Raw genomic sequence first — 247081 nt, 5'->3', positions numbered from 1 at the left:
GTAAAAGGAGAAAATGTTGTGAAGGGTATATGAAAAGCAAGCATGGCCACCATAATCATCATTTACTTAAGTATAAAGAGCTAATAAGCTTCATTTCGGCAATGAAAACATTACTTAAATTAAGGGGATATTAAATCCCACATAGTTTTAAAACCGAATAAGAAACTCAAAGATTGGAATCAGAGAGTTTCTTGCCGAATATAGTAAACTATAAAGTATCGGCGACCACTGGCGTGAGCAAATGCAAGTGACCCTAGCACGTAGTGCAATAACTTAATGGTTGCACCTGTTTGGAAACTCGTATCGCAGAGTATATAAGTTCTTTTCGCTATACACTTTGGTATTAGGTCTAGCTACTCACTGATGAAGCCTCAAAAAAGGCTGAAACCGGTCTGGGTAGACCTCCTTACCATAATGTAATAACAGCATACATTTCCTAGGAAATGTGTTTTTACATTATGGAAAATACCTAAGAATAGCGATCAGAATTTACCGAATTTGCTGCGAGTCTTCCGGTATTGCACTACGTGCTAGGGTCACTTGCATTTGCTCACGCCAGTGGTCGCCGATACTTTATAGTTTACTATATTCGGCAAGAAACTCTCTGATTCCAATCTTTGAGTTTCTTATTCGGTTTTAAAACTATGCGGGATTTAATATCCCCTTAATTTAAGTAATCATCATTTATTTATTTACGAATATGGATATAGGGATATATGCATTATGTTGACAAAAGTATTTGGACATAGTAGAGCATTCAGGATTTAATCTTTTTGGGGGGGGGGGGGAGCGGCGTGTTGAGTAGACAATTTGAGAATACACACTATGCATCACATACGACTTATGACTGAGCACCTGCAATGATCGCTAATTCATAAGTAGTTAGAAGTAGAAGACATGACACAACATAAATAAAATATAAAAAAATTATTAATTAGGAAAAGATTTTTTGAAATTTTTCTAGTGTTTTTCCTTTTTCTTTGGGAGGGGGGGGGCCTTTCCCCACCTCCTCTGCATGCACCACTATTTAGAGACCTTACGTGCAGTGGCGTAGCTGGGGGGGGGGGGGGGGGCGGTCCTCCCCGCGTGGCATTTTTCACGTGAGACAAAATTTTATTTTTCGACGATTCTTTTATTTATGTTCAAAAAAAAAAAAAATCAGCTAACGCCTTTTTATTCCCGTATATACGGGAGTAGGCGAGGCCATTTAGCCCTATCTAACTTTTTGGAGACTGAGTGGGCAGTTCAATCTCCACTGGTACCCAATCAGAGACAGATGGCCCAAGGCTATCACTAATTAAGCGGTACGCAGTGAAGAGAGACGGCTCAAATGTGCCGCCATCTCGTGGTCACTAACCCTAACACAACATATTTAATGTCTGAAATAATGTGGGTTCTACGGTCGATTTTCTTGAGTTTACAGGACGAAAAACCCGAGTTTCCGGGAGGAAAAACCTGCTTGCCCGTGCCAGAGATCGACTAACTCGGGAACCGGTCGAAAAAAGGCTTAGAAAAATTTCCTCTAGTCACCGACTAGACTCGAAACCAAGACTTCCTTCGTGCGGCCTAGCGCAGTGGTGTGCAAACGCCACATCCACTGAGCTACACAGGCTCTTGTTTATTTATGTTAACTTAGTAATTTTTTTTATTACTTAATTAATAATTAGTTTTTAACAACTATACTTACAACCAAAATAAACATAGTGTTTTAATTTATTTCCCTATACGTCGTTTTGACTTTTTGTAGTATTTTTGGTGTATATTGAGAGGAGTGGCAAACTCAGGAACCGCTCCAGGTGGTAAAAGCTCTAGCTACACCACTGCTTACATGCCATGCAAATTTCGGATATTCAGGGAATGTCTGCATAAGTCTGATAATAAAAGATGGGATGTGCTGCATGCTTTGCGCTGTACTCGATGTCAAGATGACACGTTCAGCTAACTGAGGCACTTCCAATGTGGGATGGTAACCAGATGTCACATCGGTGGTCTTTCTGTCCGTGACGTTGCTACCAGTCTAAATATACAAAAATCCATAGTTGCTTATGTCAATCGTATATAGAAAGCTGATGGTGCTACTACAGCAGAAAACGCCCTGGAAAGCCAGAGACACTCACCAACCGAGATCGACGAGCTCTGTCTCGAAATGTTCATATCATCAGCAGAGAACCTCACAATCAACCAGGAAAATACTGCAGGTACATCTGTCAGCACTACTACAAACAAGCCACGCATCACAACCCCATCAATGCCAAACGACGTGTCTTTCACACCATCCCTGGATTGTAGATGATTGGAAAAGGGTTCTGTGGAGTGAAAAATCATCCTTCCAAATGTTTCACTCTGATGGTCGTGTTCGCATTTAAAGAATGAATCTGGCAGAACTGCATCATTCCAACTGTTAAATTTCGTGGGAGCACGGTAATGCTATAGGGATGTCTCAGTTGGATCAGGCTAGGTCCATTGGTGGACGTGCCTGAAACAATGACATCTGATGGCTACCTAGACAACTTCATGCTTCCGACGCTGTAGAAGCACTTCAGCAGTAACCCTTGCACGTTTCAGCAAGACAATTCTCTATGCCATACTGCATTGCGTGTCCCAGACTGGTTTCTACAAAACAACGCTGATGTGCTGGACCGGCAGATTCCGGGTCCAGATCTCAACCCCCAACGAAAATTCTAGGACGAATTAGAACCGGAATTCTCTCCAAACCGCATCAGCAAAGGGGGGGGGGACTTTGCATGAGTAATGGAAGAATGTTCCTGTTGCGACGTATCAGAAATTGATTGAAAGCAGGTCCTGAAGGTAGTGTAAAATTATTTATATTTATTTTTACTTAATTATTTTTATTATTTAACGAATGGTTGTCTACTGCGCCATTATAATATTTTTCTTATTTAATTTATAACGTAGTTGCTTGAGCTAGTTCAAACTGTCTGTAAGCTTCAATTTCTAATTCATGCATACAAACTCGCAATTAATCTTAATCCTTTAGTCCTTAACTTAGTTTTACTCCCCATCTCTCAAGGCTGTAAATATGGTCTTGCACGGCTTGAATTGTAGACTTAGGAAAAGCCTCTGGCTGGAGCTAAGTCCTTAATCTATTTTGCCATATTTCACTTGAATTGATCCTTAAAAATTTATTATTTTTTTATCGACTGCACCATTAAGGATCACGTAAAGGAATTGTTGTTCCTTCCCTTACATACAAGAGAAATATTCAGCTAAGCACAAAATTAACTCGCAATTTTACTCAATCTCTGGTAACTCCAGGACCGGCTCTACCGACGGTGCAAGACGTGCATTTGCACTGGGCGGAAAAGTTGGCATAAACAATACGAAAAATCAGGGAGAAGGGGCTACAAAATATGCTACTGTACGGGGCGACAAAATTCCTAGGGACGGCCGTGAGTAACTCCTATTAATTAATCAGTCAGTCTTGGCTATTACTACTCTTAGGTCACACAGGTTCGGTATTTTTATGAGATCTGCATTGGCTAAACAAGATCAGACACGCTATTAACAAAAACAATATGTTTATTCTTACTGAGCCAAATTATATACAACATTCAAACAACATATATCACGTGTCTGGTTCTAACTAAGACAACAAGAGTACACTGAAGATAATACTTCTCACGTGTCTAACTCTCCACAAAAGCAATAAAGCATTTCGGTTAAGCTTTAAGTCAAAGTAATCATAATCACACATAATCTTTCAGACACTTAGATGATATTTAACACACTTAACTTTCTCTAACGGGGAGCTTAAGGGTCAAAGCTATATAACTGAGAGGAGACCTCCACATAGCCTTTAAAGGAATGCGGAGAACCGACCAGGGCTTCTGACCTAATGTCCAATCCTCACCTTCTCGTGGTGCACCCTGTTGGGTATCTACTTGGATACTGAACGAACGGGGATGGGCTGGAAATTTGGGATTTAGCCGACCAAATTGCATTCTTATTGGTTAAACCAAAATCAAAAATGATGGTACAACATGACAAAATTTCATGCCTGCTGGGGCGTCGCCCGGTTAAACAAGGCTCCCCCCCGTTGTTTTCGCCAGGGAACCAGGGCGAACAGCGAAAAGTCAGCTACTGGAACAAATCTGAAAACAAACCCCAACTCAACATCACCAGAGTTAAAGATTGGTACTATCAACGTAAGAAGCCTGAATGGCAAAGAAATGGAGCTAGCTGAGGAATTGGATAAGTACCAGATCGACATAATAGGGGTGACTGAAACAAAAAAGACCAAAACTGGTGAGATATTTCTGAGCAATAAATACAAAATGTTATATTCAGGCAATGACAATCAAGGAAAAGAAGGAGTAGCCAAAGTATTCAACACAAAATACGAGGCTAATCTTCTTGAATGGCAGTCAGTCTCAAGTAGAGTAATGTGGGCAAATATGAGAATGGGGAACTGGACAATGAGACTTATTTGTGCCTATGGTCCCACAGAAGGTTCTACTAAGGTAGAAGTGGAGGAATTTTTTGAGGCTTTAGAAAAAGTAACTGACACAATGAAAAAGGTAAAGTTGGTCCTTGTTGGGGATCTAAATAGCAGTGTAGGAAATGATTGTGAGATATACAAAAATATTTTGGGAAAATATGGAGAAAAGAGCAAAGCTAATAATAATGGCAAATATCTGTTAGATTTCTGCTCAGGACATGGACTGGTTATTACTAACACCATGTTCCAACATAAACATGTGCACAAATTCACATGGAGAGAAGAGGCTAGGAATAAGAAAAGTCTCATTGACTATGTTATTGTTGATAGTGATGTTTTCTCCCTGGTGTAGGACGAGAGAAGAGGCTAGGAATAAGAAAAGTCTCATTGACTGTGTTATTGTTGATAGTGATGTTTTCTCCCTGGTGCAGGACACCAGAGTGTACAGTGGATTTCAAATTGGAAGTGATCACTATTTAGTCTTAAACAGGATAAAATTGAAGTTCATATTGAAAAGTATAACATGTAAGAAAGTTTTAAAGCGAATAAAAGTTGAGCAGCTCTCAGATGTGAACTGTAGACTAAAATACAGAAAGATTATTGAAAAGAAAATGAAAGAGTTTGAGAATAGGAACCAAACCTAGGAGATTCAGTGGCAAGCCTTCAAGAACACACTGATTGATTCAGCCAGAGAGGCATGTGGTGAGGTTGCCTGCAAGGATAGAAAAATCAGAACTCCCTGGTGGACACAGGAAGTTAAAGAGGCAGTGAAGGAAAAGAAGAAAGCATATCAAAAGTTCCTGGCAAATAAGTCAGCTTTTACTCTTACAGAATACAGAGACAAATGTAAGAAAGCTAAACAGTGTGTATAACTAGATAAACAAAAGTCATGGGAGGACTTTGGCAAGAATATAGAAAATAAATATCAAGAAGGTGGCAAAATATTCTGGAGGTTGTTGAAGCTTAGGAACGGAGGAAAGAGTGCTGTAAAAGGAGTTAGAGATGACAACGGTGACAAGAAAACAGGAGATAAAGATATCCTTGAAGTATGGAGTAATTACTTTGAAAAACTGCTAAATGAAACAAGCAGTGATGACAGTACAGTGATAAAAAAACACTGACCAGGCTTGCAGTCAGGAATACATATCCATACTTGAAGTAGAAAAAGCCATCAAACGCTTGAAATGTGGAAAGGCAGCAGGAGTAGATGATATTCGACCAGAAATGCTGAAGTGTGGTGGTATAAAAGTCTTACAGTGGCTGCACTGCATAGTTCAGAAAGCCTGGACAGAGGGACGAATTCCCGATGATTGGAGTAGAGCTCTCATAGTACCCATATATAAAAAGTGAAATAAAACTGAATGTGAGAATTACAGAGGTATTTCCCTACTGAGCGTTCCTGGCAAGATCTATGCAAGTATACTTGAGAAATGGTTGAGAAGAATTGTGTAAGAAAAGCTTGGTGAAGAACAAGCTGGATTCAGGCCAAATAGAGGCTGTCAGAATCAGATCTTCACTTTACGACAAATAGTCGAGAAAGCATGGGAATATAACAAAGATCTGTATTTAAGTTTTGTCGATTTTGGAAAAGGCATATGATAAGATGCCAAGAGAGAAGCTATTCAATACGCTGCAGTTATATGGTGTTAATGGGGCATTATATCAAGCAATACTTAGTCTTTATTTGACTTGTAAGTCAGCAGTTAGAATTGAAGGAAGTACAGGAAGATTGTTTAATGTTAAATCTGGTGTGAGACAAGGATGTACATTATCCCCTCTGTTATTCATTATCTATATGGACCACATTATGAAGGAAAGCGGTATTAAACCTGATATCAAAATTGGAGATGTTAATGTCAGCTCTTTGCTTTATGTATTTGATGTTATACTTCTAAATAAATCCGCTACAAGTCTGCAAGATTCTCTGACTAAATTGAATAGCTGTTGTAATAGATATGGTATGACGGTCAGCAATAAAAAGGCAAAGACAATGAAAATAGGCAGAATCATTTAAAATGTCAACTGTGTTGTGAATGGAGACCCTGTGGAACAAGTAAAACATTTCAGCTACTTAGGTGCAATTTTTACTGAAGATGGTAAATTAAATATAGAAATAGACAACAGAATCAGCAAAGCTGGTATGGTGGGAAGTCAATTGAATAAATTCATATGGAATAAGAGAGAAATTAGTCGGAACACTAAATTAGCTGTATACAAGACAGTGTTCAAACCAGTTTTAACTTATTGTTCTGAGAGCTGGGTCAGAAGTAAAACACTTGACCAAAGACTAGAGACTGCAGATATGAGAGTCGTGAGAAAGATTAGAAGCGTGAACAGATGGCATCAATGGCAATATCATATTAAAAATGAGGATATTAGGAAAGAACTTGACATTGTCAGCATCCAGGAATGCGTTAGCAGAGCTAATCTCAGGTGGTATGGTCACTTAAATAGAATGGGAGAGGAAAGATTAGCAAAACAAGTGTTCTCTGCAAGGTTGGCAGGAAAACGACCCAGAGGAAGACCAAGATATAGGTGGATTGATACGGAAATTCTCTCACGTTGTAAACAATAAAAGGCAAAACTTAAACCACATTCATTCTTAGCATTACATATCATAAGCAAATCTGTAGATCTTTGTATTCTACTCTCACACTCAAACTAAAACACAACTTTCCGGTTCTTTCTAACACCTTCTATACCACTAGATGACGGAACCAACATTTTTCGTTTGAACTTCACAATCTAGGATATTACATGAAACATTCTACTTAAATCTTTCTAGTTCATTTCACAGTCATTGATCCTCAAGGCTTACGGGAACATTCCGCTTCTTCCCAGCTAACTTTCCACTGAGCACTAGAACACGGCTGCGATAATTCAGCACACAAGTAGATCATCGGAGAATCTCTCGGTGAGTTATCTTGAAAAGGCCAACTCTGCTACTAGAGAACTTCTCATCTTCGTCGGAACTGCCATTCGCGGGAACGCGACTCTCCCCGTCCTCGGAAAGGCATGGCACATGAACAAACTTCGAAACGAGAGGCCCCTAGCCACTAAATATGTATTTTACATCATTCTCCCGACCTTAGTCCTTCTTCTCTAAAATCCCCCGGATTTACTGAGGGGTTTCTCCGTCACCCACGCTATCGCTGGGTTTTGGCGGGAAAATTCATAATCCGGTATAGTTCGCCCACCATTTTTAGATCCCTTCTTGGATTTGTGCCAAGAATAGTCGATTCATGCTGAAGGGGAGAAAGAAATGAAGGATGTACGAATTGGTCGCCAACATGCGAAATCACGTGCTTTCTTGTCTGTCGCTGTACTAGCTTGATTTTTGTTGTTCTCTTTTTGCATTATTTTTTTATTATTAATTTGTATGGTGGATCCAGTACAGTCACAAGTTCTATTGTTACACGTTTCAGTAGCGCTTGCAAAAGAATATTGAATAATGTGCTAACATTCTGCGAAAAAGAATCGTCAGAAGGCCGTCTTCTTGTTCCCCTTTCTCAAGTCATAAAACGTGCAAGTGCAATTGCGGGCGTATCGGGGTCGACTGTTAAAAGAATTCGTAGGGAATCAAAAGGTGAAGGTAAGCCAAAATTTAAATCTCCTAAAAAAAAAAAAAAAAAAACGCGCCAGAGTAAAACCATCGAAACCATAGATTTGAATGATTTTGATGTAGACGTTATAAGAAGAGCTATTCACGAATTTTACGTATTCGAGAAAAGAGTGCCAACTGTTCCGAAATTGATTCCTGTGCTTAAAGAAAAAATTAATTTTCCTTGGAAAAGAGAAACTTTAAGGAAAATACTTCATGAAATCGGATTTTGTTTCAAAAAGTCCCAGAATAAAAGGAAACTTATCATCATGGAGCGAAGTGACATTGTTTTATGTAGAACGCAGTATTTGCATGTATTAACACTCTACGTACATTTTTCCAACTGTTATACAAGCAAAATAGTTACACTTTAAAAACAGCAATGTTCGTAAAAGAAAAGCTAAATTTTCCGACCTGTAATAATAAACAAACTCAGTTTGTTTATTATTACCTCCCAGAAGACAGACTGATTACCCTATTTTCGGAATGGATTCTCCTTTTTCTGACATGCGCAGTAGTTTCGAGGGACCTCAAATCGGTGGGCGAACTATAACCTTCACGACTGTTGCTAGCCTTAGGTCTCCTAGCCTAATCCTGTCCGAGCTTAATTTTAGTTACAGATCTAGTGGTTCTTATTCAAATATTTTAACATTTAGTTACAAGGTTTATCTCAGTACAGTGAATTATACATTCTTTACTTATAAGTATAATATGTAATTTAATTTCCCATGTAAAATCGACATAGAAAAAATATTTCTATTTTTTTTTTCTATACGAGATTTTACAGTACAGTAGTTACTATGAGTGGGAGAAGCTGCAGAAGAAGAAGGAGAAGAAGAAGAAGTAGTTACTATTATTCAGGCCAAAGATGGTCCCACTCGGTACAAGAAGTGTAATTAAAACGCATTTTTTTTTACCAGAAGTAGGTATCCAAATGCATTTTCAACACGGTGTATATGTACACACAGAAATATTCATATAAAAAAATTAGGGAGATGAAGTGTGTAGCTCAGTCGATGTGGCGTTTGCACACCACAACGCTTGACCGCACGAAGGAAGACTTGCTTTCGAATTTATTCGGCGACTAGAGGAACATTTTCTAAGCCTTTTTTACCGGTTCCTGAGCTAGTCTCTGGCACGGGTAAACGGGTTTTTCATCCCGTAAACTCAAGAAAATCGACCGTAGAACATTAAATATACTGAATATTTAATATATAAATATATTAAATATATAAATTAATATATAAATATATTAAATATATTCTGACATTAAATATATTGTGTTATGTTAAGGGATAAAAATCCCTTCTTATTTTACAGCCAGTATGCGAAACTCTGAGATCGAAAACTACGATCTAAGCTTTTTCTGCCAAAGAACTATCGGCGAATCCAAGCGTAAGTGAACACCTGGTAGTGCAACACCAAGGCAACTTGCCGTTTGGCTACCGTCTAGCCGTTTGGCTTTTTATATTGTATTAGGGTTAAGGAACACGAGATGGCGGCAGTTGTTGAGCCGTCTCTCTTCACTGCGTGCCGATTAATTAGTGATAGCTTTAGGCCAGCTGTCTCTGATTAGGTACCAGTGGAGATTGAACTACCCACTCAGTCTCACGTGGATCATCTTCAAAGCTGGTACAGCCACATTTAAACTCGGCTGCCCATTTCGTAATTATAGGAAACGGAGGAAGAGAGTCGCCATAAACTTTTATGAACTTCGAATGAATTTCTTTTGGCGTTAAACCTTCTTTTACAAAAAAATTTATAACTGCACAATACGCAATTTTATCCATTTCAAGTTATACAGCTGACTGAAGCAACACTTTTGCTTCAGTCAGCTGTATAAAACAAACTACTTGATAGAATGAGTTGCAATTTCTCGTGGACGCTTATGACAGATGTATCAACATTAAAAAAGTATTGTCGATAGTGTTGCCATCTATGGTCGAAGCCGACAATTTCAGACCACCCTGATATATATACACAAAATTTTCAAAACTAATGGTTTTGCTTCATATTTTGTACTATTGTCAATTTGAATATTATCCTAAATTTCCACAAAATAATTTAAAACTTCTCCAATATTATATCTAAGCATCATGTTCCCTGTTATCGTATCCTTGTCTGCGCAAATTATTAATATACGGATATGCATACGGACTACCACTGCTTGAACACGTTATAAATTTTTTGAAGGAGGGGCGGGGGTGGATTTGGAAAGGGCGTGTTTGTGTCTTTGTAATATGTTTGAAGGTGTGTGTGTGTGTGTGTGTGTGTGTGTGTGTGTGTGTGTGTGTGTGTGTGTGTGTGTGTGTGTGTGTGTGTGTGTGTGTGTGTGTGTGTGTGTGTGTGTGTGTGTGTGTGTGTGTGTGTGTGCTAAACAGAATGGGTGAAAGAACAGCTCCTTGTGGTACTTCACGGGTCACCGGTACCTCTTTGCTCTGGTCTGATCCTATACGCGTGATGTGCTTTCTGTTTTTTAAGTATGCTTTGAACCACTGGAGTAGACGACCTCCGATTCCGATGTGTGTCAGTTTGTTCAACAAGGTTTTGTGTGTAAGTGTGTGTCAAACCGTTTTGCTAGATCAATAAAAACGACTAATACTATTCTGTTTTTATCTAACGCAGGGTTTATTAGGTCTGTGAAATCTTCCAGGAGTGTCGATGCTCCTTTATTTTTTTGTGTTTTGGGGATGATTTAAAATTTTCAATGTATGTGGAGAGTGCAATATACAATGCGCTCCATGATTTGGTTGATTACAAACAACGTGGCGATGGGTCTGTAATTACGCATGTTTCTTTTTCCTTGTTTATGTATGGGAATGATATAACTAAAATATATAATAATAGTCGTATTTAGTGTTTAGTTTTTATCGAATCAAGAGTGGTCACTTTCAAAACGAAATGCTAAGGCTCTGCCTACTTTGTCAGACTTACATATACAAGCTTTTTTTTCCACTATGTTAATGTGTTAATCTGTGAAATCTGTGTTATAAAGTGTACATTGGGTACATTGTTATTGTTGGAGTATATTGCGGAAGAAGCAACTAAAGTTATGGGAACATCTATATCTGTTAATTTTGTGTTTGTCTGACCATTTTGCCTGTTTTACAAGTGAAAAAAACCTGAGTCTCTAAGAGAATAAAACTCCACCTCCTTATGTGCCCGACTAACTCACCTTTAAATGAGGAACCCTCATAAAAGGTCAAAAGTTTTCGCATACTAGACGAGATTTGCACACATTTCTCCAACCAAAGAGGATGGTCGATACTGACTGGTGGACTGAATCGGAATCAGTCCATCATTGGGATGCTAAATTATTCTATATTTGAGAGGCTTAGTAAAAACCTCTTTTATAATAACATCACTGCTTGACTCTGACAACACCAGGTTTCGAGGCTTTAAGTTATTGGGTACCATATTAGGCTCTGACCTATGATAGCAGTGATGGCTTCGGCATCTGAACAAATTTAAATAAATAAATAGTTCTTTAAACCCCAAAATAAGATATGGTGAACACAAAAAGTTTTTTTTTAACTTCTATTCCGTGATTTCCAAAAATGGTGACTGCTCTGCTGTCTGTAAGAATGCTGCATTCTTATCCATCCCACCAACTTCCTGCTCACTTCCTCTCACCTCATTCTGTGTAGAGAATTATGTCAATGTCCCTGCAAAGCACAGAATATATCTAAAGATAATTCTATCTTCTCACTCCTGCATTCTGGTCTTACTTGAAGACTTTAATAACTTCCCATGACTAGATGGATTTGCAGTTGCGCTCTTCATTTCAGCACATCATCCAAGTGCAACGATAGGCCCATCTTGCCTTCTTTCCAGTTCTTTATAACTGCATCACATACCTTAACACAAGTGGCGACGTCCCACTGACGCATCTACATCGAGATTCTGTAATATCTTTCAAGACTTGCAGCTTATCCACCACATGGAATACTTTAAAGTTCACTATCATATATGAAATACTTATTGTTCTGATTTTTTAGTGGTAAAAGTATAATCATGGGCAAAATAAATATATTTTGCTCATGATTGTACTTGTCACACGCACACACAAATAAATATATTTATTTATTTGTGTGTGTGTGTGTGACTACCACCCATCTATTCTTAATGATTTAAGTCATAAATCTATAATAATTATGTATAACGGAGATTATACAAATGAACGCTAAACTAATAAACTAATATTAAATTTTAGTGAGTGAATTACAAAATATTAGAGTCAAATATAATGCAGGAAAAGTTGCATTTTATTTCGTAATATGATGAGCAAGGATTTAAATGCTTATTTCTCTCAATTACTTACAGTGATCCGCGTGTTTAGACTTATGCATTGATTCTATACATGATATGGTTTCAGGAAACTGACAACAATCTTCTGCTTTTTTTAAGATCTCGGCCACTTTTACTGGGAGGGCCCCAAATAGGAATAGATTTGCTATAATCTACGTCTGGACAGGGAAGAGAGTATGGGTACAGGACGATGTTCTTTTTATCTGATGGGGTGTAACCATTGGCGAAAAAATGTATTTTATGGGTTGGGTTCTGTGGTGAGCACAATGTTATCTGAGCAAATTAATTTTACTTTGTGGACTAAGGTTTTTATTGTGCTGTATTATCTCTGGAATTGGGTGTAGGGGTGGTGGGGGGAGCAGGCAATGCGACGTTTGACGAATATTTTTGCCTGTGGGAATACAGAGTTTCTGTTGACAATGAAAGCCAGACATCCAGTTGGTTGTCATATAACTAGGGTGTCTAGGAAAAGCAGGATGTTGTTATTTTCTTTTGTGAATCGGATCCTTGGATGTTCAAATGGGACAGTTCAAGTGTTCAGGTTGTCCAGCCACGTGGCCGAAGAGCGAACATATCATCCGCGTAGCGTAGCCAAATAGTAGTACTGAAAGGAGTAGAATGCGGAGAAGAAATGACATAGCACGAGTTCATTTATACGAACTCGTGCTATGTCATTTATGGGACAGTTAGTGAGAGATATCATATATCAAACGATATATGATATATCGTTTCAGGATTACAATAATCAAACTCATTGTCGACCATTAGAACAATGATTTAGTATAAAAGACAATAGTACATTTTAAAAACAGGAATGCAAACTTGAGTTCTAAATTAAAGTTGACTACGTGCGTGAGCTGCCACGAGTGCGCCAATACTGAACAGAGGCAATGTGTGCGTCAGAGAGCTTAAAGCTAAGGCTGTTTTTAATATGGGATGAATCTAGTAAAATTTCTCTAGATTCGAGAATGAAGGCCACCAACACCTCGTAGACTGGCCAAAAACTTCTAATTTCCATGTGTGTTATGATGAACTCGAAAGAAAGACCATCGTATGGTCTTTCTTTCTAGGTCCCCCCTTTCTTCCCCGTCCCTTTGGGGGAAGGGGTTGAGCTCTCCTAATGAGAGATTAGGTATATGTATTTTATAACTGTAAATGTCAAAATGAATGTCATAAATCAAGCCGGCCCAATGAACACACACTGCGTGTGTGTTCATTGGGCCGGCTTGCCTGTTCCAAAGAACGAAAAACCCGAGTTTTCCACCAATCTGTTAGATAAATTAAAATATTTAAATTTAGATATTAAAAATTTGCGGATACAAGGATACGATAACGGGGCTAACATGTGAGGAAAACAGCGCCGTTCGGAGATACTTATCGAATATTAACTCTCGAGCACGCTTTGTCCATTGCACAGCGCGCGCACGCACACACACACACACACACACACACACACACACACACACACACACACACACACACACACACACACACACACACACACACACACACACACACACACACACACACACACACACACACACACACACACACACACACACACACACACACACACACACACGTTAAATTTGGTGATTGCTGATGCTGTTAATACTGAACCAGTGAGTATTTTAGCACTATACAAGGAATTTATAATTTCTTTAGTGCGTTGATTAAACGATGGAATGTACTTAAAAAGTACACCAAAATTGCACTCAAAATTTATCTGATAATAGATGGGAAGCAAGGATTGACGCTCTTCGTTCGCTTTGATATAATACGGGAGAAGTTTTAGATTAATTTGGAGAAATTTATGATAATATTCAAATTAACGACAATAGCACAAAATATGAAGCAAAAACATTACCTTTGAAAATTAAAGGTTATAAATTTTTGTGTTCTCTCATAATCTGGTATGAATTTTGTGCAGGATCAATGTTGTGAGTAAAATGCTTCAAAATCCAAACAGAAAATTTAAGTGAATCTATAAACCCCTTAAATAATGTAATCGACTTTACTGAAAAATTTAGACCGGATGAAAATTTTAAAGCTCTGCTTGAATCGGAAAAAGAGTTACCATTAGATTTAGAAATTTCTCCTGAGTTCAAAAGCAGTACATTACGCAGACATAAGAAAAGATTGTTCTGTTATAAATGTTCTGACTAAGCGCAAGTTGATCCACAATATAACTTTAAAGTTTGATTTTTTTCTTCCAGTTGTTGACACCTCTGGCTGAAAGCTTTGATCCCTTGACAAGTCACTTGAACATATTTCGGTTTTTATCCAGTTTCAATGAAATTTCTCATATGGATGAGGACAGTTTAAGAAAATACTGTGATGATTTACAAGTTACGCTGACTGATGGTGAAGAAAAGGATATTTGTGGCATCGAATTTATAATGAAATACAAATTATAAATGACATCATACAGGATAGTGACAGCTCAGACCCAGTGAAAATATTGCAAATAATTTAGATAGCATCTTTATTAATTTAAAAATTTTGCTTCGAATATTTTTGACACTTCCAGGTGCAGTAGCAAGTAGCGAACGATCACTTTCAAGATTGAAGCTAATTAAAACATATCTAAGATCTAGTATTTCACAGGAAAGACTGGTTGGACTGTCAATGATCACAATAGAAGGTGATATCTGAGAGAAATTGGAAACAAGTGAAATTTTGAGTGTTTTGCTTCCATAAAATCAAGAAAAGTAAACGTTTAAATAATTTAATTTTTCATGCATTTCTTTTTCCATTAAAAATTAAATTACTCTTATCATTCTGCAATTTTTCTTGTTTGTGCATCTTTAGTTATAATAGCTTATAGTCCAATAATCGGCAACTTGTGTATCTGTAATTCTGTCTGCATTTTTGTATGTTTTGAGATTTTTGCTGTGTTGTTAATATATGTATTTTTCAAAATACACGACTTTATATAGAAATATATGTGTTTTGAGTTTTTAACTTTAAATTTTAACATTTTTTAAAAAGGTAAAGGGCGTTCAACTTAAATTTACATCGGGCGCTAGGACCCCCTAGAGCCGGCACTGCCGATAAACGTCTTCACTCTCCATGTATTCAAGATTTCTTTTTGACAAGTCATGAATTTTGATGAAGTCATCTCTCCCCTTGGCAAAGTAGACCATAAACTTATACAAGTTTCCTCTCTCACAGGTTGCCTCTTCTCCAACCACTCAGATCACTCATCCTCTGACGCTACAAAGGAGGAATTTGGGTTAAATCTAGATTTTCTACTCCTTTCCTTGTTCTGAATATTTCTTCCACTCAGCCGATCCAAGCACGTGTTGTGAACGAGTCACAGAAATGATTCTCACTGGCATGAAGGCCTTCATTCTTCGTTCAACACATAATCCTCGTCCATTTTCCAAACCATAGTTCAACCGAAAATGCATTAAAGTTGGTTAAAGAAATTTAGCTCACCGCATGTGGCTCGCATCAAAAACTTCAGCTTAATAGTTTTCCTACATTAAAGCATGAACATATGCAAATCAATTATCAGGATATCCAAATCAGATTTCATAAAGCCCAACAGCAGAAAACGTGCCTCCTGTTCAAATGGAAGCTGCACCTCTTGTCCCTTGCTCAGGCCTGTGAATGTAACTCTGCACTTCCACCTGTCTACCATCATCATGGCACCACTGTTATTTCACCCAAAGATAAAGCTAGCTTTCTGGAATCACTTTTTTCCTCAAACTCCTCCACAGATGACCAAGTGAAATCACCGTCTCTATACAGGAATCCTATCACCGTTTGCCTGCTATAGTTTGTCTATAAAAATGTCACCCGAAGACTACTAAATAACTTGGCTACTAAACATCCTTCAGGATCTTGAAGTGATAGTAGACAGTGGATTGAAGCACCGAGGGCGCATCGCAAGTGTTGCTAAGACTGCTCATTTAATATTCTGGTAACCACCATGGAGTCAATAGAATCATCGTGGGAGGTCACTCAACCAGCAACATACTTATCATAAAAACTTCGAAGTTATTTACATAACTTGTAGGTCTCTATCATGTCTCCTCTTTACCTTCAATTTTCCAATCTCTGTAATCCACATTCCCTAAACGCTATTCACTTCAAAGTTCTTGATATCACTTTGCTCATTCGTCTTTGGACTCACTCTAGTGTTTCCACACCACAATGAATATAGGTGACCAAATTTGAGCAAAATATTCCATATTTAATCTGACCAATGCTTAATATAGAGGCAACAGTACCTCCTATTTCTACGTGTGATCGTATATTTTATCATAGCAGCAATACGATGCGCCCTTGGTGCTTGTGCTTCAGTCCACTGTCAACCATCACTCCAAGAATCCGAATCGTATTCATTTCCAGAAGTACAGCTCCACCAATATAGTATGTCGCCTTATATTTCTGTATCTCAAAGTATAAGCCTGGTTGGCCGAGTGGTTAGCATATCCACTCACCTGCCAAAAGGCTGCGGGTTCGAATCCCGCCGTGGATATGGATGTTTGTGAACAATACTAGTAGTAGTAGTGGTGGTCGGTGGTAGATGGCGATGGTGTAGATAATAAATGTAGTTGAGTGGTGGTGATGGAGAGTTGTGGAGTAGGTGCCCTCCCTCGATGAGTCCTTTGACTCCCTGGAGATGCTATGTAATAATAATAATAACACCTTTGATTTATTAATATTAAATCCTAACCCCACTCATTTTTCCAAGCTAAAACTCTGTTGAAATCTTCCTGTAGAGAATTAATATCAATACTACTCCTAATAATTCTACTTAACTTTGCACCTTCGGCATATATTTGGAGATCCCAAGTGAATTCACATGAAATAATATTAACAAATAAGTTAAACAGTAGGGGCCCAAGAACAGAACACTGAGCCATGTCACTGGTCAGGTTCTTTTCTGAGACACTGCTCCATTATACACAGCTTGCTGCTATCTTTTAGAAAGCAAATGTTCAATCATTCTAACCAAGCTACAATCTAGTCCCATCTACTGCATCTAATACTTCAATCTGTCATGTGGTAATCTATCAAATGCCTTTGCAAAGTCCAAGAAAATCAGTGTGTATGAATCTTCTTCATCCAGTAGATTTGTTACTTCATCATAAGGACGTAAGCAGATCAACCTAATCTATTAACCAATTAAGTAACCAATTTTTTAATACTTTCATCATATTTGCAGATATACAGTCAGGTCTATGATTGGAATCTCCTATTATTATACATATCATATACTTATCCCAATGCAATACATGGACGCAATAAATATCCATGATGCTCCAAAAAAGGACAATAGCAGTCTACCATCAAACAGCCATTTGCTATTCCCTCTGTTCTCTCCATAATAACGGAGAAATTCATCAATGGACAATTTCCGCATTCTTTAATCAGCGACCAACAATTTGGATTCCACCGTTCAATATCTACAGTGCACCCTGTAGCTTATCCACCATACCCACCACTTAACATAGACCATGAAAAGGTTTAGCGAAACTTGTGCTTTTTCTCTTGACATTTCCAAAGCTATTCACCGAGTGTGGCATCGAGACCTATTAAAAACTGGCATCATTCGGTTTCCCTGCCACCATCCGTAATTAGGCAACTTGCTTTCGCTCTAGTCGTTCTGTGCGAGTTATTGTAGGTAGTCTCTCAAGTATATTTTCTCCACCAATGACGGACTGCCTCGCGACTCTGTCCTATCAACTACACTCTTTCTCATGTACATAAAATAACTTAAACAATAACCAGTAAACCTACCCACAGCCTTCCAGAGGACAGTATTCGCCACTCTTCTTACTCATTTAATAAACAATGTAAAACTCTAATATCCCGAGCTGGTCTCGGGACATCAGAGTCAAAATCGATCATATACAACCATTAGCTTAAACATTGATTTACATACTCTCTTTCATTAGCACGAGGACAACCTTGTCATGGTCAATGCCAACAAAATATAACCTTGCCTTTCCTCATACAAAAGGGATCCCATCTCACTTATCCTTAATGTAGTAATGCACAAATTACCAAACAAGATCAACTCCCCTTTCTTGGATAAACCTTTACCTCCAGTCTCTTTTCTGGCACATCACATCAATTGCCTCCTCAGCATCCGAGAAATTTTTGTATTCTCTTTCGTTCAATAGCCCATTTTACACCTAAACAACGATTAAGTATTTTGGAAGTTATTTTCCACTTGGTTAGTGTATAATAAATTTAGTTTAATCCTTTATCCAAGTGTAAGCAAACAAAGTATGCGCCTGAAGTATCTTCAGGACTGAGGCAACTCGTGCTAAAGGTGGACTAAGTTCTTATCACTTGAATTAATATCTCCCATAATGCAAAGCGCATCTCCTTGCAGAATGTATAATAGTATGCATTTAGGGAAGGGCCACCACCCAGCCCGTTTCGACCTTTATTGAGGTCTCGTCAGTGGGAGCCAGACCCAGAGGTGGTGACACAAAATTCCAGGGTAATTTAATAATAAGGTGAGACACCTTATGGCAACTTTTATAGGTAAATATGACTTCTCCATTACTTCCACCTTAGTATCACCACATCTAGGTCTGTCTCCCACTGACGTGACCACAATAAAGGTCGAAACCGATCTGGCTAATGGCCCTTCCCTTAATGCATAGCATTATACATGTCCGCAAGGAGATGTGCTTTGAACTATGGGAGATACTAAGACAATTGATGAGAGCTTAGTCCACCTTTACCACGAGTTTCCTCAGTCCTGAAACTACTTCAGGCACAAACTTTGTTTGCTTACTCGTGGATAAAGAATTAAACTAAATTTATTAAACCTTAAGTATATCCCAAATCCGCCAATGTTTAAAATACTATTCACATGTTTTGATAGTGCACCTAACACTTCCATTATCCATGATGCCATCCAGCGATAAGAAATTATGTTCATAAGTGATCTGTCTCCTACAGATTCACTCCAATCTTAATCTCCCAGGTATGTTTCGGCATATTTCTCTTCTACAGATATTTCCATGGTCACTGCTCACTGCCGGTGAATTAACAACCGTCGTTCCTCCACATTTCGTTACGCTTAATTAATACAAGAGCAGCAGCTCCTCATAATTCCTTTACTGTGCAACTGCAAACATATAACCTGCTTCAATTCTTCCTTCCATCTCTGTCTTCTGGATCAGCCTTATTCATGAAGGATTCCTAAAGTACAGTCTGTAAAAAGACAATAAACTTCTATCTCATTCCTCATTTGCATCCCATAAATGGCAATGATGCTCTTACAGGTCCCTCAGCCTCTTGTTTATGGGAGGAATAAACAAAACAAAAAAAAAAAAGAAGAAGAAGAAGAAGAAGCAATATGAAGAGTTCTGATCCCATACATCTATAGCATCTCTGAAGCAATCAAGAATTCTTAACAAATACAATCTAGTGGCTACATTATATACGAGGGTGGTCTGAAAGGTTCTCGGCCTAACAAGGAAAAAACGAATTTATAATTTCAAAATTATTTTTATTTTTCAACACAATCTCCCTTAAGACTAATACATTTATACCAGCGATGCCCTAGCGCCATTATCCCGTCCCCGTAGTGGTTCTCAGTAGGATCTACAAAATACCCCTCTACAGCTATAATCATTGATTCGAAAAAAAAAAAAAAAAAAAACTCTGCCCAGCGAGGAAGAGTTTTAGTTTGGGTAGAGATAGAAGTCAGAGGAAGCTAAATCTGGGGAATAGGGTAGATGTTCCAACAATTCATAGTGAAGATCCCTTAATTTTCTCATTGCCAAAACACCTTTGTGGGCAGGTGCATTGTCCTAGTGAAAGATAATTTTTTAATTCTGCAAACCGGGTCTTTTCTCACGAATTTTTTCGTCTAGTCTGGTTAAAACATCGAAATAATATTCCCCGGTTATGGTTATTCCCTTTTCAAGATAATTAATAAAGAAAATGCATTTAGCATCCGAAAACACCGATGCCATAACCTTTCCTGCTGATGGAACCGACTTTGTCTTCTTTGGCGCTGAACAACCGGCTTCTGTCCATTCGTTTGAGTGCTGGGTGGATTCTGGTGTGTAATGGTAAATCCAAGTCTCATCCGTAGTAATAAATCGACGCACAAAATCAGTTTTATTCTTGTTAAAACGCCTAAAGCACTGTTCAGAGATTTTCATGAGAGTGCGTTTTTGATCTGATGCTAGCAAGCGCGGCACTCATCTGGCGCAAAGCGTTTTCATTTGCAATTTTCATGCAAAATATATCCTACACGTTCTTTTGAAATGCCTATAATCTCAGGAATTTCAGGAAATTTGACTCACCGGTCATCCAATACCATATCGTGCAATTGATCAATGATTTCTGGTGTTGTTACACTTTTTGAACGTCCTTCACGTGGATCACCTTCAAGGCTAGTACAGCCACGTTTAAACTCGGCAGTCCATTTCTTAATTGTTGAAAACGGAGGAGAAGAGTACCCATAAACTTTTATGAACTTCGAATGAATTTCTTTTGGCGTTAAACCTTCTTTTACAAAGAATTTTATAACCGCATGATACTCGATTTTATCCATTTCAAGGGGATACAGGCAACACTTTTGCTTCAGACAGCTGTATAAAACAAACTACTTGATAGAATGACTTACAATTTCACATGGATCGATGCTTATGACAGATGTCCGAGAACCACTGAGACCACCCTCACCACACTCATACATCAGCTTCCTCTCTCCCAAACTGGCAAATTGTTTTTTATGTTGAACTTCTGAAGTATTTTTGCCAGTTTGGGGGAGAGAGAGAGGGAGCTGATGTATGGTAAAGAGATATATGCTTTTGGGGAAGGAGAATCTTCAGTAGAAGGTCGACGACGGTAAGAGATAAATTTTCCAATATGCTTGAGAGTGGAGCCATTGTTGAGAAAGATCTTTTTTAGTAAATTAACTTCATTTTGAAGCTCCGTTTCGTCTGTTCATATAGATCTGGCTCGATGTGCCAAGGTGGAAATAATACCAAATTTCTGCAGAGGGTAGTAGTGGGAGGAAGCATAAAGGTATCTGTCCGTGTGTATGGGCTTTCTGAAAATAGAGATTTTGATATCTTCAAAGCATCTTCTAAGTTTTAAGTCTGAAAAAAAAAGGGAGACAGTTGTTGGATTCTAGTTTATAGGTGAATTTAATTTTCTGATGAATGTTGTTAAGATGATCTAGAAAAATGTTGAGGTTGTTTAAATCGTGTTCCGAAATAAGGAAAACATCATCAATTAACCGGTACCATATTTTAGATTTTAGTGTTGACGAATTAATTGCCTTTTCTTCGAAGTCTTCAAGAAATATATTTGCAAGTATCGGAGGGCGCAGACTACCCATAGCTAATCCATAGTGTTTAACAATTAAACCTTATTCTTTTTTATTCTTATTTTTTTTCATTCAAACTATGTTAATTTTCATAAGATTATTAACCGAGTAAATATGAACTCCGATATATATTAAAACTTGGTTTTAATCCTATTTCCCAAGTAAGCAAACAGACAAGTAAATCAAGTTTGCGCCTGAAAAAAAAAAAAAAAAAAGGGGGGGGGGGGGGACTTTCTGAAAAAAGATTTGAGATTTTTATTTAATAAGGTCAAAGCGCCTTATGGTAACTTGTTTTGGTAAAATATTTATAAGCTCTGTATTACTTAAACCTTGGTATTTCTAAGCCTGGCTCCCACTGATGAGACCTCAATAAAGGTCGAAACCGGTCTGGGTAGTGGCCTCTTGCCTTTAATGCATAGCATCATACACCTCCTCAAGGAGATGTGCTTTGCATTAAGGGTAAATACTAATAATAGTATTTGCCACGGGTTGCCTAAGACTTGTACTACGTACGGAGTCGCGCAGGCTTGCACTACTTGCAGCCGCAAAATTGACTTACTTGTCTGTTTGCTTACTTGGGAAATGGATTAAAACCAACTTTATGTTTATATTTATATACATATAAAATAGCTTGGTATCTCTAACGTATATTATACCCAAGGTAAAAAAACTTTCTACACACACACACACACACACACACACACACACACACACACACACACACACACACACACACACACACACACACACACACACACACACACACATATATGTATATATATGAAAAAGTTTTAATGACTGTTACCGAGAGATAAAAAGATGACAAATATATTTAAAAAGATACTACTAGTTTACTAGTTTCGTTGAATAGATCAACATCCTCAGGCATCACAATCAACGAAACTAGTAAACTAGTAGTATCTTTTTAAATATATTTGTCATCTTTTTATCCTTCGGTAACAGTCATTAAAACTTTTTCATAATATTCCAACCGAGTAAAAATGAATTCGCATAATATATATTAAAAATAGAGTTGAATGACTTAAACCGAGAGTTAAGTAAAAAAGGTTTAATAGTAAAACACGAGTAGTTTCGGCTTATAACAGCCTTCATCAGGTGACATTATAAAATAAAAGAAAAAACACTAAACACTGAAGCTTAAAGAAACTATGAACAACATAGAGAGTCTCTGTACATAATTAGGATGAAAACGTTGTAGTTGTATTTAAATCTGCTCTTTCGTTTGTTGTATTGTTGGAAGAGTGTGTGTTTGCGGCATCACGTGAACGTTAGTACCTGATTACTGCTGAATGGCTATCTGGGAGGTTGTAGATCAAGTTATTATTTAGATATTCAGGGTTGAGGATGATTTCCCTAGATTCTACGATTTTTCTCTCCCTTTCATCATGGCAAAAAAATGTTGATAGATCTGTCCCAGCCAGCGGACTGTATGACTTGGGTTATCATCATTAGGATCAGCCAAGAAAAGGATATGGCTTGATAAGGCACTGGCTCGCTGTCTCTTGTAAGCAATGTCCCTCATGTGTTCCTCCATACGCAATTCAATAGATTTGTCCGTCTATCCAAAATAAGGAATATCACAATCACACGATATTTTGTACACACCAGGATATTTAAGATGATGATGACATGGTTTTGGGTGACTTATTAAAGAGCGGATTTTTGGAAGTGGAGTGAACAAAGTTCTGATATTTTATTTTCTTAGAACCTTGGCTAATTTTTGTGAAACTAAACTTATGTAAGGAATAGATATATTGCCTTTAAATGCATTTATTTCTTCTGTGTGATGACTAGGAGGATTAAGAAGGAATTTTTCAATAATTCTTTTAGAATATGCATTAAGTAAGAAAGTAATTTTGAGATAGTTTATTTCTATATAAAGTTCATCTCGGTCATCAAGAAGAGAGCGAGCTCTATGTCCCAAGGTAGAAATTATTCCAAGTTTTTGGGGAGGGAAGTGATGGGACTGAATATGAAGATACCTCTTAGTATGTGTAGGCTTTCCATACATCGAAATTTTAAGTTTACCAGAACAGCGGGTCAGTTTTACATCTAGAAAAGGCAGGGAACTATCAGTTTCAAGCTCGGCTGTGAACTTTATACTTGGATGTCGACTATTGAGATGTTTAAGGAAATCCATAAGTGAATCATGTCCATGGCTCCAAATGAGGAAAATGTCATCCACATAACGCTTCCAAACCTTAGGTGTTAAAACAAAGGAAGAGATAGCCTTGGCTTCAAAATCCTTCAAGTAAATATTTGCAAGAACCGGGGATAAAGTACTATTTCTGTATATGTGCTCTAATAATTCTGTAGTATTTCATATATGATTTTATTTTGCTCATTTAATTCATAATTTATTTCATTAATTAGTTTATTTTATTAATTATATTTTATTTATGCTTTCTTTTATATATATATATATATATATATATATATATATATATATATATATATATATATATATATATATATATATATATATATATATATATATATATATATAAGAGAGAGAGAGAGAGAGAGAGAGAGAGAGAGAGAGAGAGAGAGAGAGAGTAAATATACACAGTGTGCCATAAATTTATAAATATTTCAATAATTCATAAAAATAGGAAAAAATGATATATTTGAGAGCGGTTTGGCGAACGTGAACCGCAAGGAGGATGATTTTTTTTTTCGAGGGGATATCTAGTTCAAATTTCACCGATAGAGGACCACGTCAATGATGAGAGTGAGAATGGCATTGCAAACGTATTTATTCATATGCAGGTAACCCGTTACTTATCACAACAGTAATTACATGCTGAAAGAAGGTGAGAACGCCATTTCTAGAAGCGTGGAGCATTTGCCAGTGGATGCAAGCAACTTCGCGGCGAATAGTATCCTTTAAATCGTCTGAGGAAGATAAGCTGCTCAGGTACACTGGGGAATTTAAATAGCCCCACAACGAAAAATCTACTGGTGTCAATTCCGAGACCGAGGGGCTATACGAAGTTGCAATTACGGTTGATGAGTCGTTCTTGACAAAATGTGCTGATGAGAAACTGCTTCATAGGATATGCAGTATGAAGTAGTATCCCGTTCTGCATGAACGGGGGCGCACCCTTCATGACTGTGTGAAGAACGTTTTTTTCCTCTCGCTTGGTACCACGTTTTCGCGTCGCAGCTCCTTGTTGCACATGGTTCTTCAATGAAAAACGGACCCACATGATGGATGCAGTGAAGCTGCACCGAACAGCGAGTCACGGTGAATGCAACTGCGCCTGTATGTCGGTGTCCATGGGGATTGTCCTGCGCCCAAATGCAACAGTTTTACGTATTAACTGTCCGATACAATGGAAAATGACTTCGTCTGTCCAAAAGATGTGCAGCCATTGTGGATCTTCTGCGACTTTTGTTAAAGTCAACCCTGCTAAATTCTCCTGCTTAGTGGTATCACGTGGCAACAGTTGGTGAAGAGATTGCAGCTTGTATGGATACAAATTAACACACCATTAAGGAAGCCGAATATGGACGTTTTCGCTATGCCCATGATCCTTGTAGCTTTTCATACACTGCTTATGCCGCTCGTTGACAATGCCGCTAGGACTTTGAGTTGTGATACTACTGCGCAGGTATGGGCTTTGGATAACACTGGTTAGTCGGTTCGAGGGAGATCTGACTAACTTCTAATTTGCTCAAAACGTCGTATTAGAGACTGTAGTCCGTCAGGAGTGATAGACATTGACCTTTCTTCATTATTTTCTGCATTCTAAATCTTCGTAAAGTTTTTGCTGACGATCCCCCCTTTTAATTAAAACAATTTCTTTAACAATGCATTATTGATCAATGTCAGCATCACAGCAACAAATGTTTTTTTTTTCACAAAAAGATTTCTGTTATCACCAACGACTGGGTATTCGCACGTATTCATTGCGAGCTGACAGCAGTACACCCGGCGTTTTTACAACTCTCATTTTGCATGTATTTTACAAAAAATGGCGTGATAGAGCACTCTATTTGTTGTAAATTTGAACTAAAATGTTTTCCCCTGTCAAAAAAAAAAAAAAAAAAAAACTCTTTACCATTCTCATTCGCGTGCACCGCACTCTAATATACCAAATTTTCCGACTTTTATGAATTATTCAAATATTTACAAATTTATGGGACACCAAATTTATTAATCTGTATATCAATATTTATATCAGAAGTTGTCGTTAAAGTATTGGAAAAGTTGGTGAAAATTAAAATACAACAGTGGGTGGTCACGGATGCGATATTCTAAGACAGGACTTACCCTCTACAAAGCCATGTTGCTCACAATAAAGCAACATGGCTTTGTAGAGGGTAAGTCCTGTCTTAGTAACTTATTCACATTTCACAAAAAAAGGGACAGCAGAATTGTATAAGGATAATTAATCGCAATACCATGATACTGCTCGACTTTGTGAAGGCATTGGAACAGAATACCACATAAAACACTATTACAAAAGCTGGAGCAAATGGGAATCGATATGAGGCTAGTAGCATGGATAGGGGATGGCTGACAGACAGACACTAGAGAGCAGTATATGGTGGAGTGGAAACTAGGAGAATGATGGTGACTAATGGAGCACCTCATGGTTCTATACCAGGGCCACTACTGTTTAATTTGTATATCAATGATATAGGGAAAGATTTAAGAGGGGATATTCAGTTGTTTGCTGATGTTGCAAAACTGGGGAGAGCAATAATTGATAAAGGTGATGTAGATATCCTGCAGGATGATGTAAATAAATTGGCTTGGATGATTGTCAATTTAATGTTTCAAAATTAAAAAAAAAAATCACCTAACGCCTTTTTGTTCCCACCGTTTTTAAGCCCTATCTAACTTTTGGGGGCTGAGTGGGCAGTTCAATCTTTACTGGTAGCCAATCAGAGATAGCTGGCCCAAGGCTATCACTAATTAATCGGCACGCAGTGAAGAAGGCGTCTAGTAAGTGCTTCCATCTGGTGGTCCCTAACCCTAACAATATTTTTTAATGTCTGAAAATAGTGTGGGTTCGACGGCCGATTTTCTTGAGTTTACGGGACGAAAAACCCGAATTTCAGGGAGGAAAAACCCGCTAGCCCGTGCCAGAGATCGACTAACTCTGTAACCGGTCGAGAAAAGGCTTAGAAAAAGTTCCTCTAGTCGGCGACTAGATTTGAACGCCTTTCGTCGTGCGGTCAAGCGCTGTAGAGTGCAAACGGCACTTCTGCTGAGCTGCACAGGCTCCCAAAATTTTTTTTGTTTCAAAATTAAATTATGAAAAATTAAATTTTTTTCAACCCAAAGTTCTTTGGGTTGAAAAAGGATTGTCAGATTTTACATTTTAAATTGCTGGAAATTGATGAAGCTAGGGAGTTGGGGATATGGTGGATAAAGTGTTGAAGTACAGAGCGCATATTGCCAAAGTTGGTAAAATAGCTGAAATGATTACTTGGATGTTGACACACTAAAGTAAAGATAAGGAAGTTTTTATCCCTCCTTATAAGGCTATGATACCAACACATCTAAATTTACTACTGTGCACAGATTTAGTCACTTGGGTTTCTTGGGGACCAGGAGGTGGTAGAGAGGATTTAGAAACGGGTGACCACGGTGCTGACAGATCTGCGGACTTCTTTCTATGAGGATAGGTTGAAGGTTTTGGGTTACAAATTTAGTTGATAGGCGGGAAAAGAGGGGATATAATAGAAACTTTTAAAATATTATAGTCAATTTATAAAACTGATGCAAATGAAAAATTTCAATATAATGACAAATAGTCAGAAAACTAGGGGGTATCTGTGGAAGTTGTGTAAGAGTATGGTTAGTAGGGGTGTACAGACCAGATTTTTTGCATGGAGGGTGAGTGGAATGGATTGTCAGAGTTGATTGTGAATTCCTTGATGATGAATGGATTCAAAGAGAGGTATGATAGGATTTGTGTTTATAATGATTAATTTGTTTTTCCCATGATGAGTCTCTGGACTCCATGGAGATGTCGTGAAACAATAATAATATATATTTTTAAGTCTAATGCTGCTTCTGTCATCCACTTGAATTCCTGCAGAGGTTTCTGTGGTTAAGAAGTTCAATATAGTTATTCCGGTTTTGTGACCAGATGTTTATTAAAGAAAACTGTTTTTAAAACTTAACAAGTACAAAAAAACAACACCCGACAAGTTTCGTTAGCTGTTAGACTAAACTTCTTCAGGGGTAAAGAGAACTAAAAGTTTAAAGCACGAACTACTAGAAATTACGAAAATTAATTCATTTGTTGGTAATGTGAACATCTAAACGGATCGTTAAAAACCGAATAACAGATCTATACAACCATTAATGCATGTTAGTTGGAGACAATGCTATTTGTTGTCGCGTTCTGTGGTTTACGCTCACTCTGTCTGAGGTCTGAAATTGGTAAATGTTTAATAAACGAGGACCAAACTTGATTTAAAATCAAACCTTGGTTTTTGTTATATTGAGTAGAATTTTTAATCATATTTGCTGCCTCTTTGAATTTTCTTGTGAAACAATTCTTATCTATATAGGACATGTTTGTTCTGTCCCAGAATACATCATGACCGGTAGAGGTTGTGTGAAATGCCAATCCCGATTTATGTTCTCTCTTATTTTGTACCTCCTTTTGATGTTCGCTCATGCGGATTTCTCCCGATCTCCCTGTCTAGCCCACATAACAGATGCCACAGAAACAGTGATTATAAACTCTTGGTTTTTTCATTGGGTGATGTGGAGGTTTCGGAGGATGAATATATCTTGATATTTTTTCAAGTGGCAGGAAAGTCACTTTTATGTTGTATTTGTAGAGAAATTTGGCTAATTTATCTGTTATCCACTTGAATTATTCTATTTATACCATCACACGGCTCTTACTATTTTAAATATACATTGTTCTCGTTCTACTTCAATAGTTTCCATATTCCACTGATGATCTGTAATTTTCAGATTGAAATATCTGGCTATTAAATTAAATAAAACTAAATGAAACCGCTAACTGAAGTTTAATACTTTATTCATTCTTTGTGTTCACGTGTTATTTTGTCCTTAATATCCGAAAGGTAGCTGGGGTATTGCCTACTTACTTCCTTTGGGAATAAAATGTACTAGAGGACTTATTTCTCTATTTTGATTAGCATTATATATATATATATATATATATATATATATACTCATCTAGGATATATATATATATATCCTAGATGAGTCTTTGACTCCATGGGGTTTTGGCTAATAATAATAATATATAATGTTTTACATTTAGATTGTATGTATAATGCTTGTTTACACTTATAATAACTTGCCATATTGATTAATAAAAGATGAGGGAAAAAATTTAATATTCTATGAATTTATTTAGTTTTTTTTTCCAAAGTGATTCTTGATAGGTTTTCATATATCTTTATTATTTGTTGAACGAATTTTGCATTTTTCCTATAACTTTTCTATTAAACAGCTTTCCGTTAAACACAACCGTTTTGCGTGGGTTATCATTAAAACATACACCATATTCACATCTTTGAATTTGATAAGACATTCCTTTCGCTTGCTTTTAAATTTCGCTCCATATGATAAACATAAGTTACAATGATGTAGGTCCTGGTTCCGAGCGGAGAATTCATGATCAATGATGAAAGTCCTTCTGCCAAGCGGAGAATCAAAGAAGCAATAGCGACCTGAAATAACACACGATCATTACGCTACGATAAATCGTGTTGTAAGTTGAGTTAAATCAGCTGTTTAAAAAATTACGCATAACTATAATAGAGTACTCAACATGGAAGATTTTGAAACATTTGATGGCGATAACTGGAATCCGGTTCCCACAGAAGAAGATCCAGCGGCGGAATTTCTAGCGAGGGAACAAAGTGAACTTGCAAGCCTTGAAGATGACAGCGTTGCGGAACTTGCACTTACTCGACCAAGTGGAGTTTCGACTGGTGGGTAGTATCGTAATTTGCAAATTATTTTCATATGCGATTTATTATTATTATTAGTAGGTAGTATAATATAGTAATAATTATTCTTATCATTATTTAAATAATAATCCCACCTCTGTAGAGAGGAAGATTGTTAATAAAAAAAAAAGTTAAGGTATATTTTTACTTTTTTCATATATATATATATTACTACATATATATATTACTACATGAATTTCTCCACGGAGTCCATAGACATAAGAGACCTAAACATCATTTGCCCAATACCTGTCATATTTCACTTGGATTTCCTTCACTGACAAAGTACTCACAAACAGCAACTCATTCCACTCATTCATTCCTTCTTAGTGCACTTGCTAGTCAAACGCTAGTTTCCAGAAATAATCTCTAGTTCTTCCCCTGTTAGTCATACTAAAAAATTTTAACCATATAAATTCTGTATACGTCCATATATGTGGTTAGTAGTGGGAAGGGGGATCAATCGTTTGATGCTGTTGGTACACTCCCTGGAGGTGTCACATAATAATAATATGCCACCCTTCATATAAGGTAGATGTTGTAGAAGTTGGATCTTGAAGAAAGTTTTATGTAACTTCATGCATCCATTAAACAAACTATTGATGATGATACTAAACAATAAAAAAATAACCACAACCTAGGGATTTTTATTTTCACAATCATCATGCATTTCAAGTCAGGAAGAAGTTTTGCAAACATCCATAGCATTATGGAATGATATTAGATGCTATATTTCTATGCTTCTGTTTAAAATTTAGGTTAAAAATAGCTTAAAAGTGATTTTAATAAAGGAGACTGAATAGTTATTATTTTTTTCATTGAGGGCAGTGGATGCATAAAATGTGTAGCCTGAGATAAGTGGTGAGTATGCAAATAGTGCATGATTATAATTTGTGGTATAATTAACTTTGTGGGAATCTCGTGTGGACCCCCATGTAATGAGTCTCTTGAATTCCTAGAGATCATGATGATGATAATAATTTTAGGATATGATTTTTTGAAATTAAATCCAAGTTTATGAAACAATTGCAGAAACAAAATCAAATTTATAAAATAGTTGCAAAGTTAAGGATAAAACTTGATATTTTTATGGACAGTCTGTAAATTGATTAACATTTACAACTTTAGTGGGGATGTTCAATCAGATCAACATGGTGCATATAATATGTAGTAAACTTGTTTACTAGTGATTCTCATCTACTTTTTTTTTTTTTTAATAATCCATTCACTTACTGCTGAAGATGTGCTAGAAATGAAGTTTTTTTTCTCCAGCCTTTTTTTAAATATTCATAGCTGTTTCAAATTCAGAAATTCATATATTGAGGTATATGAAATGATACAGACTTTCTATCTAAAAATCCCATGTTACTTTCAAATAAAGATGAGAATTTTCTTAATGCACTAATAAAAGGCACTATTATTATTAACCTCTGATCTCCATTAAGTTAGACTCATTGTGGGAAGTACATACTATCTCACACAAAGCTTATCCAACCTTGCCTTAAACTGATTTAATGTGTCTACATTCACAATACATTCAGGCAATGCATTCCACTCCATGCAAAGAACTGCTTTTATGGCCAGGAATCTGTCTTTTAAGTTGCATGATACTGTGGCAATTCATGACCAAGAGTTGTTTTTCCATATATTACAAAATACAGTATATCCATCACTCAGTAGATTCATAAACTTACTTAGTTTGCTCAATTGTGTAAATACCGGTATTCCTGACATTAGTGTGAAAAAGGGCCTTAAAAAATTGGTTGTTTGAGAATATCATCTATTTTAAATTTTTATTTAAAATTTTTAAATTAAAAAAAATCTAATTTACAAGTTTTTTATGCAAAATAAACACCTTGTAAATTAAAATAGGATGTCAGAATAAAAAACCAGCCATATTTTTAAGACATTTGGCCTGGTACTATTACACAGTTAGAAGATTTCATCACCTTCCTGGACAGCATTCACCCTTGAATTAAATTTGCAGTTGAATTAGAAAGAAATAGGTCTTTACCATTTTTGGATAAACTAGTTCAAATATCAGAACAAAACGAACTCAACTTCTCAGTGTACAGGAGACTAACAAACACAGGATATTACATACATGCAACTTCTTATCACCACCCAGCACAAAAAAAAAAAAAAAGGACATCATTCATTTCTTATATGATAGAGCCAGCAGAATTTCCATCAACATAGATAAAAGACACCAAGAGCTACAGTATCTTAATTCTGCATTTCCCCAAAAAAATGGCTACAACAGGGCATTAGTCAAAAAAAAAAAATTCTACTTCAACCTCCAAAACAATCAGAAGAATACAAAAAAACACAAGAATACAAAGGATCAGTGATTCTTCCACATATATATATATATAAAATAAAGTCACCTTCTACCCACTCAACAAAATCTCAGAACATCTGAAATCTTCTAAACCTCCACATCTGCTACTCAGAAAACCTCTCCAACTTGAACCCCATTTGCTTCACACAACTTTGCCATCCTGCTATTCATAATCTCTCCTCTCCTTCTCAACTCAGTATTGTCATATTTGGACAACACACTAATGACTTTTTCCAACAACACTGTTATCCTTTACTTCCCACAAGAACTTTCTCAAGTCTATCAACATTCCTTTTTTCACCAACTAAGTCATTTGTGCTCACAGCTGCCACTAATTTTAATGCCTGCTCTTTCCTTCTCTGCAAAGCATCAGTTATTTGTTTCTTTGTTCTACCAGGAAAGCATATTTTGTATACTCGACTAGTCATTACACCTCTATTGATAGAATTCCCATACAATGATAAACAATCATCCTTAGACTCTTTCTTTATAATATTAACTTCCTTCAGTCTGTGGCTCATGGAAGTGGTGTTTACACTCCTCAGTGCTAAACCGCTTGAAGAAAGTGCATCATTAGTTTAATTCTACTTGCCGACTAGAGGAATTTTTTCTAAGCTCTTTTTTTTCGACTGGTTCCCGAGTTAGTCGATTTCTGGCACGGGCAAGCGGATTTTTGTCCCGTGAACTCAAAAAAATTTACTGTAGAATCCACACTATTTTCAGACATTAAAAATATTGTGTTAGGGTTAGGTACCACAAGATGGTGGCACTTGTTAGCCGTCTCTTCACTGTGTGCCACTTAATTAGTGATAGCCTTGGGCCAGCTATGTCTGATTTACTACCAGTGGAGATTGAACTGCACACTCAGTCTCCAAAACTTAGATAGGACTAAAATGGCCCTGCCTTGTCATTTTCACCAACTCTTGCCTAAGTGTTGGTGAAAATGAAAAGTGAAATTAAATCTCTACTACTATGGTCCCAACTCTAGCTCCCATTTCTAAATGCTCTAATCTGTCGATATACTTTTCACATACATTAATACTTTCATTCTTTACCTTCACTGTAATAGTCTACAAATTTTTCACATTTTTTGGTGCATATATAAAGTAATTTTCACAATGCATTCGCTGAGAAAAATCCAGAGCAGAACTCAATCTTAGTGCCAAAGCTTTCCATACTGGTGACGTGAGGCACTGAAAGATATATTGCATTCATTACAGTTACTTTTGTATTACAGTGCTATATATATTATGATTATTTACAATCATTAAGTTCCACTTAATTAAGAGAGTGATACTACATATCAGTCAAATTCTCGGCCAGTAGTATGATACTGTCTGCCATATTATACGTCCGTAATTTGGTATGGATACTTAATAAATGTTACCACTCATATTGAAATTTTAATGGAGAAAAACATGCCTAGATATAACTAGATGTATCTCTAGTAGCTACTTTAGCAATATGTCCTCTAAATTTTAACTCTTTGTCTACCACCACCCTTAAATCTCTAGCTTTATCTATTTCCTGGACTACATTTCCATCAATGTGGTACACAGCTTGTATTCTATTTATCCAAATTGCATAACCCTACATTTCTCCACATTAAACTGACACACATTATCTTGTGTGCATACCGACAGCCTATTTAAATTGTTTTGCAAGCTCTCCACATCGCCTTAATTTTGCGTCATCAGCAAACAACTGAATATTTCCTTTCAGGTTATTTCCTATATCATTTATGTACAAATTAAACAGCAATGGTCCCAGCACTGAACCTTGTGCCACACCACTAGTCACCTGTTTTCACCTTGATTCTGCCCTTCCATATATCACTTTTTGATATCTGTCCAGCAACCACCCTCTTATCCACATATCCAGTGTCATATCCATCCCTATTTGATCTAATTTGTGTAAGAGAGTTCCATGTGGCATTCTGTCAAATGCCTTTGCAAAGTCCAGCAGAATCATCATGTAGTCATTTTCTTTATCCAACTCAGTATCACTGTTATAAAAAGTTAGTTGATTACTAAGGTTAACAAAGCCATGCTACCGCTCAGAGTATCATATTCTTATCCACCCATTTTTGAATTCTCTTTTTGACCAATTTTCCAGTACTTTTACTACCATGCCTGAGATGCCAATTGGACTGTAATTTGCTGCTACTACAGTTTTCAAACTTCCCATATGCAAGGGAATTATTTTGCCCTCTTTCCCCTCCCTTGGAACTCTTCCAGAGCTGAGACTTAAATTAAAGAACCTAGTCAGAGGCATTGCCAGTTCCCTTATTTCTAGATGTGGTTTTCTCCATTAAACTTCAATATGAGTATGATACTTCCTTAATATAGGTCACCCTTCTTGCCTTTGCCTTGTACTGCTCATGTGCTTGCTGAACTGCAGTTGTTTTCTTTTTTGTGCAACTCCTGATTAATGATGCTATTCATCAACTAACTCTGATTTATCATCTTGATTCTGGTATACAGTCTGATACTGCTTCTTCAGACACCCCCCTTGACCATCTCCCATGCACTGCCAGCATTTCCCCCCCCACCCATCCTTTATGCTATAGCACTGCTGAAAGCTGATTCCTCAGCTTGTTATAATCACCTAGTTTGTTTGTAATTCCACATATTCTCCCTAATAGAACAGAAAATTCTGTGCATCTGGCAAACTTCCAGGTCAAGTCCACATGATTGCTTTCCCCAAGCGGAGGCAGCATTACTAGATTGGTTACTAAGTTCTCTGATGCTATGACCAGATCCAACACATTTTGAACATCATGTCTCCTCCATCGCATGCTGGCTAAGGTAATTATCTCATAACAGGAGTATAAATTCCATTTCCTTTTCTTTCTGTGACCATTCCTCCTTCCAATCTATATTTCCATAGTTAAAATCTCCAAAATCCCCATACTTGACCTGCACTTATTATGATAATTTGCCAGTGTATGCCACCTACATTCTCCCTTATACTTCCTGTCCTATAACATCAACCAAGTATATACAAGGTGCATCCAGAAAGTTAGGTCTGTTCAGAATATACCACCAAATAACATGGAAGGGGGGGGGGTCTCGCATGCATGCTAGAAGAGAGTGACTCGTTAGCTAGCTGTTGACCATTTTACTTTTTTTTCTGTTATCATTTGCTGATTTCTATGAATAATTTATGAGTATAGTGATAAAAAAAATCCTGCCAATTGTGAAGTTTGTGGAGTAATATACCATTTTTGGTAGTGAAAACAATAGTTCTACAGAAATTTACCAATGACTCTGTAAGGTTTACTGGCCTAACATAATGAGTGACCGTAGGGTTAGGCAATGGTGTTGTTTGTTTAAAGAAGGGTGCAACAATGTTCGCAATGAACAGTGCAGTGGCTGGTTAGAGACCGAAAAGGGATCTTGCTCATTGATTTTCTTCAGGTAGTAATAATAACAATTAATTTTTGTGTTCACTGTTTCCACCAAATCATCCGTCACGACACATGGCCAGCCACTCGCTTTCATCGTGAACATTGTTATGCTCTTAGTTAAACAAATGACACCATTGCCTAATCCTACTGTTACTCATTACATTAGGTCTGTAAACCTTACACAGTCGTTGGAGAATTTCTGCAGCACTTTGTTTTCCGCAAACAAAAACTGCATTACAGCACTCATTATAAATTATTCGTAGGACAACAAACGATAAGTAGTGAAAGTAATATGGTCAAGCTAGCTAATGAATCACTGTATGCTACCAAGCATGTGTGACCCTTCTCCCATATCTTATTTGGCAGTAAATTCTGAATGGACATTACTTTCTGGACACGTGTCATATTTCATCCTGTTGGCTTCTACCTCACACCAGATAGCCCCAAATGAACTGACCTCTGCATAATATCCTCCTGATGTAATTCTACTCTTTTTGGCTTCAATTCTTATGTAATCATTAGCAATCCCCCTCCTCCTCTACATTCTGTTTCCTCAAATACTATATCATCCTCAGACAACCTGATCTCACTAATGCTTATAACTTTGGGCCAAGTTGAGCTAACTAATGCCAAAACTCTGTCCCCTTATTCCAAATGCTTCTGGCATTAATATACATAAACTGCAATATTTCATTCATCCCACAATTTCCCATACATTTGTTGATTCCTATCAGTGGTCATAACAGGCACTTAAGCACCCACGACCTTTCCAAGTATACTTGGACTTTGTGACTGTAATTCGAGGATAAGGTGGTTTGCTCTGTGCCTCCCGGTGTGTCCTATGTCTGTAGATGCATGTGTTCACAGGGCCAGTTTGCCTGTTCTGGGGGACGAAAAACCCGAGTTTCCAGGTGATAATCAATAGATGTATAGACTTCGTCAACAGATGTATAGACTTCGTCAACAGATGTATAGACTTCGTCTATACATCTGTTGATTATCCTACTAAAGTTAAAATCCAGAACCTGGGTGGTTTCATTCAGTGTCTTGTGATCACTGAATAAAAGAGAATAAAAGTGCTGTGTTTTGGAGCAAATTCTTCAGAAACAGTGACAGCAGTAGGTAAACAAAATTAAACTACAGTGAGTGAAATCATGTTTGCTGACCTGTAATTCAACGGTGGTGATAAAGAATTCTTGCCAAATGCTGTAAACCAATCAGACACCTCAGAAAAGCTGAAGATAATGCACATGTGGTACAAGTGCATCCTGGAAAGTTGAATTACTGGAAATTCCTGTAGATTATTTAGTATACAAAGGAAAAACACTCTTAATCATATGACTCTCTACAGTAAATCTACAAACCACTTTCTTTCATGTAATACAGTTGATCTTCACTATAGAAAACATCATTATAACAAATTTACTTAATATAACAACTAATGAAAAAGTCCCCACTGAAGTTTCCTAGCTGCAGGTATTGTGCTAAAAATTCACTATAGCAAATCCTCTGCTATAACAAACTATTCCTGCAAATTTTGATTAGCCTGTCAAATAGACAGGCTAATCAAAATTTGTTTAAATATCTTCAAACTGTTATCAACTAGAGGAAAAAATGTCACATCACGTCAAACCCTGACCAGCTTATATGTCTCAATCATATCCCCCCCCTCCCCTATTTACGAGGCTTTGCAACTTACACTCTCTCAATCTGTCCTTGTACCTCACATTCCAAAGATCACTAACCACCTTTGTGAATCTTCTCTGGATCCTTTCCAACATAACCTCGCACCATGAAAACCCAATGACCAAATTTGTGCACAATAATCCGTATGAGGCCTGATCAAGGCCTTACACAAAGACATCATAACCTCTTTATTTCTGCATGTCAGGGTCCTTCGCATCATTGCTATTATCCAATGTGACATCTTCACAATTTGTGCAGTGTGGCCCCTGAATTTCAGGTCCTTGTCCACCACCATTCCCAGATCTCTTATCTCCTTGTCTTCCTTTAAAGTTTCCCCATCAAGTGTATATGTAGCATGCCATTGTCGCTTACCAAATCTTAAAACCTTATGCTTTGCAACATTGAATTGACAGTTCAACTACCTGCCCATTCATGCAATCTATTCAAGTTCTTCTGTAAGGCCATAACATCTGCTTGACCTGCATTGCTTTTCCCAATTTTACATCATATGCATACAGCTGTGATCACTAGTTAAATCCAGTTCAAGTTACCTGCCCATTCATGCAATCTATTCAAGTTCTTCTATAAGGCCATAATATCTGCTTGACCTGCATTGCTTTCCCCAATTTTACATCATATGCAAACATCACTAGTTAAATCCATCCCAATATCGTTAACATACAAATTGAACAACAATGGTCCCAAAACTGACCCCTGCAGTACACCACTAGTGACCCTCCTCTTTCGGGATACTGATGAGTGAGGTTATTAATATCAAACTAATGAAACAAAAATAAAAGAAAAAAGGAACAAGCTCCAACTTAACATCTAGAAAAAGAATAATAAAACCAACATCAGAAGAAATGAAGATAGGAACCATCGAACTTGCAGGAGAATTGGATAAGTACCACATGGACATAATTTGCATTACTGAGACAAGAAGACAAAAACAGGTGACAAAAACATCCTATACTTATTAGGAAATAATAAGTATAGGATGTTATTTTCAGGGCAATAAGGATCAAGGAAAAGAATGAGTAGCGATTGTATTCAATACTAAACATGAAGATAAACTTCTTGGTTGGAAGGCGGTTTCAACTTGAGTTATGTGGGCAAACTTCAAAATGGGGCCATGGACAATGAAACTTATTTGTGCCTATTTGAAAAAAAAACCACAGAAGGTTTTTTTTTCAAGGAAAAAATTCAATAATTTTTTGAGTCATTAGAACAGGCAGCTGACATAAAGAAAATAAAATGAAAAAAGTGGTCCTTATTGGAGATCTGAATAGCAGAGTAGGAAATGAATCCCACCAAGCATATACAAACATTTTGGGAAAATTTGGAGAAAAGAGCAAAGCTAATAATAATGGTAAGTATTTGCTGGATTTCTGCTCAGGACATGGACTAACCTTCATTAACACTATGTTCCAACATAAAGATGTGCACAAGTTCATGTGGAGAGAAGACACAAGAAATAAAAAAAAAAGCCTCATTGACAACGTCATTGTTGATAATGATATCATCATGCTGGTTAAGGAAATAAGAGTGTACAGAGAATTTGAAATTAATTGGAAGTGACCATTACTTAGTACTAAGCATGATAAAAATGGATATCACATTGAAAGGAATAGTATATAAGAAAGTTTTAAAAAGAATTAAAGTTGAGCAGCTTTTATAGGTAAATTGTAGACTCAACTGTACAAACATTATTGAAGAAAAAATGAAACAAATTGAAAACAAGAACCAAACCTTGGAGTCTTGGTGGCAAACTCTGAAGAAGAGAGATTGATTCAGCTAGGGAGGCATGTGGTAAAGTTGTCTGCAAGGATAGAAAAATAAGAACACCATGGTGGACACAAGAAGTTAAAGAAGCAGTCCTGGAAACGAAGAAAGCATACCAAAAAGTTCCTAGCAAATAAGTCAGCAGAAATCATAAAAGAATACAGAGAAAAATGTAGCTAGACAAAAGTTTTGGGAAGACTTTGGTAAGAGTATGGAAAATAAATAATAAATAACAGGAAGGAGGCAGAATGTTCTGGAGGTTATGAAAGAAGTTTAGAAATGGAGGAAAGAGTACTGTAAAAGGAATCAAAGATGATAAAGGTGACAAGAAAACTGAAGATATGGATATCCTAGATGTTTGGAGTAATTACTTTGAAAGACTGTTAAATGAAACAAGCAGTGACAGAATCACTAGAAAAATTTCAGGAGGAATGCAAAGAGGAGTACATATCAGTACTTTAGGTAGAGAAAGCCGTTAAGTGAAATGTGGAAAGGTAGCTGTAGTAGATGATATTCAACCATAAATGCTTAAGTATGGAGGTATAAATGTTTTGCTACACTGCATAATTCAAAGGACCTAGTTCAGAAGGTTGAATTTCTAATGATTTGAGTAGAGGTCTCATAGTACCCATCTATTAAAAAAAAAAAAAAAAAAAAAAGGCAAGCTGGATGTAAGAATTACAGAGAACTTTCTCTAGTAAGTGTTTCAGGTAAGGTTTATTCAAGCATATTTAAAAAGAGGTTGAGAAAGATTGTGTAAGAAAAACTTGGAGAAGAACAAGCTGGAATCAGGTCAAATTGTTTGTCAGGATCAGATTTTCACTTTAAGACAAATAGTTGAGAAATCGTGGGAATATAACAAGTATCTTGTGGATATCATTCACTACCACATCCACAACAAGTATATTGTTGTGGATGTGAACACATTGAATCAGTTTAAGACACAGTTGGATGAGCACTGTATGCAATAGTGAGTACTTCCTGCGATGAGTCTCTGACTCCATGGAAATCAAATGTTGATAATAATAATAATCTGTACTTAAGTTTTGTAGATCTGGAAAAGGCATACTACAAAGTGCCCAGAGAAAAGCTTTTCAAAACATTTCAATTGTATGGGGTGAATGGAACATTATACAGACTAGTACATAGTCTATATTTAGGCCAGTAGGAGGAGAAACGATTATGGAAGAATGACATTGCGGGATAAAAATGGGAATAGAGTGACTGATGCAGAGGACATAGTGGAGTTGTTCAATGAGCACTTTATTGGAGTATTTCATCCTGGAGGAGGTTTTAATACTAGAGGGATACGGCAGGATCTGGGTTTAGAGGTGCAAGAGGAGAGTGTGTTCCAAATACTGAGTACTCTGGATACCAATAAAGCTGTTGGACTGGATGGTATTTCACCACTGGGTTTGAGAGAATGTGCTAAAGAACTGACAGCTCCGTTGACCTGACTTTTCAATAAAAATCTGGCTGAAGGAAAGGTACCCAGGGAATGGAAGGAAGGTAAGATAGTGCCGCTGACACTTCCAATTATAGGCCTGACACACAAACAGGCCTGTAATTCGAAGTGTCTAATTATATGCCTGTTTGTGTGTCATCAGTAGTTGTTAAGGTCTTGGAGAAATTAGTGAGGGACTATATACAGTGTTGGGTAGACGAGGGTAATGTTATCTGTGAGAATCAACATGGATTTGTTAAGGGGTGCTCTTGCTTTAATAATATGATTGTCTTTTATAATAAAGTGACAAGAGTAGTTGATGAGGGAAAGGCATATACTTCCATTTTTTGTTTGATTTTGCAAAGGCATTTGACAGGGTGACACATGATAAGCTGATATTTAAGTTGCAGCACAGGTTTAAATGTCGGGTTAGTCAAATGGATTCAGGATTGGCTGACTGATAGGTATCAGAGAGTTGTGTATGATGGGGCAATATCAAGGAAGTAGAAGGTTACAAGTGGGGGTCCACATGGCTTAGTACTGGGACCTGTATTGCTCAATCTTTATGTCAAATGATTGCAAGGGGACATTCAGTTGTTTGCAGATGATGTGAAATTGGGAAGGGTGATCAGTAATAGTGCAGATGTGCACTGTCGGTGCCAGTTATTTTGCACCCTAGGCAAAGTTTACAAGTGCACCCCTTATTTCATAAACTAAAATTTTCTAATTGACATTAAATAAAATAAAATTGTCTTTCAGGTTAAGTTAATTGGTAAATTAATAGGGCTTTTTTTTATTTTCTTTTAAATAAAAAAATAATTTAAAAAAAAGTTATAAAATACTGAAATTTAATATTTTAAAATATTTATCTTAACTGAATTTTCATTAGCTTGAAGTTTTGCACCCATTCATGGCTTGCACCCTAGGCAGTTGCCTAGTTTGCCTAAATGGTAGTGCCGACCCTGCAGGTGTGGCAGCCCCGCAAGAGGATTTGAATAAACTAGACAGATGGGCAAATAAATGGGGTTGTCGGTTCAATGCAGCAAAATGTAAAGTCTTGAGGTTTGGGATCCATCAATGGGAGGATGCGTACTCGATTGGAGGAGCTGTACTGGAGGAGGTAGGGGAGACGAGACCTGGGGGTGATGATTGATAGAAAACTGAAATTCAAGGTGCATATTGCAAAGGTGGTGAGGGTAACTCAGAGGATTGCTGCAATACTGAGAAGGACGCTGACCTGCAGAAATAAAAGAGTTATCATTCCGTTAACGGCGGGAAGGAGCAATGACAAGGGACCATCCCTGGAAGTTACGAAAGGAGACTGTGCACAAGAGGATGAGGAGTGGTTTCTTTGCGTGGAACAGTGGCGTATTTAGGTATTTGCCATTCCTAGGCCCCCAGAAAGTGCTGCCCCCTCATGACCTGCCCACCTCTAGTGACTGAAGTTGCTATGGAATCCCACTTGCTTCACATCACGTAACTTTCTTCTGGTTGGTGTCATTTTCAATTTCAGACAAAGTGGAAATTATTTCCGTCCATCCCTCACAAAGACTCCTACAGGCATCGTCACGAGCTGACCAATGAGTAGGCGAAGGACGTTTGATTACTTTTGCAAAAGTTTCCAGGTGCTTTCATAGAACAGTCCACAAATGTGTTGAAGATGTGAAAAATACGTACAGTTTCTGAAGGCAGAAGAGTATGGACAGGATTTGGCAGCACAAGTACCAATTTGAGGCAGAGAACATCCAGCGCACGGTATGAATTCTGCCAATGGATTTATTTCAAGAATTTTTGCTTGCAGTCCTGTGTACTTGCCTGACGTGTTACTAGCATTATTATGCCTGCCTTCTGCAATTTGCTAATTCAATTCCAAGCTTGTTTAGTGAAGTCAATACCGCCTCTTGTAACTCTACCGATTTGTGACTTATTTTAGGAATGAAATGCAAGAAACGCTCCACAGAAGTTCCATATTCCTTCACATATATCTCACAATGAAGGACAGCTGATCAACATGAGACAACTCTAGTGTTGAGTCAACACTAGACTTGTCTTATGTAATAGTACTACGCTATTTTAAGTCCTTCCACAATAAATTTGATTACTTTCTTGCCCGTTATTTTAATAAATTCCTCATGTGTGGCAAAGGAAAGATAGGAAACGAAACTCCCCCCCCCCCCCCCGATTTTGGCAATGTACTCAGCAAGAAAGGGATCACATTCAGTAATCCCTAGTGCCTTTGTGTCAAGTTACCGACAACAATACAGTAGTTTTCCATGCATGTGTCTTGGTCTGTATAGTTATGCAGAATCTGATTACATGCCAAATATGCTTGCAGACTAAACTAAAAAAAAAAAATGAGGAAAAGAAAATTATATCTGGTAGACTTGCAGTTAACGCCAAGAATTCCATCAAAATTATATATTTGTGAATATATATGAATGATATAAACTTTTCATGTAGTATGTCAAATATCCTGTACATGCCATGAGGATTATATCAGGAATTTGATGACGATGAAAGTGAATCAGTATGGAAAATATGGACTAGAAGGTCATGTGCTTGACATCCTCCATGCATTAAGATGGAGAAAAAAACCATTACTATTAAACATAGATTCTGCTTCAAAAGTAAAAAGCTATTCTGGGAATCAGAACATATGCTCTATGTAATACTCCTAATTTAAATATTTATTTAAATTAATGTATTATAGGCTGCAAAAAAAAAAAAAAAACTTCCAAGATTTGGATGACTGTCATCCTCTGTTCATAAACAATAATAAAACTGATCACCCTTGGCATGAACCCAGAGGAGGTGAGAATTTAGCATACTTGCCTGAAATTTTGTGTTTTATTCAATTCAGTTATACAATAAGACTGTATATTGTGATTAATCTTTAAAAAAATGTCAGTAACTGTATCAGTGATAAAATATTTGCTTTCTTACCTGCTTTGTTGTGGTGAGCCTAAACTTTCATAGTATTATGTTTAACCAACTTATAGATCTAAATGCACATGTAATCTTGGTTCCATAATACTATATATTTTATTCAATATATAGTATTTTGTAATACTATATATTGAATACAAATATACATAATACTATATTTTATTCAATAATTGAAAATTGTTATTAACTTCAGTAAATTATTATTGTAGTTTTATAGTATAAAAATTACAGTATATATTGTATGGCAAGTAGAAGGAATGACTGTGGGAGGATGATGTCAGTTGATGACAATAATAGACTGGTAACTGATGCAGAGGATATGGACTAGAAGATCACATGCTTGATATCTTTCATGTATTAAGATAGAGAAGTTGAGTGAGCAGTTTATCAGGGTATTTCATCCTTGCAAAGGTGACATCAGGAGAGGATGGAGTATAGAAGGTATGGTGAAGGAGGGAGTGATAGTGAGTGAGCAAGAGGCATAGCAGGAATTAAGTAAACTTGATGTTAACAAGACAGGCCCTTGAAAGTATGAATGAGGAAACGGAAGTAAAGTGAAGCAGAACGACAGGTAACACGATAGAGGGTGAAATTGTCGGAATGCAAGATTTAATGCAACCGTTATTAAAAATGAAATGAAGAATATGTGGAGTGATGTTAGACGTCTAGTAGAAACTAATGAAAGTGTGCAAGAGAACAGAATGAAAGAAACAAAGAGTAAAAGAAGTGATGAGTGATTCTAGGATAGCAGTATATGGAGCATCCATAATTAGAGGGCTAGTTACTGACAGAGTCCATAAGGTCTGCTATCCAGGTGGGAGAATGAGTACGATAATTAAGGTGTTTGACATGAGGAAGAAACGAGCAAGAGAGATGGTTGTGATTGTAGGGATGAATGATCTAAGTGGACATAAGAAGGATGTAAGGACGAATATCAGGAGTCTATTGAGAAGAGTGAAAGATAACTGTGTAGGAAAGGTTATCAGTGTGTTGCCCAGGTAGGACGTTGATGAGTTGTGACGAGAGCCAAAATCATGAATGGTATACTAGTGGAACTGTGTGAGGAGAAGGGAGTGGGGTTTGTGGATGTATGGCATGTGTTTGAGGGAAGAATGAAATTATACAGGCATGATTTGTTGCATTTAAATGGCTTGGGAATGAGTGTACTGGAGAAAGTGTTGCTGGACGAAAGTATATTGTGTGTGGAAGTATAGTGTGTGATGCGTACCAAAAATCAGGAGAGTGGTACTGAAGAGACAGAAGTGCTTGGCAGTGGAAACAGTAGCAGTGTGAGAGAGGAACAGGGAAATGGGGAAGAGCTTGAGTGGACAGGGAGACATGGCATAGGAAGAGTGGCTGTTGAAAGTGGCAGTAAATGTGTATATGAAAATGGAGTATATTGTGATGTGGGTGGGGAAGTTGAGACTGAGCAGATATATCTGGTAAATGGTGATAAAATTGATTGGGCAGGTGTGGTGAGGAAATCGCAACCAACACGTGCCTTGGATAGGACTGACTACAGACCTAAAAATGAACTGCTGTGTTTGTTTACAAATGCCAGAAGTATGAGAAATAAAGAGGATGAAATGGTTTCAATGATTAGAGTTTATTTGCCCCAAAATTGTTGGAATAAGTGAAACATGGTTGAATGAAGATGATATAATAACAGGAATAAAAATGGAAGGGTACAGTATTTTTCGTGGGGATAGAAAAGACAAGAAGGTGGGGGGGGAGTGCTGCTGGGGAATTTAAGTCCACATAAGGTAGACATGAAAGAGGAAATAGTGGCAATGGTTATGAGGTAGTGTGGTGTAACGTGGAGGTTGAGAGGAAGACATTTGCACTCAGGTCTCTTTTTATGCGGATTTCAAGTTATGCGGTATAGTATACGCCCACAGATACGAGACCTTTCAACACTTCTGTGCATGTATGGCATGTGTTTGAGGGAAGAATGAAATTATACAGGTGTGATTTGCATTTAAATGACTTGGGAACAGAAGGAGAATCCATTCCGATAATAGGGTAATCCAGCTTTTCCCAAACTTTTGGGAAAAGCTGGATTCTATGATGGAACACTTCACAAATCCTGAAATTTTTATGGAACATCTTGGTTATTTTGTAATATATTAATTACTAATTAATTACTAATTAAATCTATCGTTTATGATAAGTTGCAAGATCTAATAGACAAGACCAATAAGAAAGATATATTAATAGTGATGGGAGATTTTAATGCCAAAATTGGGAAGTTCACACCAGGCATGGAGGATGTGATGGACAGGTTCGGAGTTGATAACAGAAATGAAAGAGGAGAAAGAATATTAGAATTTTGAAAAGCAAATAATCTATTTATTTGTAGTACCCTTTTTTCCCATAGACTTTCCCACAAATACACATGGACCTCACCAGATGGTACAATAAAGAACTGTATTGATTACATTCTAATCAAACACAATTGGAAATCATCAGTGCAAAATGTTAGAACTTTAAAAACTCCAGACTTCAACACTGACCTTGAACTGCTTGCAGCAAAAATTAAACTAAAATTCAAGTATCGTAAACCACAAGCTCCTATCAACAAAGTGGACCTGTCAAAACTGAAAGAGAAATCTATGCAAGATAACCATCAGACACTAATAGGAAATGAGTTTAGAAGATTATCCTATGACAATATAGAAAATACATGGAATCAAGGTAAAAAAATTGTTATAAGTACTGCAAGAAACATACTTGGTACAACATCAAGAACAAATCATGAATGGATAACCCCTGAAATTCTAAATATAATAAATTTAGTTTAATCCTTTATACAAGTGTGAGCAAACAAAGTTTGCGCCTGAAAATATCTTCAGGACTGGAGTAAAGTGGTGCAACACCGGGCGATTCCTTTAAAGGTGGAGCAAGCTACCAACACTCCTATCATGTGTATAATGGGATATGCATTAAGGGATACCCAGACTAGTTTCGACCTTTACTGAGCTCTCTTCAGTGGGAACCAGGCCCAAGTGGAGATACCAAGGCAGAAGCATTAGCAAGGTCATCTCCTCCAATAGGAGCTGCCAAACAGTGTGCTACCTTTTTATTAATTTACTCTGGATTTAGAGAAAGATGTCAAAAGTTTATTTTTCACTTGGTCAGATTATAATAAATTTAGTTTAATCCTTTATCCAAGTGTTGCATTATGGGAGATACTGAGATAGGAATTTTGGTAGCTTGCTCCACCTTTGCAAGGAGTCGCCCACCACTTTACCCCAGTCCTGAAGATACTTTCAGGCGCAAACTTTGTTTGCACAATCTTGGATAAAGGATTAAACTAAATTTATTATAGTCTGACCAAGTGAAAAATAAACTTTCAACGAAATTCTAAATACTTTAGAAGAAAAAAGAGCAGCAAAGCATATATTAATTATAAAATATACAGAAGAAAATAAACAACATTATAAGAATCTTAAAAACAAAATTGATAAAATTATAATATTATAATTATTATATTATAATAATAAATATATATAATTATAAAATCCTCTGTAGCGCAATTGGAAGAACAACGGTACATTGTGCCCTTCGATTGGAATAGGCCTAAGTTCGATTCTCGTCACGATGGGAGGAATCTTTATCTGGACGATTTCAGTCGAAGGTGAGTTAGCCGATCTCATATGGAGGTAGCAGGGTTTTTTCTCCCGGAAACTCGGGTTTTTCATCCTGCATACAGACAAATCGGCCCTTCAGAACACACGCAATTTACAGGCAAAAATACTAGTTGTGGTGGAGGTGGGCGGTAGATGGCGTTGATAGGGATTATTCGTAGTAGAGGTTCAGTGTAGTGGTTGAGACAGTTGTAGGTGTCCTCCTGCGATGAGTCTTCAGACTCCTTGGTAATAAAATGTGCATATCTGCCAAAAATAACTGGTTGGAGAAAAAAAGCAAAACTGTGCAAAGAAGCTAATAAAAGAAATGATAATAAAACGGTATACAAAATTATCAAAAAATTAACTAAGATCTATAAAGATAAACCATTAACAATGAAAGATAAAAACAATGTAGAAACTGGGTCAATACAAAATATTAAAATAATTTGGAAGGACTACTATCAAACATTATTTCAAAAAGAACAGGAGGAGGAAAGTATAACAGAAAAGATGATATATGAAAAGGCACCACCCATAACTCCAGCAGAAATTATAAATGCAATAAACCAAATGAAACTTTCAAAAGCTACAGGTAAAGATGAAATATCTATAGAAATATGGTGGCAAGGAAGCTATTAATTTCTTAATGAATTTATTTAATCAAATTCATTATACTGGAGTAATTCCAACTGACTGGAAAACAGAAATTATCATACCAATTCACATAAAAGGAGACAAAAGAATATGTGAAAATTATAAACCCATAACACTCTTAAGGCATAGTTATAAACTATTCATTCGAATTATACAAAAGAGAACACAGGTGCTTACAGAAAAAAAAAAAATCATAGAGGAAAACCAAGCAGGATTCAGGCCACATAGATCCACTATAGACCATATCTTCACCATTAATAATATAGCAGAAAAATATTGGGAATACAACCTGGAAATATACTGTTGTTTTATAGATTTTAAGCAAGCCTTTGATTCAGTTAATAGAAACAAATTGATCACTATCCTAAAAAATGTAAAAATGGATTCTGATATTTTAACATTCATTACTTTCTTTCTTTGCTTCTTTCTCCTCTCCTTGCTCCTCCCCCCTGATGCTATTAGAGTATTCGGGGGCTAGGGGTGAATCTTTCCTATCTTGCTAAGTCATTTCGTCTTATGCAGCCACTGAAGGAGGCAAGCTAGCCTCAATAGGTGCCAGTCCCAAGCCCAGATAAATGGTGAGGGTTGATGTCAGGAAGTGCATCTGGTCGTAAAACTTCACTGCCAGCTCTAGCTATGATATGAGTCAAAGAGAAAATGATATAAGGGCTAGGGCATACCCCTTAAGCGACGCGCAGCCACATCGCCCTACAGCTGCGAGAAATGGACAAGGGCTACTGCATCAAGGGCGGGTACGGTTAAAGAAGCGAGCCCAGCAGGTGGAGAGGATTTTGCGAGTGGGAACACTGAATGTTGGAAGCATGACTGGAAGGGGAAGAGAAGTGGCAGACATGATGAGGAAGAGGAAGTTGGACATTTTGTGTGTGTGCAGGAGACAAGGTGGAAGGGGGGAAAGGCAAAGGAACTGGGAGATGGATATAAATTGTTCTACTCTGGAGCGAATAACGAGGGAAGAAATGGTGTAGGAATTGTGGTGTGTGGCAGAATGAAGGGCAAAGTACTGGAAGTGGGTAGAAGGAATGACAGGATCATGCGAATGAAATTGGGTCAGGGCATATACACATAATATGAGCAGGTGGTCATATTATGTGTATATGCCCTGCAAGTTGGCTGTACAGCAGAGGAGAAAGATGAGTTCTGGAATGTGTTAGATGAAGAAATGAGGGAACGAAGAAAACGAGATGGTGATTGTCGGAGGAGACTTGAACGGACACAGGGAGACAGAATAGAGACTGTGAAAGGGTGCATGGTGGCCACGGAGTGGGAATGATGAACCAGGAAGGAGAGAGGGTTGTGGACGTTGCAGTAGCGTTTGATCTGGCAATTGTGAACTCGTTTTTCTACAAGAGGGAAGAACATTTGATAACATTTAGGAGTGGTAACAATAGTTCACAAATTGACTATATTTTGACTAGAAGAAAACATCTTAGGGTTGTGACAAATTGTAAAGTAATTCCAACAGATCAAGTGGCACAGCAACACCAACTGCTGTCCGCAGACTTATAAATAAGATCGAAGATAAGAACCTCTGGAAGCCGTGGGATGAAGACAATTAAGTGGTTTCGCTTAAAAGAAGAGAGTGTGAGGAATCGTTTTAGGAAGAGGGTGTTAGAGAGTATTTGATGGACTGGAAAGTGTACAAGATTGGTGGAAACATAATTCGAAAGTAATCCTGAGCTGTGCAATCAAGGTGCTTGGTGAGACATCTGGAAAGATTAGAGAGCAGAAGGAGGGTTGGTGGTGGAATAATAATTATTATTATTATTATTTCGGGCTACTCCAGGGAGTCCTTAGACTCATCGAGGGAGGCCCTAAACATCATGTCCACACAACTATTCGACATTCTCACAGTATCTATCATACCTTGCCTTGAACTCACGCACACTGCCATGGCACCCACAACAGACTCTGGGAGCTTATTCCACTCATTTACCACTCTAAAAGTAAAGAACCCAGCTCTAACACCCCTGCTAACCACACTCTTGCCCAGCTTCCATAGGTGTCCCCTAGTTCTCCCACCACCAGTCCTGATCTCAAAAATATCCTCTGAATTAATCCTATAGAATCCTTTTAGCAATTTGAATGTCTCAATCATCATATCTCCCCTTTTCCGCCTATCAACTAGTTTCTGCAATCCACAAATCTTCAACCTGTTCTCATATGGTTCATTCCATAGACCTGCTATCATCTTAGTCACTTGCCTCTGGATCCTCTCCACCTCCTCCCCATCAAGAGGAGGAGGTGTCACTGCCACTTGTACATAATAATGTACAAGTGGCAGTGCCAGCTAAGAAGAAGGCAAAGCAGAAGTGGGATGAGTCAAGAGGGGAATAGGACAGAGAGAGAAAGCAAGATGCCAAGAGAGTTGTGGCACAGGCAAAGGCCATGGCATATCAAGATCTTTATGATCAATTAGAAACAAAGGAAGAACTGAGAAAAATTTACCAACTAGCGAAATGTAGAAATAAAACAGCAAAAGACATCTTACATGTGAGGCAGATCAAAGACGCTGAAGGAAGGGTATTATGGAGGGATATGGACATAAGAAACAGATGGAGAATATACTTTGAGGGACTTTTGAATGAGGAAAATGCAAGGACTCACAGAGAAGATGGGCAGCCTTCTGAGGGGATGATGCAGAACATCAGTAGAGTTGAAGTGACGGAGGCCATGAAGAGGATGAGGAATGGAAAATCGGTGGGCCCCGACAGGATTCCAGTGGAGGCATGGAAGGCACTGGGGGAAGAGGGAATTGACCTGCTGTGGAACCTGTTCGTGAAAGTTTGCCAACAGGAAAATATACCCGAGGAATGGAAGGAGAGTACTCTTGTCCCCATCTACAAGGGTAAAGGGGATTCACAAGACTGTAAAAATTACAGAGGAATAGAGTTGATGTCCCACATAATGAAAATCCTAGAAAGGGTTCTTGATGGAAGATTGAGGAAGGTGGTGGAGATTGCAAAGGAACAATTTGGCTTTATGCCTGGTAGATCAACAACAGATGCTATCTTTGGGTTACGGCAGATGATGGAAAAGTTTCGAGAGAAACAACGGGAGCTACATCTGGCATTTGTTAATCTGGAGAAAGCATATGATAGAGTGCCAAGGCAAGAAGTCTGGAGGTGTCTGAGGGAGAAGAAGGTTCCGGAGAAGTATGTCAGGTTGCTGCGTGAGATGTACAGAAATGTGAAGACAAGTGTTCAGACCTGTTTGGGACAGACAGAAAGTTTTCAAGTAACAGTTGGCTTGCATCAAGGGTCAGCATTAAGTCTGTTTCTGTTTAATATTGTGACGGAGGAGGTGAGAGAAGATGTGGCTTGGACAATGTTGTATGCAGATGACATCTTGCTGTGTGCAGGTTCAAGAGAAGAAGCGAGAACTAAACTGGAAAGATGGAGAAAAGTACTGGAAGAGAGAGGTATGAAACTGAGCAGAAGTAAGACAGAGTATATGTGTTGCACAGTGGGCAGCAGCCAGGAGACAGATCTGGAGCTGGAAGGAAATGTCATCAGGAAGGTGAGGGACTTTAGATACTTAGGTTCAACAGTGGAAGAAGATGAAGGGGCTGAGAAGGAAGTGGGATGCAGGATACAAGCAGGTTGGAGGAGCTGGAGTGTTATGCGATAAGAGGGTGCTGATCAATCTGAAAGGCAAAATCTATAGGACAATAGTGAGGCCAGCTATGACATTTGCTATAGAAACTGTGGCCCTGAGGAAAAATAACATCAGCAGTTTGGAAGTAGCAGAGATGAGAATGCTTAGGTGGATGTGTGGTGTGACCAGAAAGGATCGTCTGAGAAATGACTATGTGAGGGGAACAGTGAAAGTTACAAACTTAGGAGCGAAGATACAGGAGGCAAGGTTGAGATGGTTTGGTCATGTGATGAGGAGGGAGGACGAATATGTGGGAAGAAGGGTCATGCAGATGAATGTGCAAGGAAGGAGGAAGCGTGGGCGGCCAAAGAAGAGATTGAGGGAGCTGGTAGAAGAGGACTTGAGGATGAAGAACTTGGATGTGGTGACAGCCCAAGACAGGAGGATGTGGAGGAGACTCATCATCAACAGTGACTCCACTTAAGTGGGAGAAGCTGCAGAAGAAGAAGAAGAAGAATTATCATTTATTATGGAGACACCAAAGCTTTTGTTAAAATGAACAACATTAAAACCACGGATTTCAGAGTCGAGAAAGGTGTAATGCAGGGATGCCCTCTCTCACCTGAACTCTTTATCATCTTCCTAGAAGAAGTCTGTAAAACCATAGCTGATGAACCAGGTGTAAAAATCAATGGTAACAACATTAATCACTTAAAATACATGGATGGTAAATTTGGAATCTGCTAAAATTCGTTATTTTAGCAGATTCCAAACCACAGCTAGAAAATACTATTAATATTTTAAATGACTCTTGTAAAACTTATCGTATGAAAATAAATCATCATAAAACAAAAATAATGAAGATAGGTAGAGAAGAAGAAAATATTTCTATAAATCTCGAAAATCACCTGCTGGAACAAGTTAATAAATATGTTTACTTTGGCAGTCTTATATCTAGTAACCTCAACAATATGGAAAAAGGAAAACACACACTAAACCTAGGTTGGACCAACATGAATAAACTAAACAAAATATGGAAAAATAAAAAAATCCCAACGAGTCTAAAATTAAAATTATATAAGCAATTATTATCCCAACGGCTACTTATGCTTCAGAAGCCTGGAGATTAACTCAACAACCAATCAAGAAACCTCAAGCATTTGAAATGAAATGCCTCAGAAAAATTAATGACACCCACTGGATGCAACACAAGACCAAGTCAGAATAGATTTAAACTTCCCAGATAATATAATAGACACAATTATTAAGTATCAACTGAGATGGTTTGGTCATATTCAGAGAATGGCACATCATAGACTCCCATATTTAAGAGCTCAGGAGACAGCTTGTGGGTGTAGCGTGGAATGAGAAGTTAGCTGGAAAAGAGATCAATGCAGCTTGGGGGATTTTCAAAAACTGTTTAGTAGATGCAATGTCTAAATGTATTCCAAGGGTGAGAAGGTTAAATAAGGTGGGTGCAAGATGGACGAATAAAGAGATTAAGCATGCGATACAGAGAAAAAGGGCATTGTGAAGGCAGCATAAGAGAAGTGGAAATAACTAATTCCATGAGGTCTACAAAGACCAAGCAAGGAGGGTGACTTGGTTGGTGAGGGTAGCTTAAGAGAGATATGAACAGCAATTGACTAATGAAGCCAAAAAGAATCCTAAGGAGTTCTTTCGATATGTAGCCAGCAAAAGAAAGAATGATTATGGAAGGATGACATTGATTGGAGAAAATGGTATAAAGACAGCTGATGCAGAATGTGTGGTGGAGATACTTAATGAGCAGTTCATGAAGATCTTTCAGTCTTGTGAATGTGACCTCATGGAGGGATTGACAGCAGTTGATGATTGGGAGGGGAGAGTTACTGAAGGTGAGCAAGAGGTGTATGGGGAGTTGAGTAAACTAGATGTTGATAAGGCTGTGGGACTTGATAATATATCACCACATATTCTGAAAGAATGTGCCAGGAAGTTGACATCTGCCTTGACATATTTTTTTAATATGAGTCTTGCACTCAGTCGAGTTCCTAAGTAGTGGAAGGAAGGCAAGATTGCCACTTCATAAAGGAGGTGATCGAACTCAAGCATCAAACTATAGGCCTATCTGTGTGTCAGGTGTTGTGGTTAAGTTGTTGGAGAAGCTTGTGAGAACTAGGATCCAGAGTTGGGTTGATAACAATGGTATTATCTTTGATGGACAGCATGGATTTGCTAAAGGGGGGGGGGCATGTTTTATTAATCTACTTACTTATTACAGTAAAGTGACTGCTTCCTTGGACAGAGGAAAAGGATACACAGTAATATACTTGGATTTCGCAAAGGCTTTTGATAATAGGTTGACAGTCAAACTAGAGCAGTGGGGGTTGGTTATTAGATTGGTGCATTGGATTGGAGACTGGCTATCTGATAGGTATTAACAAGTTGCGTATGGGGGAGCGATATCCAGGAAAAGGAAAGTCACTAGTGGAGTGCCTCAGGTGTCTATTTTAGGTCCATTGCTGTTTAACTTGTATATTAATGATATAGGTGAAGATTTGGATAGAGATATTCAGTTGTTTGCAGATGATGCAAAGTTAGGACGAACCATGAAGTGTAGTGAAGATGTTGTGGCCCAACAGGAAGACTTGAGTAGATTGAGTAATTGGGCACGGAAATGGGAATGTGAGTTCAATGTTGCAAAATGTAAGGTTTTACAATTTGGAAAATAAAGATGGGATGCAGAATTTATATTGTTGGAGGTAGAGGAAATAAGAGATCTGGGGGTGATAGTGGATAAGGATCTAAAATTTAGGGGACACATTGCCAAAATTGTGAAGACAACACAAAGGCTTCTGGGAATGATGCAGAGGACACTGACGTGTAGAAGTAGGGAGATTCTTGTTCCGTTGTATAAGGCTTTGATTAGGCCACACATGGACTATTGTGCCCAGATTTGGTCACCAGTTTTCAGAAGGATGATGAGATGTTGGAAAGGGTCCAAAGGAGACTGACTAAGGTAGTTTCTGACCTCTGGAATGTTGAATATGAGGAAAGATTGAGAAGATGTAATTTTCAGAGTCTGGTGGACAGGAGGAAGAGAGGAGATATGATAGAGACCTACAAGTTGGTAAGGGGTTGTTATAGGATAGGATGAATGCTGGAGAAGTTTTACAGAGAATAGTGGGAGATCAGGGGAGAACCAGAGGTCATCCCTGGAAACTGTATAAAGAGGGTGTGAGTAGGGGAGTGAGAGGCAGGTTTTTTTCGTGCAGAGTTGTGAATGATTGGAATGCCTTGCCTGAGAATGTGGTGTCTGCAAAGAGTTTGAATGTGTTTAAAACACGGTATGATGAGCTGTGTGTGTCTTTGACTCCATGAGGTCTTGGGTTGGTAATAATAATATTTAGCTCTGAATGGATATATGAGAAGAAATAGACCTAGAGGCAGACCAAGAAGTACTTGGATAAAGTTGCTGAAAGAACATTCCCATCTACCCAGCTATAGAGTCATGGTTGAGATGGCTAAAGATTGCATAAGTGGAGAACCTTTCTTCTATGTGGACTCAACCCGTTATCAAGTGGATGAGATGAGAAGAAGAAGAATTAATTGTTAATTTAGCTGATTTATTATTAATAAGTAATTAAGCATAAACATCATTAAATTAATTTGTGCCAATTTTCATTGACATATCCCATTCTGATCACCAAAAATTTATAATATAAGTACTTATGAGTGAATGCAGACTTTTTCTCCTGTGTGCTGGTAGTTTTACCCTCCTCTTGTAGGCTGGAGGTGGATGAATTGCCATCTGTTGCATCACAAACACTTTCAATTTTTTAACACCAAAATTAAACAAAGTCCCTTGTCTCTTATTCATTTTAAAATTTAAATCTGTAGGCCTATTACTTTTAAAAAAATCACGGCACTATGGTTTTGAAACAAGCACTTTCACCCTACAATACAAACTTGTGAAGAAAGTATTCAGTATTACTAGATCTGAGAACAGGATACAGACTACCTTGATCTTCAATTTCAGTGGAAAAATTTTCTTTATACTTCCTTGCTGATTGGTCACTAACATTTGCAACACAGATGTCATTTCCTTCAGTTTTGAGAACAGAGGATATGCCACTCATTGTTATAATCGCCTTGCAGGCAATTTTTATGACCGGTCATAAACAGTGGTATCCCCTTATCCGAATGTTGAAAGGTTTCAATGTGTGAAAATTAACGATAATTCATGAATACTTCCACGTTTAAAAATACACGGCTTGGTCACTAACATTTGCTACACAGGTGTTATTTAGACTTTCTGGGTCTTTTCGACATATTCACGAATGTTATTCTCCTCAGAATATTTTCACTATAAGATATTTATTCATGAAAAATACTAAAATGACAAATTCCAGGAGAACTTCTTGCGGAACACTTATTCACCTTCCACTGAATACAGTTTGGGGAAACCCTGGGGTAATCAATCCGTATTGTGGGATGAGTTGTTTATTATTACATGGAAGAAAATTAACTTCTCTTTTATGTTCATTGTAGTTTTTAAAGTGGTTATTATTTTGCTTGTATAACAGTTGGAAAATTTTACCTATAAAGCACATGATTTTGCATGTTGTTGACCAATTCGTTGTACATAATGAACAGCGTGTTGCAGCACATTCTGGCGTAACGTGATAAAGTGTAAGCAGCGAGTGTTCGTGAAGTTTAATTTTGCATGTGAGTAAGTGTTTGTCTTTTTATTATCGAAAGTCTAAATTTTGCTAAATGTTATTTTAAAGATTTAATTTGGCCCCAATTGAGGAAAAAAAGCACCAAAGAAAAGCAATTTCTTTGGAAATGAAAATTGTAATTTTAGATCGCTTAGCAAAAGGAGTGGGATCTACGGCAATTGGTAAACATTTTAATTTAGGTGAATCTACTATAAGAGCAATTAAAAATAATGAAGTCGCAATAAGAAAATCTGTCATTTCTGGCACAAAACTAAGTGCCAAATTATCATCCTACTCAAGAGATGCTTTATTAGAAAATACAGAACAAGCGCTCATAATTTGGATTGAAGAATTAACTCACAGAAGAATTCCTATAAGTGGTTATTTAATTAAACAAAAAGCTCTTCAGTTTTATGAACAGATGAAGCAATTGGAGCTGTCTACTTCCGCTTCCCAGGCCGATAAAGAATTTTTGGCTAGCAAAGGATAGTTAGCCGGATTTTTAAAAAGGAATGCACTTCATAACGTGAAGATTACAGGCGAGATTGCAGCAGCAGATGAAACAGCCAAAAATTTTCAAAAGAAGTTAGCCAAAATTATTGAAGATGGTGGATATTGTCTTGATGAAGTGTCGCTGACAAAACAGAATTGTTTTGGAAGAAAATGCCTAGTCGAACTAACATCGCAAAGTTTGAGAAAAAAGCAAGTGGGTTTAAAGCAAACAAAGATCGGGTAACGTTATTTTGTAGCAATGCATCAGGAGATCGAATGTTGAAACCCCTCCTAGTAAATAAAATTCTAAGACCACATGCTCTAAAAGGCAAAGATCTAAAACAGCTGCCAGTATTAGTATCAGTATTAGTACATTGGATGGCTAATACTGAGTAACAACTGCTGTATTTACTGAATGGTTCAATAATTGCTATGTACCAGAAGTGGAAATATATATGAAGCAAAGAGCTCTCGATTTTAAAGTTTTATTAATTGTTGACAATGTACCAAGTCATCTGCATTTAGAACATCCAAATGTGCTGGTAGTGTTTTTTCTACCCAATACAACAAGCATTATTCAGCCATTAGATCAAGGCATAATTGCTACTTTTAAAAAATATTACGTTAAACACACTTTTCAATTTATATTGGATAAACTAGAAAATGAATCAATAACAGTAATTGATGTTTGAAAAAAAATTTCTATTTTGGACTGCTTAATTCATGTTGCATCTGCTATCGCTGAAATAAGACCATAAACTTTAAATTCCTGCTGGAAAGCAGCTTGGCCTGGATGTGTTGCAAGCAGTGCAACCATGCAGACATCTATGTTATCAGCTGAAATCATTACTTTGGCACATGAAATTGGTGGGGAAGGTTTTGATACATTTTGCCAGAACGATGAAGACGAATTGCTTGTGGATAATGCCTTAAGTGAAGATGATATTATTGGATATCGATTAACTTTAGATATCGTCAAAGATCCAGAAAACGATAGTGAAGCGGAAGAAAAACCTGTTCCCCTCGCTGCAAATATAATTCGAGAAGGTCTTGAACTGTGCAATAAATTGGAAAATCATTTTCTTGTTAATGACACAAATTCTGAACGAGCCTTTAAATTCCAACGTGAGCTGAAGAACTGTATGTCTGGATATCGCGAGCTGTATAAAAAATTAGTGAAATCATCATCGCAAAGTTTAATCACTGATTACATTGTCAGAAGAAAAAAAATCAGCAGAGAACGAGGGTGAAGCTAATTCTGTTTGTGAAGAACCATTGCCTTTACCATACAGATCTGATGTGCTATCTCTTCTGGTGATAAAAGTGATTTTGCACCAGTTCGCAAATGTTGCCGAATATTGTCTAATAGCGATGATAATTCTGATGACAAAATGTAAAAAAAAAAAAAAAATTGTTACTTTTCAATAAAATTAAATGAATAAAGCTTTAGTGTTGGACCTGGTTATTGGTTCAGAGGATATATGCATAAGTAAGGTGTCCTCGTTACCTCCAATTGGTGAAAGCGATCATGTGGTATTGACTTGGGAGGTTGCAAAATCTGTGGATTTTTCTGTTAAGAAGGGGTATATATACGGAACTACAGGTTAGGCAATTATAACAAGCTTCAGAGTGAACTTGCAGCCGTCCCATGGCAGAACATATTGCAGGGGAAAGATGTTAGCAGTGCATGGGATAAAATCAGCAGGTATCTGAGGAAAGCAATATCAGATTGTGGATTGTGTTCACATGGTCAGGAAGTCAAACAAGACAGGCGTTAGATGGATGAGCAGTAGTATCAAGCTTGACCTGCAAAAAAGAAAATGTTATGGAAAATTTACAAGGAGAAAGGCGATCAGTACACCCATGAGCAGTACAACGCTCAAGCTAGGAAGGTTACCAGCATAGTAAGAAAAGCTAAATCAGATTATGAGAAGACCTTAGTCAAAGTGATCAAGGGTAATCCCAAAGAGATCTTCCGCTATGTGGCAAGTAAACGGAAGGATAACTTTAGTGGGTGCTGATGGTATTGAGGTGACAAAATCAGATGTAATAGTCGAGTTTCTGAGTGATCACTTTTCAAAAGTCTATCACCCAAATGAGGATATCTCTGTACCTGTAGCAATAACTAATGGGAGAATTAAAGCTAAGAAATCAGAGGTATTTAATATATTGCAAAATTTAAATGCAAACACCTGTAGGCTTAGATGGAATATCAGCTTGGGTGTTGCGTCAATGTGCAAATGAATTGTCAACCCCTCTTACTTGGATATTTAATTTAAGTTTGAACTCTGGTATGGTCCCTAGAGAGTGGAAGTTAGGCAAAGTGGTTCCTTTGCATAAGGGCGGCTCTAAAACTGCAGTAGTTAATTACAGACCAATCACCATCTCAGGAGTAGTGGTAAAAGTATTGGAAAAGTTGGTTAAAGACAAAATTCAAGAATGGGTGGATCAGGATATGATACTGTATAGAGGCCAACATGGTTTTGTTAAAGGTAGATCCTGCCTTAGCAATCTATTAACTTTTCATAATAGAATGACATCTGATAACTAATATTTAAGGAATTGACAGCGTATACTAGAAATATAGATTAAATAAACTTTAATATATACTTTCCGATATTTCGGCGAACGTCACGTTGCCATTTTCTTGGGAACTTACTACAAAGACACGTGTACACAAGTACTAATAACAGCAGATGAGACTGAATCTAGGAAACTAGCGTTTTCCTAAAGTCCTGATGGTGCCCCCTGGCGGGCTATATTGGTAGTTCTTGGCCTTTGGGCTGAAGTTCTTCTGATAAAAGTTTCCCAAATTTGGGGAAGTCTCATGCATCCAAATTTGTTGAGGTTTGGCATGTTCCTAAGGGCCGAGGCTGATTCCATGAATGGTCTTTCATACTTGAACTTGCTGCGGTGTATTACTGTGGCTTTCTTCCATCTTATTCTGTGGCGAGTATCCAGAGCGTGGTCTGCAAGCCCAGAGTGGCTGTACTGGTGAAATCGGATGTAATCGTGACGTTCGCCGAAATATCGGAAAGTATATATTAAAGTTTATTTAATCTATATTTCTAGTATACGCTGTCAATTCCTTAAATATTAGTTATCATGTTTAACCAGCGTATAAGCCTCTCAACAAGAATAACGACATCTGAGTTGGACAAAGGATCTGGCTACACAGTGGTACTTCTGGATTTTGTTAAGGCTTTTGACAGGATACCCCATGGAACACTGTTACGCAAATTGGAGCAGATGGGAATGGATACTAAATTGGTGATATGGATAGGAGAATGGCTCAGCGAGAGATACCAGAAGGTGGTGTATGGAGGAGCAGAATCCAGGATGAGTCAGGTGACCAGTGGTGTGCCTCAGGGCTCTGTGCTTGGGCCATTGTTGTTTAATTTGTATATAAATGATATAGGAAATGGATTACAGGGAGATATTCAGTTGTTTGCTGATGATGCAAAGTTGGATAGCGCAATAAAAAATCAAGCTGATGTTGAAAGTTTGCAGGATGATTTAAATAAGTTGGTAGAATGGGCAAAAGGTAATGGATGTCAGTTCACTGTGGAAAAGTGTAAAGTCATGCATTTTGGGATTAAAAGATTACCAGCTGTGTACTACATTGATGGAACAGTACTCCAAGAGATTGATGAGGCTATGGACTTAGGGGTGTTGGTAGATAGGGAGATGAAGTTCAGAAGACACATTGCTAAGGTGTCCAAGATTGCAAATAGGATGACTTGGTTGTTGAGGAACACACTGACATCCAGAGATAAAGAGGTTATTATTCCCCTTTATAAAGCATTGATACTTCCACATTTGGATTACTGTGCTCAGGTCTGGTCACCTGGATTCCTTGGAGATGAGGAGGCTGTGGAGAGGGTTCAGAGAAGAGTGACTAAGTTGGTAAGTGATGTAAAAAATGCTCCCTACATTGATAGATTGAGAGCTTGTGGATTGCAGAGGTTGGTTGATAGGCAGAGAAAAGGGGATATGATAGAAACATTTAAATTACTGAAAGGTTTTTATAGGATTGATGCAGGGGAAATGTTTCAGCTGTGTGATAGTGATGGAAGAACTGGAAATTAAAGAAGCGTGTGGTTAACAAGGATGTCAGAACAAGGTTTTTTGCCTGGAGGGTGGTGAATGAGTGGAATTCATTGCCTGATTTAGTGGTGAGCTCTTCGTCTGTAAATGAATTCAAGAAGAGATTTGACAGATATTGTTTTGCTAGTTTGGGTCTCCCGCGATGAGTCTACTGACTCCATGGAGATACCCGTAATAATAAAAACAAACTTAGGCATTTTTATTTTCCTGAATTTTCATAAACTTTTTTATGCGATTTTAGGTTTATTTTAATTCATTCCTTCGGTTTTATGCGGTTTTAGAAAATTATGGAACGTATCCCTAATTTTTCAACGTAAGTTAGGCCTTTTTTGTGCTGTTTTCTGTGGAACGTATCTACCACATAAAAAGAGACCCGACTGTAGTTGGATGTTGCTGCAGGCCTGGGAATGTGGAAGGTGGTGATGAAGAAATGTATAAACAACTTGGATTAGTGAACAAAGGAAGGGTAATTATTATGGGTGATTAGATTGGAATGAAGAGATAGCATTTAGGAATAAGGAAAATAAATTTCTCCAGTTCTTGAGAGATAATTATCTCAGGCAACATGTAAAGAAGGGCAATGCAAGGATCAAGAGTTTTAGATCTCATTATTTCATCAGAGGATGTAATTGTTAGAGGGGGTTTCACACTTCCGTTTGGTGAAAGTGATCATGAAGTAATCACACGTGTTGTGGCTAGTCATATGCAGACTTTTGTGGGGAAAGGATATATGTGGAATTATAAGGCTGGTGATTATGGCAAGCTGAGGAGACAGCTTGGAGCTATAACATGGAACGAGGAGTTGAGCCGTAAGGAAATAAATACTGCATGGGAATTGACAAAGAAATACATAACAGCATCAATGTGCGAATGTATTCCAAAGGCCAAAAGGCTGAATAAGGTAGGTGTAAAATGTATGAATGTGGAGCTTAAGCAGGAAATTGGAGGAAGTACAAGATGAATAATGGTAATAATCAGTCATGAAGAGTATAAAGAACAAGCCAGAAGAGGGACACAGTTAGTAAGGAAAATAAAGGTAGAATATGAACAGAAAATCAAATCAGGCAAAGAAAAACTCTAGAGAGTTTTTTTTTAGATATGTGGCAAGTAGAAGGAAGATTGATCATGGTAAGATGAAGTTAAGGGATAAAAGTGGTAGAATGGTAACTGCTGCAGAAGACATTGTTGAGGTATTCAGTGATCAATTTATAAGGGTGTTTCATCCTGATCAGGGTGGAATCATGAGGAAATTAAGTATAGAGGACATAGGAGGGGATGGTTTAATTGTGAGTAAGAAGGAGGTGTTTGAGAAAATAAATAACCTTGATGTCAATAAGGGAATAGGATTTGATGACATATCACCATACATCTTAAGGGAATGTTCCAGGGAATTGGCATTCCTGTTTAATAAGAGTCTTACAACAGCACAGGTTCCACGGCAGTGGAAGGAGGGTAAAATTGTTCCACTGTAGGGCTTCCACTGATAAGGTTGTAGCTTCAAATTATAGGCCAGTCTGTATATCTGGAGCGATTGGTGAGAAGTAGGATACAGAAATAGATTGATAACAGCAGTATTCTCTGTGGTTATCAGCATGGGTTTGTTAAGGGGGAGATCATGGTTCAATAACTTATGTACTATAACAAGGTGACAAATACCTTGGACAGGGGAGATGCATATATAATGGTGTACTTAGATTTTGCAAAGGATTTTGATAGACTGCCACCCAACAAGCTCTTAAATAAATTGAAACAGATGGGATTGGATAACAGACTTCTGAGTTGGATCAGTGACTTATGTAGAGGTTAGTTTTGGGACAGCTGTTGTTCAATTTGTATGTTAATGATATCCAAGTAAGAGGGGGTTGAGTTTAACTATTGATATCCAGCTGTTTGCAGATTATGCAAAACTGGGGAGAGCAATGCAGAGTCAAGTGGATGTTATTGCCTTACAAGAGTACTTGAATAGATTGCATGAATGAGCAGGTAAGTGGAACTGTCAGTTCAATGTTGCCAAGTGTAAATTTTGAGATTTGGTAAGTAACAATGGGATGCAAAGCACACACTTGGTGGGGAAACTTTAACGGAAGTAGAGGAGATGAGAGATCTAGGAGTGATGGTGGACAAGGACCTGAAATTTAGAGGCCACATTGCACAAGTTGTGAAGACATCACATCAGATAATGGCAATGATGCAGAGGACCCTAACATGCAGAAATAGAGAGGTTACGATTCCATTGTATAAGGCCTTGATCAGGCCTCATGGATTATTGTGCACAGATTTGGTCACGGTTTTCATGGTGACAAGGATATGTTGGAAAGGGTCCAGAGAAGATTCACAAAGGTAACCAGGGGTCTTTGGAATGTGGAGTATGAGGACAGATTGAGAGAATGTAAGTTGCAGAGCCTCATGAATAGGAGGAAGAGGGGAGTTATGATTGAGACATATAATCTAGTCAGGGGTTGTTATCGGGTCGACATGGAAGAGATTTTTCATAGAATGGGAGAGAGGAGTAGAACAAGAGGCCATTGCTGGAAACTGTATAAGGAGAGTGTGAACAGGGTGAGGAGTAGGTTCTTTGCGTGGAGAGTGGTTGGTAAGTGGAATGCATTGCCTGAGTGTGTTGTGGGCGTAGATACATTGTATCAGTTTAAAGCACGGTGGGATGAGCATTGTGTGCAATAGTGTGTACCTCTATCTCTGACTCCATGGTGGTCAAATGTTAATAATAATAATATCACTGCCTGTCTTGAAGAAATGCTCTAACCAGTTAACACCACTTTAACATGTCCTTCAACAGGACAAATTGCAAAGAACTGGGGAAAATTGTTAGACTTCATAAAGGGAAGGAATAAGACTGAGGCTACAAATTATAGGCTAATTTGTGTGTGGAGTTGTTAAGGTGTTAGAGAGATTGATGAGGACTGGAATTCAGAATTGGGTTGATGAAAGCAGAATTCTCTGGGATGGTCAGCATGGGTTTGTTAGGGAGAAGTCGTGTTTTAGCCATCATCTTATGTATTACAACAAGGTGATGAATTCACTGGATAAGAGATTGGTGAGTTGCATAGGTGATTGGCTGTCAGGGATCTGCTAGTTGTGTATGTGGGAGCAGTATCCCAAAAGAGGAAGGTTACTAGTGGAGTACTGAAGAGGTTTGTATTGGTGCCATTATTGTTATGAGGAGCAGAGCAGATATTGTGGCCTTGTCTCAGTAGACTGTTTGAGTGGGTAAGTGAACAGAGCAGTCTGTTTAATGTCACAAAGTGCAAGGTCTTAAAATTTAGTAAGTAAGACTGGGATGCTTGGTATACAATTAATGGAGAAATTTTGAGGGAGGTGGAAGAGATAACATAGCTGGGAGTGATAGTGGACAGAGACTAGAGGTTTAGGGGTCACATTTCTAAAATTGTAAGAACATCACAATGGATTATGGCATTGATGAGGAGAACCTTAACATGCAAAATCAAAGAGATTTCCCATGTATGGACTACTGTGCACAAGTTTAGTCGTCTGGTTTTCAAGGAGGTGAAGATATCTTAGAGAGGTTCCAGAGAAGGTTCATTAAATCAGTGAAGTTTATAAAATGTGGGATATGAGGACAGATTGAGGGAATGCAACTTACAGAGCCTTGTGAATAACAGAAGGAGAGGGGAATATGATTAAGAGGTACTTCTATATTGTGTCATGGCTAGTTCTCGTCTTGTCTTTCTTTCTTTCTCTCCATCTGATTCTGTTTATTTTATTCTGAAGTGTTTAATTTCTTTCGAACCAATATTTTGAGCTATACAAAGTTGCTGATAAAGTTAAGATGGTGTATGGTTTATTTTCATCTGTATGTATGCCTATTTTGCTGCTTTTTCCATATTTTTGGGAGTCTATTCTTTGCTGCTCACCTTTGTTGTCCTGTTCTTCTGTTTACTGGCATGTGTGTCACATAATTTGGGTTATTTGTTATGAGGCTTTCCAGATAAGTGAATCTATTCATGTTCATTTAATGGATTGATTAATTGTTGATTCTTAAAATCAAATTTTCTGGATTTCTATTCATCCTTGATCTTTCTCTTCCAGTTTGGAGAGAGCAGTCAGTTTGGATAAGCATTATTACAATGGCAAAGAGAAGACTTCAATCTTTGGATAATAAAGTAATCTACTGTTTATCCAACCATTCAGTTATAAGAATGGCAATTTCTGATAATTGAAGCATACTGTTGCATGCTCTACCAGAAGTCAGTTGACTTGTAAAGGTCAGTTAATTGAAAGGCCTTTGTTTTGAAGGTTGGATAAACAGTAGATTACTAGGTGAATTTCAAATAAGTCATCAGAATGATCACTGTTGCAGACTTTCTCAGTGTTAGGTAGGACAATGTTCAGATAATGAGTAAAATTAAGATAGTGGGATTAAGAGTTCCTGGTATCTTACTCCTACCATCTACTTATTCCTGAGTTGTGTGGCTTACCAAAAATTCACAAAGTTAGCATGCTTCTTTGCCCAATAGGGGATGCTATGAATTCTCATACTTATCTCCTCTCGAAGCACTAAGCCAAACTTCTAAAGAGCCATATTGGCTATAGATATTCTTTCATTAAGCATTCTTCTCATTTAGTTGAGGAATTTGAAATTTAAAAAGTGAAATTTAAGTCAAACATTTGGACTGGAGGCTAGTCTGGATGTAATGTCATTGTTTATAAATGTAACAGCGAAGCTATTTCTTATACAGAAAATCAGTTTCTGCAGATACTGTAAACCTTTTTAAGCAATGTCTTCTTCACTCCTCTTACTTCATATGGAAAGGCAAGATCTATAACCATCAATATGGTGAGCTATGGGTTCTCTGTTGTCACCAGCTATTGCTATCTTATATTATTATTATTATTATTATTACATGACACCTCCAGGGAGTCCAAGGGAGGGCACCTATTCCACAACTCCCCATCTCTGCTACTACTTTCATCATCTACACCAACGCCATCTACTGCCGACTACCACCACTACTACTAATACTTTCACAGACAATCACGAACATCATGCCCACGGCAGGATTTGAACCCGCAGCCTTTTGGCTGGAGAGCGAATGCCCTAACCACTTGGCCAACCAGGCCGGCCTGAAACCAACCATATCTTGACATTATATAGATAGTGTTTGGAAACAAAACTTAGATGATCTGAATTACTATATAGATTTTCTGAATTATCTCTATCAAAAAATAAAAAAATTCACTACCAAAATGGAGAGCAGCAGCAGCAGTACACTTCTTTTTGTGGTATGTTAATCACGAAAGAAGTAGGTATCATTACATCCCATGATATGCATAGAAAATTAGTCAGTTTATTCTCCAGCTTGTCCTTCACTAGCAGAAGTTTTGCAGTATTACTTACTAAATAAACAGAGCTACCCATCTCTTATGAACAGACGATAAAAAGGGTTTGCTTTTCTCTTCTACAAATATATTCCTAAGTTATCCCAAAAATGTCACTTGCGCATTGCTGTCATAGATCTCAGATACTCTATGCGATCAAAAATATTCAGACACTTCTATAGTAGTAGATATGGCTATATACATCACAACCATGCTTCACAGGTAATGAAGGAAGCACATGGTCTTGCAATTTTCATAGACAAACATTAACAGTAAAATGGACTGTATACTGAAGAGCAGTGACTTTCGATGTGGCACTATCATAGAATGCCACCTTTGTAGCATCTCATTTTAAAAAACTTTTTCCCTGCTGCAGCCCCAATCAACTGTAAGTGATGTTATTGTGAAGTGGAAATATGTTCAGGAGCAACAACAGCATAATCGTGATTATTATATTATTATTTTATTATTATTATCTCCCCAAGACCTCATGGAGTCAAAGACTCATCTGGGAGGTCCTTTAATCACACACAGCTAATCATACCGTGTTTTAAACACACTCAAACTCTTTGCAGACACCACATTCTCAGGCAAAGCATTCCAATTATTCACAACTCTGCACGAAAAAAACCTGCCTCTCACTCCCCTACTCACACCCTCTTTATACAGTTTCCAGGGATGATGACCTCTGGTTCTCCCCTGATCTCCCACTATTCTCTGTAAAACTTCTCCTATAACAACTTGTAGGTTTCTATCATATCTCCCCTCTTCCTTCTGTCCACTAGACTCTGAAAATTACATCTTCTCAATCTTTCCTCATACTCAACATTCAGAGGTCAGAAACTATCTTTACAGTCTCCTTTGGACCCTTTCCAACATCTCTTCATATTTCTGAAAACCCAGTGACCAAATCTGGGCACAATATCCATGTGTGGCCTAATCAAAGCCTTATACAACGGAACAAGAATCTCCCTAATTCTACACGTCAGTGTCCTCCGCATCATTCTCAGAAGCCTTTGTGTTGTCTTCACAATTTTGGCGATGTGTCCCCTAAATTTTATATCCTTATCCACTATCACCCACAGATCTTTTATTTCCTCTACCTCCAACAATATATTTTCACCAAGCATAAATTCTGTATCCCAGGCCACATAAAATCACAGAGCAGGACTGCCAAGTGCTGAAGCATGTGGTGTGAAAAAATTGCCTATCTGCTATTGAAACACTTGCAGAAGTTGTGCAGGATTACTTACTAAATAAACAGAGCTATGCATATCTTAGGAACAGACGTTGATAAAAAGGGTTTGCCTGTCTCTTCTACAAATATATTCGTAAGTTATCCAAAAAATGTTTCAAAATGTTGCCAGCAATGCTAGCACCACAGTTTTCCATTAGGAGCTGAAGAACATGGGGTTTCCATGGCCACACAGCTGCATGCAAACCTCATATCAGCAAAGGCAATGCAAAGCATTAGGTGAAGTGATGCAAAGCTTGCCATCATTGGACTCTGGAACAGTGAAAATTCATTCTATGAAGCGATGAATCACATTTCACCATCTGGAAGTCAGATTGATGAGTCTGTGTTTGGTGGATACCAGGAGAATTCTACATGCCTAAATGTGTTCCCTCTATATGCATGTGTCAATTGGCCAAAAATAAAGAAATGCAAACTGTTCTATAGCTTGATACCTACATTCTACTGCCATTTCTGAGGAACTTCCTTATAAACTCTCCCTGTTGCTAGACTTTCATTAAATAATAAGTTCAGTGACACATTCTTAGTGCATTTCCCTTAAAACACATGGCGAAATCGCATCTAGTCTCACTGTCTTGGCTAGTCTACTCTCTTCTAGTGCTCAGTATTTGGAATATGTACTCTTCATTCCAGTGGTGCGCCCAGGGAGGGGGCCAAGGGGCCCTTCCTCCCCCACCAAAAAAAAAAGTTAAAAAGCACTAGAAAAGTTTCCAAAATACTTTTCCTAATTAAAATTCATTTTTTATTTATGTGTGTCATGTCTTCTATTTCTATACTACTTATGAATTAGGGGTCATATGAGGTGAGAGAACCCTATAGCAGTGTTTCTCAACCTATGGTCTGTGGACCACAGGTGGTCCACAGGCTTAATTTAACCAAATAAATCTATATATTTTAATTATCCAAACAAAACAAATTAAAATTGAATAAGTAAGTAAAAATTATTAAAATAAAATGAATACTTACAAATTAAAATGGTGGCAGAATGTTCATTCCATGAACATTCTGCCACTATTTTTTTTTTTTTTAGCGGCAGAATAACGAGTAATAAAAGAGGGGGTGAAGTGAAAAACAATATGCTTTTATTGCTTCCACCTTCCCTTGCTGTTTTTGTCAGATTTGAGGTGAACATGTGTTTTCCATATGACCACATTTCAACCAATTGCTTGTTGTTTATTGATTTTTATTGTTGAAGGTTTTCCTCCTTCAACCAAGGCTCAATATATCTTCAGAAGTGCTAAGTAATACTTGGACAAAATGTGTTGTGAGTTAACTCCAATATTTATATATTTTTCGAAAATCGTGCAAAAAGCAAGCTGACAATTGAGTTGAAATACCCACTCTCTTCAACCGAATTCCAATAATATGTGAAACTGCCATAACAGCATTCACTATATATATATATCTATCTATCTTAATTTTAACACTTTTGGTTGAATTTTATTGCTGCCAAGAGAACTCACACAATCAAATTAATAACAATAGTTTTTAGAAATACAATTTTATTAATACAGACCAGTATTTTACAATAAAAACATTTATTCAAACCTACCAGTTTTGCCAAATGTTTTTATTGTAAAATACTGGTCTGTATTAATAAAATTGTATTTCTATTATAAAACGACCAAAAATGTATAATTTAAACAATAGTTTTTAGTTAGATACTGTGTTTGCCGCTGCAACATATGGTTTTGCTTGAGTCTATATATACAGCATAGTTTCTGTATGAGGGGACATGTGATTTATTAATTAGTGTTGTTTTTATCCCAGTTGTCTCTAATTGCACTATTTGTTGAGAAATATATTACACAGACTGCTTATACCTTATTCACTGACATAGTAAAAGAACAATCATACCCCGACTTACGTGAATCCGGAGTTACACGGCTTCTTATATGTACGTATTCCCGTCCCGCTTCACGCCTCATCACTAGTCATATCTTTCAGGCGTCGGCCGCATTCACCAGTGTCCCACATGCTGCGACACTGGTGAATGTTTTGCGCGGTCTCTATTCATACACGATTTTTATAGTCTACAAACCTTGCGATTGTTTAATGTTATGTTCTTGATAAAAAATTTATCACATAAAAAGTAATAATGTCATCCAAAAGAAGCAAGTCTGATTCTTCTACAGCTAGCAAAAAAGAAAAACATTGACTTTGGAAACAAACCTCAACATCATTAAGGATTTTGAAGGCAGAATGAAAATTTGTGAGCTAGCAAAGAAGTTCGATCTACAGGAATCCACAGTATGAACAATCATAAAAGAAAGGTTTACAGATTTTGGAGGACATTGATTCTAACGAGGAATGAATTGTAGCCACAAGGCAAGGAATAAAGAAATCATTAGCTTGCTATGAAGAAATTTTGCATGACAAGAAAAAGACATTATGCCGTAAGGCGAATCTATTAGATTTTATGAAACCATCGGCATTGAAATAACTTTCTTTTTTTTATGTATGAAAAACTAGTTATGATTATATTTCTTAAAAAATGTAGGTGTTTTTGTAAACCTTTGGTCCCAATTGTATGTTTGTATATATAAATTACATGTGTATATGTGTATATATATATATATATATATATAATCAAAATTATACCCCGAGTTACGCGAATTCGACTTGCACGCTTTTTGTTGGTCCCACCTACCACGTAACTTCAGGGTTTTACTGTACTTGTTTTTCTTCCCTCTGCAATGTAGTGGCTATTGGGGAAGGGCATGTTGTTTACCGCAGGAGCAAGTTACTATCGCCCTGCTCTGAACGTGTTTCAGCATTTTTCATTTGCGAGGTATATGCGAAACTTTTTAATTTCTTTTTTCGAAATGTAAAATCAGGGGTGAAAGTTATATGCGAGTAAGTACACTATTTCAATTATGGATAAGTACATTGGTACCTTCTTTAAACGGAAAAATATCTCAGATGACAGTAATAATACAAAACGAGTTTGTAATGACAGTTCGTGTGTAGTTTCTGAAGAGAAAGAGGTCTGTAACGAATCCACAGAAACACAGAATTCTCATCAGTTGCAATGCGATAATATTAATACACTTAACGAAAGGAAAGATTTGCTGACTTGCTGGACACTTGACCAGTGGATCACATTCAAAGGTAAATATAATTGGTTAGTTTGTAGGAACATTTTTCTGTTTTGTGACTTTTCTCCCTTTACGGTAATTATGCCTACATTATTGTGTTATTATTCAACAGTTGTTTACAGTTTTGAATGTGTATATAAAGTCAATATCAACAGTAACCTGATTACGAACGTGTGATGAACGGGATGGGGAGGTTTGGAGCTTCCCCGGATAGTATTTAAAAGGTAAATGCAATTGGTTATTTTGTATAGGGCCCAAAACTTAGTTTAGAATTTAACCACTGGGAAAGGGTTTGTGTCCACCTCAAAACTCTGAAACAGAATTTGGAAACATTTTCTGAATAACTTTTTATAAAAAATTTCTGTGATTTCACGATCCATTTCAGGCTTGCAATCACAAGAACGACCTTTCGTTATCGAAAAAAGAGCAGCTAATTGAGCTTTCAAGTGACAGTGGGCTTAAAATGCAATTCCGTGATTGTGGTTTGGCTCGATTCTGGATCTCGCCTTCAGTGAGAAGTGAATTTCCCGAATTATTTGAAGAAGTCGAAAATCGTCATGCAGTTTTCTACAACCTATCTTTGCAAGAAACGATTTTCATCACTCCTTCAAATAAAAACAAAATACAGAATTCGTCTTAGTATGAGTGCCGATCTTCGACTGAAGTTGACCAATATTGAGCCAGATATCCAGCAACTCTGCAAGGTTGAGAAGCTCATCCATCTCATTAAAAGTAAATAGTAATATAATTATATATCATTTTATTTATTTATTAAATAAAATTTTTAAATAAAAATTAAAACAAAGTTTTAATTTTTTATCTATATATCCGGCCTGGTTGGCCAACTCTCCAGCCAGAAGGCTGTGGTGCGGGATTCAAATCCACACCATGGGCATGGATGTTTGTGATTGTCTGTGAAAATACTAGTGGCAGTGGTCAGCGGTAAACAACGTTGGTTTAGATGATGATGATGATTGTAGTTGTGGTTGGTGAAGACAGAGAGTTGTAGAGTAGGTGCCCTTCCTCGATATGTCTTTGGATTACCTGGAGATGTTATGTAATAATAATATCGACAAGCTTTATATGTTCGTTGTGCATCACATAGTTTGAATTTGGCTTGGAAATGCTATATCTGTGACAAATAAGAAATTGCATTGGCATAATTGAAAAGGTGTACAATTTCTTCAATACCCCTAAAAGACAGGACGTCCTTGTTGTTGTTTATAATATTAATATATTTTAAGATTTATAATTCTTTATTTAGCTTGCAAAAAATATTTGCGTGCACCTTACTATTGTCTAAAATAATGCAAAAATCTGACAGCGACCTCTTAATTGCCCTAAATTTTTTATTGATGTTGTGGCTCAATTAAATACCGTTTGTGAAACACCAGATTCTTCATTTAAAGATATTTATGATGGATAAAAGCCAATAATTTTAATATTGACATTAAAAAGCCAAGGACTTCATCAAAACAAACATTAAGGTCCAATGTTACAGCCGATTCTGTAGAAGAGTATTTCAGGAGAACTATTTCATTCCATTTATTGACCAAATATTGACTCAACTTCATGAACGTTTCACTCGGCACTGCAACATTTTAAAAAATATTTTTTTCTCTTTTACCAAATGGAAAAGATGCTCCAACAGCAAGTGCAATGGAAGATTTTCGTCAATTGTGTGAATTTTATGCCGGTGATTTGCCTTATACAAATCCAGCAATTTTGAATTCTGAATTCAAGTTGTTATATAAAAAATTTGAAACGTTTGCAATAGCTCCATTCAAAAATGCTGTTGATGCAGTTTCAAAGTGTGACAAAATGATATATCCTAACATCTATAACTTATTAAAAATATTTGCAATGCTTCCGGTAACAACATGCGTCAGTGAAAGGTAATTTTCTAACTTACACCTTTTAAAAACCTATTTAAGATCTACCGTGACACAATCACGATTGAACGGACTGGCTTTACTATATATATATATATATATATATATATATATATATATATATATATATATATATATATACACAGAAAGAGATTAATGTAATCACGACTGAAATAATTCAAGAGCTTTGTAAAAAGAAAAGAAAACTGGATTTTATTCTTTAAATAAATTTTTATAATCACCTAATGAATTTTATTGAATGAACGAAATGTAACGAATTTTAGTTGAATGAATAAAAATATTTTTAATGCAAATTCATTGTATTAAAAATATTTTTATCCGTTAAACTCGGGAGCCCCCCCCCCCCCAAGATTAAATCCTGGGTGTCCCATTGCTTCATTCGCTTCTAATCCTTCAGAGAATAAAACCTGCTTTACTAGGATAACACCTTAATACATTGATCACGAAATAGCTCTACTACATCATCTACATTAGTCAATCAACTACCATCTCCATCCAGCAGTCATTTGTCCACAATTTCTCCTCTCATTGGCTACATAGTGAAAGAACCTTGAATTGCACTGTTAGTTCTCCTCTTATATTCTAATTTTTCTTTCCTTATTGCATAGTCATCTGCTTAACATGAGCATTATATTCCTCATGCATCTGTTCTCCACCTCTCTGCGTGTCTTTAACTTCTTTTTTATTACAGTTCTTGTTTGATTTCTCTAGTTCATTCATTCCAAATTGTGTGGTATTTTTTCATTTGAGGTATGCATATTTGTTAGCAGCAATTTGCCATTGCTGCTAACAAATATTTCTTAACTAGCTTCCTGAACTACTGACCTATCTTCCTTGGAATTCTTTCATCCCTTGTTCTGTCCCAAGCTGTTTCTAAGGCTGTTATAAACACCTTCTTTGTAATTCTGCAGAAATTCCTTCTTCCTTTGTACTATTCATCCTCCAGGTCATTCTCACCAAGTGAGGAAAGTGTGGCATCTCACTCACAAGATCTTTGATACTATGACCAAATCCAATACTCTTGTGTTCTTTCCACTGCATGTTGCCTAATTGTCCTTCATGAAACTCATAAAATCAGTTCCTTTATTACTCTCTGTGCTGTTTCCTCAGCCCAGTTTATATTGCTAAAGTTCTCCATAATAATCACTCATTTTGCACTTGCCAAACTAATTTGTTTAAACATTTCTTGTTCATCACCTCTATATTCCCAATCCTTTAGCAACATCCTATTAAATATCCTTTCCTGTCCACTTTTGTCTCACACCATATACTCTCAAACCCATCAGTATCATTTCCCTCCAGATATTTTATTCTGAGAAGACATAACAGTTCATCACTTACCATAAGTAGCACTCCAAAAATAATTAATGCTGGGTAAAGCCCTTAGATATATTTAACAAATTACACAATCTTTAACTTGTTTTGCATATTCAGGAAAAGCAGTAGAGAACATAAAAAGATCTGAATATTTAACAACTGTTGTTTAAAAAGTGAAAGCAGTTGATAACATGATATCACACACCATTAGATACATCATGCATAGTTTTACTGTTGCATAAAGTCTTATGCAACATGATGATACTGAGCTAAATTATATATACTCATCTGAAAGTAAGTGTGCTGTGAATCATGGAGTACTATGGCATGATGCGAAGCCATCCGATTCCATCTACGTGAAGATTCACATGCAAACTTTTGTTTGCTCACAATTGGATTAAGGATTAAAACAAGAATATAATTTCTTGTCTAGTATAATTTATGAATACTCCTACCATTTGTATATAGAAAATCGAGTGCATTGCCAGTACTGCTCATAACTGTTAATTGCTTTCCACAAACTTCACTTGGCTCAAGTTACTTTCCCTGTGAAGTCATTGTTGCTACCTTGTTAGGACAGAGAAACTCTAGTTTTCCCTGCACTAGCACACTGAGTTGCACAGAAAACAACAGCCTCTCCAAATGCCTACACCCTTCTGTGTTCAAATGCAATCCATCTCATGCATACAATTCCATTCTATTATCAGATTCATCAAATGCTATCCACAGTATTAGTATACTATAGGTTGACCAACCAATCTCCTATGTATTATAGGGCTCAATATTTAAAAAAAATAAAAACTTCAGGCATCTACATACCCGACTTTTCTTCCTGTCACCTCATTCATTATTGCTGCTCTTCCCCTCAACTATGTATTATCATACTTAGGCAACACCCACATTGTTTTTCCTCTTACAGTTTTCTGCTGCACAAGCAATGACATCAGTCTGACATCTGTTATTACCTCTTGGTTCATTTTTATCAACCATTACTATCATCCACATTTTCACCTTTCATCATTGCAAAAAAACATCTTTTTATTTGCGCTCTTGTCAAGAATCTACTTCTGTCTTTGTCCTCTAGTTATCGCTACAATTATTATTTAGCAGCGGTACATGTGAGCTTAATTTTTTGGAATTGATTTTAGAAAAAAATCATTACTATTGAAATATACCACTCAGATATTATTGCGATAATATGGATATAAAGTATAAAATGTATTTTATGAAACATAAGATATATTTCATTCAACATGGCAAGTTGGGTGGTTAAACATTACAGGTGAAGAAATATGTCTAAATATTTCTTATTTTTATTGCATTTTGAAGTGTTACTTGTAGGCCAGTATTTATTTCTCTATGTCTATTGTAAATATAATGTCTTGTATTTCTTTGTTAAATAGATATTCCAGTTTTTAGTTGATATTCAAGCTGCTTTAAACTAAGAATATCACTTCAGTGAAACCTAATCTTTGAACTGTTAGAGATAAGGATCTAAAAGTATAGATTTAAAAAAAAGTATGATAAAAACTTGAATTCCAATTAGTTTGTCAGGAGTCAAATTAAGCTTGAATCAGTGAACAATAAAGTAACATTTATGTAAATTTTGCAAATTTATTTTTTTTTTTGAAAATATAAACTGTTAATTCATTCAGAGATGTTCTGTGAAGCAAATTTCACATGCCCATAAGTATGTTATGAATAAAAGAAGGGAAAATAGACAAAATATTTTTTTGAAAATTCAGAAAATTTTGTCTTATGTAAAGAGGAATCATGCATTTGTTAGAGTAATTCATGGTCAGTAAAGTATTGAATTTGTTGCATACTAAATATTATTATTATTGTTATTATTATCATCATCAGAAATCTCCTTCCACTCCTTTTAATCCAGCAAAATATCTTCACCAATTTAAACATCTCTATCATATCATCTCTTGTCTGCCTACCTACCGGACTGTGCAATTTACATTTCCTTGGCTTATCCCTATAAACAACATTCCACGTCTGGATTCCCTCCAGAGGTTCCATATCACAGTGGAAACTATGTGATAAACTCTTGCTTATCTCTACATGTCATGCTCCTTATTATTACTATTACGTGACACCTCCAGGGAGTCCAAAGACTCATTGAGGGAGGGCACCTACTCTACAATTCTGTCTCCATCCAATTCTCCAACTACAATCATCATCCACACCAATGCCATCTACTGCCCACCACCACTAATATTTTCACAGACAATCGCAAACATCCATGCCCATGGCAGGATTTGAACCTGCAGCCTTTTGGCTGGAGAGCGGATACTCAAATCACTCGGCCAACTAGGCTGGCAATTACAGTAGACACACTGCAAAAACTACTATGTAGTTTTTGCAGTGTGTCTACTACAAAGTGTGTCCTCTTAACTTCAGTTCATCCCCATTTCTTTTCTCACCTGCCTACCAAAGCACAGTTCCACTAATACATTGATACTACTTTTGCATTGATAACATATTAATAACATCACTGCTCCTGCTAACATTAAAACCTTACCTTGCTTCATTCATTTAAGCTGAAAATCTGTCTAAATATTCCTGAAGAGAATTAATATTGACATTCTCTCTTTTTTTCTCTCTGCATCATCAGCAAACTGAATATCCCCTTTCAACATTAAATATCTTTAATAGATAAGTTAAACAGCAAGGTTTACTTGGTGTATACCACTAGTTACCACTGGAATATTGCTTCCAGTTTTGTCATTCAGAAAGAGCAGATTTCCCATTCACCTGACTAATCTATCCAACCCCATTTTCTCAAATATCTTTATGTAGTCCAACAATGTCATGCAGGCAGATTGCTAAAGTAATGAGCACATCCTTGCTCATACCCTTCGAAAACTTATGCTGGCTATCATAGAGAATCTCTTTATAACAACACAATCCAATATTCTAATTAATTTCTCCGGTATCTTAACTGCATACATACAGTCTGTGATTGGAAACTTCTTAGCACCATCCTTGTGCATTGCCATTAGTTTTTCTGCTTTCCACATGTTTGGGATCCCTTATGTTACAAGGTTCTCACACACACACACACACACACACACACACACACACAAAAAAAAACAGGTCATGTATACAGCCAAACTCTTTTGCATATTCTCTAAAAGTGCATGTCATCCATTCCAGAGCTTATCAACATCTAGTCCACTTAACACTTCATATGCCACTGATTATTGCACTTTATCTTTCTTTACTATGCTTTTTCACATTTTTCTTCCCTGTATTTTATATTCCTCATGCATCTGATCACTACCAATTACCTTCTCCATAACAACTTCTCCCCCCTCCTCCCAGTTGCTTGGTCAATTTTGCTTGCTCATCCATTTCACTCCCACTATTTATTCACTTCATAAATGTATATAGCTGTAAATTGCATGTGTCAGATATGTCCTAACAAGTTTTCATGCTATTCAACCTCTTTTCCAATAGCTCATTATCTCTTGGTATTTATGTTAGTTGACTTATAAGTTTTTTCAGAATCATCCACCTCATCCCTATTGACAGCAATTTTTCCCTTGTTTGACTACTCCCTTATAGACATGCTTACTAACTGGTGTCAATACTTCATTTCCAGCCACATCTTTGGTATTGCCAAATCTAATACTGTAAAATCTCTTGTTGCTCCTTTGCATCAGAAGCTTTCTATGATTAGCTACACAAACTCAATTACTAAAAAACTACTCATTCTTTTTTGTTTCCATATAAACTAAACTTTTTTTCATATAAAAATAAACTTAACTAACTCTTTCCAGTCTACATTCCTATAAAACCTATCATTATAATCACCCTCTTTTTTACATGCCAGGCCAATTTGTGTAAACATTTCACAATCAGTGTCCTCTGTACCCTGACATGTACCCTCAAAGGGTGTACAGGATATGATAGTACTACATGAAAAACTTACATCACCGCTAACTTCTTATCTATAGTTTTCCTCCAAATCAATCTGTTACTTGTAAAGACTTCAACATAATCAGATCTTATATTTCTGTCTTCTAAGTCACTTTTTACTATATCAATCCACTTACATCTTGGTCTTCCTCTGGGTCTTTTTTTCCTGCCAACCTGACAGAGAACACTTGTTTTGCTAATCTTTCCTCTCCCATTTTGTTTAAGTGACCACCACCTGAGATTAGCTCTGCTAACACATTCCTTGATTCAAACAATGTCAAGTTCTTTCCTAATATCCTTTTTAATATCCTTTCTTTTAGGGTTACACGGGGATCAGCATTCATTTTAAAAATTTTATGGAATTTACAACCGTGTTAAAAAAAACTTTTTTTTATTATACCGACGTTTCGATCTTCACATTAAGATCATCATCTGGAGGGTACATAAATATACAGGACAAGCTGAGTTACATCATTAACTGTAAGCTAGAGAAACAATGATTTGATCACATGTTATTCTACTGGCGTGACCTTTGGTGGAAAAAAAAAAAAATAAATAAATAAAATAAAAAATAAATAAAAATAAATTTAAAAAAAATAAAAAATAAATAAAATAAAATAAAAAAATAACTTTTTACAATGACAGGAATAAACATTCTCTTAGATGGTTTTCTTTCAGAAACAAAGATAATGATCTTGATGTGAAGATCAAAACGTCAGGATAATAAAAAAAGTTTTTTTAACATGGTTGTAAATTCCATAAAATTTTTAAAATGAATGCTGATCACCGTGTAACCCTAAAAGAAAGGATTACGACAATTCATGGAGATTCGACCCACAAGCGATGTAATCAATATGGTAAGCTGAAGATCCAAGTTTCAAATTTGATCAATCGACTGGCGTTTTTAAAACGGTGTAGAGACAGCGATATCACTCCTAATTGCATCAGGCTAAAGAGAAAATTCACTTCAACAAAGGCACAAAGAATATACCACCGCCCGGAGAAAGCACTACTGAGAGAGCAGATCCAAGCTACCAGAAAGAACCTAGCTGCTACATAAAACCAGCTACTTAAACGTAGATATCTGGATAATCCTAGAAAGGATTACGGACAACACAGCAAACTACTTCCAAGAAACGAAGAAAGAAAACCTAATTTTCAAATTTCAAAGACTAAAAGAAAGACAAAACCAGCCGCCATATTCAAAGTTTGCCACAGTGAACAACAACAACCAACCAGAAGCAAGAAACAACAGGAGCCACCAATCACCCACAGGTATCAATAACATAATTAATCTATCTAACCACGCTCTAAACAAAGACGAAATCTCTATACTTAACAAAGGTTTAAATATTGCTATAGCACCGAAAACGATAGACAAACTTGAAGTTATTTGTTATATGGAAAGAGGCCTAAGATTCATACCTAATAACATAGCAGACAAAATACGTATAGAAACTGCGAACATTTTAAACCATAACAAAACAGTAACAAGCAACATAACTAAACACGAATTAACAGCAATAAAATCACTTAAAACAAATCCGAAAACTGTCATTTTAAACCGTACCACTTATATAGAAAAAATGAATCTGCTGGTCTCTGACAATAACACATACAAATTAGTTATCTACAACCCAACTAACAGAACAAAAACAAAATAGAGAAACTACTTAAATCAATTACCACATAGCCCGAAGATACAGTAAAAAAACTGTTCCCTCATTACGTGCGCTCCCCTAGAATTTACAGGCTACCAAAAATTCACAAAGAAAACACCCCGCTAAGACCTATCGTTAAAGGAATTGATAGCCCGACGTATCACTTAGCCAAAAAATTAGCGACAACACTCAAGGAGTTGGTAAGTCATTCCCCTTCGTATATCAAAAACACACAATACTTCATAAACATCATCAAAGACATTACATTAGAAAAAGATGATTTATTAGTCAGTTTTGATGTCTCTGCTCTATTTACGAATGTCCCAATCAATGACACAATCCTTTTCCTACAGAACAAATTCCCTCCAGATATCACGCCGCTTTTTGCGCATGTATTACGGTTGGGTTATTTTGTATGGCAAAACGCCTTCTACTTACAAAAAGAAGGCACAGCCATGGGCGCGCCATTATCCCCTCCTATTGCTAACTTTTACATGGAACATTTTGATCAACTTGCCTTAGATTCCTCCCCTCTAAAACCCAAAGTCTGGCTTAGATACGTTGATGTTTTCGCAATCTGGTCCCATGGCCGCCAGACACTAGACACATTCCTTAGCCACCTAAACAAACAACACAAACGCATACAGTTCACAATTGAAATTGAAAAACACAACACACTTCCATTTCTAGATACACTTGTCACACATCTTCCCTCAGGCAATCTTTCCTTCACTGTTTACCGAAAACCGATACATGTGGGACAATATATACACATAAACTCCTACCACTACCAACACAAAAACTAGGTGTCATCAACATGCTAAAAAACAGAGCTCAGACGATTTGTTCCAGTGAACAGGCACTGAAAGATGAATTTAAAATTATCAGTAATAACTTACAAAAAAAACGGATACAGCCAAAACACTATAAACAAAATTCTCTACAAAACTACAATAAAAAACAAAGACAAACCAGACTACAGTATAACTATAACCATTCCCTACATTAAAGGAATATCAGACAAAATAAACAGAGTACTACAAAAGTACAACCTCAAAGCCACCTTTAAACCTCCTGCAAAATTAAAAAGTTTACTCAACTCATCCAAAGACCCACTCCCTCTACTAGCTCATCCTGGAGTATGCCGGATTTATTGTACTTGCAACATACCATATATAGGAGAAACAGGACGCACTATTCCTATTAGACAAAAAGAACATAAACGACACATTAAATATAATAATTATGGTGAAGCTGGCCTTTCTGATCATGCCCTGAATACATTACGCAGAATTGACTGGAAAACCACCAGCTGTGTACATCACACTAGAACATGGTATAAACGGAAATTCAAGGAAGCCTGTAAGATTATCAGGAACCACCCCAATCTGAACAACAATGATGGTTTAAAAATCCCAAACATATGGAAGGTATATATTCGACCTTCCTCACCAAGAACAACTATAAACAGGACTGTAGAAAATCCAGTATTGTAAATCAAAAATAAGAATTGTAATACTAAAAATAAGACACCAATTGTTTCTGAAAGAAAACCATCTAAAAGAATGTTTATTCCTGTCATTGTAAAAAATAGAATTTAGCTTGATGTAAAAATTTATTTTTTATTTTTTTTTTAATTTATTTTTATTTTTATTTTATTTTATTATTTTTTTTTCCACCAACGGTCATGCCAGTAGAATAACATGTGATCAAATCATTGTTTCTCTAGCTTACAGTTAATGATGTAACTCGGCTTGTCCTGTATATTTATGTACGCTCCAGATGATGATCTTTATGTGAAGATCGAAACGTCGGGATAATAAAAAAAGTTTTTTTAACACGGTTGTAAATTCCATAAAATTTTTAAAATGAATTATTTTTAATATGTTGCCATTGATGCCATCTGTTCACGCCCCTAATCTTTCTCAGGGCTCATATTTGCTGTCTCTAGTCTTTGGTAAAGTGTTTTATTTCTAACACAACTCTCAGATCCATCATCATCATCATCAAATTCCTGATATATATATATATATATATATATATACCCTCATGGGTGTACAGGATATGATAGTACTACATGAAAAATTTTCATCATTACTAACTTCCTATCTACAATTTTCCTCCAAATCAGTTTTAAATGTCAAGACTCCAATATTATTAGGTCTTATATTTCTGTCTTCTAAGGCACTTTTTACAGTATCAATCCACTTATATCTTGGTCTTCTTCTTCTTCTGAGTCTTTTTCCTGCCAACCTGGCAGAAAACACCTGTTTTGCTAATCTTTCTTCTCCCATTCTGCTTAAGTGACCATACTACCTAAGATTAGCTCTGCTAATGCATTCCTGGATACTGACAATATCAAGTTCTTTCATTGTTTTTAATACGATATTGCCATTGATGCCATCTATTTATGACCCTAATCTTTCTCAGGAATCTCATATTTGCGGTTTCTAGTCTTTGGTCAAATGTTTTACTTGTAATCTCGCTCTCAGATCCATAAGTTAAAATTGGTTTAAACACTGTCTTGTATATAGCTAATTTAGTGTTTTGGCTAATTTCTCTCTTATTCCATATAACTTTATTCATTTGACTTCTAATTTAACTTGCCATTTTCACTAAAAATCGTACCTAAGTACATGAAATGTTTTACTTGTTCTATAAGTTCTCCATTAACAATGCAGTTGATATTTTTAATGTTTCTGCCTATTTTCATTGTCTTGTTATCGCTGACCTTCATACCATATCTATTACAACAGTTATTCAAGAAGTTTATTTTGCACTTGGTTAGATTATAATAAATTTAGTTTAATCCTTTATCCAAGCATAAGCAAACAAAGTTTGCGCCTGAAAATATTTTCAGGACTGAGGTAAGGTGGTGCAGCACCAGGCAACTCCGAGCAAAGGTGGACCAAGCTCTTATCATTCCTTGTCTCAGTATCTCCCATAATGCAAAGCACATCTCCTTGTAAACATGTATACTGCTATGCATTAAGGAAAGGGACACTTCCCAGACCGGTTTTGACCTTTATTGAGGTCTCATCAGTAGGAGGCAGACCCAAACGTGGAGATACTAAGGCAGAAGCAATAGGAGAGATCATATTTACTTATACAAGTTGCCAACAGGTGTTCCACCTTATTATTGAATTACTCTGGATTTGGAGAAAGATGTTGGAAGTTTATTTTGCACTTAGTTAGACTATAATAAATTTAGTTTAATCCTTTATCCAAGTATAAGCAAACAAAGTTTGTGCCTGTAAATATCTTCAGGACTGAGGTAAGGACTTGGGTTCGCCTCCCACTGACAAGACCTCAATGAAGGTCGAAACTGGTTTGGTAAGTGGCCCTTCCCTTAATGCATAGCGGTATACATGTCCGCAAGGAGATGTATTTTGCATTATGGGAGATACTCAGACAAGGAGTGATGAGAGCTTGGTTCACCTTTGCTCGGAGTTGCCTGGTGTTGCACCACCTTTTAAATTAATTTTATTTTAACAGTTATTCAATTTTGTCAGGGAATCTTGCAGATTTGTAGCAGATTTATTTAGAAGTATAACATCATCCGCATAAAGCAAAGAGCTGAGATTAACACCTCCAATTTTGATATCAGGTTTAATACCACTTTCCTTCATAATGTGATTATTATAGAGATAATGAATAACAGAGGTGATAATGTACATCCTTGTTGGACACCAGATTTAACATTAAACCATCTTCCTGTACTTCCTTCAATTCTAATTGCTGACTTACAACTCAAATAGAGACTAAATATTGCTTGATATAATGTCCCATTAACACCTAACTGTAGTGTTTGGAATGGCTTCTCTCTCTCTCTCTTGGCACCTTGTCATATGCCTTTTCCAGATCTACAAAACTTAAATACAGATCTTTGTTATATTTTCCATGATTTCTCAACTATCTGTCGTAAAGTAAAAATCTGATCCTGACAGCCTCTATTTGTCATGAATCCAGCTTGTTCTTCACCATGCTTCCTTCCACAATCCTTCTCAACCATTTCTCAAGTATCCTTGCATATATCTTGCCAGGAACATTCAGTAATGAAATGCCTCTGTCTCACATTCAGTTTTATTTCCGCTTTTATATATGGGTACTACGAGAGCTCTACTCTGATCATCTGGAATTTGTCCCTTTCTCCAGGCCTTCTGAACTACACAGTGCAGCCACTGTATGACTTTTATACCTCCATATTTCAGCATTTTATTTCTGGTCAAATATTATCTACTCCGGCTGCCTTTCCACATTTCAGGCTTTTGATGGCTTTTTCTACTTCAGGTATGGATATGTATTCCTGACTGCATGCCTGGTCAGTGTTTTTTACCACTGTGCTGTCATCACTGCTTGTTTTATTTAGCAGTTTTTCAAAGTAATTACTCCATACTTCAAGGATATCTTTTTCTTCCGTTTTCATGTCACCTTTATCTTTTCTAACTCCTTTTACAGCACTCTTTCCACCATTTCTAAGCTTCTTCAACAATCTGCAGAATATTTTGCCACCTTCTTGATATTTATTTTCTATGTTCTTGCTAAAGTCCTCCCATGACTTTTGTTTAGCCAGTTTTACACAGCATTTAGCTTTCTTACATTTGTTTCTGTATTCTCTAAGATCATAAGCTGACTTATTTGCCAGGAACTTTTGATATGTTTTCTTTTTTTCCTTCACTGCATCTTTAGCTTCCTGTGTCCACCATGGAGTTCTGATTTTTCTATACTTGTACACAACCTCACCACATGCCTCTCTGGCTGAATCACTGTTTTCTTCAGTGCTTGCCACTGAATCTCCAAGGTTTGGTTCCTGTTCTCAAACTCTTTCATTTTTTCTTGAATAATATTTGTGTATTTTACAGTTCACACCTGAGAGCTGCTCAACTTTTATTTGCTTTAAAACTTTCTTGCATGTTATTCTTTTCAATACGAAATTCAATTTTATCTTGCTCATGACTAAATAGTGATTGCTTCCAATTTCAAATCCTCCGTACACTCTGGTGTCCTGCACCAGGGAGAAAACATCACTATCAACAATAACATAGTCAATGAGACTTTCTTATTCCTTGCCTCTTTTCTCCATGTGAATTTGTGCACATTTTTATGTTGGAACATGGTGTTAGTAATAACCAGTCCATGTCCTGAGCAGAAATCCAACAGGTATTTGCCATTATTATTAGCTTTGCTCTTTTCTCCAAATTTTTCCCAAATATTTTATATGTCTGACAATCATTTCCTACTCTATTTAGATCCTTAACAAGGACCTACTTTTCCTTTTTCATCATGTCAGTTGCTTTCTCTAAAGCCTCAAAAAATTCCTCTACTTCTATCTTAGTAGAACCTTCTGTGGCACAAATAAGTCTAATTGTCCAGTTCCCCATTCTGATATTTGCCCACATCACTCTACTTGAGACTGCCTGCTATTCAAGATTAGTCTCGTATTTAGTGTTGAATACTATGGCTATTCCTTCTTTTCCTTGATTGTCATTGCCTGAATATAACATTTTGCATTTATTGCACAGAAAGATCTCACCGGTTTTTGTCTTTTTTGTTTCAGTCACCCCTATTATGTCGATCTGGTATTTATCTAATTCCTTAGCTAGCTCCATTTCTTTGTCATTCAGGCTTCTTATGTTGATAGTACCGATCTTGAACTCTGTTGATGTTGAATTGGGGTGTTTCAGGATTTGTTCCAGTAGCTGACGTTTTGCTGTTCGCCTTGGTTCCCCTGATGAAAACAACAGGGGCCCTTAACTGCTCGCCGTCCCAGCTGGCATGAAATTCTGTCTTGTTGTACCATAATTTTATATTGGGATTTAAGCCAATAAGAATACAATTTTGCTGGCTAAATCCAAATTGCCAGCCCATCCTTGTTCATCAGTATCCAGGTAGATACCTAACAAGGTGCACCACGAGACGGTGAGGATTGGACATTAGGTCAGTAGCCCTGGTCGGTTCTCCTCATTCTTTTAAAGGCTATGTGGAGGTCTTTTCTCAGTTATACAGCTTTGACCCTTAACCACCCCCTCTGTTTCAGTTTCACAATCAAATAGCCTCCAAGACATCACATTTACTAGTATTTTTCACATCTGTTTCCATCCTTATTGGACACAATGCATTTCTTGCCTGCATATCATTCTCATTTAACCATTTTGCACTTTTGCCAATTACATTAGACACACTGACTCGGTGAATAACACACATACGTGACTTCTTTAAATCTGACATTCTGTGTATTTTTATACAAACAGTCACCCTCTTTGATGCTGTTCTGCTAACATAATCTTTCCTCATTCTAGCTACTCTACCACATCTCTCTCTCTCTTTCCCCATGCTAATCCTTTATCATTTTGTCACTCTGTCCTTGTCATAATTACTCTTGTGCTCTCTCTCACATACCCTTATATCCAGCTCATGTTTCTCTTACATCATACAGCAATCTCTCCAAATGTCTAACACCAGATCCATTCAGATGTAGCCTATATCCTTCATATTATCTCTATGCAGTCACATATTGTACATCCTTTGCACTGCATAGTGCAGCAGCCATCATACCACTTGCCTTCTTGATTCACTATTCATATCCAGGCAAGATATTAACCACTTTCCCAACTACACTCTTTTTTTCTCACTTCCTGCTGTTAATGGCAAATCCCTTTCAGGATTCCTTTTTCACTGTCACATTTTTTTTTTGTGCCACTTCCACTAGCTTTGATGTCCATTTGTTTCTTCCATGTAAAGATTTTGGTTTTTTGTCTTTTTGCCTGTAAAATATATTTTGTGCACTTTGTTTGTTATTCATGTAGTGTGTGGGGATTCAGTGATTGAATCCCCATATGCTACATGACCATCCTTTGAAATTTTCTTTCATTTACTAATACTTCCTTCTTATTCACATCAACCAATTGCTTCTTCAGATGTTCAGTTTCATCTTATATGTGCCATTTATTTCACTTTAATTACTAGCACCTCCACCTCTTCTTCATTACTCTTGGTCACACTTTTCTCTTTTTTCAAACACTCCACTACGTCATCTCATTTCCACATTCTAATGTTCTAATTTTTTTTAATCCCAGTCCATAACTCTCACATTTTCAATATGCTGGCAGTCCAACACAGAACTCAATCTTAGTACTGAAACATTTGTGTATCTGAACTTACATTGATGTTTAGACAGTTTAAAAATTCTTACTGCTAGTATTTACTATATAAAAACAGCAAATGCTAACAAATTTTAAACATAAAAAATTAAAATGAGTTCTATATCCAATCTCTGCTACAGTGTTAGGTATACATCCTTTCAGCTATATTGAAAAATTTAAAGGGGAAAAGTTTAAAATTTTCCAGTAGCATTAATTAGTTGTTGGTATCAGTAATGTGTAGCATTTAAAGAATAGTAATGATTATGGTATACTCTAAAAATCAAACTTTTTGTCATTGCAGAGACTACTACAGAAGAAGTTTCACATTCAGAGGTATGATTTAAATTGATTTTAAAGTACTTTATGATTTAGTTTATAATTTGAAAAAAACATATATCTCTCTTATTTAAGTTAAGGGATATTACATCCCATATTGTTTCATAGCCGAATAAGAAACTCAAAGAATTTCATGCCGAATATAGAAACTATATATAAAGTTTGGTGAGTCCAAGTGTAAGCAAATACCTGGATAGTGCAACAACTGACAGTTGTTGCACTATCTGACAGTTGCACTATCCAGGTATTTGCTTACGCTTGGACTTGCCAAACTTTATATATAGTTTCTATATTCGGCATAAAATTCTTTGAGTTTCTTATTCTGCTATGAAACAATATGGGATGTAATATCCCTTAACTTAAATAAGTTCATGTCGCCGAATTGAAGCCTTTGGCTCTTCATATAATTAATAATCTCTCTGTAATAATAAAATTAATCTCTCTATTTAACAGAATGTTTGTTTAGCTGTTGCTTCTCACAAGTGAACTGTTGATGTGTCCTTGACAGAAATGCATTTCAAATTTTGGTTAATTATAGAGTAATACTTCATGTGCAAGATTTTAGCATCAATACTGCAAGATTTATCTTCTCACTCTACTCCATCAACATGGGTTTATTTGTGTGAGTGGAGAAAATCCCTTACAAATAATCAATCTATTTATATTTAAACATGTTATCTTCTCTTCATCTCAGGAAGCTGATACCAGGTAGATGCCATATTCTTTCTTTCAATTCCATTTCCTTATGTTCCATTTCCTTCCCTGCTGTCTTCCATGCTGTTGTTTAGTATTTATTTTATCTAATTTATGCTTAATTTTTTATCACTTTTATTATTTTAATTTGTTAAAATTAAGTGCCATATAATTTTCTCTACATTTAATTTTTATTGTTGATTAGCATTTACTGCTACATAGTACCATGAAAATCTAAATATATATGGGATTTATAATTCAGTTTTTTTTTTTTTATTATTATTTTGTTTTGTTTTTAAGTAAAGAGTGAAACCATGTGGAATTAAATACATGGCATTCATTGGCATGGCCGACAGATTAAAAAGTGAATTTTAACCCAGTATTTAATCAGAAATTGAGTTATCAAGAAAAATGTTTCCTATAGTTATTAGATTATTTTAAGGTAGAAAATAGTAGTACACTCAGATCTCTTTTTATGCGGATCTTTTTTATGCTGATTTGAAGTTATGCGGTGCACACTCACAGATATGAGACCTTTCGACTCTTCTGTGAATGTCAACAGAAGGAGAATCCATTCCGATAATAGGGTAATCCAGCGTTTCCCAAACTTTTCCTATGATGGAAACACTTCACAAATCCTGAAATTTTCACGGAACACCTTGGTTATTTTGTAATGTATTCATTAATAATTAATTGTTAATTTGGCTGATTTTTTATTATGGATTAATAATTGATCATTAATAATTAATAATTAATTAAATTTGGCCCAATGGAGAAAAATAAGCACCAAAGAAAAGCAATTTCTTTGGAAATGAAAATTGTAATTTTAGATCACTTAGCAAAAGGAGAGGGATCAGTGGCGATTGGTAAAAATTTTAATTTAGGCGAATCTACTATAAGAGCAATTAAAAAGAATGAAGTCGCAATAAGAAAATCTGTCATTCCTATAAGTGGTTATTTAATTAAAGAAAAAGCTCTTCAGTTTTATGAACAGATGAAGCAATTGGAGCCGTCTACTTCCGCTTCCAAGGCTGATAAAGAATGTTCGGCTAGCAAAGGGTGGTAAACCGGGTTTTTAAAAAGGAATGCACTTCATAACGTGAAGATTACAAGTGAGGTTGCAGCAGCAGATGAAGAAGCAGCCAAAAATTTTCAAGAAAAATTAGCCCAAATTATTGAAGATGGTGGATATTGTCCCGATCAAGTGTTTAATGCTAATGAAACAGGATTGTTTTGGAAGAAAATGCCTAGTCGAACTTACATTGCAAAGTCTGAGAATAAAGCAAGCAAAGATCAAGTAACGTTGTTACTTTGTAGCAATGCATCAGGAGATCGAATGTTGAAACCCCTCCTAGTAAATCAATTTCTAAGACCACGTGCTCTAAAAGGCAGAGAACTAAAAAACAGCTGCCGGTACATTGGATGGCTAATTCAAAGGTCTGGGTAACAACTGCTGTATTTACTGAATGGTTCAATAATTGCTTTGTATCAGCAGTGGAAACATACATAAAGCAAAAAGCTCTCGATTTTAAAGTTTTATTAATTGTTGACAATGCACCAAGTCATCCACATTTAGAACATCCAAATGTGCAGGTAGTGTTTTTTCCACCCAATACAACAAGCATTATTCAGCGATTAGATCAAGGCATAATTGCTGCTTTTAAAAAATATTACATTAAACACACTTTTCAATTTATATTGGATAAACTAAAAAATGAATCATTAACAGTAACTGATGTTTGGAAAAAATTTTCTATTTTGGACTGCTTGAATCATGTTGCATCTGCTATCGCTGAAATAAGACCACAAACTTTAAATGCTTGCTGGAAAGTAGCTTGGCCTGGATGTATTGCAAACAGTGCAACCATGCAAACATCTACATTATCAGCTGAAATCATTACATTGGCACATGAAATTGGTGGACAAGGTTTTGATATATTTAGCCAGAACAATGTAGACGAATTGCTTGTGGATAATGCCTTAAGTGACGATGATATTATTGGATATCGATTAACTTTAGATATCGTCGAAGATCCAGAAAACGATAGTGAAGCGGAAGAAAAACCTGTCCCCCTCACTGCAAATATAATTCGAGAAGGTCTTGAACTGTGCAATAAATTGGAAAATCATTTTCTTGTTAATGACACAAATTCTGAATGAGCCTTTAAATTCCAACGTGAGCTGAAGAACTGTATGTCTGGATATCGCGAGCTGTATAAAAAATTAGTGAAATCATCATTGCAAAATTTAATCACTGATTACATTGTCAGAAGAAAAAAATCAGCAGAAAAAAAGGATGAAGCTAATTCTGTGCTGATTTACTTATACAGATCTGATGCGCTGACTATCTCTTTTGGTGATGAAAGTGAGTTTGCACCAGTTTGCAAACATTGCCGAATATTGTCTAATAGCGATGATAATTCTGATGACAAAATGTAAAAAAAAAAAAAAAAATTGTTACTTTTCAATAAAATTAAATGAATAAAACTTTAAAACAAACTTAGAAATTCTTATTTTCCTGAATTTTCATAAACTTTTTTATGCTATTTTAGATTTATTTTAATTCATTGCTTCGGTTTTAGAAAATTATGGAACGATTCCTGATTTTTCAACATAAGTTAGGCCTTTTTTGTGTGATTTTTTATATGCGGTTTTCTGTGGAATGTATCTACCGCATAAAAAGAAATCCGATAGTAGAAGACAGTCTCTACACTGCAGAATGAAGAGATTATGAAATGTCATGTTATGACAGATTTTATGTTGATCCTAATGATAATACTGAAGCATTTCTGAAGTTGCAGAATCATGTAAGTTAAGTAGATAGTCTGAGGAACAGCTGTGAATTAATTTTAAAGTCAAAGCTTCATTGAAAGCTTAACATTTTGCTCAAAAGGTTAAGAGCATAAGAAGAGAATATACTGCCTTTAAAAGAACCTGAATTTGAGAAGTTCATTTATGTATCTAGATGCCAAAAGAATCTGTTTCACAATTTTATGATCAGTTGACTAAATCTTTATAGGATCAAAAAATTGATTAATAGTGATTGAGTTTTTCAAAAAAAAAACAACTTTTCTATCAGTTTAGAAATGGATAAGTCTGAAATAAGATCTATTTATAAACAGTGAGGTTCCTGATATTAAGAGAACTCTGGAAATTGCCCAAAAGCATGAATTGTTAATTCAGAGTCCAAATTCACCTACATCAGTTGTGGTGAGTTTGGATAAATGCCATGCAAAAAAAGAGATTTTGTAAATCCGAAGGACTTCATATATTTACTCTTCTTTAACTTTAGTTTCTCCTACTCATCAAAATTTTATACTTGAGCACACATCATTATAACTAGAGAAAATAATAGATGATTACAAGATTTTTGTTGTTTCAAGAATGCAAAATAAATCATGAAGTTGGTTTCTAATCTTGAACTGCATCTGAATATTATTGATATTTTAGTAATAAAAAACCAGTACCAGGGTAGCTGAATGAATGAGAGCAAAATCTTTAAATGAAGTGACAAATTAGGTAATATATCTAGATATCATCTTTTAGATTTGTTTAAGCCTCTATATCAGGGGTGTCCAACCTGTGACCCTTGACTGTCAGTAATGCAGCCTCATAAGATCTTAAACTTTTAACATTATTATGTGATGCGAAAAATATGCTGTCTCTCTTTCGGTTTTGATACTGGAATTTGAGAATAGGTTTCAAGATTTCAGAAAAAATTATCAATTTTTTTGTATATTTGCGACTCCATTTTCAGTCAACATAAATACATTACCTTCGAATTTTCAAATGGAATGTATAGAGTTGCAATCAGATATTCAACTCCAAGAAAAATTTGATCATGTTTCTTTGCTAGATTTTTATAAGACCTATCTTCCCAGAGAAAAATATCCTTCACTTCACAATCACGCTTTATTCATGTCATCACTTTTTGATAGTACGTACATTTGTGAACAACTATTTTCAAGAATGAAACATATGAAGAGTCAAGTTAGATCAAAAATTTCTGACGAGAACCTTGAGAGTTCACTACAAATTGCAACCACTTCCATCGAACCAAGACATTGATGCATGGTTTCTTGTAAACAAGGCCAAATATCTCACTAGATTTGTGTTTATGCTGCCCTCTTTTTTTAATGTTATAATAAAAAATTTAAAAAAATAAAGGTTTGTTACTTATATACATTAACTAAATTATATATTTTATATGCAGTCCAAGACAATTCCTCTTCACTCGATGTGGCCCAGGCAAGCCAAAAGGTTGGACACCCATGCTCTAGATCTTCAAGAGATGAAACCTATTCATCTAATGTTCTCAGTTTTTATATGCTATACAGCATTGTGCCTTGAAGTAAAATAAATCCGTAACTCCTTACATTCTTGATCCCCCCCCCTATGGTAAGACTTGAACAACTTTAGATATCTAGTAGACTCAACATTGAATTTCAGAATTGCTGGAATAACTTGGACTTTTTGGCACTAGAACATATGCTTTGATGATCAGCTTGAAGGATGATGGCAATATTCAGATAAGGAAATTAATTTTAATGTGTATTTAACTGTGAACTATCTTCCACACAGAATATTTCATTAGAAATATTGTTTCCTGATTCTTCTGTTACCATTTCACATGAGTTGCTTATCTCTTGAACAGTTTCTGGTAACTTGTTTTTATCATTTAAGTGAAGAATTTTTTGGCTCTCTATTCTGTGAATACCATATTTACTCAAATATAACTTGCCCTTGCCCTCCGTTAAGGAGTGGTAGTGGTATGATAGACTTTGTGTTTCCTAGAAGGGACCTCCCGCAACGAGTCTTGATAGACTTTGTGTTTCCTAGGAAGGACCTCCCGTGATGAGTCTTTTGACTCCATGGAGGCCTGAATAATAATAATAATATTTTGTACCCCCGATTTTACTTTATGAAAAAGGAAATTAAAAAGTTTTGCATATACTTCGCACATGAAAAAAGTTTAAAACTTTAAGAAATATATAATGAATGTTATTATAGCAGTTTCGGATATTTTGGAATTCTGTTGAAGAGAATCAGCATTTCAACTCAACAATTGTCGGCTTGCCTTTGTCATTGAGTCGCGTGATCTTTTGTTAATACCGCACCAACCATATGCATAGAGATGGAAGCAATCATTAGAGGAAATGTGGGAGTAAGAGCATTGACTTCTCGATCTTGGATTGTTTAGGGGTGGAATGGTGAATAGGTTGAGGTTTAGGTTCTATATGGAGTGGATGATTTCACCAGAAATAATTGCCAAGAGTTTTTTAAAAACCACCATCTCTAATGCCCTGGGTGGGAGTGAAGATGACACTAATTTGGTGGATGACCGTTTGTTTTAATTTAATTATAGAAGCATTGTCATTAAAGATTCAAATATATTGTGTAATGAAGGTGGGAGGCCAGTTGCATAATTGATAATTAAAATTTAAATTCATTAATTTCATAAATAATGTGAGCAATTATAAATTATAATGAATATTGAGGATTTAATTATAAATGTAGATTTAGTTTTTTCCTGAAAAACTTTAGTTTCTGAAAATCCCAGCATATATCTCACACCATAATTTTTTAACTTTCATTTTGGAGAAAAAAAGTGTGAATTATATTCGAGTAAATATGGTAGCTGTTTCAGCAGCAACTCTTCATTGTGTAATTATTCAGCTGGAGTTTTAAATTAAAACTACCAAAACATTATATTCTTGTTTAATCCTTTATCCAAGTGTAAGCAAAAAAACAAAGTGAAGAAGAAGATATGCCACGTGGCATATCTTCACAGTTAAGCTTGTATATATATAGAGTCTAATGGCTTCACATTAATTGCCTTAGTATCTCATAATGCAAAGCATTATGGGATACCTTTCCAACATCTATAATGCTATGCATTATGGGAAGAATCACTACCAGACCAGTTTGACCCTTATTTGAGATCTCATCAGTGGGAGCCAGATGCAGAAGAGATACTAAGGAATACATAAGAAGTAATATAGAAGTCATATATTTCCCACATATATGCAACTAGTGAAAAGATAAAAGGTGTATAACCTTATTATTAGAATACTCTGGATTAGAGTTCGTTGTAGGACTTTTTTTTTTTCAGGTTTTAATTTATAACCAAGTGAAAACAGTGTCCTACGGTTGGAATTTTTGTTTATATGAAGTTGACCTTAAGTAGTCATACAAATTCATGAATGAACTTTCTCAGACTTTCTTTCTTTGAGTGAGGATATCCAAGAGATTTGGTTTTTGATTGAAATTATGAAGGAAATGGTGCAGTATAAGAACTTCCTTCTTTTGTTATCCTGTCTAAAAGGATCCTAGGTAGAAAATATTTTGCCTTAATGACAGGCATATTGCATCAAAATGCTTAAATAATTTAAGAAAGAGATTCCTGGTAACTTTCCTGGCCAAAGTCATACTCAGACTGTCTTGTACAGATGTAGCAGAACTTAGAAACCCGTCAGTCATTATACAACTCTCCATTTTTTTGAAGAGACCTAAACCTTGAAGACTTCAGGTTTGTGCTTGAACTTACAAGCAAAGTGACCGAATCCATTAATTTTTCTCTTCATAACACTGAAGAATTTTTATCCTATTTTCTTGAATTTTATAATCATCATCATGCATATCAAGGATTTAGGCCTCGCGTGGCCTGTTCCAGCCTTAGAAGTCATCGTTGAATCTTTTAAGAGGATATCCTGGTTTTCTTTTTCCTAATGGCTTGTACTTTAAGGATTGTTTTAGCAATCTTTTTTTTTTCCATTCTTTGAACGTCTTCCATCCATTTATGCTTATATTTTTTAATTTTTTCTATTACTGATTCTTGGTTTAATTCTTTCATAATAATAGTACTAATTTCTTTGTTTCTTTTGTGATCAAAAGAAACAAAGTTTGTTTTACTACAATAAGACTAGTAGGGCTAATGTATTGTATACTTTTAGTCTGGTTTGTTTTTGAACTAGTTTTGGTTTAAATATAGAGTTAATTACACCTGTTATTTTTAAATATTTTGCAATTTTTAGGTTTATATGTTTTTAATTTTCATATGTGATCATACATCCTAGGTAGTTAAATGAATTCACCTGTTCTAAGATCTTGTTATCTATTACTCTTTTAGTTCTTACCAGAGCTTGTCCTTTAAAGGCCATAGTTTTTGATTTTTCTGTTGATATTATCATACCATAATCTTTGGCTATCTCATTTAGATCTAAAATAGCTTTCTGTAAGTTATCTTCAGAATTTGTAATTATTATTTGGTCATCTGCAAAAAGGAGAGTGTTTAAGTTCACAGTAGGAGAAAGTTTAATACCTTGATGGAAATTTTTATTCCATTTTATTGTTATTTCATTTAGGTAAACATTAAAGAGAGTTGCTGAGAGGGGGGGACATCCCTGTCAGACCCCTTGGTTTATCTCTCTCGTATATGATAGCTCATGATTTAATCTTATTTGTATTTGATTATGAATTGTGAAGTTTATAATAAATAAATAAATTAATTAATTAATACTTTAAGAATACTTAAATATTCTTAAAGTTGGACCTCAGTAACTATTACCAGATATTTGTGAAAAAAGGAAGACATTATTTTGCTTTTACTTCTTGGTCTATATAACTTACTAGATTTTCTCATGATACAATCACTCTGCATAGTTATTTGTGATACCAATGAATTTCTTACTTTCTAAATTTCTAGAAATCAGTGTTTTCTTGTATTTCAAAAGATTTATACTACTATAATGCTCCAGAGGTAGATCACATGTCTAGCTGGCCTGGTTGGCTGAGCGATTAGTGTATCTGCTCTCCAACCAACAGGCTGCATGAATCCTGTCATGGGCATGGATGTTAGTGATTGTCTTTAGGTGGGAGTTGAATTTCATTGCCTAGTGTGAGAACACTGTCCCTTTACTTGGAGGTCTGGAGTGGCTTGAAAAAGTTCCATGTTTGATTTGTAGAGTAGGATTTCAGATTATGTAAAAAATGAATAAAAATACAAAAAATGATAAGATTAATAAAAAAAAAAAAAAAAAAAAGAAAGGAAAATATCATTGGTCCATTAATGATACTAATTATCATAGGCTTTTCAACTGTTCACAAGTGGGAGTTACATAAAAAAAAAAGATTTGAAAGAGGTAATATGAAAAATACAATAGGCAAAAAACCAAAGACTTTAAAATATAAACTATTTTTTGCAAAAAAAAAAGTGAGTTAATGGGCACATTATAAACAAGAAAGGCAATAGACTTGATAATGGAAACATCAAGGCCATTCGTTCTCCATATGGTTCTATTAATGTTATTCACATTATTTGCTAATTCGTCTAGTGAACTGTTATATGCATTTTATCCCCAAACTGTCCAATCTACCATATTTCTTCAGCTGATATTGCAAATAATGGAATAAAGCTTTCTTAGAGAGAAGCAGAACAACAAACTTTTAATGATCTTAAATCTGCTTTGATAGGTCCACCTGTTATAAGTCATCTCCCTGCTTAGAATTAGTGTTTTTCAATTCACACATCATAAAAAAAAAAGACAAAAAATAAACTAAAAATTCAGTCTACATTTATAAGTAGAATTTTATTATAATATTACATGAATATTACACCACATAAAAGCTCAGCTTTAAAATTTACATAAACATTTTTGTTTCACTTTGCAGCTTCTATTGGACATATGAGTTTCTCTATAAGTTTCTCAGGACAGGGTGCAGTATACAGTTGATGTTTGCAGTGTTCCTATTTTCATAGAGTTTGTCTTTTTGTTGCAGCAGCTGTTCAATTTAGTTGAGGCATCCTGAAGACTTGTATGGGATTATTTAGGAGTATAATATCGTCAGTATAAATTATGCCAAGAGTTGAGTTTAACTTCTCGAATTTTTTACATTCTAAATGCTGACATATGGTCTATGTATTGCTCTGTATAATGCCCCATTTATGCTATATAATTGTAGTGTTTGAACAGCTTTTCTCTTGGTACCTTTTCATGTGTGCTTTTTCCAGATCTACAAAGCTTAAATACTGAACCTTGTCATATTTGAACCACAGCGGGATTTGAACCTGCAGCCTCTTGGCTGGAGAGCGAATACGCTAACCACTCAGGGCATGGATGTTTGTGATTGTCTGTGGAGATAATAGTGGTGGCAGGCAGCATTGGTGTAGTTGCAGTTAGTTGTAGTTGGTGAATTGAGTGGTGAAGACAGAGTTGTAGACTAGGTGCTCTCCCTCAATGAGTCTTTGGACTCCCTGGAGGTGTCACATTATTTAATATTTTTTATATATATATATATATATTTTATATATATGTATTTTTTCAGGTTTTCTCTCCCCAGTTTTTCTTAGCCTCTTGTCAAGTATGCCTTGCCTGGAACACTCAGCAGGCAAATTGCTCTGTAATTCTCACATTGTTTTATTTCTCTTGATACAGATGGATACCATGAGATCTTTCAATGTTTCACTTTCAACGTTATGTCCAAATTGCTGGACGATTTACAGTCTTGCATTGTGTTGTTGGAGTACTACCCACTTTTAATTCCTTACTAGGTAGCACTCATGTAAAAAGTCCAGTTTCTTTACTTCCCTCTCAGCTTATAAAAGCTTAAGCTGCTAGTCCATGTTCATTCACTATTCATATGCAAATCCTGCTGAACCAACTTTCCATCTTACACTGTTTCATGTATCTGATGTTAGGCTCATTCCTTCTAGAATAAAAACTTTATGATTCTCAGTCTCAATGATCTTATGTCCACATTGCTGGACAATGTGCAATTTGACATTGCATTATTAGAGTGCTATCACTTTTGACTGACCACTGCTGGTAGAATTCATACAAAAGAGCATGCACTCACTCTTTACTTCACTTTCCTCTAACTCTATAAAAACATAAGCTGCTGGGTCAACATTCATTTACAGTTGAAGTGCATACCCACTAAACCACCTTATCTTCCAATTTCTTCTCTCAACCTCTCCTCTTGAACAGCCTTTCATGTGTAATGTTCCTAGGATTATAATCTTCACCTTAAATCAGTAAATTTCTTCTCTCTTTTTTTTTTTTTTTTTTTTTTTTTAAATTTTAAACTAGACATGAAAATGTGCTATATATATTGTGCTATAGGTTCTGAAACTTTTAAGTATCAAAATAATAGTAAAAAAGAATTGTTTTTATTTTCATTGTACTGTAATTGTCTGATTTGAATTTTAACCTGAGAAATAACTTTAAATTTGATGAATTTTTTTTTTTTTTCCCCTTCACTTGGCTATGCTACCAGCTATATATTTGGTTTAATCCTTTATCCAAGAGGATAAAGGATTAAACCAAGCAAAGTTTGCACCTGAGCAAACAAAGTTTGCACCTGAAGTATCTTCACGACTGGGGCAACTCATGGTAAAGGTAGTATAACTTCTCATCACTTGCCTTAGTATCCCATAATGCAAAGCACATCTCCTTGCAGACTTGTATAATGCTATGCATTAAGGGAAGTCACTACCCAGACTGGTTTTGACCTTTATTGAAGTCTCATTAGTGGGAGCCATTAGTATCACCACCGCTGGGTCTGGATCCCACTGATGGGATCTCAATAAAGGTCGAAACCGGTCTGGGTAGTGACCCTTCCCATAATGCATAGCATTATACATGTCTGCAAGGAGGTGTGCTTTGCATTATGGGATACTAAGGCAAGTGATGAGAAGTTATACCACCTTTGCCATGAGTTGCCCCAGTCCTGAAAATACTTCAGGTGCAAACTTTGTTTGCTTACACTTGGATAAAGGATTAAACTAAATATATAATTGGTAACTTCAGATTTGATAATTTAATTTCTGAGCTATTCATTCTGTTTGTCAGCTCCACCCTAGAGGTTGAGAAGAGATGAGTAATGTTTTTTTAACAGCTAGTATTATTATTATGAATGGTCCTCTAGGGAGTCCATGAACTCGTCAAGGGAAGGTTCATCTAGACACTCATACTTACCTATCTGTCATATCTCTTCTTGAACACATTTTCTGAAGAAGCCCATTCCACATAGTCACTACATGTGAGAAGAACCTGGGCCTCCTTAACCACACCCCTAGCCAGCTTATAGGAATAACCATGAGTTCCATCTCCTACCATCTATAAGTTGAAAAATCTCACTTGTGTATGCACTGTAAGATCCCTATATTAACTTGTATGTTTCATGTTATTTGATGTATTATTTAGGGAACATAAAACAGTTCCAAAGAATAGAGGAAGATGAAATGAAAGTAATGAAAGCTAACAAATAAAATGAGAAGAGAGAGAGAGTGCAGAATTTCCTTCCTAAAGAAAAATCAGAGAATTTTCTTTAGGAAGTTTTTAAAAAAATGTGATATTCAGAATATATTAATAGAAGATTCCAAAAAGGAATTGTAGCAAGGCAAATCCTTTAACTAGAAGAGTAGAGACTGTCAACAAGTCTGGGGCGTCGCCCGGTTAAACAAGGCCCCCGTTGTTTTCGCCAGGGAACCAGGGCGAACAGCGAAAAGTCAGCTACTGGAACAAATCTGAAAACAAACCCCAACTCAACATCACCAGAGTTAAAGATCGGTACTATCAACGTAAGAAGCCTGAATGGCAAAGAAATGGAGCTAACTGAGGAATTAGATAAGTACCAGATCGACATAATAGGGGTGACTGAAACAAAAAAGACCAAAACTGGTGAGATCTTTCTGAGCAATAAATACAAAATGTTATATTCAGGCAATAACAATCAAGGAAAAGAAGGAGTAGCCATAGTATTCAACACAAAATACGAGGCTAATCTTCTTGAATGGCAGTCAGTCTCAAGTAGAGTAATGTGGGCAAATATGAGAATGGGGAACTGGACAATGAGACTTATTTGTGCCTATGGTCCCACAGAAGGTTCTACTAAGGTAGAAGTGGAGGAATTTTTTGATGCTTTAGAAAAAGCAACTGACACAATGAAAAAGGAAAAGTTGGTCCTTGTAGGGGATCTAAATAGCAGAGTAGGAAATGATTGTGAGACATACAAAAATATTTTGGGAAAATTTGGAGAAAAGAGCAAAGCTAATAATAATGGCAAATATCTGTTGGATTTCTGCTCAGCACATGGACTGGTTATTACTAACACCATGTTCCAACATAAAAATGTGCACAAATTCACATGGAGAGAAGAAGCTAGGAATAAGAAAAGTCTCATTGACTATGTTATTGTTGATAGTGATGTTTTCTCCCTGGTGCAGGACACCAGAGTGTACAGAGGATTTGAAATTGGAAGTGATCACTATTTAGTCTTGAGCAGGATAAAATTGAATTTCATATTGAAAAGAATAACATGTAAAAAAGTTTTAAAGCGAATAAAAGTTGAGCAGCTCTCAGATGTAAACTGTAGACTAAAATACAGAAATATTATTGAAAAGAAAATGAAAGAGTTTGAGAACAGGAATCAAACCTTGGAGATTCAGTGGCAAACTCTGAAGGAAACATTGATTGATTCTGCCAGAGAGGCATGTGGTGAGGTTGTGTGCAAAGATAAAAAAATCACAACTCCCTGGTGGACACAGGAAGTTAAAGAGGCAGTGAAGGAAAAGAAGAAAGCATATCAAAAGTTCCTGGCAAATAAGTCAGCTTTTACTCTTACAGAATACAGAGACAAATGTAAGAAAGCTAAACAGTGTGTAAAACTAGCTAAACAAAAGTCATGGGAGGACTTTGGCAAGAATATAGAAAATAAATATCAAGAAGGTGGCAAAATATTCTGGAGGTTGTTGAAGAAGCTTAGGAATGGAGGAAAGAGTGCTGTAAAAGGAATTAGAGATGATAAAGGTGAAATGAAAACAGGAGAAAAAGATATCCTTGAAGTATGGAGTAATTACTTTGAAAAACTGCTAAATGAAACAAGCAGTGATGACAGCACAGTGATAAAAAACACTGACCAGGCATGCAGTCAGGAATACATATCCATTCCTGAAGTAGAAAAAGCCATCAAAGGCTTGAAATGTGGAAAGGCAGCAGGAGTAGATGATATTCGACCAGAAATGCTGAAGTATGGTAGTATAAGAGTCTTACAGTGGCTGCACTGCATAGTTCAGAAAGCCTGGACAGAGGGACGAATTCCCGATGATTGGAGTAGAGCTCTCATAATACCCATATATAAAAAGGGAAATAAAACTGAATGTGAGAATTACAGAGGTATTTCCCTACTGAGTGTTCCTGGCAAGATCTATGCAAGTATACTTGAGAAACGGTTGAGAAGAATTGTGGAAGAAAAGCTTGGTGAAGAACAAGCTGGATTCAGGCCAAATAGAGGCTGTCAGGATCAGATCTTCACTTTACGACAAATAGTCGAGAAAGCATGGGAATATAACAAAGATCTGTATTTAAGTTTTGTCGATTTGGAAAAGGCATATGACAAGGTGCCAAGAGAGAAGCTATTCAATACGCTGCAGTTATATGGTGTCAATGGGGCATTATATCAAGCAATACTTAGTCTTTATTTGAGTTGTGAGTCAGCAGTTAGAATTGAAGGAAGTACAGGAAGATGGTTTAATGTTAAATCTGGTGTGAGACAAGGATGTACATTATCCCCTCTGTTATTCATTATCTATATGGATCACATTATGAAGGAATGTGGTATTAAACCTGATATCAAAATTGGAGATGTTAATGTCAGCTCTTTGCTTTATGCGGATGATGTTATACTTGTAAATAAATCCGCTACAAGTCTGCAAGATTCTCTGACTAAATTGAATAGCTGTTGTAATAGATATGGTATGAAGGTCAGCAATAAAAAGACAAAGACAATGAAAATAGGCAGAATCATTGAAAATGTCAACTGTGTTGTGAATGGAGAACCTGTGGAACAAGTAAAACATTTCAGCTACTTAGGCACAATTTTTACTGAAGATGGTGAACTAAATATAGAAATAGACAACAGAATCAGCAAAGCTGGTATCGTGGGAAGTCAATTGAATAAATTCATATGGAATAAGAAAGAAATTAGTCGGAACACTAAATTAGCTGTATACAAGACTGTGTTCAAACCAATTTTAACTTATGGATCTGAGAGCTGGGTCAGAAGTAAAACACTTGACCAAAGACTAGAGACCGCAGATATGAGAGTCCTGAGAAAGATTAGAGGCGTGAACAGATGGCATCAATGGCAATATCATATTAAAAATGAGGATATTAGGAAAGAACTTGACATTGTCAGCATCCAGGAATGCGTTAGCAGAGCTAATCTCAGATGGTATGGTCACTTAAATAGAATGGGAGAGGAAAATTAGCAAAACAAGTGTTCTCTGCCAGGTTGGCAGGAAAACGACCCAGAGGAAGACCAAGATATAGGTGGATTGATACGGTACAAAGTGCCTTAGACGATAGAAATATAAGATCTGATAATGTTGGAGTCTTGACAAGTAACAGACTGATTTGGAGGAAAATTGTAGATAGGAAGTTAGTAATGATGTAATTTTTTCATGTAGTACTGTCATATCCTGTACACCCCTTGAGGGTACATGGCAGGAATTTGATGATGATGATGATTAAGCAGGTGTTCTATTTCAACGTTCGAAGAAACACAAAATGGAAAGTTTCATTTTCTGTCTCAAGGACACTAATGGTATTATGTTGGAATTGGTGGAATTAGTGAAATCTGAAACAGCAAAATGACTTTAACGAAGAGCTCTACTTGTTTATTGTTGTTTATAAAATAGTAAAAGAAACTGCCTTTCTCTGGTAAAAGATTTGTGTTTCTTGTAATTAAGTTGCCTGAGGTAAGAATATTTATACTCCAGTGAAACAATGAGGATGAATGGAACAATATGTGTTAAATAAGAAAACATTACATAGTGCCTGTGGAAGTTAAGAAATTTTAGATTTTCAGGACGGCCTTTTAAAGAACTGACTCTGAACATTTATTGTTTGTAGGAAATTGTTGTAAAAAAAAAAAAAGTGTTCAGTCTGGTAGACTGATTAAGCAGATATTAAACAAAGCAATAACAAAATGAGTCAGCGAGAAAATAATTTTTATCCTTTAAAGATAAAGGAGGTCTCAAAGTATAGTTTCTATTAAGGCCTTGAATTCAAATAATTAATAATTAAAATTAATAGTTTTATAATTATTCATTTTATTTTATTTATAATATAAATAGTTTTTAATTTCATTAAATGTATATACAAATATATATTTTTTTTATTTGTTTTTGAGTCAATCATTTCTTGGTCTCTAAAAAATAATAAAATTAAGTCATTGCACCAATCAGATTGAACTCTTGTAAATTTACTTAACACTCAGTGTAAAAACAGTCTCTTTACAAAGAGATATTAATATAATTGGCACAGATGGCAAGATTTTTACCATAACTGGAGCATCTGATGTGATTATTAACGATATCTACGGGAAAGAAAGTGGAGAGAGAGAGAGAGTCAGTAAGCAAATAGCTTTCTTCTGGATATAGTCTAGCATTCTGAAGAAGGTTTTTGGGGCACTATCCCAGTTGTAAAAGCAATATTCTAAAGTAGGACAGATTTGCTATTTATAAAGTATCAGGAGCTGAGTATGAGAGAAGTATGGAGTGTATATTCCCAACACTTGCAGTATTCATAATTATTAAACTAATACTGACAAAAAAACATGTAAAAAAGTAAAACACTTTAGTGCACTGGTGTCCAAAAGCTAAGGATGAACTACATTTTTGCATGTATATGAAAAAATTTTCATGACTACAGCCAGTTGTGGACAGTTTATTGCCAGCAACTAATCAATTATATTACACAAAAAATGTGTTATAAATTTCATACAAATTAAATTGCAATAAGTTTTTGGCAAAAGTTACAAATTTCCTAAGGACATAAATTTGTAAGGAATTAATGTACATTGCTTACAGAAAGTTATGTGGAGAGAGAGAGAGAGAGAGAGACATTTTAGTATGGAATATGTTCACCTCGAATTGCGATCAGCTTGCACAATGTTGTACCATGCTTAGTACCAAGTGATTTGGGAGTTTTTAAGGCCAACTGGCCCATGCCTCTTTCAGAGCAAGTATAAGGCCTTGTTTGTTTTCTGGAAAGGAATTTTGAGCAGCAGTGCATCTCCCTGTTGCATCCTAAAGGTGTACTGTGGGGTTGAGATCTGAAGAATGTGCTGGCCACTTGATTCGATTAATATTCTCAGTCTCCAAAAATATCTCCACTGCTCAAGTACGGTGTGGTGTGGCATTGTCACCCATAAAAATGAATTCTTCACCTACAGCACCACAGAACAATCAAACAAATAAAAGAACTTGATCACAATACTGATCACCAGTCATAGTCCATATCATCAGCAACCTCTCATCAGGTTATTGATGATATGGAGGCCCAAATACTTTATCCTTTTTTTTTTCTTTTTTTTTTTTTCTAATATACATGAATGCAATAATTTGCATGAATTATTGCAAATGTTGCCTGCATATATTAAATAATAATTCATATATTTTTAAAAATAAAAAAAATTAATAAAAATTATCAAGTTTTTGAGGAAGATGAGGCTAATATAAAAATTCATGCTTAGAATTAATTTGCTTCATGATGAAATTTCTTTTTGTGAATTCTTATGACTTTTCAGTTATAAAAATAGTTATAACTTGTATAGTTTTATAGGTATATTTAAATAAAAAGGCAGTTTTTAATTTTAAAAAATGTTACAATAAATAAATCACTATGCTATATCTCTCTTCTAATTGTAGTTTTGGTTTCTGAAATATAACTGCTTTACCTTATCTGAATATCCTTGTAAGAAATTTTAACAAATCTAATAAATAAAACTTAACAAGAACTGAAGAAGAATTTTACAATCTGAAGTAATAAATGGTTATGTTTACTTTTTTATTTATTTATTTTTTTTACTTATTCTGTACAAAACTATTGACATCTACAAGTTGTTCTGAGTGTATGTCAAGATGTCAAACTACATCATTACTAATGTCACTGAATCTTGGGAACAGAGATGAGAGATGCCAACAGCTGAATATTGGGATATTTAAAAAAGGAACAGAGATTAAGGACAACAGAAATGAGGAAAAAAACAAAGTTTTTATTAGGAAGGAAATGGTTTTGTTAATTCTCATATTGAGAAATAGTTGCCATAAGAGCAGGTAAAAAGAAGGAAAAGATATAAGGTACTTCTAAAAAACAAAAAATAAAAATTAGTGATTCTTGTTGAGAGGCTTATACGCTGGTTAGACATAATAACTAATATTTAAGGAATTGACAGCGTATACTGGAAATATAGATTAAATAAACTTTAATATACACTTTCCGATATTTCGGCGAACGTTACGTTGCCATCTTCTTGGGAACTTACTAAAAAGACACGTGCACACAAGTACTAATACAACAAATGAGACTGAGGCTAGGACGCTAGCGTTTTCCTAAAGTCCTGATGGTGCCCCCTGGTGGGCTACTCAGCCCCACCCTTGGCCAACTTCTTCATGGAGATGTTTGAAGAGAAAGCCTTAAACTCAGCCCCACAAAAACCTACCATATGGCTTCGCTATGTTGATGATGTTTTCGCTATTTGGCCACATGGCCCGGATTCACTCCTCTCCTTCCTAACACACTTGAACAACCAACACCCTAGAATCAAATTTACCCTGGAAAAAGAGGAAAACAATAACCTCCCCTTCCTAGACACACTAGTCACCCGCCAACCTGATGGAACCTTGGTTTTCTCAGTTTATAGAAAACCCACCCATACAGGCAGATACATTCACCAACAATCCCCCCCCCCCCTCACAACAATATGGAGTTATTAAAACATTATTCAACAGGGCAAAAATGATCTGTTCTAATAATCAAGCCCTAACCACTGAACTAAATCACATCCGTGACACTTTCTCAGCCAACGGCTACCCCCTCCAAAAAATCCAAAAAATACTTAACCCAGTTATCCACAACCCACCACCCCCTCCCCCTCACAAAAAAGATTACTCTAAATCCATCACTATTCCCTACATCAGAGGCACCTCAGAAAAAATCAATAAAATCTTAAAAAAACATGACTTGACCACTTGTTACAGACCACATAGAAAACTGGCATCCCTTATCTGCTCCACCAAAGACCAACCACTTCCCCTAGACCTACCTGGTGTATACCAGGTCCCTTGCAGCTGTAAACTGTCCTACTTTGGCCAAACAGGCAGGACAGCAAATATCAGAATCTCAGAACACAAGGATTACATCCGATTTCACCAGTACAGCCACTCTGGGCTTGCAGACCACGCTCTGGATACCCGCCACAGAATAAGATGGAAGAAAGCCACAGTAATACACCGCAGCAAGTTCAAGTATGAAAGACTATTCATGGAATCAGCCTCGGCCCTTAGGAACATGCCAAACCTCAACAAATTTGGATGCATGAAACTGCCCCAAATTTGGGAAACTTTTATCAGAAGAACTTCAGCCCAAAGGCCAAGAACTACCAATATAGCCCACCAGGGGGCACCATCAGGACTTTAGGAAAACGCTAGCGTCCTAGCCTCAGTCTCATTTGTTGTATTAGTACTTGTGTGTGCACGTGTCTTTTTAGTAAGTTCCCAAGAAGATGGCAACGTAACGTTCGCCGAAATATCGGAAAGTGTATATTAAAGTTTATTTAATCTATATTTCCAGTATATGCTGTCAATTCCTTAAATATTAGTTAAAAATTAGTGATTTAAAAAAAAGACTTTTTTTTTTGTATTGTAGTATAAAAACTTGTATTGTAATACATTGATGTATTATTCTGTATTAAATTAATTTTAACTGTATCATTTTAAAAGAAAAAGAAAATTTCTTGTTTTTTTGCAGTTAAGTGATGGCACACAGTTCATTACAACTTCTTCAGCTATTCCTACTAAACCAGTAGTGAGAGAGGAGCCTGAAAAAATTCGTATCTGGAGGGAAGAACAACAAAAGATGTTAGAAGAGAAAGGCAAGATGTTTTTATAAACCTTATCTATATTTACAGTAATTAAGGAAAATTGCTGTGTTTTCCATTATTCTTACTATATGTGCAACTTTTCATTTCTTTGTATCCAGTTAGCATGTTTCATAGTTTTGGGAGCCTATTAATTACTCTTAAAGCTTGAATGGTTATGTACATTTTGCTACTGTCATCAGTCCTGTATTTTCATTCTACATCTGAATTACTTGCAGTTTGGGTTAATGGATTAAACATATGATAATTGTACAATATTTTGAAAAAGAGTTTTTATTTTATGCAGATGCTGAAGAAGAAGTCAAAAAGGAAGAATTGAGAGGTGCAGCTAAGAAGGAGATAGAGGACTGGTATACACGATATAGAGAGCAAATTGAGAAGGCGAAACTGAACAACAGGTTAGTTTTATTCAGCTTTTTCAGAATTTTGAATTTGATTTTGGTGTAGAGAATGTTCTTATAGTCTGTGTAATGTTGACATTATAAAAAGATGAAAGCTGAATAAACCTTTGTTTATCCAGCTCTTGTGTAACTCTAGCTAGACTGAGTAATCAAAAATTCATTGTATTTTGAAAATTATCCTTACAGTTGATTACAATGAGTACAACTAAATAATTGTTCATAATAACAATTTTTTATTTTTTTCGTCTAGTAGGAAAACTATTATTTTTGGTAAGAAACTGAACTTCCTGAAACTGATTGCATATATGAATGAGCTTTGATCTATCTTTGTTACAGTTTGCTTCAAGTTGTATTGCTCTAGAGAGATGAATCCATTGAACCATATATTTTCTTTTTATTATTTTATTAGGATTTCATTGATATGAAAGAAGTTTTTCCCTACTTTTCTGTAGATATTCCAGATAATAGCTGCATAATATCCTGTTGTATCTATCAAGATAAATGTAATAAGGAAAAATAACTTTTTTAATGTTAATTCCACCAGTACAGTAATGAAGGTATAAAGCGCCTGTGGCAAGTGTCTAACTTGCACTCCAACCCAAAAATGACAAAAATTTTTAAAAATGTAAATGTAACAAGTTGAATTTTACTAAATGCAATATGTTAAATACTTACTATTAACTCCATCAAAATTAGTTGCAGTGTGTTGCAGAATTTGTGTCTAAAGCGGTGTAATGCCGAAATTTAAAAATACAATATAAAATAGCGGACTTTTATATCTATTTATTTATTTTTATTTTTTACATTTTGCGCCCGTGGCAGGTGCCTCTTTCGCCATGCCCTCGTTATGGCACTGAATTCCACCCATGAAAGGCTGTAAAACTATCATACATTTAGTAGTTAGGCTAAGGGTTACATAATCTTGGGAACCTTGCTCCAAAAACCAAATATGATATTTTTTTTTTTTCAAGCACCTCAGGTTTCCGATAAGCAGGATGGTGGTAGTCGAGCACTTGCCATTGAAAACCATCTACCACTTAACTAAATTAAATGAAATCTAATTAAACACTGACATTTCAATCCCTATGTTTGGGTCATCATGCAGATTCAAGATATTTTTAAATATGTTTGAAAATATCTTGAAAAGGTATTAGTAATTAAGAAAAAACACTTCTTCTTTGAGTGCCATCTCCTATCGGAGGTCGGCAACTACCTTGGCAAATTTTCAGCAATCTTAAGCCATTCTGAATAGTCTTACAGAGCTCGTCAGTTCACTGTCTGATGTTTTCCAGTCAAGATATTTTTTGTCTTCCTTGTCCAATTCCATTTATCTTCCCTTTTATAATCAATTGAAGTATCTTATATTTTTCATCACGAAGCAGATGAAATCTATAATTCTTGATTGGATGTTTTTGCTGTCCATGTGATTTTTAACATTCGTCTGTTAACCACATATCAAAGGATTCAAGGTTTTTTTTTTTATATTTTTTTTATCTATGTTGTCTTCAGGGTCCCAATCTTTGCACTGTGCAGTAATACAGACCACACATAGCATTTAACGAGTGTACTCTAAGCTCTAAATTTCAGTTGCAGTTACAGTGTTGATTTCATCAGGAGAAAATTTTTTTCTTGCCATTTCAATTCTAACTTTTATTTCCATTTCTGGGTTACATTCTTCATTAACTAGCATCTGAGATATTTACATTTTTTTCACTCTATTTCCCATTTAAAGAAAGTGCTGAATTAAGAATTGGCTTCTTGCTTATGACCATGAATTTAATTTTGGTGATATTTATTCTTAATCTCATTTTTTCACTTCTTTGTTCACTAGTTCAAGAAGATTTTGAAGATCCTAAATATTGTCAGCCAGGAGAGCTTTGACATCAGCATATCAAATATTATTGATGCTTTCATCATTTACATTAATCCCTTCCTCTCTTCCTTTTAAGATTTTTTTGAAATATGGCTTCTGAGTATAAGGAGAGGCACAGCACCAGTGGCGGCCCGTGAAGTTTTAAGTGGGAATGCTGCCTATACAAAATAATTTTAAAAAAATTATTTTGTATAGGCAGCATTCCCACTTAAAACTTCACGGGCCACCACTGCACAGCCCACATCCTTGTCTTACTCCTCTTTTGATGTTAATGGAGTCTGTAATAATGTCATCAACTTGAACAGATGCCTTTTGGTTTCATTCATTTTCCTCTCTCATTCCCAAACTGCTTCTAAAGCCAAATTGGGTATCACTGATGGTGTTTTCACATTTTCTGTATATTCTTTTTTTGAATTATTTTCAGAAACATTTTGGGAATATGACTTATTAGACCGATCATTCTATAGTCATTACAAGTTTTGCATCTGCTTTTTCAGGTAGCTTGATGAAGGTTGACTGTAACCAGTCTTGAAGAATTATACCTGTATCATAAATTTTATTAAATAGCTTAACTAATATAGTAGTGTTGTCGCCTTCTAACAAAACAGCTTTACTATTCCTACTGATATTCTATCAGATTTTAAGGGACCATTTTTAGCTGAGGTCAGCACATATTCTACCTATGATCTTAGAATGCATGGACCTTCCATCTGTTCATAAGTATTTTCTGGATTTTGTCTGTTATCAGTAAACAGTTCTACATATTTCATCCATTCTTGCATTTTATCATCCTTTTCAGATATTATTTCTATTTTTGTTTCGAAGGATACATAGTTCTTTTTTTCTTAAATATACCTGAGGCCTCTTTCAGCTTTTTGTGTAGATTAAAACTGTCACTTTTCCTGTAGAAATTCTATTTCTTTACATTTTCCATTCATCCAGATTTCTTTTGCTTCTATGATCTTGTCTTTATAATCTTCTCAACCTCTTCATATTTTGTTGGACTATGATATTTATATGATTTGCATTGATCCATGAGAGAGAGAATTTCATCAGTTATTTAGTCTTTCTTTTTTTTTTTTAGCTGCTCAATCAGGATGGCAAAGTATTGACACATTTCTCTATGAAGACATTTCAATTTGTCCCATGATTCATCACCCCTCATGAGGTCATCATTCTTGATAACCACTATCTCAAAATTATTTGCTTAGGGGAAAAAAAAGTTATTGACATATATATAAGTATGAAGTTATCTTAATAAAATAATATTATGCTAATTTGACTTATTAAGGATACTGAAGTCTGTTTTAGTGATTTATTATTTATTTATTTTATTTTTATTACTTTTTTTTTTTTTGTGCCATTGGAGTATGTTATTAAGGAGACTGGAGTGTGAAGGACCGAAGTTCAAAGCAAGCCAAAATATCCCATTCCAGAATATTTTGACTAGTTTGGAAATTTAGTAATACTGATTGATTTGTTTAGCATTATAGTGATTGTTTTCAAAGGTGGATTCAAGAAAATTAATTTCAGACAACTGAATCCTTTGTCAAAAAAAAAAAAAAGCTTACTGAAACTCAGACATAGCTACAGGATGGCAAGGCTGCTTTAGTATCAAAAAGTCATAACCATTCATAAACCATATTCCAGAAGCATAGGATATGTGAGCTGGCACGTGTGTTTCATACCCATGCCAGCTAATTTACAGTGGTGAAACAGTGTTTTACTCATAAGTGATTCAAGGTATAAACATCACTAAGAGAGAACTTACTATTCATAAGTTCAAACTATAGACAAAATACTAAGAATTCAAGGCCTAAAACCAGTCCAATACTCTCTCAAATGTGGATAGCTTTTCTATGAATAACACTGTCTATCAATCAAATTACTGTAAGTTCTCAAATTCCAGAATTCCAACAATAATTCTCAGCTTAATAATACCCATTGATATTTTTCTAAAGAAAGTAAAAATAGGATGCAACACAGCATCATCATCAAATTCCTTACATGTACCCTCGAGAGATGCACAGGATATAATAGCATACTCGTTTTTAGTATGCTATTGCTATTGATGCTATCTGTTCATGCCCCTAATCTTTCTCAGGACTCTCATAATCTCTATCTCTAGTCCTCTTCGTCAAGTGTTTTATTTCTAACCCAGCTCTCAGATCCATAAGTTAAAATTGGTTTGTCTTGTATACAGCTAATTTAGTGTTTTGACTAATATCTTTCTTATTCCATATAAAATTATTCAGTTGACTTCCTAATATACCAGCTTTGTTGATTCTGTTGCCTATTTCCATGTTTAATTTATCATCTTCACTAAAAATCGTGTTAAAGGAGCTGAAATGTCTTACTTGTTCTATAGGTTCTCCATTCACAATGCAGTTGATATATTCAATGCTTCTGCCTATTTTCATTGCCTTTGTCTTGTTATTGCTATCTTCATGCTATATCTATTACAAACAGTTATTCAATTTAGTCAGGAAATCTTGCAGACTTGTAGCAGATTTATTTAGAAGGATCACATCATCTGCATCAAGCAAAGAGCTGAGATTAACATCTTCAATTTTGATATCAAGTTTAATACCACTTTCCTTCTTAATGTGATCCATATAAATAATGAATAACAGAGGGGATAATGTACATCCTTGTCTGACACCAGATTTAACCATCTTCCTGTGCTTCCTTCAATTCTAACAACTGACTTACAACTCAAATAAAGACTAAGTATTGCTTGATATAATGCTCCATTGACATCATACAACTGAAGTGTTTTGAATAGCTTCTCTCTTGGCACAAATGTAGATCTTTGTTATATTCCATGATTTCTCAACTATTTGCCATAAAGTGAAAATCTGATCCTGACAGCCTATATTTGGCCCGAATCCAGCTTGTTCTTCACCAAGCTTCCCTTCCACAATCCTTCTCAACCGTTTCTCAAGTATGCTTGCATAAATCTTACAAGAAACACTCAGTAGAGAAATACCTCTGTAATTCTCACATTCAGTTTTATTTCCCTTTTTATGTATGGGTACTATGAGAGCTCTACTCCAATCATCTGGAATTTGTCCCTCTGTCCAGGCCTTCTGAACTATGCAGTGCAGCCATAAGACTTTTATACCTCCATACATAAGCATTTCTGGTCAAATATCATCTACACCAGCTGCCTTTCCACATTTCAGTCTTTTGATGGATTTTTCTACTTCGAGTATGGATATGTATTCCTGATTGCATGCCTGGTTGGTGATTTTTACCACTGTGCTGTCACTCATTGTTTCATTCAGCAATGTTTCAAAGTAATTACTCCATACAGCAAGGATGTATATCATCATCATCATCATCATCAAATTCCTGCCATGTACCCTCAAGGGGTGTACAGGATATGACAGTACTACATGAAAAAATTACATCATTACTAACTTCCTATCTACAATTTTCCTCCAAATCAGTCTGTTACTTATCAAGACTCCAACATTATCAGATCTTATATTTCTATCCTCTAAGGCACTTTGTACCGTATCAATCCACCTATATCTTGGTCTTCCTCTGGGTTGTTTTCCTGCCAACCTGGCAGAGAACACTTGTTTTGCTAATCTTTCCTCTCCCATTCTATTTAAGTGACCATACCACCTGAGATTAGCTCTGCTAACGCATTCCTGGATGCTGACAATGTCAAGTTCTTTCCTAATATCCTCATTTTTAATATGATATTGCCATTGATGCCAATATCATATTTTTTCACACCTCTAATCTTTCTCAGGACTCTCATATCTGCAGTCTCTAGTCTTTGGTCAAGTGTTTTACTTCTGACCCAGCTCTCAGATCCACAAGTTAAAACTGGTTTGAACACTGTCTTGTATACAGCTAATTTAGTGTTCCGACTAATTTCTCTCTTATTCCATATGAATTTATTCAATTGACTTCCCACCATACCAGCTTTGCTGATTCTGTTGTCTATTTCTATATTTAATTTACCATCTTCACTAAAAATCATGCATAAGTAGCTGAAATGTTTTACTTGTTCCACAGGTTCTCCGTTCACAACACAGTTGACATTTTCAATGATTCTGCCTATTTTCATTGTCTTTGTCTTTTTACTGCTGACCTTCATACCATATCTATTACAACAGCTATTCAATTTAGTCAGAGAATCTTGCAGACTTGTAGCAGATTTATTTAGAAGTATAACATCATCCACATAAAGCAAAGAGCTGACATTAACATCTCCAATTTTGATATCAGGTTTAATACCACTTTCCTTCATAATGTGATCCATATAGATAATGAATAACAGAGGGGATAATGTACATCCTTGTCTCACACCAGATTTAACATTAAACCATCTTCCTGTACTTCCTTCAATTCTAAGTGCTGACTTACAACTCAAATAAAGACTAAGTATTGCTTGATATAATGCCCCATTGACACCATATAGCTGTAGCGTATTGAATAGCTTCTCTTTTGGCACCTTGTCATATGCCTTTTCCAAATCGACAAAAATTAAATACAGATCTTTGTTATATTCCCATGCTTTCTCGACTATTTGTCGTAAAGTGAAGATCTGATCCTGACAGCCTCTATTTGGCCTGAATCCAGCTTGTTCTTCACCAAGCTTTTCTTCCACAATTCTTCTCAACCGTTTCTCAAGTATACTTGCATAGATCTTGCCAGGAACACTCAGTAGGGAAATACCTCTGTAATTCTCACATTCAGACTATGAGAGCCGTACTCCAATCATCGGGAATTCGTCCCTCTGTCCAGGCTTTCTGAATTATGCTGTGCAGCCACTGTAAGACTTTCATACCACCATACTTCAGCATTTCTAGTCGAATATCATCTACTCCTGCTGCCTTTCCACATTTCAAGCCTTTGTTGGCTTTTTCTACTTCAAGTATGGATATGTATTCCTGACTGCATGCCTGGTCAGTGTTTTTTATCACTGTGCTGTCATCACTGCTTGTTTCATTTAGCAGTTTTTCAAATTATTTACTCCATACTTCAAGGATATCTTTTTCTCCCATTTTCATGTCACCTTTATCATCTCTAACTCCTTTTACAGCACTCTTTCCTCCATTCCTAAGCTTCTTCAACAACCTCCAGAATATTTTCCCACCTTCTTGATATTTATTTTCTATATTCTTGCCAAAGTCCTCCCATGACTTTTGTTTAGCTAGTTTTACACACTGTTTAGCTTTCTTACATTTGTCTCTGTATTCTGTAAGAGTAAAAGCTGACTTATTTGCCAGGAACTTTTGATATGCTTTCTTCTTTTCCTTCACTGCCTCTTTAACTTCCTGTGTCCACCAGGGAGTTGTGATTTTTTTATCTTTGCACACAACCTCACCACATGCCTCTCTGGCAGAATCAATCAATGTTTCCTTCAGAGTTTGCCACTGAATCTCCAAGGTTTGATTCCTGTTCTCAAACTCTTTCATTTTCTTTTCAATAATATTTCTGTATTTTAGTCTACAGTTTACATCTGAGAGCTGCTCAACGTTTATTCGCTTTAAAACTTTCGTACATGTTATTCTTTTCAATATGAAATTCAATTTTATCCTGCTCAAGACTAAATAGTGATCACTTCCAATTTCAAATCCTCTGTACACTCTGGTGTCCTGCACCAGGGAGAAAACATCACTATCAACAATAACATAGTCAATGAGACTTTTCTTATTCCTAGCCTCTTCTCTCCATGTGAATTTGTGCACATTTTTATGTTGGAACATGGTATTAGTAATAACCAGTCCATGTCCTGAGCAGAAATCCAACAGATATTTGCCATTATTATTAGCTTTGCTCTTTTCTCCAAATTTTCCCAAAATATTTTTATATGTCTCACAATCATTTCCTACTCTGTTATTTAGATCCCCAACAAGGACCAACTTTACCTTTTTCATTGTGTCAGTTGCTTTTTCTAAAGTGTCAAAAAATTCCTCAACCCTTCTACCTTAGTAGAACCTTCTCTGGGACCATAGGCACAAATAAGTCTCATTATCCAGTTCCCCATTCTCATATTTGCCCATATGATTCTACTTGAGACTGACTGCCATTCAAGAAGATTAGCCTCGTATTTTGTGTTGAATACTATGGCTACTCCTTCTTGTCCTTGATTGTCATTGCCTGAATATAACATTTTGTATTTATTGCTCAGAAAGATCTCACCAGTTTTGGTCTTTTTTGTTTCAGTCACCCCTATTATGTCGATCTGGTACTTATCTAATTCCTCGGCTAGCTCCATTTCTTTGCCATTCAGGCTTCTTATGTTGATAGTACCGATCTTTAACTCTGGTGATGTTGCGTTGGGGTTTGTTTTCAGATTTGTTGCAGTAGCTGACTTTTCGCTGTTCGCCCTGGTTCCCTGGCGAAAACAACGGGGGCCTTGTTTAACCGGGCGACGTCCCAGCCGTCATGAAATTTTGTCATGTTTTACCATCATTTTTTATTTTGGTTTAACCAATAAGAATACAATTTGGTCGGCTAAATCCCAAATTGTCAGCCCATCCTCGTTCGTTCAGTATCAAAGTAGATATCCAACAGGGTGCACCACGAGAAGGTGAGGATTGGACATTAGGTCAGAAGCCCTGGTCGGTTCTCCGTATTCCTTTAAAGGCTATGTGGAGGTCTCCTCTCAGTTATACAGCTTTGACCCTTAAGCACCCTAAGGATATATATATATATGTATTTTTTTTTTTTTTCCAGTTTTCATGTCACCTTTATCATCTCTAATTCCTTTTACAGCACTCTTTCCTCTATTTCTGAGCTTTTTCAACAGCCTTCAGAATATTTTGCCACATTTCTGATATTTATTTTATGTTCTTGCCAAAGTCTTCCCATTACTTTTGTTTAGCTAGTTTTACACAGTGTTTTGCTGTTTTACATTTGTCTCTAATTCTCTAAGAACACATGCTGGTTTATTTGCCAGGAACTTTTGATATGCTTTCTTCTTTTTCTTCACTGCCTCTTTAACTTCCTATGTCCACCACGGAGTTCTGATTTTTCTATCCTTACACACAATCTTACCACATGCCTCTCTGGATGAATCAATCAGTGCTTCCTTCAGAATTTGCCACTGAATCTCCAAGGTTTGGTTCTTGTTCTCAAACTCTCATTTTTTCTTCAATAATGTTTGTGTATTTTAGTCTACAGTTCATATCAACTTTTATTCGCTTTAAAACTTTCTTACATGTTCTTCTCTCCAATATGAAATTCAGTTTTATCCTGCTCATGACTAAATGCTGATCACTTCCATTTTTAAATCATCTGTACAGTCATTTGCACCAGTGAGAAAACATCACTATCAACAATAACGTATAGGTCAGTGAGACTTTTCTTATTCCTTGCCTCTTCTCTCCATGTGAATTTGTGCACATTTTTACGTTGGAACATTGTGTTAGTAATAACCAGTCGATGTCCTGAGCAGAAATCCAACAGGTATTTGCCATTATTAGTAACTTTGCTCTTTTCTCCAGATTTTCCCAAAATATTTTTGTATGTCTGACAATCATTCCCTGCGGTCTGCTATTTAGATCCCCCAACGAGGACAACTTTTCATTTTTTATTGTGTAAGTTGCTTTTTCTAAAGCATCAAAAAATTCCTCCACTTCTAGAGGGAATTCAGAAGAACCCTCTGTGGGACTATAGGCACAAATAAGTCATTGTCCAATTCCCCATTCTGATATTTGTCCACATCACTCTACTTGATATTGTCTGTCATTCAAGAAGATTAGCCTCATATTTAGTGTTGAATACTATAGCTACTCCTTCTCCTTTAATGTCATTGCCTGAATATAACAAGTGGCAATAAAGTATATGTCAGTCCAAAAGAAACCTTAAAAGATGGGTGTGAATACTTCTCTTCAGATAGTAAAGATAAAACTACAGTTTGCAGCATTCAATATACAAAAATGTGGACCTCTAAAATTCTGATGGAGCTAATATCACCCGAGATGCTCAGGAAATAACAACCTTGTCATATACCAAATTATGGTGTGATCAATATTAAACAGCTATATCTTCTGCCTGTACTATAATGTTCTCATATAGCAAATTCCCTCTAGAATACATTGTACCTATGGAACTTGGCCAAAATTTTCATAATGCACAAGTTTGTTATAATGATTTTGCTAGCAAGCATTGACTGTATTAGTCATTAAATTATGAGCATGGAGTCGACTATTTAGGAATATACCCAACATAGGTCAAGATGTTAGCATCCCCACTTGTTAGAGGAAGTGTCAAATGTTTGGTGCCAGGCACTGTTATACATTAGATATGTTTCACTGCCTGATACAATACCATCACTTATTCAAGGTCATATGGAGGTGGCAGTGGTATTCCTCCCTGGAAATCAGGTTCTTTCATCTCACAAGCCAGCCAGAAGAACAACTTAACAGACATAATACAAAAACAGCCAAATTGTTCAAGGTTTGAAATGGCCAAAAACCATGTTTGGATTCAGGACAAAGTTCTGGCTTGTTTCTTCCATTATCTTGCTTGTACTATTCTGTCCTGTGTGGATTGGGTCAATGTGGTGGTGACGTTGTTGACAATTTGTAAATTAAAATTATTCCTGAATGGCTTAGCAAGGAATTCATTGCTACATATTCTGCATCCTTCCTTTTAATTTACTTTGAACAACAACAACCATTCAAAGTCAAGCAAGGAGAAATGATGTGGAGAAAAAGGCAAACCTCCCAAAACATTCCACATCCACTTCACAAATATATGTGGCCTTAGTTCTAACCTCAAGTAATGTTCATTTCTATTTCCAGTTTGCCAAACCAAACCTACTTTTATTATTATTTTTATTATTACAAACCTCCATGGAGTGAGCAGTCTTAGCAAGACTTCTATGAAGTTCTTCATTAATCCACACAATCTCCTCGCCAGCTTAAACATCTCTATCATGTTTCCTCTTTTTGTCTGTTGATTAAACTCTCAGTTTATATTTCCCCAACTTCTCAACCAATATTCCAGTCTGGATATTGTCTTAGTCCATACCCCCCCCCCCATCCATAGTATTCACATCATAATAGAAATCAGGTGACCAAATTTTGGCATAAGTCTGTATGTGGTCTGACCAGTGCAGACTTGATACAATGGTCAGCCTTTACTTTATCTTACATTATTTTTATTTATTAGCTTGTTCCTTTAAGGAGTTAACATCACTCCTTATAATTCACCCTAACTGAGCACGTGGCAGTGAATTTGAGCTGTGCAGAAGAAAGTGATTTTTAATCGGTGAATAGTCCGCTTTTTTCCCCATTTTTCTACGTTTTTGAGTGCTAAATTGTTTCTCTGAATACGAGTGTACTTCAGTGGTTGTTTTTTGGAAGTTAGTTGCTGTCGCGATATAATATATTTTGGTACCGTCGGAATCGAACGCGTAACGGTGGAAGACAAAACGAAGCTAAGTTACTGTATTTAGTTATATTTCATTTTATTTAATTATATTTAGTACTTAAATGTTCTGATGTTTGTACTTTTTTTTTCCTCTTATTTATTAATTGAATAATTATTAAAGATTACGCTACTCGGCAGTAAGGAATGATGATGGATTCAGCAGCAGTCGCAAGTGGCGTAACGCCAAGTCCTCCGCCATTTAAGAACTCAATTATTAGCAATATCATAAGGGACTTTGTGGCATGCAGTACTTGCGGCATGTATGCGTCTCGGGAATTACATATGTGGCTTGTTAAAGAGAGTGGAGAGCGTATGTGCGCAAAATGCAGGCAGTTGGAGGAAATGAGTACATTAGATATATCGATATCCAACTTTGTTGCTCCAGGAACGGGGAATGAATGTAGGAAGACAAGTAGTATGATAGGAGAGAATGAGAAAATAATAGTTGATAGTGTGGAAGGTGTGAGTGACTGTGGAGATGGTTTTGTTTGGGAGAGTGAATTTAGATTAAGAGTGACTGACCTGCAGAGGGAGATAGATGAGTTGAAAGAGGAGGTGGAATGTCTTGTGAATGAGAGCAGAAGTATGAAAGATAAGATTAGGAGAATGGAAGAGATAAATGCAAGGCGAATCAGAGTAGGAGAGAGAGAGAATTTAGGGAGTATGAGTGAGAGGTATGGGGGTGCTAGAAGAGGAGAGAATGGAAACAGTAGAAGAGAGGGAATGAGAGAGGTATGGGAATGCTAGCAGACGAGAGGATGGAAACAGTAGTAGGAGAGACAGAATGAGAGAAGGATATGGGAGTGCTAGAAGAGGAGAGAATGGAAACAGTAGAAGAGAGAGGTATGGGAATGAAAGAAGAGGAGAGAATGGTAAGAGGTATAATGTATGGCGACTCAGTGATCCGTGGTGTTCAAGATAGGATGCATGAGGAGTGTTTTCCAGGAGGAACAATAGAAAGGGTGGCTATGGCAATTAAGAGAGGTGAAAGGGTGGATGAGATGATTGTGATGGTAGGAACGAATGACTTGAGTGGTAATGTAAGTCGGGCAGCGAGAGATATGAGATTTTTGCTTGAGACTGTACGAAAGAAGACAGAGAGAGGAAAAATAGTGTGCGTGTTGCCTAGGTATGATAATGATGAGCTGAGCAGAAGAGCGGTGATATTGAATGGCATAATAGCAAGAATGTGTGACAAGAGAGGACTGGTATATGTGGATGCTTGGAGTGCGTTTGAGGAAAGAGAGGAGTTGTATGCGAGAGACCGTTTACATTTGAATGAGGAGGGACGTAGGCATCTGGAGAGATTGCTGTTCTGAACGAGTCAGTGTGTCCCAGGGAGGATGATAGCAGGGGTGGCCTCTTGTGGGAATGGATACTTGGGAGAAGGGAGACAATGTCCAGTAACACTGAGCCCAGTGGAGTCTAGAAGGGATAATGCTGTGTATAGAAACAATGGCATTTATATGCTTTATACTAATGCCAGGAGTATCCAGAATAAGGGAGAGGAATTGGTGGTGCAGATAGCATCAGCCTGGCCAAAAATTATTGCGATCACTGAGACGTGGTTGACAGAAGGGGATATAACAACAGGAATAGAAGTCGCTGGGTATAGCATTTTTCGTCAGGATAGGAGGGGAAAGCATGGTGGTGCGGTGCTGCTTATGATAAGTGATGACCTATGTCCTCTAAGAGTGGAGAATTTGGAAGGAAGTGAGACAAATGATTTTGAGAGCGTATGGTGTGAGGTAGAGGTAGGCAAGACAGGATATTTAGTGGGGTGTTGCTACAGACCAGGAGCACAGAGGATGGGGACCAGGAGATGTTTAGACAGCTAAGTTGGGCAAGTGCAAGAAGAATGATTGTTATGGGAGATTTTAACTTCAGTAGTATAAATTGGAGAGAGGAAGATGCATGTAGCAATAGGGAATGGAATTTCTAGAATTCTTGAGGGACAAATGTCTTAGGCAACATGTAACAGAGGGAACAAGAGGTTCAAAAGTTTTGGATTTGGTTATAGCATCAGAAGAGTTGATAATAAGTGAGTTGACGTCTCTACCACCAGTTGGAGAGAGTGACCATATGGAGTTGACTTGGAAAATGAATAGATATGCAGGAGTATCAAAGAGACGGGAACTTATGTGGAATTATAAGGCAGGTGATTATAATAGTCTTAGACGTCAACTTCGGGAAGTTTCATGGAGGGAGGAATTGGAAGGCCGGGATATCACCAGTGCGTGGGAAATTGTGAAAGAATATTTGTTATCAGCAATGGTAAGTTGTATACCACGAGTGAAGAATAGGACCCAATTTGGAGTAAAGTGGATGACAAACAATATTAAACAGGAATTGCATGCAAAAAAGAGGCTATGGAAGAGATATAAGGAGACAGGTGAAGAGATGCATGAGGAATATAAGACACAGGCCAGAAGAGTGACTAGTGTGGTAAGGAAAGCGAAACTGGAATATGAGAGGAGATTGGCCCTAAGATCCAAAGAAAATCCTAGGGAATTTTTTAGCTATGTGGCCAGTAGGAGGAGAAATGACTGTGGAAGAATGATATTGTGGGATAAAAATGGGAATAGAGTGACTGATGCAGAGGACATAGTGGAATTGTTCAATGAACACTTTATTGGAGTATTTCATCCTACAGGAGTCAGTTTTAATGCTAGAGGGATAGGACTGGTTCGAGGTCTGGAGGTACAGGAGGAGAGTGTGTTTCAGATACTGAGTACTCTCGATGTCAGTAAAGCTGTGGGACTGGATGGTATTTCACCACGAGTTTTGAGAGAATGTGCTAGGGAATTGACAGTACCTTTAACGTGGCTTTTCAATGAAAGTCTGGCTTTGGCAAAGGTGCCCAGGGAATGGAAGGAAGGTAAGATAGTGCCATTGCATAAGGGTGGTAACAGACTGGAAGTGTCTAATTATAGACCAGTCTGTGTGTCATCAGTAGTTGTTAAGATCTTGGAGAAAGTAGTGAGGGACCATATACAGCATTGGGCAGATGAGGGTAATGTTATCTGTGAGAGTCAACATGGATTTGTGAAGGGGCGCTCTTGTTTTAGCAATATGCTAGCCTTTTATAATAAAGTTACAAGAACATTAGATGAGGGAAAGGCATATACTGCAATTTTCTTAGACTTAGCGAAGGCATTTGACAGGGTGCCACATGATAAGCTGATATTTAAGTTGCAGCACATGGGTCTGGATGTCAGATTGGTCAACTGGATTCAGGATTGGCTGTCTGATAGGTATCAGAGAGTTGTGTATGGTGGAGCAGTTTCCAGGAGGCAGAGGGTTACAAGTGGGGTCCCACAGGGCTCAGTACTAGGACCTATATTGTTTAACCTTTATATCAATGACATAGCCAGTGGATTGCAGGGGGATATTCAGTTGTTTGCGGATGATGCGAAGCTGGGAAGGATTATTAGTAATAGTGCAGATGTGGTAGCCCTGCAAGAGGATTTAAATAAGCTAGATAGATGGGCAAATGAATGGGGGTGTCAGTTTAATGCAGCAAAATGTAAGGTCTTGAGGTTTGGGAAACATCGATGGGATGCTGCATACTCTATGGGAGGAGTTATACTGGAGGAAGTAGGGGAGACAGGAGATCTGGGGTTGATGATTGATAGAAACCTGAAGTTTAGGGGACATATTGCAAAGGTGATGAAGGTAACACAGAGGATTGCTGCTATTATGAGAAGGACACTGACCTGCAGAGAGTTGTATAAGTCTCTGATCAGACCACACTTGAACTATTGTTCTCAGATTTGGTCCCCAGGATTTGAAGGGGATAAATTAACTGTGGAAAGGATACAAAGACGGATGACAAAGATGGTTTCAGGACTGTACAAGGATAGTTATGAGGATCGGCTGAGAGAATGTGGACTGCAGAGTTTGGTGGATAGAAGAAGGAGAGGTGATATGATTGAGACTTTTAAACTGTTGAGAGGTGGTTACAGGGTTGACACTGGGGAGTTCTTTCGCTTGGTTGATCAGCGGGAAGGACTGATGATAAGAGGCTATCCCTGGAAGTTACGAAAGGAAACTGTGAGCAAGAGGGTAAGGAGTGGTTTCTTTGTGTGGAGGGTGGTTGAGCCGTGGAATGCATTGCCTGATGGAGTGGTGGGAGCGAGAACGGTCAGTGAGTTTAAAGAGTGGTATGATAGACTTTGTGTTTCTCGGGGGGGGGGACCTCCCCTCGATGAGTCTTGACAGACTTTATGTCTTAGGAAGGACCTCCCTCGATGAGTCTTTTGACTCCTTGGAGGCCTGAATAATAATAATAATAAAAAAATTTGGATCATTAGCAAGCAACTGAATATCTCTTATCAGCCATAGCTTTATCACCAACTATCATATAGCAGTCTATCAAATATATATGAAATTCCAAGAATATCGCTACTTTATCATAAAATGCAAGTAAATTGCTGAACCTTTAATGAATGCAAGTAGATTGCTAAACCCAACAGAACATTCTGCTTCTTGAATCACTACTCATCTCACTTTTCCCAGTGCAGTGACACACTTTTTTGACTCTTGCCTGAAAGGTGACATTGTTTATATATGCATGTCATATACCATATCGGAGAGTTTCCAACTTAGAATTCCTCTTTTTTTATTTTATGGTAAAAATCTCTTTGTCTCATTTCTGGCAAGTTCTTTTTTTTTATCTCTGTTTTTCTAATACCACCACCACCTATTATGAACATATTTCTGGTTACTTTTATTTAAAAATTGATTTTTCTCCATTCCAATTTTCCTAATTTCCACTTATTGGAGGCCTGACGTTTCTTGAAAAAGCTCCATGTTTGGTCTCTAGAGCAGGGTTCTGGACTATGCAAAAAATAAATGAAAAATACAAAAAAAAAAAAAAAATATATATATATATATATATATAAATATAAAGTTGATAATAATAGGGAGAAAAATATCCCTAGCCTGCCCACAGTACAAAATGTTATAGGTTTGCAAATAACCTTTCATTTGAAATAATTACTTATTTCAATGTAATATACATATAAGGGAAATTTATTCAGTAATATTTACTTCACTAGTAAAATAATACAACATTGCACTGAGATTTTACATAACATTAAGATCTTTCAAAAATACTAATTTTAGAAATAATAGTCTATTGAAGAAATTGAAACTGGCATATCATGTATATTTAACACTTTGTAAAAATCTACCTGCCCAATGCAGAAGGGGGCATGATATATGGTCAAGTGTGTTCCAGTCTAATGTGTGACTTGTGCAAAACACCTGGTGTGAATGTGTTAATATATATACATGAAATTAATTTAAAATTCTCAAAATTATTTTGAAGTTTTATATAGCAAATATCTTAAGAATAGATATAGTGAAAAAATACAAATTTCATTGACATGTTCATATGAATTGCATTGTTCAGTACAGCAATCCCTCGATTAGTGCGCCTAATGCATTCTTTAAAACAGACGCATTAATCGAAAACGCACTAATCAAATATAATAACCTATGGGAAAAAGTATAATTTCTTCCTCAAATTTCTTTTTTGAACCTTAATTTTTTTATAAAAGAATTAAGGTATGTCTCAGGGCCTAGTTAAAGGAAAACCATGAAGCTGAAAGACAATAAAACATATTCAGAATATAAATTTTATTACTCTACTTCTTAACAAAGAATTGCACTAACGTAGTTTGGCAGGCATTTTGTTTCTTTTTTTCATACAACCGATGGTATGGCCCTATTGCCTCTTCTACTTTTCTGCAAATTTTACTGCTTCTCTCTTCATCAGGGTCAGACTCTTAGCATTGCTGCTTAAAAACTTCGATTGTATGAAAAATATTTTCAAATTGTTTCTGTGAAATCTCTTTTGGCTGACTATCAGTGGTTAAATTTTCTTCATATTATTCAGGATCTTCCCGCTATGCATCTAAATTTAGCAGGTCGGAATCACTCAAATCTTCAGAATGAGATTTAATTAACTCTTGGATGCTATTATTGAAGGGGAGAAAGAAATGAAGGATGTATGAATTGGTCGCCAATACACGAAATCACGTGCTTTGTAGATAAAATTTCCCAACTATTATACAAGCAAAATAATTACCACTTGATAAACTACAGTGATCATAAAAGAGAAGTTAATTTTCTGACGTGTAATAATAAACAACTTATCCCAGAAGACGGATTGATTACCCTATTATCGGAATGGATTCTCCTTTTTGTGACGTGCAGAAGTGTCAAAGGGTCTCAAATCTGTGGGTGTACTATAGCAGACTACATAAATTTTGGCGGTAAAAATTTGGAACATAGTATACATAGTGTAGTATTCTATTAAAAATAACTTTGTAAAATGTTTTAAATCGGTAACTAAATTATTTCATTCTGGTGAGTGATTTTTTAAAATAGTTAGCCATAAAAATGTATAGATAGAAAATTTTTAAACTCTGTAACATTTATTTTTAAGATGAATATATAGGTGCACTAATTGAATTTTAGAGGCGCGCTAATCGAATTTGGGTATTGAAAAAAAAATGACGCACTAATCGAGGGCGCATTAATCGAGGGATTACTGTACTTGCTTATGGAGCAGGATATAATAAATCATCTTGTACTTCTGGTTTGCCACCTGTCGGGCATGCAACAAATCATTGCATGTGCTTTCTAGAGAAACCAGAATTATGTTATACAATGTCGAAAAATTGCTGGATATTTCAGAGCATCCTGTGTGTATGTGAAAGTGGCTAAACCATAAACTCACCATAAAATATCTGTCAATAGCAAATTTCTGTCAATTAATAAATTCACCATAAAAGTTTTATGGTGAATTTATTAATTGACAGAAATGTGCTAATACAATATGTGCAAACAGAATTGTTGTTTATGATTTATTGGATTTTGTTTTTTGTTGGTCATATGAGGAGGGGGGGGGGCTGAAAAGTTCTGATAAACACCTAGAACAAAACTGACATTAAAGCAACTGATATAACCACAAGAAAGAACGTGTATGTTCATTCTTATGTAATATATATATATATATAATATTAATAGTAATGTGTAAATTACATGGTTCTACTTAATTCCTTCATGATGATTATCACAACTTTTTTAGCACACCCAGTAGTAAAGATAGGAATGGAACAGTACTAACATAAAAATTAACAGATGGAAAGAATATTGGGAAGAATTGCCCAGCAGTGAGAATAAGGAAAATTTCAATTTGGAACCTCCTCCACTTAGGCATGAGGTTGAAAGAGCAGTTAAACAACTTAACAACAGTAAGGCTCAGGTGCAGATGGAATCTCAGCATAGTTAAGGATACAGAGGATGGAAGGTGAGAGTGTTTCTTAGACAAGGATATAGGAGACAGGATCATGGCCTAGAGACTGGAAGAAGTCTGTTTTCATACTGTTGCACAAGAAGAGAGAGGTGAAGGAGTGCAAGAACTACAGAACTATTAGTTTAATCTCTCATGCAAGCAAGATTTTATTAAAGATCATTCTAAATATTTAGAATGAGGATAAGAGATTGAGGCTGAGATGCTGGAGGAACAGATGTTTTAGGAAAAGCAAGGTACCAGAAGGTGTAAAGAGCAATAAGCAATGGTACCAGAGATCAGATCCTTTGCCTTAAACAGATCATTGAAAAGTATAAAGAATTTAGACTCCCTTTGGCAATGTGTTTTACAGCCTACTCAAAAGCTTTTGACTGTGTTCAGCATATGAAATTGTGGGAGGTAATGAAAGTGATGGGTTTCCTCAACACATTATTAGACTGATATGAAGCACATCCAGAAAGTAAGGTCCATTTAGGAGTCCATTTAGGAGTAAGGTCCATTTAGGAGTGAAGGAGTGCAAGAACTACAGAACTATTAGTTTAATCTCTCATGCAAGCAAGATTTTATTAAAGATCATTCTAAATATTTAGAATGAGGATAAGAGATTGAGGCTGAGATGCTGGAGGAACAGATGTTTTAGGAAAAGCAAGGTACCAGAAGGTGTAAAGAGCAATAAGCAATGGTACCAGAGATCAGATCCTTTGCCTTAAACAGATCATTGAAAAGTATAAAGAATTTAGACTCCCTTTGGCAATGTGTTTTACAGCCTACTCAAAAGCTTTTGACTGTGTTCAGCATATGAAATTGTGGGAGGTAATGAAAGTGATGGGTTTCCTCAACACATTATTAGACTGATATGAAGCACATCCAGAAAGTAAGGTCCATTTAGAATTTACTGCCAAATAAGATATGGGATAGGGTTCATGCATGCATGATAGCATAGAGTGATTCATTAGCTAGCTAATTAATTCCAGGTAACCATTTTGCTTTCATTCCATTATCATTTGTTGTCTTCTATGAATATTTTATAATGTCAGCATACTTGACTGTCCACTGTGCTGTTGATCATGAACATTGTTGTGCCCTTCTTTAAACAAATGATACCATTGCCTAACTTTACTGTCACTCATTACCTCATGCCTATAAATCTTACACAGTCTTCAGCGAATTCTGCAGCAGTATTATTTTCCACCAACAAAATCCATATCACATCCCAAACCTCGCAACTGGTGGAATTATTTTTATCATAGCACTCATTATAAATTATTCGTAGAAAAATGATAATGGAACAGAAGTAAGATGTTCAACAGCAGCTAATGAGTCATGCTATGCTACCCACACATGTGCGACCCTTTTCCCATATCTTATTTGGCAGAAATTCTGAATGGACCTTACTTTCTAGATGCACCTCATAGGTAACTTGTACAGTGAGCAAATAGCCATGGTATGAACAGCTGTTGGATTAACTGATTGGGTTCAGGTTGGCAAGGGAGTTAGGCAAGGTTACCTAATTTATTCTGATCTGTTTAGTATCTATGATGAGGACATCATGCATGTAGTTGGATGAGCTAAACACAGGAATTCAGATAGATGGCAGATTGAATCAGTAATCTGAGATATGCTGATGATACAGTACTCCTTTGTAATGACAAGGAAGAACTAGGAAGAATTCTTGACAAAGTTAATGAGATCAGTAAGAACAGAGGACTTCAACTCAATCCTAGCAAAACTCCAAGGAAATATAAACAAGGAAACTCCTGAAAAATAAGTGTACCTTAATGGAGAAAGAATTGAGAAAGTCAACAAGTTCAAGTACCTAGGATCCATTATTAATGTGAAGAATTGCTGTTCAGAAGACATCAGAATAAGATTAGGAATGGCTAAAACTACAAGAGACCCATCTAAAATCTGGAAAGATGGATATATCTCCACAGGGACAAAGTTGAGGATTCTGGTGGTAGCTGTTTTTCCAGTAGTGACTTATACTATACAAAAAATATAATAAAATAAACAAACAAAAAAATAAATAAATAAAAATTAAAAAAAATTATACACTACAAGCTTTGCCTAATCTTGTCTTATCAGGATATATTTTAGCATGTTTATTTGTTTGAAAGAGAGATTGTGAGTATAAGATTTATTTTTTGCGTGTCTCTTTGACTTCGCAAAACGTATGTAATACTTAGTACAAGTGGTAATCAAGTTTTTAATATTTCATCATCATCATCATCATCATCAAATTCCTGCCATGTACCCACAAGAGGTGTACAGGATATGATAGTACTACATGAAACAATTATATCATTAATAACTTCTTATCTACAATTTTCTTCCAAATCAGTCTGTTACTTGTCAAGACTCCAACATTATCATATTTTATATTTCTATTGTCTAAGGCACTTTGTACCGTATCAATCCACCTATATCTTGGTCTTCCTCTGGGTCGTTTTCCTGCCAACCTGGCAGAGAACACTTGTTTTGCTAATCTTTCCTCTCCCATTCTGTTTAAATTACCATACCACCTGAGATTAGCTCTGCTAACGCATTCCTTGATGCTGACAATGTCAAGTTCTTTCCTAATATCCTCATTTTTAATATGATATTGCCATTGATGCCATCTGTTCACGCCTATAATCTTTCTCAGGACTCTCATATCTGCGGTCTCTAGTCTTTGGTCAAGTGTTTTACTTCTGACCCAGCTCTCAGATCCATAAGTTAAAACTGGTTTGAACACTGTCTTGTATACAGCTAATTTAGTGTTCCGACTAATTTCTTTCTTATTCCATATGAATTTATTCAATTGACTTCCCACCATACCAGCTTTGCTGATTCTGTTGTCTATTTCTATATTTAATTTACCATCTTCAGTAAAAATCGTGCCTAAGTAGCTGAAATGTTTTACTTGTTCCACAGGTTCTCCATTCAGAACACAGTTGACATTTTCAATGTTTCTGCCTATTTTCATTGTCTTTGTCTTTTTATTGCTGACCTTCATACCATATCTATTACAACAGCTATTCAATTTAGTCAGAGAATCTTGCAGACTTGTAGCGGATTTATTTAGAAGTATAACATCATCCGCATAAAGCAAAGAGCTGACAATAACATCTCCAATTTTGATATCAGGTTTAATACCACATTCCTTCATAATGTGATCCATATAGATAATGAATAACAGAGGGGATAATGTACATCCTTGTCTCACACCAGATTTAACATTAAACCATCTTCCTGTACTTCCTTCAATTCTAACTGCTGACTTACAAGTATTGCTTGATATAATACTTACAAATATCAAGTATTGCTTGATATAATGCCCCATTGACACCATATAACTGCAGCGTATTGAATAGCTTCTTTCTTGGCATCTTGTCATATGCCTTTTCATACCCGTTTTTCATATTTTGCTCTGATATTGACTACACACAAAGGCCTTTGACAATATACAAACATGAACAACTAATAGAATGCATCAAAAAAATTGGGAGTAGATGGTAAAGATACCAGATTACTAATAAATCTATATTGGGAGCAAACTGCCTCAATAAAAATATCAGGAGAAACCTTGGAAGAATTCCCAGTAAAGAAGGGTGTCAGATAAGGCTGCGTTCTTTCTCCTATATTGTTTAGCCTCTATACTGAAAATATCGTCCAAGAGTTAGCATAGGAGGCAAAAATATAAACAATTTAAGATATGCAGATGATACGATACTGCTGGCTGAAAATAAAAAAAATCTTCAAAACCTACTAGAAGAGATGCTGAAACTAAGTGAAAAATATGGACTTACTTTCATCTTCAAAAAAAACCAAACCTATGCTGGTAACAAAAGAAAAAGGGAAAGTACCCAATATAAATATTAAGATCAGAAGAAATTCCTTAGATCAAGTAGAGAGTTATATATATTTGGGTCAACTAATTACAGAGAATGGAAAGTGTGATAAGGAAATATTAAGAAGGATAGAAATTGCTAGATCAGCCTTCATTAGCATGAAAAACATTCTGACCTCAAGCGAAATTCATACAAGAACAAGAATTAGGCTGTCCAATTGCTACGTGCAGTCAACACTGCTATATGGAGCAGAAACCTGGACAATATCAAAATATTGTGAAAATAAACTAAAAGCCTTTGGAATGTGGCTCCTCAGAAGAATCCTTAGGGTCCCATGGACTGCCAAAAAAACTAATTTAGAGATATTAGAGATGATTGGAGAACATAGGACTCTAAAAATATCAAAACTGCTCATGGTAGCCAATAAAGTCTTATCAGGTGCATGTATGGTACCTGACAAGACTGATATTCTAATATGATACTTGTTAAGGGTTCAAAGCTGTATAACTGAGAGGAGACCTCCACATAGCCTTTAAAGGAATGCGGAGAACCGACCAGGGCTTCTGACCTAATGTCCAATCCTCACCTTCTCGTGGTGCACCCTGTTGGGTATCTACTTGGATACTGAATGAACGAGGATGGGCTGGCAATTTGGGATTTAGCCGACCAAATTGTATTCTTATTGATTAAACCAAAATAAAAAAAATGATGGTACAACATGACAAAATTTCATGCCGGCTGGGGCATCGCCTGGTTAAACAAGGGAACCAGGGCGAACAAGCGAAAAGTCAGCTACTGGAACAAATCTGAAAACAAACCCCAACTCAACATCACCAGAGTTAAAGATCGGTACTATCAACGTAAGAAGTCTGAATGGCAAAGAAATGGAGCTAGCAGAGGAATTAGATAAGTACCAGATCGACATAAGAGGGGTGACTGAAACAAAAAAGACAAAAACTGGTGAGATCTTTCTGAGCAATAAACACAAAATGTTATATTCAGGCGATGACAATCAAGTAAAAGAAGGAGTAGCCATAGTATTCAACACAAAATACGAGGCTAATCTTCTTGAATAGCAGGCAGTCTCAAGTAGAGTAATGTGTGCAAATATGAGAATGGGGAACTGGACAATGAGACTTATTTGTGCCTATGGTCCCACAGAAGGTTCTACAAAGGTAGAAGTGGAGGAATTTTTTGATGCTTTAGAAAAAGCAACTGACACAATGAAAAATGAAAAGTTGATCCTTGTTGGGGATCTAAATATCAGAGTAGGAAATGATTGTGAGACATACAAAAATATTTTGGGAAAATTTGGAGAAAAGAGCAAAGCTAATAATAATGGCAAATATCTGTTGGATTTCTGCTCAGAACATGGACTGGTTATTACTAACACCATGTTCCAACATAAAAATGTGCACAAATTCACATGGAGAGAAGAGGCTAGGAATAAGAAAAGTCTCATTGACTATGTTATTGTTGATAGTGATGTTTTCTCCCTGGTGCAGGACACCAGAGTGTACAGAGGATTTGAAATTGGAAGTGATCACTATTTAGTCTTGAGCAGGATAAAATTGAATTTCATATCGAAAAGAATAACATGTAAGAAAGTTTTAAAGCGAATAAAAGTTGAGCAGCTCTCAGATGTGAACTGTAGACTAAAATACACAAAGATTATTGAAGAAAAAATGAAAGAGTTTGAGAACAGGAACCAAACCTTGGAGATTCAGTGGCAAGCCTTCAAGAAAACACTGATTGATTCAGCCAGAGAGGCATGTGGTGAGGTTGTCTGCAAGGATAGAAAAATTCAGAACTCCCTGGTGGACACAGGAAGTTAAAGAGGCAGTGAAGGAAAGGAAGAAAGCATATCAAAAGTTCCTGTCAAATAAGTCAGCTTGTGCTCTTAGAGAATATACAGACAAATGCAAGAAAGCTAAACAGTGTGTAAAACTAGCTAAACAAAAGTCATGGGAGGACTTTGACAAGAATATAGAAAATAAATATCAAAAAGGTGGGAAAATATTCTGGAGGTTGTTGAAGAAGCTTAGGAATGGAGGAAAGAGTGCTGTAAAAGGAGTTAGAGATGATAAAGGTGACATGAAAACAGGAGAAAAAAATATCCTTGAAGTATTGAGTAATTACTTTGAAAAATTGCTAAATGAAGCAAGCAGTGATGACAGCACAGTGGTAAAAAACACTGACCAGGCATGCAGTCAGGAATACATATCCATACTTTGAAAAAGCCATCAAAGGCTTGAAATGTGGAAAGGCAGCTGGAGTAGATGATAATCGACCAGAAATGCTGAAGTATGGTGGTATAAGAGTCTTACAGTGGCTGCTCTGCATAGTTCAGAAAGCCTGGACAGAGGGACGAATTCCCGATGATTGGTGTAGAGCTCTCATAGTACTCATATATAAAAAGGGAAATAAAACTGAATGTGAGAATTACAGAGGTATTTCCCTACTGAGTGTTCCTGGCAAAATCTATGCAAGTATACTTGAGAAATGGTTGAGAAGAATTGTGGAAGAAAAGCTTGGTGAAGAACAAGCTGAATTAAGGCCAAAAAACAGAGGCTGTCAGGATCAGATCTTCACTTTACGACAAATAGTCGAGAAAGCATGGGAATATAACAAAGATCTGTATTTAAGTTTTGTCGATTTGGAAAAGGCATATGATAAGGTGCCAAGAGAGAAGCTATTCAATACGCTGCAGTTATATGGTGTCAATGGGGCATTATATCAAGCAATACTTAGTGTTTATTTGAGTTGTAAGTCAGCAGTTAGAATTGAAGGAAGTACAGGAAGATGGTTTAATGTTAAATCTGGTGTGAGACAAGGATGTACATTATCCCCTCTGTTATTCATTATCTATATGGATCACATTATGAAGGAAAGTGGTATTAAACATGATATCAAAATTGGAGATGTTAATATCAGCTCTTTGCTTTATGCGGATGATGTAATAGATATGGTATGAAGGTCAGCAATAAAAAGACAAAGACAATGAAAATAGGCAGAATCATTGAAAATGTCAAGTGTGTTGTGAATGGAGAACCTGTGGAACAAGTAAAACATTTCAGCTACTTAGGCACGATTTTTACTGAAGATGGTAAATTAAATATGGAAATAGACAACAGAATCAGCAAAGCTGGTATGGTGGGAAGTCAACTGAATAAATTCATATGGAATAAGAGAGAAATTAGTCGGCTAAATTAGCTGTATACAAGACAGTGTTCAAACCAGTTTTAACTTATGGATCTGAGAGCTGGGTCAGAAGTAAAACATTTGACCAAAGACTAAAGACCGCAGATATGAGAGTCCTGAGAAAGATTAGAGGCGTGAACAGATGGCATCAATGGCAATAGCATATTAAAAATGAGGATATTAGGAAAGAACTTGACATTGTCTGCATCCAGGAATGCGTTAGCAGAGCTAATCTCAGGTGGTATGGTCACTTAAACAGAATGGGCGAGGAAAGATTAGCAAAACAAGTGTTCTCTGCCAGGTTGGCAGGAAAACGACCCAGAGGAAGACCAAGATATAGGTGGATTGATACGGTACAAAGTGCCTTGGACGATAGAAATATAAGATCTGATAATGTTGGAGTCTTGACAAGTAACAGACTGATTTGGAGGAAAATTGTAGATAGGAAGTTATTAATGATATAATTGTTTCATGTAGTACTATCATATCCTGTACACCTCTTGTGGGTACATGGCAGGAATTTGATGATGATGATGATGATGATGATACTTGTGTGACTTAGACTAATAGAATGAGAAGCTTTGTCTACATTTAATCATTACAATACATTGCTGACTAATCTTTAGTCAATTAAAATAAGCAAGCACACATTGATTGAATTTTATTTCTTATGGGTTCTGTCTGTCATATACATATACCCATACTAATTCTCCCTACATTCAATCTTCAATAATTGTCCTATTGTATAAAACTTCTATTTCATTTCTAGTGGTGGATACACATTAAAAATTCCACTGTTTGAAGACAATCTCAGTCTCATGGTCTTTTGCATTATAATGGTGCCAATTGAGATGACCTCTGTGATTTCAGCTCCTTCTTTCCATGATCTAACTAGTGTGCTCTTTCTATTCTCCCAATCCAAAACAACTGTCCTAATCACAGAAATAATTCTTAGTGGAATGAAGATACTCATCCTCCATTCCAATCAAAATCGACGACCTCCTTCCAGGCCTTGGAAAATTTTATATTGGAAAACTTGATTCTCCAACAAGTGTATCAAGGCAGTGTAGGAGAAAAACTTAAAGTAAGTTGAGTCCAAAACTCCAGCTCTACACTCAGCCTATGCTGCAGCTTACAACACACATGCAAAAAAATAAGGTAGGTAAAGAAATGATAAAACGCAGCCATCAAATTGCAGCATTGCTCTAATTTCATTTCTCTTCAAAAAATATTCAGAAGGTTATTAACAGCCAACTTCTTTAACAGAGGCCAATCAGTTAATTAGTGACTGACAGTATGGATTCTGCCACTTGATCCTCAGCAGACCTTGCTGTCATCACACAGCTTGAGATAGAAGTATGGAAAGGAACTTGTGATCACTTTTGACATTTTCAGGGCATTTGCCTTATTTTTACACCTGCTTGTGATTACTGCACTCGCTCTTTTCAATTGAATTGCCAGTTACTTCTTTGTTTTGATACATATTATAGTGGATGACTTCTTTTCTTCAGGTTTCTCCACTCAGAGTATCCCAGAGATTTCTCCTGTACATAACTGACCACAAATTCTTTGCTGATGACAGTACACTCCTCATTTGACAGATCATATGGGTGCACAATCATTCGAGGCTTCAAGAGCCTTCATAATTAATGCCTTAAATTCTGATCTCCTTGCCATTCTTCAGTAAGTCGAGGATATCCTTATGAACTTCACTGCTACTAAAATACAATTCTTTCTTTTTTCTCACAAGAAACATCTCACTTCTCTTCCCTTTACCTTTCATAATTTAACCCCGATCTCTAGACAAGATCACATTTTTCTTCTTGGTCTAACAACGACTTCTAACTTTTACTAGCACATCACATCTATGCCCTCTTCATCCTTCAAAAAACTAGGATACTACTTCTGACTTGTTAACACTATATAAATCACAAATCTGTCCAACTTTGGAATGCTGACAGATTTTGAGTGATATTGCACCAGATATTATCCAAAAAAGAGCTTCATACTGCTGGCAGAAGAGGAGCCTTCTGGTTAATTGATGACTTTCTCTCTCACAGATTCATTCCAACTGCTTTCAGTTTCTTTCTTGTACCTTTTCTAAGACTGTTATAGGAACATGAGCACCCACTATTTACATTACCTAACCAACTTCTCTTCCTCCTTCTCTTTTATCCACCTTGTTCTTTGGAGCAGATTTATAGTTTCCCTTTAACCTTTTGCCCATACAACAAACACTGTTCTACTGTATGGATAGGAGGTTTTTACAACCTTTCATGTTGTAATGTTTCACTCTTATTTTCAACATTAAATATAACTTGTTTGCAAGAAATTAAGAAGGTAGGGAGGTGGGGAACAACTTTCAAGACTGGGGATGAGCCAAAAATGATTTCCTCAAACCTATGCAAAAATATTGCATATGACAATCATTTTAAAATACTTTTGGACACTTTCTCTCTTTCTCATGTGAGAGCTAAACAGAAGGGTTATGAGTTGCTACATTTTTCTAATTGAAATTTTTGTGAGTTATCTGAAATTTGTTCATTGACCTTCATGTACAGCATATGTATCTTGAGAGAGAGAGATTTTATTATTCATCTTATTAAACCAGGATTTTCCAAACATTTGAAAAGTTAGCCAGATAATCAGAATTTTTGATTGTAATAGGCTTAAGGCTGAGCAATGCTATTCTTGCTCAACTTAGGAATTTAAGAGAATAAACTGAATACACATTTTTTTAAATGCATACACTGATGATCTTTACTGATATATATGTTTTCCTGAGCTTCTACTCGGTTTTAATGGTACATTTTAAAGAATAATTTAATGACTTAAACCGAGATAAAATATGAAGTTTTAATGAAAATGATACAACTAGTTTCAGCCTTTTACAGCCTTCTTCATTTGAACAGCAATTTGAGTTACAATATCTCTGATAGCTATGCTGCAGTTGTTCAATACTAGCATTCACGAGAACTTGCAAGCTCACATGCAACAAACAATAGCGCGTTAAATAGAACAACTTAAAAAATACAACATTTTTGTGTCAATTATGTATTGCATTTTTTGCCTGTAATTCTCAGTTTTTTGTAACTTCAATTTTTTATTACTGTGTTCTACCTGAAGAAGGCTGTAAAAGGCTGAAACTAGTTGTATTATTTTCATTAAAACTTCACATTTTATCTCGGTTTAGGTCATTAAATATTTATTCTTTAAAATGTACCATTACAACCGAGTAGAAGCTCAGGAATACATCTATAGCCTAAATGACGAGGCATCTCTAACTGACATCAAAAGAAGTTATAAAAAAACATTGAAGAAAATAGGACTGAGAATAAACAGGTTGGTTTTCCTCAAACGTTGTAAATTCAATCAAGTTTTCCTAATTTCATATCATTTCAAGAAACAATAACAACAGAACGTGCTAAAAGAATTTATTGTAACGCAAAGTTAGATCTTCTCAGCGAAAGAATCTCAGATACAAAATGCTGTTGTTATGCCATATATATTTGCTATTATTATATCAATGCTCTATATTTAATTATATCCTTTCTTACTTCAATCTATTCTATCAAAATCCGACCACTTGCACCTTTTGTTATGTCGGCTGCACCATTGTTATGTGGCCTTCTCTTTGTTTTATCTTTATCGTTATGTTTTCTTTTTATTCTTTTATTTTCTTAATCTTATTTTAATTTTAACTTTCTAAGGGCCGCCAGAAATACCTGTTCCCTCAATACTATGAGCTATCCTATTCACTCAGGAAAATTTATTATTTACTGCACCAGCCTGGGCCTTAAGGGTAGAGTTAAACTCAGCCTAAGAATAGTCATAGGATATCAGGTGCTACTAATAATCTTAGCTAAAATTCAGAAGCCTTAGGTTTTCTAGTTTATTGCAGTTGTGCCCTACTACTCTTAATTGGGATATCCTCACGCACACATACACTCGCACACAATCACAGGTTCGTATTTTATGAAGGGTCAGTCAGCATGATCAGAAACACAGACATGTAAAGCATCAAATAAATTTAATGAACTTGCTTTGCAATGCTATACAAAAATAAAACAATTATTAATTCTAATTTAAACTTCTACTTTTCTCTCACTCTCTCGTTCTTAAAATAATTAAGCATTGATTTCTAAATGTTAGCGAATTAAATATTTCAACATATTTTACATTCTTATCTACAGCTCAATTGGTCATTTAGGCATTTAGCACATTGATAATCTCTCTCGAATGAATCACGACAAAATCTCTATCTAACTGAAAGTTCTTAAAATTCATTTCAAAAGGCATAGAGTCATTTACATAAATCTCGGTTCTTCACACTTCCTTCTATTACAAGTTTAAGATACACTCTTTTCACACTGTTAGTCAATTCTCAAAAGGGGCTAGAACATGTGAAAGTACTTATCTACTCTTTATCGGTTTCTTTCCGTCCGTCCTTTGTTACGATTCTGGCTATCTCGATTCTCTTTGCCACGTGGGATACACATGCTCTCCTGAGCTGGGCGCTATTTCTCTGCTAAGGTTTACATCAACGATCCTTCTCATTGACGGCCTACATTCGATCTTGCCGAACTCTGCTGTGGTGCCATGCCGGAACTTCTCGAAAGTCAGCTCTTAAAAATAAGAGCTGAACTGCGATGAACACTTGTAGCACACGGAGAGAATGCAGGAACAAACAAACGAGGGTGATTCAAATCCGTGTCGCGGGTTTTATACGCTCCCCAAGAGCGCCACCTTTCCGAGTTTGAATTTCTCTTATCATTCCACCTATTGGTCTCCGACTGGGTGACTTCATAGATCAACATACGGGACTTTCTATTTCCGAGAATGTATGCATCACGATATCTTCTAAGATGTGATGCCCGCGGGTGCCTACGCTGCTCTTTTAGCGTTAGGGCGATCTTTGCCCTATGTTGCTGAATAACTTGCATTCTTTCACTTGTAGAAAATCACTAATAATTTCTCTTATAACTGCCTCTTTTTGCTGACTTACATTTATACTTGACACACAGATACATTGATTTTAATTCACATAATTCAAAGTTTAATATACAAGATGTTGTTTACAAAAAAAAACATAGTTATACTGTGCTAAAAGATAAGTATGCATATTTATTTTATGCTTACTGTTAGATTCTGGAATGGTGACGTCATGTAAAATGAGGTCGCCTATTTTAGATCTAACACTGTCTTGCCCTTTTGTTCAATGTAAAAAGGTCTTTAACTCAAAAACATGGAGAGGTTCTGGATAATGATAATTTTCATGATTTTATCTTTAACAGTGAAGCGCAAGCAACACGGATACAAAATAATAATAAGCTTAATCTTATCAAGAAGTTTGAGATTCTTAAGAGAGTACAAAACACATCTGTTCCTACTAAAGCCTATATTAATCCTGACAATGTGGTAGTAAAGAATTCGTCACATGTTTTAACAGTTGCAGAAAAAGATATTCTAAGCAAAGGTCTAAATTTCATTCCCTCACCTAAGTTTATTCCAAAGGAATCTCTACTCACTAAAATAGAAAAAGCCAGTTCACTTATTCCTAATCATTTGGCAAAACTTCGCCGTATTGAATCCATCTTCATTATCAATAATGCTAAACCTCCAAGAGATAATCTTTCTCCTGCCGAAAGACAGGCCTTAAAGAATCTTAAAAAGAACAGACATCATTATTTTACCTGCAGATAAAGGCAATGCCACAGTCATCCTCATTTCTGAAGATTACCACAATAAAATGCTTCAATTGCTTGAAGACAACATTATATATTCAATTCTTCAGGATGATCCAACAAGGGAACTACAAAACTGCACAAACAATCTGTTAAAGACTACATTTGAACTTCCTCACAATATTCGCCTTTCTTTACACTCTCTACACCCCTCTTATACCACGCATTTATGGAGTTCCGAAGATACACAAGGAAAACGCTCCTCTTTGCCCAATTGTGGAAGGAATTGATGGTCCTACTTATAAGCTTTCAAAACATCTTGCAGAATACCTCAAGTGTTTCTCCAATAAATCTTCATCATTCATCAAAAACACCACAGACTTCGTTTCTCATATCAAAAATATTTCAATCAGCAAAAATGATATCATAGCAAGTTTTGACGTTATCTCATTATTTACTAATGTTCCTACGAACAGAGGAGATATTAACATTACTAAAGGACAAATTGTCTAAAAAGATATTTGCTTTATTAAAGCATTGTATTCAATCTGGCTACTTCAGATATAGGGACTCTATTTACAAACAAAACCAAGGCCTAGCAATGGGCAACCCTTTATCCCTGGTTCTAGCAAACATTTTCTTGGAAGATTTTGAAACGAAAGCCATATCGTCCTTCTCACTTAAGCTGAAACTTTGGAGACGTTATGTTGACGATATTTTCATCATCTGGAGTCACAGACATTTTAATTCTAATATAAAATTCACTGCTGAACTAGAACGAAATGACTGCCTTCCATTCCTGGATGTATTTCTTACACGATGCTCTGATAGATTTAAAATATCTATATACAGAAAACCCACTCATACCAACAGATATCTGTACTGTCAATCTCATCACTTTCCACCACAAAAGCTCGGAACTATTTCTACCTTAGGATACAGAGCACACTCTCTTTTAAATGAACCAGATGAGCTCAAAAAAGAAATTAATCACCTTTCTCTTATCTTTAAACAAAATGGATATTCTGAAAAAACGATTAAGAAATTTCTTCTGGATCCTCCTAGGCAGTGTACTATGGAAACTACAGATTTTAAAGGTAGCATCTCAATACCTTACATTAGTTCAGTCTCCAGTAAATTGGCTAAAGTCCTTAAAAAATACAACATCAGGACGTTTTTCACTACACTCCCTAAAGTCTGTTCTCTTATAAGCCACCCGAAGCCTATTCATCACAACCTGAAATATTCAGGTGTTTACAAGTTATGGTACGATTGTAATATTCATTATTTTGGACAGACTAACAAATCTGTTGAACTTCGTATTGAGGAGCATAAGAGAGACATCTCCTATAAAAGATCACATGCTTCTGCCCTATCTAGTCATGTTCTTTTCTCAAACAATCCTCATGATGATCTACAGTGTCACTCAGTTTGCTGGAATAAATCCAAAACATTTTCCATTGCAGTGATGAGTTTGAAAAGAAAATCGTGGAGTCCAGGGAAATCCTCCTAAATCCTGAACATTTGAACAGCAATTTGAGTTACAACATCCCTGATAGCCATGCTGCAGTTGTTCAATACTGGCATTCACGAGAACTTGCAAGCTCACATGCAACAAACAATAGCGCGTTAGATAGAACAACTTGAAAAATACAACGTTTTTTTTGTCAATTATGTATTGCATTTTTTGCCTGTAATTCTCAGTTTTTTGAACTTCAATTTTTATTACTGTGTGTTCTACCTTTAGTGGATACCTGAAGAAGGCTGTAAAAGGCTGAAACTAGTTGTATTATTTTCATTAAAACTTCATATTTTATCTCGGTTTAAGTCATAAATATTTATTCTTTAAAAAAAAAAAAAAAATATGTATATATATATATATATATATTTTTTTTTTTTAAATCCCTACCAAACAAAGAGTACAAAGAAACTGATTTCTATATATGCCTTAACAAAAATATTTTTCTTGTAAAGAATTATTGAATTTGCATAATATTTAATGAAACACTACTTTTCACTTCATAAAAAAATAAATTAATTAAAGAATAAAATTTCATATTCAGCATTATTTGAAATGTTAGTATTTTTCCTCGAATGTTTCTTATCAAACTATCAAAAATTAAAACAACTATTAATCATTATGCAGATATGATTGTATAAAATATTTTTGCTCTTAAATAAGCCATTATTTCCTTTTTCTTATGTGCTGTTAATCAGAGAGGAAGCAAGGTAAGTTATATAGGACAAAGGGCTTTATATTTCTAAAGGTTTGTTGTTAATCTTTTAAATAACAAAATAAATACACATCCAAAGAATCCAGAATAATTTTTATACAATGTATTTATAATGCAACTATAAAATGTGATATGCTACTGTGGTTGCTCTGTGTGGTTCAAAATTTGAAAAATTATCAAAAGTATAGCAAAAAAAATGTTTTTTGAGTTAGATTACCATTCTCCTGCACTTGTATGATGATCACTAGACATTATGCAAAACTTTTTTTTTTACTAATCGCATAATTAAAAGAAATTAGGTAAACAGAGTAAAAAGACTTAATTTAAACATCAACATTTTATCATTAATAACCTATACAATATCCAGTATGATGGTTAGTGAGATAATACTGTGTGTTGCAAGAATTAGAAATTCAGGTGATACTATCTGTTGGTGTGTTTTCATTGCTTTTTTTTTTTTTTTTTTTTTGTAGTAACACAGCCCATATAATTTTTATATTTTATATGTAAGAAATATATCTCAGTTAGCAGAAATTAGTGTCATAAATTTTTCCATCAAACTAAAGAACATCAAAAGATTGTTAAAATTATAATAAGTTTTGAGTGAGTGCAATAGCTGTGCATGATTTAGCTGCTTCTGCCCTTTGGATTACATATTATGGAATGTGATAGCATCAAAAATAAGGCAGCAGCATCACTGACCGAAGTTCTCTGCAGGAAACTGCACTGTGCAGTACAATCTCAGTGGTCATCATTGGATACACTGCTCTTCTTTTATTATAGTTCAATGCATCCTTGATAATGTCCCTATAACAGGGATGAAATATAAAGTAAATGAATTGTAAATCAGGTTTTGGCCGAGTGTTTAGTATGTCTGCTCTCCAGCCAAGAGGCTGCAGGTTCGAATTTCACCGTGGGCATGGATGTTTGTGATTGTCCTACAAACTTTGTGTGAAAAGGGAGTCTACGATCCTACCACTTATTCTAGCAGAAGACATCATTGCCAAAACCATGTGAGATATGGCAGTGTCCATACAGCTGTCTACGGATGCCAAATGTGAAAAAAAAAAAAAAAAAAAAAAAAATCCCATCCATGAAATGTCATAAACCTATAGTACAATAATATTAGTACAGTGGGTGGGCTAAGCAGGGCTATGGAGGCAGAAGAAAACTTGGCAGGTCCATCTCTGGCTCTGGCTCTTTTAATTCATGAAAATCCTAATTTTGATGAACTGTTGAAGTGAGCATTCATCATACCCAACTGACAAATGAAAACACTGTTGGAATTATGTTTATATTAAAAGCTCAAAATATGCAGTTAATTTGAACTTTAATTTAATGGACAGAAGGAACTAAATTGAATGAATCATGAATTGAAAACAACTTATGCATTTTAGAAAAAAAAACATTGACTTATATTTGCCATATTCAGACATGCAAATTAACTTTAATTACCTTAAAAACTGAAGTTTTTATAAGGTAATTAAAAATTAATTCATATTTTTAATTACGCATAGCAGTTTTGTTCTGAAGAACAAGATTGCCTCAACCAAGTCTTCTTTCGTTGTTACTCTCAAATCTGATTTAATAATTTTTAGGGCTGAAAATAAACATTCCACACTGGCTTGAGTAGAGAACAATGCAACCACCAGACATTTCTGAAAATATAAAATGTACATTATTCAAAAATCACTCACTGGTTTAGACATTAAAAAATAAATGTAGTAAACAAAAAGAACAGGGAAATGAAAACTACACCGTGAAGCATATGCATGTGTGCCACCCTCATTGATTATGATTGAAGTTAGCTTTAGCCATAGAGCCAGTTTTTTTTGTTTGTTTGTTGTTTTTTTACTGGTCCTGACTCTGACTCCACAGCCCTGGGACTAAATAAAGGCTAAATTATCTGGAAACTCTGTCTTAGAGAGACCAAACATTGAACTTTTTCAAGCCACTTGGTTCTTCCATAAGCAGGATGATGGTTTTTACATCATGTAGTGAAACTCATCCATCACCAGAAAATATTCATAAACATCTATTGCCAACATGAGATTCACACCTGTTGACTGAAGAGTGGACACACTACCTACTCCACCAGCTAGGCCAGCCGATTAATATATCAGTAAATATTGCATAATGTACAGCCAGTCTATTTCGAAAGCATTAATGTAAATTTCAAGAACTCTGACAATATGCGGTAATTTTTTTTTTATAATATGGTCAACACTTTGATTTTTCTAGTCCCTTTTTTAACCAACAAACCAGACCTTTCACATGTATGCACTTCAATAATTACATGGGTGCGAAGTGTCCATTGAAGTTAATATAACATTTGGATAGTATGGTGATAGCATGGATAAAAAGCATATATTTTTGATATATTTTATCCATGTAGCTTTTTGGGTGGTTAAAGCAAAGCACAGTTATCCACTTTTAATCAGGTGTGACAGGAATTTTTCTTCCATAAACAGGGCCGGTTTTATCATTAGGCGAACCTAGGCAATCGCCTAGGGGTGCTAAACTTTGTGGCACCAGATTTTGCTACATAGTTCAGGGAAAAAAAATATATATAGACAATGTATAGGGGTGCCTAAATTTTCTTTGCCTAAGGGCATCAGATACTCTCAGACCGGCCCTGTCCATAAACATTATTTCCCCCCCCCCCCTCATTATTTTTCAAAATAGCTTCTCTAAAAACAAATGCATTTGAGAGAAATAACAGACATTGCATCTGTTTTAAGACTGAAAAATTCCTCCTCTTCCTCCTTGTATATAGGTTGCTGATGCCGTAAAATGAATGCATAAAGCCTGATTTTTTTTCTCCTCCTCCTATTACTATTACATTAGATACAAAGATCTTCAGTCTGCTAAAATATAATTTACATTCATCTATAGCACAAGACTTACTATTGAATTTAAGCATTCTTTCAATTTACTGTGGAAAAAAAAAATCACTAATTTGATGTAATGTGATGAACTGGTATCTGTCAAAGTTTTGAGACACAAAATTCTGTGCTTTATAGTGCGCAAGACATCATTAACAAACTTTGCTTACAGCATACTTTGCTGGTATCCACTCTCCACTCAACAGGCTACAGGTTCAGATCCAACCACAGGCATTGATATTTGTGGGTGCCTTTAGGTGGGGGGGGGGGGATTTCATTGCCCAGTGTGAGACCACTGCCCTGCGTCCTGGAGGCCCGAAATGGTTTGAAAAGTTCCATGTTTGGTCTCTAGAGCACGGTTTCTGGACCTTTTAAAGTTAAATTTTTTTAAAAAAAAATTAGAAAATATATAAAACTAATGATGAAAATAAAATAAAATACAAGAAAAAGTTACATCATTACTAACTTCCTATTGACAATTTTCCTCCAAATTAATCTGTTATCTGTCAAAACCCTAATATTGAAGGTTTATTTTTCACTTGGTTAGACTATAATAAATTTAGTTTAATCCTTTACCCAAGTGTGAGCAAACAAAGTTTGCGCCTGAAATTATCTTCAGGACTGGGATAAGGTAGTACAACACCGGCAACTCATTGCAAAGGTGGAGCAAGCTAACATCACTCTATCACAGTATCTCCCATAATGCAAAACACATCTCCTTGCGGATATGTATAATGTTATGCATTAAGGGGAGGGCCACTACCCCGACTAGTTTCGACCTTTATTGAGGTCTCTTCAGTGGGAGCCAGGCCCAGACGTGGAGATACCAGGCAGAAGCATTAGCAAGGTCATCTCTACCTATAGGAGTTGCCAAAAGTGTGCCACTTTTTTATTAAATTACTCTGGATTTAGAGAAAGATCTAACAGATAAGCTTAGGTGTTGATGGTTATTCATGACTTATCTTTCACGGTATTAACACCACACACACTTTTATCACAAAGATGTTTTATTAACGCTTATATTTCGCTGATTTTCAGCTCAGCATCATCAGAGCACAACACACTTGTATACGCAACAGTGAGTGAGTGAAACAATATAATTGCAAAAGACAAAAGATCTAAAGTCCTATTTTTGGCACCCTCTAACGAGAAAGAAAAAAAAAAAAAAAGCAGCTATCCAGGAGTTTTTCTTAGGATAACCGTCTCCCAAATTTTTTGCAAATTAATGCAACCATATTTGTTAAGGTTGGGAGAATTCTTCAAAGCCATTGCTGAATCAAAAAATAATCTTTCAGATCTATAACGACTCCTAAATAACACATTCGTTTTCCTCCATCTTATCCTGTGTGAAGGAGTGTTCAAAGCGTGGTCTGCCATTCCCGACTTGCCATAGTAATAGTAGCGAATGTATCTTTCATGTTCTTCCATGCGGATGTTCACTGATCTTCCTGTTTGCCCATAATAGGCACAGTCACAAGGAACTTCATACACTCCTGGGTGTGCTAAAGGGTGAAGTTTATCCTTAGGCAAGTGGATCAGAGTTGCCAGCTTGACATGAGGTTTGAAAGTGGTGCGAAGGCCATGTTTCAACAATTCTTTGGCTATCTTTTCTGATGTACCTCTGATATAGGGAATAGAAATGGTCATTTTGTATTCTTGTGTATTAGGGGAAGGGCAGAGTAATGGGCCTATGTAGTATTTTATCTATTTTGTAGGGATTGTAGCCATTGGCTAAGAATGTATGGTGCAGGTATTGGAGTTCAGTGGTCAGGGCTGTATCGTTAGAACAAATGGCTCTGGCTCTGTGTGTAAGTGTTTTTAAAATGCCGTACTGTTGGACTGGATGATGATGTGGTTGTTTATATAGGTATCTTCCTGTGTGTGTAGGCTTTCTGTAAATAGAAAAAGATAGTGATCCATCTGAAAGGCGGGTGACTAATGTGTCAAGAAATGGTAAACAGTTATTTGATTCTTTTTCTACTGTGAAGTGAATTTTGGGGTGTTGGCTGTTTAGGTAAGTGACAAAAGCATCCAAAGTGTCTTGTTCATGGGCCAGATGGCAAACACATCATCTACATAGCGTAACCACACTTGTGGCTTGTATGTAGCTGTGGTAAGTGCTTTGCTGTTACGCCCAAACAAATTCCTAAACTAGAAATTATGATGAAAGTAGAACGGGGTATCCACGATCTTCCGCCAGCAATGGCCAATAACGTGCGACTAGATATAGCAAGTATACTAAACAAGGCTAAGCCTCCAAAAAGCAATATGCCATGTAAACAAATAACTGCCCTAAAAAGTTATATAATAATAAAAATATTATTATTACAAAACCCGATAAAGGAAATGCAACAGTTATCATGAATCAAGAAGAGTATAATAGAAAATTGCAAGATCTCATATGTGACAGTTCCACATATCAAATTATACATAGAGACCCTACAATGTCTCAAAAGAAAAAAGTCCAAAAATTACTGGAAAAAAGTGACATCATGGCTCAGAAAAATAAAACCAATTCATGTTAAACCACCCCATGTAAAAAATTCAGTCCATTTCAAAACACTGGTTAAAAAATCTAATCCTAAAAGATTCAGACATAATGGTTAGTTTCGATGTCACCTCCTTATTTACCAATGTACCACTTATAGACACTTGATTTAATCAAGTCTAAATTTCCCCCTGATATTTTTGAATTATTTCAATTTACCATGAATACATAGAGACCCTACGATGTCTCAAAAGAAAAAAGTCCAAAAATTACTGAAAAAAGTGACATCATGGCCCAAAGAAATCATCAGGAAAATAAAACCAATTCATGTTAAACCACCCTGTATTTATGGATTACCAAAAATCCACAAAACTAATATCCCCCCTACACCCTATAGTCGATAGCATATATAGTCCCACATATAAACTGGCCCGGCATTTAGCCGAGTCGCTTGCTCCCCCTTACTGGCAACTCCTCTACTTTTGTAAAAAATTCAGTCTATTTCAAAACACTGGTTAAAAATCTAATCCTAAAAGATTCAGACATTGTGGTTAGTTTCAATATCACCTCCTTATTTACTAATGTACCACTTATAGATTTTATATAGAATTATAGAATTATACACTCTTGATTTAATCAAATCTAAATTTTCAATTGATATTTTTGAATTATTTCAATTTACCATGAATGCAGGTTACTTTACATGGGGAGGAAAATTCTACAAAAAGATTAATGGTACTGCTATGGGTTCCCCCCCCCTCTCTCCCCCATTAGCAAATTTTTACATGGAACACTTTGAAAACAAAGTACTTACCACAGCTACATACACGCCACAAGTGTGATTACGCTATGTAGATGATGTGTTTGCCATCTGGCCCCATGGACAAGACACTTTGGATGCTTTTGTCACCTACCTAAACAGCCAACACCCCAAAATTCACTTCACAGTAGAAAAAGAATCAAATAACTGTTTACCATTTCTTGACACATTAGTCACCCACCTTTCAGATGGATCACTATCTTTTTCTATTTACAGAGAGCCTACACACACAGGAAGATACCTACATAAACAATCACATCATCATCCAGTCCAACAGTATGGCATTTTAAAAATACTTACCAATATATGGCGCAGGTATTGGATTTCAGTGGTCAGAGCTGTATCATTAGAATACACAGAGCCAGAGCCATTTGTTCTAACGATACAGCTCTGACCACTGAAATCCAATACCTGCGCCATACATTCTTAGCCAATGGCTACAATCCCTACAAAATAGATAAAATACTACATAGGGCCATTACTCTGCCCTCCCCTAATACACAAGAATACAAAATGACCATTTCTATTCCCTATATCAGAGGTACATCAGAAAAGATATCCATAGTATTGTTGAAACATGGCCTTTGTACCACTTTCAAACCTCATGTCAAGCTGGCAACTCTGATCTGCTCGCCTAAGGATAAACTTCACCCTTTAGCACACCCAGGAGTGTATCAAGTTTCTTGTGACTGTGACTTGGCCTATTATGGGCAAACAGGAAGATCAGTGAACATCCGCATGGAAGAACATGAAAGATACATTTGCTACTATTACTATGGCAAGTCAGGACTGGCAGACCATGCTTTGGACACTCCTTCACACAATATTAGATGGAGGAAAACGAATGTGCTATTTAAGAGTCGTTATAGATCTGAAAGATTATTTTTTGAGTCGGCAATGGCTTTGAAGAATTCTCCCAACCTTAACAGATATGGTTGCATTAATTTGCCAAAAATTTGGGAGACAGTTATCCTAAGAAAAACTCCTGGATAGCTGCTTTTTTTCTTTCTTTTTTTTTTTTTCTCGTTAGAGGGCACCAAAAATAGGACTTTAGATCTTTTCTCTTTTGCAATTATATTGTTTCACTCACTCACTGTCGCGTATACAAGTGTGTTGTCCTCTGATGATGCTGAGTTGAAAATCAGCGAAATATAAGCATTAATAAAACATCTTTGTGATAAAAGTGTGTGTGGTGTTGTTAATACTAAATTTATTATAGTCATGAATTAGAGAAAGATGTTGAAGTTTATTTTTCACTTGGTTAGACTATAATAAATTTAGTTTAATCCTTTATCCAAGTGTGAGCAAACAAAGTTTGCACCTGAAAGTATCTTCAGGACTGGGGTAAGGTAGTACAACACCAGGCAACTCGTTGCAAAGGTGGAGCAAGCTAACATCATAAAATCTCTTCAGTGGGCCTGGCTCCTACTGAAGAGACCTCAATAAAGGTTGAAACTAGTCTGGGTAGTGGCCCTCTGCTTAATGCATAACATTATACATATCTGCAAGGAGATATGTTTTGCATTATGGGAGATACTGAGATAGGAGTGATGTTATCTTGCTCCACCTTTGCAATGAGTTGCCCGGTGTTGTACTACCTTACCTCAGTCCTGAAGATACTTTCAGGCACAAACTTTGTTTGCTCACACTTAGATAAAGGATTAAACTAAATTTATTGTAGTCTAACCAAGTGAAAAATAAACCTTCAATATCTTTCTCTAAATCCAGAGTAATTTAATAAAAAAGTGGCACACCTTTTGACAACTCCTATAGGGTAGAGATGACCTTGCTAATGCTATGCGTGGTATCTCCACTTGGACCTGGCGCCCACTGAAGAGACCTCAATAAAGGTCGAAACTAGTCTGGATAGTGGCCCTTCCCTTAATGCATAACATTCTACATATCTGCAAGGAGATGTGTTTTGCATTATGGGAGATACTGAGATAGGAGTGATGTTAGCTTGCTCCACCTTTGCAATGAGTTGCCTGGTGTTGTACTACCTTACCCCAGTCCTGAAGATACTTTCAGGCACAAACTTTGTTTGCTCACACTTAGATAAAGGATTAAACTAAATTTATTGTAGTCTAACCAAGTGAAAAATAAACCTTCAATATCTTTCTCTAAATCCAGAGTAATTTAATAAAAAAGTGGCACACCTTTTGACAACTCCTATAGGGTAGAGATGACCTTGCTAATGCTATGCGTGGTATCTCCACTTGGACCTGGCGCCCACTGAAGAGACCTCAATAAAGGTCGAAACTAGTCTGGGTAGTGGCCCTTCCCTTAATGCATAACATTCTACATATCTGCAAGGAGATGTGTTTTGCATTATGGGAGATACTGAGATAGGAGTGATGTTAGCTTGCTCCACCTTTGCAATGAGTTGCCCGGTGTTGTACTACCTTACCCCAGTCCTGAAGATACTTTCAAGCGCAAACTTTGTTTGCTCACACTTGTATAAAGGATTAAACTAAATTTATTAAAAACCCTAATATTTTCAAATCTTATATTTCTCTCTTCTAAGGCACTTTTCTGTATCTATCCACTTACATCTTGGTCTTCGTTGCCAATAACATCAAGCCTGATGTTATTGGCAATAGTAGGAGTTTTCTACTTATTGTTTGGAGGGTTTTGTGTGTGTGTTTACAATTTTAAGATTGTATTCCCAACAATGTATCTGTGACAGACAAAATGCAGGAACTAATAAACTTATATTTTATTGTTCCTCTGTGTTGTATTCATTCCATTAAACCTAATAATGAGTTTAAACCAGCACATGAGCCTAAATATTATATTGTCAGTTTCCTTATTTAATTTGCCATCATCACTAAAAATTTTGCCTAAATAGCTGTTTAGGCAAAATGTTTTACTTCTTCTCTAGGTTCACCATTCAGAATGCAGTTAATGTTTTCAATGTTTCTGTCTATTTTCATTGTCTTTTTATTGCTGATTATCATACCAAATTTACAATAGCAGTTATTCAATTTACTCAGGGAATCCTGCAGACTCGTACTAGATTTATTTAGAAGTATAATATCATGTGCATAAATAAAGAGCTGCGATTAACATCTAGAATACTGATATTAGGTTTAATACCACTTTTCTTCATAATGTGACCCATATAAATGATGAATAATAACAGTGGGGATAATGTACCGCCTCGTCTCAGACCTGATTTCACATCAAACAATCTTACTGTACCTGCTTCGATTGAAATATAAACTATGTATTGGCCTGATATAATGTCCCATTTACACTGTATAACTGTAAAGTTTTGAAAAGATTTTCTCTTGGCACCTTGTCATATGCCTTTTCCAAATCTACAAACTTAAATACAGATCCATGTTTTATTCCCATGATTTCTCTGCTATTTGTCTTAAAGTGAAAATTTGATCTTGACAATCTCTGTTTGGCCTGAATCCGGTTTGTACTTCTCTAAACTTCTCTTGCACAAATTTTTCTTAGCCATTTCTCAAGTATCATTGCATAAATCTTACTACTAGGAACACTGAGTAAAGAAATTCCTCTGTAATTTTTACATTCAGTTTTATTTCTTTTTTTTTTTATTTTTTAATAGATAGGCATTATGAGAGCTCATCATCATCAAATTCCTGACATGTACCCTCAAGGGGTGTACAGGAGAGAATTATGAGAGCTTTACTCCAATCAAATGGAATTTGATCCTCTGACCAGGCCTTCTGAATCATACAATAGCCACAGTAAAACTTTCAGACTTTCCTATTTGAGCATTTCTGCCTTTTTAACTTCTAGAATCCACCATTGAGATTTGATGGATTCTAGAATTTTTCTCTCCTTACAGACAACCTCACCACATGCTTCTCTGGCTGAATCGAACAATGTTTTCTTCATGGTTTGCCACTTAATCTCCAAGATCTTGTTTTCAATCTCTTCATTTTTTCTTAATGTTTAATGTTTGTGTATTTGAGTTTACATCTCACCTTCTGAAAGCTGCTCACATGTGATTTAATTTAAAACTTTATTATACTCTTCTTTTCAATATGAAATTCAGTTTTATCCTACTCAACATTAAATGGTGATTACTTCTAGTTTTAAATCCTGTGTACACTTTTGTCTTGAACCAATGGAAAAACATTATTATTATCAACAATTTTAGTGATGGAAGTATACTGATGTATACTTCCATCACTAGAAAGCACACTTATCAAATATTTGAAGTTTTCACTACTTTTCAAGAGTTACCCACTGAGTCTAACATTTTCTTTACAATTTAAAACCATGCTCTCACTCTTCTTGCTATTTATATCTATATCTAACCATACTTTGTATCGCACTGTTCTGAATGTGCCTAGATCACCACATAATCTTCGAATATAGCTGTTTCTCCTTTCTGATTGTTAATCCAGGACATTATTCATTGCTATAATGCACAGCAAAATAAGTGGAAATAAGGGTTAACCACTCCAAATCTGGCATGTTAAAGTGAAGGATTAAGTAGAATCAGTCACATATTATTCTGTGTGAAAACATTTCTCAATAAAAGTCAAAAATGGTCTAAGTAGTGGCCCTTCCCATAATGCATAACATTGTACATGTCTGTAAGGATATGTGCTTTGCATAAAGCACTAAAGCACATATCCTTACAGACCTTTGCATATTGGCAAGTCTTAGTTGTTGCAGGAGGCAAAAGAATTAAAGTTCCAAGAATTATACCAATTATTGGGAAGCATAACATATGCATATTTATTTATATTAGGCTGAGTTTCTAAATCAGCTGCAAATTATGAAAAAAAGCTTTCAAGATTGTATTCATTGTGATGAAACATAGTTTTTTTCTTTCTTTTTTTTTCCCAAAGGAACACCTAGACCTGACTGATCATAGTTGTGGTGATGGATGTCCAGTGGAAGATTTGGCAAATATAGGATAGTTCAGCAGTAAAGAGAAGCCTGGTTTGAACAATGGTTGCAGTTTCTATCAACACCAAGGCCAACCTTGTAGCATGCCTGTTCTTCAACCAGCAGGTCTTGAGTTTCAGTCCCACTGTGGACTTTGAGCCTTATAAGGCTTTTTTAGGAGTTTTAATAACTTGATTAGAATATCTAGATAAGGCAAGTTATTTTATTTTTCTGAAAGTGAACTGGATTCTGGAATGCTGGCTGTTGAGGAGGAAAATAGTCTAATGTGTATGAGCCATGTGACCAAATAGAGAAAATGTCATTGATGTATCTTAGCTAGATAGAAGGTTTGACAATGGCAGTATGAAGAGCATGTTTTTCAAAATGTTCCATATAGAATTTAGCTAGAGGAGGAGAGAGAGAGAGGAGCAGCCATGGTTGTACCCTCTATCTATTTATATATATGGTGGTCTTCTAAGTGAAGACCAGTATGGATGGCAAAATTTTTTTATTTACAACATAAATGAAAAGCCATCCATACTGGCAAACTTTTGCCAGTATGGATGGCAAAATTGAAAAGATCATTCTTCTCTTCAAGGATTAGGCATTTGCCTGTTCTGACTTCACTGGTCTTTCTCTCTCTCTCTGTTTTTTCTTTCTTTCCCTTTGGTCTATATTTATCCATCTCTTTTGGTATCCAATATCTCTCCATCCTAAATAGATGCTCTGTCCATTTCTCTTGATCTCTATATCTCTTGACTTTTCATTTATGTTGTAAATATCTAGCTCCTTTCTTATGTCTTCATTTTTTATATGGTGCAATTTTGTGCATCCTTTAATTGCTCTTAAAAATCTTATTCTGCACCTTGTATTTTACTCTCATCTTTCTTTTTAACAATCCATGTTTGTGAACCATATAATAGAGTAGGAGTGGTCATTACTTTCTTTCTTTAAATTATTACAATTTGATGAAACATGGGGTTTACTGGGTTTTAAGATATATTCTTTCTTGTAGTTATATCAGTTACTTTAATATCATTTTTGCTCTAGGTGTTTATCAGAACATCTACCCCCCCCCCCCCCCCCGCATGTAGGAGGGTAGTACAGGCATGGACTCTTTCCTCTAGCCAATTTCTATATGGAACATTTTGAAAAACATGCTCTTGATACTGCCATTCTAAGTATTATGTATTTGGTCACATGGCTCACATACATTACTTTTTCCTCCTTCACCTCAACAAGAATCCAGTTGATGTATAGAAAAATAAATTAATAATAACCTGTCTTTTTCTACTTTAATCACATCTTCTCCAATGGCACCATTTCTTTCTCAACAGAAAACCCACCCACACATGTACAAACTTTTCTCATCACAGGCCTCCAAACTCTGTTCCAACCAGGCTTCCCTTTTAGCTGAACTCTCCTTTATTCATCAGATGTTTCTATCTAGTGGCCAAAAGATCAACAAATTAGTTGTTCCATTTATCTTATTGTATCCCTCTCAACATATAGATTAAATACAGACTAATTAACTTTAAAGAATTGTGATTAATTTCTGCACAGCTTTCAAACCTCATCTGAAGCTTACTGCCCTTGTCTGCTCTCCTAAGGATACACTCCCTTTATTCTCTGTTCCAGATGTTTATAATGTTCCTTGTTCTTGCAACTTATTGTATTATGGTCAAGCTGGAAGATCTGCTGACATCTGGAGAACACAAGAAACACATCTGCTGCCATAACTATGGTCAGCAAGGTCTAGCTCAGTGGTCTCCAAAGTGTAATAAGCGTAACCCCAGGGGGGGGGGTATGCAAGTCGATACATGGGGGTGCGTCAAAAAAAGTTTTATATTTATAGGAAAAAATTAACTAATTAATTAAAGATAAAGAATATTGCTTTCTTTCATCAATTAAACATATATCTAATATAGACAAAGACGTTATAAAGATCCTGTAAACTTAAATTTGTGAGTAGTGCACATTGGGCGACTTTGCACACATAATCGTCTGTGGCAAAGCTGTCATGTTTTTTAAAACTAGGGAGTAAATCTCTTACTTCTTGTCATTGTTTGTAGAGCATCCTGGTGTTGACAAGCCCAACTAGAGAAGGAAAATTGCTTAGTTATAGGTGTCATCTGTACAACAGTTGTGTTAATTATTTGACTATTAGTTGTAAGTTTAAAGATTTTTTAGTATATATTATTTCTGTGCAATTCCAATTCCTTTTTGTGCTTACTTTTACGTTTACACTAGAAATAGTGAATTAATATTATCAAAATTGCTTACATTTTTTAAAAGTGTTTGATATTATCAATAGTAAATGAATTATATTTAAATTTTACAAATTTAACCCTCACAAAAATGGATAAATGGTTAAAAAAATTTCCTCCAAAGACCCCGCAAATTGAAGATAATTATGATAGTACTTCTACATCAGACGAACAACAAGGAAAAGATAGGATTGATTCTTCTATTCAAACAAGTTCGTTATCAGTCAAATTAAGTGATAAAAACATCAATCTGAAACTTAACAAAACTTTGCCCAAGAAAGTTCGAAATTATCAAGAAGACTACTTGAAATGGGGATTTACATCAACGATAGTCAACAGTGATCTCGTCCTACATGTGTATTGTGTCATGAGACGCTATGTAATGGAAGTATGAAACCATCATTATTAGTAAGACACTTAAAAACTAAACATCCTGAACATGAACACAAATCTTTACAATTCTTTGAACGATGTTTGAAGACATGTAATTCTCAATCCAACAACTTAAAAAAAAATTCACTAAAATTAACGATAAATATTTGGAGGCATCTCTTGAGCTTGCATTCTTAATTGCAAAAGACAAAAGCCACACACCATTGGGGAAACACTTGTACTCCCAACCGCCATAAAAATGGTAGAAATAATCCATGGAAAAGAATATGCAGATAAACTAAAATGTATTCCCTTATTAGCAAATACTATTGGTAGACATATAGAAATCATTGCAGATAATTTAAAGAAGCAACGTATCGCGGTATCAGAAGCCATCAAACCAGAATTTTAAGAAATTATGAAAGAAATGCAAGGCTATTGTTCACATTAAATATTGTAATAAATATGTTTGTAAGCTGTTAATAATAAAAATAATGTGTAAAAATATCTAGCATTTTTAATTATTATATGATGATACATGGCATATTTTCTCTTTATAATATTATTACAATAGATTTTTGCTCAATCAGTTGGCAGTACGTGCTATTTATTTTTTCTGTCTTGGGGGGTACGCGATCAAAAAATTTGGAGACCACTGGTCTAGCTGATCATACCTTGTACAGAATCAAATGGAAAAAAACTACTATGCTTCACCATAACAAATACCAACTTGAAAGCTTTTTAGAATCATCAGCAGTTTAAAAGACCATCCTAATCTAAATAAATTTCATTGTGTTATACTTTTCAAGATTTTAATTCTTAGGCCTCCTGATGAACAGCTAAGGCTAATCACATCACACTTATTCCAACCATTTTTGGATGAATGAGCTTATTATTATTACGTAACACCTCCAGGGAGTCCAGTGACTCATCAAGGGAAGGCACCTCCTCTACAACTCCCTGTCTCCACCACTCAATCCACCAACTACAATGAACCGCAATTACCATCATCATCTACGCCAACACCATCTACTGCCCATTGCCCATTATCACTACTAGTATTTTCACAATCACAAACATCCATGCCCATGTGTGGGATTCGAACCAACGACCTTTTGGCTGGAGAGTGGATATGCTGACCACTCAGCTAACCAGGTCAGCAAACTTGATTAATGTAACTATTTCATTACTGTTATTTCAGATTTTTTAGTACATTTAAACAGCCAACATGCAAAAATACATTTCATTATAATAAGCAAATGTATTCTATTCCTAGTCACACAGTTAAAAATATATAGGAAACATACAAACACTGGAAGCTACTTACATAAGCAATCACACTACCAGCAGCACAGCATCCTCAAAACACATATATTGAGTCATGGCTATTTGTTTGAATAATGTAGTCCTTGAAAATGAGGTACTTTTACAACCTGTTTTCTTTAGCCAAGGGCTATAATCTTTATAAAATAGACAAAATACTGCATATTCCCTCCCCCATCCCATGTCTTGCACACTTCACATACAATATCACAACAAATCTATTCCTATCCTCTCTTTATGAGATACATCTGAAAAAATAACTACATTTCTTCATAAACACAATCTCTGTACCACTTTCAAACCACATATTCCTAGCAATGTTATCCATTCACTGAAGGATCAGCTTCGTTCCTTGTGCCTGCTTTGGTGAGATGGATAAATCTGTTAATATTTGCCTTAAAGGATATAAAAAATACATTTGCAATCATTTGTATGTCAAGTCAGGTCATCACTATGGGTCTGAGGGACTATATTTGTAATCTGAATCAACTATGAAACCTTTCCCTAACCTCAGTTATGGAAAGATTTGCCAAAGATCTGGGAGACAGTCAATCTGAGACCACATTTCAACTGAATTAACTTAGTTTTTATCTGGACCTTAGAGGACAGACATCAGGATAATGGTAGTTTCTGCTTCATAGAGCAGAAATTACCATAGTTGCAATTTCTGCTCAAACCAGCATCTTCATTGGATGCTGGTTTGAGCATCCAGTAAAGTAAGCCAATAAATTAGTTACTTTGTTCCTCTAGCATTTATACTGTGAAGCACTGTTTTGAATAACTACCAACACCTAAGTGTAGCAAGATGCAGTGTTAAATAAAGGATTTTTGCATCAGTAAATATAAAAATTGAACAGTTTTACTGTTGGTTTGGTTTTACATTGAAAAAACGTTTTTACTTTCCTGGCATTTTAAAATGGGGTCAGTTTGTTTAGAACACAAAATGTGTAACATTGCATCAAATGCATTGTATTTTTTGTGACAGAGTGCAACCTAAAAAGGGGAGGAAAAGAATAGGTGATTGATCTCCAATATTCAGCTAAAGTCTTTTATTCCCTTACAGGGAGTAGGCGAGGCTGTTTTAGCCTCTAATTTTTAGAGACTGAGTAGGCAATTCAGTCTCCACTGGGAGCCAATCAGAGATAGCTGGTCCAAGGCTATTGCTAATTTAAGGAGCATGCAGTAAAGAGACTGCTAAGAAGTGCCACCATCTCATGGTTCCTAACCCTAATATATTTTTTTTTAATGTCTGAAATAGTGTGGGTCTATGGTCAATTTTCTTGAATTTATGGGATGAAAAACCTGAGTTTTCAGGGGATTAAAAAAAAAAAACACTTGTCCATGCCAGAGATCGACTAACTCGGGAACTGGTCGAAAAAAGTTACTGTAGTCGGCAACTAGAATTGAACTTATGATGCTCCTTCTTTGGGCAGTCCTGCACTGAGGGGTACAAATACCACTTCCACTGAGCTACACAGGCTCTTGCATCTCCAATACTGTGGAAGAAAAAAAATTTATATTGGTAGTGAGTGTAAAGCTAGGAGTATTGAAAGATTTGAAAGGGATAGTCACTCCACTCACTCTACAAGAAAAGCTCACAGGCCAGAAGGTTAAAAATTTATAAAAATTTCTGGTGTATTAACAACAGAACATGAAAGTTCTGTTGTTAATACAACAAAAATTCTTTATTGAAGAACTTATGTTTTTACTTGGGGGTGCTTAAGAGTCAAAGCTGTATAACTGAGAGGAGACCTCCACATAGCCTTTAAAGGAATGCGGAAAACCGACCAGGGCTTCTGACCTAATGTCCAATCCTCACCTTCTCATAGTGCACCCTGTTGGGTATCTACCTGGATACTGAACGAACGAGAATGGGCTGGCAATTTGGGATTTAGCCGACCAAATTGTATTCTTATTGGCTTAAACCAAAATACAAAATGATGGTACAACATGACAATATTTCATGCCGGCTGGGGTGTCGCCTGGTTAAACAGGGCCCCATTGTTTTCGCCAAGGAACCAGGGTGAACAGCGAAAGGTCAGCTACTGGCACAAATCTGAAAATACACCCTAACTCAACATCACCAGCCTGAATGGCAAAGAAATGGAGCTAGCTGAGGAACTAGATAAGTACCAGATTGACATAATAGGGGTGACTGAAACGAAAAAGACAAAAACTGGTGAGATCTTTCTGAGCAATAAATGCAAAATGTTATATTCAGGCCATGACAATCAAGGAAAAGAAGGGGTAGCCATAGTATTCAACACTAAATACGAGGCTAATCTTCTTGAATGGCAGCAGTCTCAAGTAGAGTGATATGGGCAAATATCATAATGGGGACCTGGACAATGAGACTTATTTGTGCCTATGGTCCCACAGAAGGATCTACCAAGGTAGAAATGGAGGAATTTTTTGAGGCTCTAGAGAAAGCTCCTGACACATTGGTCCTTATTGGGGATCAAAATAGCAGAGTAGGAAGTGATTGTCAGACATAATATTTTGAGAAAATTTGGAGAAAAGAGCAAAGCTAATAATAATGGAAAATATCTGCAGGATTTCTGCTCAGGACATGGCCTGGTTATTACTAACACCATGTTCCAACATAAAAATGTGCACAAATTCACACGGAGAGAAGAGGCAAGGAATAAGAAAAGTTTCATTGACTATGTTATTGTTGATAGTGTTGTTTTCTCACTAGTGCAGGACACCAGAGTGTACAGAGGATTTGAAATTGGAAGTGATCACTATTTAGTCTTGAGCAGGATAAAATTGAATTTCATATTGAAAAGAATGACATGTAAGAAAGTTTTAAAGCGAATAAAAGTTGATCATCTCTCAGATGTGAACTGTAGACTAAAATACACAAAGATTATTGAAGAAAAAATGAAAGAGTTTGAGAACAGGAACCAAACCTTTGAGATTCAGTGGCAAGCCTTGAAGAAAACCCTGATTGATTCACCCAGAGAGGCATGTGGTGAGGTTGTCTGCAAGGATAGAAAAATCAGAACTCCATGGTGGACACAGGAAGTTAAAGAGGCTGTGAAGGAAAAGAAAAAACCATATCAAAAGTTCCTGGCAAATAAATCAGCTTTTGCTCTTAGAGAATACAGAGATAAATGTAAGAAAGTGAAACACTGTGTAAAACTAGCTAAACAAAAGTCATGGGAGGACTTTGGCAAGAACATAGAAAATAAATATCAAGAAGGTGGCAAAATATTCTGGAGGTTGTTGAAGAAGCTTAGAAATGGAGGAAAGAGTACTGTAAAAGGAGTTAGAAATGATAAAGGTGACATGAAACCCGCAGAAAAAGATATCCTTGAAGTATGGAGTAATTACTTCGAAAAATTGCTAAATGGAACAAGCAGTAATAGTACAGTGGTAAAAAAACACTCAACAAGCATACAGTCAGGAATACATATCCATACTTGAAGTAGAAAAAGCCATCAAAGGCTTGAAATGTGGAAAGGCAGCAGGAATAGAAGATATTCGACCAGAAATGCTGAAGTATGGTGGTATAAATGTTTTACAGTGGCTGCACTGCATGGTTCAGAAGGTCTGGACAGAGGGCAAATTCCTAATGATTGGAGTAGAGCTCTAATAGTACCCATATACAAAAAGGGAAATAAAACTGAATGTGAGAATTACAGAGGTATTTCCCTACTAAGTGTTTTTGTTAAGATTTATGCCAGTATACTTGAGAAACGGTTGAGAAGAATTATAGAAGAAAAGCTTGGTGAAGAACAAGCTGGATTCAAGCCAAATAGAGGCTGTCAGGATCAGATCTTCACTTTACGACATATAGTGGAGAAATCATGGGAATATAACAAAGATCTGTACTTAAGTTTTGTCGATCTAGAAAATTCATATGACAAGGTGACAAGAGAGAAGCTATTCAATACGCTACAGTTGTATGGTGTCAGTGGGGCATTATATCAAGCAATACTTAGTCTGTATTTGAGTTGTAAGTCAGCAGTTAGAATTGAAGTACAGGAAGATGGTTTAATGTTAAATCTGGAGTGAGACAAGGATGTACATTATCCCCTCTGTTATTCATTATCTATATGGATCACATTATGAAGGAAAGTGGTATTAAACCTGATATCAAAATTGGAGATGTTAATATCATCTCTTTGCTTTATGCGGAACGATGTTATACTTCTAAATAAATCCGCTACAAGATTCCCTGACTAAATTGAATAACTGTTGTAATAGATATGGTATGAAGGCCAGCAATAAAAAGACAATGAAAATATGCAGAATCGTTGAAAATGTCAACTGCATTGTAAACGGAGAACCTGTGGAACAAGTAAAACATTTCAGCTACTTAGGAACGATTTTTAGTGAAGATGGTAAATTAAATATTGAAATAATCAACAAAGCTGGTATGGTAGGAAGTCAATTGAATTAATTCATATGGAATAAGAGAGAAATTAGTCGGAACACTAAATTAGCTGTATACAAGACAGTATTCAAGTCAATTTTAACTTATGAATCTGAGAGCTGGGTGAGAAGTAAAACACTTGACCAAAGACTAGAGACCGCAGATATGAGAGTCCTGAGAAAGATTAGAGGCGTGAAGAGATGGCAATATTATATTAAGAATGAGGATATTAGCAAAGTACTTGATATTGTCAGCATCCAGGAATGCGTTAGCAGAGCTAATCTCAGGTGGTATGGTCACTTGAACAGAATGGGCAAGGAAAGATTAGCAAAACAAGTGTTTCTGCCAGTTGGCAGTAAAAAGACCCAGAGGCAGACCAAGATATAGGTGGATTGATACGGTACAATGTGCCTTAGACGATAGAAATACAAGATCTGATAATGTTGGAGTCTTGACAAGTAACAGACTGATTTGGAAGAAAATTGTAGATAGGAAGTTAGTAATGATGTAAAATTTCATGTAGTACTATCATATCCTGTACACCCCTTGAGGGTACATGGCAGGAGTTTGATGATGATGTTTTTACTTTATTCTATTATCAGAAAAGGCTCTGTGTTGGGAAGTTTCTCATATATAAAAATTTAGTTTATTGTAGTTGATTTCTTTTTTTTCCAATCTGAACAAAGATTTCTTTCATTTCAGAGAAAGAGGAAAACATGGTTCTGAACTGTTGTAATTAGCTTTTTCTCGTTTTTGATGTTAGTGTTTACATAGGAATTTCTCGCATGTAAACATATTTTGTGTTTACATGCGAGAAAAGAAAACCTAGAAATTAAGTAGTTAATAGATTTTTTATAATTTCAGAAATGCAGAAAAAGAATGGGCAAAAGAACAAGATGCTGAGATCCCAGGCCAAGAATGGGAGCATATTGCTCGACTGTGTGACTTTAATCCAAAGTCATCAAGAAGCACAAAAGACACCTCGCGAATGAGGTCTATCATCCTGCAGCTCAAGCAGTCACCACTGCCCCAAAGGGCTTAAATACTAAATACTATTAAATTCCTACTATCAGTATTGGAATTGTAGGTATAGTAGCAGAAAAACTATAATATAATAAAATAGTTTTTATTTCTATTTTCCATTTGTAGTGTTACTTCTGAGGAAAAACGATCAACAAAATGTTAACTTTGAAATACTTAATATATAATGTGTTTTAGTATAATAATGAAAAAATCATTAAAATAAAGTTTGAACTGTAATTTCATATTTAGAACTACCAGAAAATCTTGGATGTTGCATATTCAATTTACAGAGTTTTGAATTTAATTTGCAATTAACTCACTTCTTTCAAGAGCACTTGGCAGCGAATTCAGTCAGTCATATAAGACCAGTGAAATTTAAATCTCGTTATTATGTGTTCTGTTATAATTTTATATAGAAAAAGTTCTTGTGAAATGAAATTGCATTGATTGTAACAGTTTTCCTTCATGTAATAATTACTCGTACATATCTGCAAGTATTTCAGTAATATAATTTTTAATAATTAAAGACTAATAATTTTGTCCACTGGAAACTTAACATTATGCTAGTACTGAATTCCTAAGTTTGGCAAAAGTCGTCAAATCGATAAATTATTTATTATGTAATATTGTGAACATGTATGTTATACAAATATTCTCAAGTTATCATGTAAGAAAGCAGTAGCAGATCCAAGTGAGTCATGTAGGATTTTTTAGATTATTTGGAGCAGTTTAACTGCTAACTGGATATGAACAGTTTAATATATTTGCATGAAGTATTTGCTTTATTCAGTGTATATTATGCCATCAACTGCTTATGTTCTGAAGACTGGTTTTCAGCTTCTGGAAGCAGAAAAAGTGAGTTTGAAAATTTGCATATTGCTATTTGCAAAACCTTGTGAAAATGAGTAGGGATAATATGATTGAGATATATAAGTTGGTAAGGGGTTGTTACCAGTTAAATGTGAAAGAGATTCTTCATGGAATGACAGGAAGCTATATAAGGGGATTGAGGTTGCAAGTTCTTTGTGTAGAAAGTGATTAGTAAGTGGAATGCACAGTGTGAAAACAGTGACTGAGGTTAAGGTATGGTTCAGTTAGCTTTATGTTTAATAGTAGGGATCTCCCACCCTGAATATTTTGAGCATGATTTTTCACACACTGTATTTATTAAAATATATAAAATAATTCCAAAGGAAATATGGACTACTTGTGACTTATTTGACAGAGATACTGAATTATATTTAAATATAATTCAGAATCCTACCAGTGATGAGTTTCAAGGAATATCACATAAGAACTTTACAATATGTTTTAATTTACTAATTTTTTGCAATACCTAAATGGAAGTTTAAAATGTATTTTATAAGCCAAAGAAGCTGTAGATTAAAAAATTTATGCCACAAAATCAAATATATCATTTAATTAAATAATGCAAAAACTGCATTGTTTTCCAGGTACATTATAGTGCTAACCAAGAAGTTTCTTCTATTTTTGCCTTAGCATAAGAAGAATTTATTGAAAGCAGTGATTACTAGCTTTCAAAGTTTTCATATTAAATGAGGTCAATCATTCATCACATGAAAAGGTACTTTGCTTAATATCTGTCCAATCATAAAGTTCTCATATGACTGGATGGAATTATTGGGGATTCCAGGTTAAATTATCAGGGTGCTGGACTGCATAATTTCAGAGGGTTTTAAAATAAATCACAGCTTATTTCCAGATGGTCCAATTTCTGATTTTGTTGCTATTTTATTAATGGCCAAATTAAACACTGAAAAACTGTTACAATACAAATAGGTAAGTTTATTCTCAACAGTAAACATAAAAATGCCTGGCATGCATTAACTGTCTGCAGTTAATGATTATATGGTGATTGTTGGTGAAACTGAAATCTCTAATGTTGAAAGATTTAATGATGGATTTCCATATATCACTTATTGTCAGACCTTTGTTTTTATTTAATGATCTATGCTTGGTATTAGAAGTATGGCTAGCTAAACCAGATTTGCCTTTTCTTTTGTGGTCAGCATCTGCAACGTATTATACACGCATATTCACAAGAATATAGTAATTTTATTACTGCAGATATTTCAACTAGAAACTATAACTGGCCATCATCCGTAATAAAATATTTGCAATAGATTACTATATTCTTGTGAATGTGTGTGTATAATACATGTTATAATGACACAAGTTCCATTAAAAATTCACCTGCAACATGTTCTTTTTTTCTTTGTCACTTCAAATCCATCACTTGTCTTTCCTATGTAGGCCAAACCACATGAGCAGGGAATTCTATATAGTACTTGGTATTTGCAGAAAGGTACTATCTCTAGGAGACTTCAGGAGGTTACAAACAGTTCGAATTGGTTTAAAAGTTACTCTGATGATGTGATCTTTGAAAAGATATGCTATTTTAATTATGATGGAGTCTCTGTATTGAATATTCTGGTTATTAAGAGCAGAAGGGTTTGAAAATAAAATCTTATCAATTACTTTCTTGAAATAACAATTGAGAACAAAGAATTTAGTCATCAAGCACTATGAGTCAGCCATCATTTTTTATAATAGAATCTGCTCTGTTCTTTAGTGTATGGATTATGAAAAGATTTGGAAAGGACAGAAACAAGTATAAAACTAGCAGTGTGATAGATTTTTTTATTATTTGCAAACATGGCCGCCCAAGCCTGCAACAATTTTTACATTCTCTTAATTCTTACAAACCTACTATCAAATTTACATTAGAACTTGAGAAAGGTGGAAAACTCCCTTTCCTTGATTTGCATCTTAAACCTTCACATACAGGATGTTATCTTCATGTCTCAGCTCTTTATCATCCTTCTCAAGAATTAGGCATAATCCACACATTAAAGAATATCCTATATCACTTTAATTATCAAAATGCTATAAAATGGTGTGAATTGTAAAAATAAAAATATTATTCCTTTTTGCCTTAATGTCAAATATTTAATTTTATTTTTTTTATTTAGCAAAGTTGCTGTTTTTGCATAGAAGGAAAGATTCCAAGTGATTTGAGGCATACACATTTACTATATATTTACATAACTCGCAAAAAATAAGACTTGTGGATTCACCCTAAGGTAGTAGAACACAAAATAGGAGGGGGGGAATAGAACTCAGAACACCTATGTGGCTGCCGTTTTAAAACAGTTTGCCTGAAAATGCAAATCAATTAAAAATGACACCTTGGGCATTTAAAACCTTCCAAAATGGCTACCATTATTTAATAGGATGCCAGGGAAATTTGAAAAAAATTCTTTTCCATTTAAAGGATGGGTAAATAGATTATCATCAAAATAGAAAATTATGCAGCTTCAGTTTAATTTTTAATGTGATGATTTTGCATGGAATGACCCTTTATACAATTTGTATTGATTGGTGCCTGTTCAAACAATTAAATATATATATATATATAGGTAACCTTCATATAATGCGATCTACAAATTGTAGTAATCCTTGTTCAACGCAGTCTGCAAATTGTAATAACCCTTTATCTTTTCATATATTTTTTACTGTGCGACTTAAAAATCAAATTTTATCTTCGTTAAATTTGCATCTACCCATATTGCACATGTAGTTATAAGTAGTGAATTTATATTAGGGGAAATACCCTTTAGCACACATGTACATCACTCGTTTACAGTAAACAAAAACAATTGAAATTGTCTTCGTTTTCTGCTAGGAAAGTGCATTAAAAATCCTGTGTTCATCTCAAGCTGAGCTACATACAGTATTATTATTATTTTGGGCGACTCCAGGGAGTCCTTAGACTCATCAAGGGAGGCCCTAAACATCATGTCCACACAACTATACGACATCCTCACAGTATCTATCATACCTTGCTTTGAACCCGCTCACCATCATAGCACCCACAACAGACTCTGGCAGCTTATTCCACTCATTTACCACTCTAAAAGTAAAGAACCCAGCTCTAACACCCCTGCTAACCTGATATACTTTTGCAAAGTGCGCGCTCAGTAACTCCACTATATCGACTGATTCAGTGATCTCCTTACCATCGTCATTCCTTAAAATCATTTTGCTGTGTACAGTTTTTTCCTTGCTTGCAGCATATTGAAAGAACTGTTTGGGATTCTCTTTTGCTTGCATAACTAGTTTCCTTTCATAATCCGCTTTTGCTTTTTTTTACCACACTCGTTACCCTTCTGGCCTGCACTTTATACCGTTCGTGTGCCTGCAGGTCACTTTTCTCTTTAAATTCCCTCCACAGTTGTTTCTTTTTTTGCAGCTCAAGCTTAATGGTGTTATTCATCCATTTAACCCCTACTTGTTTTACTATTTGGACCCTAGGTATACAATCAGCCATAACCTCCTGCAAATGCTCCTTGACCACTTCCCATGCTCTATCGACGTCCAGCCCTTGCAGTTGTACATGCCATGGCACTGATCCAAGCAATCTTCTAAGCTTGTCATACTTGCCAGCATGGTAATTCCACATATATACCCTGTCTTCATCAAAAATTCCACACCTTTAGCCACCTCCCAGGTCAAGACCTTATGATCACTCTCACCAATAGGTGGCAACATGGTTATGTTCATTACAGTCAAATTCTGAGATGCTATTACCAGGTCAAGCACTCTCATGCCCCTAGTATTTTCAATTACATGCTGTCCCAGATAGTTATCCCTTAATAATTGAATAAAATCCATTTTCTTCCTCACATGTGTCCTCTCCTCCTTCCAATCAATGTTACCATAGTTGAAATCCCCCATAATAATTACCCTCCTTCCACTCATTTCATCAATTTGTTTATAGTAATGGCCACATAGAGGGCTTTTGCGATATAGTTGAAAACAAAATTAGTAAATTTTTTTAAAATAACAAACCTGTGGTGAGATCATAATTAAAAGAAATACGTATTAACCACAGTGAAAATTATTTAATTGTAAATATTTCATCTGAAGTATCTTAGGACATCATCAGTACAATCGTTTAAACAATAATAGGAATAACATACAGTTAGGGCGCATGCTTACGATAGAATCTCATTAAACGTGCGTAACATGTTACAGAAGTAAAAAAAAAAAAAAAAAACTAATTATTTTATACAATTTTGTATGACAATTTCCCATACTTTAGGAATAGTAAGAACGTTGTTGCGGTTTAAATTTGGTCTGTGTAGTAGGGCATCAGAACTTTCTTTATATAAACATAACCGTTTATATAAAGATCTATGTAAAAGTTTAGACTTTTCCCAATGGATCCTATGGCTTGTATTTTCAATTCCGTGTTGAGAGAGGCCAGATTTCTGTGGTTAAAAAAGACAAATGGGGTCTGATGTTCCGAGATGCATTTCTGAACAGAAACGCATCTCAGAATCTCATAAAAGCTAGGCAACATCAATATCAAAATTGTATTTCTTCATCAATTATATATAAACATAACCGTTTATATAAAGATCTATGTAAAAGTTTAGACTTTTCCCAATGGATCCTATGGCTTGTATTTTCAATTCCGTGTTGAGAGAGGCCAGATTTCTGTGGTTAAAAAAGACAAATGGGGTCTGATGTTCCGAGATGCATTTCTGAACAGAAACGCATCTCAGAATCTCATAAAAGCTAGGCAACATCAATATCAAAATTGTATTTCTTCATCAATTATGAAGAAATACAATTTTGCCACTACTTACAAATCTATCAACCAAATTTACAACTTGTTACCTTCTCCTAAGGACAAACTCTCACCTTTGATGTTGCCTGGCATTTATGAGATTCCATGCTCATGCACCCTAACTTTGTTATTCCTATTATTGTTTAAACTACTGTACTGATGATGTCCTAAGATACTTAGGATGAAATATTTACAATTAAATAATTTTCACTGTGGTTAATAAGTGTTTATTTTAATTAAATTAGTAAATTAACTGATGGGAAAATAGATTTAAATGAGGAACTGGTACTTAAAGAATTCAATTTAAAGAAATTAGCAGAAGTTATTTTACGGATAATGATCCCTCAGTGGAGCACTCCAGAAAATTCACAAGATAATTGGATATTTGTTTAGTTCCATATCATGAACTTAATAAAAAATTTGCAGCAGTGGTAAGGTTTTATTACTGACTTCTTGATAATTAAACCAGCCAAAGTATGCAATGAGAATTATATAAATAATGAGTCTTTGACTCCATGGGGTCTTGAGTAGTAATAATAATGTCCAAGAGATTTCAAGTGATGATGACATCTGGCCACTCGTAAATAAAGACCATCTACGAAATCTTTGTTTTGAAGACTACGCCCAAAACATTTGTGCAATACAATTTTTAATTTTATACTATGTATTTATTTCGTAGTTTGTTTTCTTAACTTACATGAATTATCTGATTAAATAAAAATATATTTTTGTTGGGTATGTCATTGTTTATATATATATATATATATATTAAAAAAAAAAAACAATTTCGGAACCTAACCCTACTTTTTCAGTGTGATCTGAGTCTCGCATAACACGATTTATTTTTGTTGGGTATGTCATTGTTTATATATATATATATATATATATATATATATATATATATATATATATATATTAAAAAAAAAAAACAATTTCGGAACCTAACCCTACTTTTTCAGTGTGATCTGAGTCTCGCATAACACGATTTATATAACGCAGCATTTCTATGGAACCTAACATTCGTGTTATACGAGGATTACCTGTATATATATCTTGGACTAGTATGACATAGCAACCATTCCTATAGAAAAAAAAAAAATTTTAAATGCTTCATTCATCAGCTGAATGAAGTATTTAAGATTGAGCCATAGAGAAAAGTGGCTATTTGTGAAATGCAGAACCGTAAGTTTTATTATAAAACCCAATTTAAGTGATCCCAGAATATCAAGTAAACCATATGAAAAAAGAAACTTTAATAGTACTTGTTTTATTTTAAAACGTATTGCTGAAAACCGCCTCCACCTAGTCATATAGTAATTAACATGATGTCCAGTTACTGAATACATGTACTACAAACCATATTATCATTGAAAGATATTACTGATATGATTGACTATTCACAGAGGTAATAATTTTTAGTATGAGCCAGATATCATGTAATACTGTACCTGAAAGCATTAATTTATTACATATTGAATAAATAATTGTTTTGTTTTTATTGGATATAATGGTTTAAGTAACTTTAAATTGATTGTTTTTTTTATTCTTCCACTGACCCATTTTTTGTATATTTTATGTAATGTTCATTTTTTTGTGGAATAATGTATGGTGAACTGTTATGAAAATAAAGTTTCTTGGCTGTTTTAAAATACAGACATCAGATTTCAGTTTAAAGGAGACAAATGAGTATCTGTTATTTATTATTGTTACAATGACCTATAGGGACTCATCAAGGGAGGGCACTTTACTATACTCCACCATCAACAATATTTTTTGCCTGTAAATTGCACGTGTTCTCATCCAATTTGCCTGTGTGCAAGATGAAAAACCCGAGTTTCCAGAAGAAAAAATCTTGCTACCTCTGTATGAGACCAGCTAACTCATCTTGAATCGAAAAAGCTCATATAAAGATTCCTCTCATCAGAAAAAGAATCAGACTTGGGTCTTTTCCAATCAAAGAGCAAATGTTCCATTTTGTTCTTCCAGTTGCACTACAGAAGTGCTTATTTCAAAGTCTTAGATTTTACAGGTGCCTAATTCTTGCTTTTTTTTTTTCTCTTCTTCTTTTTTGTAACTGGCTATTTCTCTAAATAATGCTTGAATTACAAAAGGATGAGCTTCTCCTACTCAACAAAAGCACTTTATTATCTGCCATAAAGAGAACCTAGTTGCATAGTATCCAAGATAATACTGCAAAATTATTGACTCCTATTTGCAGCTTTATTATGAAACATTACATGCATATGAAATTATGTTAATCTAAAAAAAAACAATGTTTTAGATTTTAAGATTTTTTTTTCCTTTGTCAAAGCCTCATTAAAATCAAATTGCAGTTTCAGGTGAAAAAACTAATAGCTTAGCTCCACTAAGCTATTGCTTATTGGAAGCCATCTGTCTTCCAGTAGGCAGTGTGGGAGTCATATATGGTTTGAAGATCATTGACCTAAAATTCTCACAAACATCTACACACAGTGGGATTTGAACTCACACTATTGTTGAGCAGTAGAAATGTTATAGTTGGCCAACTACACAGGCATTTTGACAGAACTTCACCACAAATAATTAGAAATTTCTTTTTATACAATGAAACCTGTGGTGAATTTATCACTAAAACAAAAAAAAAAAAAACGTACTAACCACAGTGATAAGTTTACCAACGGAAAAATGGACAGATGAATTAAATGTTCTAGCAAGAGGTCATAAATTTGCAATTTTACCTAAATGTTTTCCATATTTAGATTTTATACATAACATTGAGAGAAACATCGGTCATCTTTCAAGTATTGAAGCTAACATACTTCGTTTCAAAGTAGCAAAACTAATCTATGATGCCAAACCTTCGGATTTAAATATCCCACCATCAGAATTGAAAGCTTTTACCTCCTTAAAACGTGATAAAAACATAATCATCACCAGAGCTGACAAAGGAAATACCACTGTGGTTCTAGATACCAATTCATATGACAGAAAAATGAATTTACTACTCCGAGATCGAAATACTTACGCCAGTTTGGCGTAAGTATTTCGATCTCGGAGTAGGATTATGATCCTACTCTGAGATTTTGTAGGATTATGATCCTACAAAAAGACAACTCAGGAAACTAAACAAGTTACTTGATGAAACCTCTTCCTTAGATGAAGAAACAATTAAAAAACTTGAGACATACCTCCTAGAATATACGGCTTACCTAAACTTCACAAGAATAACGGTCCACTCAGACCCATCATAGATTCTATTAGCAACTTATTAGACTTACAAGTTATTAAGATTCTTATCTAACCCTCTCTGTCCTCACATAGGCCACTCAGCCTCATCAATTAAAAATTCCACAGAGTTTCACACAAAAATAAAAGACATTCAACTGTTAAAAACTGACATGTTAATTAGCTTCGAAAATATCTCCCTCTTCATTAACATTCCCCATAAAGAAACAGAGTTATTAACTCAAAAATTTCCGTCTGATATTGTTGAATTATTCAAATTTGTTATTACACCCAGTTACTTCACTTGGAAAGGTAAAATTTACAAGCAAGAGGAAGGAACAGCAATGGGGTCTCCCTTATCACCAAACTTAGCAAACCTGTTTCTAGAATACCTTAAAGAAAAAATTTTCACATTTGAACCCAAACCAAAAATTTGGCTACAATATGTCGATGACATTTTTGCAGTCTGGGATCATTCCAAACAAGAATTACACCTGTTTCTTGATAAAATAAACCTCCTTCACCCTCACATCAACTTTACACTAGAAAAAGAATCTCCACAGGGTATCTCCTTTCTGAATTTACACATTCAAAGAAAAGAAGATGGTTCCATCGTCATGTCTGTCTATTGCAAGCCTACATTTTCAGCTCACTACATTCACAATTCTTCCGCTCATCATCCATCTCAGAAATTTGGCATCATTAAATCATTAGTTACCAGAGCACACAGATTCTACTCCTCTGTAGAATCTCTAACCAAGAACTAGAAATAATCAAAAATACAGCCATACTAAATGGATACAATCTTAAAACAACTCAAAAAATCATCAGTCACTTCCCCACACATCAACCTAGACAAGAAGAAGCCCACAGGATTCCCATACCTTATGTCAAAGGCATCTCCGAACGTCTTTCAAAAATTATGAAGAAATACAATCTTGTCACTACCTACAAACCCATCAACCAGATTTATAACTTGTAACCTTCCCCTAAAGACAAACTCTCACCGCTGATGTTACCTGGCATGTATAAGGTCCCATGCTCCCTGCAAGTTGTCCTACTTTGGACAGACAAATAGATCTGTTCAGAAACGCCTTTCGGAACATCAGGCCCACATTCATCTTTTCAAACCACAGAAATCTGGCCTCGTTCAACATGGAGTTGAAAACCCAAACCATAGGATCCATCAGGAAAAGACAAAACTTTTACATAGATCTTTATATAAACATTCATGTTTATATAAAGAAAGTGCTGAAGCCCTACTACTAAATTTAAACCGCAATGACGTTCTTGCTATTCCTAAGGTATGGGAAATTGTCATACAAAATTGTGTAAAATAATCTCTTTATATATGTTATCTTTTTTTTTTTTTCAGTCATATTTTAATTTAATTCTATAACATGCTTCTGCACACATATTGAGATTCCATTGTAATCATGTGCCCTAACTGTATGTAATTCCTGGTATTGTTTGAATTATTGTACTAAGGATGTCCCAAGATACTTGGGATGAAATATTTACATATTAAAACTTATCACTGTGGTTAGTACGTGTTTTTTTTTTTTTTTTTTTTTTTTAGTGATAAAATAATTAGAAAGTTGCCAGTGGGTAGCATACCTTCCTTTCTCTACCAGCAAGCTCTGGATTCAAATCTCATTGTGGACATGGAAATTTGTTTGAATATCTTTAGGGATATGGAATTTTATTGCTGTGTGTGACCCATCTTGCTATATAATTATTAAATGTCAAGTGGCTTGAAAAATTTCTCTATTTGATCTTTAAAACAAGATTTCCAGATTACCTTTCACAACCTTTAGTAAGTAGAATTCAGATTAAAAAAAAAAAACTTAGTCAATAAAAATGAATAAAGTCATAACTCTCTTCAGGGTCTGAAATTACTGGATATACAGCAAGCTAATTATTACTTTTAACATTAGTCACTATATAGATAAACTTAAGTAGTATTATTCTTTGCCTTTTACTCACCACCAACAACTGTTGTGATCTCTGAATTAACAAAAATAAATAGAAATACAATTTTATTAATACAGACCAGTTTACAATAAAACATTTATTAAAAACCTACCAGTTTCGCCAGCAAACTGTCTGGCTTTTTCAAGGCGTTACAAGAATACTCAGAGCCCACAACATCAGAGTGGTTTTCAAACCAACCACCAACATCAGACAAGTTTTAGGATCTCCAAAAGATAAAGTTCCGTTCTACAAATATCCAGGAGTATATTACATTCCCTGCTCCTGTGGTCTTGCCTACATTGGACAAACTTCACGAAGTTTAGAAATTAGACAAAAAGAACATGTTGGTGATGTAAACCACAACAGAAGCATCTCTTCCGGCTTAGCACATCATTTCTGCACGTCTAACCATACAATAGATTGGCAAAACAGCTCCATGCCATATCTCGATGACGACTACAGGCATCGTGTATTTAAGGAAGCCACAATAGTGTCAATAACTGGCGGAAACCTCAACAGAAATCAGGGTGTAATTCTAAACAGTTCGTGGAAAAACTTGATCCTCTCTCTCAATCAATCTGAACTACAGCTAGCCAGTAATCACATTACACGTCTACAACAAACACGCATGCGTGATAATGAATAAGAAAAATAAGTCATCTCTGTCACGCGAAACGTGTAACCATAGCTACTAGTTGGTTTACAACGTTTTTTATGTTCCTTTTAATTTGCATGTACTAGCTTTCATATCTCCGTGACGCCTTGAAAAAGCCAGACAGTTTGCTGGCGAAGTAGGTTTTTAATAAATGTTTTATTATAAACTGTCTGTATTAATAAAATTGTATTTCTATTATAAAACGACCAAATATGTATAGTTTAAAAATAAAGAATATTCAGCTTAATGGTATTTATGCTACACATTTAACCTAAAGAAGAACACAATCAGTTGATTTGGATTTGAGTGCTGTGAACAATGTTCCTCCATTTTTTAAACAAAGGATCCCTCCAGATCATTCTGCATTTGTATGGATGTTTCCACATCAAAACTGTCTTCTCTCTCTCTCTCTCTCTCTCCCCCTCCTAGGTTTACAAACTTAGTTCCGGTTGACGAGTTTAAAACATTTGTTGCTAGCCAGATTATATATATATAGCTTAGTTAGCAGCAATATATACATATTGCCAGCCAGTATTCATTGTGAAATCTGCTTAAAAAGACACAGCTTTAAGTGTATATTGTTTTTAATTTAGTCAGTGCAAGAGAGTAGTTGTTAACTAACATTAATTCTTCTGACTCAATGTCATGGTCTGGTAATTGAGTAAATTAGAAAAATTTCATCCACATATCTGTCAAACATCTTACAAAGGGGAGGAAATTAGAACAGCCTACTCAAAAAATTCCGTGGCATGGAATTTTTTGAGTAACAATGACCTAGCATAGGTCATTGTGACAATTCCAGTAAAATGATTAATTTTGGTATGTTAGGTTAGTCAAAGGATGTCATGTAACTCGGTGTAGTATAAATTTGGAATGCTGTAGCTTACTTTTACTGCTATGTGTTATATTTCTCAGATTTCTTATTGCTGATGAAAGATTGATGTTCTTGTATTATCTTTTCCACTGAGTGTCCAGTTTGTCTGAAATAAGAGTGATGACTGTTACAAGAAACTTGGTGGGTGCCAGGAAGAGCATTTACCCTTGGAAGATGGAAACCATAATGATAATTCATTGATAGGAAGAAAAATAGTCACTAAATTGAATTTCCTAAGAATTTTGGAAATTGGATCTGAGATGCCAGAAATGTATGGGATAGGGACTTGGCATTGTTTCTTCGTTATTTGGGCTAAGATTATAGGAACAGATACAGGCATATAATATAATACCTATGGTCTGAAACATGCTTACTCATTTCATCTGTGTCACCATAACTTGGAACATTTTGCTTCACTGCCTGTACTTAAATCAGAACGATTTAAGTACAGGCAGTGAAGTAAGTAAATCATTAATTCAAATCAATCCATTGCATTCTACCTTGTAATTAACTAATGTTGCCACTGTTGATGGCCTGTAATGTTCAGGCTGAAATATATATTATTTACTTATTTTCTTGTCTAATCTTAAGATATTATTATTCTATTATTAATATTTTCTTGTGTTTTCGTGTGAATTGAAGAAACCTCATGGCACAAGTATCTCTTAAAGAACAATGCATAGTCTATATATGAGTTCTAAGTCGGCAGTCAGAATTAAAAAAGATTAAAGATGATGTGAAATCAGGTGTAAGACAAGAGTGCACACTATCTCCACTGTTATTCATCCTCTGTGTGGATCATATTATGAGGGAGAGTGGCATTAAATCCCCACAGAAAAATTATTAACATTCGACTTCCATGGAGTCAGAGACCCATTGTGGGAGGTACTCACTATTGCATACAATACTCATCCAACCATGTCAATGTGTCCACAACACACTCAGGTAATGCATTCTACTCACCAACCACCCTCCATGCAAAGAATCTGCTTCTCACTCCTCTGTTCACACTCTCCTTATACAGTTTCCAGCAATGGCCTCTTGTTCTACTCCCCTCTCCCATTCTATGAAAAATCTCTTCCATGTCGACCCAATAACAACCCCTGACTAGATTATATGTCTCAATCACAACTCCCTTCTTCCTCCTATTCACGAGGCTCTGCAACTTACATTCTCTCAATCTGTCCTCATACTCCACATTCCAAAGACCCCTGATTACCTTTGTGATTCTTCTCTGGACCCTTTCCAACATATCCTCGTCATCATGAAAACCCAGCAACCAAATCTGTACACAATAATCCACGAGGCCTGATCAAGGCCTTATACAATGGAATCATAACCTTTCCATTTCTGCATGTCAGGGTTCTCTGCATCATTGCCATTATTCGATGTGATGTCTTCACAACTTGTGCGATGTGACCCCTGAATTTCAGGTCCTTGTCCACCATCACTCCTAGATCTTTCATCTCCTCTACTTCTGTTAAAGTTTCCTCACCAAGTGTGTGCTTTGCATCCCATTGTTGCTTACCAAATCTCAAAATCTTACACTTGGCAACACTGAACTGACAGTTCCACTTACCTGCTCATTCATGAAATCTATTAAAGTCCTCTTGTAAGGCATTAACATCAAAACTGGAGATGTTAATCTCATTTCTTTATTTTACTTCATGCAGGTGATCCTGCACAAGTCCTAATTAAGGATACCTTAACTAAATTGAATCATTGCCATAACAGATTTGACATTAAAGACAGAGACAGACTCAAAGCATAACTACAAAACAAGTATGACACTTCATCTGTTTTGCACAATTTTTAGTGAAGATGTCAAATTAAATATGGAAATGGATAACAAAATAAGTAAAACTGGTATGGTGGGATTCAACTGAATAAATTTATATGGAATAAGAGAGAGAAATTAATCAAACACTAAACTAGTAGTATATAAGACATTGTACAAACGAATTTAACTTATGGTGAGCTGTGTTAAAAATAAAAGAGGTAATCAAAGAACCTAGAGTCTCAGATATGAGTTCTGAAAAATAAGTTAGGAATGAACAGATCGCAGAATCATATTAAACATAAACACATTAGGAAGGAACGTGGTAGCATGTAAGCAGGTTCAAGCAAATCTAATCTAAGGTATTATGGGCCCATGAACAGAATGAGAGAGGAGGTTTGCAAAACAGGTGATTGATGGCAGGGAAAAGACTCAGAGAAAGACATCAGTCTAGATCAAGGATGGGGAACTTTTTAATTAGGAGGCTTGATCGCATTTTAGATAGATCTCCAAAGACCATCATCATCAAATTCCTGCCATGCACCCTCAAGGGGTGTATAGGGTATGATAATACTACATGGAAAATTGACATCATTGGTAACTTCCTATATACAATTTCCCTCCAAATCAGTCTTACCTGTCAAGCCTCCAACATTATCAGATCTTATATTTCTGTCTTCTAAGACATTTTTTAGTGTATCAATCCACCTATATCTTGGTATTCTATTCTATTCCTCCAGTTCTTTTTCCTGCCGACCTGACAGAACACTTGTTTTGCTAATCTTTCCTCTCCCATTCTGTTTAATTGACCATACCGTCTGGGATTAGCCCCGCTAACACATTCCTTGATGCTAACAATGTCAAGTTCTTTCCTAATATCTTCGTTTTTAACATGATATTGCAGTTGATGCCATTTGTTCATGCCCTTAATCTTTCCTCAGGACTCTCATATCTGTAGTCTCTAGTATTTTGTCAAGTATGTTACTTCTAACCCAGCTCTCAGATCCATAAGTTAAAACTGGTTTGAACACTGTCTTGTATACAGCTAATTTAGTGTTTTGACTAATTTCTCTCTTATTCCATCAACTTCCTACCATAACAGCTTTGTTGATTCTGTTGTCTATTTCCATATTTAATTTACCATCTTCACTAAAAATCATGCTTAAGTAGCTGAAATGTTTTACATGTTCTGTAGGTAATTCATTCACAACACAGTTGATATTTTCAATGCTTCTGCCTATTTTCATTGCCTTTGTCTTGTTATTGCTGGCCTTCATACCATATCTATTACAACAGTTATTCAATTTAGTCAGGGAATCTTGCAAACTTCCAGCGGATTTATTTAGAAGTATAACATCATACACATAAAGCAAAGAGCTGAGATTAACATCTCCCATTTTCATATCAGGTTTAATAATACTTTCCATCATAATGAATAACAGAGGGGATAATGTACATCCTCGTCTCACTCCAGATTTAACATTAAACCATCTTCCTGTACTTCCTTCAATTCTAACTGCTGACTTACAACTCAAATACAGACTAAGTATTGCTTGATATAGCCCAGTTGACACTATATAACTGTAGTGTTTTGAATAGCTTTTCTCTTGGCATCTTGTCATATGCCTTTTCCAGACCTACAAGACTTAAATACAGATCTTTGTTATATTCCTATGATTTCTCAACTATTTGTCATAAAGTGAAAATCTGATCCTGACAGCCTCTATTTGGCATAAATCCGCTTACTCTTCACCAAGCTTTTCTTCTACAATCCTTCCCAACCATTTTTCAACTATACTTGCATAAATCTTACCAGGAACAATCAGTAGAGAAATACCTCTGTAATTATCAGTTTTATTTTCCTACATAGGTACTATGAGAGCTCTACTCCAATCATCCGAAATTCGTCCCTCTGTCCAGCCCTTATGAATTATGCAGTGCAGCCACTGTAAGACCTTTATACCTTCATGCTTGAGCATTTTTGATTGAATATCATCTACTCCTGTCTTTCCACATTTCATGATTTTGATGACTTTTTCTACTTCAAGTATGGATATGTATTCCTGATTGCATGCCTGGTCAGTGTTTTTTACCACTGTGCTGTCTGATTGTTTCATTTAGCAATTTTTCGAAGTAATTACTCCATACTTCAAGGATATCTTTTTCTCCTGTTTTCATGTCACCTTTATCATTTCTAATTCCTTTTACAGCACTCTTTCCTCCATTTCTGAGCTTTTTCAACAACCTCCAGAATATCTTGCTGCCTTCTTCTATGTTCTTACCAAAAGTTTTACATAGTTTTACACAATGTTTAGCTTTCTTACATTTGTCTCTGTATTCTCTAAGAGCACTAGCTGACTTATTTGCCAGGAACTTTTGATATGCTTTCTTCTTTTCCATCACTGCCTCTTTAACTTCCTATGTCCACCATGGAGTTCTGATTTTTCTATCCTTGCAGGCAACCTCAAAACATGCCTCTCTGGATGGATCAGTCAGTGCTTTCTTTAGAATTTGCCACTGAATCTCCAAGGTTTGGTTCCTGTTTTCAAACTCTTTCATTTTTTCTTCAATAATCTTTGTGTATTTTAGTCTACAGTTCACATCTGAGAGCGTTCAACTTTAATTCACTTTAAAACATTCTTACATGTTCTTCTTTCCAATATGAAATTCAGTTTTATCCTGCTCAAGACTAGATGCTGATCACTTCCATTTTCAAATCCTCTGTACAGTCTAGTGTCTTGCACCAGTGAGAAAACAACACTATCAACAATAACGTAGTCAATGAGACTTTTGCTATTATTACTTCCCCCAGATTTTTGCCAAATATTTTTGAATGTCTGACAATCATTTCCTACTCTGCTATTTAGATCTCCAACAAAGACCAACTTTTCCTTTTTCATTGTGTCAGTTGCTTTCTCTAAAGCCTAAAAAAAATTCCTCCACTTCTACCTTAGTAGAACTTTCTGTGAGACCATAGGCACAAATACGTCTCTTTGTCCAGTTTCCCATTCTGATATTTGTCCACATTACTCTACTTGAGATTGCCTGCCATTAAAGATTTGCCTCATATTTAGTGTTGAATACTTGTCATCGCCTGAATATAACATTTTGTATTTATTTATTGCTCAGAAAGATCTCACTAGCTTTTGTCTTTTTTGTTTCAGTCACCCCTATTATGTCGATCTGGTACTTATCTAATTCCTCAGCTAGCTCCATTTCTTTGCCATTCAGGCTTCTTATGGTGATAGTACCGATCTTTAACTCTGGTGATGTTGAGTTGGGGCTTTTTCTACTTCAAGCATATATATGTTTGTATTCCTGAATATGTATTCCTGATTGCATGCCTGGTCAGTCTTTTTTTACCACTGTGCTGTCACTCATTGTTTCATTTAGCAATTTTTCGAAGTAATTACTCCATACTTAAAGGATATCTTTTTTCTGCAGTTTTCATCTTTATCATCTCTAATTCCTTTTTTACAGCACTCTTTCCTCCATTTCTGAGATTTTTCAAAACCCTCCAGAATATTTTGCCACCTTTCTGATATTTATTTTCTATGTTCTTACCAAAGTCTTTCTATAACTTTTTGTTTAGCTAGTTTTACACAGTGTTTAGCTTTCTTACATTTGTCTCCATATTCTCTAAGAGCACCTGCTGACTTATTTGACATGAACTTTCGATATGCTATCTTCTTTTCCTTCGCTGTCTCTTTAACTTCCTCTGTAAGCCATGGAGTTCTGGTTTTTTTTATCCTTGCAATCAATCTCACCATGTACTTCTCTGGCTGAATTTTCATTAGGTTTTTTTTTTTTTTTTTCCAGGTTCTTCTTGTATATCTTCAGTTATCCATTATTTTTTAAATTTGCTCTTTGTTTTTCCGATACATTTTTCTGCTGCAGTTAACATTGCTGCTTTGATCTTGATGCATTGGTTGGGGATCTTCTTTTCAGTATACTGCGCTATATTATTCTGAAATAAAGTCTTGGTGGTGTTACTGTTATTAAATTTTTCTCTATCCCACTTGAATCTTCTAAATCTGTTATCTTTTTTAACTTTATATTTATTGTAATTTTCACACATCTGTGGTCTGATCCACAGTCGGGACTGGACATAGCTTTTGCATTTATTATTCTGTTTCTATATCTCTGACTGATCATAATAAAATCTATTTGATTAGTATATGTACCATTGGCAGATCTACAAGTATATCTTGATTTTTCTTTTTGTTTCTAAAAAGTCTTTGCAATTATCAATTTATGTTTTAAACAAAATTTAATACATCTATCACCCCTATCATTTCTTTTATTGACCTTTCAGGTCTTATTAGTGAGAGCCAGACCCAGAAGAGATACTAAGATTGAAGTAATGCAGAAGTCATATATTTACTATATACAAGTAGTCAAATGGTGTCACACCTTATTATTAAAATACTCTGGGTCTCAGTAGTGGTCTTTTCCATAATGCATAGCATTATACATGTCTAAAAGGGTATATGTGTTTTGCATTATGGGATACTAAGGCAATCGATGTGAAGTCTCTATGTACAAGCAGCCCAGTCGTGAAGATACTTCATGCACAAAGTTTGCTTACGCTTAGATAAAGGACTAAACCAAGAATATAATTTCAGTGGCATCTTTAATTTATAGAATAACCAAGTGCAAAAAACTTTCAACATCTATCTCTAATCCAGAGTATTTAGCTAATCAGACCAAAAGTTAATCAAAAAGTTTTTTTATGTAGCACAATTACAGAAGCAAAAGAAATAGTTCAGTTGCTGATGTGATAGACTGATGTCAGAATTGAGGTAGATGAAAAGGAGGTGCTCAGCATATAGAAAAATATCAATGTGAATACAGCAGCAGGACTGAATTGCATGTCAGCACCTGGGCTACATGAACACACAAGAGAATTGGCAGTGACTCTGATGAAGTTCAATCGAAGTCTCAGCTCTAAAGAGGATGAGATATTTCCATTACATAAAGATAGCTCCAAGACAGAAGTAGCAAATTGTGGACCAACTGACATCTCAGGAGCAGTGGTTAAAGTATTAGAAAAGTTAAAGGTAAAATCCATCAGTGGATGGATAGGATACTATACTTTGTGGTGGGCAGCATGGTTTGTAAAAGGTAGATCCTACCTTAGTAATTTATTCACATTTAATAATATTGACAGCAAATTAGATTAGGGAAATGGCAATATCATGATATTGCTAGACTTTGCAAAGGCATTTGATAAAATACTGTATGAAAATCTATTACAAAAGTTGGACTGGGAATGGATATGAAGCTGGTAGTATGGATGGGGATTAGTATATGATGAAGTGGAATCTAGGAGAATGAGAGTGCCTCAGAGTACTGTACTAGGATAGACCACTACTCTTTAATTTGTATATTAATGATACAGGGAAAGATTACTCAGGTGGTGACTCAAAGCATCATGAGGTAGCTTTGATCAGGCAAGAAGAAGAAAAAAAAAAAGGTTTATAACCCCATTAATGATAGGATACTTTCTATTAAGGCTCAGTCTACCAATGTATCAATTGTGGTAGTTTATGCACCCCCACATAGAAACCTCCCCCGATGAAGAGAGTGAGGAATTCTATGAAAACTTAGACTGTTTTGGACTGTCTACCAAGGAGAGACATACTTGCCATCTTAGAGGACATAAATGTAAAAGTGGGAAAGAGTATGAGAGTAAGGCTAGAGTTGGTTGTGTTTGGTCAGAATCTGTCCATGCTAACAGATTAGTTATTACAAATACCAGCTTCCATGACGAACCTATACTTCGATAGCTAACAGTGATAGGTCAAGGCACCAGATTGATTACATCCTGGCTTTCCAGAGGTGTAAGATGAGCATTTCTGATGTGCATATTTGTCCTGGAGGACAAGTATGCATATCAGAGATTGAGGTATAGACCATCGACTAGTAAGAGCCAAAGTAAGACTAAGACTCCAAAAGTCAGGCACATCCCATTAGACTGGATGTTAGAATAATTCCTAGTGGACTCCCAGAAGAAACAGCACCTTGGTTGGATGATTTTTTGGAGACTGATGAGAACTCACCAGAAATGTTTTGGAAGGAGTCAAGGTGATAATACAGGATACAGCCTATAAGACCAAGAGACCATGGATATCAGATTCAACATGAGAACTAATCAAAAGAAGGTAGTTGAAAAAACAAAAAAACACATGGACTGAAGAATATAAGAGTTTACATACAGAAGTCAGAAGAGCCATCAAGCAGGACAAGGAACAGTTTTGTACTAATGAATGTGAAGAGATAGAGTACCAGATAAGGAAGTACAATTATAAAAGGGTGTTTTATTTAGTTCATGACCTAAAGCACAAGTTTAAGCCAAAACTGAATGTCATCAAAGACAAGAGTGGAGCATTAGAATTCAAAAACAGATGAAAAGAATACTGTGAGGAATTGTACAATAGAGTGGATAAAGAAAATTTGGAGGAGCTCTCTCACCAGGAAAATTCAATTTTGAACCTCCTGCGCTTAACAATGAAGTTGAAAGAGCAGTTAAGCAACTTAACAGCAATAAGGCCCCAGGTGCAGATGGAATCCCAGCAAAGTTAATGAAGACCACAGAGGATGGAGGGATAAGAGTGTTTCATAGATTGATTACAAGGATATGGAAGAAGGATCATGGCTTAGAGACTGGAAGAAGTCAGTTTTCATACCATTACATAAGGGAGATATGAAGGCTTGCAAAAACTATAGAACTATTAGTTTAATATCTCATGCAAGTAAAACTTTATTGAAGATCATGCTAAATAGGATTGAGGCAGAGATACCTAAGGAACAAACAGGTTTTAAGAAAGGTAAGGGCACCAGAGATCAGATCCTTTGCCTTCGACAGATCATAGAAAAATATAAAGTATTTAGAGTCCCTCTGGTAATGTTTCTTACACTACTGTAAAGCTTTAAACTGTGTTCAGCTTGTGAAGCTGTGGGAAGTAATGAAAAGAATGGGTTATCCTCAACATGCTGTCAGGTTGATAGCCAACTTGTACAGGGAGCAAGAAGCCATGATAAGAACAGGTGTTGGATTAACTGATTGGCTTCAGGTTGGAAAAGGAGTTAGGCAAGGATGTTTACTTTCTCCTCACTTGTTTAGTATATATGCTGAGGACATCATGCATGAAGCACTGGATGAACTCAAGACAGGAATTAGGATTGGTGGTAGATTGATCAGTAATCTGAAGTATGCTGATGATATCATACTCTTCTGTGAAGACAAGGAAGAACTAGGAAAAATTCTTGATAAAGTTAACAACATCAGTAATAACAGAGGACTTCCACTCAATCCTAGCAAGACAAAGATTATGGTTCTCAAAGGAAATACAAACAGGAAAGCTCTTGAGAAACAAGTGTACCTTAATTCAGAAAGTCAGCAAGTTTTGAGTACCTAGGATTCATTATTAATGTGAAGAATTGCTGTTCAGAAGACATCGGAATAAGATTAGGAATGACAAACTACAAGAGACCTGTCTAAAATCTGGAAAGATGGATATATCACCACAGAACAAAGTTGTGGATTTTGGATGCAGTTGTCTTTCCAACAGTGACTTATGAATATGACTTGGAACTTAAAGAAGTCAGATAAGGAAAGGATAGCTACTTTTGAGGTGTGATGTTGAGGATATCATATAATGAAAGGCATACAAATGAATGGGTGTTAGAAAATATCATTAGAACTTTAAAGCTCCTTGAGGATATTGACAGAAGAAAGTTAAAATATTTTAACAGTAAAGACAGATCAGTTCCTATCCTTTATTATTATTATCATCATCAACAGACCACTATTGAGTCAAGAAACTCATTGTGGAGATCCCACTCATTGTACCTCGACTTAAATGCATTCACTGTCCCTGCACTCACCACACTCTCAGGCAATGCATTCCAATTAACCACCACTCTCCATACACAAAAATCTACTCCTTATCCCCTTGCTCACACCCACCTTGTACAGATTCCAAGAATGGCCACTTGTTTTCCCATTTCCAGATATTTATGAAAAAAACTCGTCCATGCTAATCCAGTAATTAACCCTTACCAACTTATGTCTCCCCTCTTCCTTCTAGGCTCTGTAAGTAATTCATATGCAGCCTAATCAAAGTTTTGTACAATGTAATCAAAACATCCTTACTTCTGCATGTCAGTATTTTCTGTATCTTCCCATAATCCACTGTGTCATCCTCACAATTTTAACAAAATGTCCAAGAAATTTCAAGTCTCTATCCACCACAACCCCCAAATTCTTCATTTCCTCCAAAATATTCCCACCAATCCTATACTCTGCATCCCATCTTTGCTTTCCAAATTTTAAAACTTTACCCTTTGTAACATTAAACTGACATCCCCACACACTCTCCCATTCAGGCAGTCTGTTTAGGTCCTCTTACAAAGCTACAACATCTGCTCTACTTCTCATAACTCTCTCCAACTTTGCATTATCTGCAAACAACTGCATATCACCATTTATAAGCCCTTTCCAATGTCGTTTATATACAGATTAAACAACAACTGCCCCAAAACAGATTCCTGGAGCATGCCACTAGTGACTTTCCTCTTCTGGGATATCACTCCCCCATACACAATACACAACTTGTTGATACCTATCAGACAGCCAATCTCCAATCCAATGTACTACTACTATCCAACCCATTTCCTCCAATTTAACTACTAGTTTGTCATATGGTAATCTATCGAAAGCCTTTGTAAAATCTATCCCCCCCCCCCTTGTCCAAGGTATTTGTCACCTTGATATTAATAAGTAAGCAAGGCTATTGATTCAGTCACATCTTGACTAATGTGCACAGATCACTTGGGCTTTTTTGGGGATCAGGAGGTGACAGAGAGATGGGTTGCAAAGTTGAGTTGATAGACAAAAAAGAAGGAACATGATAGAAACTTAAAAAATATTAAAGGGGTTTTATAAAATTGACACAAAGAAATTTTTTTAATGCATGATGAACAGAACTAGAGGTCACCCATGGGAATTGCGTAAGAGCGTGATTAGTAAGGTTATGCTTGGAGAGAGGTGAGAGGAATGATTGCCAAAATTAGTTGTGTGTGCCCTGACAGTAAATGAGTTTAAAGAGAGGTGTGATAGGTATCGTTTGCATAAAGGGTTAGCATGGGTTTCTCCATGATGAGTCGTCTAACTCCATGGACATACCCATATAATAAGTTCTTTCCTAATATCCTCATGTTTAATATGATACTGCCATTGATGCCATCTGTTCATTCCTAAGATTTGTCAGATCTCTCATATCTGTGGCCTCCAGTGTTTGATCAAGTGTTTTATTTCTAACTCAGATTCATGAGATAAAATTAGTTTGAATTGGGATGACGAGATGGCAACCAGGAGTGAAGTAAAGAAAATTAGTTTCTTCAGTTTTTGAGGGACAGCTACCTCAAGCAGTATGTAAGAGAGAGCACAAGAGGATTGAGGGTCTTGGATTTGATCATCTCATCAGAGGATGTTATTATAAATGAGGTGTCAGATCTCCCTCCAGTTGGTGAGATCACCATGAAGTGGTTGCCAACCATGTGAGGACTTCCATGAGGAAAGGGTATATGTGGAACTACAAGCTCATGATTATGAGAAGCTCAGGAGTTAGCTTGCAGCTGGAGCATGGAATGAGGAGTTGGGTGGAATGGAGGTCAATGCTGCTTGGGTGATATTCAAGAACTATCTGGTAGAAGCAATGTCTAAATGTATTCCAGAGGTCAGAAGGTTAAATAAGGTAGCGTGAAATGGATGAATGAAGAGATTAAACATGCAATACAGAGAAAAAAGGCATTATGGAGGCAACATAAGAGGAGCAGTAATAATCAATTCCATGATGAATACAAAGAACAGGCAAGGAGGGTGCCTCAGTTGGTAAGGGTAGAAAAAGTGAAGTATGAGCAGCAGTTGGCTAATGAAGCCAAAAAAAAAAAAAAAAAATCCTAGGAGGTTCTTTCAATATGTAACCAGCAAAAATAGGAATGATTATGGTAGGATGGAATTGATTGGAGAAAATGTTATAAGGATAGCTGCGGCAGAGGATATAGTTGAGATATATAATGAGCAGTTCATAAAGGTCTTTCATCCTTATGAATGGAGAGTTTGAGAGAAGTGGAGGAGGAGAGACTATGAGGGAAGAAGCAGTATATGGAGAATTAAGCAAACTGGATATTAACCTCTCTCTACCGGTCCTGGCGGATGGAATAGTAAGATCAAATTGCACTTCTTTCCATGTTATTCAATAGGTGTTACATTGAATCGTATCCAGCTTTTGATGAATGTCTATAGACGCCATGGCCAGTTGGGGTGTTAATAAGGCTTTGGAGCTTAATGATATATCACCATGTATTTTGAAGGAATGTGCCAGGGAGTTGACATTTGTCTTGATATATTTGTTTAATATGAGTCTTACATTGGGTCAAGTTCCAAAGGAATGGAAGAAAGGCAAGATTGTACTGCTTGATAAAGGAGGTGACAGAATTCGAGCATCAAATTATAGGCCAATTTGTGTGTCAGGTGTTGTGGTTAAAGTGTTGGAAAAATTGTTGACAACAATTGTATTATTTTTGATAGGCAGCATGGATTTGCTAATGGGAGGTCAAGTTTTAGTAATCTACTTATTACAATAAGGTGATATCAGCATTGAATGTGGGAAATGGATATACACTTAGTATATAAGAAAACAAGAGGTCATCTATGGAAGCTGTATAAGGAGGGTGTGAGCCCTGAAGTGATAAGCAGGTTTTTTGCATGCAGAATTGTGAATGATTGGAATGTGTTGCCTCATGGTGAGCTGTGTGTATCACAAAAGGGACCTCCTAGATGAGTCTGATTCCATTGGGTCTTAGGATGATAATAATAATTTCAGGTTTTTGATGGCTTTTTCTATCTCAAGTATATTAATATATATGCCTGTGGATTGTTTTCTGTGTTGTCACTGCTTGATTAATTTAGCAATCTTTCAAAGTGCTTACTCCAGACATCTAGAATATCTTCAGTTTTCATGTCTTAATCATTTCAAATTCTGTGTATAATACTCTTTCCTCTATTCCTGAATTTTTTTAATAGCCTCCAGAATATGTTAGCACCTTCCAGATATTTATTTTGTATGTTCTTATGAAAGTCTTCCCATAGTTTTGCATCATGTTTCACTTTCAATCATTTCTCTCTGTATTCTTTCAGAATAAAAGCTGACTTACTTGCTAAAAACTTTTGATCTACTTTCTCCTTTTCCTTGACAGTATCTTTAACTTCTTAAATCAATGTTTTTTTTTCTTCCCTTCAGGATTTGATACCACTGAATCTTCGTTTGGTTCTTGTTTTCAAACTCCTTCCCAAATAGCATGTGTGTGTACTTGAGTCTACATTTCACCTCTGAAAGCTACTTAACTCTTAAATTTTAAAAATTTCACACAATTGCCTTTTTGATGTTATTCAATTATTGTCCTGCTCAAAACTAAATCTGCCTGTGGCCTAGTTGGCCAAGTATTTAAAGTATTTGCTCTCCAACCAACAAGTCATGGGTCCGAATCCTGTTGTGGACATGGAGGTTTGCGATTTTCTTGAGGTGAGAGATGAACTGCATTGCCTAGTGTTAGACCACTGCTCTGTTTATTGGAGACCTGAAGTGGCTTGAAAAAGTGTCTTGTTTGGGGTCTCTAGACAATGTAAAAATAAACGAAAAGAAAAACAAAATCGTGATCACTTCCCATTTCAAATCCTCTGTATACTATTACGTTCTGAACTAGTGAGAAATTTTTGGTATTAACAATAAGACTTATTTCTCACATCTTCTCTACATGTGATGCACACATCTTTATATTGGAATGTGGTGTTAGTAATAACTAATCCAAATTTACCTAAATCATTTCTATATATGTCTGGTAATCATTTCATACTATGCTGTTCAGATCTACAACAAGGACCAAGTTTACCTTTTTCATTTTGTCAGCTGCCTTCTGTAATACCTCAAAAAATTCAACTTCTTGAGAACCTTGTGTGGACCATAGGCCAAATAAGTCTCTCATTGTTCAGTTCCTCATTCTGATGTTTGCCCCATATTACTCTAGCTGATACTGCCTACCATTCAAGATATTATCCACATATTTAGTTTTGAATACTATAGCTACCCCTTCTTTTTCCTTATCATCATTGCCTGAATACAACATATTGTATTTGTTGTTCAGAAAAATCTCACCTGTTTTTGTCTTCTTTGTTTCAGTAATATCTGTTTCGATTTTGCATTTCTTTAGTTCCATGTTTTTCTACTGATGCTTGTTATGTTGATAATGCCAATCTTGTGTTTGGTTTTTTTTCTGGGATTTGTTTTGCTTTTCACCCTGGTTCCCTGACAAAAAAATTATTATTATTATTATGTGACACTTCCAAGAAGTCCAGAGACTCATTGAGGGAAGGCACCTACTCTACAACTCTCTATCTCCACCACTCAATCCACTACAACAAACCGCAATTACACCAATGCCATCTACTGCCCACCATCACCACTAGTATTTTCACAGACATCCATACCTACGGTGGGATTCGAACCCGCAGCCTTTTGGCTGGAGAGCGGATATGCTAACCACTCGGCCAACCTTAAATAAGAATACAATTTGGTTGACTAAATCTCAAATTGTCAGCCTATTCATTCAGTATCCAGATAGATACCTACTAATGGGGTATTTATTTATGCCAGGAGAGTGAAGATTGGACATTAGGTAGAAGACCTGGTTGATTCTCCATATTCCTTAAAAGGTGATATGGAGGTCTTCTCCCAGTTATTCAGCTTTCCCTTTAAGCACCCCAAACCAAACAATATCTATCTCCTGGTATTGTACCTCTTCTTTATGTTTAATGGAATGAAAACAGCACAATGAAATAATTACTATATTTGCTGGCGTATAAGACGCACCCCCTTTTTTGTACACATTTTTTTAGGAAAAAAACTTTATCATTGAATATTATGATGAATTTACATAATGAAATTCAATAATTTTTTCTTCATATTCAGCTGGCATCTTTTGTGATATTTTTGTTTTAGTCTGCATACACAGCTAGTTTCTCTTCATGAATCTTGAACACCATGATGTTGATCCTTGTGTTAGTGGCTATCGCTTTCACTTGATGAATAATCATTTTTGTAGATAGTGAAAGTCCCGCTTTTCTGTGGTCTAAAATCCATGTATTCAGTTCTGCCTAAAGTTCTGGCCATTTTGCAGTTCCACTTCGTAGGTTATGTTTACTGTGAGTTGCTTTTTTTAGATCCTCTTCCTGATTCCGCCAAGTTCTTATCATTTTCTCAGTTGGGGGTGGCCCGAAATGTCTCTCTGAATTCCTGCTTCCATGTTTTTTAGCATACACAATGTAGCTTGTATGCAATATTGTAGCAATGCCAACGTTTTTCAGCCATAATTTGCCAAGAAATTTAGAGAAAATTTAACAGCATATCTGTGATTTAACAGCTGTGATCGTCGATGATGCATGTGCATCCACTGAACTCTACATAACTGGAATGCTCTACACACTGCAAGGAAGAAATTGCGTAACTCGGAACAGAGAAAATTTCCAGAAATGAAAGTACAGCATTAAAAAACTGAGTATCGGCGTATAAGACGCACCCTGTTTTACAGACCTATTTTCAAAAAATAAAAGTGAGTCTTATAAGCCGACAAATACGGTAAATAGAGGTTTAATACTTCCAATATTTCATCTCTGTCATAGAGATATCATCTGGTATACAATATAAATAATTGTAATAACACATGCAAAAATACAAAAAAGTAGAAGATTAAACTAGAAGCCTAAATTCATAAGTATGATGCCATATATGAGTACTGATAGACCCAGCCTTGGCTGTTGGGGAAGTCTAAGAATTACTGCTTTCTCAACTTTTGGGAAGTTGCACACAACCATATATATATATATTATTTAGATTAGGTTAGTTTTTTTTTTAATCTGTTGCCAATTCAAAAAAAAAATCTTTCAAGTTTATATTTGCTGCAGTGAAGCATAGTAGTTTTTTCCGATTTGATTCTGTATAAGGCATGATCACTTAGACCTGACACTGCAGCAAATATATTTCTTGGATTCTTCAAGGCAGATGTTAGCAGATCTCCCAGTTTGACCATACTTTGATATGGTGCAAGAACAAGAAACTCTGTAAACACCTGGACCAGAGAGAGAGGAGGAAGTTAATCCTTAGGAGAGCAGATAAGGACAGCCAGCATCATGAGGCTTGAAATCATGCCACACCATATTTCTTTAAAGTTCTGGCTATTTACAGATACAGGAGGTAGTAATAGCATTACAATAATATATATGTTGAGAACGATGTGAGGTGGCAGAAGGAACAATTATTTTGATAATCTTTTAGTCATAGGATAGGAAGATATGGTTAATAATGGAGAGTTTAGCTGTGAGGGAAGCCTGGTAGAGGCTCTGTTAGCATGAGTTATGACATATTGTAGAAGGGAAGATGATGAGAAAGTTTGTGCATGTATCTACCCGTGTAGCCAAGTTTTCTGTAAACTGTAAAAGGAAGAGTTAGTGCCATTGGGAAGACAGACTATTGTTATTTTCTTTTCTATACTGAACTGAATTCAGGTGCGCTGGCTGTTGAGGTGAAGCTATATGGTCAAATGAAGTATCTTAACCAAATAAGTGTTCAAGAACAGTGGTATCAGAGTATGTTTTTAGAAATGCTCCATACAGAAATTGGCTGTACGGTGGGGGGGGGGGGGGGGCCTATGGTTGCCCCATCTATCTGCTTGTATATGGTGTCCTTCCAAATGAAGTAACCAATATAGATGATAAAAAAAATGACGAGATCAGTGATGTTGAAAGGAAGGGGGTAATGATAAATAAAGAAATGACATCGGTCCTACCACCATCGTATTTATTGGTATGGACAGATAGCCATGGCACACAATCGACTATCATACAAGTCTGGTAAGGCCAATATTACATTAAATTTTAATCACTCAGACTTTTAAAGAACAGTAAGAGAATCAAAGGTATTCAGAAAGGATTCACTAAGTGCACAGAATGATTGTAGCATGATTATTGTAAATAGGGCTTGACAAATATGATTTTCCACTTGTCCATGGCGAGTAGTAGTTGCTCACTGGACAAAGTGGTTTTATTTAATAATTTTTTTCTTAACTTTAAGATAGAAGAATGCACATAATATAAAGGACCAAGCCATTCATTAATTTTTGCTACTGCAAAAATTAATGTAACAAATTATATTTTCCAAGAAAAAACCCAGTGTTCTTTTCACTGTCCTTCCTATTCTTATAATTTCTTGACTTCTTTTTGCAATGGTTTTCACAAAAAGAAAATATTCTCCAATAACAATACTGTGTTGTCTCCAGACAGCACCACTAATCATCTGATGGAATTCCTATCGACTTATTGGGACATATTAAAAAAAATACAGGGAGAAAGGTCTTGAATGAGTACTTTCTTTTCTTTGTGTATGTGTGTGTGTAGTGAGCAGCATTTTGTATAATTTGTCAACTTCTGATTATAAAAATTGGCTGATAGTTGTAATTTACTGCCAATTGAAATGAGATGAAGAGAAGATTTAAGTGAAGTTTATAAGCCAGGTCAATGCATATATAAGATAAATAACAGGAATTTGTTGCACTTGGTTGCCAAGATCTACTTGTAGGACATCATAAACAAATATATATAGGAAGTTAATTTTAATCTTCTTAATAAAAAATTATTATTATTATATGGTCTGGTTGGTCGAGTGGTTAGCATATCCGCTCTCCAGCCAAATGACTGCGGGTATAGATGTTGTGATTGTCTGTGGAAATACTAGTGGTGGTGGGCGGTAGATGTCGTTGGTGTTGCAGTTGGTGGAATGAGCTGTAGAGTAGGTATCCCTTCCTCGATGAGTCTTTAGACTCCCTGAAGGTGTCATTTAATAATAATGATTATTATTATCCAGGCCGGCCTACTTGGAGTCACAAGACTGATCATGGGAGGTCATTCTTAGGAAACACAAACTTTATCATACCACTCCTTCAACTCATTGACTGTTCTTGCTCTAACCACTCTCCACACAAAGAAACCACTCCTCACCCTCTTGCTCACAGCTTCCATTCGTAACTTCCAGGGACGGCCCCTTGGGCCGTTATTGTTTAATTTGTACATAAATGATATAGGAAATGACTTGAAGGGAGATGTTCAGTTGCTCGGTCATTCAGTTGTTTGCTGACAATGCAAAGTTGGGAAGTGCAATAAGAAATCAAGCCGATGTTGAGAGTTTGCAGGATGATTTAAATAAGCTGGCAAAATGGGCAAAGGGTAATGGATGTCAATTCAATCTGGAAAAGTGTAAAGTTATCCATTTCGGGGTTAAAAGATTCCCAACTGTGTACCACATTGATGGAACAGTACTCCAAGAGATTGATGAGGCTAGGGACTTAGGGGGTATTAGTGGATAGGGAATTGAAGTTCAGCGGACACATTGCTAATTACACATTGGTGTCCAAGATTTCACATAGGATTACTTGATTATTGAAGAACATACTAACATCCAGAGATAAAGAGGTTATTATTCCTCTTTATAAGGCGTTGATACTTCCACATTTGGATTACTGTGCTCAAGTCTGGTCGCCTGGATTCCTTGGAGATGAGGAATTGGTGGAGAGGGCTCAGAGGAGAGTGACTAAGTTGGTGAGTGGTGTAAAAAATGCTCCCTACATTGCTAGATTGGGAGCTTGTGGATTACAGAGGTTGGTTGATAGGCAGAGATATGATAGAAACATTTAAATTACTTAAAGGTTTTTATAAGATTGATGCAAGGGAAATATTTCAGCTGTGATAGTGATTATAGAACAAGAGGTCATCCCTGGAAATTAAGGATAAGTGTGGTTAACAAGAGTATGAGAACTAGAATTTTTGCTTGGAGAGTGGTGAAATGAGTTCAAGGAGAGGTATGATAGTTATTGTTTTGATAGTTTGGGTCTCCCGCAACGAGTCTTCTGACTCCATGGAGATACTCATATAATAATAATAATAAATTTTGAATACATACCTTTTATTTACTTAAAGTTGTTCTTCGCACGTTGTAACTGTAACGTTGACTCAAATATTGGAAACGATATAATAAACAAACAACTAGTCTTATTGTTTAATAGAAGTCAAAATATCTTGCGAATGTGTATTGAACTAAATAACCGCACACAAATGATAAATTACCAAAGAAGAGACCTTACACCAGTGTTTTTCAACATTTTTTGGATCATGCCCCCACCTCAATGTCGCAAAGATTTTGATGCCCTCCCCATCTAGCATTAGTTCTGAAAAAGTAGAATATAAATATGTATAAATATGTACATGTACTTAAGTATAAAGAGCTAATAAGCTCCCCTTATTAGCCCCTTATTTAATATCCCCTTAATTTAAGTAATATGTACATGTACATTTTATAATTGCCCCACATTGAGAAACACTGTCTTACACACTGAAGCTCAGAAATACTTCTTTACAAAATAATATTAATAAATGAATTAAAAAAAAAACTGTATTTTTTTCTTTATTTTAATATTGTGCAATTATACCTTTTCATTTTTAAATCATTCTCGGAACACTCTTTTTAACCATCTTTCTTAAATGATCCTACAAATTTTGATATATGATATAAATGAAAATATATAATATAAATATTTATTAACTAGCTCACTCATTTTTTGTATGGGAAATTTCAATATAAATTCTATACAATTCGTAATTCTACACAATAAAAATAAACTTAATTATAAGCGAGATTTTTCAAATTTTATGTTTATACCATTCTTTTAACTCATGTTTACCTGGTAATAGATCAACAGAATAGAACTGCATATTTGATCTTTTATTCCGTCGCCCAGTTAACCGTGTCCCCTTGTCATCGCTCCTTCCCACCATTCCACCAAGTGAGACAACTTCCCCAATGTCTATCTACCATAATTGCCTCTCAACAGTTTAAAAGTCTCGATCATATCACCTCTCCTATCGACGAAACTCTGCAGTCCACATTCCCTCAGTCGATCCTCATAACTGACATTGTACAGTCCTGAAACCATCTTTGTTATCTGCCTCTGTATCCTTTCCACAGCTAATTTAGCCCTTTCAAATCCTGGGGACTAAATTTGAGAACAATAGTCTAAGTGTGGTCTGATCAGGTTCTTATACAACGGAATGATAACGATTTTATCTCTGCAGGTCAGCGTCCTTCTCAGTATTGAAGCAATCCTCTGGGTTACCTTCACCACCACCTTTGCAATATGCTCTCTGAATTTCAGTTTTCTATCAATCATCATCATCCCCAGATCTCGTCTCCCCTACTTCCTCCAGTCGAGTATGCATTGATGGATCTCAAACTTCAAGACTTTACATTTTGCTGCATTAAACCGACAGCCCCATTCATTTGCCCATATGTCTAGTTTATTCAAATACAAGAATTGATATTTGTAAGCAGGTTACAGAAACACTGGATTTATATAACTTTAATATCTTCATTCTTTTCATGTATAATATCCATTTTTTTAAATGTAAATTAAAATAAAAATATATAAAAAAATAAATGGATGTGAAAAAATGAAGTGAGAAGTTAAGCTATTATCATATAATATGACTGGGGGGGCCCTGACGCCTACCCCCCCCTCCCAGGTTACAGGCGAGAGAAGAGAAAGAATAAGTTTGATATTTCTCTTGAAGAGTAGGAGGAAGGGTTGTAGTGTTTAGGAAGCACTTCAAGACAAAAGTCGTTCCAGAGAAATTTTAGGGAGGTTTTAAGTGCACCATCCAAAACATATAAATTCTAAGGATGAGCACATTTTATCAGATTTGTAGAGAAAAAATATGCCAAAAGAGGCTGAGGACAAATGTTAGTCCTAGGAAGGAAGAGAGAGGGAGAGATGATTCTGGCTAATGATTTGTGTATTACTTAACAGTAAGATAAGGTAAGCTGAGATCCCTTTTAGAGAGAAATGGCAGGACTATGTTTTATGTTTTAGTGACATTGAAGGTGACCAGGTTATCCTCACCCTAATGAAAGATGGTATGATCAATGTTTAAGGTAACTGAGGGCAGGACATTTATGTATATTTAAGTAAGCTGCTGATAGGATTACTGGTAACTGAGTGCAGGACATTTATGTATAATAAAAAGAGGATGGGTGATGAACAGAATGACAGGGCATTTCTGGTAGAGAAGCTCGAAGAGAGAGGGAACAATCCACAGACACGCAGTGAATAACCAGAGAGAAAGCTGGTTACTCAATTACAGAAGATGACAGGTGGACTGAAAGATGACAATTTGTTAGCAGGTCTTGATGCTAGCCACAGACAAAAGCTCTGGAAATGTCAAGAGTGATAGCACACATCTCCAAACCTTTAGCTTTCCATGGTACATGTCCACTTGGGAGTGCTAAGAGGTCAGCCATAGATCTACACTAGCAGAATCTATACTGTGATTGCTAATTAACTATTATCTCTAGGAAGTGAAAAAGTTAACTGTTGATGAAGTCTCAATTATTTTGGAGAGCTTCAACTCAGTTGACACTTATTGCAAGCACCGGAATAGGTGTCATCTGAGTACAGAAGACTGTAGAGATGACAGAAGATAAGCATTAAGTCTGAAACGCAAAGTACAACTGGAGAGATGCTATCAGGACCAGAAGACTTTTTAGTGTCCAATTTGTTTAGTATTCTCTTGATAATATTTTGTAAAAAACCACAAGAGACATATGATGCTCAGTTTCTGGTATGGTAGCAGACAATTTGACGTGGTCATCTTTGTAGGATGCCAGGAATTCAGCTTTAACTTTATATGCCTTCTACTGAATAAGAACTTAAGCAGATGAGAATTTTGCATAGATTTTTACACAATGTGAGAACTGCCACATCAGAAGAAATATTACTTGAGAGGCTAGATTTACTTAACATAATACAGGAGGAGTTTGTTGATATTTTATCTTTATCTGTGAGTACTCCCTAGCTTAATTTATCTTTTAATGGTTTCTAATAAATAATAAAACAAGACTCTAGTTTTGATGTACTAAGTTTTTTTTTTTCACAAAGGTCAGCCTGATAGTGTTAATCATTGACCAAAATAGTGTGACTTTAGCATACTGTGTAGATTGGAACGTAGCTTGTTTCTTTGTATATTATATATATGTGTATATTCCAGATATGAATGTCCCAATGTTGGAGGATTATTTTGGTTTATATTAAACTGAAGTTTTACTATGATATGGTAGTTGTTTCCTTAATATTTTTCAAAAATGAATGTTGAATGCTGTGTAACTATGACAAAGGAATGATGTTTTATCAACTTACTTTTTTATACATGAGAGAATAAGACCAAAGTAATGGCTACGAATTTATGCGGATTTTTTATTTGGATATTCATAAGTTAAGAAGCTTGCTACATAAGAATATGATAATCACCTAGTAAGATGAGTAAAAAATTGGTTGACAGACAAGAGAAACATATGTTGGGAGGAGGACAGGCAGTTAGGAGTGAGATAATCTAATGTTTAATCATAAACAATTTAGATTCAAATATTAAGAGTAAAATTTCTCTTTTTTGCTCATAGTATAAAGCTGGGCAATATAAAATTGGACAGGGAGTATAAAATTTAATATTGATAAATGCAAGCACATGCAAATTGGTAAAAATATGGACAGACTTTAGAAAATAATAAATTTAGTTTAATCCTTTATCCAAGTGTGAGCAAACAAAGTTTGCGCCTGAAAGTATCTTCAGGACTGGGTTAAGGTGGTACACACCAGGGCAACTCGTTGCAAACTTTTGCGTAAACTTTCAAGACTTTAGAAAAAGTTAATAAAACATAAGGATTTGAATATTCTGATTAGTAGTAAATCTAAGTGTTCAGGAATAATCAGGAAATGAGCCCAAGAACACACATCATTTTACAGATAAAAAAATACTGTGGGGATGGTTACGCTGTATGTATAAAGAACAGTTCCACTGCACACAGATGCAGGATTAAATAAGAGATGGTGGGTGTATGGCATACCCTCCTATAATGAATTCTTGAAGGTACCAAGTAACAATAATAACAGTACTAGTAAGCCAATAGTAAAGCTCTGAAGGTTCACTTAGAAGCTTGACCTGTAGACAAAGAAAGTTATGCCACACAAACTGCACTTGTCCATGTTTTTAATGGATGTCAAGAGAAATCAAAGGTATGAAAAATGGTTCACTAAGTGCATAGAAGGATTATATTATTATTATTACCACCACCCAAAGACCTCATGGAGACAAAGACTCATCTGGGAGGTCCTTTTATCACACACACAGCTCATCATACCGTGTTTTAAACACATTCAAACTCTTTGCAGACACCACATTCTCAGGCAAGGCATTCCAATCATTCACAACTCTGCACAAAAAAAACCTGCCTCTCACACCCTCTTTATACAGTTTCCAGGGATGACCTCTGGTTCTCCCCTGATCTCCCACTATTCTCTGTAAAGCGTCTCCACCATTGATCTTATAACACCCCCTTACCAACTTGTAGGTCTCTATCATATCTCCCCTCTTCCTCCTCTCCACCAGACTCTGCAAATTTCATCTTCTCAATCTTTCCTCATACTCGATATTCCAGAGGTCAGAAACTACCTTAGTCAGTCTCCTTTGGACCCTTTCCAACATCTCTTCATCCTTCTGAAAACCCGGTGACCAAATCTGGGCACAATAGTCCATGTGTGGCCTAATCAAAGCCTTATACAACGGAACAAGAATCTCCCTACTTCCACACGTCAATGTCCTCCGCATCATTCCCAGAAGCCTTTGTGTTGTCTTCACAATTTTGGCTATGTGTTACCAAAATTTAAGATCCTTATCCACTATCACCCCCAGATCTCTTATTTCCTCTACTTCCAACAATATATTCTCACCAAGCATAAATTCTGCATCCCATCTTTGTTTTCCAAATTTTAAAACCTTACATTTTGCAACATTGAATTCACATCCCCATTTCCGTGCCCAATCACTCAATCTATTCAAGTCTTCCTGTAAAGCCACAACATCTTCACTACACTTCATGGTTCATCCCAACTTTGCATCATCTGCAACAACAACTGAATATCTCCATCCAAATCTTCACCTATATCATTAATATACAAGTTAAACAGTAATGGACCTAAAACAGACCCCTCAGGTACTCCACTAGTGACTTTCCTTTTCCTGGATATTGCTCCCCCATACACAACTTGTTGATACCTATCAGATAGCCAGTCTCCAATCCAATGCACCGATCTAATATCCAACCCCATCTGCTCTAGTTTGACTGTCAACCTATCATGAGGTACTCTATCAAAAGCCTTTGCGAAATCCAAGTATATTACTCTGTATCCTTTTCCTCTGTCCAAGGAAGCTGTCACTTTATTGTAATAAGTAAGTAGATTACTAAAACATGACCTGCCTTTAGCAAATCCATGCTGTCCATCAAAGATAATGCTATTGTTATCAACCCAACTCTGGATCCTAGTTCTCACAAGCTTCTCCAACAACTTAACCACAACACCTGACACACAGATAGGCTTGTAGTTTGATCACCTCCTTGATGAAGTGGCACAATCTTGCCCTCCTTAGGAACTTGACAGAGTGCAAGACTCATATTAAAAAAACATGTCAAGGCAGGTGTCAACTCCCTGGCACATTCTTTCAGAATACGTGGTGATATATTATCAAGTCCCATAGCCTTATCAACATCTAGTTTACTCAACTCCCCATACACCTCTTGCTCACCTACAGTTAGTCTCTCCTCCCCATCATCAACTGCTCTCAATCCCTCCATGAAGTCACATTCACAAGATTGAAAGATCTTTATGAACTGTTCATTAAGTATCTCCACCACACATTCTGCATCAGCTGTCTTTATACCATTTTCTCCAATCAATGTCATCCTTCCATAATTAATCTTTCTTGTGCTGGCTACGTATTGAAAGAATTCCTTAGGATTCTTTTTGGCTTCATACCTCTCTTTAGCTACCCTCACCAACCAATATCATGATAGTTATGAGAATTAATTTTTTAGTTGTAATCTGATGAATTTATCTAACAGGAAACAAAGAAAAGATTTAACTGTTAATGACTTACTTTGGGATAGTGTATAGATTGAATTGGTGTGAGTTACAAAATTTGGTGCAGGCAGAAAAAATGCTTTGTGAGAAATAAGTTACTAAGATAGGGATCATATAATAGATATAAAAGGAATTTTTCAATACATAAAGATGGGAGAGAACAAGGGACCCCCCCCCTCAAAACACACACACACAAAAACCCAAAGGGGGAATAAGAGCGCAATTAGCATAGATGTAAAGACTAGCCAGAAAATTACGAGAAGTAGTTGTAAGTGCCGTGCCAGTGAATGAGTTTAAGGAGTGTGTGTGTGTGACAGGTATTCATTTGAAATATTCTGAAATTACAGTCTCTTTTGATGTGGTTTCTCTATTTACATACACCTCTCCAAGAAACTGTTTAGTTTTTACAAGATAATTTTCCTGAGAAGGCTGTTAAATTGTTTAGTTACCATCAATGCAGGATACTTCACATGGCAGAACCAACTGTATCAGGAAATAGAAGAAACAGCCATGGGTAGTCCTATTTCACCTGCTTTGGCTGATTACATCATGACACATCTGAAAAGCCAACTTTTACACAAAAAAAAAAAAATATCCAGTACATTTTGTTGATTACATATTTTTAATCTCATCCCACTCTGAAACAGAATTACTTCAGTTTTTTGAGAGAATAAACTCCTTATACAATGCATCAAGTTCACTACTGAACATGAATCGAACAACGGTCTTCCCTTCTTGGATACCTTAGTAATCCATAACTTTACAGGCAATATTGAATTTTCCATCTACAGGTAACCTTCCTTCACTGGTAGGTATGTATATCCACTCAGCTTCACATCATCATTCACAAAAAGCAGGTATTATCAAAAGTCTTGTATACAGAGCATGTACAATTCATTTTTAAGACAGTCTTCTACCAGAAGAATTAAATAAAATACTAATCACTTTGTTGTCTAATGGATATAAAGAAACCACCATCCAGAAAATGAATGATAATTATCGTCCTTCAGCCAGACTACAATCTAATGTGAAGAGGATGTCCATACCTTTTCTTAAAGGGATTTCAGAACAAATAGCAAGAATTCTCCATAAACACTATTTATACATTACTTTCAAACCACCATAAAAGTTGTCTTCTTTTTTACCGTATATTACAGATAAATTGCCTCCACTATCCCTGCATAGTGTCTATCAAATATCCTGTTCATGCCAACTTTGCTATTTTGGACAAACTGGCTTTTCTGCTAGGACCAGAGTCAAAGAATACCAAAATTACTTTAAAATCCTAGAATAAGAGGGTTCAGGCCTTGCTTCTCATGTCACTGACACTAGACAGTGTTCACTGGAATCAAGATGTCACATTATAGTAGATTTAAATTAGATCATCTGTACTTTGAAATGTGAAACACTATGTCATAGTCCTAATCTTAATTGAACAGACAGCATGCCTATCTCCAAGTTTCAGGAAGTAATAGCCACAAACTGTTCATAATTATTTTTAGTTGTTTTTATTATTAACTTCTTTTAATTACAAACTATACCTAACCTGCTTTTTTTTGTAAGCAGGCCAAGTATAGTTTGTCTCTCTGGATCTCACGGATACCCACATAAGGATGAGTCTCCATAGTTGTCAGTATAAGCAAAACCATTTCATTAGAAAGACCTGGGTTTGAATCCCATCTAGGACAAAAAGAACCTTTATTAGGGCTTTTCACTGGAAGGTTAGTTTGCCAATCACATATGAAACTCCTGAAAACTTAAGTTTTTTTGTCCCACAAGCAGGAAACTGGCCAGTAGAACACAAGCAATTTACAGACAAAAATACATTAGAACCAAAAGTAATATAACTGATTGCATAAGATGGTGCTGAATGACTATGTGGTCATCTGGTAGTTATATCATCATATGCTAAATAAATAAGGATGATGATAATAATAACAAGAGATATAAAAGCATAATAAAAACATAATGAAGGGGGGAAAAAAGTTAGAACAAATAGTTGAAGGTGTGCAGAATGCCTTTGGCAACATATCACAAAAGTTAATTAAAAAGGAGATGTTAAATCCCGTTTTACAATATATAGCACACCACTTCGACAATTCGATAGTAGAGGTACGTAAGTTTCTGTTCACTTAAAACCTTGATATTCCAGGTCTACCTACTCGCTGATGAGACCTCAAAAAAAGTTGAAACCAGTCTGGGTAGTGACCTCTTCTCATAATGTAAAACAATATATTTACATCTCTTAGGAGCTGAGTTTTACATTATGAAAGAATATAAAGTTAGTGAGGGAGCTTGCTCCACCTTTGCATGGAGTTGCCCTGGTGTTGTACTATCCAAGTGATCATTTACACTTGGTTCCGCCGATAGTTTTTTCGGCATTGAAACTCTATGGATGTCGATGGATTTCGACCCTGGTTTCGTTCCCGGCTTTAAAATAAAACAGGATTTAACATCTCCCTCTTAATTAATAAATTCGCCGGTAAAATAGCCTTTCGGATCATTATATCATAAAAGTATTGAATTTATATGACTTTTAAGGAAGAACTGATGTTCTTTTTGAAGAGTTAAAGTTGTAATCTTTGAGAATAATCCTTCATGGGGAAAGGCTGCTCCAAAGAAAAGAAATAAATAGAATGAAAAGTAAGTGGTAGGTTCAGTGGGTTAACAGGATGAAATTATATATAAATGTATGTTAGGTAGTTGTTGCTCTTATTATAGGTTAAAGAAACATGGAGGAAATGATGGATGTCAATTCTGCTGAGCAGTACCATAGAAGTAGCTATAGAAAGACAATTAGAGGAACAGACCTATGAAGCGAATTCTTTCCAGCATGATGTGTGAGATTAAAGTAAATAGAATATCTAACAGGATGTCGTTATAGACCTGGAAATGTAGAATGATCATGAAATGCTTAGACAAACTGGTTGAGCAAGAAAAAGGACACCGATTCTAATGGAATATGTTAATTATAGGAATTTAAAATCAAAAAAGGGATAGTGTGTATGAAATACAGAGAATGAATTTCTAGAGTTTCTGAGAGAGAGAGAGAACTATCTTAGATAGCAATGTAATGGAAAAACAAGAGGTTTTTGAGTATTGAATTTTGCATATCAGAAGATACGATTGTGAAAGATATATCCTACAGTACTTCTAGCTGATATTCTCTTGGTATCTCAGATGAACACTTGGTTTAAGAAACATCCAAGAAGATTGTATACATGAAAAGCCCCAGGGGAGGATATAAATAGTAGAAGAAATCAGATAGATTATGTTTTGATAAAATGTTTCTATATCTTTTGATAAAGATATAGAAACATTATAAAAGATGTTGCAACATATCCAGGAGTAGAATGTGATATAGATCATATACTGTTGTCAACTAAGATGAAGATTAATCTAAAAAAGGTAACTGCAGGGAAACGGAACAAATCATGGAACATGGGTCCATGAGTTGTAGAAGTGAATGAGAGAAATATACAAGAAAATGATGATGTAAGTGAAAAATGGAAGATTCTGAAGGAAAGCATAATTACTGCTACAGAATTACATTTAGCCAAAACAGAAGAGGAAAGAAAGAAAAGAAAGAAGCCATGGATGATGGACAATATTTTGAGGAAAATATCATAAAGAAGAAAGCTAGTTAACAGTAAAAAAGAGGAGAAAAAAAAGCAGTATAAAGACTTGAGTAGGGAGATACAAAGAGAGATAAGAAGGAAAAAGGAAGAGTGGTTAGATGAAATAAATAAAGATACAACAGCAAAGGCAGAAAGAAATGACATAAGAGGTGTTCATAAAAACATTAACATGACGACAGGAAGGAGAAAGATGCAAAGGACTGGAGCAGTCAAGAATGAAAGAGGTGAAATTCTGACAGAAAAAAGAAGATATTACAGAGAAGGGAAGAATATGTAAGTAAACTTTATGAAGACAGAGGAAGAGGAGAAAATCAAATGAAAGAGCATAGTGGGCAGAGGCTGTACATCATGAGGGAGGAATTGAATCTAGCAATTCAAAAGATGAAAGCAGGAAAATCCCCCCTGGAATAGATGGTAAGGAATATAGGTGAAAAAGGTATGGAAGTGTTATGGCAAATTATTAACGTAATTTATGAGGGACAAGAATTACCAGAGGAGTTAGAAGATCAATTTTTATCCCCATTCCAAAAAAGATGGGAGTTTTAGACTAACAATTTTAGAATGATAAGTCTTATAACTCACACAGCAAAAATTTGGCACAAATAATTTTAGAGAGAATTAAAAATAAAATAGAAAAAGAAATGAATGAGGGTTTGGATTCCGAACCAACAGAGGAACTAGAGAGGCTATAACTTGTCTAAGAATTATTGGGGAGAAAACATTAAACCATGGTGGAAAGTTGTTTGGGGGATTTCTAGATTTTGAAAAGGCATTTGATACAGTGAAACATAAAAGGCTTTTTGACATTCTAGAAAATATTGATATTGACTCTTATGACTTGGAAATTTTAAAGAGATTATATTGGTCACAAACAGCATCAGTATGTGTAAATGGAGAGGAAACAGAATTCCTGGTGGAGAGAGGAGTTAGACAAGGATGCAAATTATCACCATTATTGTCTAACCCTTATAGTGAACGGATGCTTAGAGGAGCACTTGAGGATGTAGGAGGAGGAATAAAAATAAATGGCAGAATCATTAATAACTTAAGATATGCATATGATGTAGTGGTGATGGCAGAAAGTGAAAATGGATTACAAAAAATTGTTCAAAGAACTGAAAACTCTTGTAAAGAGTACAAACTAAGGATTAACACAAAGAAGACTAAGATAATGATAATGGGCAGAAAAATAGAAGATAATGTAAAGATAAGATGTGGAGGAAAGATTTTAGAAGAAGTGGAAAGATTTCAATATTTAGGTAGCTGAATCTCAGAGAAAGGAACTTCATAGTTGGATATTAGAAATAGACATTTATGGAAATTAAGAAAATTTTAATAAACAAGAATATTAAAATAGGTGTTAGAATTGGAATAGTTAAAGCAACAGTTTGGAGTATTGCAAGTTATGGAAGTGAGTCATGGACACTCAGAAAGAGAGATATGGAAAGAATTAATGCATTGGAAATGTGGTGTTATAGAAAGATGGAAAAGATTAGCTATACAGAGAGAATATCAAATCAAGAAGTTTTAAGAAGAGTTGGGATGGAAAGAACACTGCTCAAGAATATTATGCAAAGAAAGGCCAGATTTGCAGGACATCTTCTGAGAGGTTCTTCGGGACACCTGACAAGAACTATATTACAAGGGAAAGTTGAGGGGAAGAGAAGACATGGAAGACCAACTAGAGAGTGGTTCAATGACATCATGGAATGGACTAGTTTAAGAATGATGGAGGCGACAGACAGAGAGAAATGGAGAAATGCTGCTCATCTGCTGCAACCCTCTTGCTAGAGGATGCTACTGGACGATGACTTCTAGCTGGCAAAAGTGATCACAAAGAACTGATACTGGAGATGGTCAAGTAGGGAAAGATTACAGTTAAGAAGTATGTAGAACTATCAGGCAGGTGATTATGGGATATGCTGCAATCAACTAACATCATTGCCACTGAAGGGGATTTTTTTGTTTTTTAAATATCAAAGAGAAAAATTCGGTATATGGAAAGTGCTAATACTCCTGCCTCATTCCGCTTACACAGAAGCACACAGCAATGGAAAATGATGATCTACAAATCCAAATCTCACTTTAAAAGGGCTCAATGCAGGAAAAAACTTGTCTCTTGTAAAGGTGTACCTTCTGCTCATCTGTGCTTCCACCTCTTTCTCACCCAAATGGCACTGCTACAACAAACCTAAAGCTAACCTGACATCTTTTTTAAATAACGAAATCTGTGGTGTGATCATAATTAAAAGAAACACACGTATTAACCACAGTGAAAATTATTTAAAAATTACAATTAAATAATTTTCACTGTGGTTAATACGTTTCTTTTAATTTAATCTGACATCATCCTTCTTCAATTCCACAATAAAAGACAACAGCATATCATCCCCTGCAATACCAGGCAGTGCCTCATGTGCCTCCAGTGATCTTTAACCAAAAAAGACATAAGAAAAATCATAAACAACTAAGATACCAGAAAGTGTTCTGCTCCTGTTGAACTGAAAAACTGCATTTCAGAACTAACAACTGCAATACCATAATCACCTGCCAGGTTTTTTTAATTTAACAGGATCTATCCTGATACACGGAAGTAAGCCAATATTCAGCCCATTCTAAAAAAAGAGATGAGTCTCCCAATCTACTCAAGTTCAGTCCTCTCTAAAACAATGGAGAAAGTTATCAAGTTAACTTCCTTTTGATTATAAGAGAACTGTAGGAAATCCATGTGTAAGAGGAATAAGCATGTAACCATAGTACACAATATTTAATAAATAATCTTTACTAAATAATAAATGACAGTTAACATACAATATTTCAGTTTGTGTATCACAAAATATCACAAACATCAAGCAGTGGACAAAAGAACAATGGATTATTCAAACAACAAACTGAAGCTACATGTTACAGCGGTCATGAGGATGCCAGGTTATAAATTATTACACTGTACAGCAAATCTACTTTTTTGACAACATATACACCAAACACAGTACTCATCCTTCTCAAAAAACACAAGAATGATCAAATCATTATCCAAAACTTACATGATTTCTTCTTCTTCAAAAATAGTTCTTTGGCAAGAAATTTCAACTATTAAAATGCTACTCTTAAGGGAGCACAACTTAAAAATCACCAATAAAATCATAAACCAATTCTCTCCAAAAAGAAATGAACTCCACAGGATTCCTATCACATATATTAAGGACACTTTAGAATACAACATGTTCTCAGGAAATTTCAACTTATTGCTACAATTCATCAAATAAAGCCATCCTAATTCTCCCAGTATTCATGGCATTCCATGTACCTGAAACTTACCATATTTTTCCATGCAGAGGAAAAATCTTCTATCTAGTGAACAGAAGATAGAAGACCTTAATAGATAATATGACATTAGTAGCAGAGCAGACTTTGCCAAGGTACAGCTACTCCCTTTGAAATAAGTCAAAAGTACAATTTCTTTAAAACAGTTATTTGTGCATGTTTTATATTTTTTAAGGAGAAGTTTATACCCCCCCCCATGTATAAGATGAACCCTACTTTTTCGAACCCAAAATTAATAAATAAATATTTTAAACATATCCACTGTCTAATCATACACTCAGTGGTAGGAAGTCCAAACTGTCTCTCTGAAGCTTTATTTCCATGTTCTTTTGTGTAATTGATGACTTTTAACTTGAATTTTGAAGAATATAACAATCATTTTCTATTTTCGGACATGTTTATGGGCTAGTGCTCAAAATATTGTTAATGCATTAACTTACTCCACCAACGAGTTGCAGACATATGAATGCTTTCAGAGTTCTGATTGGTTTATTCAGAATCAGCAGTTAATGACGTCAATTGAGAGAGTTAACAAAGGCTAGTGATTGGCGGAAGCCTGTTTGTGGAGACAAAGTACCAGCAGTTTCACCATAGCAACTGCAGGTCTCTCAACCAGTTACCACCCCCCGCTCCCGTGTATAAGACAATCCCCAATTTTTGGTCTAAAATTCGGGATCTTTTAGAAAAAAGTAGCGTTTTATACACAGAAAAATATGGTATATTATTTTTGACAGTCTGATCAACTGAAAAATGCATATCAGAACACTCATCATATATCCAGTTGGCTAAAATAAGTCTGAAAATGCACAACAATTATTACTGACATCTGACTTCCATGGAGTCAGACTCATCGTAGGAGGTACACACTATCACACAAAGCTCATCCAATCATACTTTAAACTGATTCAATGTGTCTACATTCACAACACACTCAGGCAACACATTCCACTCACCTACCACTCTTCAAACAAAGAACCTAATCCTCTGCTCACACCCTTCTTATATAGTTTCCAGGGATGGCCTCTTGTTCTACCTCCCCCTCCCATTTCATGAAAAATTTCTTCCATGTCAACCTGATAACAACCCTTGACTAACTCATATGTCTCAATCATATTCCCCTTCCTCCTCCTATTCACAAAGCTTTGCAATTTAGATTCTTTCAATCTGTCTTCATACTCCACATTCCAAAGACCACTGACCACCTTTGTGAATCTTCTCTTGATCATTTCTAACACATCGTCACCATAAAAACCTGGTCACCAAATCTGTGCACAATAATCCATAAAATGTAACCTCTTAATTTCTGATTTAGTGAATAGATGATAGAAAACCTTAATAGATAATATGACATTAGTAGCAGACTTTGCCAAGGTACAGCTACTCCCTTTGAAAAAAGTCAAAAGTATAATTTCTTTAAAACAATTATTTCTGCATGTTTTATATTTTATAAGGAGAAGCTTATATTCAGTTAATTATTGTACACATAAAAATTTAATAATAAACACAATTTTGGTAAGCCTAAAACTTGGCAACAGTTTTCACTTTAGTCCTTATCTTCCAAAATTTAATTCAATAGAAAGTTGTTAGATAAAAAGAAAGCCTATATATATATATATATATATATATATATATATATATATATATATATATATATATATATATATGTGTGTGTGTGTGTGTGTGTGTGTGTGTGTGAAGAATTGAATGACTAGAACCGAGATTTAAGTAAAAAGGTTTTAATATAAAAACACTACTAGTTTCGGCCTTTAACAGCCTTCTTCAGGTGACATTATAAAAGAAGAAAAAACACTAAACAATGAGGGTTAAAAGACTATGAACAACATAGACAGTCTCTATACATAATTAGCATGAAAACTTTGTAGTTGTATTTGAAGCTGTTCTTTCGTTTGTTGCATTGTTGGGAGAGTGCGTGCTTGCGGCATCACGTGAACGCCAGTACATGATTACAGCTGAATGACTATCTGGGAGGTTGTAGCTCAAGTTGTTATTTAGATGAACAGGATTGAAGATGATTTCTCTAGATTCCATGATTTTTCTCTCTAGTTCGTCACTGCAATGGAAGATGTTAGTAGATTTTTCCCAGCAGACTTTGTGACTTTGGTTTTCATCATTAGGATTAGCCGAGAAAAGGATATGACTTGATAACGCACTCGCTTGCTGTCTCTTGTAAGTAACGTTCATGTATTCTTCCATACGCAATTCGACAGATTTGTCTGTCTGCCCAAAATAAGGAATATCACAATCACACAATATTTTATATACACCAGGGTATTTGAGTTGATCATGACAAGGTTTTGGGTGGCTAATTAAGGAACGGATCTTTGGAAATGGAGTGAACAAGGTTCTGATATTGTATTTTCTTAGAACGTTTGCTAATTTATGTGAAACAGTACTTATGTAAGGAATAGATATATTGCCTTTGAATCTATTTGTTTCTTCTGAGTGATGTCTAGGAAGATTAAGAAGGAATATGTCAGTGATTTTCATGGAATATCCAATAACTTTGAAAGAAGTTTTCAGATGGTTTATTTCTGTAAGAAGTTCATTTTGGTCATCAAGAAGAGAATGGGCTCTATGTCCCAAGGTGGAAATTATTCCAAGCTTATGAGGAGGGAAATGATGGGACTGACTGTGCAGATATCTGTTGGTATGTGTGGGCTTTCTATATATCGATATTTTGAGTTTACCAGAAGAGCGAGTCAGTTTGACATCAAGAAAGGCAAGGAATTGATGTCGGCTATTAAATGTTCGAGGAAAACCATAAGGGATTCATGTCCATGGCTCCAAACAATGAAGACATCATCCACATAACGTTTCCAAACTTTAGGTGTTAAAATAAAGGAAGAGATAGCCTTGGTTTCAAAATCCTCTAAGTAAATATTCGCGAGTACAGGGGATAAAGGATTACCCATAGCCAGTCCATGATTTTGTTTGTATATATTATCTTGAAATTTGAAGTAACAGGATCTGAAGCAATGTGTAATAAGCAATGCTAACATTTTTTTGGATAACTTTTTTTTGGATAATTATGGATTTTAGGAACACCATATATTGACAAAGTCGTTATCAACAAATCAATCTTCCTATATACTTTCAGATGTAGAAAAAAGCATCCTTAGTAAAGGTCTAAACTTTATTCTTTCCCCAAAATTAATACCAAAGGAGACACTACTTACAAAAATAGAAAAAGCTGCTTCTTTTCTCCCTCCACAAGATGCAAATCTTCTATGTATTGAATCAATCTTTATTATCAATAACGCAAAACCACCTGCAGACAACATTACTTCAACTGAACACAAAGCTATTAAAAGATTAAAAACAACAGAGATATAATCATCCTCCCTGTAGATAAAGGCAATGCAACAGTCATCCTTAACTCTGAAGATTACCAGAATAAAATGCTTGAATTACTACATAATGATACCTACTCAATACTGGAGAGATCCAACTCGTGAACTTCAAAATCGTACAAACAACTTATTAAAAACAACTGAATTATCCCGAAACGTTCGTTTATCTCTACGCTCTCTCCATCCGTTAATTCCTCGCATATATGGTGTTCCTAAAATCCATAAAGAGAACACCCCATTACGCCCAATTTTAGAAGGTATCAATTCTCCTACGTACAATCTTTCAAAATATCTAAAACATTTTTCAAGAAAGTCACCATCCTTTATCAAGAACACTACAGAATTTGTTATATACGTCAAGGATATTACAGTTAATGAAGATGACAACATGGCTAGCTTGGACATAACGTCTTTGTTCACTAATGTCCCAACAGATGAAGTCCACATTACTCAAGAACAAGTTATCCAAAAAAATGTTAGCCTTGCTTACACATTGCATCAGGTCCGGTTACTTCAAATTTCAAGATAATATATACACAAACAAAATCATGGACTGGCTATGGGTAATCCTTTATCCCCTGTACTCGCAAATATTTACTTAGAGGATTTTGAAACCAAGGCTATCTCTTCCTTTATTTTAACATCTAAAGTTTGGAAACATTATGAGGATGATGTCTTCATTGTTTGGAGCCGTGAACATGAATCCCTTATGGTTTTCCTTGAACATCTCAATAGCTGACATCAAAGTATTAAGTTTACTGCCGAGCTTGAAACGGATAATTCCTTGCCTTTTCTTGATGTCAAACTGACTCGCTCTTCTGGTAAACTCAAAATATCGATATATAGAAATTCCGCACATACCAACAGATATCTGCACAGTCAGTCCCATCATTTCCCTCCTCATAAGCTTGGAATAATTTCCACCTTGGGAAATGGAGCCCATTCTCTTCTTGATGACCCAAATGAACTTCTTACAGAAATAAACCATCTGAAAACTTCTTTTGAAGTTAATGGATATTCCAAGAAAATCATTGACAGATTCCTTCTTAATCCTCCTAGACATCACTCAGAAGAAACAAATAGATTCAAAGGCAATATATTCAATAAATATTCAATAATATATTCAATAAATTCAAAGGCAACAGTACTTATGTAAGGAATATATCTATTCCTTACATAAGTACTGTTTCACATAAATTAGCAAACATTCCAAGAAAATACAATATCAGAGCCTTGTTCACTCCACTTCCAAAGATCCGTTCCTTAATTAGCCACCCAAAACCTTGTCATGATCAACTCAAATACCCTGGTGTATATAAAATATTGTGTGATTGTGATATTCCTTATTTTGGGCAGATAGACAAATCTGTCGAATTGCGTATGGAAGAACACATGAAAGACATTACTTACAAGAGACAGCGAGCGAGTGCATTATCAAGTCATGTCCTTTTCTCGGCTAATCCTAATGATGAAAACCAAAGTCAAAAGTCTGCTGGGAAAAATCTACTAACATCTTCCGTTGCAGTGACGAACTAGAGAAATCATCTTCAATCCTGTTCATCTAAATAACAACTTGAGCTACAATCTCCCAGATAGTCATTCAGCTGTAATCATGTACTGGCGTTCACGTGATGCCGCAAGCACGCACTCTCCCAACAATGCAACAAACGAAAGAACAGCTTCAAATACAACTACAAAGTTTTCATGCTAATTATGTATAGAGACTGTCTATGTTGTTCATAGTCTTTTAACCCTCATTGTTTAGTGTTTTTTCTTCTTTTATAATGTCACCTGAAGAAGGCTGTTAAAGGCCGAAACTAGTAGTGTTTTTATATTAAAATCTTTTTACTTAAATCTCGGTTCTAGTCATTCAATTCTTTATAAAACTATGTATGTTAACTGAGTTAATGATCATTCTGTCACATACATATATATATATATATATCACACTCCCAAAATGCTGTTTCTTATAGCATGAATATCGGTATCAGTACAGTGAGTGGATAAAAGGTCACACATTATGGAACTACTCTAAAGACCCAACATGGAACTTTTTCAAGGCCCAATAAATAAGGTGGTGGCCTCACACTTGCAATGAAATTCATCTACCAAATAAAATTGTGGTACAAGAGTGAAAGTAGAGAGAGTGTGTGTCATAGATGTTTTTACAAGTCATAAAATGCAAGGTTTATAGGAAGTGAGAAAATAAAAGTAATGGAAATTAATGCTGAAAGCTCTGAAACTGAAAGTTTTGTAGTGAATGGAGTTCTTGGCTTAAATGATAGTGCAAAAAATGTGAAAAAGAGTATAAATGAAGTGAATGAAACTAGTGGTGGTAAGATAGTGATGCAAAAGTTAAACAACAGACTGTAAGATAATGAGTGTGATAGATAGGCAGTTAGTGAGTCAAAGTGCAACCAACCTAGTACAAATAGCGAAGAGCAGCAAGAAAGTAATTCAGTATATGAAAGCAGTGTTGGAGAGGGGAGTCAATTACAGAGAAGGATAACAGGTATGTGTGGAGGAGAGAGAAATGCTGGAAAAAAAGATGGCATTGTGAAAAAAAGTGTCCAATGATTCAAGAGTGGCAGTGTACAGGGATTCGTGAGGTGTGTGGCTAATGAGAAAGTGAATAAGGTTTGCTTTCCAAGGGATAGACTGAGCATATGATTGAAGCATTTGATATGAGGAAGAAACAAGCAAAAGAGTTGGTAATAGGCACAAATGATCTGGATGGCAACAAGGAGAATATAAGGATAAATGTCAGGAAGTTGCTAAGGAGAGTAAAAGAAAATAGTGTGGCAGGAAAGATAGTCAGCATGTCATCCAGGTATGATAGTAATGAGTTGAGATGGAAAGCAAGAATTTCAATCGACTTCTAAATTACAATGACCTGTTGAGACTTTTCAACAGCAAAATTTATCTAACTTGTCAAAAATACTTAAACCATTAAAAAGTAGAAAAAAAGTACAAAGCAATTTAGAAAAGAAAGCGACAAGAACAGATGGAATACCAGCCGAACTCATTGAATATGGTGTCAATGAATTTATTACAGAAATTAGAAACTGATCAATTTAATATGGAAAAATAGAAATCCTCAGAATGGAAAGAATCACTAATCATATTAGGAAACAAAAATGAAAAGTACAGAGGGATATCACTTCCATCTACAGCAGTGTTTCTCAAAGTTTTCTGGCCATGAGCACTTTGGACAGTGCATATTACTCAGGTGGCCCACTAGACCCAGGGCTGAATTTATGCATAAGCTAGACAATCTGCAGCTTAGGACCTCACATTACAAGAGCATCAGTACAGATAACCTAAAATTTACTTACCACAGCAGCCCTCTTAAAAGTTATACCTTAGGGTACACAATAACCTTAAATCCTGCCTAACTAGATCCCATACTCCAACCTTTACCTATAGGTCATGTTTTAACACAAGAAGTGAGCCTTCATATGACACCCTTAATACTTTTCAGTGGAAAATTAAGATGGATGAAAATTAGGATAAGGTTTCTCAATGTACAGTGGCAACACAGCAGCAGCTTACTTTACATACCACTATAGCATGTGGCAAAATACCATACAAGTTATCATGCTGAAATAAATGAATTATGTAAAAGAACTTTAATTATTAGGATTTTTAATATATCATATTCTAAACTGTATTCTGAAAATTTACAAACAAAGATAAAAAATATTTATTTACTAACAAAATTCATTTGTGGCCGACCAACCAAGCCCACACTTTGAGAAATGCTGATCTACAGACTAAAAAAGTTTAATATTACACTAAAAGAGAATCATATCATATGCTAAACAAAATATAAGTAAATATCAAGGAGGATTTCAAAGAAATAAGTCCACAATTACAAGATTTTTACATTAAGGCAAATTTTAGAAAAAAAAATTGGAATATAATCAGCCTGATCATTTTCTATTTATAGATTTTAGAAAAGCATATGATAGCATGCAGAAAAGCCCTTTGGGGAATATTAAATAAAATAAGATAATAAATTTCATGCATTACTGCAGCAAGGTCATTCTGAATGGCTGATGACATTCTGTCATAAATGAGTGGCAGTAAACGCATTGATGTAGCTTCAGAAAAATGTAATATTAGGATATACATAATACTTAGTTGGAGAAAAACTAGAAGAATAAATCAAAGGATTAAGCTGAATATAGAAACATCAAGGAGAAAATGACCAGTTTACTATCAATAAAAAGAAATTTAAAAATATCACTCCATATACCTTAAAATATTAAAATTAGATAAAATTAGTATGGAAATATAAGCCAGAATATATGCATCCAATCATCATCAAATTCCTGCCATGTATCCTCAAAAGGTACACAGGATATGATAGTACTACATGAAAAATTAGTTTAATCCTTTATCCAAGTGTAAGCAAACAAAGTTTGCACCTGAAGTATCTTCAGGGCTGAGGCAACTCGTGGTAAAGGTGGACTAAGCTCTCATCACTTGCCTTAGTATCTCCCATAACACAAAGCACATCTCCTTGTTGACATGTATAATGCTATGCATTAAGGGAAGGGCCACTACCCAGATCGGTTTCGACTTTATTGAGGTCTCGTTAATTTAATAATCAGGTGTCTCACCTCATTATTAAATTACTCTACTTAAACTTCCAATAGAGAAAGATGTTGGAAGTTTTTTTCCACTTGGTTAGACTACAATAAATTAGTCAAACCATGTAGACTATGTAGTCTAACCAAGTGGGGAAAAACTTCCAACATCTTTCTCTAAACCCAGAGTAATTTAATAATAAGGTGAGACACCTTTTGGCAACTCGTATAGGTAAATATCACTTTTCCATTACTTCCATCTTAGTATCACCACTCTGGGTAGGACTACAATAAATTAGTCTAACCAAGTGGGAAAAAACTTCCAACATCTTTCTCTAAATCCAGAGTAATTTAATAATAAGGTGAGATACCATTTGGCAACTCGTATAGGTAAATATGACTTATCCATTACTTCCACCTTAGTATCACCACCTCTGGGTCTGGCTCCCACTGACGAGACCTCAATAAAGGTCGAAATCGGTCTGGGTAGTGGCCCTTCCCTTAATGCATAACATTATACATGTCTGCAAGGAGATGTGCTTTGCATTATGGTAGATACTAAAACAAGTGATGAGAGCTTAGTCCACCTTTACCACTTGCTGCATCAGTCCTGAAGATACTTAAGGCACAAACTTTGTTTGCTTACACTTGGATAAAGGATTAAACTAAATTTATTGTAGTCAATCTAAGTGGGAAAAAACTTCCAATATCTTCCTATCTACAATTTTCCTCCAAATCAGTCTGTTACCTGTCAAGACTCCAACATTATCAGATCTTATATCTGTCTTCTAAGGCAGTGCTTCCCAAACTTCTGGATGTCAGGGCCCCCCTTTGGAAAAATTTAAATATTTCACGGCCCCCCCTCAAAAAAAAATCGTAATATAGACATATATTATTATAATATTTATTGTATTTATATTCAATACAAAACATACACAGCGAATATTGCAAAAATCAAATGCAAATATTACATTTTTAGCATCTTACATGGCACATTATCTCATATTTTTATATAGATAGATATATTGTTATTGTACATCTGCAGTACAAGCACATGAAACGTAAAACGATTAGTAATAAAGAAAGAATTAAAAACATAAAAGAAGTTTAAAAACAATTTAACGTGATGGATGTGTTTCAATACTGCTACACAAAAAGTCAATATCAGGTGAAATACTGTATTTGAAACTGCAATTCTTAGATTTTTGCTTTGAAATGAAACTTATATGAATAAGCATATACTTACTAATATTTATTAAGTGCCGAAATACGCAGAAGCAAAATTTGTGAACCCGTTGCACTAATGTGTGATTTTTTCCCATTAAAATATAAAAAATAATAAATAATAAAAATTAAATACGTTTGTTTTAAGATTAAAAAAATCTACTTAGTCTTAAAACATTTTCAATTTGTTTTCATTATTTCATGGTCCCCAATGGGGTCCACGGCCCACAGTTTGGGAAGTGCTGTTCTAAGGCACTTTTAACCATATCAATCCACCTATATCTTGGTCTTCCTCTGGGTCTTTTTCCTGCTAACCTGGCAGAGAACACTTGTTTTGCTTTCTTCTCAGATTCTGTTGAAGTGATCATATCACTTGAGATTAGATTAGCTCTGCTAACACATTCCTGGATGCTGACAATGTCAAGTTCTTTCCTGATATGCTCGTTTTTAATATGATATTGCTATGATGCCACCTGTTCATGCCCCTAATCTTTCTCAGGACTCTCATCATATCTGCAGTCTCTAGTCTTTGGTCAAGTATTTTACTTCTGACCCAGCTCTTAGATCCAATGGATCTTATAATTCACTACATCATTTATTACTGTCTAAAATTCTTTCAGGCAGAGTTAAAATAAACATATGATTACACATATTGTTTTATATGGAGCAGAAATGTGGAGCATAACAAACCAAGATGAAAAAAAGCCTTGCAGATCTTTGAAAACAAAATCTTATTTTCAATAAAATCCATATGGACTTGTAAGAGACAACATAACAGGTAAATGGGAAATAATAAGACATAATCAAGAGCCACATTAACTCGCTCTACAAATCCCCACTGAAGACAACAGGTAAATGGAGAAGAGATAATCATGAATTATACTATAACTATAGTATAGATCTCCACTGCTAAGTGATGAAATCAATGTTTTCAGAATGAAATGCTTTGGGAACGTGGAAAAATTGGTGAGTAAAGAATAGCAAAACAAGCATTGTAGACAGCAACACTGGAAGAATAACATCAAAAGAGACCTTGCTGAAATGAGAATCCTGGAATATTACCATAACTAAACACTATAACTATAGTGTTTAGTTATGGTACTCACTGAAGTATAGTTATCCACTGAAGACAAAAGGTAAATGGAGAAGAGATAATCATGAATTATACCATAACTAAACACTATAACTATAGTACAGATCTCCACTACTAACTGATGAAATCAATGCTTTCAGAATGAAATGCTTTGGGAATGTGGAAAAATTGGTGAGTAAAGAATAGCAAAACAAGCATTGTAGACAACAACACTGGAAGAATAACACCAAAAGAGACCTTGCTGAAATGAGAATCCTGGAATGGACTGAAAAAGCTAGAGACAAAAAAACTAGTGGAAAGAGATAGCACTTGCAACAGAGAATCTTAGAGATTCATTAAGCTAGAAGAAGCAAAAATTATCACTATATTATTAAAATACTCTGGATGACAGATAGTTGTAGCAAGTTTTTTTTTGAACAAAAAACATCCCCATACCTTTAGGATTGATAATGAGCACTAAAAACTTTCACTGATAAAATAAACTTCCAACATCTTTCACTGGATAATTTGTTCTAGAGGTTTCTGTGCAAGTTGAAAATCCACATAAGTTGAATAGAGCTTAAATGCAATAAACTGTTGACATATATATTCATTTCAAAAGAAAATTAAACCTATAAAAGGTTTTACTTATGAAAACTGAGAAAATGAAAGTTCATTCAGTATTCTGCTGAGTACATAAATATAAAAGAATATGTAACACTGTTTGTTTTTCTTCAAACTCAACAATAATTTTTTCATTTATTCTGTTACCCCCCCCCCAACTGGCCATGACGTCTATAAATGTCCAGCTAAATCTGGATACGATTCTGTAACACATATTGAACATGGATAAGAAGAGCAATTTTATCTCACTATTTCATCCACCCCAGCTGGTAGGGAGGTTAATATGCCTCTTTTCTTGAAAGTGATTGTGGATTGCATTGGCTGAATTTTTCATGTGCTGCATAATGTGAAACATTTCTTTTATAATATTTTTAATAGTCAATTCATTCATTTTGCAAGCAGGTACAATGGCCACAAACTTATTACCTTTTTGTGTTGTTTAATAATTTCTACTTTTAGTCTCATGTTCACAAAGTGATGCTTGACAGATGGTACTGGTAGTCATAAGTTGAAGCACATCAACCGTGTATCTACAAATCTACATAACTCAAATTGATGTAAGTCAAGGATTTACTATATATACAATCATCTGCTTATTGAAAAGAAAATGAAAGAGTTTGAGAACAGGAATCAAACCTTGGAGATTCAGTGGCAAACTCTGAAGAAAACATTGATTGATTCTGCCAGAGGGGCATGTGGTGAGGTTGTGTGCAAGGATAAAAAAAATCAGAACTCCCTGGTGGACAACAGGAAGTTAAAGAGGCAGTGAAGGAAAAGAAGAAAGCATATCAAAAGTTCCTGGCAAATAAGTCAGCTTTTACTCTTACAGAATACAGAGACAAATGTAAGAAAGCTAAACAGTGTGTAAAACTAGCTAAACAAAAGTCATGGGACGACTTTGGCAAGAATATAGAAAATAAATATCAAGAAGGTGGCAAAATATTCTGGAGGTTGTTGAAGAAGCTTAGAAATGGAGGAAAGAGTGCTGTAAATGGAGTTAGAGATGATAAAGGTGACATGAAAACAGGAGAAAAAGATATCCTTGAAGTATGGAATAATTACTTTGAAAAACTGCTAAATGAAACAAGCAGTGATGACAGCACAGTGATAAAAAACACCGACCAGGCATGCAGTCAGGAATACATATCCATACTTGAAGTAGAAAAAGCCATCAAAGGCTTGAAATGTGGAAAGGCAGCAGGAGTAGATGATATTCGACCAGAAATGCTGAAGTATGGTGGTATAAAAGTCTTACAGTGGCTGCACTGCATAGTTCAGAAAGCCTGGACAGAAGGACGAATTCCTGATGATTGGAGTAGAGCTCTCATAGTACCCATATATAAAAAGGGAAATAAAACTGAATGTGAGAATTACAGAGGTATTTCCCTACTGAGTGTTCCTGGCAAGATCTATGCAAGTATACTTGAGAAACGGTTGAGAAGAATTGTGGAAGAAAAGCTTGGTGAAGAACAAGCTGGATTCAGGCCAAATAGAGGCTGTCAGGATCAGATCTTCACTTTACGACAAATAGTCGAGAAAGCATGGGAATATAACAAAGATCTGTATTTAAGTTTTGTCGATTTGGAAAAGGCATATGACAAGGTGCCAAGAGTGAAGCTATTCAATACGCTACAGTCATATGGTGTCAATGGGGCATTATATCAAGCAATACTTAGTCTTTGAGTTGTAAGTCAGCAGTTAGAATTGAAGGAAGTACAGGAAGATGGTTTAATGTTAAATCTGGTGTGAGACAAGGATGTACATTATCCCCTCTGTTATTCATTATCTATATGGATCACATTATGAAGGAACGTGGTATTAAACAGGATATCAAAATTGGAGATGTTAATGTCAGCTCTTTGCTTTATGCGGATGATGTTATACTTCTAAATAAATCCGCTACAAGTCTGCAAGATTCTCTGACTAAATTGAATAGCTGTTGTAATAGATATGGTATGAAGGTCAGCAATAAAAAGACAAAGACAATGAAAATAGGCAGAATCATTGAAAATGTCAACTGTGTTCTGAATGGAGAACCCGTGGAACAAGTAAAACATTTCAGCTACTTAGGCACGATTTTTAGTGAAGATGGTAAATTAAATATAGAAATAGACAACAGAATTAGCAAAGCTGGTATGGTGGGAAGTCAACTGAATAAATTCATATGGAATAAGAGAGAAATTAGTCGACTAAATTAGCTGTATACAAGACAGTGTTCAAACCAGTTTTAACTTATGGATCTGAGAGCTGGGTCAGAAGTAAAACACTTGACCAAAGACTAGAGACCGCAGATATGAGAGTCCTGAGAAAGATTAGAAGCGTGAACAGATGGCATCAATGGCAATATCATATTAAAAATGAGGATATTAGGAAAGAACTTGACATTGTCAGCATCCAAGAATGCGTTAGCAGAGCTAATCTCAGGTGGTATGGTCACTTAAATAGAATGGGAGAGGAAAGATTAGCAAACCAAGTGTTCTCTGCCAGGTTGGCAGGAAAACGACCCAGAGGAAGACCAAGATATAGGTGGATTGATACGGTACAAAGTGCCTTAGACGATAGAAATATAAGATCTGATAATGTTGGAGTCTTGACAAGTAACAGACTGATTTGGAGGAAAATTGTAGATAGGAAGTTAGTAATGATGTAATTTTTTCATGTAGTGCTGTCATATCACGTACACCCCTTGAGGGTACATGGCAGGAATTTGATGATGATGACAATCATCTGCTCATTATCAATTCCAAAAATATGGAATAATTAAATCTCTAGATGTCAAAAGCCCAAAAACTGCTTTTTGGAAGAAACTCTCCAAGAAATAAAAACTATCAACATACCACCCTTCTCATAGGTTATAATCTAAAAATAAGTCAAAAATTATCAGCCATATCTCTCCCACATCCTTCAAATGAAGGTGAAATTTGCAGAATTCCAATTTTCTATAAAATGCAATTTCTGAACACATAAAGAAATTTCAGCTTGCTGCAGCCTTTAAACTAATTTAAAGACAATTTTCCAAATCTGTGGGCTATTACCTACCACTTAAAGACAAGTTCTCTCCTTTACTGCAATTGAAAATATATTTCTGAACATAAGTTATATTTAATTGATTAAACCTCAAAAATCTGCACTAGCCTAAGATGGAATAACACACACCATAGGATCCATTTGAACACAATTTATTAAAAAGAAACATAAATATCAGGACTTCAAACTTATGATGGCTCACCTGTTAGACAAATATCTCTCACTAGTCAGGTGTCAACTTGGGTAGAGTATCATAGTCATGCATTCAATCTTGGATCTGGTCAATTTATAAGAATTGTTAATGCAATCACTAATTTTTATCCCATGTGTAACTACCAATGGTGAAGGAAATATGTTAATTACTTCTATGGTAGTGTTTATCATTCCATCAAACAAATTAAAAAATGCATTTTATTAATGATACATAACCTATTATTATTTATTTATGATATGTGATTATTTTCACACCCATTTTCAGTTCTAAAGCTTATTATTATTATTATTATAATTTTGTCCCCTCCAGGGAGTCCAAAGACTCATCGAGGGAGGGCATCTACTCTACAGCTCTGCTTCCACCACTCACAATCCACCAACTGACCCCAACTACACCAACGCCATCTACTGCCGACCACCACTGGTATTTCCACAGACAATCACAAACATGCACTCGGTGGGATAGTATATCTTGAATCACCCTTTTATGAAATATATAGTATGTCTTGAATCACCCTTTTATGAAAAATGTGAAACAGTTACTTCTGTGCCATTATAAACAAATGCTGAAGGTAAAAACAGTGAAAATTATCAGAAAATCTCTGAATAAAATATAAAACCCTTAGTCTACACACATACTAAATCAGTGGATTCAGACAATCTAAAATACTGGCAGATTGACAGTGCCAATGATGCCATAGCAAACTGAGGGGGGAAAAACTATCTAAAAGCATTTAGGTCACATTTTTAGAATCAATATAAGAAATATTTGGGGAAATAAGAAAAAAAAAAAATCTGTAATAATTCTTTCTCAACTTTTGGGCATATCCATCATCAGATACAAAATAAGCTAATTATCAGCAGATATGCTGCACATGTTTAGGTCACTGTTTCAGCTACTTTGCAGTATGCCTGAACATTCTCTAAAATAAAATAATGCTGGTAATATCCTATCCTCTTACTGGTCACATTCCATTACAACAAAATCACTGAGTATCAACAAAACAGTAGTTTGTAATGACTAGCATGTCTCTCAATAGGCACAAATACGTAAAACCAAGTATAAATCTATTTATGACATAAAACAGGCCACAGAACCAACATGACACACACACACACACACACACAGTCACAAAAAAAAAAACTTCATGCTCATGAGCCTGATATATATGTAAAATAAAATGTAAAAATAAAATACTTTTTTTAAATATATATAAAATTGATAAAAATGGGGGAAAAAAAAATCCTTAGTCAACCCATGGCACAAATGGACTTTAGGTTTAGTAATAACCTTTTGTGGGTAGACCACATAAAAAAAAAAAAAATTAACATTTATTCACTGAATATGAAATTTCTTTTAATTCAAACAAAATACTGAGGCCCTATTACATCACCCAATCCTCAAATGCAATAACAGTTTTTGTTATTGCATTTGAGGATTGGGTGATGTAATAACAGAATTATTACATCACAAAATGTGTTAACAATTCTGTTAACAACAGAATTGTTAACACCAGTTTAACAATTCTCAAAATTTAAGAAATTGTGATCTGTAACCATACTAAATAGTTATTTAAGTTGCCAATAGTATTAGCATTTTAAACCTAACATACAGGACTGCATATAAAAGAGATGCATGTTAATACATGTTTTTTATAATCTATTGTATTCAAATTCTTAATATTGTTGTTCTTCTTCACAGTGAAGATGTTTCACAAGATATAATTAATGTGTAATTAATTTTAATTTATTAAAGTATTACTGCGGTTTGCATGTTTATATTCAAATTCCTTCTGCCATACTGTCAAAGGTAATTATTTCTAAGCAACTTGATTTCCTCCTTCCAGAGTACAGGTGAAGATGAACGAGAAGTATACAGCTAAATGAATTCAGTAATACAAAGTAATCATTACGAAGATTTTAACTATGAGAGTATACTCTGGGATGATTACTTTGTATTACAGTGAATTCATTTAGCTGTATACTTCTCATTCATCTTCACCTGCACTGCTAGAATGATTAAATCATTCAGCAGTGTTTCTCAAAGGATGGTATACGTATCCCCAGGTGCATTCAAAAGGTCTTTAGTGGGTACCAGCACTTTTTTTATTTATTTTTTTTTTTACTTTTATATTTTTGTCACCATATTGTCACAGCTAAATGCAGTCCTGTTTTATAATTAATTTTTCGATAACTGAAAGATATAAAGGAAAGCTTAAACAAAATGCGTCTCTTGGCATGTCAATTGACCTCCGTTACAGTTAGCAACTCTAATGGAGTTCAGTTGACAACAGCATTCAAACTGTTTGCATTAAAAGTTTAAATTCAAATGGTTTGAACCATGTGGTTGGAACTAACTTTCTGCTAACTTTTGTAATTATTCATATCTTAATTGTAACTGTTTCACTTCTCATGCATATTTGTGTCGCAAGTTACCTTCTTGACATAATGCACTATCTATGGTCATAAATAATCTGCAATGAGTCTTTTAGCTCTATGGAGATTTGATAATAATAACAAATACAGGTATCCCTTGCTTAACGCGGCGAAATTAATTGTGGCAATCCCTTGATATATGTGGCAAGAGTTTTGATTAACGCGCCTTTATCCCTGCGGAGCTCGCAGCTGATCTGACAAATACATGCAAAATGTTTAATATAAATATTCTTACACAATTCAGTGTATAGCATGGAGGTGATGAGTAGCTGTGCATTCATATGTTACGAGTGATATTCCGCACTGTTTTTGCTGTCAGTTTGGTTTAACACATGTTATGGAAAGGTTTGTGATATTTGACAGTAAATTGTATCTGAGAGATACCGTGAACTCTGATGTCACTATAGTATGGTTTAGTTTGTTTTTTTTTATTCTTTGTTCAATAATTTCTAGATTGTAACTGAAAATAAATAAATTCCTGTATTACTGAAATATCACATGTATTACTGAAATAGAAAACCAAAGGTTTATTTATCATACATGTCCTCTAGGAGATGTGCTTTACATTATGGAAAATACTAAGGAAAGTGATCTGGAGCTTACTCCACCTTTACTACGAGTTGCCCATAAGGTTGTTTATGCTTGCATCCGCCGAAACTTTTAGTTTCTACATATTCGGCACGAAACTCTTGTAGTTTCTATATTCAGCTATGATATAATGTTGAATTCAATATTAACTTAATTTGTACCATCATGTATTTATATTCGCAGTGTTTTTTCTTTATGTTTCATTGCTTGTTTGCCGAGGTCTGGAGAGTCATTTTGCTTGTTATCGTAGAATTTATGCCGATAACTGAAAATAAATAAATTCTTGTATTACTGAAATATTACATGTATTACTGAAATAGAGAACCAAAGGATTATTTATCATACATGTCCTCTAGGATTTTTTACAACACTCAAAAAGAATTAAAATAGAATTTAATACTTCCTATATTTCGTCCTAGTCACTAGGACATCTACGGGGATTACAAAAACAATTAATGTAACATGCACACAAAAACTTACAATACTAAGCCCAACCACGTGGGTGACACTAAAGTCCTATCTAGGTGGAGCGCCCTCTAAGGGCGGTCGTAGGTGGCCAGGAATGTAAGGTGGGACCTCTGGTGATGAGTGTTTCCCAAATCTTCGGAAGCTTAATGCAACCGTATTTATTTATATAGGGAAGTATTAAATTCTATTTTAATTCTTTTCGAGTGTTGTAAAAAATCCATTAAATAAATACGGTTGCATTAAGCTTCCGAAGATTTGGGAAACACTCATCACCAGAGGTCCCACCTTACATTCCAGGCCACCTACGACCGCCCTTAGGGGCGCTCCACCTAGATAGGACTTTAGTGTCACCCACGTGGTTGGGCTTAATATTGTAAGTTTTGTGTGCATGTTACGTTAATTGTTTTTGTAATCCCCATAGATGTCCTAGTGACTAGGGCAAAATATAGGAAGTATTAAATTCTATTTCAATTCTTTTTGAGTGTTGTAAAAAATCCATTAAACCTCCAACATAATGTCCTCACAGCACTTAAGCCTCTACACAAGAATGTCCTCTAGGAGATGTGCTTTACATTATGGAAAATACTAAGGAAAGTAATCTGGAGCTTACTCCACCTTTACTGCGAATTGCCCATAAGGTTGCTTATGCTTGCATCTGCCGAAACTTTTAGTTTCTATATATTCGGCACGAATCTCTTGTAGTTTCTATATTCGGCTATGATATAATGTTGGATTCAATATTAACTTAATTTGTACCATCATGTATTATATTCTCAGTGTTTTTTCTTTATGTTTCATTGCTTGTTTGCTGGAGAGTCATTTTGCTTGTTATCGTAGAATTTATGCCGATAAGAAAAAAAACTGTTCAAACGACTCTTGATAACTTCTTTTGATTAAAAAATTGCAGTAAATAATGTAGGTACAAGTATTTATTAAACATTTACTTCACATTCAATTTTTATCTTTCCTAAAAGAGTACCATATAAAACGAATTATTAATACAGTAACTGATCATGGACGAATTGTAATTTTTACCATTGATTATTAGATTTGATTAACGCGGTAACATCGAGGGATTAATTAACCACATTAACTGAGGGATACCTGTATAGAACTGAATTTCACCAAACTTCTTCCCAACAGAAAGTGTCATTAAAAATGTTTAGTATTGAAAATTTAAATTTCATAATGTTTGTTTCTGCTATATGTATATTGGATTCATATAACTAAAATTGTCTTTAATAATTAAAAAAAAAATTGTTTCATGTTTGTAATGTATTGTTACAAAAAATACCTTCATAATTCTTGAGTGAATGAAATATTATCATCACTTCCCCCAAATTACCTTTACCTGAGGGGGATTACACCAGCTTTACTAACATTTTAGAAGGGATAAAGCAGGTACTGAAAGTTTGGGAAACACTATCCTACTACACAATGTTTCCTCTAAGCTGTGCGCACACATTTTACAACTAGCACACAAAGCAAAAAATATGCGCACACTAGATTTTCAAGATGAAATTAAAATTTATTAATTAAAGAAGTTCCACCTAAACATTAACCTATAAATTCTTTAAAAAAATACGGTAACTCAGCAATGCTCAAGCCTATAACCTTGCATTTTTTACTACATTCTCGAAGTTGCACAAATGTTTTAAATTATTAACAGTAACCCTATTTGAGGCTAGCGATTTGATGCCAAAGTGAAGGGGTGTGGCTTAAATGTGTAATTTTTAAGTAGCATATAGAATGGTACGCGGTTTGTTTATATCTCAGGCCTGACTCATGGAAAATTCCCAAACGTGATTGGCTGATCAAATTAGTTCAAGATCATGACGAATTAAAACAACGGTTTCATAATTTTAATAAAATAATTAAATACTTTTAAAAACTTAAATTAGAGTACAATTAAAAATATTGTAGCGTTTCAAAATTCTCTAATTTTTAAAAGGAATTTTAAAATAGTAGACTAAATAATAACATTCATGTACACGCATTGAGATACAACCAAGTTAATTAAATCTAGCCTTAAATCTAGGCATATCTTTTAGCTCTTGTGTTGCCCTCGGTAATGTTTAGTGTTGGTTCAGCTTTTGCCTTGCCAAGTTATTCAGTGAATAGTGTACATTTGTAAATTTATAAAAACAATAAAAAACATTCTTCAAATAACAAAATTACAAAAAAACTGATGCACCATGTCAAATTCAAAGGAAGCAAAAGGTGTGAAGCAAAAACGAACTGCTAGCTGCTTTAAAAGTGAATGGCTGGATGAAATAGTGAAAACTGCTATAGTGAAAACTGCTATGCCAAAAGCTCATGAGTTGATAAACATTCAGGCTGTGTGAAATATTTATGTATGATGCTACAATTGGTGTTGTTTGTATTTATTGTCATGGCGCAAAGGTTGCTGGGGATTTTGCTAATGGGAAGAAGTTTGATGGCACTTGGAAGTTGGACTTTTTGAAACGCCATTTGACAAGTAAAATACATCTGGATGGTGTACACAAACTTAGACAACAAAACTGTTCATTGCCAGCTACAGGAGTACTGCGTCTGCTACGTGAAAGTTCAGATGACCGAGAGAGAAAACAATCAAACCCAGGGCAGATTAAAGTTCTTATTGACAGTGTCTTTTTACTTTCAGTTCAAGATATTAATGAACATATGGAAAAGTATGTTTAACTCCCAGACAGCTGGTGAAGCAAAAATTATGTATTTGAATTTCTGGAAACAATCAATTTAATTGTTGAAAATGACATGTTTGAGCAAATTGCATTTTCAAATTTCCACACCTTAACCATTGATGAAAACACTGATATAACTGTTAACAAATGTCTCATTCTCTATTTTAAGTTTAGACCTAAAAATTGTAATGAATATAAAACATATTTTGGCAGAATAATTCAGTTGCAGGCATGTGATGCCTCCTCCATTGTGTTAGCTATTAAACAGTTTTATCAAGAAAAGAAACTTGATCTCCAAAAAATGGTGATGTTTACCTCTGATGGAGCCGCAGTGATGCTGGGCAAAGTTAATGGTGTTGCTAAAAAACTTAAATTAGAAGTTCCAAATCTTGTCCAGCAACACTGTGTAGCTCACCGTGAGGATCTGGGGATCTGTGATACGTGGAAGGAAATTAAACTAATCAGAGATATTGATACATTAATGAGAAAACAGTGTACACACTCTTTTCTCGTTCTGCAGTGAAAAGACATGAATTTAAAGAAATTGTCGAGGCGTCTGAAAATGAAGCTATTGCCTTCAAGACCACTCAATGAAGTGCGGTGGCTATCCAGACATTTTGCATTACAGGCAATAATAAGAAACTATGAGGGATTGATCACATATTTTGAAAAAGACAAATCAAATGATCCCATGGTTAATTATTGTCAATAAATTAACGTGACATTCAAAGTAGCTGTTAATGTTTTAAGTGATGTTTTTGAAGAAATAGCTTCCTTGTGCAAAATCTTACAAAGGAGTAACCTTAAACCACTAGACAGTCATCATTTTGCCAGAGGGAAGATTAACAAAATCAGGAATCAGTATTTAGAAGGTGATGCTTGCTGAAGTGACAGAGTAAATGCTTTACTTAAACAAGAAGAAACTTGAACCAGTAGATACTAAGCCCTGTTAAATTTTATAAATTGTTTATGTGCACATTTAGAGGACAGATTAACTGAGAATGAGATACAAGAATGGTCAGTGTTTGATATCTCCTCTATTTCACATTGTGAACATGTTAATGAAATGTCTATTTCACGTTGTGAACATGTTAATGCCCTTTGTCTTAAATATCATGCTTTTCTGGATGATACTACAGAAATAAATAAGGCCTGTCAGTTTAATGATTTCAAATTTTCTGTACAAGAAAAAATTAAATGCAAAATGATATAAAATTTTACACAAATGGTTCTATTTGCTCTTCAAAATGAGCAGTTTTGTGATTTGGCAAAGTTGATGGATATTGGAGGAACCTTCCTTGCATCTAGTGCAGACTGTGAGCAAGGTTTTAGTCTAATGAATCAAATAAAAAACCAACTTAGAAACCGGTTAGGAGAATGTCATTTGGATATGCTAATGAGAGTGAAAAGTTACCAATTATATGGAAATTAATTAATTTAGATAGTGTGTATAAAGAGCGAGCGAATGCCAAAGACAGAAGAGAGAAAAAATAAAGAGATAGAAGCTAGAACTAACAAGATGAGAATTAGTAACGGACTTATTATGAATGTTTAACAAGGTGAGAATTAGTAATGGGAATATTTTATTATGTATGTTTAGAGTTATTTGCAAAGTTAGAAAATTTAATTAAAGGCAATCAGTCACTAGTGTTAGCTTTTTTTTTACTTTATTTCTTACTTCAAATCAGATTAATATTAAATACATATAAAATATTTATGTTAGCTCTGTGATTGATGTCACACAACTTACTTGGTGATGGTAATAATACACACACTTAGAATCCTATCTAGTACAGTCGGTATCGTGTTGGCCTCGCATGTGCGAAGTCCCCAGATCGAGTCCTGCCCAAGGCTTGTGAATCGTGAGTTCCGACTGTTTACTGGGGAGGCTACTGCTGTGTGTGTGGGAACACGGTGGGGAGTTGGGGTGATCTGGCTGACGTCCCATTGACACCAGAAGGTAAAGAGTGAACTAAAATCTTTTAACTTTTTTGCTTAAATGATCAGTATGGTGACTCATATGGGTGTGCACATACTTTTCAAAAGAAGGCAAATTTTGAACACACACAAATTTCTGTGCACACCCACAGCAAAAAATTAGAGGGAACATTGCTACTACAGCATATTTTTTCCTGTTTGATCACAGCACTTTTCCTAAACTCAGAGATAAACTGACATAAAAAATTTTATTAAGGCAGAATTTTTGCCTAAGTATCATAACTACCTAAGTAGTTAATGTAAGATAACTATAAAAGGTCAATAATTTTCTGACGTATTAAAAAAAAATCATATATATCTGTGTGGCTAGCCTAGTGGCTATGCACTTCGCATATGTCTGGGGAAGGAGTGTCCTAGGTTCGATTCTGTCGGAGAAGTGAGGAGCTTAAGGATCTTCCTCAGCCATAGCCAAGTGTTAGCCAGTCTTGGGTATGGACAGCAGGGTTTTTTGCACCAGTTTATCTTGGGTTTTTCATCCCACAAGCAGGCAAACTGGACCCACCCATGAACACACACGACTACAGTCATAAAATATACTACAGCAAGGAAGGCAACAGGAAATCACCTTACTCATAATCATCTCCCTAGTATGGTAGCATATAACTACCTCCACCAGCCGTATGGCTGAGGGAATAGGACAGGATAGACAATATAAAGTTCGGAAAGATTAGCTGATTTAAAAAGTACTATCTCCCAAAAAGGAGATAGGCATAAACCATTGGATAAAGTTTCATGTTGCTTAATACAGTCATTCTATGAGAAAACAACTTTTATGAAGAACTCTTGTCTTGTTCCAGTGAACTCTATGTTTATTGTTGATAGCATGCTCTGCAAGTCCAGACTATTTAGGCTCATGGTATTTAATATAAGACGCGTTCTTCTAGCCAAATAAAAGCAGATCTTCCTGTTTGTCCAAAATAAGATACCCCACAAGAGCAAGGAATCTGGTAGAATTAATATTCCATATTTTTATCTAATGGTTTTAATTCTTTTTGCAGTTGTTAAAATGTTGTAATTCCTTTTGTAACAGTTCATCTGAAGAACATAAACAGAATGAGCATGTTTTAATAGTTCCAGCCTTTTGACTAGGATTGTGATGAGGCCTGTACGAGTCTTCTTCAGAAAAACTCAAAAATGTAGGGTACTATCCGGATCTGGTTGACAAAAAATTAAAAGATCTAAAAAGGCTAACTGCTTATTTACTTCTTCTAAGGTGAACTGGATCCTGGGATGAAGTGCATTTAATTTAGAAAGAAACTGCTGTAACTCAGAAGAACCATTCTAATTTGCAAAAATATCATCCACATATCTTAACCAGTGGGTAGGTCTAGGTTAAATGTTATCCAAAAATATATTGTTCAAAGTGTTCCATGAAGAAGTTGATGATATAGTAGGGGAGAAAGAGGATTGCCCGTGGCTGTTCCTTCAATTTTAAAATCAAAAAGTTTAGCAATATTTGGCAATATCCTTTTTTATCTAATGGTTTTAAGGATTGTTTCATCAAAAGAGCTTTTAACAGTTATGGTATCTCTAACTCTTCGAATACGGAAGAAATAACTTGCATTCCTATGTGCATGACATTAGTGAATGCAAAGTGAAAGTTTTAAAACCACCCCCTGAATATTTTTGTTGCCTTTCATCCCATTAGAAAAATCTTCACCTTTCTTGCTTTTCCTAAGGACAAGCCTCCACCTCTCAATTGTCCAGGCATCTACCAGATTCCTTGTTCTTGTGGGTTATCTTATTTCGGACAAACAGGAAGATCTACTTTTATTCGGCTAGAAAAACACAAGTCTTATATTAAATATTAAATATCATGTGCCTGAGTAGTCTGGACTTGCAGAGCATGCTATCAGCAATACATGGATTTCATTGGAACAAGACAAGATTTCCACATAAAAGCCATTTCCTCATAGAACAACTTTATAAAGAAACATGAAACTTTACTTCACTGTCTTAACTTAAACAGATCCGATGGTCAAGTATATCCCCTTTGTGGGGAACAGCACTTTTTAAATCAACTAATCTTTCCTAACTTTATTTTATCTATATATATATATATATTTAATAAGTTATGAAATTATTGATCTTTTATAGTTATCTTACATTAGCTACTTAGGTGGCACTGTTTAGAAATGTCTGCTAATGTTTAATTGCCATTCTGTGTTCTAATACTGATAATAACAATGATACTTAAACAAAAGTTCTACACTAATAAAGTTTTTTATGAGTCTTCCTCCAGTTTGATAATTCTTTTCGATATGCCAACTCAAGATATTTCATTATTGAAACAAGTTCCTCTATTCATTAATAGATTTGGTGGAAATAATGCACAGCAATGAAGAATAAAATTAAATGTTAATTACTTGCTCAGAATATTTATGCCTCTATCACAATCATCAGAAGCACAATGTAAGACTACTATGCATAAAGGAAAATCTGGTTAGCCAAGTAGTTAGTGCTCTTGAACCAATGGGCTGTGGGTATGGATGAGTGCGATTGTCTTTAGGTAAAAGATGAATTTCATCACCTAATGAGACCACCGCTCAGCTTAATGGAGGGCTGAACTGGCTTGAAAGATGAAAAGTTTCATGTTTGATCTCTAGAGCAAGGTTTCTAGACTATGTAAAAAATTGAATAAAAACTATAAAAAAAATATATAAAATTAATTTAACTACAAAGTTAAAAAAATTTAACTTTGTAGTTAAATTAAATTTAACTACAACACCAAAGACTTTTGTTGTTGTAGGAGCCACATAAAAATAATAATAAAATAAATAAAGTGGAACAGTTTGGCGTAAAGTTTTAAGAAGGGCTTCATGAGCATTTGCCAGCAGCCTTGATTTTAAACAACTGTAAGAGCAGCTGCAGACTTAAAAAAAAAATCTCATTTAACTAAAGGAAGTGAAATAGTTAGGTCTAATTGAGAGGGAGATGGTAAATCCTGTTTTATTTTATAGCCGGGTACGAAACTCGGGTCGAAATCCATCGACATCCATAGAGTTTCAATGCCGAAAAAACTATCGGCGGAACCAAGTGTAAATGATCACTTGGGTAGTACACACCAGGGCAACTCCATGCAAAGGTGGAGCAAGCTCTATCACTAACTTTAATATTCTCTCATAATGTAAAACCCAGCTCCTAAGAGATTTATAAATACTGTTTTACATTATGAGAAGAGGTCGCTACCCAGACCGGTTTCAACCTTTTTTTGAGGTCTCATCAGTGAGTAGGTAGACCTGGAATATCAAGGTTTTAAGTGAACCGAAACTTACATACCTCTACTATCAAATTGCTGAAGTGGTGTACTATATATTGTTAAATATTGTTAATTACAAAGATAATAAGCCAAAAGGCTATTTTACCAGCGAATTTGTTAATTGAGAGGGGGATGGTAAATCCCGTTTTATTTTATAGCAGGGTATGAAACTCGGGTCGCAATCCATCGACATCCATAGAGTTTCAATGGCGAAAAAACTATCGGCGGAACCAAGCGTAAATGATCACTTGGGTAGTACAACACCAGGGGCAACTCCATGCAAAGGTGGAGCAAGCTCTATCACTAACTTTAATATTCTCTCATAATGTAAAACCCAGCTCCTAAGAGATGTATAAAAACACGTGTTTTAATGTGTTTTTACATTATGGAAAATACCTAAGAATAGCGATCTGAACTTCCTCCACTTCTGCCACGAGTTGCCCGGTACTGTACTACGTACTAGGATCACTTGCATTGGCTAACGCTAGTGTCGCCGATACTTTATAGTTTACTATAATCGGCAAGAAACTCTCTGATTCCGATCTTTGAGTTTCTTATTCGGTTTTAAAACTATGCGGGATTTAATATCCCCTTAATTTAAGTAATGTTTTCATTGCCGAAATGAAGCTTATTAGCTCTTTATACTTAAGTAACTTAATGGTTGCACCTGTTTGGAAAACTCGTTCGCAGAGTACATAAGTTCTTTTCGCTATACACTTTGGTATTAGGTCTAGCTACTCACTGATGAAGCCTCAAAAAAGGCTGAAACCGGTCTGGGTAGTGACCTCCCTCCATAATGTAATAACAGCATACATTTCCTAGGAAATGTGTTTTTACATTATGGAAAATAACTAAGAATAGCGATCTGAACTTCCTCCACTTCTGCCACGAGTTGCCCGGTACTGTACTACGTACTAGGATCACTTGCATTGGCTAACGCTAGTGTCGCCGATACTTTATAGTTTACTATAATCGGCAAGAAACTCTCTGATTCCGATCTTTGAGTTTCTTATTCGGTTTTAAAACTATGCGGGATTTAATATCCCCTTAATTTAAGTAATGTTTTCATTGCCGAAATGAAGCTTATTAGCTCTTTATACTTAAGTCTCATTCTTCTGTTTCCAACTTCTGCCAACCCTTTCAGTTTCTTGCTTTCTATTGGCAAGCAGTTTAGTAATTCTAAGTTTCTGGGCATGATTAATGATGTTAGAAATGTAGTGCTGTGTGTGTTTATGGGCTTACAATTAATTGTAAAGAAGGGCAGAGAAAACAAGTCAGTTTACATTTTGTAAATAATTGCATTTACTAGACATATTCTGTTTTTCATTTCTTGAAAGTCTAAATATTTTGCTCCTGCAATACTCCATGTATTGTACAATCAGGCAGATCAGCAAAAGTCTGAACTCACAAATATTGAGGGGGGGCGGGGGCTACAACCATTGCCTTAGTATAGAACTAAAGTGCTTCATAAAAGCCACTTCTATTTTGAGATTTTAAGAATGAGATGATGCTTCATATCTTGCAACCTAAAACAAAATAAATGCATGTTCATTTTTAAATTGAAAGACTGCCTCTTGACTACTTCAAATAACTATTCACGTAGCTCTGTGGGATGAATAATCTACTTTCCAACAGGAAAATCTTGCCACCTGTATGAGACTTATTAGGCACATCCAAGGTCAGATTAAGGTCTCTGTAGAGACCATGAGCACTCCCATAACAGCAGAACCAAATAAATACAGGTTGTCCAAAAATTCATTCTGGATTTTAAGAGGTTATACTTCAAAACCATTTTGTATATCTAAACAAATAAAAAAGAAACAACTCAAGGTTTACATTGAGCTGTGTTTTCATGCATACTTAAACTAGCTAGTTAAAGGATGCAATGAACTTCTTCATGAACAGCAGCAAAAACATTGTGTGCATGATCTAACAACTCTGATACAATGAAACAGTGCATGAGAAAAGTTCAGTGCATCCTTTAGCTAGTCGAGTTTAAATTTGTAGTTTTTGTGCAAGAAGCATTTAACAAACATACCATACACAACTTTCTAGTAACATAGCAACTGGAAAGTACAAAAGACGTTCAAAGATACAATTTTACCTTCAAAACCAATAAGACCATTGTGGACCTCATAAGGAAATGTTACTAAATCAAACAGGTGTTTATTCAGAGTGCAAAGAAGTTTGTAAGAAACACAAAAAAAAGAAGAAAAAAAATACACAGGAATTACATACTAAGGTTAACACACTGAGCACAAAGTTTTTCACAAACATTTGCAGTTGCATATCTGCAAAATACTACTTCTCCAAAAGATTTATCTAACTACAACAGAAACATTTTGAGTTTGTGGTGTTTGTCATAGATCAGCTGAACAAGGAGCAAGTTAATAAAAACAAGTTTTTAACAGATGAAACTACCTTTTAAACAAACAGTATTCTAAACAGGCATAACTGTCAAGTTTGTGATTCAGAAAAAAATCCACAAGGCAATGAACACATCTATGACTCTCCAAAAGTTAATGTTTGATGTGTAGCCAAACTTTCACAACCAAATCACATGCTCTTTGTTATTTGCAGATCTAGAGTTACAACAGTGCTTTGCCTAGACAAATTACAGAACTATGTTTTCCACGACTAAAAGCAGAAAACAATGTAATTTCTCAGTACCACCTCATTTCACCAATGTTGTATGTTTCCAGTCTGGTGGGTGGGAAGGAAAAGAGTAATATCCTGGATCACCCAATCTGATACTGTCCCCCCGCCCACACAAACTTTTTTTGTTTTCATCAAAGGTGTTGCATGTGAACAAAGTTAAAATGCTGAAACAACAGAGCACTATAGCTGCTAGTGTTTGGAATGAAACTGAATACAGATTTGATAACTCCCATATTATCTTATCTGTATAAGAGAAGGATATAAGAACCTTAGATATTAAGTATACCCATCTCATAAACTAAAATAGTAACCAATATAGGAATACATTTTAAAAAAAAATGTTTGAAAAGCTATGACATGTTACTTATCACTGTCATCTGTCTATAATCTGTGCATAATGCAATCCTAATGTAAAAGAGAAATCTTGTCAAAACAGCAAGGAGAAACAACACTGTTTTTTGTATAAATAAAACAGCTTTTACTTGGATTAAGCATTTTACAGTGTCTTCTCAATAGTATGATTTCTGTGAAACTTCTCAATGGCATGTAGGGAAGAAAACGTCATGTTACTTTTCAGTAGCATGCAAAAGTAGTCAACGAGCCCTACTTTGTCTTTCCTATGATGTCAAACATTCACTATACGCTTTCTTTTGTACCTTAAAAGACTACTTTGGCCAAAATATGGTATATGGCTCTAATCACTTCCCATATAGACCTGAATGTTTACTTATATTAAGAATAACAAAAGCTGATGGGATTAAAGGATTTCCCTAATTTAGTTTAGGTCTCAATACCAATTTATCATAGCTTTAAGATCTAAGTAACCTTTATAGAATTGCTCCTATAAATGGTAGTGCAGTTTCATCCACACCCTTGGACCAGGATTCATTAGAGTCCATGACTTATTCCCACTCCTCTCCTAGTGGCAATGTTCTGATATCCACTGTTCTTGTAACTGCTCATTTTTAGTTGATAGGAGCAAGGAACTTGTTAGGTCATCTTCTGTTATATCCTACCTGTGACAGGATTTAATGCATTGTGTGCTCTGATATATTCCTTAGACAAAAAATTCAAATGTGTGTTTTTCTAGCCTTAGACTGCATAATTCTTCTCTCTGTTGACATTTCATATATTAACAAGCTATCTCTGGCCAATGTATTGCCTTCAGCTAGATGTTCTCTTTTTTGGATCATTCCGGTTATACTGGTTATACTATACAGAGTACAATGAGCAAACATCCTAGCAAGGCAGTGGTTTCCATGGCAGCTACATAAGCACATCTGGACTGGCTATCATGTTGACACTTAAGTTGTACTGCTGGTCCATTATCCCATTGTATTGCAAACAGTACTCCCCCCTACACACACAAAAACAACCCTTCATTATCCTAAGCTTGCCACAATTATTAAAAGCCACTGTATGTTTACTGCACAGGCTGTAGGTTCAAATCTGGTGTAAGGCATGAATGCTTATAAAAGATTGTGCTCTGTATGAAATTTTATATATTTCCTGGTCTTTTTCTTTGTTAATCTGCCTACCTGCTTTAATGTCAGACAGTTTTGCATCCTGCAATGACTTGCATGATTCCACAGAGGCCAAGAAATAATACTAAGTCATTCTGTTGAATTCCATAAAGTGTATTGCTGCTGTGATGATTAATGTGATACCAATGAAAGCTAAACAAATAGTATACATGAAAGTAACAATTTTGTTACACTTTATTATGTGAGATTAATTTTTTGCATATACTTCTTATCTTCTGTTATATCCTAATTTATTAGGATATAACAGAAGTAAGCAGCCGTATTGATTACTGGAGGCTCGAAGTAGCTCGAAAAAGTTTCGTGTTTGGTTTCTAGAGGAGGATTTCCACATCATTAATATTTAGTCTACCCATATAATAGGTTTACAATTTATCATGGATGGAATTCACATTAAAAACAACTACTGTCTAAATCTAGTACTGTTGCACAATACCCAACTGATATTTAAGTCAGTTACTAAAGTAACTGGCACTGTCCCACCAAGGCAAACTACTATTTTTTAGTTGTTTTTTTTTGTAATTATGGTTTACCAAGCTCTTTGTAATTACAAATCTAGGTTTGTGCTATTTCTACACACCCCAAATCTAGTGGAAAGAAACAAATAAATAAGTGATGTTTTCAAATAAGTATACTGTTATAAAACTCATCTGAACAGATAGATATTATGCTCTTTGTTTCATACATTTTGGGAGACACTCTATAAGAAGAGGCAAAAGTAAGCAAATTTTAAAGGAAATTCACATGGAGTTAGTAGCAACCACCTAGGTGTTCTATTCCTGTATGCAATCTAATTTCTTTTAACTAATCAGCTACTAAAAAAACTTGCTTTTTTTTTCCCCCTTTTTCTTTTTTAACACGTTCATTGCCAATCACGCTATATCGCGCGATGCGAGTTCTCACCAAACGGCCGATCATGCGTTATCGCGTGGACGTCACTAACTAAATAAAAAAATTTAAAAAAATTTGGCCACCACATGAAATTCCAATTTTCAGCTTGGCAATGAACGATATTGCGCGATCACGCGATGCGAGTTCTCACCAAACGGCTGATCATGCGTTATTGTGTGGACATCGCTAACTAAATAAAAAAATAAAAAAAATTTGGCCATCACACGAAATTCCAATTTTCAGCTTGGCAATGAAAGTATTAACCAGCATTTTAACAGTGAAAAAACATAACATTATCCTATTAAAATTAAATATCTGATTACTTTTACTAGATTCTCTTGTTTCTTTCCAATAATAAATGGATTATCTGCATGTCAGTTTTCTTGTATTCTTAAAAGCAAGTGAGTTTTATATGGATCCTTCTGTGAAAAACATAATTCAAAACAATTCAAAAAAAATATACAAGCAGCATGGAAGTGGAAAAAAAATGCGTAAATAATGCTCATTACAAATAATAAAAAAATGATTTCCCGATAACTTTGAGATAAGAATATTACAGAAGCATAGCAAAAAAGTCTAGGGCAAGGATTAATTTCTTTGCCTTTTTTCTTATTTTCTGATTTAAACTTCATTTGAATTCTCATTCTGTTTCATTTCCAGGACAGCTGCCTTCTTCCCCACCCCTTCCCCAAACATCCAGGCATTAAGAAGATGTAAAGACATCTCATATCAATTTCAATAATTACAGTTTTTTTAATGTTTAAAAGTTGCATAGCACTAAACATCCAACTAACCATGACAGGTGAAATACATCAACTGTTTTACACTATGTATGCATGTTATTTTACACATTGTGCACTCTGCATCCATATTTTGGTTGATACCTACATAAAGCTGTAGCCAGTAGAGTGGTTAAAAGTGTTGTGACAGAAAAGTGACCAGGAAATGCAGAAGGAATATTTTATATATGAATGAAACTACATAATGATTAAAAAAACATTTACAGCTAATAACTAGGAAGGTGGGGTGGGTGGTATTCCTGCCTTAAATTTTGGTTGTTTTTGAAGGAAAGCATTAATAAATTGCTAAGAATTCTAAGCTGCAATGTGGCATTCCAATTTATATGATATTCCTATGCATTTGAGATTATGTTTTAATATCTATGTACTGCTGACAACCAATGATGTTTTATTTTATTAAACATTCAAGGTGAAATGCAATAGTGTGAACTGTGATGGCTGCTAACTATGCAAAATATTCTGTACAAATACATTGACAAAATACAATTAACATATGGCACACTATTTCCTACTCTAATAGTAACAGCAGCTCTCTCCTTTTCCTCCTCAATTTTTAAACTGTTTGCATTTAATAATGCACAGCATCGGTAATATTACGAACAGTTTTAACCATGGCATTTTTAAACTGTGCACACTTCACATCACCAATATATAACAACGGAAGCAAATTTAAAAACTAAATAACACATTGCACACTTCTTACTAGGTCTTATTTTAGAAAGGGTGAAATAATGCATATACATGAAGTTTATGCCTGACCTCTTCCTCTACACTGCCTTTACCATCATAAAGTTAAAACTTGTTAACAATCTCCAACAATGCTTATTGTCTTTATAGGAATGCTTAACTAATACCTGATTCTTGGTTTTCCATACCTGCCTTACACATTTCTAACACTTCTGATACAATACAGTCCACTGATTTACTTTTTCCACCGCCATCCATCAACTGATCTTTGATGCACAACTGCAGCAAAAGTTTAATGTTTGCCCGTAATCGATCAAGATCAGCTTCTTGGTCATCTTCCACTGGCTGTTGTCCCATATGCAAAAGAACATCATCCAAAACATTATCAATTAACCTTTGTCCCCACCCTAGCTGGGTCATCAACTCTGGATCAGCTACTAAAAAATACAACAATTGAGAGAAATTCTCTCTAAGCTTTACCAAGCATTTTTCTTCTGAGCCTAAGTTCTCTTTACTAACTGTTGAAGTACCTTCTGCCTTCATATCTACTTTTTCTTTACAAACTGTAGCAGCACCTTCCACCTTCAAGCCTATTTTCTCTTTAGTTACTGCTAGAGTAACACTCTTTTTTAAAGTTCCTAGTTCTGATTCTTGCTTTTGTTCAGATTCTGTAAATATACTATCTAAAATATGTTTATCTTTAGTTACTTCAACTTTGATATTACAGTCAGCCTCATCTTTACTAACAGTAGTTTTAACATTATTCTCAAGATTGGATAATTTCAAAGAGCACTTCTCCTCTACACTTTCCATTTGTTTTTCCTTTATTATAACTTCATTTACTGTTGTAAATTCTTCTTTAGAGGATCCAAAGTTTTCCAAATTATTTAATTCCTGTTTACTGCCTTCACAGACAGAAATACTGCTTGAATGCTTATTAACAAGTGATTCAGTGCTTTTATTACACAATTTTATATTATCACTAGGAATATCTTCTAAAATTTTACTGCCTTTTGCATCATTTATGCCACATATCCTGGAGCTTATAAAAGAATTTTCCCTGCAGCTTTTCAGGTGCTCACTTAAGGAGTCTAAACTCAGAAAAGCTTCACCACATAAACAAGAAGCAATAGGAGAATGGCCTTTTCTTTCAGTCCATACATCAAGGCACAGTAATTTTGAATTAGTTTGTTCAGGTAAATCACTTTTTGAACAAAATGCTACTTTATGATCTCTCAAGCTTGATAAATCAAAAAAGGTGCACTGGCAATGCTCACAGAAAAACTGACTGCCATGAGAATTTTTATTTGTCACAGCATCCTGAGAGCAATGAACCTTATGACAACTTTTTTCATGCCATTTCAAATCACTTACAGAAAGCATCTCTAAAAAACAGTAACAACACTGCAGTTTAGTCTCACTTGATGAAAGTCTCAAACTTCTAGTTAAAACAGAAGGATTTGGTTTTGAGAGTTCTGAAGAAAGAGTTTTTCTTACCTGACAATATCGACGAATATGAGCAGAATAATGGTGCTTGGTTGTAAATCCAATGTTACATGCATCACATATAAATAATGGCTTTTTCTCATGAGAATCTACAGAATCTGACTGCTGTTGCTGTGGCTGGGTAATTTTTGATGATAAATTAGAAAAACTCTTCTTTGCAACCTGAATACCAGGCTTTTTTTCAGTAATCTTCATGGAATTTTGCTTTTTGGTGTTATGTTCAACATCTTTCTGAAGTGTTAACTTGGAAATATTTGAATCAGTTATTACACTTACATTACCACCTTGTAAATGCCACAGCAAATGAACCTGAACACGCTGGTGATGATCTAACATTATTGAGCATATTTCACATTGATAAGGATTGATATCACTGATTTCTGCAGGATCTAGATTCTTAAAATTAAAGTGACCTAAACGATGTGGCACAAAAGATGTTACACTATTAAAGGACTGCTCACAAACAGAACATACATAAGGATATGAGGGAACTTTTGGTTTAGGTTTTATATTTTTTGTAGGAGAGAGAATTGGACTATTCAAATTACTCATATTACCTTTATGCATTTTTGATAAACGATGGCGCAACAAATGAGCTGTTTTTGAAAACCCAGTATGGCATATTTCACAATAATTTTTCCTGTTTGTCTCCTTTTTTACCTCTTTGGTAAACAAATTCTGAGAGGAATAAGACTGTAATACTGGTATATTTCTTGGTGGTATTTTCTGTTTAGGCACATTCTTTAGAGAGGGCTTAGAAACATTACGTTCTAGAACCAAACTGTCCCTAGATTGATTTGTGTGAACTTTACTAATATGCTGAATAACATGAATTCGAGTTGGAAACCTTAATCCACAGCCTAAACACTGAAATATCAAAAGATCATTATGAATTTTCTGCATGTGATGGGTAAGGTGATCAGAGCGATAAAAATTTGCAGGACACCATTTACAAGTGAATGTTCTTTCCATGGTGTGAAGTTTAAAGTGCCTATCACGAACAAACGTGTTACAATAAGTCTTTTTACATACAGGACACGTATTAGGATGTTTTTTCAATAAAAGTGATATATTAGCAGTGACCACAAGTGCAGATTTTTGTCCCTTTTTCTTATATCCTGTCTTGTACAATACTTTCTCTGGTTGTACAGCTATTTCTTTCTTAGGTTCAATTATCTTTGGCTGGACTGGAAGTTCAAAAATTTGTTTTGGACTAGATTTTGTTTTATTGGGATGTGATATTTTTATATGCTGAAGCTTAATAGACTCGGTAGCAAAAGGCTGAAAACACAATTCACAAGTTGTCTGCTGCAAAAATGCTTCAACTTCTTGAGGTTTCTCATTAATGTGATTACGAACATGGGTATTTCTTGAACGGACATAGAGAAATTTTTTATCACAAAATGGACAATTACATTCCACTGTTCGACTTTTTGCTGCCTTTCCCCAGTGTTTGTTTTTCTTCTGATGACAAAGGAGTAAATATGTATTATAGAAAACTTGTAAACATACCGGACATTTCATAGCATATTTCACTTTGTTGCGGGATGGATGAATTTTCATATGCTTGTTTAAAGCAAATAGACTGAAACATTCTTTACGACATATATCACATGTCAGGGTTGTTGGCCTATTTTCTGCGATTTTTGCTGCATTTTCTTCTGTATCACTTAATTTTGGAAATTTAGTATTTTCTGAAGAATTTGGATAAAACATGGCTCTGTTCTGTGGTATTTCATATATTTTATTTGCCAGAATACCTGATTTTGGACTGTGGCGTATCGGTGGAATAGTTTTTCTTGCAGTCTGTTTAATTCTTGAACTATCTCTTTCATTTTGTTTATAGCCAGTATTTTCTAATGATTCTATACACTGTGGACTATTACTAAGATGATCAGTAACCTGATAAGCAAACTGAAATACCATACCGCATCCTTTACAAAAACAATTCATTTCATTTGGGTTATCGTTTTGTAAAACATCTGTATCTGTTTGTAAGTCTAAAGCATCTTTGCCTTCAAATAAACTTAAGGCTTCAGCTTGCCTCTGAATCCGTTCTTCATGTGAATATTCTTTATCTTGATTACATGGTGTTGCTCGCATAAGATGTCGAAAATAAAACTGTCTTGTTTTAAAAGTCATGCCACATTTCTTACAAAAAAAATCAACTTTGGGGATTTTTTTTACACCATCATTGTGAAATATTTTTGCAGCCTGTTTATCAAAAGATTTTTGACCATAACTTCCAAGTGTTATATACTTCCTTTCAGCTGTTATATCATGATGTAATTCATCTTGCTTCTGTAATGTGCTGCTAAATTCATTTGTATCTATTACCTGCTTATTTTCATCTTTTTCTTTTGAATCAATAGACAATGGTGTACATGGAGTCTTACGTTTTTCATGTGCTATTAAATGATGTATACTCTGAAATATTTTACCACAGTCTTGGCATGTATAAGGTTTAGGACGACACCAACCTTTCCTCTTCAAGTGCATATGATAATGGGCAAGTGTGCGAAAATTGCTTTCACATTCTGAACACGTCTTCCAATATAAATTGTCACTATTATTACTTAATTCTGTGTCCTCTTTGTTTTTGTCAAACAGCTTCCTCTTTCCATTTATTTTGGGATAAAACTTTTTGTGTGACTTCCAGCAAATTAAAACATGTTTTCGAAACAATGCTAAGAAGTGAAATTCCTTGCCACAGTAATGACAATGCTTATAAATAGGGAAATTATATAAATCATGACATATACTTCTGTGCTTATAGTATTTATACAATGACGGAAATGTGTTACCACAATAATCACATTTCTTTGATAAAGTTCTCCCTTGGTCCTCTTGTAATTTCTGAAATTCCATTTCCTGAATTTGCTCTATACCATCTTTTGTCTCTCTGATGCTGACTATGTGAGATTCTGTATGGTTATGATGCCCACTTATGATTTCCACTGATGCCTGAAAAAAAAATAAAAAATAAAAAATGCAGTAATGATAATTACATTTTAAGACATGGATAATTTTCTAGATTTAGAATGTTTTTTAATATATTATTTAAATTAGGTATTAAAATTACTTTCTTTTAGTGTTACACGGTGATCAGCATTCATTTAAAAAATTTTATGGAATTTACAACCGTGTTAAAAATCTTTTTTTATTATCCCAACGTTTCGATCTTCATATCAAGATCATCATCTGGAGCATACATAAATATACAAGACAAGCTAAGTTACATTATTAACTGTAAGCTAGAGAAACAATGATTTGATTACATGTTATTCTACTGGTATGACCTCTAGTGGAAAAAATATATATATATATATATATAAATTACTTCAAGCTAAATTATATTTATGATGACAGGATTAAACATTCTTTCTTACAGAAACAATGATGTCCTATTTTTAGTGTTACAATTATTATTTAAGATACTGGATTTTTTACAGTCCTGTTTATAGTTGTTCTTAGTGAGGAAGGTTCCGTGGGTCGAATATATGCCTTCCATATGTTTGGGATTTTAAGACCATCATTATTGTTCAGATTGGGGTGGTTGATAATGATCTCACAGGCTTCCTTAAATTTCCGTTCATACCATGTTTTAGTGCGATGTAGACAGCTAGTGCTTTTCCAGACAATTCTGTGTAAGGTATTCAGGGCATGATCCAAAAGGCCAGCTTCATGATAATTATTATATTTAATGTGTCATTTATATATATATATTTATAATAGGCCTACAGTTCTCAGTATACAGGAAACCAACTCATACTGATAAATAAAGTAGCCTCTCCATTGCTGCTTCTTACCAACTGTCAGAAATACAGTATGATTAAAACTTTAGTTCAACGTGCACATAAGCTATGTTCTACTGATTCTCTTTTAAATAATGAACAATCATTTATCAGAACTACTTTCATCTCTAATGGTTATAATGCAAAAACAACTGATTAAATATAATTATGGCATTCATCCTAATCCTCACCAAGAAGAAGTTTCTATAATTTCAATTCCATATGTTAAAAGACTATCCGAGAAAACTGCAAGACTTCTTCACTAGATTGACTTACAAATATCTTTCCATCCAGTTTGTAAACAAAATCCTTCGTAGTCTCTCCAAAACACAAATATCCCCTTGTCTTTTATCCTAGAGTTTACAGGATCCCTTGTTCATCTAGCCTTTGTTATTTATGGGTAAATGGGTCATTCTGCTCAGATTTGTCTAGAAGAACATCAAGAGAATATTTTACTTCTGATAAGTTTGGTTTAGCTAACCACCTTATCCACTAGGCACAAAATGTATTGGAACAATATCAAAGTCCTACACAAGTTATTTCCTTCTGGAAAGATTGTACAAAGAAAGTTGTTAAGCCCACATTCACAATTCAAAGACTAAATAAAAACAATTCCCATAAACTTTCCCAATTTTAGGAAATCATCCTAAGTAACACTCCTCATTCCTGTTTCTTGAAACTGTAATTTATTAAATTTATTTCTTTGAATTCTAATAGCTGCAGATGGAGTTATCCTCCTGCAGCTTGCAATTTAAGTATTGTCCTTACTGTTTCTCTCTTTTCAATTATATTAATAATGGCTAAGAAACCTAGCAAAAATTCTACAAATAATAAATATTTTTTTCTAACATAAGTGTTATTCGTTACTCTATAATAATTTTATCAAAGATTATGGATGTCAGTGATGCTGATAAGATGTAGAGGAAAGTGAAAGAGATTATTACATTGGCAAGTACAAATGATCTGGCAAGCTTTGCTGCGAGAAGATATGAAAGTTGCACAAATATATTAGAAGAGTGAAACAGCCATACTAATACCATAGTATGACAGAAGCAAATTGAGATGGGCAATGATTGCAAATGAGTCAATGCAGAGGGTTGTGTAGGAGGACTGCTGTGGAATGAGGTGGTTGATGGACAAAAGGACACATATAAAACAAAGAGCTGTATTTGAATGGATTAGTTCAACTTGGCAAGATTATAGGCAACAAGTAGATTATGCCACCTGGCAAGAAGTTGCAGACGGGACAAAATGTTTTTATTTAATAAAAAGAACTTTCTAAAACAAAACCTTTTTGTTTTAAATTTAATAAAGCACAGAAGAATATGCATAATATAAAGAGTCATTCTAGTAACAAAAATTGATATAACAAATTAAATTTTCCAAAAAATCAATGTTGTTTTTACTATTCTTCATATTTTTATTGACTTCTCCTTCATTATCATATTTTATGGTAACATCCTTTATTAGTAGTACTGGATCATTGTTTGAAGAACATTTGCTTTGCATGAGAATTCTTCTCACACAAAGCAGATATTTTCTTCAAACAGTGATACAGCACCACTAATGACATTATGGAACTCCTATTGACCTATTGGGACATATCATCATTAATAAAACAGAAGAAGGATCTTGGAGAAGCATTTTTTTCATTACAAGTAGGATTTTGCATAACTGGTAAACCCAGATTATAGGCTTCGTGTATAGAGGCTTAAGTGCTGTGAGGACATCATGTTGGAGGCTTAATGGATTTTTTACAACACTCAAAAAGAATTAAAATAGAATTTAATACTTCCTATATTTCGTCCTAGTCACTAAGACATCTATGGGGATTACAAAAACAATTAATGTAACATGCACACAAATATCAAACAATACTAAGACCAAACACGTGGGTGACACTAAAGTCCTATCTAGGTGGAGCGCCCTCTAAGGGCGGTAGTAGGTGGCCTGGAATGTAAGGTGGGACCACTGGTGATGAGTGTTTCCCAAATCTTCGGAAGCTTAATGCAACCGTATTTATTAAGATTTGGTTGGTTTTTGAGAGCTGCTGCTGCTGCTGCTTCTAAGAAAAGTCTCTCTTTCTTGAATTTGCTGTGGTGGAGCATGGTGGTTTCCTTCCATGATACCCTGTGGGTGGTGTCCAAAACATGGTCAGCCAAGCCTGAATGGCCATAGTTGTGTTTACAGATGTAAGACTTGTTCCTCCAGGCGGATGGATGCTGATCTGCCTGTCTGTCCAAAGTACTCCAGCTTACAGGAACAGGGTACTTTGTAAACTCCAGGCAGAGAGAGAGAGGAGGGAGCTGGTCTTTTGTAGAACGGATAAGGTTAGCAAATTTGCAGTGGGGCTTATATGCCGTGTGTAGGTTGTACTTTTTTTAGTATTTTGACTACTTTTTCGGATGTGCCACGGATGTAGGGTATGGTGATGGCATTTTTAAATTCTTGTTGATGAGAAGGACGGGGAATGGGGAGGAACTGATTTTTTTTTGATACTGTGTTCGCTGTAGCCATTGGAGAGGAAAGTGCTGTGTATGTGGTTAAGCTCAGTAGTGAAGGTGGTTCCACTGGAACAAAGATTGTGGGCTCTCTTGGTAAGAGTTTTAATAATGCCATATTATTGAGAGGGGTGGTGGTGGTGGGAGAGTTTGTGAATGTATCTGCCTGTGTGTGTGTGGGTTTTCTGTATACAGTGAAGGCAAGTGTATCATTAAGCAGGCGTGTGACTAAGGTGTCTAGGAAGGGTAAACAATTGTTCTTTTCCATAGTAAACTGGATTCTTGGATGTAGGCTATTGAGATGACTGAGGAAGGAGTCTAACGTGTCTGGGCCATGAGGCCAAATAGAGAACACATCATCTACATATCTTAGCCAGATAGAAGGTTCGAGTGGGGCTGAGTCTATGGCTCGTTTTTCGAAATCTTCCATATAGAAATTGGCAGGGGGGGGGTGAGAGGGGGGAATTTTGGAATTTTAATTAAAAACCAGATTATAGGCATTAGAAAGAATTGGTTGTCAGAAGATGATAAACTCATGGAGATAGAATTTAATGGGATACAGTATGCTAAGGGAGGGGGGTAGGATGGGGAGCGTTTTGAAATGACAGTAAAAGTGAAGTCAAAAAGAGCAATTCTGCACGAAGACAGGCATGTCGAGCAGTGTATATGAGGTACAAGAGAGAATGTAGATGGCATGCATTGGCAAATTAACAGAATAAAGGAAGGTCAAGTGGCTATTATGAATGATACAACTATGGTAAGAGACTGGTAGGATGAAGTCACAGGAAGGGATTGAAATTATACAGTTGCTAAGAGAAAATTATTTGAGAAAGATGAAAGGGGACTCAAGGTACAAGCGTGTGCTGCATCTGGCGATGGCATCATGCAACCGGGCATAACCAAGAAAATAACTTCACAGTAACCACTGCCTTCAAATGAGAAGAGTGATCATGTTGGTCTTGTGGTGGAAGACTACCAGATGTGAAATTTTCAGTTGAGGAAGAGGTATATGTGGAATTACAAAACAGATGATTATGACAAACTGCAGATTCAGCATAGAATCTGAAGGGGAAAGACATCCCTTGACTATATCACTTTCTTCAAACATCCCTTGACTATATCACTGGATATAGTCAAGAGATGTTTGAAGAAAGCAGTATCAGACTGTATACCCAGAGTCAGGAGTCAGGAGGATAAACCATGTAGAAGTTAAATAATGGATGAACAGAATCATTAAGTGGAGGTCTGCAGGAGGGAAAAAAAAACTGTGGAGGATATATGATGAGTGACCAGAAAGCCCATAAGCATACAAGGCAAAGAAAATAAGATTGACTAGTCTGGTAAGGGAGGTGAACAGTGAACATTAAAAGTGAACAGACCAAAGAAAAATGCCAAACAGTCCTTTTGTTATGCAGTAAATATAAGGAAGAACAACTTAAACAAGTACTAATGGTATAGAGGTAACAGAAACTGGCAAAATAGTTGAGTTACTGAGTGATTTTGCAAGGGTATACATCCATTCAGGTAGAAATATTCCAGTGCCAGATGTGGCATTGATGGATGGGAGAACTGAGATAAATGAAGGTGCTTATGATATCGCAGAACCTTAATGTAAACATGGCCATGGGATGAGATGACATATCAGTATTGTTTTATGAGACATGCAAGGGAATTGGATACTACCTCCTTTAGCCAACCTGTTTAAGTCTTGGTTCTGAGAAGATGTCAATGAAGTGAAAAGAAGGCAAAATAGTTCCACTGCATAAAGGAAAGTTCAAGACAGAAATAGAAAATTACAGGCGAATCAGTGTATCAGAAGTGGTAGTTAAGGTCGATTCAGCATGTTTTTCAGATAGTCAGCTTCGGATGGATAAGTAGAAAAATTCAGTATTCAGCAGGCCAAAGCAAAAAAATTCCTGTTACATGTGCCATAACAAACATAACCAATCCGGAAAAGTCTTCCCTTATCTTGTGATCATTCAAATAGGATTTCCACAGCTAATGAGTAAACTTATTCCACAGTACAATTTCTATGAAAATTTCTTTCAGCACTAACTACCAGTGTATTCCTTGAAAAAAAATATTTTCCCCAAAAGTCAAAAATATTTATGAAGAAACCAGACATAGGGCATATGCCACTCCAAATAAAGCTGAAAAATTCATTTTCCTGCATCATAATTTATCACAAATTCATGTTGATAAATTACTTCTGATTTTTATGCTGTATTGCTTCTTTTTTTTTTTTTTAAATACAATGTTCTCTGTGAATTTAAATAATAGTTTTATTATATCAAAATGGAGGATATTATGGATCCATCTACATTTTATAGCCAAAAATAGAAAGTGAAGTTTCAAAAATTTAACAGGAAGCATATGTGACCAAGACTGGAAATTGCAGTAGCC

The 247081-nt window shown here is 35.6% G+C and overlaps 2 protein-coding genes across 3 annotated transcripts in view; one reads left to right on the top strand and one right to left on the bottom strand.

The window, feature by feature from the left end:
• The first annotated feature begins 29156 nt into the window (after positions 1–29156).
• Positions 29157–167050, top strand: LOC150099423 (clathrin light chain-like). The gene is made up of 5 exons (XM_090404415.1): positions 29157–29652; positions 86454–86485; positions 105994–106117; positions 106410–106521; positions 160351–167050. The coding sequence occupies exons 1-5, from the start codon at positions 29490–29492 to the stop codon at positions 160526–160528; spliced, it is 609 nt and encodes a 202-aa protein (XP_090260541.1). The 5' UTR covers positions 29157–29489; the 3' UTR covers positions 160529–167050.
• A 69286-nt stretch (positions 167051–236336) lies between these two features.
• Positions 236337–247081, bottom strand: part of LOC150099422 (uncharacterized) — a 69651-nt gene continuing 58906 nt past the window's right edge. For both annotated transcript variants that reach the window (XM_090403436.1, XM_090403435.1), the window contains one exon: positions 236337–241347. In XM_090403436.1, the coding sequence (XP_090259562.1) occupies positions 237034–241251 (4218 nt within the window). In that variant the 5' untranslated portion in view covers positions 241252–241347 and the 3' untranslated portion in view covers positions 236337–237033. The remainder of the gene's footprint in view (positions 241348–247081) is intronic.

Source organism: Typopeltis vanoorti, chromosome 14 (assembly GCF_054136105.1).
Source record: "Typopeltis vanoorti isolate ZY-2024b chromosome 14, IOZ_Tvanoo_1.0, whole genome shotgun sequence".
NCBI lineage: Eukaryota > Metazoa > Arthropoda > Arachnida > Uropygi > Thelyphonidae > Typopeltis > Typopeltis vanoorti.
This window is presented reverse-complemented; position numbering and strand designations above follow the sequence as displayed.

Excerpts from the sequence above, each read along its gene's own strand:
- LOC150099423 (XM_090404415.1), top strand. The coding sequence starts at position 29,490 with ATGGAAGATTTTGAAACATTTGATGGCGATAACTGGAATCCGGTTCCC. Across the intron at positions 29,653-86,453 it reads ACCAAGTGGAGTTTCGACTG|AGACTACTACAGAAGAAGTT; the intron begins GTGGGTAGTATC and ends TTGTCATTGCAG. Across the intron at positions 86,486-105,993 it reads AAGAAGTTTCACATTCAGAG|TTAAGTGATGGCACACAGTT; the intron begins GTATGATTTAAA and ends GTTTTTTTGCAG.